The sequence below is a fragment of the Rhamphochromis longiceps genome, linkage group LG23 (assembly GCF_057381845.1).
Source record: "Rhamphochromis longiceps isolate RC_006_pf linkage group LG23, R_longiceps_female_GT1.1, whole genome shotgun sequence".
NCBI lineage: Eukaryota > Metazoa > Chordata > Actinopteri > Cichliformes > Cichlidae > Rhamphochromis > Rhamphochromis longiceps.
In genome coordinates, this window is record NC_140578.1 from 17,092,701 (window position 1) to 17,359,598 (window position 266,898).

At 39.4% G+C, this 266,898-nt stretch overlaps 6 protein-coding genes across 15 annotated transcripts; 2 read left to right on the forward strand and 4 right to left on the reverse strand.

Moving 5' to 3' along the window:
* Window positions 1-35,208: 35,208 nt before the first annotated feature.
* LOC146641544 (protein ECT2-like) lies at window positions 35,209-74,187 on the reverse strand. Of its 3 annotated transcripts, none has more exons than XM_085397752.1 (25): window positions 73,847-74,187; window positions 73,101-73,242; window positions 71,303-71,382; window positions 67,400-67,492; window positions 64,693-64,875; window positions 63,902-63,991; window positions 63,548-63,655; window positions 61,611-61,684; window positions 59,940-60,070; window positions 59,532-59,647; window positions 58,602-58,664; window positions 56,028-56,250; window positions 54,482-54,606; window positions 53,481-53,600; window positions 53,334-53,402; window positions 53,024-53,134; window positions 51,403-51,499; window positions 51,056-51,137; window positions 49,841-49,919; window positions 49,175-49,294; window positions 47,441-47,579; window positions 46,565-46,719; window positions 45,819-45,926; window positions 44,153-44,287; window positions 35,209-36,733 (listed from the first exon to the last, which is right to left on the reverse strand). In XM_085397752.1, exons 2-25 carry the CDS (start codon window positions 73,231-73,233, stop codon window positions 36,644-36,646), a joined length of 2,724 nt encoding a protein of 907 aa, XP_085253878.1. In that variant the 5' UTR covers window positions 73,234-73,242; window positions 73,847-74,187; the 3' UTR covers window positions 35,209-36,643. The 3 variants fall into 3 exon arrangements, with proteins under 3 accessions (XP_085253878.1, XP_085253879.1, XP_085253880.1); XM_085397753.1 differs by having other exon boundaries at window positions 73,101-73,258; XM_085397754.1 differs by lacking the exon at window positions 67,400-67,492.
* A 5,799-nt stretch (window positions 74,188-79,986) lies between these two features.
* mcf2l2 (MCF.2 cell line derived transforming sequence-like 2) lies at window positions 79,987-193,290 on the reverse strand. Of its 8 annotated transcripts, none has more exons than XM_085399096.1 (35): window positions 181,552-181,734; window positions 162,548-162,631; window positions 157,219-157,333; window positions 156,829-156,919; window positions 156,215-156,334; window positions 155,055-155,171; window positions 154,795-154,944; window positions 154,107-154,231; window positions 153,884-153,998; window positions 151,047-151,166; window positions 150,655-150,846; window positions 149,478-149,669; window positions 149,204-149,390; window positions 148,910-149,007; window positions 147,882-147,970; window positions 133,606-133,672; window positions 132,943-133,058; window positions 132,117-132,186; window positions 130,594-130,686; window positions 130,110-130,202; window positions 128,881-129,003; window positions 125,764-125,844; window positions 122,628-122,768; window positions 121,454-121,546; window positions 119,872-119,950; window positions 112,634-112,670; window positions 112,357-112,454; window positions 105,745-105,840; window positions 104,491-104,589; window positions 100,104-100,175; window positions 99,558-99,668; window positions 95,621-95,730; window positions 93,359-93,474; window positions 86,499-86,572; window positions 79,987-84,571 (listed from the first exon to the last, which is right to left on the reverse strand). In XM_085399096.1, the coding sequence occupies exons 1-35, from the start codon at window positions 181,658-181,660 to the stop codon at window positions 84,483-84,485; spliced, it is 3,762 nt and encodes a 1,253-aa protein (XP_085255222.1). In that variant the 5' UTR covers window positions 181,661-181,734; the 3' UTR covers window positions 79,987-84,482. The 8 variants fall into 8 exon arrangements, with proteins under 8 accessions (XP_085255222.1, XP_085255215.1, XP_085255216.1 ...); XM_085399089.1 differs by lacking the exon at window positions 181,552-181,734 and adding an exon at window positions 192,153-193,290 and having other exon boundaries at window positions 79,988-84,571; XM_085399090.1 differs by lacking the exon at window positions 181,552-181,734 and adding an exon at window positions 192,153-193,289 and having other exon boundaries at window positions 79,988-84,571; window positions 156,221-156,334.
* On the forward strand, window positions 144,333-145,526 carry LOC146641546 (lactosylceramide 1,3-N-acetyl-beta-D-glucosaminyltransferase A-like). Its single transcript, XM_085399098.1, has one exon. It carries the CDS (start codon window positions 144,333-144,335, stop codon window positions 145,524-145,526), a length of 1,194 nt encoding a protein of 397 aa, XP_085255224.1.
* Window positions 193,291-194,003: 713 nt separating the features above from the next.
* Window positions 194,004-203,492, forward strand: rfc4 (replication factor C (activator 1) 4). The gene is made up of 11 exons (XM_085398786.1): window positions 194,004-194,149; window positions 195,826-195,955; window positions 196,950-197,028; window positions 197,507-197,586; window positions 197,729-197,848; window positions 198,275-198,418; window positions 198,507-198,627; window positions 202,517-202,642; window positions 202,746-202,826; window positions 202,911-203,024; window positions 203,140-203,492. The coding sequence occupies exons 2-11, from the start codon at window positions 195,840-195,842 to the stop codon at window positions 203,230-203,232; spliced, it is 1,074 nt and encodes a 357-aa protein (XP_085254912.1). The 5' UTR covers window positions 194,004-194,149; window positions 195,826-195,839; the 3' UTR covers window positions 203,233-203,492.
* A 52,038-nt stretch (window positions 203,493-255,530) lies between these two features.
* LOC146641548 (uncharacterized) lies at window positions 255,531-257,017 on the reverse strand. The gene is made up of 3 exons (XM_085399580.1): window positions 256,782-257,017; window positions 256,355-256,637; window positions 255,531-256,227 (listed from the first exon to the last, which is right to left on the reverse strand). Exons 1-3 carry the CDS (start codon window positions 256,871-256,873, stop codon window positions 256,165-256,167), a joined length of 438 nt encoding a protein of 145 aa, XP_085255706.1. The 5' UTR covers window positions 256,874-257,017; the 3' UTR covers window positions 255,531-256,164.
* A 1,367-nt stretch (window positions 257,018-258,384) lies between these two features.
* On the reverse strand, window positions 258,385-263,104 carry LOC146641549 (uncharacterized). Its single transcript, XM_085399565.1, has 3 exons — window positions 259,597-263,104; window positions 259,170-259,452; window positions 258,385-259,042 (listed from the first exon to the last, which is right to left on the reverse strand). The coding sequence occupies exons 1-3, from the start codon at window positions 260,028-260,030 to the stop codon at window positions 258,980-258,982; spliced, it is 780 nt and encodes a 259-aa protein (XP_085255691.1). The 5' UTR covers window positions 260,031-263,104; the 3' UTR covers window positions 258,385-258,979.
* Window positions 263,105-266,898: the final 3,794 nt, after the last annotated feature.

Sequence of the window (266,898 nt, forward strand, 5' to 3'; positions counted from 1 at the left end):
AGCATCATTAGAAGACATAGCATACATTTTCACTGCTATGCTGATGACACCCAACTCTATCTATCCATGAAGCCAGATAACACACACCAATTAGTTAAACTGCAGGAATGTCTTAAAGACATAAAGACCTGGATGGCCGCTAACTTTCTGCTTCTTAATTCAGATAAAACTGAGGTTATTGTACTCGGCCCTGAAAAGCCTAGAAATATGGTATCTAACCAGATTCTTACTCTGGATGGCATTACCTTGGCCTCCAGTAACGCTGTGAGGAACCTTGGAGTCATTTTTGACCAGGACATGTCCTTCAATGCACATATTAAACAAATATGTAAGACTGCGTTCTTCCATTTGTCTCAGAGTGACGCTGAAAAACTAGTTCATGCATTTATTACTTCCAGGCTGGACTACTGTAATTCATTAGTATCAGGATGTCCAAAAAACTCACTGAAAAGCCTTTAGCTAATCCAAAATGCTGCAGCAAGAGTCCTGACAGGGACTAGAAAGAGAGAGCATATTTCTCCTGTTTTGGCTTCCCTTCATTGGCTTCCTGTTAAATCCAGAATTGAATTCAAAATCCTGCTCCTCACATACAAGGTCTTAAATAATCAGGCCCCATCTTATCTTAATGACCTTGTAGTACCATATCACCCTATTAGAGCACTTCGCTCTCGCTCTGCAGGCCTACTTGTTGTTCCTAGAGTATTTAAAAGTAGAATGGGAGGGAGAGCCTTCAGTTTTCAGGCCCCTCTTCTGTGGAACCAGCTTCCAGTTTGGATTCAGGAGACAGACACTATCTCTACTTTTAAGATTAGGCTTAAAACTTTCCTTTTTGCTAAAGCATATAGTTAGGGCTGGACCAGGTGACCCTGAATCCTCCCTTAGTTATGCTGCAATAGACATAGGCTGCCGGGGGATTCCCATGATGCATTGAGTTTTTCCTTTCCAGTCACCTTTCTCACTCACTATGTATTAACAGACCTCTCTGCATTGAATCATATCTGTTATTAACCTCTGTCTCTCTTCCACAGCATGTCTTTTATCCTGTCTTCCTTCTCTCATCCCAACCGGTCGCAGCCTGGTTCTGCCGGAGGTTTCTTCCTGTTAAAAGGGAGTTTTTCCTTCCCACTGTTGCCAAAGTGCTTGCTCATAGGGGGTCATATGATTGTTGGGTTTTTCTCTGTATCTATGAAGCGCCTTGAGGCGACTTATGTTGTGATTTGGCGCTATATAAATAAAATTGAATTGAATTGAATTGAATTGAATTGAATTGAAAAGTCAGTGCATGGAAATATAGAAATACATGCAAAACATTTATACCTCAGTAAACCTTACGATGACATGAAAGGTGCTGTCTTTTGTTGAAAATGAACAAATGATAAGTTAATTTAGTTATTCAGAAAGTCATTCATTTGAGACAATCTGGATGCCTCATGAAGCTGTTTATAGCCTCGGCCTCCTATCGGTCCTTGTCAGTGTATCTTTAATCCCCCTCCTGTTACTCAGTTCATGGTTTGGAATTTCTCAGATTCAAGTTTCCTTTTATGGATTTTTATTCTTTGTGAACTCTGGCTTCCTGTAATTTGATTTTTTGTGTCAGGGTGTTAACTTTGCAGCAAAAATCTTGTTTAAAACTATGTCATAACCACATTCAGGCATAAAAACCCTTCTAGCATTTATTTTTTGCCATCTTCATCTAATCAGTATAAGTTGCAAACATTCTGATATCCTGTATATTCACTGATATTCCCAGAATATGTAAGTAATAAAATTAGCATTTTCCTTTTTGCTTATTTCATTATGTTTGTTTTTTTTTTAATGAAGCAAACTTTTAGCGTGCTTTAAGAATTATCACCTTCTGCAGTGAGTGCAACACACCCTACGGTGTCTGTATGAATTTGCTCAATAGACCAGTAATATAAAGTGGTTTGAGCACAGGATAGCTTATGTGGAACTTCACCGTAACAGAGTTTGTTCAGTACGCAAATCAATTCACTATAACTGACAACATTTCATATTCATGTATCCGGAAAGATTTATTAGCTAAAAGGTCCCTTCTCATATTAAACAAATGCCATTGGGAATAGTGAAATATTGCCAGTTCATATGACCTGCCTATTGATTGTTAATATTGTGCATTAGTCCTAAAATGTCATCCAAATCTATCTATCTATCTATCTATCTATCTATCGATCGATCGATGGGATTTGTGCATTTTGCAAGACGTTCCATATGACAGAGAAAACCAGAAGCTAGCTAGTTATCTATTGCACTAAACGATAGATTTTATTAGTGGGCAGTAATGGACTAACTGTCTAAGCTTGTCAACTATAAACTGACCCAAACACATTCTGCTCCTCCAGACAATGAATTGTAGAACAGAAATAGAGTCAAGCCTCCCACCCTCCTCATTTATCACAGAGCACAGAGTAAGGGCTTTCTTTAACAAGACACTTACAGTTTAGTGTAAATGAGCTGTTACATAAGCAAAGCCTTTCATTTTTGAGGTAAGAATTTATGATTCCCTGAGTTTCTTTCCATAGTTTTTAAGAGATTGTTTCTCCAAGGTTTTCCTTGTAGGAATCCTTAATGGTTTCCACAGAGGGTATATCCAAGCTCTGTAATTTATCACATGATGTCTGAGGCAGTGATTGCATTATTGTGCCTAGTTTGCTAAACCATATTTTGTATTGTCTTAAATAAATCCTCCCCAGTATCAGTAGGTAGGATAGATAATTCATTGTCAAGCCTATTAGACTACTGTCATGGGAGTGAAGAGACTCAGACCCAGAGTTCTTAGAATGAAGAGTCAAAAGTTTATTTACAAAAACACCAGGTGCAATATGTACAATGTGCAAGGGTCGAGGTTTCCAGGGATCCATGGGAAGGAGGGGGAAATGTCCGTACACACAGCCAAGATCACACATACCACGGTCCTCTTCAGACACTCACGCTCTCCCTCCACTCGCACTACGCCACACTGCCAAACTCAGGGATCAAGGGAAGGGTAACAGGGACAGGTCCAAGGTATCAATGTACAAAGAAACACATGGTCAGAAACAAGCAAGAGATTCACAAGGAGACTAGGATTTGCCAGGGCTGCACTAACTCAGTTTATTCAACAGTCCAGCAACAAGAAGCACTGAGCTACCACCTTAAGTAGTAGCCAGGTAATCAGGTAAATTAGCGGCAGGTGGTCAATCAGGCCAGGTGTGTGGGCGGGAACCCATGATAAACTCCGCTCAGGCAGACAGAGGACAGGAGAGAGAGAGGGGGAGGGCAAAAACAATAACAAAAACATATGGCACTGAGCCAGCTGGGGAGACACGGAGACCATGACAACTATTGCAATAGTCTACCTAAGAAGTGAAAACGGCTTTAGCTGATCTAAAATGCTGTTGCTTAAAGACAGAAAAATACTTTTAAAAAACCCACTTCACAGTATACCAGGCTGTAACTTAACTGAAATTAAAATGTTACTCTTTGTTCATAATTGGTTTTGACAGTACATCTCAGTAGACTTGTAGTCAAGACCACCTAATCCGAGACCAAGACAAGACCAAGACCAGAGGGTATCGAGACCAAGACCAAGACTGAGACCAAGTTGAGACGAGACCAAGACCAAGACCGAGACAAAAAAGTCTTTAAACTGCAGCCAGATGCTGCTTCGTTTACGGGTGTCAGGCATATTTATGTGTTTTTGCTTTCGCACAGCCCTCCTCACCGCTGTCTACTGTCTCACTCACTTACTGAGAGGACAGACACACGGTCCACTTGACTGTCGCGTCTCTCACCCTCTCTGTTTTTCACATAATGATATTATCCTATATCCTCACATGTAATTGGCCACAATATGGAGTGATTGGAGCATAGTTGAGCCACTGTGTGAGAGCTGAGCAGCAAAAAGAAATTAAGTGAGGGTAGAAATGACAGTAGCACAGGAACAGAACGGGAGGGAGAGAGAGAAAGAGAGCCATGGACAACAACATCACATTAGAAAGGTATAGTAATCATCCACAACTATTTTCAGTTGCAGATGATAAAGGATTCTAAAAGTTTATTCATGCAGGTCCATATGACAGAGAATGTGCATCTTCTTTTTGTTTTCATATTTTAATTTATATTTAATTGTGTTGTGGTTTGCAGTGTTTCGTGTTGTTTCACTTAAAAGGAAAAAGCTGAAAATTTAAATAGTTAAAAGTTGAAATGTGAATAGTTGGTTTTTGTATTATATGATTTATTTATTACATTTTATGTGGCGTGAATAAATAAAAGTATATTTACGGTGGCCCCTACAGACAAAGCACGTACAAACTTCAAAACACGTAAAAAAGACAACAGAAGTGCTCCAGGATGCTGGGCGCAGTGTTGAGCTTTTGTTAGCTAGTGGCTACACAAGCCAGGAAGCACCAACAACCAGATTTGGTGTGTGGTAGTAACAGGTAAATGAACTTTTTCTTTTTTTTTATTATTTGAATATATATGAATGCTTGTGTATAAATACACAAACAATACACACATGCTTTCGATTGTGTAATTTAAGTGATCTAGGTAGCTCTGTTTGGAAGTTCACTTCATGCTAGAAATGTGTTTTGGCGTTTGTACATGTTTTGTCTGTAGGGGCCACCACATATATTTATATATAAACATATATTATAAATAAAGCCACTTTTTTTGCATTAGTAATTCCTTTTGTGCATAATTTTATATTGTTGTTAATAATAAATTAATTAAAGCAACAAAACAACCTGAAGAGCCGGTTCGGAGCCGAAAGAGCCGGCTCTTTTTAGTGAGCCGAGCCGAAAGAGCTGGTTCTCTAAAAAGAGCCGGAAATCCCATCACTACTGTCTACAGCAAACTCGCAGGCAGCAGCTTCTCCCCCCTCACATGTGTAAGTGCTGTGCTCAGTTGACCAGCTCGGATCATACCAAATTTAGGGGGAATTTACGATGGTGCGCTATGTGCTTCGTGTGTTTTTTGTTTTATACAGTTGTCAGTCAGGCATCTAACTAACAAATTACACTCCGAAAGACCCCATGCTTCTGAAAAAATTTACTGGGCTTAAGCCCAGTAAGCGCCCCCCTGCTCCGCTGATGGTTGACTCCAAATCTCCCGAACAGTACGTCGATTTGAGAACGCAAGACCGAGAGAGCGAGACCGAGACCAAGACAAAAGTCCGTCGAGACCAAGACCACGTAAAAGTGATCTCGAGACATCCAACTCTACATCTCAGACATATTGACCATTTTTGAATCCTCTACTAAAGATGGTGAAACTGCCTTCAGTTTGTATGCCTTCAGGAACAAACTACCAGAAGGCTACAATTAAATTGAAGCTAAACACCTCTCTTTTAACGGTAGATTTTAATTAAGATTACATCTCCTTTACTGTTATTTTTTATTCACATGTCTAAAGCTTTTATTTTATTTATCCTTGAGTCTTTTATTTTCTTTCTTTTTTGGCTGATATGAAGCGTTTTGTATTGCCTTGCGATGGAAAAATATTAAGCAAAAAAAGAACTGAAAAACTGATTTTCCACTTGTCTGACTTTTCAACAGAACATTGGTATTTCTGTGATCTTGACAGTAAAATAAACAAAAAAAAAGCACCTCTTCTTCTCCTCGCACTAGCTCCTTTTCCATTGCATGCGCAAATTACAAGTTACAGTGTGTACAACATTAGGTGTCAGTAGATTACAGATTTCCGTCAACTGAGTTCTGCTTCTTAGCCCCTCCCAGTTCAAGTGCATAATCCTTGCTACGGTGGCCACTGTAGCACAATTAACTCTGGAAGCCTTTCCATGTAGGCTGTCAGTGAATCACTGTCACTGTTTACCTCAGACCTCATCGGTAATGCCGACGTCCATCTTAGCCACTGAATTCACTGTATTGGGTCAACATGGCTGCTTCCACAAACCCCATTGGACTGAGCAGTTGAGTATGTGGCTCCGCCCATGAAAAATCCTTTCCTCAACTCTGCTGCTCAACCAACAAATACATATCCCTTATAAATGTAGCACCACTTAAGGAGAAATAAATGGGCTTTCCAACAGTATGAGGTTTATTGCCCAGAAGCATTGTTACAACACAGAAATATGAAATCAGCCAAATGCAAATTTTCTTCCTTTTTGTGCTAGGTTTATTTTAAGAAGAGGATTTATGACTAATAGTCATTATTGTTTCACTATAATTTTGACATTTATAAAAACAGCCTGAGAAGTCTGCCTCCTTTACGTCGTTAAAATGTTAAAATCAAATGTGGCAATTTAAAGTGAACTACTAAAAGGTAAACGCCACAAATTCAAAAATCCTGAATAATATTTTCTGATATCACTTTTTTTAATGACGTTGTCACACATAAGGAAGAGTCTGTTACTTTTGCAGAGATCTCTGAATGGACTGATGAATTTTAGTGTAAAGAAAAAACTAACTGTAGAAGACTTGAGTTAGTGTCCCATTCGATGCTTTACTATGAAATAAGTACCATCATGTGAACTAATAACAGATTTGCTGATAATGTAATTTGAACATAAATTAAGCCTTCTGTTCTTACCAGAAGGAAACCCCAAGTTGCATGTCAATAAAAAGAAAACAAATGCACTTTATCATGGACAATGTGCTGTCAGTGTAAATGGGGAATATAATTTCTATAATTAGTCTTTCCAGCCTTTGGCAACAGTTAATAATGGGTTTGTTTTTGGATCTTAGCATCTGTTCATCAATACTGAGCAAAGTGTTACTGTTCTCCCCAGTCAGATAGAGGACAAATAGCCTACCTAAAGGTTTTGATTGCTCCACAAGACTCAAGCCGTGCTCATTTCCCATGGACTGAAACCTTCGGCAGATACACATCAAGCAGCCCGTCTTTCTCCTGACACAGCTGAAAGTAACTGCTGAGTGTCCGGGTGTCTTGTGTTCATGCATGTGTATAGCTGTGTACATTTTTGTATTTGGAGGGATTACTTGGAGAAAACAGTGGGAGAATGTGCTCCGACTTTACCACTTTATGTGCACAAGACATTGCTCACTAAAACAGAATCTTGGGCCCAGCAGATAATCACTGGTTACTCAGCAACTGGAATTTCCAATCACACTGCATCATGTGACATCAACACACGGTCTCTCTGTCTCTCGTGTTTTACCTTTCTGTGTCCACTTTATATTCTGAATCTATAGAAGGGATGACACATTGAACTAATGTGTCATGTTATTTTCAGGCTCTGGTTCATATTATTAGTTATATTAGGCTGTTTCCACACAAGAACTTTGAACAGTTTTGGGAGAATAAGATCAGGATGTTTTCCAGGGTTGTCTGTCCTAATATCGAACAGCAAGTACTCCACATGCATTTGATCTATTAGGTTTAGGTGAGGGATCTGCATTCAGGAGGCAGCCCACATGATGCCCACTCTCTAGCAGCTATGTAATGCTATTTGTAAATTGCAACAATCCAACATTACATGGACATTGATCTAGAGAACTGGCAGGTTAATGATAAACAGAAGTTTGATGTAAATGGCCAACACATTTGCATTATCACATGCACTGTTTTGGGTGATGTCAAGAAAAGTTTATCCAAATAATTATAAAATATTTTAGATAGCGACACTTCACAGAAAGTTCTGTAGATAGACTGAACACATTCAGCCTTGAGGTGGATGGACTGCAAATAGCAAAAGATGCTGTCAGTTTCAACAGATCTATACTGGTAAAATCAAATGTGATCCAATTCAGCAGCTCTTTACAGCTGTGGTGATCAGAAAAATGTCAGTACACAAAAGACATTCAACTGTGTGGTAGATGTCACTAGTTGAAACGAGTATTTTATCCCCAAGGAAAACATGATGTAGTGCTTGGTGCAAAAAGTGTTGTTGGAAAACGCAGCAGTAAGATATTTCTTATAGTTGGTTAGAAGGTTTGTACACATCTCACGAGGGATTCTGGGCCACTTCTCTTCACAGAAACTCTCGAAATCCTTTGGTTTTCTTTGTTTGCATTTGGCAACTTGGAACTTTAGCTCTCTCCACAGATTATTAGACTATTGAAAACTGGAGACTGGCCATTCCATGACTTTAATGTGCTTCTACTTAAACAATTTCTTTGTTGCGTTCATGGTATATTTAGGGTAATTGTCCAGCTTGAAGACCTGTTTTCTGTGTTCTGGCTGAGGGAAGGAGGTTCTCATCCCATGTCTTTATGGCTTCATCCGATGCCCCATCTATTGGCTTCCTTTAAACGTGGTGGATTGAGCTGATGCCAAAGAGCTCAATTTTGGATTGATCTGATCAAAGCACTTTCTCCCAAGCCTTCTCTGAATCATTTAAATGTTCACTTCCAAACTTAAGAGAGGCCTATACAATACATGTGTGTTCCTGAGCAGGAGAACTTTGCAGGCACTGCAAGATTTCAGTCCAGTATGGCATAGGATGTTACCAGTGGTGTTCTTGGTGACTGTGGTTCCAACTGCCTTCAGATCATTAACAAGCTCCTCCCTTGTAGATTTTGGGCTGATCCACCACTTTCACATGATCATCCTCACACCAGTAGGCAAGGCCGTGTATGGACCTACATACTGAGGGTAATTAATGGTCATTTTATATTTCTTCCATTTCCAAATAATCACACCAACAGATCTACTTGTTTCCTCCACTATACAATACTGCTCCCATTAGTAAATGAATAATTATGCTAACCTGGATGTAGAAGTCTATTATTGTTTTTATCAGTCCCTGTCATAATGAGTAATTAGAATTTTTGCAGAATAGTACAAAGTACAAAAGAACAAATACAAAGTGGATACAAATACAAAATCAAAGGCACAGAAACAACAGCAACAACAAAAAGATTCATATGTGTACAAAGAGGCATAAAAATGCTTCAACAATATGGCAATGATGAAAATTATGCACATTAAAAAAAAAAAAATTTAATAGGCATAAAGAAGACTGTTAACACTAATTTTATGTCTCTCTAAATTTGTGCCCTTACCCTTATGTAGGAGGTGTGGGACACATTTTTACATATGTTTGCCCAGAGGTCCTGTTTCAATGACCTCATTGTCTGCCCATGCTTCGCTTTTCAGCTCTGTGCCTCTTCCTGTCCTCCTCTTAATCCTGCGGGATGGCCATGATATACACTGAGGCAATCAGCAATATGGGCATGCATTTATTTCACAGCTGAATAAATTAGTGGCATTTTATCGAGTGGTGAGACATAGTGGAGGAGACTGTGTTGGCATTGTTACTGTATTGGCATCTTAAAAAGATTAATTGTGCCCAAGGTGGTTTCCAATTGGTAAACAATTATTATAATTCTGCAAGCTTCATGTATAATTAATGAGCGGATTAAACGGCTGATGCAAGGCCTCCGTTTCCTTCACTGGGTGAAACAATACAAGAGCCTAGTACAGGTTACAGTAGGTGAACTTCTTAACATTTAATTTCAAGTGCTGCAAGACACAGACTACATGTACTACATTATGTAAAGGATAAACTAAGTAGTAGTTCAGCAAGTACACCATCTTACAAAGACAGTACACAATAGAAAAGTACATTAACAGTTAAACTGGAAACAAAATCGAGGAAATGTAAGTTGTTACTGCCATCAAGCAATACTACTAGCCCATACAGTTTCATACAGAGTATACTACCTACAAGAAGTGTTGAGTTGTTTTTGCATAGCTGGTTTTATTGTCTAATATATGAATGTTTTAGTCTAGCATTTCTGGTCCTTTTTTAAAGTTGTAGTACCTCCCTTTGGGCCAAACAATGATTTTTGTTCTATCATATTGTTTAATTCAGAACCAGGACAACAGGCCGCACAAAAAACTCACTAGGTTAGTGAAAAAGACAGGGAGAAGAATACACACATAACAATCATTTTAAAGATGACAAAGACTATATGAATAGATTTAAGTTCAAATTAAGTTATAGTTTAAGTTTTAAGTTCATAAAAAGAATGCAGGGAATGTGAAGCAAATATAACTTCATACTGTCGGCTAGAGAAGAGCGAAGCCGCTCATAATGCAAAGCATGCCATATCATCTGTCAAACATGGCAGAGGCAATGTTTTTGCATCAGCACTGCAATTTGTTTATTGATGATGTGACTGCTGATAGAAGTAACAGGATGAAATCTTAAGTGTACAGAGCTATGCTCTGCTAACGAGACAACAAGAGCAACCCAAGAGTTTCCCAGTGCAAAGAAATGGGATATATATATATATATATATATATATATATATATATACATATGGGATATTTTAATGACTTAGTCAGCTACCTGATCTCAACCCAATAAAGCATGATTTTCAGTTATTAAAGACAAATCTGAATGCAGAGAGACGCACAAACAAGAAACTGAAACTGAAGGTGGCTACAGTAAAGGTGAAGCAGAGTACCAGTGCATGCCCAGTACGTGTCGACTTCAGACAGTTATTGGCCGCAAATGTGTTTGTGTTTGATCTGAAATCCACTGTGAATGTGTACAGAGGCAAAATTTCATCTTTGTTAAACAAATTATAGAACTAACTGTATTTCCACCATCCCTGCTTTGGCAATAGATCATAGGTCAGGAAAGACAGAGTGGAAGTGGATGGAATTTTTTCACAGAACTCAGTTTACTTTAAGTGGTTAGTCAACCTTATAGAGCCTTTGATCTTATAAAGTTCCTTATGAAGAGCTATCATACTATGTCTATTGTGAAAAAGTAAGTACTAATAGCTAAAATGCATACGGGTGAAGAGAGCATGTACTTTAGAGGCTTGATTCTGGGTTCTTTGCATGGCAGTGAAGTTGTTTTTTCTTGTAATATCTCATTATTAATGTTAATTTATCACACAGCTGTTATCATTCATCTTTGCATGTTGATTTCTTCTGATTATGTAGTGCTTATGAAAAAAAGTGATTTTCTTCTCATCGCACTGCACCAGCTTGGATAACATTTGTGCCACCATTAAATCACTGGGCTAATTCTTCCTTGTTACATTGTTTAACAGCAGAAAAATGAAAAATAAGTACATAGCAATGACTATATCATCAACTTGACTGCATTAAATCACAGTGAAGTAATCGAGAGCAGGAGAGATGGAGTGGAGCTATAATTGGCTGATGCTCATTAGAGAACTGTCTCTGCAGCCTTCTCCAGATTTTAGTCCTCAAACTTTATTAAAACAAGAGCAGAGAAAAGTGTTGTACATCATTGTTATTTTGAAGTTATAATTTATTTCACCTCTTCTTTGTGAATATTCTTCTTGCAAAAAATATTCAAACAATACACGTGCGTTACAATTCAAAGATATGTAGTAAAAGCAAAAACCTAACCTATGGTTCAATCTGACATTTCCAATTATGTATTTCTGTCTGTTATGTTTGAATTTCAAAGTAAATCCAGTCTGAAGCTACAGCAGGCTGAACAACAAAGATGACAATGGCACACACTGTAGATTTTTCACATCCACTTTTGCAAACTTTTTGCACTGCCCTATTACAGTTTTTTACAGACGCTAGGACACATTTCTCAATACTTAGGTCACTTTTGCAAAACTCTTCACACAATCCTTCTAACTGACCGTCAGCTTGGCAAAGCAGTTCATTTCACATTCAAAATGCACTACAACTACCAAAACACTTTATTCAGGTCTCAAATAAACTCATTCTTCCAGAACACTAGCAAAGGTTGACAGCCGACAAACACACTTTGTCACCCACAAAACAATGACCTAAAAACACTAACAACATGTAGCATTACACAGTGTTTTCTTGTGTAAAACAAGGACACATCTCTGTTTATAATTTCAATATATGTTACTGGAATGAATCAGACATCATGCAGAATTCGTTAATATTTGTTTGTGTATTTTTATTTTTTTGCACTAAGAAATCCCAAAATACAAGTATTTATATACACACCATCCACTGATGCACATCAACCCGGTCTTCTCCATTTGGCCACAGGTTCTCATCCACATCACATCTAATGTCATCTAGGGCAACACACCTAGGAAAGAATCTCCTGGCATGCCTGATCCATCCCTGGCAATCTTCTGCTGATATCTCCAGGCATCCAGCATTCATTGCATCCAGGAGGGACATTTGATCATGTGGCTGATGGTCGTAAACCTTCCACCGCCATGAGGAAAAGAATTCCTCTATGAGGTTGAGGAATGGAGAGTAAGGTGGGAGGAAAAGAGACTCCATTCTGGGATGGGCTGCAAACCACTCGGTGACTGCACGGGAGTGATGAAATGCCACATTGTCCCATACAATTATAAATGTTGGCTGATTCCTTCTCTCCGCATCCCTTTCCTCACCTAGCACAACCCTTCCATAGAGATCATGCAGGAACGCAAGGAGCCGTTCAGTGTTGTATGGCCCAATCAGTGGTCTGTGTAGCAGCAGTCCATCAGTGGATATTGCTGCGCACATTGTGATGTTGGCACCCCTCTGGCCCGGGACATTCACTGTGGCTCTCTTCCCAATCACATTCCTCCCTCGTCGCTGTGCTTTGGCCAAGTTGAAACCTGCCTCATCCACAAAGATGAAAATGTGGTGCGTTTGCCTGCCTTCAATCTCCATGACTCTCTAACATAAATCCACAAGGCAACATAAGCTGTTACAGTAGTAAATTTGTATAATTGTCTTTGTGTGTGTTTGGTTTTGTTCAAAAACAGATCTGTATTTTATTCTGATCTTACCTGGACATACTGGTTCCTGAGTTGCTTGACATGTTCAGAGTTCCTCTCAAAAGGCACAGTGTACAACTGCTTCATCCTGACCTGATGTTTTTTCAGGACTCTAGAAATTGTTGTTACGCTTACACTGTGAATATTTGCGAAGGTAACGTTGTCTGCCAAGACTCTTTGTCTAATTTCAGTGAGTTTTATCCCATTGTTTCTGATGACCATATCAACAATGGCAGTTTCCTGCACATCAGTGAACATCCGTCCTCTCCCTCCTGTGTGAGGTAACCGTTGAGTCCTAAGCAGGAATGCAACAACAATTACACAAAAGCTTATTTACTTCTGAAATGTGCAAATGCCCTTGCAGAATACAAGTTACCTGTTGGTTTGCCGGAAAACTCTAACAATAGATGCCACTGTAGAGCGTTGCAGATTTGGCTGCACTCTCTGACCAGCCTCTCTCATTGAGTGACCATGATTTACTACATGATCAATTACAGTAGCTCTGATCTCATCTGAGACTACAGCTCTTGATCTTCCTCTTATTCTTCTTCCACCACGCATACATATTCCTCGCCCCCTCCCAGCCACTCTTCTTCCTCTTTCAGCCACTTCTCCATTTCTGGCTGGGTCCATGTTTACGTCACAAAACAAACCTATTCAGCAGTTGTCTCCTTTTGTAATGGAATTGAAGGAGTAACACCTGTGTAGAGGTTCATCTACAATGGGAATCAGCTGTGGCTGGTTAAACTGCATTTTTAGATTTAGAATATGTTTCAATAAAATATTGCTGTTGGATTTTGCTGTCTTTTCAAGTTTTGCATTGTGTTATTGTTTTGGCCATAAGTTTAACAGTTTTGAAAACAGTATGTAAGCACATGCAAAATGTCCTGTACGTACAAAGATTTTTGGCAGTTGTTGTGTCTGAGTGAGAAGATAATTCATGAAATTTGAGAGATGTAGTCATTGAATGCATTTTGTGCCAAAACAATGATAACTGGTCCTCAGTTTAGCCCACATAGACTTCTGTTGTGCTCACTGTGTGAGGAGTTTTGCAAACGTGACCTAAGTATTGAGAAATGTGTCCTAGCGTCTGTAAAAAACTGTAAATCCTAAGCCACTGATGTGTGTGTGGGGGGGGGACACACAGAATGAGAGTACAGCTGCATTTATCTAACATTTTAACGCATATGTTGTAGCCATCATTGCTAAACATCCAACATTAGCAATTACACAAGAAATGTCACCCCACCAGTAGTTAATGGTACAAAAATGATGATTACGAACATAAACCACATTTCCTGAACAAAACCATCCCAAACACAAACGTAACACTTTGATGTGTGCATTTTTCTTCCGTAACCTTCAATGTGGGCTTCCTAAATTGCCACTCAGTCATCAAAAGTTTGAGAAACCCTGGGGTACATTACAATCAGAATTCAGACGCGTATGTATCTACACAATGTAGACAAATGTGGAGGAAACATTAATAAAAGATCAAAGAAATGCTGTTAATTTATATTCAGATAACAAGGTTTTTTGTAGTGCACTAAAACACACTGTGTGTGTGTGTGTGTGTGTGTGTGTGTGTGTGTGTGTGTGTGTGTGTGTGTGTGCGCGCGCGCGCGCGTGCGCGTGTGTGTGTGTTAAATGGTAGCGAAAATAAAAGAAGTCAAACTTTATTGTATAATCATTTCTGAGCACAAAGGAGAGGACAAACTCAGCTTTTTGCACCTCCTGTTTTACAGAGCCTTAAGCTTTGACATATTTCTCTGATTGGGTATATCTGGACACACAGTATAAAAGTGGAAACATCCAACTAAACAGCCTGCCTTTTTTCTTTTTAGCTGTGGAACATGAACAGGGGACAGGGGAGCTGAATTCTGCTCTTGCTTGTAAAAAGCAAAGAGAAGCCTAAAAAATGTACCTTGTGCTTTGACCATTCATGTTTGTTGTAATTTTGTGAAACATTTTTTAATACATACATAACCACAATCAAATAACCTAACTGCCATTTTAAATAAATACTAGTGTAACAGTGACACTAATATTGCCAATAGGTTCAATAGACTCTGAATCAGTTTAAGGACGACTGCAGCTTAAAATGGCTGATCAAGAATTTCTGTCAAATCAGTAAAAAACAAGCTGCTTATTGAGATTCAGGTAACTTTATTTATCTCCACGGGGCGATTGAGAGTGCAGAGAGCAACATATACAATGAAATACAGTGCAGCACTAAAGCAGCTGCTAATATACAGTAATTAAAGCGATAATCAGCGGGTTGTATACAATAAATAAGTTAATGTGATGGTAATGATAATAAAGATAGTAAGAACGAGCTGCCAGTAGTGGTAAATATATATGACACGAATTTGAAATAATGAGAAATATTGACAAAAATATTACACTTGCAGAAAGTTGATAATATACATACAGTGGGGCAAAAAAGTATTTAGTCAGCCACCGATTGTGCAAGTTCCCCCACGTAAAATGATGACAGAGGTCAGTAATTTGCACCAGAGGTACACTTCAACTGTGAGAGACAGAATGTGAAAAAAAAATCCATGAATCCACATGGTAGGATTTGTAAAGAATTTATTCGTAAATCAGGGTGGAAAATAAGTATTTGGTCAATAACAAAAATACAACTCAATACTTTGTAAAATAACCTTTGTTGGCAATAACAGAGGTCAAACGTTTACTATAGGTCTTTACCAGGTTTGCACACACAGTAGCTGGTATTTTGGCCCATTCCTCCATGCAGATCTTCTCGAGAGCAGTGATGTTTTGGGGCTGTCGCCAAGCAACACGGACTTTCAACTCCCGCCACAGATTTTCTATGGGGTTGAGGTCTGGAGACTTGCTAGGCCACTCCAGGACTTTCAAATGCTTCTTACGGAGCCACTCCTTTGTTGCCCGGGCGGTGTGTTTTGGATCATTGTCATGTTGGAAGACCCAGCCTCATTTCATCTTCAAAGTTCTCACTGATGGAAGGAGGCTTTGGCTCAAAATCTCACGATACATGGCCCCATTCATTCTGTCCTTAACACGGATCAGTCGTCCTGTCCCCTTGACAGAAAAACAGCCCCATAGCATGATGTTTCCACCCCCATGCTTCACAGTAGGTATGGTGTTCTTGGGATGCAACTCAGTATTCTTCTTCCTCCAAACACGACGAGTTGAGTTTATACCAAGAAGTTCTACTTTGGTTTCATCTGACCACATGACATTCTCCCAATCCTCTGCTGTATCATCCATGTGCTCTCTGGCAAACTTCAGACGGGCCTGGACATGCACTGGCTTCAGCAGCGGAACACGTCTGGCACTGCGGGATTTGATTCCCTGCCGTTGTAGTGTGTTACTGATGGTGACCTTTGTTACTTTGGTCCCAGCTCTCTGCAGGTCATTCACCAGGTCCCCCCGTGTGGTTCTGGGATCTTTGCTCACCGTTCTCATGATCATTTTGACCCCACGGGATGAGATCTTGCGTGGAGCCCCAGATCGAGGGAGATTATCAGTGGTCTTGTATGTCTTCCATTTTCTGATGATTGCTCCCACAGTTGATTTTTTCACACCAAGCTGCTTGCCTATTGTAGATTCACTCTTCCCAGTCTGGTGCAGGTCTACAATACTTTTCCTGGTGTCCTTCGAAAGCTCTTTGGTCTTGGCCATGGCGGAGTTTGGAGTCTGACTGTTTGAGGCTGTGGACAGGTGTCTTTTATACAGATGATGGGTTCAAACAGGTGCCATTCATACAGGTAACGAGTGGGGGACAGAAAAGCTTCTTACAGAAGACGTTACAGGTCTGTGAGAGCCAGAGATTTTCCTTGTTTGAGGTGACCAAATACTTATTTTCCACCCTAATTTACGAATAAATTCTTTACAAATCCTACCATGTGAATTCATGGATTTTTTTTTTCACATTCTGTCTCTCACAGTTGAAGTGTACCTCTGGTGCAAATTACTGACCTCTGTCATCATTTTACGTGGGGGAACTTGCACAATCGGTGGCAATTGGGCTCATCTCGGACGGGGACGAGTCTGCCTACAGGAGGGAGGTTGAACGTCTGGTGTCTTGGTGCAGCCACAACAACCTGGTGCTGAATGCCCAGAAGACAGTGGAGATTATTGTGGACTTCAGGAAGCACACAGCTCCACTCCCCCCCATCATCCTGACTGACACCCCCATCACCTCTGTGGACTCATTCCGCTTCCTGGGTACCACCATCACCCAGGACCTGAAGTGGGAGCCCACCATCACCTCCGTCATCAAGAAAGCCCAGCAGAGGATGTACTTCCTGAGGCAGCTGAAGAAATTCAACCTGCCAACACGGACGATGATGCAATTCTACACTGCAATCATCGAGTCCATCCTCACCTCCTCCATCACCGTGTGGTACGCTGGAGCCACTATCAGGGACAAACAGAGACTGCAGCGTGTTGTGCGCTCTGCTGAGAAGGTGATTGGCTGCAGACTCCCATCTCTGCAGGACCTGTACACCTCCAGGACACTGCGGCGTGCAGCCCGGATCTCAGCTGACCCCTCTCACCCTGGACACAGTCTGTTTGACCTGCTCCCCTCAGGCAGGAGGCTCCGGTCCATTCGCACCAGAACCTCTCGCCACAAGAACAGTTTCTTCCCCTCTGCTGTTGGACACATGAACAATAACCACATGATTGTCCCCGCCACTAACACATGACCCTACGCTGTGTCACTGCTTCATTTCATGTTTGGCACTGATCACCACCTGCACTCATGTATATATCTTTCTACGTAGCACTCATAATTCTTATTCTCATGTATATATCTCATGTATATCTCATGCACATATCTTTCTTTCTACATAGCACTTTAATTCTTATTGTCTGCACTGAAGCACCGCAGCAATTTCCTAATGTTGTAAACCTCAACATCTGGCAATAAACCCATTCTGATTCTGATTCTGATTCTGACTAAATACTTTTTTGCCCCACTGTACATACAAAGGGTGTCTTTAACCCTTTACAGCCGGTCGGAGCGGGCACGCTCTGTTTTGCGTAACTATTTTTAAATCCCGGTAGCTCTGCAACCACGTAAGCTAGCGCAATAATTTTTTTTGCATATGAAACCGGAGGAGTTGTACTTACATCTGATGCCATCAGCTTGTCCTAGGTCACGGTTTCCTTCCACATAAAGCTTTGCAAAAACTGCATAAAAAGCGCTTGCAGGAACAAAAACATAATATTCCAGAAACACGCTGTGCCGATCCAATCAGCTGTTCATAACACTTCCTATGTTGGAATAGACACCAGCGCGAACTTTTGCATTTCCGCCATTACCTGCCCGAAACCGGAAGTGACGTCATTTTCGCGGAAATGTAGTCTTTTTTATGATCAGGGCCTCAGTGCATATACTGGTCTTTTTAAAAGTTATCTTTGACTTTATGACTTTCTGTGTCGTTTCTGGGATGATTAGGACTCATATTGCACTGCTGGAAATAGTTTATTTTGATGCATATGCTGCTTTTTTGCAAATTTGCAGTATAATATTTATTTTCGTTTTTCCTGCAGTGTATAAAAATTGGTGTATTTCAAAAATAAAACTATGAAGACACTCAAAATAAATTTCCTGTGGTGGGAAACTATTTTGTGCAACTTTTTTGTATTTACAGTTTTGAGGGATAAGCCTCTTAAATTTCTCTAACTACAAATATATGTTAAAAAAGCAAAAACGATTTTCAATTTTTTTGTAGTTTATTGACCTTTTTTGCAATTTATGTAATTACTATGCACTTAATGCATACATATTATTAAAATCTGGGCTATAATGGTTGTATTGATGTATAGCAACTTGAAATGCTCCCAAAAATGGCTCCACAGCAGGTAAAAATATAATATAAGCTCTGGCGGACTTGGTTCTATGGTAGGTCTTAAAGGGTTAAAGAATTTGTGTGGACTTTTTTCCTTCTCATCACTTGATGAATTATATTTTCTTTTCTTCTTTATGTATTTTGCATGTATTTATTTTTATTTGCTATGGACCCGTGTGTGTCTTTAATAAAGTGAAACCAAAAAATAAATCCTTGAGGGTTATGACAGTTGAGGAGGAGAACAGCTTGAGGAACTAAGGTCCCTCTCTCTTCTTGCTCCTACAGGCCAGACGGTGGAGTCTGCGACCAGATGGCAGCTGCTAAAATACAGGAAAAAGAGCATTTCAGGAGTCCTTGAGAAGTCGGGCAGCCAGCGCAAACCTGCAGCCCATATACAGATGTCAGGGAACAGGTAGTAAGTCTAATAATATTGGAACATACATTGGGAATGTTGTGTAAGTTGTTCTTTTACTGCTGGGTGATGGAACGGAACCAGCAGACCATAGAAAATGGCATGTCATGTGGTAGAAGGCAGAAATGTTCACAAGTCATTTTTTGGAAGTCCAAGTCAAGTCCCACTCGACTGGTGCACTGGTGGCTGGTACAGCAAGTATTTTCATAGCTACATGATAAACTCTTAGAAAGACCTTTTAACACATTTACCAGGCTGCCAGACATTCAACTTCATAAGATGCCACCTTGATAGTGAATAAGTTCATCCTTTCCTGATGAGTCATGGGCCACCCTTTTCTTTAGCTGGCTTTCTTCCCGTAGCCAGAGAAGAGATGTGGAATTTTAGCAGGTGATGAAAAAGCCTTCCGATCCTCCTTGCCACTACTGCTGTCCGGTATGGTGGCTCTCCACACGTCTACCAAGACAAGCTCTGAAATATTTCAGTAAACACTTGATTTAGGAAAGAGTCAATGCGGCTCCGTCCCTCTGCACGTGTCTCTTTCTTTGTTGAACTTTATAAACCTGCAGATAAACATATAAAAAAAACCATGGAATGATAAATCTTACATTTTCATGTAAAATGTATTTTAAGTTGTTCTGAGAGGAATAGTTCTAAACTAATATTGCAACATCTTAGCTCTTTTATGAAATAAAAATATGGGCAGCCAAAGTTAAAGCTGAGCAGTAACACGTTAAAGTAATAAAAGTGAAAAATGTCATGCTATTAACAATGAAGATATAATCCAACTACGGCTGACATAACTAGTTGGTTTAAGAACTGACAATAGGAGCCAAATACTAAGTGACTGACCTCTAGGGTGTGATTTGAGATGACTTATGAAACTGGACATTGTTGAATCTGCATCTGTTATCTTAATGCAGCACACTGCAAGCTGTCATTCATTTGTTTGTAGTCTGAAGGATGGAAGTGTACCTAAATTCAATAACAAATCACACAGCTCCTTCAGCCGCCGCCAGCGTTTTGATTTTGTGGTGGCTACAAGCTCCAAGGCAAATCTAAAGTCTTTGGTTTTTGCAACTTAAGTAGAATTCAAGCCTAAGTGCAAGTCGCCATCTCTGGTAGACGGTCACCAGGATGTTATTACTGGGAGAAAAGTTCAATTTCTTAAAGAGGGAGATCCTGTGGTGGCACCCCTGAGTGTTGGAGGAGTACCTCAGGTGGTCACTGAAGATGGTCCCCAAGTACTTGTACTCCTTTATGATTTTTACTGATGAACCACAGACAGTGGTGCAGAAGGTCACCACCATCAATTTGCTCTTGATAACCAACTAGGAGTCGCACCACTCAACAACTGCTGCAGAGCTGGTCCATGGTGCTGGGTGGGGCCAGACAAGAGGGACAGGAGAACTGCAAACTTGAGCAAACGTCATTGATATAAACAAAGGGTCAGAACACAGGGGAGAGCCGCTCGCAAGCAGTGATTGGTTTTTTCAGTTTAAAGGAAGCAAACGAAACTCCAGATGTGCCCCCAGGAACCAAGGAAGCAAACAAACGTAATAAAGAAAGTAGAAGAGAAAAGGTGCAGAACAGAGCACCTGCCAGCCAACCAGAAGCAGTGAACCAGTACCAGTTTCATTTATAGAATGATAACACGTTGACAAGTCCTTCAAGAGTCCTTCTCTAAAGGAATTACCCAAATACTGTTGGCAGCAAGTACCAAATTTAAAATTTTACTCATCAATAATTGTCTGAATAAATAACCAAAATGTCAATGTCATTGTGGCAACAGATGACAAATCATCATCGTATCAAAGTCAGTGAATCATCCTGTTGGAAGCATGAATTTTTGCAAGAATTTCATGGAAATCTGCGTTCATTAAATCACAACCATTCATTTCGAACCAAAATTCTCTGCTGATTGCACAAGAGGGGATCAGCCAAAGTGATTAAAATATATCATCTGTGAACCATGAATTTGAGTGCTAATTCTGTGGCCCGTGTGTAACTGCCGACTAAACACTGAAATATTTCACCAGATAAGTAAAAACAGCACCTTGTTGAACCTCTGTCATATTTAATAGCAAAATATCCATTTAAGCCATAGCTTTCAATAGACATAACAAGATTTGAAAAAAGAGTCAAATTTCTAGTAATCTGCAGTTCTGAAAATGAACAGCTCAGTCTGATGGTGTTCAATAAAAGCGTGGACTGAGAATACTCACTTTACTAACTAAGACGGCTGCTTTTCATCCATTTAATTGGTTGTGCTGGGAGACTACAGCTTGATTCTTTCATGTCTTTTTTTAAGTAAGCACTTCTTTGGCTCCTGCCCTCTACCATAGTGTCTTCCTCTTCACTTTTTTCTCCACCTAATTTTGACTCTCTCCCTGCATCCCCCTTGCTCCCCCTTCTCTATCTTTGCCATTCCCTCTCTCATTCTCCCTTCTTCCTATCTCCCCTTGTCCTCTGGCCTCTGGCAGGACCTCCTTATCACCTCCTGCTGAATGAATGTGCTGCCAGCTCATTTGCGAACAATCAGTGTCGTCAGAACACAAAGGAGCGCACAAAGCTCCTCTACTCTTCTGCAGAAAGTTTTTGGATGAGGCAATTACTGGAGAGGAGATTGGAGCCAGGCCAAGATGTAAAACAACAGCAAGAGAAAGAGAGAGTGGGGTGGGTTGGGGAGTGTCAACTGCATAGAGCAATGAAAGGTGAAAGGGGGTCAGAGAAGCTGAGGGAAAGAAGAGGAGGGTGAGAGTAGCGCATCAGAGGAGGGAAAGGGGACAGGTGAAGCTCTGATTTCATGAATATTTTTTCCTGAACAATGGAGGGAATCAAATATTCATGGCCCTGGGAAGAGGCCCAGTGCTCAGAATCCCTTCCCTCTCTGTAATCAGCTTCCTAACAGTTTTTATTTACACAAACATACGGCTGTAATCATTGCGGCCGTTTCACATAAGTGCGAAAATCACATCAGCTCTTTGTGGCAGCTGACAACACCAGCATCATACCAGCATCAGAGTAGTGAGCTCTTTGGCACTGCCTGTTTTTCAGTGTCAAGTACTGAAAAACACACTGTACATCATTTACTCATTTGTACACAGAATAGTCAGTGTGAAGGGAAAAATGTGCACCAGATTTAAAAGAAATGGGTCAAGATAATTTGTTCATACAATTCTTTTATTTGTCAGTGAAAAACGTTCTACAATCGTCAGGCCATCTGTTTGCAGTCAGCAGTGCTATGCACTCATTTCTTCAAGTGAGAGTAGGGAGCAGGTAGAAGAGAGCCCGGTGGATGTATGTACTGGAGAGATGAGGAATGAACGTCAGTAGAAGCAAGACAAAACACATGTGTGAGAAGGTGAAGCTGCAAGGAGTACAGATAATGAAAGGTGGACAATTTTAAATAACTGGGATCAACAATCCGACGCAACAGGTGGTACACAAGAGAGGTGAAGATCAGAGTGCAGATAGGGTGGGGATGGATGTTGGAGTGATTTGTGACAGAAAAATAGCAGCAAGAGTGTATTGGAAGTGTTGGGTCTGTGTTTCCACAAACCCCGCTAGTTTAGAGACTTATTCATCATGAAGAAAACAAGACATAACAAAACATCCTCAACTGGTTTTTCACTCGCTAACGAGGGAAGTTTTTGGTAAAGAACCAGCTCCTAACCTGTCTCATGCCCAAAATCCTTTCAAGAGCAGCTTCCCTCGCAGCTATTTATTGACAAACTGTTACAATAAACATCACAGCACAAGCACCTCCCTCTGTAAACCCCCCAATGGTTCTAAGACAAGGCACTATGTGTGTGTATGTGTAAGCACGTATATGCATGTGCAAGAATGTGTGTGTGTGTGTGTGTGTGTGTGTGTGTGTGTGTGTGTGTGTGTGTGTGTGTGTGTGTGTGTGTGTGTGTGTGTGTGTGTGACCTCCTGCTCACCAAAAGGGTCATAACAGCAGGAAGCTTACAACAGAAGAAACAGATCTGTCAGATAGGATGTATCTACAATAAAACCTCCCCCAGCACAGAGTGGCTAGAGAGGTGGTCAGGATCAAAGGAATGTCTTGATCCCATAGATTGAACTCAGACTTACAAATTTAAGAAGCCCAATGACAACATTTGACAATTAGACTTAACAGGAAGATTTACAAGACAGTAGTGAGACCTGCTTTGTTGTATAGTTTAGTGATGGTGCCACTGAGAAAAACACATGATTCTGAGGATTTCTGTTAGGCATAAACAGGACAACAGGATGAAAAATCAGTAAATCAGCTGAGAGGCAAGGTAGAGAGGGTCTTGACATGTATATAGGAGGGATAGTGGATGTATTCAAGAAAGTTGGAGCTACCAGGCAGATTCCGTTCTGAAGTAAGATATGAAGAGGGTGGTGTGATAGAAGAAGAAGATGATGACGACAATATATCCTGTAAGTATAAATTATATTATATATATTGTATTTTTATGTAAAGTAATGCTTCCTTATGCGTGCATTGAGTTAAAGATTTTTTTTTATTTCCCGAGAGAACAAGTGTGGGAACACTTGGCTTTAATTAAAAAAGGACTGTTGTTACATAACATAACTGAACCACATTCTAATGTGAGCAGTTTACATCGTGTCATTTCATAGTTTACCATCTCAAAACAGGAAAAAGATTGTAAAGACTACAGTTGTCACATCTTTGCTTAATTACAGCCCATAATAGGTGAACATACAACTGGTTTTTAGCAACACTGGATTTCTGGCTGATGGCCACATTTTGTACCTTCTTTTTTTTTTAAAGCTTGCGATGTTTCAGCAGCTGCACTCAGACTACATGTTGGATCCTTGCCTGTTTCTGCTTCTGCACAAGCACTTAGACAGCAAATCTAGAGACATTTATATGCTGCACATGCTGAGAAAACCTGAAGATGTGACTACCTCGCATACTTGAATTCCTACATTCCTAACCAGTCAAATTAAACCATAATTCAGTCTAAAGGCCACCTAATATGAGTGCATTATCTTCCTAGCATTAAATAAGTTATTTAAGGACTGACTTAGAGACATAAAAATTTAAGGAAAAAACTGACCAAATATTCCACACATATGCCGTCTCAAAATTATAACTTCTGTGTTTCGCTTCAATTAAAGGAATAATTTGGGGTTGAGATCAGGAGTCTGCAGCACTGTCATGCTAACAGACAATAGTGTTCAGCTGTTACATACGAATTCCATTCAATCAAGTCTACATCTATATTGTTTAGTATAGTTGGAACTCCTGAACCTGACTCACCGTTACTGACCTGCATACAGTATATCTTGCAACAAAGGAATCAGAGGAAAACAATGCTACAGAATATCATGAAAGATTCAGATTAGGTGGTAAAACACCAGAAAACAGGGACACCACTGCAGCGCACTGAAGGCTGATTTATGGCTCTCAGTTGGTATCTGTTTGCATGGTGTGTGCAGTGAGAAGGCCAGAGAGTGTATAAAAGATAGTTGTAGGTACTGGATCTGCAATGTGAAATGTTAAGGTTCAAAATTGAGGAAGGAGAGTACAAACCAGCCTTGGTCCAGAAGGTCTTGGTCAAACAATGATTTTAATGAACACACGTGTGGGAAGACACTCTGTACGCAGACAGCCAGTAGTCCTCGACTTAATCAAAGCATGAACAGATATTTTATAGCATCAGGGTTTGTTTACTGATGCCCCTTCATGCGTCACCGGTACATTTTATACATAGATCAGATCAACATCATCATGACTTTTCACCCAGAAAATCATCTTCTATTTTCATGGCTTGGTACTTTCCGTTCTTGTCTCAAAGTGAATTGTTCCTCTTTCTTGTCTAGACATAACTGATCTCTCCTCTAAATAAGTCTAACTAATATGTGTGTATGTGTTGACCTCACATGCTCTTTGTGTCACCTCTTAACTGTCTGTGTCTCGTCCTCAAATGCTCCTCAAAATAACCTACACTTAGACTCTGCTTTCGGTTTCAGTTCTGCAAAAGGCACACTCTGCAAACCTGCAACTTCCTGTCAGCCTGCAACTTAGTCTCTCTGAAAGACACACACTGTTTAAACATCTGAATGCAATATAAACTCCAGATTATATTATTAATGCAATGGTAATGATGACAATTATTTAACAATAGCAGTAAAATAATTTCCCTGCTCCACAGAAACCAATGCAAGTCCTTTAAATGTGTATTCTACCCCAGCAGGGGATAGCAGCTGTTGAAATGAAAAGTCTGATTTCATAAAATTCTGTAGAAAATAATACATCAGGTTCCATGCACCTTGACACCAGTAAATGGATAACTTTATAACCATAAAGTCATCCCTACTTTCAAGTCTGACTCAATCCGACACTGTTCACTTTGGAAATTATGTCCGCTGTTAATATTTAGAAGGACAAAAAGAAGGGCACGCCTAAGATTGGGCATTTCTTGTGATTGACAGGTTGCTACCATATGGGCATGCAGTGTCCTTGGTTTTTCTGTCATATCCGCCCATCTCTCATCACATCTGGTTTCAAAACAGTGAGATGACATTGAAGAAGATGCTAAGCTTGAGGTTTTGTATCTGGGTCTTACTAGTGTAATAGTAGTGTCATGGGAGCAACATCTATCTTTCATGTACAATCGATGTCATTATACTGAGCCCAAATGCAAATTTGTGCAAAGATTTGCCACAGGTTAAAAGGCAAATACAACAGTATAGCATGTTCATCTGCAAAGGTGAATGCGGCACAAACACACTACCAAGCAGTACCATACTGTAGCATACACTAACATACAAAAAACATGGACATTTGACCAACTTATTGGCCCCCAGTGCAATATAGAATTACCTTTAAAATACTTTTACTGGTTCATAAGAGTCTCAATGGACTGACTTGCTGTTTCCAGTCCAGTCGGACCTCTCAGGTTTTCAGGTGCAGACTGTTCCCAGGATTAGAGTGGGCTGACTAAGACTAAGAGTGCTGAAAGTGATAAAGCTTACTGTGGCCCAAGTCTCTGAAAAAGGTTGTTTGATGAGAGATCAGACATGAGATCAATTAGATCTCTGCATAAATTTAAAAACACTAAAAACCTTTTAATTTACACATACCTACACTCAATAGATATATTTATTTTTGTCTGATTTTATTTTGTTTTGCTTGTTTTATTATATTTTGCTGTTTTCTCTGCCTTTAGGAATTGTAAACTTACATGGGCTTTTATGTTCTGAGTTAAGCACATTGAGTTTGCATGTGATGAAATGTATATATATAATTTATATAAAATATAATTTTATATAAATTAGATTCCCATTGCAAAGAGCAAATCATTGCTGCAGTTTACAGTTTCATTTCTACGATTTACAATTTCTTTTGTTTTTAGATCAACCTGATGAGTGAAGAAATGGGCAGCATATTAATCACTAATTACTTTTAGTCCCAAACTAAAGAAAATTTCATTTTAAATATTTATAAATTAATTTTCAATCCATCTAAAATACCCGGATAAAATGCTGGGAGTGCTGGTGCCTGAGTTAGACATATTTGAAACTATATTCAGTCCATTTTGGGAGAAAACAAATTTGAAAAAGAGAAATGACAGCGTGCGTCTGAGGGAGGAAATAGAGCATCCAGCCCAATACAATACAGCCATCAGAGGCTGGATGTATAATAACCTATAGAAATATGTTGGAAGTTATTATATTAGGTGTATTAGGTGTGAAGGTCATATGATGTTACAGAGCAGAAGTGGTCCCAGCTTGTCTGTCCTTTGGTCCAAACTCATTACCACATCAAGGTTTAACTCACCGTCTCTCACTCTGTCTTTCTTTGTTCGTCCCCTTGTGGTGACGCGTAAAAACTTCAATAGGCCCCTCCAGGATTACATCATCAATAAGCCATTAGCATCCTTATGTTTCATCTCTTTCTCTCTCATTTTCCCTCAAACACACACACACACACACACACACACACACACACACACACACACACACACACACACACACACACACACACACTCAGACAATAAGCAGTTTGATGATGGCTGGTTGAATGGCTTTTGATAAAAACACAATTACGAAATGGGTGGAAACCATTTTTATTAATACTGATTCACTCTCTATTCACCCTGTAAACATGAAGAGAAGGACAGCTAAGATGCTACATTAAGAAACAGGTGGAAACAGGTATATGGTGTGTCATGTTATGAGACTTAATATAATGTAAGAAGAGCAAAGTGTTGTAGAAAAACCATAAACCCCACATCCAATATTACTGACATTCAACATGGATGTTCCTCGATGTTACATATGAAAAGCTGGCTCCATAATCCAGTGGTGACATAAACATAGATTGTTAAAATATCACGTTTTACATCAGTAATAAATGTGTTCGCATTTAAAAGAAAGTTTGATTTCTTTTGCAAATTTCCCCCCAAAATGAAAACTAGATAAATGTAAAGTAATTTTGTGCCATTTTGCGCTTACTGAATGACGTGGGCTTACGGTAAAGTGCACTCCAAAGAGTCTGCTGTACATTTTGTTTAAACACATTATTTCATTAATCCAAATCACTCCTGCTCAGTATCATAGTACAGGTGCATCTTGTTAATCAAGCTAGACAGCCAGTATCTTCCTAAGTGTGTAAGGTCACTGCTGCTGCTGAAAGCTGGGTCTCCAGCTAAAACCCAACAGTTCTCAGTTGAGACTAGAGAGCGACCAGGAGTATGCTCACTAGTTTTTTCAAGCGCTAAGATCAATGAGACCTACGGAAAAAACCAAAAGAAATTTTTAACAGATATGATATTTGATTTTTATTGGGTAGATCCTACTATTGTTTAGATCACACCTCTAACACTGCAGGTAAAATCCCAATGTGAATTCTCTTGAGAACCGATCAAATATATCCGTATGTATTTGTATACTCCCTCAAAATTCCTTATCAGATTCTCAACAAGCTCTCAGAGCTTCAAAACCACCTCTCAACATCACTTTTCACTTTTCTGTCATTCAAGCACACTTTGCCAGAAGACAAAAGGTGTGACAAATGCAGTGTTTTCCAAAGTTACAACTGTTTACGAGAACAAATTCTAAGAAGGAAAAAATACCAAACCAAAACCCATCCATCCACCCATCCATCAATTGCCTTCTGCTTATCTGATTCGAGGTTACTTGGAGGAGGGGGTTGGCATCCTGTCCCAGCTACTATGAGGTGACAAAACCCCCCAAAAATGTAAACATTTTGGTTCAACAACGGTACTTTTCTAGTTTCCCATTAGATCTGCTGTGAATATTTCAGTTCACAAGCTGAATCATAATTACGGTCAGAATTTCAATCTTATGGCTAAATAATGCACATTAACGCTTCCTTTCATAAATGCTTTCCATGCAGACACTGAAGCTGAATTGAAGCTTTATTACTACCCGCCCTCGGAATAAAAAGATGAAGCTTTCTTTATTTTGATGACCGTGTGTCATTGGCTGTAGCTGTAGCTTTACACCTGGCCTATTAATAAATCTATACAAATGGTAAGAGGCACTTCTCTCAAATCCTTTCACAGAGCAGAAAAAAATGCAGTCCCTGAGGAAAACAAGTGAAAAACACTCACTGTGAAACACTGTGTGCGTGCTTTACAGCAAGAAGGCAGAGAGCAAAATTAGAAACAGACACCCCATCAGTTAGATCTCGTCTGGAACTGAAGCACTGAGCCAATGACAGGTCAATTCATCTGCTGCGTCTCGACTTTCAGCAGCGGCAGTGCGGCTTCCTAGGAGCACTGACCTTTTCACACTTCAAAAAAAAAAAAAAAAAGCATGAGTGTGTGTGCAAATGTGTTTGTGCAGAAGGGAAGATGCACGTGCTGTGCGAGTAGATAAAGAAGGATGGAGCCTTTTGTGTGTATTCAAAGAACAAATTGAAGAAGAACAACAGAACGTGTATGTGTTTGCTTACAGGAAGAGCAGTGAGAACTTTACATATGAATACATTTGTGCGTGTGTCACCATTGCACTGAATGCTAATCAGTGACTCATAAAAACAAACACACATTAGAGGACCTTATCTTTCCCGGGCGTATTGTACAAAGCACACAGGTAGAAAACCACACAGATGATCCTGTGTCAGTCTAGTCCTCCTTTACCCTCGTCTCGAGCCTTGGTGCACTTGATCAGCTTGACAGTCCTGTCTTCGCATGTTGCCGTGTGCCTTTTGCATCAGCTTCGTGCTTCTAACAAGAGAAGGGCTGCAGGTTATAAAACATATTCTGGGATGGATGTCAAGTGCCTCACCTTGAATGTTTATGAAAGGGAATCAGCATTTGATCATTTATATCACAGTTTCATGCAAATAGAGGTCATCAGGTCAAATGTATAAATTCTCAAAAACATAAGTGCTTTACCAGGATTTTAAAAAGAAAAACATTCTAAATCATTAAGACCGATGATTATATTTCAGATGTTTTGGTTATCAAAGAAACTGTAGTTCAATACTGAAACAAAAACTCTGAGCAGCTTCATACACTGGAAGCTTTTCTCTATCTGTAAACAAGGAAGCCAAGCTGGACACCACTGAGCTTTGTTACTATCTTAACCAGAATGCCAGTAAAAGGACCAGACCAAGCATTGTCTCCCAATCCTTCATTTGGAACAAGAGAACACTATACAGATCTACACTGGGAATGGTCTGGTTACCTCTGATAAGAGTTCTCAGCCATCTTTATGTTTGCTTCTCTTTTGGCAGGTAAGGCATTTTGGGCTACTGGACTATTTCATTGTTGCTTGAGAAAGGACCAACATGTTTTTTCATGACAACACTGGTTCTTGTAAATCCATTTGGTCCATATATTTGATTCTCTGTGCCCTAATTTGGCTAATCTGTGTGAGTTATGTGTACAATAACATCTCCATTTGAGTCTGCCTTTGCAAAGGTTGTGTGAGTTTTAGAGATGATTTAGTGATTAATGTTCTGTTACTAAATGTCTACAACTAAATAACACTTTTTAACTTTAGAGGTTCTACAGAAAAATTAAAATGTGCTTCTCATATATTCATTCACTTACACACACACACACAGAAAGTGCAGCTGAAGGCATGAAAAACACATAACATTCAGTAGCTTGCTTGTGGTTACTTTGACACGTGTAGGGTATGGGGATAAAAAAAACCCTAAAAACCTAAAAATCCCAATTTATGGTCAACCCACCTTAGCAATGGTCAGCCCTAATATTCAGTGGACTGAAATGATAGGATTGCAGTGGAGGTAAGATGATGCAACTCCTCTTCTTCTTATTACCATTTTAGACAGACCTCTTACAGTCTGATTCACTTTGGCACTCTCAAGCCAGCAGCTCCATCCATCCATCCTGCTGCTTATCTCAATTCGGGTTGTGGAGGCATCAGTCTCAGCAGAGAAGCCCAGACTTCCCTGATCCAACCAGTTCTTCCAGCTCATCTGGGGAAACACTGAGACATTCCCAAGCCAGCCAAAAGATATACTCTCCAAAGAGACTTGGATCTGCCCTGGGGCATCCTCCCAGTAGGACGTGCCCATAATACCTCACCTAGGAGGCGTCCAGGAGGCATCGTCATCAGATGTCTGTACCACCTTAAAAGGCTCCTTTTATATGGAGTAGTAGCTCTACTCTCAGTTCCTTTCAAATGACCGAGCTCCTTACCCTATTTAAAAGGGAGAGCCCAGCCAGCACCCATGTCAAGCAAAAGTTAAGATAGCTTTGCTTTGACAGTGGTACAGCTTGAACCAAACCCTTCTGTATCCTATATCCAGCACGTCTACTTCTAGCATGTCCATCCGGTACTCTCAAGAATAAATAAAAGAAGCATCATTTAAAAATCCATTAGCAAGCACTGAAGTGGTCTCCACTTATAACTTTATTAAGAAAGAATGATAGATTTGTAAGGACACAAAGGACCTTCTGAGTAAGCTGTCTCGCTATAATGCTTTCTTTGAAACTGCAGAACCTCATTGCATTGCAGTACCATAATGTGCAAAGGGGTCAAAAATCACACCACACTGGTTGGTCCGTTTTTTAAAAAAGTGCACACAAAGCGCTTTACACAAATTGCCTCATTCGTCCATTCATACAGCATTTTTTTCATACTTTTTCTATGTAAAAGCTTGCTATCTAACATTCACACACATTGATACTCCGCTGCCGTATTGGAGAGCACCTTGGGGTTAGTATCTTGCCCAAGAAGCAACAGCTCAAGGTGGCAGCAGTACAGGTTCTGGATTTAGGGAGGCACTGAGCACCAAGGATTTTTATCACAATATTAAAAACATTCCTTATATTTCTAATTTTGTTATTTTGTCCAGTTACTGTTTTGCATCTGAAAAATTGCCATAATTCCTAAACAAATACAACTATATTCTTGATACATGTTTTTTTTAACATGGGAAAAATTTAAAAATAAATAAATAATAATAGTAAAGTAAAATATATATATTAAAAAGTGTCATTGTCCAAAAACGTATGCAGTTACTGTAGGCATCATCAAATATACAGTAGACTTTGTGGCAGTACATTTGAATTAAATCTCTTTCCTGGTAAGCTGCTGCTGTCCTTTGTTGAAACGGAGATCCTTGGTGGATTATAGTCATTTTTCAGAGGATTCTTATTGAAATCGCACAGTGAGCGGCTTAAGGTCCTATAACCTGCAGTAAATACCCAGCAGGCAAGCTTGCACAGCATGTGCTGTATTCACTCTGCACAACTAGCTTATGTAAATAGATATCTGGTTAGCTCTAGACACAGTGTTACCTCAGGGGGAGAGCATCCTTCTCTCCATCCTTCATCCCCCTTTTTCCAATTTATTGCTCTCAACAAATATCTTTTTTCAGAAATTGTCACAAATATGAAGCTAGATGATAAACAGCTACCTGTTCAGTATCACTTCAAATGTAGCTACACTGTATACAGGTATCTGCAGAGCAAGAAAAAATGGCATGTTTGCAGTAAAGTTGAATAAGAGATCTGCTGAAATGGATGGAAATGGATATGTTGTGTTTTGCAATTCCCTCTGAGCTATGAGCTTATCATGAAGAACATGCCAAAACAAGTTTATATGCACGTACACACATACTGTTACAATTCTTGCTTATCATTACTATGGTAAAACATGTAAATAACATTAGCTTCTCTCTTCCTTTGATGTCCTCTGTAGTGAGTAAACAGCTAGGTCCCAGCAGTGATTCTCACCTGTTTAAGGGCTCAGAAGTACCTGGAAGCTACAGTCATTCTGCTTAATTTGAGACTGCGATCAACAGTCATTTCTGAATCTCCAGAATCTCTTCCTGTGAGGCTCCAGTAGACGGTCCTGTGTCATCGTTTTCAGCTCATCGCTTCAGCTGAAAAATTCATTTGAAAGCACAGATGAAACAGTACAAAAAAAAAAATATTCAGAGACTTGAAATAAAGGACAAAAGCGCTCTGAGTGACAGTGCAAGAGAAAAATAGGACCGTGTCCTAATTAAGTCTTCAGCCCAGATGAATTCATTGAGCCTTATTAGAGGGACCCGTAGAGACAATATCCTCTTCAGTCCTGGGAGAAATCTGGAAGTTGCCACTAGCAGAACACAATGAATTGATTTAGGAACTTTGCTATGACAGCACTTCACAATTTGAGGGTGAATTTTCTGTGTGGTGACCACCTGACCTGTCTGCCATATGGTTGGAGTTAAATGTGGTATCGCCTGAACCAAATCAAACACAAACAAGCTGGAAATTAAATCTATTCCGGCACAGGCAGGTGTGTAGTGTTTTGCCTCTACTGGCAGGATTTAAATTGGTTTAACTGGCTTGATCACTCAGCTGGATAAAAAGAAACTTCTATATTATACACTTGTTCATCAGTTCATACATTTTCTTCAGCTTTGGTGACCATGATATCTGAAATGTTCTCTACTTTTAGATTTACGACAGAACTGACAAGTTGGTCTGAAGCACGCCATTCTTTGTCACTGCCTACAAAAACAAAGGGCTACGATAACACAACACAAAAATCCCATCTACAGCTGTCAAAGAGAGTCTTTTGATGACTGCCTTTGGTCTAAAAGGTCCATGAATAACAAAGCATTGAACCATCTTTCATATAAACTTTCATCTGATAAAAACTGCCAGTTTCCATTAAATGTTTGAGTTTTTAAGAGCCAAAAGCAACAATGTTCAGCAGCATTAAGCAGAAATGTGGAAGCTTTTTCTGTGATAGAGGATAGAGGACTGTACTGGTTATCTGACATACGGCACACTATGACTGGCGCACCTGCTGGACAAACACTGACAGCAGTTCATTCATTCATGTTCATTATGGACAACACGATGCCCAATCAATTCTCTTGGCGACCTGGGGTTTACAGACGTGTGTGTGTGTGTGCTTCATATTCCCAAAACTCCTAATCCTCCTGCCTGGAACACACCCAGATTTCTGTAAAAGTTAGGCAAAGTTTTGGGTCACAGTTCAATAAGACAAACTTTGAGTGAAAACGAAAACTTCTCTCACAGCATGGAACTCCTTTATATGAAACACGTCCAATTTCCACACCTTCACATTTCACTGAGGAATTTCAATGTCAAACTGCTCTCTCTTTCTGGTTGTGTCTCCACTATGAAATCCGTTTGTAGAATGAAATGTATTTCTCTCATATCCATGCAGAGTACGGAATATTCCCATGAAGAATTCTTTCCCAATTGCAGCATTTAGGTAGACTGAGCTGAATAGTATTTATCTGCTCTGATGGTAGCTTAGCCTCTGCAGACCCTTAAAACTCCAACTGCAGCCCCCACCAACTTCTTCTGGCATGCCTTTTTTTTGTTTGTTTGTTTCATCCCTAAATGGCCAGGAAGAGTTACTTTGAAGTGAAGGTAAAGGCAAATATAAAAAGAGTGAGTGTCCTCCATGAAGAGGTGGCTTTTGGTTGTGGCTATTCCCCAGCCTCGCCTTGCCTCCGGCCTGCATGACACCACCTCCAGTTGCTAGCTGGCAGACTGGCGCATCACACTTATCCAGACTAGACAGATTATTCTCTAATACTTTGAAGAGGTTTCACGTAAAGAGCACTAAACAGGAACACCCTTCTCAACCCACTGCCATGACATGAAATACTAATGTGGCTAAAATTAAATGTTCACCATTCAAATCGCACCTCCACTCAGTGTGAGAAAGTCTGCGGTAGCTAATGTGATTATAGTTAAGCTAAGGGCAAGAGGACATGCAGCTGAGGTCTGAGTGTGTGCTGGGAGTATGAACTCAGAGAGAATTTTAGCATCTTTTTAATTAGAACTTTTAAGCTGCGTCAAAGTTCAGAAAGCCTTTTCTTTTTTGGCTTTGCTATTTTGGATTTCATGAACATTAACAGCCAGCAAATCACAACTGCTAACATAAAGGGACGACTTTAAAGAAATTCATTAAGTAATTAGGCACAATTACAGCTTTACAATAGAGTACCACGGAGAATGGATACTAATGGCATAATCACATTTTTGTAAAGGGGAGAGAGCTAATGCTATGCTATGGTCTGTGAAGCAGGCTCCCAGTTCTTGCAGTGGAAAACCTACATGTAGAGTTTAGTCATCAGTGATCGATATGAGATCAGTGTTGAAGTAGTGCTGCTTACTGGCCTCATTGTTGCCAGATTGTGCACATTTAAAAATCTCACCTTAAGCAAAAGACCTCCTGGTTATCCAGTTTTCCCTATTTGTCAGTATTTCTGGACTAGATTTACTTTCTTCAAAGAACCAACTGATTCTGTTGGTTCAAAAATGAATTTAAAGCAGCAGCTCTGATTTAAGGGGGAAAGGAAACAGGGGAAAGGCACTTTTTGTCTAGGGGGATCCAGAAACTTCTAAACTAACTCCTACATCAAATGAGTATAGATGAGTGCTGAGGAACATTCATGAGCTTCTTTCAAAGTAGTATGCAAATGATAAACAGGCCTTCAAGTGAATATTTTGAGAATTGAGCATTTCAAGCCCTGAAACTCATTTAGTAGTAGCTTGACTTGGGGTTTTTTTATTTTATTTTTTTTGTAAAAACGACAAGAATTTGACCCTTTAAAACCTGAACCATGAAATAACTACCAAATTTTTTTTTAACTCAACCTTCTGATGAATTACAAAAACCACATAAATTAAATATTAATTTACATATGGATTAACTTGCATCATATTTGCTACATATTCTCCCCAGTTTATTAATTATCGTGTTATTTTGTTTTTACTGGTGGGACAAAAAAAAAAAGAAAAAAAAGAAAAAGAAAACACTGCTCAAATATGATACACTTGACTTTAAAGGTTTAAGATGCGTTACATTTAACTTTTGTCATGTTTATTCAGAGACATGAACATTTTCAGGGATATAGTAAATAAATTTATTTTAACACAAATGACTTAACGTATTTAGCCACCAACCCCTACATCTTCATGAAATGAAAACATACATTTTTAAGTGCATTTAATGTTGAGATAAAAGAAGTAGAAATGATTAGGCTTGGTGAGAAGAGCCTTAAAGATACGAGAGAACAAACATAAATAATGTAATTCAGGGAAAAAACAAAACACAAAAAAAGTACTAAGAATAAATATGTACACCAAGGCAGCATCACTTCTCGAATATACGCACAGATACAGATGTTGTGTAAAAAGGCTTTTAAAACAGGTACAAGTGTACTGGGAAGAAACATATGGTTGTGATCTGTGGAACTGAACCTCTCAAATGTTAAAATAGAAGCTTTATAAAAGCTGGAAGCTTAAGTTTACATTAACAAGGTGAGTTAATTAGAATATTATTACATGCGGAGAGAGAAAATCTACAACACTACAATAAAACAATGACAATTGTCAGTTAAAGTGAGTTAATTAAAAAAACAAAACAAAAAAAAAACATAACATTGAAGGGCAAAAAAAGTCAACACAATAGATTAACTATTTTCCCCTGTTAAATAAAAAACCTAACTTCAAAATTAATGTTAATTTATTTTACCATAGCATTTAGCAACAAACGTAGATGCGATTAAATTCCCATTTAAACCACATGTATACAAACATGATGAAACTTGGTCTATGCTTATAACCACGAACGGCACTGAGCAGTTGCTTAGAAATCAGGAAGCTGAATAGGGAAACAGAAACACTGAAAATGTAACTAGTACACAAACACACACAGAAAATGTCAAGAAAAACTAAAAATTTGTCCTTCATATTTTTTAAATTAAGTCAAACTTGACCAAAGCAGTGGCTATCAAACACAAACATGGCACAGTACCGTTCCAGTTAGGCCCTAGTGATGCAGTCTCAATTCAAACATTGTGAGTTTGGAAAAAGAAAGGAAGTCCTGGAAGTTCGCAGCAAATGACTAATATTAGCTGGATAAAGCATAAAAATTATGACCAGCTTGCCCCCACTGCTGCTCATATTTCAGATGGGAAGCCACAGACAGCTGCAGGACAGTTCTGATACTGGCAAATATCAGTAAGTCCCTACATTCAGTGCATTATGATGGCTTAAAGCCATTTCTTCTGGATAGGCTAAATCTGTGTAAGCCTGAAGCACCGGTTTGGACAAATATAAGTTTGTCGTATTTACAGGTAGCTTTAACTTTATGCAAATCGACCTATGTGGTCAAATCTTGCTGTTAGTGTCAGTCAAGGCAAACGAGGTGGAAAAGGCTAGCAATGACTCCTGCTGGTGCCTTCAAACAGAAGCATTTCAGAAGAGGTGGGTGGTGGAACGACTGAATGTGTGATACTTCCTCTCAAACATGGTAGGCAGATGGACCATGGAGGGTGAGTGGTGTGCCTGTAAATGGAAGAGAGATTTATTTATTTTTTAAAAGAAAATGACAGACATGGAAGAAAAAGTACTTATAGTTAGTTATATGTTAATACACAACATCCCCGTTAAAGAGTGATTCAGGTTTCTTGAAACACTACTTTCTATATTTATGTTTGTAACTGAGCTTGTTATCATATAGGAAACTGGATCTGCTACAAGAAAAATCTAATATGGGTGGAGGTATTTCATACAACTTGGAAAAATAGGTTTCAGCAAGGGAATATGAGAATGGCAGTTTTACCTATTATGTGTTTGTACACAGTCAACATTATTTATATAGTACCTTAACAGCAGACACCTCAAGGTGCTCTATATGAAGAAAATGCTAAAATATTAGAAACAGAACCGATCTGTTGGCAACAGCAGAAAGGAAGAGCGTTTGGCAGAACTAGACTCAAAGAGGGACAAGTCATCTGCCAGAACTGGCTGTTGGGGGTGAGGGGGAAAGATGACCAAATATTGCACTTGCCCTTACTGTCCATTTAAAAACAAACTAAAAAAAACCAAAACAACAACAAACAAACCACAAAAGGCGTTAAAGGGCCTGAAAAGTGAAGCCAGTAAGCAAGTGCATTATTAAATCCAGTCTAATCGTAGGCAGGAGGTGACTCCCTTCAGTTTCAAAAACACATCCCACAGTACAGACGTCTACAGAAGGGAAAATAAAAAACAAAATAGCCCTCGAGTCTGTTGATCTATGACTTCAGAAAATCCTTGAATCTCCAAACTGCAGTTGATTTTCAGCGCAGAACAAGGACCATCCCCAGATGCAGTCCAAGAGGATGGGAGTGAAGTGTCTAACCACAAGACCAGAAGCACCTGAATAATTTTGAAGATCTTGACAACGACAATCTAACCAATCAAACTAAAAGACAAGAAAGGGAAGGGCAAGCAGTTATTAGTAACTGGGTTTTTCAACTGCCCAAGTAGCCTCCACGGTGCTTTCAGTATGATTATTAGCTCTGCAAGAGGTGGTAATCACCTTAGTTTTTATTCAAATATGAAGAAATCAATTCTTGCAGGTACCAAGTTTTTTCTTTTTTGAGAAGGCAGTTTGAAATGTTTATTATTAGACTTTGTATTTGGGTACTCATAAATATGAATGAAGATCTGTATCAATTGGATATTTAACCTTTCCCACAATTAAATGGCAATTTAATGTTTCACCTCCCACTAAGGTAATTTAGATAATCTGTTGATTATCTGACTGCTTGCATTTGTTTTCCTGATTACAATTACTCTACACTCATTGTAACAAGTGTACAATGAAATCACTACATAATCACTGAAAGCTGACATAAACAAAGCAATAAGCTCTAATAAACTGAAAATATTGCAGAAATTGCAATTTGGATAATTAAACAGCTTACAACCGCTTACATGTACAGTTTGTATGTTTGTCACACTTAAATGTTTCAGATCAAACAAATCCAAATATTAGACAAAGGTAACAGAAGTAAACACAAAATGCAGTTTCTAAATGAAAATGTTTATTATTAAGGGGGAAAAAATCCAAACCTACACTGCCCTGTGTGAAAAGTTGACAGTGGTGTATCACGTCTTTGGAAAGCCGAGTTCAACTTCTCTAGCCACCCAAACGCCTGATTACTGCCACACCTGTTGTCAATCAAGAAATCACTTAAATCAGACCTGCCTGACAAAGTGGAGTAGACCAAAAGATCATCAAAAGCCAGACATCATGTCACAATCCCAGGAGATTCAGGAACAAACTAACAAAGTAACAGACCTTCCCAGGTTTACCACTCATGATCTCTTGGATGACGACTCATCCAAGAGGTCAAGTATTTCAGACACAGAACATCATACAGACCATAAAATATGGCGACTGTGGTAGTTTGATGGTCTGGGGTTGTTTGGACCTTGACTTGCTGTGGTAAATGGAACCGTGAAATCTGCTGTCTACCAAAACATCGAGAACAAGAGTATCCAGCCATCTGTTCATGACTTTAAGCTGAAAACGCACTTGGGTCCTGCAGCAGGTCAAGGATCCGAAAAACACCAGCACGTCCACCCCTGAATGGCTTAAGAAAAACAAATTGAAGACTTTGGAGTGGCCTAGTCAAAATCCTGTCCCGAATCCGATTGAGATGCTGTGACATGACCTTAAAAAGGCAGTTCATGCTCAAAAACCATCCAATGTGGCACAACTCCAACAATTCTGCAAAGACGAGTGAGCCAACATTGCTCCACAGTGCTAAAAGAATCATCAGTTATCAAACACTTCCGTTATTAGGTTTAGGGGGTTATCACTTTTTCCACACAGGCCATACAGGCTTAGGTTTTTTTTTCTCATTTAATAAATATATAATAAATATTTAATAAACACCTTTATATATAAACTGCATTTTGTGTTTACTTGTGTTATCTTTGAATTCAGAAAATATTCAGGTTCTCTCAGTTTTTGAATGCATAGTTCTTAATCTGATATAATGAAGTTGATATAAATTCTATGTTTGCCCATTAATCCACAGCAACAGTTTGAAAACAATATTGTAAATTCTTAAATTTATCATTCACATTAAGTATGCAGAATCCCAAGCAAGTACTTCATAGAATCTCTTACAGAGGTAATCACTGATAGATGGTATAAGGCCAGGTGATGTAGACTTGTCTGTGCTGGAGTTCTCAAACATTTTACTAGACAATCATCTTATTTTTCCTCATCGTTTCACATATATTCTATTTAATATGTTTAAGCACCAGACAGAGTGTGTTTCTTCTAAAATTTGTGTTCTTAAAGCAATTTCTCTTTGTTGCAAAATGCTTTTCACAGACTCATATACATTTTGCTGGATATAGACTGGTGATCAACACTGGTATTTAACAACTTTTAAATCAATTTTAATTTAAACAACGCCTGCAAAGACGTACTTAAAATACTTTCTAAAGGCATTGTATACTCAAGCTTGACTCAGAGTTAAGACTGGGAATGTGAGTCAGTGCGTACGCGTATGCACCAAGTACAAAGTTTAGTTTATGTGGTGCAGCCTCATTTTAATTACTGAATGCAAAGAGACAAACATTGTTACTCAAGTCTCTATGCCTTTCAGTCCAAACCTGGCACCAAACTAATTGAGATGTGCAACCTTTGCCAATGCAATCACACTTCAGCAGCTTTCCACCTGGCTTTTACACACATGGCAAGTGCTCTTTATAAGCATTTCATCAGAGCCACAGTTTTTCCAAATACCCTGTGTGAAAATGCACATCAGCAGATTTACGCCTATTTACAGTGATATAGCGCCAGTGTCATACAAAGCATTTTTACTCTAAACATTACAGTTTGCATAGATGTGTCTCTTATTGGAATAAATTAAGCAGAGTTCATCATAACAGTGATACAGAAGCTTTTTTGTTCCCCCAATCTGTGAGGGCAGTTGAAGTTTCAAGAATCAAGACTTCTTCAAGTTTTAGTTTGATCACTACAAGTAGTATGATAATGGTGAGAACCAAAACAATGAATTCAAAAATATTTCAAGCCTATAAGTCAGTTTTCCCTGTGAAAACTTAAGTATTTCAAGCTTTCTGTTAAGGTACAAATGTGTCTACATTTTGCTTTCTTTGTCGATAAAGTTGTTTCTTCTTGATCCAGAAGAGACGCTTCTTGAATACACTCGACAACAGCTACTATTGTTGTATCTATAGTTTCTCATTTCAGCTCTAGCAAAACAATGATGGCAGATTCAAGGAAAAAAAAAAACAAAAAAAAAACCCTGCTCATTGCTTTTGGGTTGCCTATGCAGGAATGTTGCCACACATGTATCATTATCTACATGATGCCTGCATTTAAGATGCGATGGGTGTTTTTTTTTTTTTTAAGTGCACCTAATCAAAACAACACTTTCTATAAAAAGCTGGTATCATTATCAAGGAATTCTCCTTTTGCATCAGTGCAATTCTCACTTCATTTGCAATTCTTTCCCATCTGACAATTTGTGACTGAGCAAAATGCCCATGTAAGAAAAAACAAAACCCCAAAACAAAGCACAAACACAAACCAGAGACGAAACGGTGCATTTTAATCGAGTTCTGTAGAATATGTGCCAGAAAAAAGGGGCATCAGGTAAGGGCAACACCACGAGTGTCTGCAACCTCAATGCCACAAAAATCCTTCATACTGGTCCTTAAATGGCTTCAGCTAATATGAGGCATTGTGTGCCTAGTGACTCAGGCATCACATGTGGTTAAAATGTATTACAGATAACAGTTGACCTGCCACTAAACACTAAAGCTCACATAAAAAGTCACACTGACATTGTGAATACATTGACATTTTAATTTTAGTGTCATGTTTGTGTGTAAACTAGCCCAAATACACAAAGCTCACTGCATACAAAAACTGAAGACTTTGACATTTTGATTTTTATTCTTGATATTTTCTTCAAGTGGCACTAAAAAGAACGGCTTTGATCAAAACAAAGATCGATAAGAGACAAATCATCCTGTCTTATAGTTGTAACGGTAACTGAATCATTCCTTTTTAATATTCATGAGTTGGCTCAATGCAAAATGAAACAATCTGTTTGTGAAATCAAGACTTCACATCTAAATCTCTCCCCCAAAATAAGAGGTATCAATCTGGAATGACAGTCCCAGCTCTTCGTGACCCCTGCTCATTACTAACATGTACACTGTACACCACCTGGTGAATATTCCCATCCACCACCAACACCACCACCACTCTGTAATCTAAGAAATTCGTCAGAAAAATTACTCCAAATCAACCCTTAAAATCTCCACCCTTTACACCTATACCAATCTCCAGTGGAGAGAAGCATTATACGCAAACTGATGGAATCCCGTCTGTGTCGATCCGACTTGGGCTGTGGAGCAAATCTTTTATTTGTATTTTTCATTTTGCAGGGTCTCAGCTTCTAAGGAGTTGATTTGGGACTAGAAATGCACCAGTGATACTCTGATATTAAAAAGGCAAATGTGCCAAGACAGTTTAATGAGGATTAGTTTAAAATGGAAAATGAATTGGTGCACCCGAGACTGAAAGTGGACAACAACAACAATAATGTCTGCTCACGTCAAACTCCAGGACAAAGCTCAGCGATCATTTAAAGCAGAGTCTCTTTGCAAGGACTGGTCACGACAGCCTTCTGTGGATCCATGGGAACTTGAGGATTTCTGCATGACTCAGGAAAGCCCCTACGTTTGGCATTAAAAGGTTGAGGACCTGGGGAGCTTGCTTAGAATCCTACAGAGGGCAGCGGTCTGGACAAATGTAGTCGAGATTTGGATCGGGAATGTTTAGAGTTGAGCTGTGTGGAGTTTTGGACAGCTGAAGTAGAAGCAGAGGTGGGAGGATTTAAACAGGACGACTCCCAGGAAACAGGGAGGCTGGAATGAGTTAGTGCTGGTTGATTAAATAAAGAATCATTAAAAATGGGCTTAGATTTTCTGGTGACAGAGCAAGCATTAAGCTAGGGGTCTTGGCTCAACTCAGAAGCAATTTTGGGGACAGGATTTTTGGGGGGAGTGCAGGGGGTTCGCATACGATCAGGGATGTTGAATCTGATTGGAGGGTGGTCCAGAGAGTTAGAGCGCTGCACCACGGCACTGCTTTTGGTAGAATCATTCAAACTGAATGTTGAGGCAGCGCGAGGCATCTAAAGTACATAACAAAAGGGAGAAACAAACGGAGCAGGGTTTTACATTTAATGAAGGGGGGGGGGGGACGGCAAGAAAACAGACGAGCTAAAACATTACAAGGAAACACAGATCAGTACAGTAACTGAAGGCTGTTTATAGGATTTCTTTGTGGATGAACTGGCAGAAATGGAAAATAATCATGTTTTCATTAGTGTATAATCATCTGAAGGCAAATCCTACCATGTAGTATCATAGTGGTTCTACATTACAGAACAGATGAGTTTTCCTATATGCCTGGAAAGGCAAGGGCCCCATTATACCTGCCATGCTGCATCGTACAGTGCGAATGACACTGTACGACAAAGCTGACGTCAAATTGATCCCACATCCACCACCTGTCACCCAAGCACCTCTCAATTTCTATAACCTATGGCGCTACCATACATTTGTGTCGGTTTTCTTGCCATTTTAATGACATATGGGTTGACATATGACATACAAGCTCAGAAATTCACCTTTTCAAACTTGCAACAGTTTGAAAAGATGAGACTTTGTGGGGGGAAAGACAAAACCTCACACAAACCCCCCTAAGCAACTCTTTTGCTTCCAATTGTGATTTCTTCCATTTATCAGCACTGACGAAGAGGTTTTCTCTGACACCCATTATTCAGGAGAATACTGCAGCACAACAGTGAGCATGCGGCTGTGCAATCGCATTACTGGCGGTGTGCAAAGCAACCAGCAAGGCAGGTATACTGGGACCTTGAGGCGAGTTCACTTAGCTGCAATCTGCAATGCCAACTTCTGGTAGAAGCCACTAAATCCTAATCTCTTCTAACTACACAATGTGCAAATACTAGCTTTGCTTGTTTTTTTTTGTTCAGTCAGAAAGATAACATTCAACACCTCGCACAAAAAAACCTATTCTTAGCCACTATTGAAAATAATTTATGGGGTTACAGGAAAGAAACTCCATCTGATTAAAAAATAGTAATAAATAAATAAATAAATAAATAAAATAATGACATAAATCTCTAGTCCTCATAAGCCAGCAGCAAAAGTTATATTTTGTCTAGTTTCTAAAATCTTTTTCACTTGCTGTTTACAAGAGGAACTCTGCATACTGCCATTAATCTGACTCGATAAGCTTTGAGCATTTACCCATGGATTACTCTGCAGTCTGCATTTACATGCATATACCATTAAAAAGAGGCATGTTACCTGAGATACTTATCAAAAAGGTAAAAATGTGATAATGTTGTACCAATACTACACACTCAAGGGTTTTAGAATACATTACGATTAAATTAACCACTGAAACGCGCACAAAAAGGAAAACAAGAAAGATTATAGGACTATTTTTCTTTGCCAAAGAGAAGAAAGTCGCAGCACATTTAAGACCGCGAGCCCTTTTTCTGCTTTCTAATCAAGTTAGATGAAAGTAACTGACACCAATTGGATGGGTCTGATGGAGAGATCAATTACCTGATTCTCAGCAAAGGGAGAGAGATGGAGAAAACAGAAAAGCAATAAGGAACAGGTGGACAGATAGATTGTTAGAGATGGACAACCTCTTAGTATCCATCACTTTCATCATTTAGCACACACGTACACACACCAAAATGTAGTAACTGAGTTATACAGACGGTGAATGTGAGTATTATAATACAAGAAATTAGATGATCTCAGTTTGGCTACATCATTAATACACCTTGTGTTAGCTAGTACCAGACTTAATAACGCCATATAGATAAATGAACTTACAGCCAACGTGGTGCTGCTGCCGATGCGGTTTTCACAGCTCAGCCTCTGGCTTTTCTCATCTGAAGGACTGTTGGCCATGAAAGCCCTCTGGATCACACGCTTTGGGGTCTTGGTGAAAGAAAACGCTCTTGTCACCTAGTACACACACACACACACACACACAGGAAACGTCAATAATTTCAGTTTTGTTGGCAGGTCTCTGTCATATTTGTAATGGTAAAAGAAAAAAAAACAAAGCTCCACTTTTGTCCACTTGTTGCACCATGAAAACTAACACTTCTAGAACACCTGCTCTTCATCTTTGTCATAGGCGCCGCATGATATTTTTGCATTCAACAGGTTCTATTTTCAGCCACTTCATTTTGAGTATCTGTAGCTGTAGCTCATTTTGCATTTGCTCTTAGTGTCCATCACTGCTGAAGCCACCTGCATTACTAGAGGATTTATTTCTTCCAAACGCAGTGAAAAAAACCTGTGTGCAGTTTTTCTGGCATTGAAGCATCTGTACCAGGCAGAGCATGGGTACAAATATGTAAAAGCTGTCATTATCAAGTACAGTCTGTTAAATGATCACATTTCATTTTTTTTAAAAAGGGCAAAGGCCTCAATAATTACAAAAACACTTATGACAAGAAGTGCCCACAACAAAAACCATTGCTCATCTAATGAGCAGGCATTTAGTCAACATCTGGTAATTTGGTGTTCTTTGATTTACATTTTGTTCAATTTGTTAAATCATTATCATATACTGTGTCAAAACTAACATAAATTAGTATATAGAACCTGGACTAACAGATAAACAATAACTGACAACCTCCCATTCAAGATCATCTACTCAGACACGTTCAGACAGATCCCAGCACACCAACTGTTTTCAGATAACTCTAGAAGGCCTTCCAGTATCCACAATGCTATTACTTTGCAGTTCAATCAAACATGACTGCAGACGTAAGCTTCTTTTTCAAACTAACTTTTTTATTTTGGCCAAAACAAGCTTTTCATCCATTTCTGAAAAATAAAAATCAAGTTGAAAAATGACCATTTTGACACCCTGGAATAAATCCAGCACACACTACAGAAGTGCAAGGAGATGTGTAAGGGACTTCCAGGTTACTACCAGCCATATTAACAACAGTACAGGTGATTGAGATGAAGTAGGTATGTTTTTTGATTTTTATTGGACCATTTCTGGCACTTTCTGATCAACCTGCTTCTGAAGCTTTGCAGCTAGAGAAAACTCCCTGAGCTATAGGTTCAAACATGCAGGGCATCAGCAGAAGAAAATCTTCCACAAAAGCAGGTGTGACATCAGAGAGGGAAACGAGTTGCACGGTTTTTGCATCGTGCTGCTGTCTTTTTCTTAGCCCTTTCTATTTCCATCACACCTACTTTACTCTTTAGAACATCCAAAAAAGTAAATAAATAAATAAAAATTGCTAAGAATGCAAGGTTTTATACTCATGTTGCCCATCTCTTTCCTCCCGCTGAGTCAATTTTTGGAGCCTTCCACCAAATATTAATGATAATAATAATAATGATAATGGATTGGATTTATATAGCGCTTTTCAAGGCACCCAAAGCGCTTTACAATACCACTAAAATCATTAATATTTAGGGGTCAATATTGGAAGGGTTCCTTATTAAAAGCCACTTCTTCGACCTTTACCTTTTTAGAGGTTTTCTTGATGGCCCTGGAGGCTTTGCTCAAGGTGCTGTCCATATCCTTGGTGCTGACCTGCAGTGAGTCTGGGTCTGTACACTGAATAAGGTCTTCCTGTTTGCAAGACAAGATGACAAAATACAAAAATAAATAAATAAAAAAAGATCCAAACTCAGTATAGTAAATCATGAACTGAAGAGTGCAATTCAAGTAATCAGTACAGATGGATACATTTTACTCTGTTGTCGAACTAGTAGGCTGGTATGTGGAGGAGGATTAACACAGTCTTTATTTCCTTCTCTCCCTTACCCTGCAGTGGGCTTTTTAACAAACTGAAGTCCTCTCATTGGTATTCACATTGCAGCTCTGACCCAGTGAAAAAAGCATTAGGAATGCAGCTGTGTGCCGTTTAGGCAGAACAGATGCCAACATCGCCCCCTGCTGAGTACTCTGCAAACTGCAGCATCTCAAATTAACATCTTCCAGTGAGCTCAACAATGCATGAGCTTAATCAACACCAGAGAAGTCTGATTTCTACCATTTTCCACAAGCACTAAATAACTTAATCTTTTATGTAATTTCTCATTTTTGTTTCCATGAACAATAACTACGATATGCATTCCCACATCTAACCGCATGTCATAAACATGCCCTGTCTTCTCATATACAAATGTATGAAACAAATACATTCGAACAAAAAAATGTCCTCCATTGCTTTCTTTCTCTTTATGTACGAGTGTGCTGCTTCTCACCGCATCAGCCCTGCAGATGGTGTTGGCTACATGGCGGCAAAGTGTTCGCAGCCAGGCGCTTTTAACCGTTTCCTCTCCCGCCAGTTGGAAGCTGAACAACAAGTTCTCCTGTTCAGTCGGAGGGCGAACCACCAAGGCGAATGCATTCACACACTCTGAAGGGAGGAATTGAAAGAGTGAGACCAGGACAGACAGTGACGGTGCAAGAGGGAAGATAATTAACAGTGACAAAAGTAAGAGGGTTTAAAAAAAGAAAAAAGAAATCAGGCGGTGAGAAGAGAAAGATATAAGAAAGAAAAAAGGAAGATCAAGGGAGTGTGTGGGAAGAGGAGATGGGAGAAGAAACTGTTGAAAAGAGATGAGCAGGAAGAAATGATGGTAACACTTAAGACTGCTGGGGGTGATGGGTTACAGAAGCCAGAGTCATCTTGTGCAAAAGAATATTCAAAAGTTCATCTAATGAGGCTTCAGCGTCCAAGTCAGACAGACTGAGTGGATATCTTCTAAAGTTAGTTAGCTCTGTACTTCTACAGCCAGGGTGTCCTTCTTTAGCTGCAGTGCAAGTAAACAAAGTACTCTCTTAAAAGCAAATGAAGGAAATTGATTATAACAACAAACAGAAGCTGTGATTATTCAGATGGACTGTTTGAGGGAAAAACAACAAATTACATTAATTAAAGATAACTAACATTTTCAGTTAGTTGGAAGCTGACAGTTTCTTTAAAATTTTATCAAGCACGATACAGGATTTTTCAAAAATACAACTTAGAAATGAAATTATTTAATCTTCTGCTCCACTTACGACTGATCATATGGACACTGAGATGACTTGCAGATGAAATGTTAAGATGCAACTGTGTATTTTGCCAATTTTACCTTCTGTGTCTTGCAAGTCCAGCACTCGTCGAATCTGAGACAGCGGCATTAATGCTATGTGTTTCAGGGGGGGCGGTGGTCTCGTCTGTCCCAGCGGACTCTTGAACGTATTGATCACCTTGTGTCGCTTCCTTGCAATCTGTAGAGATGCAGACACCAACTTTGCAGGTAAGTGTGAAAGTCAACTTCAAAGTAACATCCCTTGAGTGTGGGTGCATTTTGCAGTATGTGGGTGAAGCTGCTATCGATTGCTTGGCAATAAATCAATGATGCCTTCATAGAGGTAAACGATGCAACTCATTAATGTCACGTTAATTAGGAGATGAGAAGGAAGATAGAAGAGGCAGAGAAGAAAGGAGGGAGATGTGGGAGAGGATAAAATACAACGCAACATTCCAGGTCAAGAGTTAATCAATGGCTGCTGATGATAGAGAGTAGTGAGGCCACCCATGACAATGGCCATTCTATATATTAAAACACACACAGTGTAGCTGCTGAACACACACAGACAGGCTCATTAGGAGGCGTCACTGACACTTCTGAATCAGCGCAGCCGCTAACCTCGTCTCTTTCATGATTGCCTGCCATGTTCCCATGCTGACCCACTGCTAATTAACACACACACTTTGTGTCAGCAGTGATAGACTGCACATTCCTGATTTGGCAAGAGACTTGCACAGCATATTCTGAGACACGCTGAGAGACTCTCCCAAAACCTCTGAAGCCTTTAGCTTCTTTTTATCTTTATCATTTTTGTTGGGAAACATAACAGCTCAACATATACAGATAAGCAATCTTGGGTGCAAGGGATATTTTAGGAGAATTCTGAAAAGAATATGACAAGACTAAAGTCACAGATGGAAAACACCACTAACAGCAAAAGTATATCTAGCCGGCCCCCTGTGTGACAAAGAATCTGCATCATACTATGACTATGTAACTTTAAACCACGCATTACAGCTGAAAGACCATAACTTCTGCACCGATTACTATTAATGTATCATTTGCTTATTCTTAATCACAATAGCAGACCAACACTTACAATAAGTGTTTTAACAGGGAGTAATTACCCAATTAAAAATACCGACTGCTGCCAGTGCTGCCCCTAGTAGAAACACCTACAGTATCAATTTCAAACTCCACTGTCACCCTATTGTCTCAAGTAGATTCATATAAGTCCAAAAAAACAGACAAAAGAAATGGTAATGTCTGCATCTGAGGCTACGTCCACGGGTATTTTTGAAAACTGAGATTTTCCGTTTTCATTTTAAAAAAAATAATCCCGTCCACACGTAAATGCAAAAATGAAGCAAAACGCTGCTAGGAACATGCCAAAGCAACAGGTGGCAATATATTCCTATATTTTCCTTCCCAGTGTCGCCGAAGCACTTGCTCATAGGGGTTTTGTCAGTTGTCTTTGTACTATTGTAGGATCTTTACCTTACAATGCAAAGTGCCTTGAAGCAACTGTTATTATGATTTGGTGCTATATAAATAAACCTGAACTGAAATTATTAATTTAGCTGCGAAAGAGCTTTACCTAACAACATATAAATATGAAGAAATGTTTATACATTTTTAATTAAGCCCAAAGGTAGATTTAAATACAGCCTAGGTTTCAGATCTGGTGTGATAAAGGTAACCTTTACACTGACAGTGGGTTCAGGGGTTAATAAGTGTGAATCTGGGTCTTTGAATGACCAAAACTTTAATCGTGTGTTGATGCATTTTCACCTCAAGACAGTCATTGAAGAGGAACAATGTGACATTTTCACCACGGTCACATGGCTGATCTCCCAGAGCAATGGTTTCTACTCGGTAAACGAGGCTACGATGGGAGGACAGCAGGTTGGCCTGGAAAGAGAAAGCACAATAAGTAGCAAGAAGGTGAAGAGAAAAATGGTGAGTGCATGTTAAAGAGGGAGGCAGGCATGTCCAACAGCTCAACTAGCTCATAGTTTAGATGGTAGTAGCCGTAGACAGGCAGCCACTCACAGGCCTGACACAGACGAAGACAAACTGTCAAGGTCCCATTTGCACTTACAGGTTATTTAGACTTGCCAGTGGTTTATTTTTGGTTTCTCTCGAGTCCCTTTAAAATGTTAAATTATTATTATTCTTACAAACCCACTTCCCAAAACATTAGGATGCATTATAAAACAACTACATTTTAACTGCAAAAGTACAAATACTATTGTTCCTCTCCACATGACTGAAATAGACTGCCTGGTCTGTTTAGTGGTTAGGGCCTGCCTTCTGGAGGAAAACTAGAAGACAGACGTTCACCGTCACAATTTTTTTAAAAAAATATTTTTGCATAGAAATGAATTAGTACACAATCTGCACTAAAATGAGTGTAGCAATCACACACAGGTAAACAGCAGCAATCTTCAAACTTACAGGACAACCATCAACTTCATAAACAACATCAAAGATTTGCTTCTGGCCTTCAGTTTTCCTTTTGTCCTCATTAATGTGGCTAAAAAGAGAGACATCAAAAAAAATGTGATTAATGCTTAAGAAGAAAAGAAAAAAATCAAAATCATTCAGTGGGCCACTGGAAAAAAGCAAAATTGCTTCATAATTTATCAACTGTCTTAGTTTTACAAGGATAGTATTTATTTCCGTTTTAATTATTGATAAAAGTCAATCATAACCACAAATACAGAACACGGCAATTTGCTAACAACTGCAACAAAAAGTTAAGCCAGTTAGGGGAAAAAAAGGTCAACAATATATGAAATCATTCCTCCGTCTTGAAGGTCCCTTTAAATGGTATTAAATCATGTTAGTGCTGCATATTTTTCCTTTTATGAATCCATGCATCAGTGTATGCCGATATTGGAGTACTGACAAATACAGTCACTGGAAGCCGGTATTGGATCGATTGTGCGTTCGCTGGACATTTAGGAATGTAATGAGGAGGTGAAGTACTTCGAAATGGTTAGAGAATACATTTCTCTTGGACAAGTACATAACAGAAAATTAAAAACCCAGTTGGCTGTTGGTTAAAATGCTGTTTTGAGCATTAAGAAAAGTTCACAAGGTGGCACTCCACTGAATTCCACCTTGCAGACTACTTCTGCTAATTTCAGGGGATATTATTATAGCCAACTGTTTAGAACATCTGACCCAGTTAAAGCCACATGAGAATGTAAAATGAGACTGGTTATCACAGATGTTTGCACTGTTGGATAGAATGCGTCTCCGGCTGGAGATGATCAAAGTCCAGAGGTGTGACCTTAAAGTTAAACTGCCAAGTCTAATTAATTTAAGTAGCATAACCACGACTATACAAACGGTTTTATTATTCTCTACTATTGCACATTTCATGCTTTACCAGCATACACCTGTATTAAAAGGTAGCTGTTTTTTCAGACTATGGCTCCATGAATATCTGCAGCAGTTCTTCAGATGTGTCAAGATTTAAACAGCTTCAATTATTGCCGAATCTTTACTGAACAATGGTCAATTACTACAATTTGAATATGCATGATGGTCAAGACTCATTATGATAAAAGAGAATTCACAAGAAAGTGTTAAAATGTATAAATGATCAAACAACGCTAGCCGAGAAATTGTCACAAAAGCAAGGTTAAGGTCACGCCAACTCACGTCATGACTTCTTTCAGAGACTCAATTGCTTTCTCCAGTGTTATCTTGTCTGGGTTGTCATCCGATGTATGTTTCTTTATGTCTGGAATAGAGAAAAGAATGGAAAAAGTTTCGTAAGAAGTAGACGGGAGAGAAGAGATGAAAATCACAGAAATATGAACAGAAAAGAACAGAGGAAGAGAAGTTACAAAAGGGAATCAACAGGACATAAAGAAAAATGGTGGCAGATGTAGACGGGGAAAGATTTAAAAAAAAAAAAAAAAAAAAAAAAAAAAAAAGACAAGGAGAGTTGCTGCAAAAAGTTCATCTAAACTATTTTGACAAAGGGTTATATATTTATGCGTTACCATTAAGAAGAAGGGCCACGCTAGGCAGTCTCTGTACTGGTCTTATGAGCAGCTCCACCAGTGTCTGCCTGCCACATTCTGGCTTGGCCTGGTTAATCTGTATAATGGAAGCAAATAAAATTGAAGCTTGATTTAGACTTCTGCTGGTTATTTAAATCCTAATTTACGTGATAACTGGAAAATTTATTCTTAAAAAGTTAATAAAATAAAAGAATAAATAAATAAATAAATAAATAAATAACCAAAACATAAAAAACAAGGACATGTCCACATCACAACACATGTAATAAATGCTATGTCTGTTTTATCTGTTGCTTATATGTTTACATGCACTGGAGAAAGCCAGTTTAGGCCTGGCTCAAGAAGCAGGTTGATCATTCAGAAGGTTGGTGGTTCAATCCCCAGCTCCTCTTGTCTGTAGTCAAGCTTGTTGGAGTATCTCTGGGCATGAGACTGAACCCCAAGCTGCCCCTGATGCAGCCATTGGAGTGTATATGTGTTAAGTTAAAAGAGCTTAGGCACATAAAAAGTGTTTGTATCAATGTGTATGTGAATGGGTGACTGAAGCTTGTAATAAAAGCATTTTGAGTACTTGAGTAGAAAAATGCTATGCAAGTACTAAACAATTTAATAGTTAGGTAATCTGAGGTGGTGTTTATGTTTTATTAATCTGTGAGCCTTCTTCTGAGAATCTGATTTTCTAAGCCAGCGAAAAGTCTTTAGACTTATGAGGCGTGATTAAAAAATTCTGGAAACAGGCCAGTAAAATTAGGGTGTTTAAGGTCATCTTGTCATCATGTTCAGACAGCATCCAGTGTGCCAGCTTTTGTTATGTTGTTCCCTGGAAGCTCAGTTCTTACCGCTTGCACTGTTTGCGCAAGTTCGAGGTCTGCAGTGAAACTGCAACGCAGACAGCCAACATCAGCTTCTGTTTTGAATTCATGAGATGAAATATTGCTGGTGATGAGAGTCTGGTCTCCCGCTACAACCACTGTAATTTTCAGTTGAAGAGTCCAGTTTATAAGCCTGAGGGTAGCACATTAAGTGAAGAGCGACACTGGGAGTATGGTCACATTATCTCTTTTTTTCCCCCCCTCTCAGCATTCGTTGTGCACTGTGAACTTGTCCCCTTGGGTCAGACTGTCAACAAGAGATTCTACTATAATGTGCAAAATCTACTGGGATGTGACAGTGAACATTCAGAGGAAATAATCTAAACTGAAGGTGTGCGCCATGTTGAGTGCACAATGAAAGCAAAAGTCTTTTATGCATACCAACACAATCTTCACCTCACCACCTGACCCACTCACCAGATTCGGCAAGTTGCAGGGAGGGAGTTGCCTGCCAAATTCTCAAAATTAAAACTCAAGTTGAAGGATCGTACTTTTGATAAAAATTGAAGAGTCAGTGTCAGTCATAGATGGACAGGTGCAAGGGGACATAATGTGACTTCCTCTGAAAGATTTAGTATTTGCAGTGGTAAACAGTCAAAAGGCTGTGGATACAAACATCTGTCACATTTTAATCAAGTTGGGGTTTTTTCATGTATCAGATTTTTTTTTTGCTCATGTCATGAAATCCACTAGACAGGCAAAAAACACACAAACATAAAAGGTCATACCTTGAGGAATGCATGAAACCGTGGTTTTTGTTTCTCACACCGAACAATGGTCTCTTTGCTCATTTCAAAGAAGTTGACAAAGGGGGGGTAGGCCTTCACCAGCTCTTTAGACTATAAGGAAGGGGAAAAAAGGAAGAGTCACACAGAAGAATAAAGTTTACGTGAGAATCCAAAATACTAGTCTCATTAAGTAATTTGACACACCATGACGCCGATATTATTTCTCTCTGACTTTGACCAGCCTTGACCACCAAGCATGTGTGAACTTTTATAGCATGTATACATCATGTATAAACACGTAGAAACTCACGTATTTCAGAATGATGTTTCCAACACTTCTGTTTTCTGACCAGTCTGTGAGGAGCTCCTCAAGATCATTCTGATCAACAGACCAGAAGGTTAACAACAAAACTTTTCTCCGATTTTTGCATAAGACAAACGTTTGGGGATACATTACCTTTATTCTGGTATGAACTTCATAGATGTCTGGGATGCTGCCAAATATTGTCTTAATCTCCTCTTGAGCCAGGATAGGTCCACCCACCTGTCCCTCTTTTTCCAATGGATGCTTGAAAAGCTAAAGATTAAAGTAAATATGGGAAATACTTTATTATACACCATGAAGAACCAAGAATGATTCACATGTCAAAAGATCAAAGACCAACATTTTAGATGAAATGACAATCCAGAGCAACGTACCCAGAGATGGGGATATTTTCTGGATATTATTTTTCAATTGTCTTCTAATCATACATGAAGAAAATGGCTTGAAGCTTTAGTATTTTCAAGCTTTTATGCCATCATGTTGTGTCCAAGTTAATTCATGTAAATGTGAACATCACTTGTGAGAAAAAACAGAAAAGGTATAATACATTTTATCTTTATCTGTTTTTCCCATCTCCAATCAACTGTGCCATTGTTGTTTCAGGTTGAAAAATGAAATCCAATTATCTATAAATACTAAAGAAAAAGAAACATGACCCAACAATGAAACATGCCGTAATAAACAGCACTACATCTTTTTTAGGCATGCATGAAATTCTGAATCTCTGGATAATGGAGTCAGTTTCTGCTGTTTTTCTTTGATAAAGATAAAAAAAAAAATAAAAAAAAATCACAGTGGAGGAGCCACAGAAGCAACCTGAAGGTAAGCAACATCAAAATGGAGGAAATCCAAAGAAGATAAAGAAAAGAAGCAAAAAAAGAGTAAAAGATTCTCAAGCGGAGACAGAGAGAGAAATGGTCAGGCAGGTCATTTTCTCCCTCACTGGTCAGCTGTCTGACTCTCTGCTGGGACCAACTGATAAGACAGGCCAAGTTGCAGCTTGCAAATACACACATACAAACCTTTAATGATTATAGTTTAGCCTCAAACTGTCGCCAGGGACAACACACAGGTTGACCTGAGGGGGAAATATTAGAACTGTGCACACCATGTGAACACAGACACACACTTACCTGTAGGACTGTGCTTAAAATGTCTACATAGTTGCTTTCAGTTTGGTAGAGCTCCTTGGAGACCTGCCACCTGGCTGACTGCTTGGAGAGAACCGGAGTTGAACTCTTAGAAGGCTTCGAACTCTCTGGAGGAACAAAGAAGCCAGGCAGGAAGACATAAGGTTATAATGGTGCACTGAAGTACAGGCAGAGAGTGCCAGGTGTCCATTCACTATCATAGCTTGTTAACAACTATAACTGACTGAAAACAAAATTATTATTATAAATATTTTTTATGTACTGCAATTCTGTTGTGCGGGTTAATGGCACAATGTATGTAATGGAATGAAAAGTATGTAAATGCAAAAACACAGTTTATAGGTTTTTAATAGGTTTTGGTTTATTCATGTTGGTACACAGAGTTAATAAATATATTTATTTGACTTTAAAGAATTATTTCCTTTGACATGGCCTGGCTGACCTCATTGGTCTTTACAAGCCAGTGCTCTCAACGTTAGAGAACATGCCGTTTGCCAAATCGAGAGTCAGACGTTCACACAAAACGTGTCTTACATTGCTCTGTGCTGACTGTGAAGACGACCTCCTTGAGAAATTTCTTGGCATTTTTCCTAAAACTGAGATATCAGAAGCTGAACGTCCCAGAGCTAAGCGGTTATGTTTATGTCTGCCAATGGCTTTTCCCCCCCCCCATCTGACATCTGTTACATGTTCTGCTTTTATCTTATCCCCCCAAACACTTTAAGCCAAATTAAAGTATTAAACTATGCTCTTTAGATGAAGGTACTGCATTGAGTGGAAGTAAGGCTAGTATTTTCTAATATTTGGTGACTAGTCAGTTGCAGTGCTTAAGATTTTCATTTTGTATACAATGATACTTGTAATCTCTTCATTATGGGTTTTTATAGTTAAGCCATGCACAGTTACACTATCCACTGAGCTATCCAGAAATTAAACCTTGGCTTGTTTGAGGGTGACAAACTGGTGACTGGTGACTACTTCACATTTGTACTCCTTTACACTCAGCTGGCCTGGGAGTGATTGAGAATATAACTAAAAAAATCAGAAACAATTTGGTTGTGTTACAGATAAAAACCAACTACATTACCGTAAAAGCAGTTTGTCATCCATCAAACAATAACTTTGTAATAGCTCTTAATTAATGCCAACCACTATCCCCACTGTCCTGCTCAAAATCCAAACCTCCATAAGTTCCCTGGTGCTGCTCTTCTTCTGGTTGTTGACAAGCATTTGTAGTCAGATGGGACCTTTTTCTCCTCTCCTCCCTGTCTGTCCTACTCCTTTCCCTGGTTTTCCTTCTTCCTATCCTAGTCTTGGCCACAAAACTTTCTCCTACTCTGTCTTCTGGAAATAAGAAGAGTTGTGTACAGTTTTCATCTGAAGAAAGAAAAACTCAACTAAAGCACAACTACGGTGGGAAAAACAAACGCTGCCTGCAGGGATCCATTAATATTTAGCAAAATGTATATATGACATAATTGCTTAAGAGTTGCATAAAAGAGACTGTCATCCATTCTCCCATCAATACCTGCCAAAGCCTTGCATGTCTCTGGAGTATTAGAGATGTCCAGCAGTGAACCAATAGACAACGAGTGCTCTGCTGACGGTCTTTTGCGCGGAGGGAAGGGAGAGATCTCTGTTTCTTTGGTGAGCTGAGCCAATGTGTCCTTCAGACGTCGACGCTTACGGTTACTGTTTGGGGTGGTGAGGGAAAGGAGGGACACTGCTTTCTTCATAGCTGGGCTGTCATTCTGAAGTGCAGAGAGGAAAAAGAAAGCTCATGGTAAACACAAAGCAACCTATGTAAAAACTAAAGAATGAAAAGGTCATGAACATTTCTTGCAAATTATGAAATGAATGAGAAGTACAAAAAGGCCAGTATGGATCATCTACACTTAATCTTATCCCTCATTTCTATGTTGCATGTGGAAAGGTACACTGAGATTTTACAGTTCGTCATGGACACTTTCTGGAAGTTGTCACAGTTTTTTGACACAACAGTCGCTTCCTCGATATTGTGAGGAAGTCCAAGATGAAGCACTGATTGTCATGTAGGGCAGCCATGGTTTTTAAATGTTCAAATAATTATTTATTTGTTTGTTTTACAGCTTCAGCTAGTTTTGTGATAATACTGTGTAATCTGGATCCAGCATAAAGCTTGAGAGTGATAGGAAACTCCATAATGAAGTGAAAGGGGTAAGAATTAATATGGCAAGACTTAACCCTTGTATGGTGTTCGGGTCTGTGAGACCCGTTTTCAGTTTTTCTCAAAAGAAAAATTAAACAATTAATTATTTTTTCAAACTGAAATTCATTGGCTTTGGCTTATTTTCTGTGAAGAACATAAATCCGAACTAATTTTCAATGACCTCATACTGTACCTCCCCCCACGCATTTACATTACATACAAGGTGTTCGGGTCCACTGGACCCAGGCCTAATAAAAGTGTTGAAAGTGTAGGTCCTGTGTTCCCACACTCTGTCTTCCTCCTTTCTGGTGCTGCTGATAGTGTTTTCTTCCCCTCCTGCTCCCGCACAAAGTTGCAACATTGTTGTCTGCTCTTACATTCCCACACATTTTACCCTCTTTCTTGAGGGATCCAAATTTTATTTTCTCATTCCCTGTCCCTCCTGCTAATTAGGGGCATAATACTATAAATAAGACTTTGCCAGTGTGGTTCTTTATCACAACTGATCAAGATGGCAAAAGATTATCTGCTGCGAGGGCCATCCAATTGATTTTGGAAGAGAGAGGAGCTTCGGATGATGATGTTGACAAAGAGGTTTCAGAATATTTCACATTTCTGAAAATTCAGAGTCTGACAGTGACTTTGAAGAAGAGGATGAGGTTGAGCACCATTTAGTAACAAAACGAAGACGAGTACCCCATCTGCAGCCAGCTCCAGGACCAGAACAAGCCCACCAGACAGCAAGTGAAGGAATATGGATGTCAGTAACTGGTGAAATTGGATGGTCTTCTTGCCCAAGAAATGCAGAGCTGTTACTGTGATAAGGGAGGGCCAACACGGCTGACAGTTACTCATGTGCAGGACATCAAGTCTTCATTTGAGCTTTTCATCCCAGATTCCATCCAGAAAATTATTCTGGATTGCAGTAATCTAGAAGGAAGGTGTGTTTTTGGAAAGAAGGAAGGAGATGGACCAAATTCATCTAAGAACCCCAAAGGCCTACTTTGGGGTTCTTATCCTTGCAGGAGTTTTCAGGTCCAAAGGGGAATCGACAGAATCCCTGTGGGATGCAGAAACCGGCAAGAACCTTTCCATGCATCAATGTCTCTGGAAAACTTCCACAAAATTTCCAGGATTATCCGTTTTGATAACCGAGACGACAGACCAGCTCGACGGCAGAGAGACAAGCTAGCTGCTTGGACAGTGTGGGATAAGTGTGTGCACCACCTCCCCCTGTTTTACAACCCTGGGCCTAATGTCACCATTGATGAGCAGCTGATCCCATTTAGTTGTGAAACATATTGCTTCACGTGTAAATGTGTTGTGTCTTTCCACTCACTCCACTTGATTATAACTGATTTATTTTTATAACATTTTATAAAAAAAAAAAAAAAAAAAAAACGAGAAGCACATTAATTCATAAATATGATCTAACAAAGGTAAAGGGAAAAAATTAACCATGTTTGCTGTTCATATGGTTTGTAATTGGGATGAAGTGAACATCTGTTGAGTAATTTAACATAAAATTGTTTGATAGTGTTAATTTCAAAAGCCAAAACTCTAGCGGGTCCACCAGACCCATGAACACTGGCTGAGTAACAAAAATATGAACACCACACAAGGGTTAAAAGAACAGATGGCAGTTTACCACTGGTCAGGAATATGCAAGCTAAAACCATCAAACTAACAAAAATTAAGTATTTAAACAGGAACAGGGACAATGTAAACAAATAAAAGAGCTTAGAATTAAAAAACAAATAGGAGAACTGTTTCTAAATACTGGCTGTATGCTGTACTTGCACATCTAGAAAAAAAAAATCCTCCATTTACCGTTTGTTGTCTTACATAAATATTGTGTACATAATTTTTGCTTTTATAGATACGCAAATAATAATTTAATAATCATGTACTCACCTTCTCATAGAGGTACATGGATTCTCCAGCTCGAGCATCCATCTGAATACTTCCCCAGAACCACTGCGAGAAGAAACAGCAGTTTTTATTGACCCGAGTTAGGACAAAGACAGAAAAAGATTAACAATACTTAATATCGTACCCTTTCCTTTGAAACCAATAAAACTGACAAAGTAAAGAAAATGATACCACTATATTGACTGTGTAGTTAACAATACAGGCAAACCAAGTTATGTAGGTGATTTAACCTTTTCATCCACTGGAAGAGGAACTCTATTTTTCACCCCCTCTCTGACAGCATCGGAAGGAAAAGGGGGGAAGCAGAGACAGTATTGACTGAGATTTAACCTTAACAGAATCCTGATCAGATAATTACTCTGTTTCAGAGCATTCATTATTTTGCTCTGGTGTCCCTGTCCTCCTGCAACATAACCCTAGTGGACACTAATTATTCAGCCATGGGTGGACAGTCTTAGCCACTACCAATCAAACTTGTTTTTGTCTTGAAGTTGCACAGAAACATTACTGTGTGTATGAGATGCTGTTCTGAACTTTTAATAGCTTGTTGGGTGATGTTAAGCAGCTTTAGTAGTTGATCTCAAGAATAACAACAAAACATGGCAGCAAACAGAGAAAAAAAAACTTAAATGTGCAGTTTAGAGCAAATTGAAGGCAGAGTTTAATGACATATAAGGCTGACCAATGAGAAGTAGTAATAATAGAGTAATGACTACCTGTTACCTTGAGTAATAGCTTCTTCTGGGTCAGAACATCAGTACGTTAAAAAGCATCAAAGCTAGTGTGATCCCATCAGTAGATAGTTTCTAGTCTATAATGTGTGTCATTCCATGATAATGTCAATAATTATCCAAGGCTATTTTAAGTAAAAATCAATGCCAAAGACTAGAAAATAAACATATAAAGGCCTACCTCTTGTTTGACCACAAATAGGTTCTTGGAGGGAGAAAATGGTAGCTCCTTTACCAGGTTTTCCTCCACAACCATGTGCGTACATCTTTCATTTCCAACCTCAAGGTACGTGCCACCTTTCATGAAGAAAAACCAGGAGATTATATAAATAAAATGCACACAACACTAAATCCTTATCACAGATTCATTCTGGAACATAAGACAATAACCTCTAAATTACAGTCAGGGTCAGAAAGACTCAGTCATATGGAGCCAGTCTGGGATTACAGACAAGAAACTGTAGAAAAACTGCACAAGTTCTCCACACGGCTTTAAACAAAAAACCTTCCTGTAGTAGAGGGTGCTCAAACTGATTTTAAATGTCTTTAGTGTACTTTGTATGAAGCTTTCATAAAATGTGGCACTGACCGTGTTTAAGAGTCCTCTCTTCCATGTTGGCCTTCTCTTCCTCAGAAAACCCCAAAAAACTGAGAACGCAGTCCTGAAACGGGGGCACTTTGAACTCAGTTCGAAACTCCTCGTCACCTGCGTGGAAATTTCTTCACAAAAAATAAAATTAATAATGACTTTACTGCACTGAACAGTATGTGCAGTAAGTAACAGTAGTGTGCGATGCAATTAAACATAAAATAATTATCTAATGGCTCCTTAACTAACACTGATATGCAAAGTATATAATAGGTGACATGAATCATGCATAGCAATAAGTAAACAAGACAGTTTTACAATTATCCCCTCTGGGCACATAGCAAAGTAATAAACATCCGCTTGATGCCCTGACATGGCTTATTATCAGCCAATTTGAACTCTTGTCAGCACTGCCATCATGAAGACAGTGGTGGAACATGCTTGAAACAATTCAGAAACAACAAAGCTTGTTAGCTTGCACTGGTTTTATACCATTTCAGGATGGGAAAAAATCACATTTAGATTTTTCTTTATGGTGGGGGAGGGATACATATACAGTGGTCCCTTGCTATAACGCGGTTCACCTTTCGCGGCTTCACTGATTTATTTTTGTGCAATTATGCATGATTTTTTTTTGTAACAGCACATTGTGTTCTGCGTCCCGATTGGCTGTAGACCATTGTCAATCAATCTCATCCCTGCCGTGTCTCCTGTAAAGTACAGAATGTGTTCAGCTTGTCAAATTTACATAAAGATCTTGGCCAGGTCTCCCTTGAAAAAGAGGTTTTTAATCTCAATGGGATTTTCCTGGTTAAATAAAGGTTAATAAATAAAAAAAGATTCGATCACTAGCAGTGTGACTCTGAAGTGCTATATGTGCTGTATGTTTGCAAGTTTTCTAACCAACCAAAGAAGATGCTAACCATCGCACAAAAAGTTGGACTTCTGGACATGCTAAAGGAAGGTAGAAGTTACCATATTTTTCAGACTATAAGGCACACCGGATTATAAGGCGCATTAAGCGAAACAAAACAGTCAGAAAAGTCAAACTTTACTTAACTCATTCTTCTTGCTTCCGCTACTTCCATACCATTGATTCACAAGGTTTTTAACTTTGTTTAAACAAGAGAGAAAAGTGTGAAAATGTTCGTGCCTGTCTGAGAAAAGTATATAAAGTGTGTAGTCAGGGGTTTTACAGCCTTCAAACATCTATAATGATCGTAAAAAATAAAGCTGGCTACTTCGCGGATCTCACCTATCACGGGTCATTTTTAGAACGGAACTCCCACGAGAAACGCGAGACCACTGTACATGTTTTTTAGTTCACAGGCTTTTGTAGTTTAATTAAATACCATGTTACTTTCTTAAATTCCTCCTGTTTACTTGATAAGCATTGTGAGCTGCCAATTAGAGTGAATCTTCAGAGCAGGAGGATGATGATTATTTTAGCCAGCTGCAGGGTTTGAGTCCCAGCTCTAGGGCGAGATTCTCTTCGGGGAAGCAGCTACTAGAATTGGTGACGATCACCACAATAGCAACCTGGCTAGCAGGCCAGCTGATCGTTGAAAGCCCAGAGAGGATGGGCTGGCACTAGCTGGTTACCTGCTTTACCAAAGTACTGCATGTGTTGGAAGCACATGTCCTTTACATGGTATTCAACATTCAACTTACACATCATCTCTTCTTTCCCAGGCCTTAAGAATCCATGATGGAGTGAGGATGGGTGTCCCCATGCACACTGCCAGCTAAGGACAAAACACAGCAGAGGAGAACACAAATGGGTAATTGGTGAATAAGAAATGAGGCAGAAATGACAGAAATAACAAAAAGAAGGACATGACATTCATCTAGGCACAATTTTGCAACTAAAAGACCGTCAAATAGCTCTGCTGTCACTGATAACAGCATAACTACCTCTCCCATCTGTTTTCATTACTCCTGATCGCCCTGTCACTCAGAACCACAATACAAAACGCGACAGGTACAAACATTTTCTACTTCAGGCACAATATAAAAAAAGTGTCTGGGGTTGAAACAATTCAGTTTTTTTTCTTTAAGTTAGCGTCACACTTTCAAATGGAAAACAGCCTTGACTGCCTCTCACAACAAGTTCACTGCATTTTGTCTTTTCTGCTAGAACAAAATGTACCCTTCACAGTACTTTGAGAAAGAAAAGCACAAAACAATGAAAAAATTAACTGAAAAGAGGAAATAACAGTGAAGGAAGAGAAAAGGAAGAAATGGATTAATAAGAAAATAATTGTGAGGATGACTAAAAGCAGAACAGCATCAAGCATCTGTTCATCCGAGCGGAAAAACGACAAGAATGACAAGTGTCAACCTATTCATCCGCCCACCCATCGATCTCTATTTATCCCCACGGAGGGCACAAAACAGAGAAAACTGCTGTTTAACTGCAATTAAATTACAACTTTCTGACAGACCCAGACATTAGGATTCAAGCTAGGTTGCAGGGGGGCATCACATCAGTCCTGCTCATTCTATTTATTCAAGCAGAGAGCAGTGTTTCACAGTCAAAAGAAGTGGTGTACAATGAAAAAGCCAGGAGGAAGAAATAAGTCACTCAAGAGTGTGTGTGTGTGTGTGTGTGTCTCTCTCTCTCTCTCTCTCTCTCTCTCTCTCTCTCTCTCTCTCTCTCTCTCTCTCTCTCTCTCTCTCTCTCTCTCTCTCTCTCTCTCTCTCTCTCTCTCTCTCTCTCTCTCTCTCTCTCTCTCTCTCTCTCTCTCTCTCTCTATATATATATATATATATATATATATATATATATATATATATATATATATATATATATTTGCTTCAATTATTTTGGTATCTTGACTTCAGTTTGACATATAGCTCTGTTTTCAGTTGCAAAAAGGGGAGATTTTGTTCCCCATGTTTAGGGTAACATAATTATTCTATTTTTATTTTTTTAATCCTTCTAGTTAATGCATCAAAACAATGACAATTTAGCAGAAAGTATAATAAGTTTGTTAGCTTTGCAAAAGCTGTAAATAATGTTCCTGTCTTCTAAACATGTATTCTAATGGAGTCAAGAACATGTGCGTAGGCTCCATCATTTCCATGCAAGCCTTGATGCGTTATTTTGAGCACCAGGGCAATGAGTCGCCAGCTCCCCAGTTTAAGGCTACTTAATGCAAATCAGGGGCATCCAGCAGAATGTGACGCCTCCGGTTACTCACAATAACCACTGAAGCTAGACACTGCAGAACTAAACTGAAGATCGATTCAGAAACTTCATGCCTTATTTCTGAGTTGTTGTTTTTTATTTTGTAAGAAAATGATTCACTGTGTTTTCTTTGGTTTCAGAGTAGGGAAAAATTTGCCAGTTATCTCTCTTGATAGTATTTGGTGGTGGTTCACCTATCAAGTCTCCAAAAGCTAGAAAGTGAAGTGTTCCTTTGCAGAAAAAAGGCCCCTTTGGAAGTGCTGTCTCTTAACAGGTTTAAAAAAAAAAAAAAAAAAGCAACAAAGAGTATATAATAGGTTAAGAAGTTTGTCAATTAATGCTCATCCCTTCAACACACTGCAATTAATATTGGATGCACAGAGAGTAAAAAGACAGGAGGGGAAAAGTATATACAAACCCTGTATTTCTCTCCATGAGTGGAGTATGCAACAAGATGAGTGACCTTTGTGCTAAAGTCTTTCCGTATGGTCCCACCCATGTGATGAACCAGATTCACCAAGTTTTTCTACAAAAACAAAGAAAAACCACAAGGTCAACACAAAAATTAATATCAAGGTGGGAAAGGCCAGAAGTTCTTTAATCTAATTTACACCGTATCAGATGATAGCAGAAACTACTTTGGCCTCACACACCACGTGTAAAGTGTTGGATAGAAATTTAACTTTTCTACTTAAAGAGGTTTTTGTTTTTTTGTCTGTTTATTAGCAGAACTACAAACAGATAGTGCCATGTATATGCTTCATGAACTCACCATTTCCTCTTTGTTCCTGAATCCAGTGAAACACAGAGACAGGTTTAACATGGTGGTGGAGTAGAGAGGTCGACATGAAAACTGGAGAGGCTACGATAAAGAAACAGTAAAATTAAAGAGTGGAATTAATAACAAATTCGAATTTTAAGTTTTCCTTTAACAATATTTAAACATTATCTACAACACAAATTGTGCCAGAGCATGCAGGATGCAATGGTTAAGTAAAAGTGACTACTAATTTCAGATAGCAGCCTATTGTAACTGCACAATAGCTTAACATCATTTCCCTTGTCATCAGGTACACCTCGTTCATGCTCTGAATTGTAGTCATGCATGTGTGCGCTGTCTTCAACTGACAAATGCACTCCGTCTTGTTGATAGCAGCCACAGTCGGGGCATATCGTTCGACAACAGTATCCTGTGTGAAGTCTGTCAGACAGACGGCACAGCAGGGAGGAGCTGCTCCTGTTCATCATCCTGTTCTGAGTCACAATGCAATTTCTGCATCCTGCTTTTTTAAATCAAGTTCCATTTCAGGGCCATCTCCGTTGGATCCCCCCCACACAACAAACAGACAACATATTTCCCCGAGCGAGGATTTCAGAGTGAAGACGTAAATATCTGCTGAATTCCAGAAGCCATGTTTTAGATGAAGCTGAGGAGATGCTGTTCTAGAGAAAATGAAGTGAACTGTTTCTTGATTGCATAATATTGTCAGCAAATCTACACGGACACTTTTTATGCCCCACAACCTTTGCATAAAATCATTCTGTTGTCAATCAAAGACTCACTTCATCCTTCGCAGCACAGTGCAGCACAACAGGAGGCCCAACAATGCGGTGTTCATGTTTGTAGAGGTAGTTGTATTCAGGAGAATCAAATTGTGTGAGAACAAACACCGTCTCAAACTCAGTGTTCTCTCCATCCCCAAACTCCTGGACGCTATCTGTCATTATGAATGGGGTGTTGATGTCCTGAATAGGAAGAACAACAAAATGAAGTTACAGATCAGTGTGTGGCAGACTGGTGAAGTCTAATGTGTAATTCAGAAGCACAAAAACACTACATATAGGCTTGTTAGTGTTTAGGTCTGTTAGTGAGGTTTAATAATTTTAGTCCAAGTTAGCTGATCCAATGAACTGAAAAAAATAACTTTTTGTTTCTTCAATAACAAGAAATTTTGGTCTTTACAGCTAATCTTAGAAGAAATATCGGCACAACTGTAACACCAACCCTAGCCCTTACTGATATATGTTAACAGGTTGCTATGACTCTAAAATAATCAACTGGTCAATAGAAACACTCAGAGAATACAAAGTGTTTCTGGGAAATCTTGGATCCTGCCATTTATTTAGCAGCAGTAAAAAAAATTGCTCTGCTTAGACTCAATAAACACAACAAGTCCTATTAACTCCCATTCAATGGCACATTTACATGATCTTGTAGAGGTGAGGCTCTATAAAACATATGAGACATACATCAGTTAGCCATACCATCAAATGCAAGCCGAAAGGTACAAAACCTCCAAAAATGTGTGCATTTTTGTTTTTTGGGGTTCGTTTGCTTGTTTTTGCCCCATCGACATTGGAGGAGAGAGCGAATTGTAATTGCAAGTTAACAGTTTGGCTTACTCATACATATTTACTCCATTGTTAAACCTGCCTGTTACAAACAAAAACAAAAAATCCAGTTGATGAAAAAATACTAAAGTCATACTTTCTTTCAAATGTTACTATCTATCTATCTATATCTATCTATATACACATTAGGGGCGCAACGATACACAAAATTCACGGTTCGGTACTTTGGTGTCACGGTTCAATATTTTTTTCGTTACAAAAAAATGTTCATGCCTTTTTAATTTGTCATTTATTATAAATATATTATTATAAATATATATTTTAACTCAAAAGTACAGTTTTTAAATTTAATGTTGCTGAAACAACAAAGTAATAAAAAAAAAAAAAATAAATCTATCTGATCGAGGAATCACTCATCTTTGGAAAAGAGTTTATTACAGAGAAATGGCTCTTTCCAAAATAAAAGCTATACTATCCGCTTCTTCTGGGCTATATTCTCAGCAGCATATTAAACATATCAGGTCCCCATGAGGAGAATCATGTGCTAACGGCTGTCTAAATGACTGGTAAAGTTTGTAGCATGCGTGCTTGTTGTTTTTGTCGGCTTCCACTTGTCTTTGCACTAGGATGATGTCGGTGTAAATGTGCAGTCATATTTGTTGTGTTCCCACTAGTGCTGTCAGCGTTAATCTGAAATGACATTAACGCCACAACACGGCAAATCTCCGTTAACGAGCTACCGCGGATCGCCCCGTGCGTGGGGCTGGACGGCCAACACGTTAACGAGCTAACTGCGCTAACGCACCAATTCCCACCCATGTAATTGAGAATTGCATGGCACATCCGACATACTGTTTTACTTTAGTCCATGACGCGCTTACCTTCAGAGTCATAGTCACATGAAAACCAAAATAGTTCCAAACGCCACATCTGAATGAGGGTGGGGGAGGTTCAATTTGCCATGTTGCAAGGAGAGCTTAACTTCTGTCTCCCGAGCTTACCCTGCGCTCAGTGAATCTGCGTTCGACTACTCTGCCTAGGCTGCACTGTCGAGGGCAGATCCACTGAGCGCTCAACACAGACAGCATTGTCAGAAGGAAAGTTGATCAAATAAATTAAAAACATACATATGCATACCGAACCGAAAGCACTGTACCGAACGGTTCAATATCGATACGAGTATCGTTGCACCCCTAATATATATATATATATATATATATATATATATATATATATATATATATAAATAAAAAAAATTTGTGCAAGTTACACACTTTCAGAAAGTTGAGTAGAGTACTGTTGATGAGAAAAGAAAATGAGTTTCCCTGAGCTTTAAGACTTCCCAGGTTAATGTAACTGCAGCCTGTCCTGACTCAAGCTCCATAAAGACACAAGGCTGCAATCTATTCATTTCATTGAGAAAGAAAGCAAACTTGCATGTTTCTGAACTTTTCAAACCATGTCTTTAACAGAAGATGACACTCAAAACTCACAGCTTCTTGGGTACATTACTATTAATGCCCCTGCAGGGCATGGTCCACTTATTTTTCTGTGTGCAAACAGATTTTCATAGCACCATTTGCAACTCTAGCGTCTCCATTAACAGCAGGAAATTAACCATTTTCAAATGCCATTGAGGTAAATTGAAAGTATTTGAAATGACTTCATATTATCTCTCAGCCAAGAAGCCGGAATTTGCATTTGAGTGCAAATCTCTATTCCAGTTGCTGATCCAGATCTCAACAATTACATCCCTTATTTTTAAATATTCACCCCACAAATCAATTCCACATCAGTGAGTTAGACATGCACCATGATTGAATGAGTACCCAGTGTGAATTAAGACTCATGCAGAACTTCCCCAAGTTCCCATCAAAGTGTCAGACAGTCACACAGATACGCAGACACTGTACTATACCATATTGACTATAGATTTTATCATCATTTTCTCCTCGGCACCCGCCTCGCCTTTTCTTATCTTTACCACAGGTACCTCCATTACTCTGATGGCCTGTAAAAATCAACCAGTAGGAAGTGGATGTCAAACACTGGCATTTAGATGAAGAGCATTTTTTTTTAAAAAAAACAAACAAAAAAAAACATGAGAAGGACAGAAGGTTGAGACAAATGCATACAAATTAACCCCACATGAGGAAAAACAGAGAGCAAGGCTGGGTTTATGGAAGCAGCAAGGAGCAAGTGAGGAAAAGACAGGGCGGAGTCTGTGTCCTTGCAAAGACAGTGGCTTCAAACAAATATCAGGCTCCAGAGGGGGTAGGCAGGGTGGAAGAAGAAACTTCAGTTAAAAATTAATATAAAGTTCAAAGCCCTATGGGAGGAGGAGAGAGGAGGAGGACAGAAACAGTAAAGACATTGTGGTGGTGGGGGCCTTGTTCTGTGGGATGACTGAGCAATGGCGGCGGGCGGTCAGGCAGGCAATCGGGAGTGCTCTGATGGAGCTGTTGGCAGATGTCTTTGGATGTGGCTGCGCTACAGGATTGGCAGGGAGAAATAGATGATTTAAGAAAGGAGCCTTCAAAAGTGACAGGGCTCAGGAGACCAGGGAAGGAAGTCATTCTAGCAGCACTTAGTCTACAGCCACGCCTCCAAATCACCTTCATATGGTGCTACTCAAAGACTCTGCTATTTCAACTATGCAGCTTACTGAAGCAGACACAAACATGCCCTAGACACATAAATATTCCTATATTCACATTTTTACGGGGTACAGCGTTTTGTTTATTCAACATATTTTTGTTTTGTTAAAAGGAATTTAAATACGACTCCAGGCTTTGCTTGGTTCGGCACACATGAAAAAAATACAGAATATTTAAATCCAACATGGACTAACTGGTCACAAATTATTATTATTTTTTTTTAAATGAGTGCACACCCAGAGTTGTATATGAAAATGAATGGGTAAGCCAGGTATGTACTTGGAGCTTAAATAAACAGTACTGAGGGTCATGAAGGCAACTCTTTGTATCCAGCTAGATAACCATGGCAACTTATGAAAACATAACCTTGTCTAACTGGATTATGTTCACAGTTACCGTTTGAAATCAACTTGCAGCAATACATTTTCAGTAATTTTTTTTTTAAAGTGTGCTCCAAGTGTAACAAAGATTCTTTCCTGAGGAAACAGCTTACAATTTAAACAAAGATCAGATTTCCATGGCAGAAGCTTAAGACATAACATGTAAATAACATTTTTTTAGTAGTAAAGTGAAACCGAGTGTTAAAAACAATAAAACCGTCCACTGCGCCTACACTCCATGTTTTTCGTGTTTTTGACTTCACCAGCACCCCACGCCCCTCCAAACATATATCCTTTGTAAAGAAATCCACTGTTGCCCCCTTTCCTGTAGTCAGACTTTTTAACTAATTATTCTACAACTGCATAGTGTCATCAGGCAACACGCTGCTGGTTTTATGGAGGACAGCACGCAAGCAACTCTGCATAGGTCACATACACAGAATCCACAAAGAAAAGCCAACTATGATGAACTTGTATCAGAGTACACGCCTCTGGTAATGCGTTTAAAACCAATTAAAACCTATTCCTCAACTGCCTCTTTATCATTAATGATTCATTGCTTGCAAAAATGTCCTAAAATGAATCATGTTTTGTTTTTTTTAAACAAATGCAACAGTCAGTTAATATGACATTTAGCAATTGAGCATTCTATTGATTATTCCATTGATTAATTAGATAAAAAAATACCTTTGTCTAATTAGTGAACAATAATAAACATTCAAAAGAGAAAATACACAGGGTTTTGGTTTTTTTTGTTTTTTAAATTAACTGGCTATTGGTTTCCATTTTAACACTTGCAAGGTTTTTAAGTTTACCTGTGTACAAAATCAGCTTTTTAGAGCTGAGGGGTAAAAACGTAAACCCTTTAATTACATTTATGAGCCACATTGAATTTTGTTTTTAAAGAAAACATTTTCTTAAATGCAAAAATATATAACCTCTAAGACAGTCCAAGGTCAAAGTAAAATAAAATAAGACATACAAGCAACCTAAACTAAGGGTTAAAAAATGATTTTATTTTTTTTTAAATTACCTTTACTCTGTCTTCTTAATAGATTTGGCTAGTGTTGATGTGAGTTTGTGTCTATAAGCCTTTAAAGGAGAATGTGATGGTTGCAGTGACTAAAACTGAGCATATCAGCATTTTGACATTTGCCCTGTGCTTTGATGCAAACTTTTGTTCTGCTGGAAACAAGACATTAAACTGACGTTCAATATAACGATATATATCGGATGACGAAACTACTCATTTTACGCTATCGTTTGTTTCGTGGTGTCGCAAAATAAACTGTTTATGGCAATATTTTTTCATCCTTTTGATGGTCACTGTAGTGGCTATATTTATTTCTTCTTTTTCCCTTTCTCTTATATTTTATATAACCACACTACTGACGGACAAGCGCCTGTTTTATGCGTTGTGGTTAGCAACAACGACGGTAACACCATCGCGTGTCCGCTTGTTTATGTTCCACATAAACCTTTCACAATAAAGCTCAAGAGCCTGTTGAGACTTTTCAAAATAAACTGAATCACGTGAAAGAGCAGATTATTTACGGATGAGAATTAAAAAAGAGCCGCCAGGTGCTATAAAAAAAAAACCTTAGACTCAAACGTTAGAGCAGGCTTTTCCCCGCAGCACGCCGTGTAATAAATGCTCACAAAGAAAACGGCGGCTGTTACAACTTATGTCTAAAAATGTATCGTTTCATGCATCGGTTAAAACACTCGACTCCAGGTACACTACGCGCAGCTGGAAACACTTCCCTCAAGTCGAGCTGCCCGAGATTCACATAATTTATAGAAAATGTTACATATTTGTGATTTATATCGTTATCTGAAAAATGTTATAAAATCCTTGAAATAAATATGATCTAGTTCACCCACCTTTAGACTCTCCCCTTTTTGTTCTGCTTACAGGTATTTCTGCCATGTAAAATTGCATGGCTGCTGTCAGCCTTCAGCAAGCTGCCTAATTTAACTACAAACGGCAACGGATTGGAGCATTTACAAAGTTCACGTTTCTTTATGTTAGAGTTTATTAAACAGTTGGTTTAATGAAGGATTTCACAGTAATTAATAGGGATGACAAAAACAAGCGCTATCATTTGGGCACTAGAAAAACTCCACCGGAGTTACCGCCTAACAGCTTTGCTTCTTTGCTCTTCGCTGTGTGTATACAGACCCTGGTTCCACATTAAATTATGACAACATTATGGACAAGGCTGCTTAATAAATCGTTTCAGCCCAAATAACAATATTACGCTAGTTTTAAAATAGAAGACAAAAGACAACAAGTCATTCATTAATAGATAAAAGTGGTCAGAACACCCTCAGCTACAGTTACACAGTACTGTAATGTATATTTACACAGTAAATATGCAGTATATGAACCAGTTAATGACATGCCATGTTTCTTGATTTGTGCATAATTACATAGAATAAATCTAATTAAACAGACGCGTATAGTCTGGTGCCACAATTATTTGCATTTTCAAGACATCTATAGGACCCATCCATCATGTTCCAATTTGTGCTGTACCAGAAGACTTTCTAATCTAAGAAATCTGATATTTGGATAAATTACAAGGCCATTCTGCCAAACATTTCAGCTAACACCACACATTGACAAAAGTCTAGTGGATTCAGTGTATTGGCCTGTGACCTACTTTTTTTGTTTGTTTTTTAAAAAACACAGAACAGTGATGTTGACCAGCTCAGATCATGGAGGTCTGCAACCTTAATAGATGCACAGTGGAAGTGTAAGGTTGAGAGAAAACGATGTACCTGCAGTGCTTTGGCCAGCTCTCTATTTCTGCCTGCTTCTCCCACCAGAACAACCCGTGTCTCCACTTTTGGCAGCATATCTGACAGAGATGAACAGAATAGAGCCAGAGTGAGCAACAGGAAAATGGAAAGGAGAATCAAGAACAACTGAACACACACACACATACACACAAAGCAGAATGTGGAACCATGTGATAGCGACTGATCAAGGCAGCAGGTTGTCTCTGGGGAGAAGAAAAGTTGTTGTTTTTGTCTTCCGTTCTCATTTTGAGTGACAGTCAAACAAGCCTAAAATGAACTCAGTTGCAGCTTATTATCAGTGTCTGATCCAAACCCTGACAGTTACCTGTACCCAACCTCCAGCCATATAAAAATAAATAAATAAATAAAAATCAACCAGGAAATCATTTATTATTATTATTTGCAAGTTTTCATTATTGCAGCTTTTCAAAAAAAGTCATATTTAACAGTCAAATGAATCCCTTTAGGAAAATTCAGGAGTCAGTAGGTAACTTTGGAGGAAGAACAACCGGTTCTATTAAAACCAATACACTGGCTGGTGGATTGCTCACTGCAATCACCAGCATCAATATGGTGCCTAAGCCATTTATACTTGTGACTGGGGTACTTAAGTCACTACAGTTTCTCCTAAATTTCATGTGGTACTGGAAAGAAAAAAAACTAAACAAAACATTGGAATAGAAATATTCTCCATTAGTGCCCAGATCTGCTTCTGTATCTAGAAATCTCTAGGCTCCCACACTGACATATCATAGTCACGCCTCAAGCATGTCCTTAGTATGCATACTGTTTGTGCCAAGTTAAAGAAACTGGGTGATATGCCAAACACCAGAAGTAATGGAGCCACTTTCGGTGTTTGCTTTGATGTGAAAGGCTGACAGTGGTGAGTAAATTGTAATAAACGGAAAAATGTGAACAGATGAGCCACAAAAAATAAAATGAACTAAATAAATAAAAAACATAAGCACTTGCTCTCCTGAGGTAATGTTGAGGTTCCCTGGCAAATGTACTGAGTGGGCCAGGCCAAGTTTCGCTTATTTTCGCATAACCGTCGGGTGTGGTTTGGCACACGGATGCCTTATAAAGACAATCAAAAACAGATGTTGCTTTAGTGAGTAGTTTAGAGGAAAGATTTTCTGATTTCTTGAAAACTGTCTTTCCTCAAATTTTCAAAAACAGAAACAAAGATGTGAGGATAGGACAGGAGGATAGGAGGTTTAAGACTTAACAGAACTACCCTGTGTACACAGTAATAGTTTCACACAGTACCTGAGGCATAACACAACAGCTAAGGAGGTGTTCATTTAACATTAGTTATTTTAAACTGTGACTCTTGTAAATTAATTTTGAGTACTTAAAAGTAATTTTAATATTTTGCCCATGCATTTGTCATCAAGTAGGCTAAACTAAAGAGCAAAAAAACAAACCCAACCTTTGACAGGATCAAAGTCCAGGTAATGGGAAAATCTTACCTACTCCATGGGAACTAAACAGTACAATTTTTTTTTCAGTGATGTTGTATTTAAATGGTTACACTAGCTGAAACTAAAGTGACAACTGAGTGAAGTGAATGCATCAATAAATCCAAGATTAAGTCTCTAGGACTAGTGACTTTTGCCTTTGTTTTTCTACAGCATAATGTTAACTATAAGATTTCTTTGTTGTAACCAAAGACTTGATTTGGAGAAAAAACTGAAGATCACTTAGCTGCATTTTGACTTTGAGAGTCTGTTTTAGAAATTTAGGCAAGGAAGAAAAAAAGAAAGTATGCACTGACCTTCCCCATCTTCACATCCCATGCCCAGAAATACATGATCCTTGGTGGTTTCAGCAATCCTGGAATCATAGACCGAAGAATCCACCAACAGACTCCGAGCTGTCCCTAAAGTCAATATGCTGCTGTCAGCCATGGCAGGAACCTAAGGAGGCACCAAACTTTCAGAAGTTACAGGGTAGAACAGAGGCACAGAGAGACAACACAACGAGGCAGAAAGGCTAGAGAAAAGAGGTATACCAACTAGGAAAGTAAGAAGAAAGATGTCAACTGAAGAAAGTGGCACAACTTGTCACGATTTCAGACACTAGAAGTGCTTGTTAAGTTCAACTCTAGGCAATGCAACATATTTGGACAAAACTGGCATAAAAGCTGTTAACAGTGAAACTTCTTCTTTATAAAAGTTGTAAGCAATTAAGGAAATATTATTAAAAACAGAATCCAATGTTAGTGTTTATTGCAAGAGGACAAAAAGTATCGTGACAACAATCCCTTTCAAACCCACACCGTTAAACACATATTTTATAAAGAAGCTTCATTTTTCTAGCTCTTGCGTTTAAATCTAAATTTAAACCCATGAGCTAGAAAAATAGCATAGTTCAAATTACTGCAGAATAAGCCTAACAACTCAAAGGAAGATGATATCCAAAAAAGGGCTAGCTCAATTAACGTTAGCTATTTACGCTACTAACGTTTAATATTTAACATGGCGCCTCTCAAAAAGTACAGTAATAAAAATGCAGACTTACCGACTGTTTTGATGCCTTCTAAAAAAAAAAAAAAACTAGCTAATGAATCTCAACTGGCCGCTGAATCAGTAATATTTAACAAGCTTTCTAGCTGACCTAGCTAGCCACCAAGCTAGTAAGTCAACAACACAATTAAGAACTCGTCACAATTCCTCTTCGGTTCAAAACGCTCTTTAAAACAGCTGTAACATCGCTCCGTAAAATCACAGGTCTAGTATCAATGCATGTTGGTCTTTATAAATGACAATAGTCCAAAATGACTACTTCAGTTTGTTGACAGCTAACTACTCGACACTATTGCAGAGACGGTGTCAGTGTGCTGCTCCAGCTCAATTCAAAAAGCAAGGCAAACAACAGGACAGCGCGCTGATTGGGTAAGAGTGACAGGAAGCTGAACGCTTCCGTCCAGCGAGGCCCCTGATTGGTCCGCTCATTCAAATAACGATGCGCACAACAGCAGTATGCAGACAGTCTGCACTCTGCATACACCCAGTGATGTTACATTCAGGTTCCATGGGAAACTGAATCGCTTACAAAAAAGAAGGTTCAAAGTCTCTTTCTCTCTCGCTCTCTCTCCACATAGGTTGTGTTGGTTTTTAATTTAAGAAATAAACCTGAACCGTTGCTTCCAAAATATTTTTTTTAAAATTCTCTGCAGATCCTGATTATTTATTCCAGCATTTTTTTTAAAAAATATTCCAAAGCAGTACATGGGACATGCGATAGGCCTACTGCTGACCTACAAATATTAGTTAAACAGTTTAAACATAACCCACTAATAATGACAACAAATTTTAATGTGAAATGCATTAATTTCATGTGTTCATGCATACCTACACAGCTGTTGGTTTCCTGTGCAGTCCTGAAAATGCTTTTGTTGTTGTTGCTGTTTTGTTTTGGGGATTTTTGCTATTTTATTCTTAACATAGCAGAATGATCTAAAACAACACACCCTGTTGCATTTATGCTGGTGACTATAACCCTATATCAAAATCCAGCTCTGTAATAAAATATGTGTGAAATGTTTGTAATTCTCCTTTCACACTTTTGCTTGCTCTCCATTATGAGAGAGAGAAAAAGAAAAGCAATGCAAAAGTGTTCACACTGACAGTGAACTCTTCCCAGGAAAATACTAACCCCTATGCCTTAGCTCCTTAGGTTAGGCTCATACATATGCACACACAAATACACAAATCCATCCTCATAAGTGCACAGTCCAACATATTTATTTTATGCTTTATACATAAGTATCATATGCAGCATGTCACACTTTTTAAGCTATTATTATTTTAAGAGTTAACTTGTTTTCATAATTATTCCAAGGTAATCCAAAGAACTCTCCTCTGGGACTGCCTTGGATGTGGGTTTGTGGGGTTTATATAGCCATACTCAAAATAGTGTGGATATTTGGTTAATCTTTGTGGGTCTCGACAACAGTACACAGACCACCGACAACCTGAAGGAACTATCTGGGTAATCTGACACTACTTCCTCTGGTTATAAAAGATACAAAAGAGCCATTAGCTAAGCAGAAAAAAGCAAAACTCATAGCAGTAATGATTCAGGAAACTCTTATAGGACCATTAGACAGGAAAGTGGATCATTCCATTGATAGAAATGATGTGGTTGTTGTGTTAGCACTTTCAAGTGTTCCCAGTGGCCTTTAAAAATATGATGGGGTTTTTTAGGATAAAAAAATAAAATAAAATAATTAGTAAATCCTCCAGAAAGTAGCTTTGTGTGCTACATGGTTCCAAATCTGCAACCCCATCCACTCTCATCTGATGACTCGGGACAACAGCAAATATTTTGGGGCTTAGGTACAGCCAGCGCATATCTTGACTAACGAGTATACAAGTATAATTCATTGTCCACAGTTTAATGTTGATGAAAGTAAAGTTGAAGAAAACTGATGAAAAGCTAAATCATTGTCATGATAAATGATGGTTTTGAAATTGCATATTGGCCGGTCTTCTTCCTTTGCTCTACACACAGACTATTTGCCTGCGGGCACTCAAAGCCTGAAAATGTAATTTGTCAGTTATACTCAGACAGCAAACAGACCACAAATGGAAATGAAGAAAGGCTTTGGTTACAAGAATCGTGTCTCTTGTCTATGGATATAGTATCTGCATATGTATATGCAGACATACATGGTACCCAAAGAATGTTATATATCCCTTTCATTTTTCATTGAAGGGGACAACGCTCATTTCTCAGCAGAAAAATAACTTATTTATCTTTTGCCGGTGGCCTTCTTTTAAAAAACCTCCAATGAAATTAAATTGTTAACCTTTACATCCACATTGTTTTAAAACATATTGGGAGCAAAATATGCATTAACTGTCATTTGTGAGGATTTCCACTTTGGAATGAAATTATGCCGACTGCACTCCCAAATATACAGATCCAGACAGTCAAGGTTTTCTACATAATAAACTAGGGACAAGCCTGTAGAACCCTATAGAACTAATATTGAGCTAATATTATATCCACACATACTAAAGGGTGCAAAGATACAGAGTTACATCCAAATCCTTTAACATATGAAATGAACATTTTTATCAAAAACAAAATCTAATTGATGAGTTAGATTTTCAGGGATTTCTTCAACGTGAGGAGAGGAACTCTAACCTGAACCACTACTGATTCATTATTGATAAGAGCACACTCACTAACAGCAAAAGACTTTGCAAATTTGCTTTGCTTTGCTTGGGTTTCCAGCCACAATATACTACTTAGCTGTTTTAGCATAACATTGGATTTGTTCCAGTGACTTATAACCACAATACGATTCCTCTTAAAAAGTAGCAATAACTAACATGAATGAACTTTGTTTGAACTATGCACCACATCTTTCTTTCCCTTGGAAAACAAATTTAAATACATTTATTTTATATTTTTCCCAATGAAATGTTCAGACTCCTTCTCTCTCTCTCTCACACACACACACACACACACATCAGTGGCCCTTTGGCTAGCAGCACTTGGTCTGGAAGACAGTGAAGACAGTGACTTCCAGCAATTCCTTTGTTTTTCTTCCACTGCTTTGACTTTTGTGAGAGCCTTAGTATGCTTTTCGCATTCCTGAGCTGTCGAACCACTCCTGCAGTCATCTAACTGATGCACACACATTCGGTCTCTGTCTTTCTGTATTTAGCCCTCAGGAGGTTCACGCCACAGAACAAAGCTTTGTCAGGACCTTATCTTCTTCTATGCAGCTTTGTCTTCCTCAAACCTTTAAAGTTCAAGCTCAGTCCCCTCTCTTTAGTGCTCTGTAACCCACAACCTAAGTACTTCATTATGAACGCACACCTACATATTCAGACAGACAGGTTGTTTTCAGTGTTTCTGAAACCGCTGTTCTCCTGTGGGGAAAAAAAAATCTGTGGGTGGCAGTTCTGTGGAGGGATAGTTGATAGCAGAGGTTTCCAGGCTGGTATAGGTGACAGAAAGGTAACTACTTATTGGGATTGTGGTGAACAAAAAACGGAAAAATGTTGTAGCTAGAGGTGTGTGGGCTATAACAGCAGAAGACCACTTTATGCAAAATAGACAATTATTTAAAAAATGAATATCACAGTGCACTGAAGAAGATGTGAAGCTAGAGGCCGAGACCATAAACTTACAGAAAAATGTTTTCCTGATAGTTTTCTTATTTATGATTTCTACATTCACTTTATTAAGTGCACCTTGCTAGTACTGGGTGAGAACCTCTTTTGCCAGAACTGTTTGAATCCACAGAGTTGTCTGTGAATTCAAGAAGGTGCTAGAAACATTCATCAGAAAGTTTCGTCCATGTTCGTCCGCATCCCAAAGATGCTCTATTGGAATGCGATCTTGTTATTGTGGAGGTCATTTGCAGCAGCCATCAGGGGATTAGTAAACTGTAGTCATAAATAGATGGGGATGGTCAGCAACAATACTCAAGTGGGATCTAGCATTTCAAAAATTCTCAGTTGCTGTGTACCAAGAAAATATGCCATACACCATCACACCACCAACAAGTGAAACCATTGATACAATGCAGGATGGATCCATGCTGTCATCTTGTTTATGTCAAATTCAAGGTCTACCATCCAAATGTTGTAGCAGAAATCAAGACTCATCAGGCTAGGCAATATCTTTTCAAACTTTACTGTCCAATTTTTAGCTGACATGAGGGTCACATGGTGCGGTCTTCTAATTGTCTCTTCTGTTGTGCAGCCAGAGAACTTCTTCTGCATGTCTTGGTTGCAACAGTTACAGTATTTGTGTTGCTTTCTTGTCAGCTCAAAGCAGCCTTATCATTCACCTCTGATTTCTAAGAATATTGAATATTTTCTGTGAACCCTAGAGATAGTTGTGTAGGTCACACCAGCTGTTTGGCACCAACGACCATGTCACGATCAAAGTCACTTACATGGCTTTTTCTCCCTGTTCTGATGCTGCTCTTTAGTTTCAGCCATTTTTTTCGACCATGTGTACATGCCTAAATTAAGCAAGCTGCTAAATGGCTTATTAGATACTTGCACTAAAAAGCAGATGAACTATTACTGGGAATTAGAAAGCATTCAGATAATGATTTATTAGTTTTAATAAGAAGAATTGATCGAGACTATGTTCAAGATGTATATTGAATGTTAAATATAAGCAATATACACACTTTAGTTGGTTTCTTTCTTTATGTTTCTTGCATAATGCATGTTTTTAGAAGACACCCGCGAGCACTCTGATAAAAATGGTAACCTAACTTAATTCCATGTCAATGTCTGAGGCCAGAAAGACAATCTGGAGCATTTAAGACTTTAAAATACTCATCTTATCTCTTTAAATTATGTTTTCATCTAGGGGTAGTGAATAGGAAAAAAAAAGAGTTCACACCAGTCAAATACAGAGAGAATACATTATGCTTCAAGTCTAACATTAATAGCCTGCTCTCTTCCTCTTGAAGGGGGATCAGAGACTCAGTTTGAATGATAATGATGCAGTGCCAACCCTCCACCATACCTGAGAAGCCACCGATCACTGACAACAGAATAGAAATAAACCAGGGCTTTTCATGATGCTTGTATTTCATCACATACTTTAATGTGTGAAGAGTGAAGATACTGCCTGTTTTATCTCTTTGTCTTTCTCTTTAACAATCCAACTTGCAATAATTGCCTTTCATTTCAATACAGCCTTAAATCATTTTAATACAGTTTTAAATCAAAATAAAACAAGCTGCGATGACAAGCAGAGGATTCTTCTCTGACAGCCCCTGAATTTACCGCCTGCTGGCACAGACTTTAATAACATCTTGTTTGAACACCCATCTTTTCTTCACACGAGTCTTGTCTGGTAGATAGGGAACATGGTGAGGTGTTGGAAATCACATCTCCTTTATATTCTCCCTGTGCCTTTTTTTTTCTTAGTCTCAGGGCTTATGTTTGCTGAATTATTAGTCTACAGGGTTCAATCTTCGGTTCAACCGATAACAAAGAGGCTGTATCCAACTACTTTTACAGGCACGGCAAATTTCCTGTTACAGTACAAGTAGAATGTATGTGTTTTACTCCTCTGATGAATCTACATTGACAACTGACAATAAAAAAATGTCAAGGATGTATAGATACCTTGCAATTACATCAGTGATGACTGGGAAAGATTTCCTCTTAGAGGTTTGTAAAAGAATGATGAGTTTGCTGCAGACACGTTAATGTTAATGATATACTATAAGTAACATTTTCTCAGCATTTTAGTTTGTGTCATGGGCTAAAAAGATATGTTTTACTACATTTATAGTTATAAAGCAGGAACAATTGACCAGCCCTGCACTTCCTGCTATAGTTTTTAGTTTGGGAAAATGTTACATTAGTGGAACTGGTGCTTACGTTCTCTCTGTGCTCTTCTTTTCTCTCTTCTCATTCCTCTCAACCTTCCTGGCCATGGCAGATGGCTGCCCTCCCTGAGCCTTGATCTGTTGGAAGTTTCTGCCTCTTAAGTGGGAGTTTTGCCTCTAACTGCTTACTCATGAGGGAGATCTTCATATAACTATATGTGACTTGAGATGACAATCGTTGGGATTTGGCACCAAATTAATAAATAAAATCAAATAAAGAAATAAAACGACTTGTTTGCTCATTTTGATTGTGGGGTAAATGCAATCTGTGGACTTTTCAACACAATCTTTATTATTCCCAAGACAGATGCAAACAATGTATTTTGAGGCCATTCAGAAACAAAGCCACTTCTTTTATAGATTGGAACCTTCTGTTTGTGCTTACCAAAGTTGCTGTGTGTTATTTGGTAGATTACATTAATTTACTGGGTGAAAATGGTTTCTCTAATGAATAATGGGGGGGGGGAGAGAGACCCTAATACAACAGATATTGAAATAGAGATTGCTCTGTGAAATGCCAGCAGTAAAATTATCCTGTTTTATAAAAAGACTTTGCATATACTTTTCTTGCACATGTAGAAACTTTTTTTTTTAGCAGAAGTAAAACAATCTAGCCTAAGTTAGGAATAATCGAATATATTTGAAATAAGAAATGAAACTGTGACAAAATTTACATTGCAAATGCATATTATCACAACAAAGCAATGCAATATGTACATCAGATGACAGATACAATATACAGACTTGATACATTCTATAATATGCTTAAATATGGCAGTACAAGAGAAATATTTTCATTGCAAAGATATATTTTAAACATAGCATGAACAAAATATACAGCATATTCAAGAGGACTGCATTTCTGTATAATCAGAATATCAAAGCATATCAACTTCACTTTAGTTTTGCTTTCTCTTGCAAATGCTAACCCATTTACAGTGTCGTCAAATCTGTCCATTCACTCTTCTAACCAACAATCTATCCATGCCTCGCCCGTCACACAGCAGTCTGTCAAGCCAATTTTTCTCATCCATCCTTTGGAATTCTCATGTATCCATTCACTTCTCATCCACCCATGAACCCTTCTAAGCATCTATCCATCCACTGCTCATCTTAAACTTGTCTTTTCAAAGACTGATCAACGCTACTTACTTGTGGTTTGTAACAAGGTTCAATCTTATGTTCTAACATGTATTGTATGAAGACTTTGCTGTTTGATATCTTTTGGTTTTCTTGTTTCCATTTCTAAGATTTACCATCTAAATGAAAATCAAATAAGTCGTTTTCCAGCCAGTTCTCATTCAGAGGATGTCAAATGATGCCTTTTTGACAAAGACACTGGCAGTTCACACATACATTCAAAATTCCTTTGTTGTTGGTGCTACAATGATATAGATATATGGCAACTATGAGATGAATTTACTCTAAACTATTTACATATAATACATACTTACAAATACCATTTCACGTGTTTAACCACACTAGGTAACCATCATTTTCTTTTAAACGCATAGATTTCAGATAATGAAGAGGTATATTTAATCTAAACCACAACCTTTGTCAAACATAGTCAAGTCCTTAAATCAATATGTGCAAGTAAAATGAGAGTATCAGTTATATTAAGCAGTATGTTAATCAGTACTTGATTCCACCTAGAGCGATCATTAAACCACACCCAAGAAAGAACTCCATCATTTATGCAAAAATCACCATGTAAGGTAATCTGCAAGGCATGTGAGGGGGCAGTTTCTCATAACTCCCAAAATATTGCTTTTAAGCTACATTAAATCACGAACCTCATTATGCTCTTTAAACGTTGTTTTCAAAAGTGTGTGTGAATGATGCACAGAGTGAGCAAGAAAGAGTTGAGTTGAAATACTGAGATGAACTGGACCAGGTTGCTAAGAGCAGCATGACCATGGGGCAGTGAGGAAATGGGGATATTGTGCCCAGGCATGGTAGTAGGAAACTGTGCCTGGTGTGAGTACACCCTTATGGCTTTCCATTTTTAACTTCCAGATGTGTTCTTTGTTTAGAAAAGGACAGTTATCTCTCAGTCTCAAATATCTTTATGGCTGATTCACAGAGGCATCAAACCAAGGGACATGATGTACATGTGTGAAATGCCAGCAGCATTTGACAGAATGGCAGCGTTTGTGTTGCATTATCCTTGCTGTGATATAATATGCCATTTATCTACAGCTACAGTTCTGCTTCCGCAGTGACTAGTCTATACAATTCATCCTAGCAGTAGAAATGCAATACAGTGTTGAAAAGCCTGTGAGGGAGTAATGGAGTACGGCAATACAGCAGTTATACATAAAATGGATCCCTCAAAATTATGCTAACACTGATGTTTGTTTACATTTGTCAAATGCGTCCGTGGCCCTCACCAAGTCCTATGTCCAGTCTACAGATCCAAAAGAACAACAACACCAAAAAAACATTATACACCTTATGAAACCTTAGAAAAAATGGTGCTGTTTACTAAAAATATTTTCCCTGAAAAAAGAAAAACAAACTTCCCTGACTTTTTCTACAACATAGTGAAGTTTACTTTGGGGAGAAAAAAGGGCATGAGTGCTATCTGTCAGAGAAATGCATTTCACCTACAAAACTGAAGGTGGGAACAAATGCTAACTTCTCAGCAGCAAAAACACGGGTGTAAGCACTTTCAGCTGGACCTCAAACAACTCTCATGAATCCAATAACATGTTGCAAAGCTGAACTATTGCTTGGATTCAGCAGAAAAACGAAATCCTTCAATAAATTCCAAGGTTGGAATATGATCAATTGGGTTTCTCGGTGAGTATGCTTCTACGAATTAGTTAAGGCAACACAAACACAGAGATAAAAGAATTCCTCAATAGGGAATCTGTGAGCGTAAATTAATACAATATTTGGAATGTTCTCAATTTAAAAATGAGCTTTCTCACAGTGGCATGAAGTCACCCTTGCAGAAACTCATATCTGGGATTAGATTGCTTAGAAAGCACATTTTCTAGCTATTGTACAGTGCATGCACACAAATCAGAAACTATGTATGAATACCATAAGTCCTGTCTTTAAATAGCAGCTGGCATGCAGGGAATCAATGTGAAATGTTCTTAACAAGATTGGTAGTGAAAATCTCATTATGTAAAAATGAGTCTTACTTTATCTCGGTGGCATGCAGCTCAACACATCGTAGAGATAATTCCATTTCCTTAAACATTAATGCTTCATCTCCATCAAAAGCCTTTTGACTTCTTCTGTGTGCTATTCATTGAAGCTATATAGAGCATAAAATGGAAAACATGATTGTTTTACTTCTCATGTATTTGGCAAATTACACACATTGTTTGTGAGTCTAACAGACAGTGGGGAAGTTGAAACAATAGAGTTACTTCAGAAAGTATTCAGATCCATTCACTGACCTATTATTAAATAGATTTAAATATACACAAGGAATTTATATACACGGGGGGGGGGGAATCAGACTTTTCTTTATTAATTAAGCTGACCTCAGTGCCATTAAATATTGTAAAATGGAAAAACAAAGAAATAAACAAACAAAAAAAAACGAATCCAGCAATTCCTAAAGTTATAATTTCAGGCAAACTACATAACCGAGTGAGAACAGTCACTGATGGGAGAATCCGCCAAAAGATGAACCATGTCGGCAACAATCTACATGGTCTATGGACCCTTCCCACACACTCAGAAGTAGCTTGGTGTCTGGAAAATTTACTTAATGTCTAATGGTTGCGGAAACTTAACAAAGCAAACTTAAAAGTGACAAAGACGGTTTTGTAATATTTGATTTTTAAGTTTCCATCCATCCGTTCTCTTCTGCTTATCCGTTTCAAGGTCGCAGGGGGGCTGGAGCCTATCCCAGCTGTCTTAGGACGGGAGGCAGGGTACACCCTGGACAGGTGGCCAATCTGTCGCAGGGCTAACACATAGACACAGACAACCATTTGCATTCACATTCACATCTGCAACCACACCTAGGGGCAATTTAAGTTGCCAGTCAACCTATCCTCACTAACTGCATGTCTTTGGACTGTGGGAGGAAGCTGGAGTATCCGGAGATAACCCACGCAAACACAGGGAAAACATGCAAAGGACACACATGATGGTGGTTGAAAACCTGTACGAGTGTGAAAACATAGGAGTAGTCAGAATAGTCTCTGAAGCAACTCTATACTTGATATAATTCGTGTGCGTGCTCCACTAGGATTGAGAAAACCAAAGAAAACAACTTGCAATTAATTATATATATTTTGAACATGAAATGCTGAAACATTTGGGCATCAGTGTAAGAATTTGATCTTAAAGAGTTCTGCTTCAGTGCAGGGTAACAGCAAACCAGGCCGCCTCCCCAAAGCCTGCTTACAACCAGCACATGGAAATTGTCACTTTCCCTAAGGTTATCCAGGTCAGAAAAGGTTTTACATTTCCAGGCATCCAGCATTCTCCACAGAAAGTAATGATTTAACTTTCAGTTCAGCATCCATGAAAGCTTCAGTTCCCCACAGAGACATGCTGGCACTTCCTTGAATTAAAAACCTTATATGGCTTTCCTACTGTGGCATTCAGGCAGGCTTTTTTCTAAAAAAACTACATTTGAAAATCAAATAGCAGGCCATATTTGCAAATTCCTTAATAAGAGCTACAAGTAGAAAACCTAGAATTGTCCAGCTTAGGAAATTACAGTTAAAAAAAACCTACAGTTATAGTCATCAGCCATATTTGTAGTTAAATATAATGAACTATAGTGGTCATCCATGTTTATTTGCTGTCCTGAGACACATCTCCCCATGTACTGGCTTCATTTTCAGAGTCGGAGAGAGCTGCTGTACACAGATCACTGAAGATATCTGCAAAGACAAGAAAGCATCAAGTCAATGTTGATGCCATTACAAAATGTAGTATTCAAAATTCAAACAGCACTTAAGAATGAGGATGCACAGCCCAGACTGCAGTTCCAATAAAAAAAGAACCCCCCAAAAAAATCAAGCATTAAAAAAAGAAGACATAATAGAGCAATATTCAGACTCTGCAATAATATCAGCCAGTTCGTTGCATAGAAAATTATAGGGAAGGCAGATAAGGGCACTCAGTGCAGACAGGTGAAGAGAGCTTTTTGTAAATGGGCTCCACTTAACTAAAATGCTGAAGGTCAACTGCTAGAGCATGGAAGTGGGTCTGCCTTAAGTATGAAAAAACACAGAAACAAAGAGGAAAATGATAAAAAGGAGTAGAGGATGATGGTAAGTGACCTGACAGAAGAGGTAGTTCTTTTTAAGAGGGAACACACCATAACAACACAAGCAAGGCCACAGCAAAAAAAAGAAAAAAACACTTCAAGGACAAGCCTTCAAGTCGGCATGGGAGCGTTGAGATGGTAGGGAGATGGATTAAGGACAGAGAGGACAGAGATGAGGAAAGAATGAGAGAGGGGAAAAATAGAAGGGTCTATCCTGTGGGAAAAGCATACACTTTGTCTATGAATGCCTGATCTCATCAACCCAGTATTAAGATTAACAATATGTGCTCAAAGTTAAAGATAGAAATATATTAAAGCTGTGTATAGAGTCCTTTCTATGTGGATATAAAGTATGAGGAGCTCATAAGCATTTCCCCAAATATAAATTAACATTAAATCACGTGTAGCTGGTGTGTTAATCATATTAATCACAAAACTCCTCATGCTACTTGCAGCACGCTACCGATTTACATGGATGTATCTGATAGTTAATGCCCAGAAAATGTTACTAATAGTCAGCTTAAAAATATGTTGGCAAGTATATGGAAACTATTTGAATGCATTTTAAGCAAATATAAATGATAAGATTTCTAGTAGTTTTTCCTTTGGCTTAATTTCTTGTCATAAACTAAAAACATCTTAGTCAAACAAAGCGTGTCACCACAAACCTCGTGAGCATGCCGTGAGAAATTTCTGTTTATTTGTCAAATGTAAATGGGATGGAAGAAAGAATAGATATACAGGAAAGAAAATAATGTGTGCTGAGTGAATATAGACGATATCTGTGACAGAAACAGTGCTAGTTGTAACCAGCTGCTATAGTAGCTAGCTGGTTAATTCTTCAAATTACAACTATACTGCGAGCATGACTAGCAGCAGGAGCCACTTTATGCAAAACCGCAACATGCTAATGCTAGTTGGGTTGGCTCATGTTCACTTAGTTATGCTCCACCCAGAATCTGCCCAGGAGTAGCATAACTAGCCTCCCTCTATGGGGTCTTAGTCAAGTATACCTACTCTACACACCTGCCCGAAGTGGGAGAAATGACAAAGAGCTTGATTTAACTGCTCTAAAGAGTTGACGAGTGAAAGCACCTGATTGAAAGCCAGTAACAGCTTTATTGTTGCAACTGGAAATAGTCTGCCATGTCCCAGGTAATTATTAATTTCATGGTATCAAAGTCTGAATCTAAACATCAGTTACCTAAAATTGACAATTCAAAAAAACAAGTGAAGTTTTATCTAACATCAATCAGAGAGACAGAGACAGAGAGAGAGAGATGAATGTGCTTCAGTCAGTGGCATTTGCATTCAAGCCAAAACTCTTCCATCCCCCTCCACTTCATCCCTTTTCTCCTTCCTCTCCAACAGCAGGTGGACCACCCAGTTAATTTGGTGCAACTAACATCGGAGAGTGAGGAGAGGAGCAGATGAAGTGGGATTAATGGGTGGTATGGAGGGGGTGGTGAGTGAGTGTGTTACAGCAAAGCTGCCAGTGGTTAGTCAGAAGCTGCAGTGTTGTTACTGAATTGAGTGACCTCCTTCTGATGCTGTTTGCAGTATACTGGATGGGACCAACCCTGTCTTCTCTGTTAAAAGGTTCTTGACTAGCCTAGGACATGAAACACAATAGAGAGGAAGGTCTTCACTCAAACACAGGAGTAAGGTAATTGCAGCGATACTTTTTTATTATAGGTCATTCATTTCCAGAAGCAAACTGCTGAACCAAAGGAAGTTAAAAACAAAAATAATAACTTTACAGGAAAATAAGTCTGTGGATTAAAGCCACTAACCACATAAGTTAATCTGAAATTATCTGTTATGGTGAATTCTCAGTGAATCCTGATAATGCCTGTTCATATTAATGACCAAGTATGACAGCACAGGGGAACAAGAAGGTTTTAGCATAAACAAAATCATGATTAATGATGCTAGAACTTTATTTAATATAGATTTCAAAATGTCACCAATGTTTATTTTAGGCTCTGCCAGGAAGTTATTTGAAATATTATATTAATGTCAAAAACTGTAAATGAAATACCTGTAAAGCAGCAAGCATACAATTCTGCTCAGCTTGTGAAAGGTCACAGCCCCTTTCAGAAGCATTTTTATTATTCTTGTGTTCCTTTTAATCCATATGTGTAGCTAGTGTGCCGATCAAAAGAACACAGAGTGCAGAGAGACACCTGATGATTTTGCATTCATTACTTATTTTTAAAGAATAAGTTAAAAATATACATAGTATTATATATTTGCAGTCATACCATGTGAAGCACAAGAGTTCAGGTATACAGTAGCTCCAGCATAACACACAGCCCTTGGTGCATATTATTTCACTTATTAAATAAAAACGAATTTAAGCCATAATTATAAAAACGATAGCACAGTAATGAACACAAATACAATCACTGCGACAGCCGTGTCATTCCACTTCTGCAGTCACAGCTGAAACTACAGACTTTCTCAGCAGCAGTCAGTAAGAGATCGTGTTTTCGTTCTAGATGCGGTGGTACAGGGCAGCCACAGCCGAGGGTGCACTGATTCTTGCAGCTGTCACAACCAGTGGTGGCCTACTAAATAATACATGCTTCTGTATAATCATACAGCTCAGTCTCTCTCTGTGAGTCAGAAGAAAAGCAAATGTTATTGAGAGGTAATGCAAAAAAATAAATAAATAAAAAAATAAAAAAATCCCACTGTGACCTTTTGGTAGCTCCATACAATTCAAAGGAAAATAATCTCCCTATATATAAGAAGAATGATATCGAAACTAAATAAATGAATTATTGCATGGGTTACACTGACCTTTTTCTGAATTTATAGTCATTTACTGAGTTTTTGGTAGCTGCTACACAAACTAAAAACAAAAAGTGAACCAATAAAGGCCTTTTAGGGGAATAAATCCTGCAAAATTAACATTAAATGTGTTTATTTTTTACCGTTTACTGTTTGGGTCCTCATAAAAACAGTGAACTACTACTAGCCAACCAAGCGTTTTTATAAAGTTAGCTAAAAAATAAAAAAATAAAAAAATAACACACCCCTTTTATCATGACTTTCACTGCTACTAATCCCAGATATCAGAACCTTAGTAACTTTTACCAAAGGCTTATTTTTGCATGGTGTAAGTGAAATTTTGTAGCAATTATCTTTTAAATGTCCCTGCAGGCACGCTGTGCAGGACTTCTTTACAAGCAGAAAAACTATTTCGACCTCTTCAGGAAAGATATACAGGGTGTGCAGACTGGGATGCTGTTAGTGCACAGGAAAGTTGGAAGAGTATTATGAATGAGTAACATCAAGCATTAATATGTCTGTGGTGCACATAAATATGAAGGATAACAGCTTTTCCCCCAGACATTATTTGTGCTTGCATTGATTCAGCAATCAGCACTGCCAAACTGCAATGAAATGTATCAGTCAGGGAACAAAACTGACTCATGTGCTGCAGCGTAGTGTTTGCTGATGTTTTTCATGGCCACAAGCAGGGTTCACATTGTTAAACTTCTACACATCTTTTGATTTATTTAGTGTTGAAGGTGGCAAGGTAGGAACTTTACAGTAAGTAGCGTCTTAACATAAAATAAATGCAGTTTACTGTTGTTTGATGGTGATCAGGACTCTTTCTGAGCTTTCATTGATGAGCTTTGTGGCTGGCCTGATAATTGTTGTGAGTCATTACCCTCCTGTCTTTCCTCACACCAAATTCTGTCATCCTATTACAAAAAAAAAAAAATTTAGATAATAATTGAAGCTGCTACTGTGTCAGCCTTGCAAAAAACATGTGCCTCCCTCAAATTAGAGACAGTAGTTGAAATATGAGCATCAGTGTTATTAGCATTCTCCAGAATGCTAAAACAAAGACTGAAAAACAGCATAAATCACAGGGCTGTTGCAATAATAAGTAATAAACAATAAATGAAAACTGAAGGGTATGCCCGCCTTACTAACCTGTGCAATCAATAATGACTCAAGCACAAATGCATAAACATCAGCATATATATTTATTTATATTTTTATACTATATTTACTTATTAGAAATTGTCTTCTTTTTAATTTTTTGTTCTTAGAATGAAAGTTTAAGATAGTTAGGTTGCTTTCTTTGCACTGAATGGAACCATATATCATTTCATTGTATTTTTAGTATAATTGCAATAAAGATTTAGATTTTATGTGAAGACTACCGTTGTTGATCAGTTGCATTAAAAAGATCCAGCACTGGACATTAGCAACACTGCCAGGCCACCAGGTTATGCTTATGTGGTTTATATTTAAAAAAATCATCTCTTCACCTATTGTTTCCAAGGTATCCTATTTGCTCCTATGACAACCTGTGCAAGGAAACTATGTTTATCTTTGCACTGGCTTTCTGCCTGCAGGAAAACTGAGTCATTAGGCCAAATATTGAAAAAACCAAGACAGATCGATAATAACTTTCATTTTATAAACACTGAAATGAACGTGATGGTCACACAGTTTACAAGACAGAAAGATGACTGTTGTGCATTCAATGCATCCCACTACTATCATCACCTGGGCCAAAACATGCATTACTGTCAGTGGAGACAGGAGATCTGCTTAAGACACGAGCCTAAAATCCATTTTCTTTCTTTTTAAGGTTACAAGTCCTGTGAGCTTTTTTAAAGTTATTATCTGACACATAACATAGCTTACTATATAGTTAGTCATATTAACAGACCATACTAGAAATCTGAAATATGTATATTACTTATGGTATATTTACCATAATTTTGCAAATAAATTATGATTAGGTGAACCAGGTAAAGCCTTAATGAATGTTTTTAAAAAGAATATGTGCACACTGAAGGTGTAATCTGACATGAATGGCAATCCTTAGGCTAGTATGACAACAAACTTTAATTCCATCTGGAATTATGGTGCCAATGGCTTTCACTGGATGGGCAGTTCTGAAGATTTGACAGAGGATGTAGGGAAGCTGTTTCTTGATTCTCCTCTTTCACATTAGAGTGAAGTACGTCTCTGTTTATTCCTCTCATATGTAAATTAGTGTTGACAGGGTGTGGCTGGGTGTGCTGTCTAGCCTTTAGACAAATATACCACACAAACCCACAGGAACAGGGACAGGAACACTGCGTGTGGTGCAGACGTGAAGTGAAAGCCTAAATCTGGAAAGGTGCAAGACACTCATGGGGCGGGGTGGGGGGTGGGGGGTATGTTAGTAAGCATGGTACTGTTCCTGTTGGAAAAACTGACTTCAGCAGTGCATACACAATCATAACAACACAAATGCACAGTGGACAATCTAAATACACAAAAACAGTGTGCACCAGGTAAACAAAGACATACACAAATGAATGGACATATATTAGTATACAGGACACATCGAGTTTTATATGACACTGCAGTAGTCCTTTTTGTGCCAGTCGTGTTCTATATGACAGCAATAGAACCAAAGAAAAGAGAAAACTTATGAATTCTTCATGTTCCTCAAGCGTAGAGCAGAGATGAGAATGAGTGACTGAGACCTTTTAGCGGCAAAAATCCATAGATGGAGTCGACAGGAGACTGTTTTAAGGGCTGAAATATGCATGAGGTGATGAAAAATGAGCATATTTAAAGCAAGTTCAGCTTTTATCTCGTAGACTATTAATCACTTTCTAATGCAAGGAGCTTGCTTGAGCTCAAAACATTCTTTCAGCTCACTTTCTAGAGGCTGCTCATCCAAGCAGGCAGTAGCTGCTGCTTCCCTGTCAGGTCAAAAGCAAAGATGGTGTTGGTGAGGTGAATCAAACAGTGATTTATTATTAATCTGAAGCCATTGTTTTCTGCAACCTTCCTTGATTTAGCAACAGTCACACGTTTTGTTGTGTTCCTACTGCTTCATCAGGATAAAGTTACAGTCAATGAAATTTTAATTCCTTGTGAGTCACTCTCAGCCTTTAATCCTTGTGAAGATAGAACAGGGCAGCAAAGAAGCATCCCGTTGCACAAGTCTCATTTCCTCTCTTGAGCTTGTTTGATTAATGTGGTTGAATTGAAGGTAGTTTTAAACAGGGAAGCCGTGCTGTGGGTAATGATTACAAATAGCAGTGGAACTGCAAAATTCTTATGCAAAAATACACAAGATCAACAATAACAATAATTCAATGTCATACACTCAAACACATGGGCTATGCATGGAAATATTGCCTTTCTGAAAGGTTCATTTTCTTTTTTCCTTGGTACTTTGTCAGTAAGGATAGATTCAGCTTATCTGATTCTGCTCTTTTCCCCTCTTTCAAATGCTATCAGCCCATAAAGTGGCTGCTGCCTGTTGTCACTCCCATGGTGATGGTAGTCGGACTCATCCACTATGTTGTAGGCTGAGTAGACTGCTATTACCTTACTGCTGTAAAGACATAATGAAACCTGGTAGGCTCAGTGTTAATCAAAGCAACCATAGCCCAACTTCAAGCCATAAAAGTACCCAAGTTCATGGGTTATTTTACAAAAGACTCCCACTGCGCAGAACAGCTTTTGCACCAGGCTGTTAACAGCTTTTTTCTTTTTTTTTTTAACACTTACTGGTCTTTGTGCTGATGCTTTCTGAACAGACAAAAGACAAACAATGATGAGGGTGACACAAAGACACACTGTCAGAAATGACTGGTAATTTCACAATTACAATTAACAAAATAGCTCCATAGAAATCCGTTGGTACAAAGACTATTTCAATCAAGCACACGATTTTGGTGTCAGATATGCATGAATAAAAGGACACAGAATGGTTCCATTTTTAAAGAACTGATAGCTGGATGATTAGTGCAGGCTAAATAGCAATGAGGCAAACAATATATTTCTGGAGAAACATTGATACCTCTACTGTATGACCTATTGTGCTATCCCAGAAAATACCTTTTGAAGTCTACATTATACTGTATATACTATGTCCACAAGTCCACCTAGCTGTGCTCATGTCCAAACGACCTAAATTTAATCATCAGACAACAAGTGTGAGGGTCTGTGCATGCAGTCTGCCTGTCTGGCTTTTTTGTGACTGCACTGACTTTTCTACAGAGAATTAAAATTACAATGCACAAACTATGCCTGCGCCCCAGGCACTGGAGTTCAAATGGACTTCAAGAAAATATACTAAGAATGGCTGTTCGGCCATCAGGTCTTCTGTCTGTGTTGAAAACAGAGTATAAACTAAGCTTCTAGCGACTGGAGGTGGTTAATAAGGGTGCTGGGGAATGTCATGGTGTCCGTGACTCAGGTACTAACTTTTAAAAGCTAAGGCCTGAACTTTTTTGAAACCAACAGTCCACCTCTGCTGAAACTGGTTGAAAATGTAGTTTCTCAAAAGTTGGTTAAACAATCAAATTAGAGGCTCTAAGCAACAAGGGATGGACATCTGGTCTAAGGTGTCCAAGTGTGAGTTTTGGGGGTATGGCATGTCTTTATGAGCTGCAGAGAAGGTGTTGTAGCTCAATGTGCAGTCTTTTTTGTGTGTGAACAAAAGGTTTCAATAACTGGCCTTTAAAAAAAACAAACAAAACCTACCCTATTTAAATTTGGCCCCTTTTGAAGGAAGCCACATTTGGATCTATATAAGGGATTTGATCCTTCGCACTGGCCAAATTCCACTCTGTGGTTTTACTGCAATCCTCAAACATACGCAGTAACCCAATGTTAACTTTTCTTACAAACTTGCATGAATTTCGTGTGGAGGCTCATTACTGGTAATGAGAACTGGGTCTCCAGTTACAACTGAGGTTTCAATGGAAGAGTCCACAGTTTCCAAGCCCTGAGGCAGTGTTTCGGGTGAGGACCGAGAGCAGGCAGCGCTCATTATTTTTGCGACATTCACTGGATTGTGCACCATGAATTAATCTTCCAGGTTGAGGCTGTCAACATGGACTTCTACTGTACCCTCATAACGCTTGAGGGAGAAACTGACCAGAACACTGGTGCTTGCCAGAGTGTGATAGTGTGCTGGCACAGTATATTCTGAAAGGTTTTCCAGTCACATCAACACAATCTTTGCTTGCCACCTGCTGAGAGGCCCATTCCCAGAACTTTTTGATCACACCTCATAAATTACCTAAAAATGTGTTGCCACACAATTATGCAAAATACTGCTTTCAACACTTTTTGTACATCACTGTTTAGGTCCCTCAGTAATCAAATATTTAAACATTCTCCAAGCAATTTCTTTTTTTTTTGCAACATGAATGCCCTAAAGGTATATGCTGTAAAATTCCCTGTAATGTTTGCTCAGTTTTATTTAGGAATACAATATCTTAAAAACAGAAATTTAAAAACTTGAAGGGAGGGCTGTGTGGAGGGTATACAGCAGCCAATCAATGGATGGCGGGTGGGGGGGGGGGGGACATTCTAAATAATCCTGTGGTTCAGCCAGCAAACAAAAACATACCAGTTTCCATTCTTTGCTTCCTCCACAAACTGGACGAGGTCACCTGTCTCCAGAGAGAGGTCTTGCGGATCACGAGACTCGTATGTTAGCTGTACTCGGAAACGGCTGCTGTCACCCTGCAGAAAGAAATGGTTTTCAAATTCAACATTTAGCCAATCCCAAGACTTTAAGCTACTGCTTAAAGTTGTTCTACTGTACTGTGGTACTGTTCTACTCTAACTGCTGAGTAATAAACAATACCCTACAAAATGAAACAAAGACAGCAGATAAAAGCATTTAAATTTAAATATACCAATGACAAGACATTGGACTTCATTTATTTTGCTATTCTTGTAGTACTAGATAGTAATAAATAAGTTAATGATTATAAGATTTATAGGGTCTTTAGGTACATGCACACCACAGGGATTGAATGTCCCAATTTTTTCTTTGTCTTATCTGAGTTGCATCCACATGTGGGATTATTTAGTTGTTGTTGTTGCAGATGAACACAATTTAAATTGTGATTGACTGCATGATGCAAACATACTCTCCACTTTGTCAAGTACATCTGTTTAACTGCTTGTTAACACATATGCTCTTGTCTAATATACCAATCACATGGCAGCAACCCAAAACAAGATCAACATGATGTGATCTGACCAAGTGTCAGAATGGGAAAGAAAGGTGATTTAGGCGGCTTTGAATGTGGCATGGTTGTTAACGGGGTGGTCTAGGTATTTCAGAAACTGCTGATCTAGTGGGATTTTAATCACACAACTTCCTCTAGGGTTTACAGAGAATGGTCTGAAAAAGAGAGAAATATCCAGTTAGCAGCAGTTCTCTGGGTGAAAGTGCCTTGTTAATGTCAGAGGTCAAAGGAGAATGCTCCGACTGCTTTAAGCTGATAAGAAAGCAACAGTGTGTTAGATAACTATTACAACCAAGGTATGAAAAAGAGCTCGTTTGAATACACAACACACTGAACTTCGAAATAGATGAGCTACAGCAACAGAAAACTACTACTGTCAACTAAAGGCAGGAAACTGACACTACAATATACACAGGCAATTTACAAATGGACAACAGAAGATCTGAAAAACACCAAATCTGAGTAGTCTTGATTTTGTGCTACAGCATTTGGATGGCAGGACCTGAGCAGAAAGATCCATGCTTTAGACATTATGGTTCCACGTATCAACGGTTTAGGCTGGTGGTTGTGGTGTAATGGAATGGGGGCTGATTTCTTGGCACATTTTGGGCCCCATTATTACCTGCTGAGAAGCATCATTTAAGTGCAACGGCCCACCTGAGTACTGTTGCTGATCTTGTCCATCCCTTTATGACCACAGTTTACCCATCATCTGATGGTTGTTTCCAGCGGGATAACACACCACATCATAAAAGTTCAGATCATCTGAGCTTTTATGACGTGAGCTGACAATGAGTTCACTGTACTCAAATGGCCTCCACATTTACCAAATCTCAATCTAGCAGATCACATTTGGGATATGATGGAACGGGAGATTCACATCATGGACATGCACCTGACAAATTTGCAGCAACTGTGAAGTTCTGACGGGAAAATGTAGTCCATCCTACATCTAGCTAAGTACCTAATAAAGTGTCCTACAAATGTATGTTCTAAGCTGCTACATTCCCTGCATCACTAACGTGCTCAGCCCTCGTGTCGATAGTGTGCACGTGCGTGTACGTCACACAGATTATAATGGATGTGGGAATGCTGCCATATTCGGCAGACACGTGCAGTTAAAATCCTACCCCTTTTTCATCTTCCCCTCATTTCCTAAATGTCAAGTGGTCAGTGCCTGCTGCTAACAAGAAGGGAGAACATGGGAAATAATTAAACTGTGGAGGGGTCCTCCTTTAGGGGGATTGAAATGGGATTTAGTGAAAAAGAAGGGAAGGGAAAATGAAGAATGGGTGAAGAGGCAATGAGAGATGAGTGTATAGCAGTTGGGGGATGGTTCATGATCATAAAATGTCATGATTTATCTGACAGCTGACATGACTCAGCTGGAGTCGAATGAGTGCAGTTGAGTTACGTTCCTCACTCGGGCAAAAGTTTAATAATGCTAATTGTTGCTGAAATTGTCACACCTGGTTTCAATTCTGGACAAAATCATTTGCAACATTCCGTTTTACTAACTTTCACTCTTAAATAAAGTTTCAAAATGATCCAGTGATGTAGCAAATCATATCTGAGCTTCACTTCTTTACATTTTTTAGCTGATGTGGGCAGCAGACTTAAATGTTGCCTACATTTTTATTGTTGCCTTCCTCGTCTGAAGAGTTGGAGGATTCCTCTGCGCTGGAGGGAATCGTCTCAAAGTCCTCTGTGTCCATGGAAAGAAGACGCCGCTGGGCCCAGCCTGAGGGGAATCAATACACATGATTTACCATTAAAAATGTACTCATAAACAAGGGAGGGCATTAATATGCATCTTGGCAGGTGATGACGCTTCGGGAAAGTAATGTTGCTGTGCAGTCAAATAATTGGTTACATCATCGTGAAAGCTTGATGATTCCGTTTCCAAGAATTCAACCTCAAGCCAAATTTCTCACATTCAGGATGACTTCAATCCCCGTACGAGTCGCAGCCTGCACAAGGGAGGCTGTCACTACCCATACTTCTCACGTTAATAACGACTTTAGCATATGACTGAAGCAGCACATACAGCGCATGCATATTTTAAAATAAGTCTAATATTTATGGTATCAGTGTAAAAAGATTACACTGCTTATCCAGACATCACTCTTGCCTCAGGGAAGAATTGAACTCACAACCTTTTTGAGTACTGGTGCAGTTTGCTGATCTATCAGCACACTGTTGAACGGCAGCAAAAAAGTAAGAGGTTTTCAATGACAACACGGGAAATATTTGAACATTTTTTCCCACAATGGCAGAAAAAAGAAAGAAACACAAGAAAAAACAAACAACAACAAAAACACAGTGCTTATCCCAGCATCAGTTTAAGACAGTTTAAAAGCTGCACAGTGGGTCCAAACACTCACTCTCACACGCCTGGGTTTTGAACACAGGCTTTTGAATTCCAAAACTGCTTCACCAGTTATAATAGTGCAAGGAGCTGTGAGAGCTTGGCATTTGTAAAGCATCATTCTTCAACTTTACAATTTGTTGAAGTAAAGTGCTTTGTAAAAATAAAGAATAAAGCTCTTAAGATGTGATTTTGGTTGTTACATCACCGCAGATCTATTGTGAGTCGCCGCTGGTGTTGTGCTCTCTCTACGTCCTGTTTCAGGTACTGCATCTGCTCCTGTGGAGCCAGTGTCCTGTGCACAGCTGAGTGCACTCAGTCAATCAGCCACTGAGGTGTTTAGACCGGGGGAGAAGAGAGGGCCAGGCCAAAGAGCCTTTTGCTTTGACAGCAATTGAGCAGTGTGGTTCTGAAAGCAGCCGCTTACTCCTTTCGGTAAAGTTTTTTTTTTTTTTTTTTTTATCAGCTTTTTATCAATATATTTTATACCTTTTCTTTAATCAGGTTAAGTTTCGTTGCAGTTTTCTTTTTGTTCTTGATAAAACTACTGCACTAGCCTTTTATTAATTATTGATCTATTTTTAAAAAAAAAAGATATATATATATAAAACCTTTGGAATTATATATTAAATTTGTGGTTCTATAAAACTAAGGGAGATTTGAATGTTTCAAGTCTGTCACCACCAGCACCAGGTATTTTCCATTTGACGTCACAGCTAACACCATCACAACACCCCACCAAAGGCAGTAGTGATAATCAGACCTAACTTTGATAACAGTATCTGTTTTCTTCATGGTTTAGGTGGAGTGAGCAGGTTCTTCCACTGCACATCTACTTCCGTCTCCATTTTACGGTTGCTGAGGTTTGAAATTCATCTCAAGAAAGGGCTGCTTGAAAACCAACTTTCTTATTTGTAAATTCACTTCAATCTTATTCATATCGCACCAAATCACAACAGCTTATTTGTGCTTGATGAATTCTGACAGAATGCTGAGTTCAGTGAGTCCCCAAAATTCAAAAAGGAAAAAACAACAAAAAACACAATAAGGAACGCACAAAAACCAAAATGAAATGAAAACAAAAGCATCCATTTATATTCACAGTGTTTATGGGAAACTTCATTTCTTCTGTATGGCAAATTAGGCTAAACGCTGCAAAATCTCCCCCTTTTTTGAGAAATGATGTAGCTACGTTGTCCAGTCAGTCTTTCTTCATAGCTGTATAACTTATGGACAAAAAGCCAGAGTCAGCATATGTGATAAGCTCTCTTATCCTCCTTTCTTTCTTTTTATTTAATCTCTGAAGGCACAAAATAGTCATCAAAATGTGGTCACAAGCCTCTTTCCTTCTCATTTTTATATGGCCTACAATAATTCTGCATAATTTTGAGCAGTTTCAAATTCTTTTGTGATCTATAACAACCACTTGTTTGTTACACTCATATCAAACATTCGGTATGTTTTCAAGTCTGTGGTTTTCCATTATCTTATCACTACTGGTTTAGTATCTGGCTTCAACATCAGATCCCATCTATATATCGTCATTCAGTGTTGGGAAGGTTACTTTTAAAATGTATTCCATTACAGATTACAAAATACATGCCCCAAAATGTATTCTGTAACGTATTCCGTTACGTTACTCGATGAGAGTAATGTATTCTGAATACTTTGGATTACTTAATATATTATCATGCTGTTTACAACTACGTGAATGTACTATTGCTGTAATTTATTACTGTTACTGAAGGTCCACGGCTCCGAACCGTAGTAAAGGGACCTCTGGCTAATAGGTGGGTTTCATGTCGGGCTCGTAGCCGAAAAATAGCTTTACTTTGTTGTCTGGGTCAACTATGCTTGCAAAAGACAGAGAGCGGCGTTGAAAGGCTGCTCCAACGGAACTTATTGTTTCGGAGGAAAACACGAACACGGTGTACAGTCGACTCTTCATAGCTTACTTACAACTGGGCTCGTCAGGCACTCTTTTTGGCTGCAGTGGTTATTATTATATTTACATGCTTCCAGCTCCCGTTTCTGCTTGATGACAACTCATACTTTTCCTTTTTCTCCCTCCTCGTGCTCACAGACACATAACGTGTATGGCAGTCCATTCTCCCTGCAACACGGACTACACTGCCCATGATTCTACATTCTTAGAGCTATACCTGTAGCATTCTGCCTGTTAGCTTAGCACAACAACAACAACAACAACAACAACAACAACAACAAAAAGGCGCTCTCTCACCCAGGAAACACAGAGAGAGAGAGAGCGTCACCCTGTAACCATGGCAACAGCAACGCTGCCACCTGGAACAACAGAACGTAGCTGCCAAACAAAAGCCAAACAGTCCTGACCCGCCACAATATGAAACAGTGAAATACCGCAGTGTAATCCATTTATTTCAACAAAGTAACTGTATTCTAAATACCACCTTTTTAAACGGTAACTGTAACGGAATACAGTTACTCATATTTTGTATTTTAAATACGTAACGGCGGTACATGTATTCCGTTACTCCCCAACACTGTCGTCATTCAACAGTTATTTTTAGCCTTGGAGCCGATGTGGTCGCATGTACAGATTTTCTGTCTGAAAGGCTTCAAAGTTAAAATTTGAAGGTTAACTGTTATTTAATAATATATCTTTGGCACATGTTTTCTTATCTGCCTCTAAATGGGTCTCTGTTCCTGCTTAGGAAACAGCCATAGGTGCTGTTATCATGTTGTTTTTGATTATTTAGAGGTTTACGTTTAAGAGAAGCTGGAGAGGAGATTATACAAGGCCGAGCATGTGCACAGGAAGACAGAAGAAATTAATCATGTTAAATTATTAACATTGTAAAAATGTTCCTCTGATGGGTTTATGAAAGGTTTTTACCACTTCCCTCAAACCAGTTGACATTTGAATTTTCTTTCTTTCTTAAATTTGTTTAAGCTTTATTTAACAAGGGAGTAGAAAAATAAAAACTCTCAACGAAAGCACATCATTACAAGGACACTTGGACTGGTCAGTAGTTTGAAGCCATTTGACAGACATAGCCTCTGTTTATGTTTTTAAAGAAGACAGTCAATGCGATGCAAAAGGAGGACAATTAAAAAACAAAACAAAAAACAAAATATACTTTCACATAAAACTGAAATCAACTCCACAGGATGATAGTCTCTCAAGTGACTGGAGGAGATGAATCCTCCCCTGTAGTTACCTGGTTGGGAAGTGGATCTAGGGACAGCTGAGGTGCCACCAGGACCAGCAGAAGTGCTGCTAGTCATACTCTGACGTTTCCTGACTGCTGCCATAGCGCCGCGCAATGTATCTGGAGGGAAGCCAACTGCTTTATACCAATTTTGTCATCACAACCGTTAAACTGCACCACAAAAACCCAAAACCTGTATTTAAAAAGCACAATTTCTAAAAGTTGCACAATTACATCCAGTCAGTGTGCTGTCTAATAAGAAAACCATGCAACTGTATCCATGCAGAATCAACGAGAAAAAAAAAATAAACAAGCAACAGAAAACACCAAACAACTACCAGGGAAAATCTGTGATCAAAACACACAAAAGCTACACAGACACACACACACAAATGATACCAATTTCATTTGATGCTCATGCACTGACAAAAAGAACATCACAAACCACCTACAAGTCACCAAAGCACGCACGAAATGGAACTACAAACGGTGAAACACATCATCCAGAAATAAAGAAGCACAGTCAATCAAGAAATAACATCTTTCTCCTTGTACCTTCATAACCAAATGGAGTGGGATCACTCTTTATTTCATGCCTTTTGCTCTTTATGCTAGCAGAGAGGGGACCTGGGCAGAGGAAATAACATGCAACAAGAGAATTAATGAGAAACCAGCATATTAGAAAGACGGTTGCATCATCCCAAATCACCTTTCATCAACCTTTTAAAGCCCCTTTTAGACATTAGGAAGCTGTAATATTATTTTCTGTTAAAAACCATTTTGTCATTTAGACATAGGCCATAAGTGGGCTGAATCATCTTAAGACCATTATGACTTTAATTTTTTTTTAAAGAAAAGAGTCATATTTTCCATGCAGTAATAGGCACCTGGATACAGAGTTTCTAAAGATGAGAGCAATTAGTTGACAAAAAATAATTTTTCCATCTTTCCAGCTATATTTAAAAAAATTATTTTTGCTGGAGAATAAATGAAATGGATGCTTTTCTTCAGGGTTTAATTCATGACCATCAGCATAATTAAACAGAATATAGAACTGATGCTGCAGCTGCTTCATTTAAAACCTGAGAATGCAGGCTACATGGTTACCGGTAGCTTCTGACTCTTATGTAATCTCTCATATGTTGTAACTAAAGTATTTTCTGAATCTTTAATGCTGGCAAACATTATTGTTATGTTTGAATTGTTTTTTTCATCTTTTGTGAGAAATATTTGACCTTTGACCACAAAACATCTATAATTATTGATTCATTGAAAAACAAATCTGCACATACAAAATCAAACTGAAAATGTGTTTTGATTGACGTACTATAAAGCCCCACATGTAATATTGTAATGTGCCTGGTATCATATTTGATACGTGAGTTTCTCCAACCATAATGTATGCAGATGGAAACATGTCTTCTACCCACTGGTGATAATTTGTGCACTGCAGGGAGTAAGCTGGCTTTGAATCCCCCTGACGTGTATGCATGTCCCTAGTTTTTACCAGTAATAGACACAATCAATCATACAACACATACTTTATGTTACTTGGACTTAATGATTAAGAGTTCTACAACTTTTTTTTTAGATAAAAACTATATCAAGTAGTTACTGATACAGTACTGTGCAAGAACTCTCTCTCTGAAGTCGCTTAAGCAAGCTTTCTTCTCCTGTTGACTATGTTTTGTTCCATTCTCTGTCAATATGATCCAACAATTGTTTTTCCAGTTTGTACAGCGCTTTGGTCAACGTGTCTTGTTTTTAAATGTGCTTATAGATAAACTGACTTGACTTGAATGACAATGTTGCTTCAACAATGTTGAGTTAGAGTTCTGGGGAGTCATAGGCCACGACTGATCGTGTTCTACTGCATGTTCCAGACATTTCTTCTAATACACTGTCAGTGTGTTAGGGATCATTGTGATGCTAAAAAATTAATCACACAACTTCCAGGCGGTTATACAGTGGATCACAATCTGACAGTACCTTTACACATTCATAATTTAATTAATTTTGACAAAATCCCCAAGACCAGTGGCTGAAATGAAAAACCTAAAACCTCTCTTCTGATCTTTGATAAACATATCGACAGCTTATATTTGAAAATTGAATGAATCCCTCCATCAGACCTATTACCTCCGATTTTTAGTTACATTTTTGTAAAATGTTGGAGTACTTCTGCCTTTTTTCCCTGTCTCCCTTCCTGAAAAATGGCTTCTCCACATCCACCCTTCTACTGAGACTATTTCTACTGACAGTTCTTTGAACATTAGATGTATCAACTGAATGGCCAGATGTTTACCTCCTATTTCTTAATGACATGACTTAAATACCTTATTAGGCCTTTCGCTTCATCTTCTCTACTTGTCCCGTTTCCTCAAGTGTGTTGAGGACTCTCTGCACAGGAAGCCCACACACGCCACATTTTTGGCTAATATCTCTTTGGGAATCATGCTGTTGAAATACTATTTCATGCCTGTCACACTGTGTTATCTTTTGCATTTTTCATAGATTCAAATTAAGAAATGGGAACAAATGATGTGTTTTTGTGAAAGGCTGCTTGTAAGAAAATGCCCAAAGATACAATTTAAAGTTGCTTCTTTGTAGACACAACGTTGGCTCATCCCTTCAACTGGGTGTCTTTTTTTTATTCTTGAATGATTCATATGTCAGTGTTAAGCAGCTTTAAAAAAAACCCCAAAATATTCCTCTGACACCAGTCAGAGACAGGGACTGAAAATGACTGAAAAAACATCCAAAGAAACTTTGAGGGACCTTAAGAAGGGCTGAAGAACTATTACAAGACCACTTTTAAAAGATAAAAATAAAACCTGGCTCCTTAGAAGCAAAACATAAAGACATGATGTTGAAACACAGCATGGTAACACTAACATCTGTGTAAAAACACTGCCTCAACACCACATTTATTTATTTATTTATTTTTTGCTTCCATATCAGATATCTATCACACCAGAAAAAAGCACAAGTGTTATGAAATACATTAATGATAGCACTGGTCTGTCCAGTGAAGACGTAACAGTGCAGAGTCGTAAAAATAATGTCTCTAAATGGAATTCAGTCTTCATTCATTTTCATTTTTACACCTGTTCTCCTGCTTGTATTTCATGGAAACCACACGTTTATCTTACAAAAATGTTTTAGGCGCTATGAGGGAGTGATGAACAAAATACAGCCCATATGTTCAATTACTCATAATTCACATTTCTCAGTTTTAAATATAAAGCTGCATGCAATTAAAATTACACGGTAGTGCTACAGATTTTCATATCTGTTTCAACAATATCAAGCAATATAGAGTAATATTGTTCCTTGCTTAGCACACAGTGTGGATTAGAATTAAAAATACAGGCCGAAAAGCAACAGCCACGCTCAGACCTCCGCTGAGCACTGTGGCCTGCAGTGCTCTGATCGGTCAGTCTCAGCTGCATGAGGGATAATAAAAGAAATGCAATAAAAAGAGGACAGTGAGACTGAATGGAAATAGTTTTTTTTAAAGTTCAATTTGAATTCTTTTCCTGCCTCTGCCTCCTTGAAAATCAGTGTCTCATCTGTATTCGTAAGAGATATTGCACTTCTATTGCCACTTTTAATGTCACCCTGCGTTCCAAATGTCACCTTATCAAAATTCTTATTTCATTACAGTTGCTTAAAAAAAGTATCTGTACTGAATGCCTGCCCACCTCTCGTCCATCTCTTCTTTCTCTCATTGTGTTTTTAGCAATTCTCTATCAGACATGAATCAAATCTCAAGAGAGGAGAATATGGTGAAGTTGCTGACCAGCTAATTTGCTATTTAGCCAGCTGATACTAGAAGTGCACTTGTCTCCCAGGGGATGTGCATATGGAAGCTAATTTGGCAAGCTAATGCGCATAATGTATCCATGCTTGTAGCTAACAGAGAAACGTGAGCAAGAACTCTAAAGTGAGCTGTAGATTCAAGTCTGTATGTTGCTGTGGGTCAGAATCACTGTAAGCTTACAGGAGTGATACACATACACGTACTGATCAAACTCATATGTTGCTCTGTATTAGAAATGATTTACTGTTAGCAAAGACACACAAAGAAACTCTGTTTGGCACTCTGTAAATCACACAAAAGACTGGATGTTTAGGCTCTCTCAGATATAATGAGAGGTAAGCTCTAGCCCACCTTTCTCCATAGGTGAAATTATGGGTTAATGTTTAAAACACATCTTTAATTATATATCCTATTTTAGCTGAGTAAACAAAACCCCAAAACAAATTGGCAATTTGCACTATAACCTAGTCACCTGTTTAAAATACAATGAAAAACATTAAAATAACCTCAATACGAAACAAATTTGTCACGGTTTCGATTCACTTGAATTCTCATTGTACAGAAAAGTGGACCCTGGCTCTTTCTTACAATTCCTCTTGGGCAGCTCTTGGCAAGAGGGGTGAAAAACCACTGACTTTTATCAGGAAGAAAACCTCCATCAGAGTCACACTCAGACAGGGTGCCCATCTGCCTCGACTGGTTGGAGGAAAAGAAGTGTGGAGAGAAAATCTCTGCTGAAATCTGTGAAAACATTCAGTTCTCCAAACCTCTCCCTGCATCTGTATTTTTGGAGAATAGGTTTGGTACGGTGGACCAAAGAAAATCAAATCAAATCAAAATCTGGCAATAAAGAAAACAAACAACCGCCATTGTAATGATATTAAAAATGCAAAATGTTCAATTCTTCCTTTTTGATCCAGCCCACAAAACATGTAATTTCTTTTCACTTTAAAATATGTACAATATAGCAATGCATCCTTTTTGTTTGACACTTCACAACTACTTACTGTAATAATTAGAATTCAACCTATTGAGATGCACATCAGTAACAACGCAGCCAATGTGATCAAAATAAGAAAAAGGCTGTAAAGAGCAGGAAGGAACTACAAAGGCTGGTACCTTTTGTGCGCCGTGTAGCGAAGGAGGAGGAGGAAGAGGAAGCAAGAGACGAAGTGAGAGAGAAGCGGCGGGGGACCTCAGCCTCTTTAGCAGCAGGTTCTGAAGCCGGAAAGGGGTCAGGAGGAAAAGAAGAAAGGAAAAAGCACGGGGAGAGAAAGCTTTAGTAACGGGATTTAAAAAGAGGCGAAATGACAAGGAAGAGGAGGATGGACAGCGACTCTGGGCATTAAATAGAATGCAAATCAAAGACAAAGAGAAAGCAGCCTTCACGGTCTTTCTTAGCACTGCCATTTTAATAACCAATCATCTATACATTCTCTAGGAAAGACCATAAAATGCAACTGAGAAAGAAAAATGATTGTTTTGAGAGTTTACTAAGATTTTACTTTCAGAATCTAAGTTTAGACATGCCAATAAAAATTAAATTGGACTGATACAAAAGTCTAAAGTAGAAGGATTCCCTCTTAGTCATCACTAATGAAATAAGTATGATTTTTTTTGTTTTGTTTTACCTGATGCAACATCACTGCAACACAACAGTGGGATAGTTTTCACTAATTTTAAAGAAAGGTTTCTATCAGTCGACGTGTCTGCCGTCTAGTGACTTAAACGTGACTGGAGTTGACCGTCTTTCAAAACTGCTCTCTCATTCCTCCAACTGTGTCATCAGCGTACCCGTGTGGTCATACTGCTGTGAAACAAAACAAGTCTCTTCTTCCATCAGATATGTTTAAACATATTACAATGTCAAGAGGGCTTTGGTACTGTGAGGTGAAATGCCGTGTAATGCTTCACCATATATTTCTGCCCAGCTACTCTTTGTCTTCATCTGTCCATCACCTGCTGTCAAATCATGCCTCTTCGACAGAACTCCATCCCATTCTTTTCTAAATCACAGTTGTTGCAGTGCAAGCAGGGGCCGATGACACAGACGTGAACAGATAAAAGCACAGACAGAGGAGTGGATGGAGATGCGGTCTTATTATGTGAGATATGGCAGACACTGCAATGCACGTAGAGAAATCCGTGCAAGAACTACGTGGCATGCACCGGAGCGAAAAGACTTAACTACAAAGGGCAGATGCTGCTGCCGTTCATGATGATGACAATTATCATTACGATCAACATTATCGTGACAGCAATTATAGATAAAAAGAGCAAACAACAGATGATAATGTTGACAAAGATGCCAGTGATGATGATAAAGATGGCGATACAGGTGGATTTAGCGAGCACTCGGCATATTGCTGTTACCTGCGGGAAGAGACCTCCTGTTGGAAAGTCCTTGCAAGGTGAAATGCTTCCTAGCATTAACAGCCGAGTAGCCTGACTGGCTGGCTGAAGCGTCAGCTACGTAGCAAAGCGAGATTAAGCAGAAGTTAGTACATTAGAGAAAGAAGAAGCAGTTTGAGCGTTGCTTGAAAAGAATAAAGTGATGCAAAGGGTTTATATGGCTGTCAAAGTGCTCTAATAGTATTTCTTGTCTTGACTTGAATTGCAGACTTACTAAACACTTGCAGGTTGTTTATGAAGCAAGTATACTGTCCATATGGAGACACATACCTTTTCCCCATAAGTCAACGTTTCATTACGTCAAACTTATACCTTAGAAAATAAAATACTTAAAAGAGATTTTTCCTCTCACATGTGGTAAACTTGAACTACACCACAAGACATATTTGCCAACACTTTTTCAACTGTTTATTCAACAATAATATCAACAGATTAAAATTAATGTACTGTATCCTTGGACTCGGAGTCAATAGTGGCTCGTTTACCAGAATTAACTTCTTGAAAGAATTTGGCATAATTGTCCATCACTTTGTGACATTGGCATGCAGATAATTTTATGCAATCTTCCATGCAAAGCGTGCAGGATATTTAAGGATTTTTCTCACATACACTGCAACTTTCATTCATTATTCTGACTCACTTACGGTTCGACTTTCAGATAACCTTTTTATCATTTGCTGTCAAAGTGTAAAATCATCATTCTGTCCAAGATGCTTTCGATCATGTGAGGCAGTCAAATCTTCTTCCAACTACTGTGCAGATGATGGAAAGCAGAAAAGTCTGTCATAAAAGCAGATTGTTTCCTAAGACTGATATTTAGGAATCTACTATAGATTATTACTATTTGTTATTATCTGTATTTTGTGCTGTTGAAATATGAAATTATGTCATATTAAACATTGAAGTTAAACGGTACAACTGCCCAAAGGAAGCTAAGTGAAAGAGGGACTTAATTCTTCCATCTTAAACCTTGAATGGATCATCTATGTCCAAAGAAGAGAAGCTAATACTACAAGATAAATGACAATAACAATGAAAACATAGACTTACAAAAATGGAGATTTTGATGAAAGTCTTCACTTCACATCTGTTCAATTTTCCCCTCATAGAGGTTTTTTTTTTTTGGAAAACACATAACACATTGAGCCACTTTCCTCAGATAATAACTATGGCTAAAGTTCCCTAACCACAGCCATCAGTCCAGAGAAACTCAATAATTGACATTTTTTTAAGGAATGTGAAAGAGTTTTAGCAAAAAAAGGATTGAGACCCCATCAAAATCTGACATATTTTCATGTAAACGCGAGATGTTTCAGGGTCTTGAAATATTTATAATAACCACACAATAATTTTTACCCTGTAAAATGAAAAGAATATTTCAGTTTCTCCACTGCTTCTAGGTCAGCAGCTATACTGAAGCAGATTAGAAGTCATTGACCATGTTCACTCCTTTGTACATAGACTATGCACTGTATAAAATTGAAGCCTCTGGTTCTGTGGGCCTAAAAGTGCTCGCTGCAACCGTTAATTACATCTTTTATCTACAGTGTATGCTTTGTAAAAAATGTCATATTTTTGTATGTTGGGGTTTTTTTTGTCCAATGAAGCATTGCTCAGATGATCCATGGATTTAAACAACTCATCAGGGGCTTGTACACATAAAGCCCTATATTCACCTATTAGAAAGATGTATGTGCCTCATGCTTCTAGTGGAACATTTCTTACCAAGTAGCACTTTAAGCATGGGAAACATGGCATCAGAACTAAGTGAAACTGTCAGTAGTCACATTGTTATTCTGAGCAAAGGCTGGCTTTCTCAACGCCAAAGTATGGCTACACTGAGGATTTCTAAGGGAGCAGTGCATGGCTCACACCATCAAAAGATCAATACATCAAGCTTTGTTTACTGAAGACCAGAAAAGCTACTTCATCTTAAATACACAATGAACATGATAAATAAAGCAGGTCGGCAATCAGCAAAAGTCCTGCTAAAAAAAGAAAAAGGATTTACTGATAAATCCAAGACAGAGACTCGAGATTGGTTGTCAGATTTTGCATGTTTGAGTCCATGCTGTCACTCAAACAAAAGAGCTGCTAATACATGACAAATATTGCAATCAAATATTTTATACTGTATTTAGTTTAAAACAAGTGTATATATTCCTGCACCTTCACAATGAGCCTTTCAGCCTGATTAACTGCTCAAGCAAGTCTGCATGATAAAGTACTAAGTGCTGGTCCGACTACCACGGACCTCAGAGCTCTCAGCCTCATATCTTTGGAACGCTCTCCCACACTGCATTCACAGTATTCTTTGTTTCTATCTTTAAACCATTTCTTAAAACACACCTTGTTAAGATTGTACATTCAGTTTTATTTTGTATTTTTGACTGTTAATTCTGTAAAGGTTTTCTAATTGTCACTGTATGCAGCATTATTATTATTATTATCATTATTATTATGTAGGATAGTGAGCTGGACCCTTATATGGGTTTCAATAAGCAACAGGAGGTAGAGCAGGTCACCTACAAATTGGAAGGTTGGTAGTTTGATCCCAGTCAGCTCCAGTCTGCATTTCACATATCATGGAGCAAGATGCTAACCCCAAGTTGCTCTCCAATGCATCCATCAGAGTATGAATGTGTGAATGTTAGATAGAAAGAACTTACATAGGAAAAGCATAGAAAAAAGTGCTTGTATGACTGGGTGAGGCAAGTTGTATAAAAGCGCTTTGAGCGCTCAGTTAAGAGTAGAAAAGCACTATATAAGAACCAGTGCATGTAGCAAGCCCACTATTAATTACTGTGTGGGATAAGTATGCCCAGCCAACACCACATTTCACATTTCACCTAATCACTGTTTGCCTATACATGCAATTTTTAATGGCACTAAGAAAACACCACACTGGGGATTACTGTAGAGAAGATAAAACCATAGCACATGTTTTGCTGTACTATCAGAAATATGAGAAGCCATGCGATTTAAAACCCTATTTTTTTTTCCACTCCATGGTGCAATAGTTTACACATTTACCTAACAATTAAAACATCTCTAGTTTGAACACAAATCCCTTCAGGGTTGTGTCAGATGCGGCATCTGAAAACGCTACCCTTCTCTCACCCCAACCAGTTGCGGCTGATGGCTGCCCCTCCCTGAGCCTGGTTCTACCGGAGGTTTCTTCCTGTTAAAAGGGAGTTTTTCCTTCCCACTGTTGCCAAAGTGCTTGCTCACAGGGGGTCATGTGATTGTTGGGTTTTTCTCTGTATTATTGTAGGATCTACCTTATAATATAAAGCACCTTGAGGCGACTGTTGTTGGGATTTGGCGCTGTATAAATAAAACTGAATCGAACTGAACCTTTTGGTACTCCTTGTGAGCAGCTAAATGTAGCTTTTTTCATTTTTGTTGGAATTTTTTTAGCAACATTCTGGTCCACACTACATAACAGCTGGTGACGATAAAGTACCGTGACACACGGTACATCACTGCTGTGATTTCTGGGTAATCATTAGTGAAAAGCAGTTCATCAGCACTGAGATGTCACTGCAAAGTGTTTCTGTTTGCTCAGTCTGTCTAGGAAAACTTCATAGCATAAAACTACACTCAGATAACAGTTCAATGCAAAGCATTATCAACAAGAAATAGATGGGATTAGAAGGAATCCAGGACGGAAAACTGAGTAAGAATCAAAGACGAGAAGGAATGTGAGAACTAAGGAGAAGTAAAAGGGATGCACAGAGTGAATTAAAGAGAGATGACTGATGAAAAGTAAATGGCTGGAAGCTGACAGAAGAAGGAATAAACAGCACAAGACAGAAACATAAAGAAGTAGGGGAAAGAGAGAATAGAGCAGGAGGTGACAATGGATGCCAGGAGACAGACAGGTTGGTTTTATAATATGCGGGGCGATTGTGGCTCAAGAGTTGTGTGTTCGTCTTGTAATCGGAAGGTTGCCGGTTCGAGCCCCGGCTTGGACAGTCTCTGTCGTTGTGTCCTTGGGCAAGACACTTCATCTACCGCCTACTGGTGATGGCCAGAGGGGCCGATGGCGCAATATGGCAGCCTCGCCTCTGTCAGTCTGCCCCAGGGCAGCTGTGGCTAAAACTGTAGCTGCCTTCACCAGTGTGTGAATGTGAGAGTGAATGAATAGTGGAATTGTAAAGCGCTTTGAGGGGTCTCGAAAAGCACTATATAAATGCAATCCATTATTATTATTATTATAGAGGCCAGCCTCACATTTGAAGGGCGATACCCAAAGCAGCAGCCACTGTCAGCATTCCCTAACCTTTAACTTCCTGCTAGCATTTGGGACTGTGCGAGTGGTAAAGAAAATTCAGTGTGAGAGCATGGCAGGGTGGAGAAAATCCATAAAAAGAAAGCAGAAACAGTGAACACTTACTAAGTTACTGAAACCTACCTTTGAAAAACTGCTGTAGGGCAAACCACACCTTCAGTGGTGTTTTAGGACTTAGGGGATGCTTTTGACATCGGCCCCCACTCACTCCAAGAGTATGTCGACACTATACCAGCTAAATTTGAATTATTCTGTCTATTTGAGGCCTTGTCAGAATCACTCTGATTTTCTTATATCCAGAAGCATAGCTTTCCAAAAACAGTCTCTAGAGGGTTTTAACACTAAAATGTCAGCAATGTCAGACTAAATAACACTAGATCATTTCAAAAGCTGAAGAATGGAGAATGCCTCTCCCACTCAGCTCGGCTAAATGCCAGGAAACACAGGAACGGCTGGCACACTCTCGACTCACCCCCCCAAAAATTCTCTGGAGCTGAAGGGAGGATCCAGAGGTACTCTCGGTATCTGGGAAATCGCAGCTTACGGATTTGAAACACATGCACTTCAGTGAGCAGCACCTTCCTTGCACGAATGTGTTGCCTAGGTCCAGACAAGCCAGACTGTAACGCCAATGCATGACAAAAGTCTTTGTAGAAGCAAGATTTGGCTTTTAGGAGCCAACTTGGTAATGCCTCGAGGGAAAAATGCTGTTTTTTTTAGTTTAAAGTCTCTATCTGAATGAATAGAGAGCCAGAACCTTCAATCAGATCTGATAGAAAGAGCTTCAAAAATGTAATGACTTCACCCTATAATGAGGTTTAATAAGCTTTTCTCCACTGTAAGTTCTAGTTTAACCACTAAAATGCAACGTTCACAAAGGTTTGGCTCCATTAATGGCTCATCTCATAATGATACAGACTTCTATTCAGGCTTCTTTTACTGCCATGCCACTCTATTATAATGAGAAAGTCCCAGTGGGTCAATGGTTGACACAGCTGTTTTAGAGCAAGAAGGTCCTGAGCTCAAACACAGATATGGCCCTTTTCACGTTGACCAAAAAAAGGCAAGGTTAATACTCGAGTTTTTTTTCACAAGCAATAGAATACCAGGCAGCTAAGAAGAGGGAGCTTACAACACTCCAGGATTTACTCAGGGTTAAGAAGCAGACTAAGGAATAGTGCAACACTTTGGCAGACCACTCTGACAAATGATGTGTCTAATCAACGGTAACTGATTGGCGAAGTGGAAAGAGGTGAGTAGAAAGGCACTCAGCTGACAATACTGGCAGGAGGGTAGGACAGGTAGGAGTGGTATGTCTTAAACGACAGTAGAGTAAGATAGTGTCAAACAAACAGAATGAATGAAGGACAACGTGGGACACCATGACAGTTGTGGCTGGCAACAGATTTCCATCACAAGGATAGCTACTGCTAGACTGCATGCAGATCAACAGTCTTTTCAGCAGCATATTTCACAGCCTTGTAAAATTACTGGACCTTTGCTGCATATTTAAAAGTATAATTTGATATATTGATGTTATGCAGCAAACTTTAGATATTAAAGTAATAAAGGGAAACTGAAAAGACAAGATAAGGCGTGATATAAAGGGCATTGTAGAAAGGCTACAGATAAGAAAGTGATAGATAAATAGATAGCAAGGATTAAGGGGTGAGACATGGAAGAACTGATGAAAGACAGAAAAAAGGGGTGTTAAGAGACAAGGTGGCTCCCTGGAATTGGCCATAGGGGATGCTTCCTGTCACCTTAAGTTAGTGTTGGCACACAGACACACAGACACAACTTTGATCAACAACCCTTGCTGATAGACTGCTGATAGCCATACACACTAGAAAGCAGCACAGAGGGCTTTCTCACAGGAGACAGGTACAATTTGAAATTGCACCTGTTATCTTATCCCCTACTGCGGCTGACAGCATTGTATTTGTGTTAGTGCGTGCATCTCTGTGTGAGGAGGCTGTACAGCTTCTCTGTATGCTTTTGACCTAACTGCATGTGGAAAGGTTGTTTTTGGCTAAGAGTCTACATGCAGAAGTACAGCACAGAGATTTAGAGGAGACTATGTGTGCATGAACAGCATGTTAGCATGAGAGGCCATGTGCTGTAACCTTGCCCGTTCTTCCATTTTACAATAACTCCATGGAGACTGCAATCTGAAATCTCAAGGTTCACACATCACCCCATCTACAGTTCATTTTACTCAATTCTGGAAGTAATACGAGATGCTGACTTTTTGGTTAGTTTGGCAAGTGAGCTCTCACCTCTCTTCTGCCTCATATTAGGGCTGGGGTTGGACCTCCTGAAGCCTGACTCTGGGCTTGATGAATCAGAGTGTTTCAGTGCCATCTTCCGCACATTCCTATTGAGAGTAGACAGATCAGTGAGAAACTGAAATAACTAAGATTTCCACTTGTCATTTCCATCCCTGTTCTGAGAGCAGATTTTTTCAGATTCAGAGAGAAGGTTTCAGATTTTCTGCAACTTGGTCATCATGGTTGCTGATTAATTTCTAATTTGTGTGATTCTCTGTTTCCTCACCTCATAGGGGCCCCATAGATGTTGAGCTGGCTGGCTTCTGTGAATGTAAGAGAAACAGAAAATTACTGATGGTCAAACTGGAGCACCGTGAGGTTTAAAACAAGGATTTGCTGCTGGAATCGCTACCTTTGAGCAAGGCATCTGGCCCCAAACATTGCTCAAAGCTACTTTGCTCATCGGTACGTGAGGGATTTTGACTTGGTTTAGTAAATGAGTAAAATATGATTGGTAAATGGAATAGGAGGAATTGGCTTGGATAGCATTTCCATAAAATATTCTGCTACTCTAAGGTCGCCATTTTTGTTTTCCCTTTTGAGAAAAAAGCTGCTGAATTCATTAAAACTCTGCTTATTAACGAAATTGCTCAGTTTTGCCATCTTAACTGTTAGAAGCAGTCGATGTTTCCTTCTTCCTGCTGTCCAGAGCAGAGGCAGCATTTCATTATTTTTCTCTTAGCAAATATTTTCTTCGGTACCACACTGTGGATTTTGTATGTCATGCAGGCCTTGAGGTGGCTTCTGTGTCTTGTTTGTAATCCTCCACTGGTGTCTGGTCCTATTGAATCTGTGTCCTGCACTGTACTGAATACATGGCGGCAGAAGAACTACAACAGTACAAGTCCTCTTTACACAAGTCAAGAGATGATATCAGAAAGACCAAACAGAAAAGAACAAGACAGAAGAAGATACAAAACACCATCTAGTTTTCTGAAAAACTATAAAAAATCAAGGTTTCAAGCTTTACTTCCAGTGCCTATCCTTTAGAGCCATGCTGCTGGCATCTTTTACAACTGGAAGCTTTTATTCTATAATTCATGAGTTATTTCAATGCTTAAATTCTCCCAGAATGCTGTGTCAACTCTATAAGCTGCTTTTACTGGACTGATATCCTGAAATCCTGCTCGGGCTCTATAAAGAAAGAAAAATCCAAACACTTAAGTTCCTGGAATGCAGCTTCAGACATCACCTACATCTAATCAACAGACTTCATAAATGCAACGTTAACAATTCTGGCCTGCCACAAGAATCCTGCTCTGAGGCAGGAAGTCTCTAGAGAAGCATCTAGTAACATAACTGTACACAAGAGGTGCTGCCTTGGCCAAATGGATAGCTCACATAAGTGAAATACCAAGCTCTGTGAATGATCTGGCTTGTTACCTCTTATACCAAGCAACCAATGAGCCTGTCGGAGAAGTGCAGACTCAGCATAGCACCGAATATTGTACTCAGCAAAAAGCATCTATTTTTTCATCATGGACAAAGTGATGTTTTATTCATAAAGGCTAGTCATATTGTGCGTAGACAGTCTGAGAAGAGAGCAGCAGCAGCAGCAAGAGTTTAAATGAGGAGTAACACCATGCATATGGCAAAGTTTATAATGTGATGCACACTCCATCCTCCATGTTTATCATTCATCTAGACAAGGGGTCGGCAACCTGCGGCTCTTTAGTCCTTATACTGCGGCTCCACGTGGTTTGGAAAAAAATTATAAGTATTTAACTGAAGTGTATTTCATTTGTGTTAGTTCTTTTTAACTTGTAGTTCTAAATTGGAAGATTATTGTGATCTTGAAATATAAAAATAAAACTATGTTATTATTTTTCATCGCTCAAAATAAGCGTCACACTCACAGAAACCATACCTGCCGAAATGCCGTGCAGACTTTCAACCCCAGGCAGGCCAAGTGGTAAAAACAAACACCGCTCACGCCTCTGCAGGCGCTGTGCGCAGACGGTCAGGAACAGAAGTCCCATTGTCAACATACCACCTGACGATGTTTACATGAACATGCTTTTTTTCTTTATTGGCTACTTTTCACACATGGTTGCTGTAGCCATACAGCCAGCTGTAGTTTTGCAGCTCGCAGCCCGACACACACCAACACAACAGCAGAGAGAGCACAGAATTTAAGCCGGTGAGGCTTGATTGCAGATGTCCACCTCCCCTGCAGCGGCACTGCAGACCACGCCCTGCCACACACATTAACCACGTAAAATAAATGTTTATGCAGATATTTTGCAAATACTTATTTTTCATTTTTTAGCAGCATAGTGCTTTTTTCCAATTATTTTTAAAATTCAGATCAAGGCTCCGCTACAGGCTGCAAAATCCCAAAGGTGACATAAGGATGACGGCTCACTACAGTTTTTGTTTCCTTTTTGTTATATTTTTAGTTTAGTTCAGAATGTGTTCATTCCATAAATAAAATGTTATTTTCTCTGTAGCACTTAATGTATTTCATAAGCAAAACACTTTAGTTGTTTATACAAAGCAAAACAGTGTTATCTTTATTTTAGATGTCAAAAAGTATTTGCGGCTCCCAGTGTTTTCTTTTCCATGGAAACTGGGTCCAAATGGCTCTTTGGGTGTTAAAGGTTGCTGACCCCTGATCTAGACGAATATAGGGTAAGATACATACTGAGATAATTCCAGCGGTACAAAAACTTTGTTTAACCATACTTATAATTCGGCTGCCATTTTCTAAAATAAAGACATTCTTTTAATCACTAATCACAGTTGCTTCCAATGAGCCGTTTTGCTAGGACCACTTTAGTTAAAAGACGATTGTTTTCTTCAGAAGCTCAGGAAGTATTAAATATGCACTATACGCAAACGTCAGAAATGGTGTAAAAGGGAGGAGATGGGTACGTTTGACTTGCAAAGTAGGTTGCAGAGACAACAGCAACTGTGTAATAGCTGGTATATGAGATGTGTAATGGGAAGTTTAAAGGCTATGCTTGAACTAACTAATGGGCACATTGGTTGGTGAGATCAGTCAGTCAAGAATTAGCCATCTTTCTACATCTAAAGCACTTTTGGTTCCTTTGTTCGGTTTTTAGGATCATCATCCTGCTAAATACTGTTCCATTAGATGCCACACCATAAGAGACCTAAAAACCTGTGAGATAACACAGTGGTATGACTTGGTCTGTTTGTATAGGCTAACCCCTATATGTTGTGCTTATCGGGATGATTTTTTTCTAAATCAGTCCAAAAAATATCCTCACTTCATTTTTACATTTTTTTTCTCGACTACAGTCTGACTTTATGATTTTATTGAGCTTAACCCAGGGTTGGCATGGTGTGCTGACATCTCTGAAATAGTGATCATGAAGCCTTTTCATAGTCATTGACCAGAAGACATGCACTCGCCTCCCTTCTTGCTGTGCAGACAGAAAGACATTTTTCTTCACCAAGTAAATGATTTTCCATCACGACTCATCATGTGAAAGACTTGTGTGCCTTGGTCTCCACAGATTATGTTTGCTTGCATGGAACAGCAGTTCTACTTCCCTCCTTAAGCAAAATTATTTCTACTCTAAACTCTGCTTAGACTTCACTGAGTAAAGTTGACCAAGTAAGCACGACAATATCATTTATTGTAGAATGTACGCACCAAAATATACAATAAAACCTTTCTGTAGTGCATAAAATCCTTCTTGACCTTGGAAATAGATCAAGGGTGAACTTTTAACTTTCCAGTTTTTAACACAGTGGTCATTGCTAGAGTTCAGTTGTCATGGAAATGACTATGAAAGTACATTTTTGCCCTTTAACTGTTGGAAGAAAGTGCCAGAAAAAGCAGGACCTTGAGTTTAAATAATTTTGTCCTAAGATCCTATTTGCCATTATGTGGCCTGATTTAAATGATTTAAATCAGTCACATTATAATCCAGCCCTTCCTCTTCTCGCTCTCCTATCACATCTATTATCTCTCCTCCTTTTCTCTCAAGCACACAGCTGAGATGACTGCTATGCCTCTTCTCCTTCTCGCCACCCTCCTCTCTTCTAACAATTGCCCCTCCTTCCTTTCCATGTTCATCCCTTCAAGCCTCCCTTCATTCCCTCTGAGCTGCCTCTCAACCTCCATCTCCACTCTGAAAATCCCTTTGGACTCTCTCTGCCCATCTCTGTCTCTTTGTCTCTCTCTTCACATCATTCCACCATCTTCCTCTTTTTTTTCTCCCCATCACTTTCCATCTCCTCCCTCCCTTTTTCCTGGACTAATTTCATTCCTTCTCTCTGTCTTTCCTCGCATGGAGTCTGAGGTTTAACTCACAGCGCTGGACCGTCAGAGCCTCCTACAGCCTCTACTCTCCAGGCTTCATGACAGGAATGGTGTGCTATTAGCCAGTCTGCTCACACACAGACACAGGTACACACAGGTTGTCAGCTGGGCAGAGTGTGCAGCTCACATAGTGTGCCTTAGCTGTCAGTCAGGACCACAGAGTAGAACTGTGCAGAACTGACTGGCACAGAAAGGACTGAGGGAGAGAGAGAGGGGTGTGGGTTGCTGTGTGTACGTGTGTTTATGTGGTTTTGTGTTTTCTCATTGTTTGGTGTTGCTTCATATTGATAAAAAATATTTTCAGCACATATTGTTGTCTTGGGGTTTTTATTTTTATTTTTTTGAGTTTATAAAATGTCAGAAAATAGTGCCTAAAGTCAGCTCTTCAAATTATTCTGTCTGAACAAACCACAGAGATCTTTTTATTTATTTATTTTCAAATTATGTAAAGGAGACAAAAGCATTAAATTCTCACACTTGAGCATCTGGAACTGTAGAATATTTAGTACTTTTGCCAAGAGGATGAATTAATTTGAATAAATCAGCCAGTGAAATTGTTAGATATTAAAGGAGAACCACTAATTTTAGATATATCAGTCAATTTATATCATACATTATATAAAGTGCTATCATAATGTTGCTTGTTTGCTATTAAAAGCAAAAGAGAATACAAAAAATAAAGCATAATTTTTCTGATTTACCCTTTAGGATCAACTTCTCTTGCATCTGTTTCCCACATCCATTCCTGCGTCCACTTTTTCATCACACTTTTATATCAAGTTCTGTTCTGACCACTGAACTAATATGAAAAGTAAGCATCAACTTCTGTGTCAAAACGACCAGACTTTGATGCTGATGATTTTTACTGTTCAAACTATACACGAAAGATCCAACAGCAGTCGGATGATCATGAGATACATCAGATTCTCCCTTGAAGAAAAAACTGGACAGACTATCCAAAGACTATCAACGCAAAAGAACTGTACCACTACTGTAACATAATAGCACATAGCAGACTGAAATCAGGGACTTTTTGCCCACATCAACACAATGTTCACCTACCAGCTGACTTACCCACTACTGCTACTAACTACTTTTTTTTTCTCTTTTCCAAAATATAATTCAGATTGAAGATTGGCCACTTTGCCACACTGGAACAGTTCCAGTGCTCATTTCATGGGCCCACAGGGACAGAAAATGGGCTTCCACAGAATAATCTTACAATAGCTGCTGCTGTCTCGAGGTGTGCTAAAAGGTGACTTTGAAGAGGAGATCAGCCAAATTAAAATGAGGACAGGATTTTTTGATTTTGATTTAAGAAGTACCAGAACCTAGATTGCAATTTGTATGCTATACAACATTTTTTAGCGGCTCTGGACATGGTTATTTGAGGTTTGATGATATATTAATGTCTTCGATGGAATTCCATCTACTAAGCAATCTAACATGATTAGAAACAAAAAGAAGCGCTCGATAGCAAATAAAAAAACTGATGACATAAATCATTTTTCTGACAGCCTTCATTAATGACACAGTGTGTTAAAAAATGGAGAGCAAGGCAAATATGTCCCTTGAAAAAAAAAAAAGTTAATCAAACCAACAGGTACCCCTATCATAGAAGCCAGTATACAGAACTATAATTGTTCATGTTTTTATAGAGGATTGAACTTCATGCTGACTAAATGATCTGGGTCATTTAGTCAGCATGCAGTGTGAATGTTTGGGACAGCTGTGCTCTACATTCTTCATCAGTTCAGTTCTTCATCATTGTATAAAATCAAAAAACAGCTTGTTGTAAAATTGATATAGAAGCAAGCCACTGCTTGTTTCATGTAAGTCGTATAAAAACAGACAAAATTATATTGCCTGCTTCGAACTACATGTAAGTTTTATGTCAGGTCAGAACCTAAATAAAGGTTTAAAACTACAGAAGACTTAAGTCAAAAACAATGCTTGATCCTTTAAGGACAGTACTCAGCTGTTTGAATACAAGGTGCTGTAGCAGCTAAAGCTTGTCATGGTGTATTAATGCAGTGTACTCGTAGAACGGCTACATGTCACCAAGGCTAACACAGAGGGACAGATAACTGTCACGGTCCCCGTGTCTCTCTGGTTGGCCCACGCTGGCTACAGGTTTTGTTGTTGTTAGTTTTAGTTTTTTGTCTCTCCTCCTCCTCTCTGCCTGGGTGGAGCTCATTACGGGCTCTCACTCTTGGCCCACGCACCCCTGTGGATGGTGTCCACCTGCGGCTGATCTGGCTGATTTCCCCAGCTGCTATTTAAGGCAGTGGCACAGAGCAGCTCACCGCTGGAACGTCGAACCACCTGAGTTCGTGCTCGCGGCATATTCAAAGAAGAATCGCTTACACGTGTTTTATGTTGTGGAACTAACCTTTGACCTTCTGTCTGTAGATTCTGGACCGAATCACCGGACCTGTCCAAGTGGGGCAGTGTGTGGAGTGTTGGAGCGAGTGCGGCTGAAGAGGAGTGCGTGTGTGCGGAGGAGCGGTGGCGGTGACTGAGTGGAAGAGGAAGCGTGTGTGTGGATTCCCCCCCCCTTCTCTCCCTGGAGCCCTGGACCCCCTCCCAACTCACTGTACATATATTTTGCACTAAGGTGATCCCTATTGTAAATAAATCCCCTTTTGTTTCCTTGAAAGAACTGTCTGCGCGTGGGTCCGTTCAGTAGCCATGACAATAACCATTCACTCTCACATGCACACCTATGAGCAGTTTAGAAACACCAACAAGCATTTCTTTGGACTGTGGGAGGACACGGGGAGAACATGCAAGCTCCACACATCTTCTTGCTTTGATGTGGATTTTCTTTTGATGTCATTTTATATATTTAAGTTCTAATAAATATATTCAAGGTCTGAGTTTCATTCATTCGTTAGAATGTGTGCATCAATGCACGAGGTACCATGAAGACGTTAAAAAAAATAACAATGGCACAACAGCAGAATGTGTGAGTGTAAACGTTTTCACGCTAAAACCAAAAAGTTATGATTTAACTAATCTAACAGATGCTAACAGGTGAACTTATCCGAGCAGAGAGGAAACTTCATCCTTCACCTGCTGGGACTGAAGTGTGATCCTGTGAAAGATGAGGTAACACAGACGAACAGAATTATTCTCAGATGAAAAGGTGTGTGTGTGTGTGTACATACCTCTGCATGCTTCCAGCTGGCCTGTAAGAACTTTCCGAATCTCTGACACCCACATATTTTTCACATCCATGGAAGGAGCCTAGGGAGGAATAAATACATACATAGATACACACAAAGATAAATCAAGCACATATACACAACAAAAGCATCTTAACATTAATGCTGAGTGAGAAACTGATTGGAGAGGTGTGTGGTGCAACACTGCCCCCAAGAGCACACCTTGTGTATCATGGATTTCTTCCAGGAAGAATATTTCACTGAAATTACATCAGGGGGTCACATTAAGCAATAAATTAGACACATTATGCTTTATATGAATTCATTGCCATAAGGATATCATTTTCCAGTTCTTATATGCATGAATGTACAGACTTCTAAAAAGCAGTCACAAACATATTTAGCAGTTTCATAAATACCCTAGCCTCCGTCATTATTATCTACAATGTGTCTGTGAAGGTTCTCAGTCATCCAGGTCATCGTAGTCAAAGGAGCTTGGAAAGAAAAGTGTCTGGACTTCTTTAAGTTGCTTGAAGACGTTTCACCTCTCATCCGAGAAGCTTCTTCAGTTCTAAGGTCAAATGGTGGGGAGTCCCAGATATAAACCTAGTGGGAGTAACCCCCACAGAGGGACAAAAGGACCCCCTGATGATCCTCTAATCGCCTGAGCCAAGGTGTGAAACTGGGTGTGGGTCCCAATCAGCCAGAGTTTCGGGTGTGTTCATTGTGAAACCTGGCCCCACCTTATCATGCGAATTCCTGAGGTCAGATGGCCCAGGATGTGAGTGGGCGTTAAGGCGTCTGGGAAGGGAACTCAAAACTGGATTATAGATGGCAGAGAGTTGGTGTCGTAAACCCCCGCCTCTGTTCAAAGATGGTCGCTCACAGTGGACATAGATGGCTTCTTTCACTCCTCTTTCAAACCATCTGTCCTCTCTGTCCAAAATGTGAACATTGGCATCCTCGAAAGAGTGTCCTTTATCCTTAAGATGCAGATGGACTGCTGAGTCTTGTCCTGTGGAGGTGGCTCTTCTGTGTTGTGCCATGCGCTTGTGAAGTGGCTGTTTGGTCTCTCCAATGTAGAGGTCTGAGCATTCCTCGCTGCACTGTACAGCATACACCACATTGTTAAGTTTGTGTTTTGGCGTTTTGTCTTTCGGGTGAACCAGTTTCTGTCTGAGCGTGTTGCTGGTATTTCAGACCCAGCAACATGAAAGTAACTTCCAAGCTTAGAAAAAAGTCCCGCAACCAGCTGCCAAGAAACTGTTTAGGTTGTGACATGATTAATGGTTTCAGGAAGCAGAAGAAACCAAAAATTGTTGTTTTTATTTACTAAAAGAATGGCCTAATACAGTTTAAGAGGACTGAATTTTGAAGGCTCCTGTTGACCGAATAGCTAATAAACAAAAGAAATGTGACAAGAGACCAGAAGTAGATGTTTTTAGTAAAATCAGAAATAAAAAGGTAGAAATGTAGTACTGCTCCAAATAAATAAAGTGAGCTGGGTTCCATCACAGTTTCAGAGGAAAGGGTAAGCTGAATGAATCTGAACATAAAGCAGAAAGGAAAGGTTGCATCAACATACCTGGATGATGTAAACTTCCTCTCTGCCGTTGTACCAAACCTCAAACTTTTTGCTGTCACCTTTGACATTCTCTGTGATCCCCACAGAACTCATCTGAACAGAAACAGGACACAGACACTGAGATTCAGTATGTTAGAGATGAACTCTGTCAAGTGATGCACAGAAAAAAAACTCTTTCATTAGCAGTCACACAATAAATACGCATTTTATATGTTATTCGGCACAACGCTCCCAAAGTATAACAGTCACTTAAGGTGATAATTATTTTCCAGGACATTAACAAACCAGAGTCATAAACTAAAGCCATTAAACGTCTCAGGCTAGCAGTATTCCCAAAATATTGCCATGCTATAAAGTAATGTGAATAAGCTTTGAGATTCCTATTTAAATACCAACTGTGAATTTATCATAATAACAAGTAGGGGTATACTAATAATAGTGGTAATCATGAGCTTAACTGCTGACCCCTCTTCACCCACAATACGACAAATGCATTTAGCTGAATTAATCTTATATCTTTAGATAAATTAAACTATTACAGACTTTGAGGCTTAGATGTCCTTTCTACTATCTACAGGACTTCACAGGCAACAAGTCTGTACAACTACTAGTGGATGCCACTGGCTATTTAGCAATATTCAGTTAAAAGGTTTGCTCCCTTAAAAAACAGTAGAATAGCTTCAAATAACCATCATTAAGTCCAAAATGATGTATTTTAATGGTATTAATAGGGTTACTCTATCCTAGTGGTTCTGAAACGTTCTCATTAATGAAATCTGTTTGGTTTTTGTCTGTTTTATAAAACAGCTTTTAATTATTATTTGCATAATTATGTGCATTATCTGGTACTTTTTAAAATTAAGCATCATCTTTATCTGCAATACTTAAAAGGAACTATTGAAGACAAATTAGTTGATGTTCTTCAATAAATAAATAAATAAATAAATAAAAATGCCCCAGTAGTGGATAAATAACAACTATTGGGACCTATTGAACTCTAATCTAGTAGAGTTCAATAGATCCCAATATATCATTTAAATCAGCTTTAAATGAGAAGGTGTTTGATGTCTAATTTCGCTGCAGGCAACTGCAGGTGACAAATAAAGGCTTATTCATTCAAACAAAGTGCAGGCTATGCACACTTAACCCACACACATCCCCATCGTTATCTGACCTTGAGTGAGTGTTTGAAGCTGTAGGACGGGGTCTTTTCATGTCCATCAGTGGTCTCCTCTCGTTTCTTACAGAACAGCAGCATCTTATCATACAGAAAGAGATGCCTCTGCATAGGCTTAAACCTCGCCAGGTCCTTCACCTAAGAGCAGGTAATCTGTCACTTATCACATGCGTAAATAACTGTGTAACATTCAGAAATTAAATGTCAACAAAGACCCATGACAGATGACCCTGTAGCATCACTCATATTGTTATTATTTAAGCAAACAAAAAAATGTTCGAACAAACCTGAATACATCAAAGGCACATGGGATGGGTTTGTATTTAGCTATACATATAAATGTTAATGACTGCATCACTCTAAGCTGTTTACGTTTTGTTTCCATTGTGTCTTGGTTATTAATCATCAACTGATAACATAAACAGCAGAACAGCATTGCGCTATAATGCTTCCAAGGACAAACCTGAATGCTGTGCTGCCTGTTTAAGTTGAAAAAGAGGCAATGAAATTCATGTCCTTCAGTTTAAATATGCTCTTCTTTGCCACGTACCCTTTCTTTCATTCTTTTGCTATGAAATGCTGGTATGTTCTATATCAATAGAGTTTCCTTGCTATCTCTCATCAACAGAGCTTGATCAAATATCTAGATGTGCTTGCATATGGTTTGATATTGTTGGTAAAAATGTGTATAAAAAACTACTGAAACGTATGCCTGTCTTTTCTGGTACACTTCGCTGCAGCCCCCGGGCAGTTGAAGCAAATGGCTGCCCCTTACATTGGTCCTGCCAGAGGACACTTCCTGTTGAAAGGTAGTTCCTCAAACCCTCAATCATGCTTGATCATAGGGGATCATCTGATTGTTTGGATTCCAGCTGCTGTACTATTATAGGGTCTTTACTCCGCAATATAAAGTGCTTTGAGATGGCTGGTTTGTGAACTGGTGCTACATAAATAAAACTGAATAGCCGGTTACAACAGATTTGGCAACCACAGCAGAGCTAAAAAAAAAAAATGGAAATGAGACTCAACCAGAAATTCACTGACTGGAGCAGAACAATATGAGCTGAACACACAAAGTATCAAAGGCACTTGGGATGGGTTTGTATTTAGCTATAGATGTAAATATTAATGACTGCATCACTCCGAGCCACTTTAGCTTCGCTTCCATTGTGTCTCGGTTATTAATCATCAACTGATAACATAAACTGCAAAACAGTATTGCATTATAATGCTTCCAAGGACAAACTTGAATGCTATGATGGTTCTTTATGTTCAAAAAGAGGAAATGAAATACATGTTCTTCATCTTAAATACGCTCGTCCTTTTTTCCAATGATTCGCTATGAAATGCTGGCATGGTTTAGCCCTGAGTTTTGGCCTCCTGCTGGCTGTGCTCTTGCATTCCTTATTTAGCAATTTCTGTATCAATGATAGAGGTGCCTTGCCATTTCTCATCAAGAAAGCGTGATGATCTTCTCTAGATGCGCTTGCTTATGGTTTGGTTGTGCTTTGGACACAACTGATCCGGTTTCCACAAAGTGTTTTAGAGTGATTGTCATAATTTGACACATCAAATTATAGAGCTCCTGTTTCCTCTGAAAAGAAAAAAAAAAGTGATCGAGGTTCTGCAGTAAAGGCCATACACAGCCTTGTTTATGAAAGGTAAACTGTAGCTGCAGATTAATTAAGCCTAGAGACCTGTCAGCAATCATCTGGCAACCTCTGCTTGTGATGGAAAAATGTGTTCCATAAGTGACTGGTAGTTGCTGGCAGTAGGGATGGGTATTGATAAGATTTTCACGATTCCGATTCCATTTTCGATTATGTTTAACGATTCAATTCTTTATCGATTCTCTTATCGATTCTTTTTTAAAAAGGAGAACACTAAGGTCGATTAGCTTAGAACTTTGTTTTATATCTTCTCTTTGAACAAGATAGAAATTTAGGAGTAACATGGCCTTACAAACCCAGCAGTGAGATCTTAAGAGATCCAGCCTACGGCTCTTTAATGGGGTGTCACAGGGTCCCCGGGAAAAAAATTGTAAATGTAAAATAATAAAATAAATATTCTTCTGTTGCAATAACAAAGTATAACATAAATTATTCTGCAGCAATTACACAAGAATATCCAGTAATGTCCCTGCCTACAATTAAACACATTCACTTACCAAAAATCGGGGCATCTGCTGGCAAATGGGTGCAAGCCTTTGACCACAAACTTAGTCACTGCTGGGTGACATTCGTCTATCCTGGCCTGAAAGGAGACGCTACCGGTAGACTGCAGCGAGAACTGCCAGCATCTGAGCCAGCCAGACTCTGTCTGTCTCTCTCAACATGGTCACCTAAATGCACAGTAATGGCAGGTTTGTAATAAGGCAGATCGCGCTAACATAAAATGCACTGTTAGTTGATTATTTACCTGCCGCATTAACGGGAGAGGAAGTGCAAACGTTACCGCTGCTGCTGGGTTGAGATTCACGAGTCCGGAGCGGAATTAAAAACACAACATTCATTTAAGGTTATCGCGTGTTTTGTGAGCAAATGCTTTTGCATACTCGTAGTGTTTCCTCCCTTAAATGAAATATCTACTTTGCAAGTATTGCAAGTTGCCCTGTTGTCATCCGTTCTCGTAAAGTATAACCAAACTTTTGAGCATTTGAGCCGCTTAGGCGCCGTGTTTCCTGCCAGGTAAATGACGCTCAGCAACGTGGTGACGTCATTCGGGGCGACTGGAATCGATAAGGGAATCGTTTGCAAAAATGGCAAACAATTCCAAGGAATTGAAACAGTGAGAACCGGGTCTCAACAAGAACCGGTTTTCGATACCCATCCCTAGTTGGCAGCATAAAATTGTTCACAGCAGCACCCTCTTTGCAACTGTTTTCCACTGGCAACAATCAGCAGTCTCCAGCAACCACTCGACAACCAGTCAGGTAATCTCAGACTGGTCTCCTATTTGCTTTTATTTCACTCTGAAATATGTAAAGCTAAGAAGGATGTATTTATTTTTCTTGCATCTTAATGAATGTAAAGTATCCAGACTTGTTCATTGCGACTAACTAATGTTAAGGTAAACGACAGGACATCCATAGGGCAATATTCAACACTGGTAAAACAGGAGTGTGGGAATTTACTTTGCTGTGGCCTTTCTTGTGGTCAGTCCACACATTGAAGGATCCCTGCATCAGCAGCTTCCCCAGTTCACTCAGATTTCCCTGCAAACATCAAAAGACTGTCAGATCTGTGAAACACATTTTTTTTTGTGGTGGTGGTGGTGGTGGTGGTGGTGGTGGTGGGGGGGGGGGGGGGGGGGGGGGGGGGCATAACTATTCGCAGTAGTAAATGTTTTAATACAGCTTCAGTTCAGTTATGGCACAAAAAGTTGGCAACAAAAGCTCATTATTTAAGCATACTTTTTGTATGAACAGTACAACACTTCCATGTGTTAACAATGATCTGAATGCACATGCTGGCGCTGGTAAGATACCCCCAGTGATATGTAACCCCACCCACACCCAGTCAATCACAACTCATTTAAGGGAAGAAGGAATTTGGATGTTTGCCAGAGCAAACATCTTAGCCCAGATATCATCTATGAGGAGACCTGAATATGGCAGGTCACAAAAGATTCCCATTAAACCTGCTAAAACTTGAAGAGTTATTCTAAACCTAAATTTTGAAAACCTGGGCCCTATTCCAGGAAGCTGGTTTAGAAAACTCAGAGTGAAAAACGATACTCAGGGTTGAGTAACCCCGAACTGTCCAACTCAGAATATTCGGTTTCAGAAAGGCTGATAACAATTAGTTCAGTCAACGCGGAGTTGCTTTAACCCCAAGTTAAGCGCGCGCACAAGGATACATAAAGCCCTGATTAGTGGAGCACAGATTAAGCGAGTCACCATGGAGACAGAGGGAAAGAAGGCGCGGTCAATGTATTTTACAGCGCTTGAGGCCGAAATTCTGATGGCAGCATATGCCGATAACATGCAAATTTTGCGGAAAAAAAGTAACACAGCCTCAGCTGCAAAAGAAAGGGAGCATGCATGGCAAAACATAGCCGACAGAGTCAATGCGTGAGTGTTAATTTAAACATTGATCTAGGGATTTCCACCCATATAACACGTTATTTTATTTTATTTTATTTTATTTTTTAATTTATACATTTTATTTTGTGATGTGATGTGAGCGCAGGTGCAACCCAACAGGCCCCAAACGTTCCTGGCAGCAAGTAAAAATGAAATGTAAAAATATAGTCCAAACAGGTAAGGTGTAATTGTATTATGAGCCATAGTGCTTGGTCTGTTTGTCCGATGTAAACCAATTGCAGTTAGAGGCTACATTAATTTTCTTTCTGTAAGCACTTATTGAAATTATCTGAGCACATTACAAGTACATATTTGCTTACTCTGTATGCTCAAATGTGACCCGTTATAGCCAACAGAAAAAAAGCGGAGGCCCGAAAAACAGGTGGGGGTCCTCCACCACCACCACTCACAGAGGCTGAGCAGTTGGCTTCCACATTTGTGATAATGTTGGCAGCATCACATATGATCTTCACAGTGCAGAGAACACAAATTAGCATCCATTACTATAATGGAATAATTTGTTAGTTTGAAATGCTACAGGGAACTATGTACCTGTACATTAATGCTGTGGAAAGACTTCCTGTTCACATAGTCTCCTTCATTTACTGAAGGAGCAATGATTGGAATGTGAGTGCCATCTGTACAGCCAATCACGCCTGGGAACCGTGAGAATAAATGTAAAATTTAAGTGGTAGTCCAAGTATCACCACATCATGAATTAAGTTTTGTTCATCCTGATACCTGCAATTTTGTGGCATCCCTCTTTGATAAATCTTGTGGGTCTATGACCGGGGAACACCACAGACGAGTACAGGAGACGTTTCAGTGCAACTGTAACATTCCTGACTGCCCGACAGACGGTAGCCTTGGAAACGTGCTCAGCGTCACCAATATTATACAGAAAGCTCCCGTTTGCAAAAAACCGAAGTGCAATACAAATAATATGTACAGAACTGAGAGAATGTCCGCGATGTGTCACATGAGCAATATTAGGCCTGAGGATGTTATTCAAATAAATTATAGATTGTGCTGAAAAACGGTAACGTTCACACAGAAAATCATCAGGAAATGATAAAATGTCCAAACGCGCTCTAATCACTCTCTCCCGGCGGAGAGCTCTGCGGAGAATTTGGGCTTCAACATCTACTGGCTCTTCAAGGAAGGAGCACGCCATGTCTGACACTTCCTACAGTCAGGTTTCCGACAAAGAGGCGGAGAAGGTCAGGGTTAGTTGAAGTAAACCTGCTAGGGGGCAGGTTAGCTTCACGGAGTGTGTCGTCATAGTAACTCACTCAGAATTAATCTAAACTCACTTTGTGAAACCAAAAACCCAGAGTTTTCGTTAACTCAGGGTATACTTACTCAGAGTTTGCACTAAACCGGCTTCCTGAAATAGGGCCCGGGTGTGCAAAAGCTGTTGAGACTTGCCCAAAAACTCTTTTTACTTTATCCCTAGTTAGGTACATTCAGTGCTAAACTTGTAATAGAAAAGAATAGCATTAGTAGTGTGAAAAAAACAGAAAAATCTGCTGATTAAACATATTTGATTCAGGTTTTAACACTGAATTTATGGTGTGACCAGTGACTTTTAAAAATGTAAGCAACAGACATTGTTTGTTGTTGTTTTAATGGGAATAAATGGTTTACATGATACTGACTTTAATCACAAAAACATGTACTACTGCATAACTAAATAGATCCATCTTATGATGTACATGTTTTTCCAGGTTTCTTGAACTACGCTCTTGGCAGGGATAAAAAGTCTTTCAAATGGCACAGCAAGCCCAAAAACATAGGAAAGAAAACATAGGAAAACACTTTTAGAAAAAGTCCATCATCCACATTCTGGAACACGTGTTTCAGTGTTTCCTGTTCATCAATAGGCTCTATGACAAAGAGGATTCCAATTTTGCTCACTAAAATATTTCAGAAAGCAAACACTTTCCATTAGATCACTTTTTCACATGACTGTACCACAACGGGAAGGTGACAAGTTATAGTAATCTGATTGCTCTAAAGTGAAGAAAGTCAAGTCAGTTGACATCACACGGTGAATTAGAGGCTGAGTAACGAGAGTGGAATAACAGCCCTCTAACTCAAGTTCGTTTTCACAGTGTAAATCATTCAGAACTTTAATGATGATGATGATGACTACTGTACACTGACCTCAAAGCCAGTGATTGCTATCTGGTGCATGGAGTCATTGACAGACTTAATGATGTCCAGCATGGTGGCTAAAGCCTCCTCCAACTCAGCCATCCCCTCACCGTTACTGCATTTTAACATCTCCTGTTAGACGGGAAAGTGGAAGTGGTTTAGAAAGATCAAGGGCACAAAATACAAACCAAAGAAAGAGAAGAACAGAGGAGCAAATAAACTTTATGTCAATCTTGATGTAGAATCATAGTTAATGACAAATTCCCTATCTTTAGGACCGCCTTCTTTTGTCAGTCCATATCAGAAATATAACCCTACTGTCTAACAGTGACGTGGAACAAAAATCACATGCACTTATCATTATTATTATTATTATTATTATTATTATTACTTATAGGGTCGATTCTTATATCTCCCTCTTATCAGGACATGCCAATGGCCCAATGAAAAAGCCATCAGATTATTCGAAATGCTACAACAGTTCCACATTGCTACATTGAACATGGCTAATATTTCACCCAACATTTGTTTAAGAAAATGGCAAATTTCTTGCCATAAATATAACAGTTCATATCATTTCTTGGGTTATGCGAATAGTATAATTATTTGGACTGAATTGACTGGATATCAATATTTCTAAAGTCCCAAAGAGGAGGAGAGGAGAAGGGGAGGAGAGAAGATGCAGGTGAAAGGCAGAATTAATAATAAACACAGACTGAGATAACAGGGCTATCACGTTGTGGATATCAGCTCATTTTCCAGGAACAGTTCCTCTAGTATTGAATAAACCATCACTCTGGTTGTGTCACAGGTTTCTTTTTCTTTATTTATTTTCCATTCTCACCAACAATTGACTCAATGGGAATTTTTTTTTTTTTTTACTTAAAATAAATGAAATCAATGACTTAGCAAGCTTCAGTGGTGATGAAGGCTTTTCTTTAGGTTCAGGATGAAATGTAAGTGACTAATAAAAGGTTTTTCATATTCTTGCTTCTGTTATATTTTATAAAAAGTAAAAATGTTTTTTTTTGGTTAGGCTGACCAAAAAAAGAAGAAAAATCAAATACTTGGTTGTTTAATTATCTTTTAAATTAAATTATTCATGGTAAATAGAGACTGGATATCTATTAGAAGCATGATAACTAGCCTAATAAATACAAAGAATAAAAAATAACATTAATGTACTGAACTAATTGGTTAGTTCCTTTTAAATTACATCTTATAACCACATAACACACCTTCAGCATGAGTTGGTATTTGGTGATCCTCTGGACAGGCTTCAGCAGGTAGGCATCCAGAGACAGTTTGTGATCCAGCTTCTTCTGGCATTCCTGTTCTCACAAACCAAATGTTGTTGATCAAGAAGTGGCACGTGAAGCCTCATCGAACTCTAACCTGTTACAGCTGCATTGTGAGGTTAAGTCACCAAACAGAACACCAACATTGTAGGTGCTGTGCTCTAAAGTCTTTCTCAGAGGCCAGTAGCATGAAGCATTACTGAGGGTTCAGTGAAACAACTTCAGGGTTCGGCCTAGTTTTTTAACAGATTTGTAAAGTTAGCTACCATCTCAGATTAGGTTAAGAAGAAGTTGTAGAAATCAACTAACAGTTGTAGTCACCTGAAATTGTGTGTGTGTGTGTGTGTGTGTGTGTGTGTGTGTGTGTGTGTGTGTGTGTGTGTGTGTGTGTGTGTGTGTGTGTGTGTGCGTGTGTGTGTTTTACCTGAAAAAACAGGCTGTCCCCACACTGCCTCCAGAGGATTTCAGAGCGTGGTTTATTCTGACAATACTTTTCATACACCTGAAGCTCTTCTTTCTGAGAGCACAAACACATGTCCAAGTGAGAAGAGGGAAGGCTATTTGGTTTCTCAGTTTCTGTTCAATTCAATCTTTAGTTTTAAAAGTTTGCCACCTTTCTATGAATTTATATGAATATTAAAGGAACCCTCTAGGATATGAATCGAGACAACAAATTTGTTGTGCAAAAATAGAGTGAACATCTTTGTAATTTCGCATGTTATCTGAATAAAAACAACCGTACAACAATACAAAGTATTGGACTTTAAAACCTGGAGAAAAAGGTTCCAACTAAAAAACTAGACTTATGATAGATCTATGATAAATGGCTCACCTGAAGTCTCTGTGTATTAGTACTTTTAGAACTTCAAATCTGTAAGTTAAAGACTTGGCTCCTCCCCGACTTGGGAAATTAGATTATGTGTGCAGTAACTTCTCACTATTATGTAAATAGTTTTTTAACATAAAAACTTACAGCTTTGTGTGTTTTCTTAAGTCTCTGTTGATGGATTTCACACAAACCAAAGACAACACAATAAGTATGTCAATGCTAAGCATGAACAAATTCGATTCACAGTATCAGATCTCCCTGTTTCAAAGAATGGAAGATCTGGTTTTACCTGTCTAATGATAACTAGATGACAAAAGATTATGGCTTTGAATAACTATCATTGCTCTATATTGTTGTTAAGTCTCAGCCCATGAATAGATCATCTGTGACAAAAATCTGCTTCTCCTTACTTTCTCTACATGCCCAGTGAAGTGCGAATTTGTGCCAGTAATCAGACTCCTTGCCTGTTAGCCCGCAGACCTTTAATGAAGATCTCATTACTCTTTATCTGCCTATTTTTGAAGAATTGTCAAGTCTTGACCTTTAACTTCTTTTGTAAAAAAAAAAAAAAAATGGCTATCTCCATGCCACGTCTCAGCCTTAAAGACGTTTAAGGTTTACAACCTGAGGTCCTGGCAAGGAATTCATTTTCCAGACACCTGATTCTGGAGGGTGTCTATTTTCAGTTTCACCTGCAAAACCTTAAAGGTTTCATTAGTTCCTGTCCTCAGATCCTTCGGGTACCTTTTCTCATATTTCAAAGCAGCATTTGGTTCACTGGACTGAGGAGTTGATACTTGGAAACTGGAACAAATGTTTGCTCTGTCAATGTGTGAATTGTTGGCTGGACATTTTTTTTCACATTAAAGAACAACAAATATTGCTAGTGAGAGACATATTTTTTCCATTATGTCATTAGTTTCTCAGATATGGCAGGAAAAGTATTCAAGTGTCCCTGGTGTGGGTGCATTTAAAGTAAGAGCAAAATATATCATGTTATTCCTTGTACTGTTAAAAGTGCACTGTTATAGCCATGGAGAAAAAAGTAACCACTAACGTAAAGGAAGTACTAATATAAACCCTTTTACAGGTACTTGCGGGTATTTCTAAATACCCACTCTTTTCAGAAAACAGGTTCCAACCAGCTCTGGTTTCTCTGCACAGTTCTCCAGCTCCATGAGAAATGTCCTGCAGAAAATACATGAAAACAAAGTAAGAAAACAATACACATTGCATCCCAATTACTTAAAACTAATTAGGTGTATGCAAATTACATAATCTTTAGGTCTAGTTACTTTAGTCTTTTAATTAGATCTTAGTTAAGTTGGTAAATCTAACTAATCATCAAAGTGATCTGTTAAGAGATGTCGTACTACCATTGAATTCATGAAATAATAAAATCTCTCAGCATTTGATATGTTTTCTGTTTTCTACTGTCAGTAAAACATGAGATTTGCAAATTAGTGTATTCTGTTTTTAAATACATTTTACACATTTTCTCAGGTTTTGATATTTAAATAAATTCACAGAGATACATATACTGATATGAACCACACATGATTGCCTTAACAAGAAGCAATGGGGAGGTGTGGTTTGTGTGCAGTGCATGCTTTGACTTCCTGTTAGTCCAGTTTTTTAGAAATTCTTTAGGGAGAGCTTTTGGTTTAAAATTACAGGATTACCTGAGTGCAACCGGTATATCATTTAATAGTACAAACTGACAGCTATTTGAATGATGCACATTTGCCATCAAGTGAAATATGTTTCTCCAGGCAAAAGATACTTTAAGAGAAGGCACATTACCAGTCATCTGGTAATCCTTTAAAAGAGGAGTTGTTCATATATCACAGTTTTCTGTGATATATCTTTGCTGACATCAGTGTTTCCAAGTTATAGTTGTGTATATGTCGAGGCCAATGGCAAAATAAAGTAAATTCCACCTACTTGTTGTGAAATTCATATATCTCCGGCAGGTTTCCAAACAGCACATCTCTTTTGTTCTCCAGTGATGGTGGCATGAGGTGGCTAAGCTCAGAGTTATTCAGCTCTGCAAAATAACCCTGGGAATCAGGGTGAGAGGGAGGTTCAAAAAATGAAATAATAAAGAAACAACAGCGAAATGTAAAAATCAGTCAGTCTCACTTCAGAGACATCAGTATAAAAAAAACAAATACACTAAAAAAATACTTTTGCACTGCTCCTTTTTTGATTGAGAAACGAATTACATTTACTGCATTACATACCACAGCATTGTACAAGGGTGTAGTCACTTCTGCATTGCTTTTTCTTTACATTTTCTTTGCACTACTTTTGCAGTGGCAGGAAACTGAGAGAATGTCAGTCTAGATCCAATGTGTATGAAAACAATAGGTAAACTATGTCTACCTAGAATGATCCTTTAACAGTTAAAGAACTTTTTAAAATTCTATAACAATTCTGGGAGATGATTAGAAGATTTAAGGACTGTTTACTGTAGTAGCTTTGTTCTCAAGATGTAAAACAGGTGCAATTCCAAGTAAGCAGTTCAGGTCGGCAGCTTTTTGGATGCAAATAAGCCACAACCATGTAAAATGGATACAAAGATCTCAGTCACTTGAAATACTATACCTCCATGATGCTTTGCAGCTCCTCAACATACAGCCTTTCTGTTTCAATTAGTTCAGTCATGATATGCCTGCAAACAGAAAAAACTTTTTTTTTTCTTATCACACTGACTAAACTAAAAAATAAGCACAGAGAGTCACTTGTGTTCACCAGTCTTCACATGTATTGTATGTATTTGCAGTCTGATGTTGATGCACTGAGTTAATTGCTATAAAATTAGTTATAGGTAGCCAATGTGGGCAGAGGGTAGATTTTTATTCAACTACACGATTTCTTGACATTCCATGGACTGTTTATGTCTACTCTCCTACAAGTCCATGCGTGTTGCATTTTAAAGATTGATCTGAAGTCAGTATTTAGAACAAGAGACACTGAGGAATCCAAAACATGTCTATGCCAAGTGGTATGAAAAAACTCACAGACTTATCTGTTCTGTCATTGGTCTAGATTTACAGATTTGTGCTACAACAGCACAGGCCTCAGGAAAAGCCCTCAGACTGTAACTGAAGCACTTCCTATAACTTAGTTATATCTAAGAATGTGTAGGAGCACAATGGGCTAGACTTGTCTGCTCATTACCTGAATGTGTATGAATCCTATCTTACAACTTGCTCACAAGATAAGTACTGACTCTGATTTGTGCAATTTTACACATGACTTCTCCTCCCCCTGACATGCATAATTAAGTTATTTACAGCTGAAATAGCTATGTAAGGACATGTCTTGGGGTCAGTAACAAAAAAATTACATAAACATAAAATTAGTTTGGTTCAATTTGTGTTGTCTATTTGGAAATAATACATTTACAGTCTTTGTGTCATTTAAAACCTACTACTACTATCACTATCTATCCTCCTCCCACTTCAGATGACACACTCCCATCTCTCAAGCTCTCTTTGTCGCACTGAAGCTTCCAAGGCAAACAGTGCACACACTTAAAGCCATCCTCTGCTGAACAGTTCAAGAAAATCCGAAAGGAAGAAGACAACAGAAAAAGCTGATGAACAGAAATAAATCGTAGAAAAACAAGAAACACAAAATCAGTTGGAAAGCGTGAGGAAGATAAAGTTCGACGGGTATGTGGATTCTTGCTTGAGTGATCTGGTAAGTCAGGAACAGTGTGTATGTGAGCTTGCTTGCTGACTGGCATGTGTAATAGCAGAATAGTGTCAAGGATACAGGTATCAGGTTGTAGTAGTTAACTCAGAGAGGTGGAGAAAGTACAACAAAGCTCAATGTGTAAAGTAAATACAGGCAAATACTACTAGAACTCAAAACACCACAGAAAAAAAGCACAAATTGTGCTGTATTGTACAATTTACAGTAAACATCACCTAGAATACTGATATCTGTAACTTATAATAGCTTTAAATTGGTATCAATTTACAGAAGCATCTACTTCCACAACTTTTGGTATTTGGTGTCAGGGCTCTGTGTGCGGGCAGGCGGAAGTGAGGATCCAAATGCAGGACTCGGACACTGAATGCAACTCAAAGACCACAGCTTTATTACTGGCGCAAAACAAAACATGAATCAAACTGAGATTGCTAACACAAGAACACACAGGTGATTCTGAGGGTACGACGCAACACTGACACAAAGCAACACGGGGCTTAAATACACTGAGGCATAGTCAGAGAATGGAAAACAAGAGGGAGACATAGCTGGGAAAGATTAGGGCTAACGAGACACGGGGAGCGAAGCTTGACACACTGACATAAGACATAGCCCTTCAAAATAAAACAGGGAACAACTCACAAAGATGCAGACACAGAACTAGACCTATACTAACCATGGGACACAAAACCTAAGAACTAAACCCTAGACCAGAATAAACTGACACAGATTTGTAATAATAATCAAAACAGGATAACTAAAGAATCAGACATAAATCACAATACAGAACAATACCAAAAAACATAAGAAACTGAAAATACTGGGTCAACATGACCCATAACCGTGACATTTGGCTTTGCTTTATGTTCAGCAGGTCAGCTGTGTGAAGTAACAAATTTATCAAAAGTAAGAATGTGGATTCATTTCCCCCTTTGTTTCTACATAACTGCAAGGATGATGATCCCAATAGAGGCAGGCAATCACAACTTATCTAACTTTATGTACCGTATTTCCCGGACTACAAAGCGCACCTGAATATTAGCCGCACAAGCTAAAATCAGGGGAAAATCCTGTTTTGTACATACATTAGCCGCACCTGACTAAAAGCCGCAGGTGTTTCAATGTTGACTTATCATATGTAAGAGAATATGCACAAAGGGAATTGTCAGGAAAGAGATGGCTGTTTGGAGACATCACTTTTATTAATATTTTGAAAAACAAGTTATGGGTACATATTTGCATAACTTTTTAGGTATATGTACAAGTAGCAGTAATTACAAGTATGAAACATGTACTGTGCTTCATAAATGAATAACAAATGTAGTACATAACAATAACCTACAGCACACCAGAAAAGTAGATTCGGACTACCTTTTAGGCTCAGGTGCAGTGACACAGCTTTAACAGGAAGAAAAGTCAGTCATTCACCACCATCTTCCTGCGCACTAAAACCACCCAAGTCCTCTTCTCCAGTGTTGGATACGAACAGGCTCAGGATGGCTACGTCATCCACTCTCAGCTTCTTTCCTTCGTTGTCACTTTCAAAACCAAACAAATCGATGGGCTCAAAATGTGGTCATAAATATTTTGTACTTGTAAATCAGTTTTGTATGTGTAAAAAGAATTTGTGTGTGTGTAAAAAAAGATTTGTATGTGTAAAAAGAATTTGTGTGTGCGTAAAAAAAATTTGTGTGTGGACTTAGCCAAAAAAAACCCTGCAAGTTACAAGTACGAATTTTGACCCTATTTTTCTTCCTTCCATCTGATTGATCAATGTCATGTCAATCACAAATGTAACAATCCAATCAGAGAACAGATGGGTTTGGCTGTCGGAGGGGCGCTTTTTTTGAACTGCAGGTGCCCTTTTACATGCCAAACCAGTGTTTTCCTTCATCATCATGAAGGAAAACAGTCTGTGGTCGTCCAAGTTTGGTGATTTTTGTGTCACAGGTCTACGTGTTTAATACAGGGACTTCCACAGCCTTTTCAACAGCGCTGTGGACCGCGGGGGGGCGGGCAGTGTTTTGGAAATGACAGTCTTCATCACAAAGCTTTCTTCGTTATGAATTAGCATACATGTTTTTATTGAACATTTGAAGAACTAGCAAAAAAATAAATAAAAAAAACCAAACTCTTGTAGAGGACATAAAGTCAGAGATAGAAAAGACAAGGAGCAGGTGCTTCTAGTACAGGTAGAGCTGCTGCAAAAACCCACAGAGCCCAGCAGCCAGCGTAACAAATTCTGGATCCTTTGCTTTTAGTTAGCAGTTAGCATTAGCAGCACATCCTGCGTCCGATGTGAAAGGACTTTTATGCTGCGCACTGCGACTCACAGCAATGGTCCTGGGTCAGCCCTGACTTTGTGTTAAACTAATCCTAAAATAATAATGGTATTTCTAACCACTGACATACCACAACTTTTTCCTTTCAACAGCTACTGAAAGTTAGGGGACCTAACTGCTATCCGATATTTATATAGCGATCCTCCAGCTTCAAACGGTATTACCCTTCAAGGACCTGGGCCCTATTTCAGGAAGCCGGTTTAGAAAACTCAGAGTGAAAAACGATACTCAGGGTTGAGTAACCCCGAACTGTCCAACTCGGAATATTCGGTTTCAGAAAGGCTGATAACAATTAGTTCAATCAACGCGGAGTTGCTTTAACCCCAAGTTAAACGCGCGCACGAGGATACATAAAGCCCTGATTAGTGGAGCACAGATTAAGCGAGTCACCATGGAGACGGAGGGAAAGAAGGCGCGGTCAATGTATTTTACAGCGCTTGAGGCCGAAATTCTGATGGCAGCATATGCCGATAACATGCAAATTTTGCGGAAAAAAAGTAACACAGCCTCAGCTGCAAAACAAAGGGAGCATGCATGGCAAAACATAGCCGACAGAGTCAATGCGTGAGTGTTAATTTAAACATTGATCTAGGGATTTCCACCCATATAACACGTTATTTTATTTTATTTTTTAATTTATACATTTGATTTTGTGATGTGATGTGAGCGCAGGTGCAACCCAACAGGCCCCAAACGTTCCTGGCAGCAAGTAAAAATGAAATGTAAAAATATAGTCCAAACAGGTAAGGTGTAATTGTATTATGAGCCATAGTGCTTGGTCTGTTTGTCCGATGTAAACCAATTGCAGTTAGAGGCTACATTAATTTTCTTTCTGTAAGCACTTATTGAAATTATCTGAGCACATTACAAGTACATATTTGCTTACTCTGTATGCTCAAATGTGACCCGTTATAGCCAACAGAAAAAAAGCGGAGGCCCGAAAAACAGGTGGGGGTCCTCCACCACTCACAGAGGCTGAGCAGTTGGCTTCCACATTTGTGATAATGTTGGCAGCATCACATATGATCTTCACAGTGCAGAGAACACAAATTAGCATCCATTACTATAATGGAATAATTTGTTAGTTTGAAATGCTACAGGGAACTATGTACCTGTACATTAATGCTGTGGAAAGACTTCCTGTTCACATAGTCTCCTTCATTTACTGAAGGAGCAATGATTGGAATGTGAGTGCCATCTATACAGCCAATCACGCCTGGGAACCGTGAGAATAAATGTAAAATTTAAGTGGTAGTTCAAGTATCACCACATCATGAATTAAGTTTTGTTCATCCTGCTACCTGCAATTTTGTGGCATCCCTCTTTGATAAATCTTGTGGGTCTATGACCGGGGAACACCACAGACGAGGAGACGTTTCAGTGCAACTGTAACATTCCTGACTGCCCGACAGACGGTAGCCTTGGAAACGTGCTCAGCGTCACCAATATTATACAGAAAGCTCCCGTTTGCAAAAAAAACGAAGTGCAATACAAATAATATGTACAGAACTGAGAGAATGTCCGCGATGTGTCACATGAGCAATATTAGGCCTGAGGATGTTATTCAAATAAATTATAGATTGTGCTGAAAAACGGTAACGTTCACACAGAAAATCATCAGGTAATGATAAAATGTCCAAACGCGCTCTAATCACTCTCTCCCGGCGGAGAGCTCTGCGGAGAATTTGGGCTTCAACATCTACTGGCTCTTCAAGGAAGGGGCACGCCATGTCTGACACTTCCTACAGTCAGGTTTCCGACAAAGGGGCGGAGACAGTCAGGGTTAGTTGAAGTAAACCTGCTAGGGGGCAGGTTAGCTTCACGGAGTGTGTCGTCATAGTAACTCGCTCGGGATTAATCTAAACTCGCTTTGTGAAACCGAAAACCCAGAGTTTTCGTTAACTCAGGGTATACTTACTCAGAGTTTGCACTAAACCGGCTTCCTGAAATAGGGCCCTGCAGTTCAAAAAAGCGCCCCTCCGACAGCCAAACCCATCTGTTCTCTGATTGGATTGTTACATTTGTGATTGACATGACATTGACCAATCAGATGAAAGAAAGAAAAATAGGGTCAAAATTCATACTTGTAACTTGCAGGGGTTTTTTTTGGCTAAGTCCACACACAAATCTTTTTTACACACACAAATCTTTTTTATGCACACACAAATTCTTTTTACACATACAAAACTGATTTACAAGTACAAAATATTTATGACCACATTTTGAGCCCATACAAATCCTCGTTGTCAGTGTCAGAGTCGAACACCCTCAGAAGGGCCGTGGCGGTGTCCTCCTCTCCATCATGCAGCAGTCCAGCCCTTCGAAATCTGTTGGTGATCATGGATGTTTTCACACTTTTCCACGCTGTCAGATTCCACTGGTGGAGTTGAGCATAACTTGCTTTTCGCAAGTTTATCGCTGCTCATCATCCACGCCTCCTGCTGAACGCGTAGCGCTACTTTGAAGTTTGTTTTTCGCGCTATTTCGTACGGCCAAGAGTGGTATGTTGTGACCAACATACCACTCTTGAACCCCGATACTGTGTGTCTGATCACATGCCCTTCTGCCAGGCAACGTAGTGCCGTACAACAGCGGAACAAACAAAACAAATCCTCTTACGATATGACAAAAATCATGGACAATCCATAGAAAAGCCGCACCTGACTAAAAGCCGCAGGGTTCAAAGCTTGTGCAAAAAGTAGCAGCTTATAGCCCGACAATTACGGTACTTATTTAATTCTGAAATTAAACACCAAATTTCAATTTTAGGTGTCATTCACATCACCTTTAATGACGGACCTCAGTTCAAAAAGCTTCAAATGTTTGCCTTTTAAATAAGAAAATATGGGAAATGGAAATCTGACAAAATCTAACAAAAGCACAGCACTGAACTGACTATTAAGCTAGGTTGAATTAACAAGTTTTGAGTGCATATGGAAAAAAATGGACATGGTCTACAATATAACACATCCCCTGGATCATATAAGTTTGATGCGGCCCTCACATTGCTGATAAACATAAAAAAACAAGGCCAGCCTTTTGCTTTATTTTGTTTGTCCTTGTGCACCTTCAAAAACAAGCACACCTTCATTTATCTGTAAAACTGAATATATGTACCACTGTGTGCTCACCTGTTACAGATGTAATCTGGAGTCTGTACACCAACCCTCTATTGCTATAAATCATTTGCTTAAATTCAAAACGCCTCATTTACAAGGCCAGCAGTGTTTGTGAGAAATAGTCAAACACATTTATGAGCAGTAGTCTACAGACATTTTCACAGAACACACTGACGTTTGACTTTTGAAAAAAGTTAAAGATGTGACCATCAGTATATACAAAGATACTGAGTCATTATTAAAAATTTGTGCAGTAAAGACTCCAGCTCTTGTTCCTGTAATTCTAGCAGGTTGAAAAAGTTGCATTTCCCAGCACAAAAAAGGTAATGGGAGAAAACCCTCTCAATGACTTGGTTTCAAACAGCAACACCAGAGCATTAATATCTACTGATATCTAGAATTATGGCATCTATAAGTATGTAATAACTTTCAGAACAGAAGCTGAGGGAGACTTGAATTAGTATTATAGCTATTATGATTAAAATCCCTAGCCCTTTTCTTCTTGAAAATGAACATGAAAGATATGCTAGCAATGGAAATACGATCCAACATAGGCCCCAAACTGGGTTTTTTTTTTTTAGATAAGATTATCTGTTAACAAAAGTTTGCCTGTTGAACTATTTTTTTGAACATTTCAAAGCTCAAGGACTTCAGTTAGCCATTAATATTATCTGACCTTTTCCAAATTTGAGGGTCATTCTACAGACATGGTTTCATTTTATGTATTCAGGTTTATCCCTTATTTGAAGATTTCTTCCAAGTTAATGTTTTGAATGTCTAATTATTTCCTGTAGCACCATTTAAATATATGAAAATGCACAAATTACTGCTTGATGAGCCCTCATGTACAAAGGTATTAGATAATATCATGGTACATTGTTATCACAAGACCATAGGATGTCAGCACTTCAGTTTTCTCATCCTGACTGAATAAGGTAAAAATATGCTGCAGCGAAAATATGTGTTTACACTGTTATGTAGCAACATTCACAGACGTCAGCAGCTTCACTGCTGAGGGGCTGTGTTGGACTAAACCCCCTCTATTATAGGTCTTTGTGCTGGTTCGGCAATTACATTCAGTGTGTTGTTTGCAGAGTGAATCAGTTAGCCAGTGTTGTTAACAAGCGATTTATTATATACACTGACAATTCTTGTGTATTTACATGGGAAAATCTGATTGTACAATGCCAGATAAAATATAGTGAAAAATATCTCTGACCCTTCACGACCTCTGAAATTTTGACCAGCAATAATAGAAATCACATAAGAATGAAAGACTTCAATGGAAATGAGAGCGAGAGCAAGGGGAAGGATGCCGTTTATGGTTGCTTTATGAGCAGCCATGTGCAATTGAGGTCATTAATAAACCAGTCAGTTGTGCTCAGTTAATTTGTGATAAGACTCACTCAAACACCAGCTTACTTTATCTATTTAACACTGTAGTTTATTTTACTGAGTTGTACAGTAGTTGTTATGCTACAACTAGGGCACTTCATGAAGCTACTGATGTGACGGTCTTAGATAGTAATTTCTGAGCTTGTGCAATGATAAACATCCTTTTTTTTTTTAGAACTGCACAGTTGTTACATTTTTTTAAAAAGTTCCAGGTATTACTGAAATACTATTAGCACAATCAAGTCCAATCAACTCAGTCAAATCAGTTGGCAAAAAGCACTTTGTGTCTGAGTGAACAACTTTAACCAAGTTGAATTAAGAAAAAAAATTGTTAAGTGCCATTCCTACTGTTTTTATTTCATTTGCCAAGAAATTATCTTTACACAAGTCATGTAAGTAAATTCTAATCAATTAGCAACTGTCACCTAAATATTGGCCTTTTAAATGCAGAGTCACGACTCAAATGGAACTGGGAGCTTGTTGTCACATAAGGATGTATAAATGCCGAGTGTGCTAGAAGGTTTCATGCTAGAGTATAGAAATGCCATTTGAAATTTTGAAGAGACGTGAGTGTGTAGCCAACTGAAAACACATTACAATTTACATGATAATGTTAAATGCTTAGGAACAGTTACAGCCAATAGTAATGAAAGGTATTAGTCATATCAAGAGGAATGAAACTGAAGCCATAATATCTCATGCTCAATCATCAAGGTAAGGAAATCCTGGAAAGTTGACGTGGTTCAACTAGTTCATAGTGTTTTCTGTGGGAGAAACATTTCGTCACTCAACCAAGTGACTTCCTGAGTCTTGGCCAGTTTACAGTTATAAAAAGTATGTTTGTATAATGATTGAAATAATTTCCATTGCCTAACAATGAGCGGTGAGGTCAGTTTCTGTCATTATCATGCAAATTGACATGATTGATATCCATGAGCGTTATTCAAAACGGTTTGGAGAATGGCTACAATCGCTATGAAAGCATCAACCACTGCGGACGTACTCCCATGCAGTCCAACATCCCAAATGCAATTGTGGACGTGGCTGATATATCCGTCTGATTGGTATCCTAATTGGTTGACAAGTGGGCTATAGCCCACCTTGAAAAAAGAGATAAAAGATTACAAAATACAATGTTAAAACCGCAGATAGTGACTGTAGTACACACTTCATAGTTTTTAACACTATGTTTCACTTTGTTTCTCATTGTATGTTATAACTTCACATGCCTTACATGCTGGCTAATGGTCCAACAACTGAAGGAAGAGGGTCCAAGAAACTAGTTGTACCAGATACTGTCATGGTCCTGAGTCTGACGACTCAGTGTTTTGTGTTTCTTTATATTATTCTATGTTCTTGTTTATTCTGTTATGTCTTTTGTTTAGGTTTGCTATGTGTTAGGGTTTTGTTTTATGCCAGCCTGTGTTCCCTCTGTCTGTATTTTATAATTTATAGTAAATGTCCATATATATATATATATATATCCACACCTTACACATTATGTAAGGTGTGGACATTTACTATAAATTCTTTACTATAGATTCTAAATACACAATACACCAACCACAGCACTAAATGTCGTCACTATCACTGGATTAAAAACGAGCATTCAATCACAATCACAGCGGATTTTCTGTAGTAACATTGTGATAAGAAACATGCCTATCCAGGTGCTAACACTGTAATACTACAGAAAAAACAACTTCAGGACCCCAAATAAACTGCATCGGAACACCTTTTGATACAAAACTTACTTCAAGGAAAGTTTAATGATATCAGCGCAAAACCACGTCGTGAAATCTGAATGCTTCCACATGTGTAAAAACCATACGCTCACGCCCTCGTCGCAAACATATCCAAAATAAATATAGAAAACGATAATGAGCAGCTGTAAAAGAACGTGTGCAAAATCCACGTGGTGTTGACGCCTAACCATTTTAACATTTTAACTATGCCTAACTACAGACGCACAACTAAGGAAGTTCCTAACTGCCAGCTGACTGATCCGGTTAGGCTGCAAGTTTTCAAGCAGGTGGAGCGGCTGCGTGCACTACAGCTCATGATACTTTACAATTTGTTAGAGCTGCGTTTTTACCCGTGTCCATTCAATAATATTGTTTATGCACAATACTTCAAAAATGTTGTTTTCAGTTTTTCATAAAGTCCGAACATACCCTGAGTGGCAGATCTTCCATAGGTGCACATTTTTACATTGTCTTTTATTGGGAACTGTGGTATATTTTATGCAAAAAAACAATATTGAAGACAACTTTACAATTAAACTGATTTTGACTATTGAACTGCCAAGGAACTGCAAGGATACTCTGCATAATTATACTATGGAACAGAATATATGCACATATAAAGTTTTATCTTAGTCTTGTTTTTCTCTTTTTTTTTTCAGGTGTCATGTGGCCTGAGGACATTCAGACATTAAAGTCGTGGGATGGAAGTTGAACTAACTGGAAACTTTAAATAGTCAAAAGAGAAGTAGCATGTTAGACTTTTTGGAAGTGATGGTTGACACAGCTTGAACCAACACCAGTTAGTTACAGCTTGCAACCAAGGAAGCAGAACTTTTTTTTTTTTTTACACAGGAGAGAAAGATCAGTAATAGAGCAACCACACTGGACTTCATCATGAGGAAAAGGAACCAGTTTGAAGGACAAGTGAAAGAAAGAAAGGAAAGATGCTGAAGAGAATATTATTAGATGGGGCATATATTGTTTGTGTTCAGCTGAAATAAGCAGTAATCAAGATGTTTGTGAACTTCCGTCGAATCCACAAGTGCCAGTGTTTGCAACTGCTGACCACAGGTCTTCTGCTTTGTATGGTGATGGTTTACTGGGAAGAGCTGGACCATCATGCAGTCAGCCACGTGAGATCCTTCACCCACCGGTACTTGTTCAACAGCTATGATTTTCTCAATTCTTCTTTTGCTATCAACTCCAATCATCATTACAGAAAGGGTGGTTCTAACAGGGTATTTGGTGGATTTGTGAACTATTCATACCTCATCAACCACCCAGAGAAATGCAAAGGGGAAAATGGGAAGAGTTTAAATGATGTTTTTCTGCTGTTATTTGTAAAATCATCACCAGAGAACTTTGAGCGGCGCCGAGCCATCAGGGACACATGGGGAAACGAGAGCTTTGTTTGGGCAGAACTGGGGGTGAATATGAGGTTGGTGTTCGCCATTGGCATTCATCCATATGTCGAACAGAGATATAAGGTCCAGACTGTACTGCTGAAGGAGGACAAGGTCTATGGAGATCTGATCCAGCAGAACTTTGTAGACACATTTTATAACCTGACTACCAAACTGATCCAGCAGTTCCACTGGAGGCACATATATTGCCCTCAGGCACGCTTCGTCATGTCTGCGGATGATGACATCTTTGTCCATATGCGTAATTTGGTAAAGTATTTACAGGATATTCTCAGGAGTCAATCAGGAGCTAAAGACCTATGGGTGGGGCATGTCCACAGGGGATCACCTCCAGTTCGCTATAAATACAGTAAATACCACATTCCCTATGATCTGTATCCCTGGCCATCCTACCCAGACTACACTGCTGGAGCAGGGTATGTGGTTTCAGGGGATGTAGCTGCTAAAATTTACCAGGCGACTCTGCTGCTGAACTCCTCTATGTACATTGACGATGTCTTTATGGGAATCTGTGCCAAGACCATGGGGGTCTCTCCCCAGGAGCATGTTTACTTTTCAGGGGAGGGCAAGGCTCCTTACCACCCCTGCATTTATGACCACATGATCACATCACACGATCATATCTCTGACATGCGCTCACTGTGGCGGTCAGCAACAGAATCTAGAGAGAACAGCAGCACCAGGGGAATACTAGGTAACCTTTATTGCACAGCAGTGAGAGTGATGCTACTATGTCTGCCACATTATCAGAACACTTACTCCTGTAGTGCTGCTTTTACATGAATACTCGTTGTGGGTCCCAAACACTGTTATAAACAATGTTACCTAACAGCACTAGTCTGACACATTTCACCTTTGCCGTTGTGTGCTGTCTTGTAATGAAATGAAGATCTATTAAGAAATTAAATTCATTCAAAATTCATGTCCAGATGCATCAGGCTTCACTGATGTGCAGCTTCCCTTTGCGTTCCCTTAATTTTTTTTATGTTACTTTCCGCAGTAGTTTACTAAAGCACTTATCAACGAAATAACTTTTCCCTTTGTCTTCTCCATAAATTAGTGGTAGCAAACATCAAAATTGTTGACTTAAGTAGCCTTGGATTATTCTTCTGTGTTGGGGCAATTGATAGTTTTGCCTTTTAATTATTTATAGATAAGACAAGGGTATCAGGATAACTCTGAAATTTAAACCCAGACATATTAACGATGCAGCTGCCAAGTGAGAGGATAACTGGACCAACTTGATTTTTGTTGGAAAACACTGTTTTTTGTGATGCTGTGATTATTACTTTGATGCATATGTATAATAATTAACTGTCATAGAGCCAATCAAGTGTGTCACACATTAGGGCCTGCCAGATTGTGCTAAATTATGACGAACTTGTGTAATTCTGCTGTAGCCTGCATTTTCAGTGTAGCCACGTCAGGACTTCTGCTAATTTATATTTTTGCCTTCTTAACTGCATTCCTTCTTTCACTCTTAATAACTTCATTGCACTCACCTGACTTCCTGTATATTGTTAAACTGTGTATTCTATAAATAAGCTCCAGTGAAACTGTAATGTCTAAAGATTAAGTTAGTTTAATTTATTGATCACTCTGTTTAGGTTAGTCAGCTAGACCCATGAAGCTTTTCATGTGTAACTGTCAGAAGCCAAAACAAATAACCAACCCATAATGTAGTTGGACAGATTTATGAGCAAGGCTTTGACTTTTGAATAGCAATTACCTCATTTTCTTTCTGATTTTGTTTTGGATTTACAAGTGTGATTACAACGATTCACCTGTTGAAATACTTACTTCTGGTTCAATCTGCAGGTTTCACAATATCTCGAAATCTGCAGATTGCATAGTTTTACGGTGTCTGAAAACTGTTCAGACACCTTTAGATAGTTGAGCAACACCTAAGCAAATCATCGATCCAACCATTTTTTAAGCTCTTATACAATTTATAGTTGCTTTATTTATTCCAGCTGTCATTACCCTAATCTATCACAGGGTTACCAAAGCAAAACATTTAACCACAATCTCACAATGCCTTTTTTGTATGTGGAGTAAGTCTATTTGATTACATGCACACTGAAAAATGAAGCTAAGATGGTATGTAAGTAATGTGACGTCTAAGTGTCCACTCCGAGCAGGAGTATTTGACACCTCAGGAGTGAGATTGAAAAAGTCTGCAGTAAACCTGTCTCTGATATACTGACCCCAAACTGACTTGTCTGTGCCAAGTACATTATTCCAAAATGCCTAGCCTTTACCTGTGCACTCAATGCCAAACCTTTCACATTAATTTTGGGCAACAAAGGGTGTTTTAGTTTAAGTTATTTCTGGTTGAAATTACACATTGATGGTTCTAATCCCAGCCGAAAAATCTCATTATAATTTTATGGATTTCATAGTGTGATAAAAGGAGAGACTGCATTCTTTTCTATAATACTGTTTGATCTTTTTTTAAATTCTGAAATTGAATGCTGTTGTAATTTTTGTGTGACATTTCTTTGAATGTATCAATTTTGTTAATAGAATTTTTGCTTAAATAAAAAAAAAAACAATAGTTCAGAATCAGTTTCACATAGGATCTACTTATTATTTTACTTGAACCTAGATAATGTATCTACTCATAAGGCTAGCATAAGTGAGGTGGTAAGAAATTAAATAAAATCCAACACCAACAAAACTTCATTGTGGACCTTTTACATCCCATTACCTGCTCTTTCTTATTTGACATGTGTTTGTCTTGCTGTATCAAAGTTTAAGTTTACTTATCTATTGCCTGAAGAAGGAAAGTTTAAGGTACATATTAGTTAACCACATAGGAACAATTATGGTCACATCAGTTAGGGTTAGTACCACTAGTTTGTTTACAAGTAAATCAATGTTTCAAGAGGTCAAGACACATATTGGATTGAGAAATGACATTTTTAAAGATTGAAAGGATATGTGGATATATATTGTTTGTTAAGTATTATGAGGACTTATCTGGGCGTTAACTGTTTTTCTACCATGTCAGAAATACTTGCACTATCCTTGGGAAGAGTATAGTACACTGCATAAAATTATGCCATAAAATAAACTGCAGCTGTAAAAGATGTGCTTTTGTTATAATCGCAGGAATACGACATTATCCCCCCTTACCTGCGTCTGTTGGATAGACTTTCCTCAGTCTCATTTGTCACAACAACATGTGTGGAGCCTCCTTGGCTTTCTTCATGCATGACCTCAATCTGTAACACACAAATATATGCACAAGTGGCTTTAAATGAATCAGTTCTTTTGTTTTTATAGCACTGTGTTTTACAAGAAAAAATCTCCAAATACCTTCCAATATCAGAGAGAAAATCTCACTGAGCTTACATACCCTTATGAGCATCAGTGTCGAGGAAAACTCCTTTTAACAGTAAAATATCTTTGCTATAGGAAGGATCAGATATCTGCCAACATTATACAAAAACAGCATTCGTGTCTGGCGTATGATTGATTTAAATTTTTCAGAAGAATATCTACCAGCATTATTGTTTTTTTTTCTTCTGAAAAAAAATAAACGGTTTCAAAGAGGGATGAGTGTTTGACCAAGTATGCTGAAAACTCCACGACTTCATTAAACTGACTGTGTGACATGTAACATGACCAGAAGAGTTTGTGCTCTTTTGGCATCAGGCCTCCAGGAAGCTTGAGTCACAAAATAAATTATACGAGTGCACAGTCAACCACCAAATTGGCATACACTTTTGGACTGAGTATTAAAATGTGTGACCAGTCAACCCCTCTGCCCTCTACTGGTGGGAATAAAGAAGATGATGAAGTAGATCCATTCACATATCTCATGTTTTCTTTCACTCAAAATACTAAAAGTCATAAAAATAAATAAAAAAACTATGAAATAAAGGTGTTAATATAGACAATCCAGGGGCCTCTGTGAGGCAGCAGTACCGACTACTGAACAACTGTGCTTCCTATGTGCATCCATGAATAACTGGTAAGTTTCTGAAAGTAGAGCCTTTCTTAGCCAATAAAAATAGTTTGGGTCCATCAGTTTTGTTGTGTTTGTTGTTACCACCACATTTCAGAGTGAAATGAAATGTAATTCAATGGAAATGAGGTCAAAGACAGATGAACAGGACTTTAAATGTGTTTTACTGTTTCAGTGAGCCTAAGGACATTACCTTGATTCCTCCCTTTGCCTTCCTTATGTTCTTCTTCTTGTTGAGATCAGCTTCAGCCTGCTGTTTGTTAGAATTATCGGAAGCTCTGCGAGCAAGAGCTGAAACAAGATGACAGCACGCTGGTAACTTTGATCCTTTCTTTCTTCAAAGTTTGTGTGTTTTCTTGTTTGTAGTCTTTGCATTACTTCAGATTAATCTAACTGTTGTAGAGTCTTGCAAAAGCTTACAGTTAAGACAAAAACCAAAAGAACATATCTTCATTTAAATTAGCTGAAAACACAAAGATCAAATTACGCTGTTGGCCTCCTGCAGTCCTGGGGGTGTTCTTCACTGAGGGCCGTTTGGGGGAGGATTCAGGCCGTGGAGCAACAGGCTGGATGGGCCTTGTCTGTTTAGCTGACAGTCTCTTCAGACTGAGATGCCGCTTTTCAAACATCTCCTGAACATCTTCCAGTCTCTTTAGCGCCTTCAGTACACTACCCTGCGAGTAAAAAGCTATACATCTACCTTTGTCCTCATCATTTTTGCAACAGAACATCTTTCAAAGTATTATGTTTGTGGACTGTACCTTGATATCCTCTGACAAGACAACCTCATACTGATTGTGCAGGTTCCTCAGTTCAGTCAGTTGGTTCTTTTCTGCTGACTCCAGAAAATGTTCGATGTCTGTCAGTGCTGACTCTGCCCCTTCCTGTGACTGACACTTATCCACAGCCTGGGATGCCAGCAAGTAGATCCCAGACTCACACCATTGGTTAACCTGCACACAACATCTAATGACATCAGCAAATAGCCAAGAATTCAGTTTTAGAAAACATAATCATCCCTTCACATATGGTGTCACAGTGTAAGAGTCCTGTATTTGGGTAGTAGGAGGAAAATACTGCAAGTAAAATCCCAGTTGGGTCTGTAGAAACTTGTTATGCAGGTAATAAAATCCTCGATTGTTGAGTTATGTCAAGTTGTCAGTCTTCTAATATCTTTAATATCTTTATCTTTAAAAAGATTATTTGGTCAAACCGATGGTGAGTGCTCTTGTACGATAAGATTAGAATAGATTTAGATTTTCATATTTAAACACAATGACTGCAATAGTTGGTCTTGTGGCAACCGGGAGAACTGAAGCCACGGTGATGAGCGTGTTAATGACGGTTTATTTGAATATGTCTACAGCTGCAGTGTGGACAGATGGCCCAGTCAAAACAATGATCCGTCCACACCTTACTCAAACAGAAAAACAACCATCAGCTCTTTTTTTGGAAGAGTCACATTACACCAGTCGAGTCACAGGTGTAATGTAGAACACATATTATGTAATTGTAGATTTATCTAATCAAATAGTAGTCCAAGCAGTTTTCAACTCATTTTAAAATATCGAAACAGTTGAACCAAATTTGGAATTAAAGCTGTGCTCAGCAGCACATTTCACTAAGAACATTGAGTAAAAAATAATATTTACATTATATTTAGGTGCCAGAGACTCAAGATTAAACAACTTTAACTCAATGCTTGCGCCATCTGCTGGATGCAAATAGAGGCCGTGACATTCTAAGATGTAAATATGTCAGTGTGATTTTACAACATGTCCCACTGTCTGGACATTTTGGTCCAGAATTATCTAATGAAAAGATTAAAAAAACAACAACCAAAGAACAGATTCATCACATTTCATCTGGCTTGTGTTAAGTCAAACTTTTGGATTTGTAGCCATCTGTAAATGTACACGACTCACATGGTATCCTTACCTTATCTATGCCCTGGTGTATCTGCAGAGATTTGGACAAAATATCTGTCTTTTTCTTGACCTCATTGCTGAAGTCGTCACAGACACGACGGAGCTCGACACATTTGGGTCTGATGGAGTCCACAGCATAGTGATTGCTCTGAATCAGCTGGTCACCATGCAGTGCGTGAAGTTGTGCCTTTTCCAGTGTGGCCTGGAAGAAAATCAATTAAATATGATACATTAAGCTGTGCAAACAAAAGCTTCAGGGTATCCACACTCAACTGTGTAACTCTACAACGCTACTAAAGTGATTCATGATGATTGCTTTAACAAGAAACCAAATTACTTGTAATGATTCGATATTATTAAATGATTATGTGCTATTGTGTGTGTAACTGTGCCATTACAAACCTGAGCTTTCTCCTCCAGTGTTTTTAGCTCCTTGAGCATTTTTTCAACTCTGGCCACACAATCCCCAGTGTCTGAAAGGCTGTTTAGACTGTCTATCAAGCTGTCGAGAGACACTTTGACCTGATCACCAATGATTGGAGAGAAACAGAGAAAAAGCAGTGAGAACCATTGAGTTACTTCGTTATCTATTCTGCTCGTGTTAAACAAACCAAACGACGAATTACATTTGTTGCTTTAGTTTGTGTAAAACTTTTTTTTAAATGTAAAAACACAGCTTAAACATTAAACAGTAGCAGTATCTTGGTAGCTCTGTAAGAATTCTGCAGTAGGGCTGTGATCTCAGTATTCATCAGCAGGGGGCAGTGTGGTCCTTTCTTTCTGCCCTGACTGTATTTTCCTCTAAACCATGGCTGCCTGTATTATATATTAATCAGTGTGGAAACTGCATCAGAGCTGTGCTTTGCTTGGAGAAGGTGGCAACAGTACTTGCTATTGTTGACACTGTAGCAACTGTAATTTCATTTTATTCCATTTTTGTATGTCGGGTTACTCTTACTTTTTTTTGGGGGGGGGGTATTAAGGTTTTGGGGCACATGGTGTTAATATTTCCCTTTATTGTTGCTGTTTTCGTGTGTTTAATTAATCTAAAACATAAAAATAGAAGGCCTTTAGTTTAATCATGTTGACTGATAGCAGTAAGTGATGCCTGTCTCTGTATTATGAATGTATATGCATAGCCCTCTGAAGGCACTTGGATTTTATCATTATGCAAAAGGTGTCTTTGGCTTTACACCAGAAGAAGCTGTGATGACTGCTGAGAATAACAGTTCTATTTTATTAGGAGGTTGGAGACGTGCCAGTGATGTAAGCTGTGAGCAAAGAAACTGGTATCTGCCCTGTTGTCCCCATAGTTTTTCATCTCTGCTCACTCATTCACTGCATTCTTGCTTTTTACTTTCTGGCTAGTTACCGAATAAAAGGAACTAAATGGATGTAGCGTTTTGTGGGAGAAACGTTTTGTCACTCATCTAAGTGACGTCTTCAGTCTCAGCTGACTGCAGGTTTCCCCAATCTTATAAACAGTACATTTGCATAATGACTGAACCTGAAGGAACAATGAGCTGGGAGGTCAGTTCCTTAATCTTAATTATGCAAATTCTCATGACCATTGATCAACAACCACTGACCAAAACCCACTGATCAATGGCCATGAGTACCATTCACAGAGAGTTGGGTAATGGCTGCAATCACAGCATTGTAAGATGGCGAAAGATGTACCCTTTAGCACAACACAGAAGAGCTGCCTTGTCAGGCCAGGACTCTGCAGTCTATTTACACCTACAGGCCAGTGGACGCTGTTTCAAGGATGAGGATGTACACATCCTGGACAGGGAGGAACGCTGGTTTGAGCGTGGAGTCAAGGAGGCCATTTACGTGAAAAGGGAAAGACCATCTCTGAATCAAGGAGGGGGCCTGAGAGCTGAATTTTCTTATCGTTTACCTGAGTTCAAGTTTGCAACCCCCCATTCATCTTGCCTGAGACACCTTTGTTCTGGCCCCGTGGAGGAGGCCGCAAACGCCGACGCAGAAGATCCAACGTTCTGGTTCGACTGAGATGGCCCACTAACAGACCACCGCTCTCCAGTTTATTACAGGCTATTGTGCAGTTTCTGGAGACCAAGCTGTGCGAATTTCGGACACGGATCTCATTCCAGTGAGAGATGCGGGATTGCTGCGTGATCTTCCTCACAGAAACCTGGCTATCGGACTCCGCCATACAACTACCGGGGCAGCGCATTGGTCACAGGAGCAAACTGAGAAAGGCAGAGGCGGTGGTGTGTGCATCAACAACAGCTGATGTGACTGCCCCAACGTGCACCCGGTTAACTCCTTCTGCTCACTGGACCTGGAGTACCTGATGATTAAGTGCTGGCCATTCTGGCTACAGAGAGCATTTACAGCAGTCATTATTATGGCTGTTTACATCCCCCCACAAGCCGACACTGATCGAACATGCAGAGAACTGTACAGCGTGATTAGCAGTAAGGAAACCGCACACCCAGAGGCGGCGTTTATACCGTTGGTCGGACCAATCAAAGTCCATGTTGTGGGACTGTTTTGATAACGCGGACTGGGGAATGTTTCACATGGCTGCTGACGACATCAATGAGGACACAAACTCAGTCTACAGATTTATCAGAAAATGCGTGGAAGATGTCGTCCCACCCAGAACAGTTAAAAGTCTACCCAAATCAAAAACCGTGGATTAAGAGTGATGTTTGCACTGCACTGGCGGCAGGGAACACTGCTTTTGCCTCCGCGAACACATTGGACTACAAACACGCAAATTACCAACTCATTAAAGCAGCCAAACGGGAGTACAGGGACAAAGTGGAACAGCAATTTCACAATCGTGGGAGAATGTGCCAGGGACTAAACACATTCACAGACTAAAGAGGGGAAAATCAGCACACCACGGCCTCTGTGTGAGGATCTAAACGTATTCTATGCTAGATTCGACACAACAAACACCACAAGACCGGACAGTGTACGCATCGGTGGGGAGAGAGCGGAGGGAACACACACAGCAAGGGGCCACCTCTGCAAAACATTATTTGTAAAAATGAAAGATTCACTCATCCCTGTTCTCTCTGCATTAAATTATCCCAAGATCAAGTTGTTTCATAAAAATGTGATATTAAAAAAACATTTTTAGAAATGTAGAGGACATACACTCATTGTAATATGTGAAGATGCGAAACATTGCCCTTTCCACTGGTCTACTTGCAGTACCTCACATGAAAAACCAAAGGCTGCATGGCAATGGCATACTTTACCTCTCTGAAGTCCTGCTCAAAGTGACGCAACTGTAGGCACTGCTCCAGTTTGAGATGGTGTTTGCTCCAGAACTGTTCAAAGGCATTTTCTGTCTCATCTAGCTGGGCCAAAAGCCTAAAACACAGATTACAAATGTAATGAGAATTGGTACATAATTGCTCAAAATACATAACAATATACAGTGTGCATGACATCTATAAAGGAGTCTTTGTCGTTTGTTACCTTTCCACAGTAGTTTGGTTTTCCATCTCATCAGGGTTGAGTTCATGATCCTCTGACTTGGCTGACTGATCTTTTATACAACTATACAAGGTGGTGCCTTGCTTCACAGCTAGCCTCAGTTCATCCTGATTCACAGAAACAGAAGCATTAATATCACAGAACATTAATATCATAGAGAAACTTTTGCAAATCTGTGCAAGTTCCTATTTCAGCAGAAATATCCAAGTACATGTAGTAGAGGAATTAAAGACATCTACACTTTTGCATTTAAAACTGATATTTGAAGTAGGTAAAGTCAGTCACGTAGAATATTCCAAGGCTGGAGCCTATCCCAGCTGTCTTAGAGCGAGAGGCAGAGTACAGCCTAGAAAGGTCGCCAGTCTGTTGCAGGGCTAACAGCAAATTGCACTCACATTTACTCCTGCATTCACACTTATGGGCAATTTAGTGTTTCCAATTAACCTAACCCCACTAACTGCATGTCTTTGGACTGTGGGAGGAAGCCGGAGGACGCGGGAGAACATGCAAACTCCACACAGAAAGACCATGGCGTGATGGTGGAATTGAACTCAAGACTTTCTTGCTGTGAGGCACCAGTGCTAACCAGATATACTAGTGTAAAAATACTTGCTTTGTCTCATGTTAATATGTGTGTGTGTGTCCTAGCATATTTAATGCACCACATTACCTTGAGGTTATTGTGTTTGTCGGTGTGTGCTGTAAGGAGGTCTTTGGTGCACTGGACGTCATTGGGCAGCTCTGTCTCTGCTAGGTCTGTCCCGAACTTCTGTAACATCTGGGCTGTGGTTTTCACTGTCATGGCAAAATTTTCTATGGCCTATGGAAACAGACTCACATGTTACTCTGCAATGTCTTCTAATCTAGCTCACCATACACCTGCTATAATGTCAAATCTGGTATTGAATGCTACAGTAAGTCAGTGCTCACTGTTCGGTGGTGTATCCACTGACTGTGACAGTATTCCAGGTTTCCTCCTAACTCTCGGGTCAGCTGGCTTTTATCCACATAGCCATGTAGGTCAGACAGCGAGTTCAGCATCACGATCTGCAAACACAGTGCATTGCTTTACGTGCTCCATTATTATTAAGTAAAATTGGTAGAACAACTTCTCATAGTCAATGTTGTTGCAAGATGGGAGGCGTTGCCTGGTAAGTTACTAAATAGGAAATCAAACATTTTGGTTTACAAGACATACACTTTGTACCTTTCAAAACTTTGCTTTGAAAGGCACCATATAAGTAAGGGGTTATTGTTTTTATTACTACATTTGCATACACAATTTTAAAAAATGAGATGCATTTGTAGGTGCTGACTTGAAAATAAGTATCAAAATATGTATTCATGAATAATTTATTTATCTTGTTTAGCTAAAACCTAAGATCTATGATGAAATGATTTCCCTCACAAAAAATAAATGCAATTTTCCTGTTGTGTGATTTTCCTGTCAAAGCAGCCAGTCTTTCTTTCCCACCAAACCTCTTTGCTCACTGTTGCTCAGTCCTTCAAAAATGTGACACAGTGTTTATCTTAACAAAACAGTGGATTGAGGAAGACCTGGTTATGTTACACAACTCTGACAACTGATCCACTGTGTCTGTCTTTGTCAGTATTTTTATATCGTTTTGATACCACTGACATGCCCATCAAAGGATAAAAAGCTATAGTTATGTTTAACACCTACAAAAGAGACATAACATCTCTCAACAAGCTTGGAGTCCTCCAGGAAACACTGGAGAAAGTGGCCAGGGAGAGGAAAGTGTAGTTTTCCTGATAGATGGATGGAGTTATGGTTGGATGGATGGATGGATGGGTGGGTGGTGCATGCTTGATGCTTTTCATACTTTGCTATTGAAATGTTAGGTTTAATTGTGCTGTGATAAAAAAAAAAAATCACACCTTATGCAATTTAAGGAATTGTTCTATGGAAAAAAAATCCCTCGTTGTGTTAAAGCATAGCATCTCTGTGTGTTTGGATGACATGTTTTCAAAAAAGCTAACTATTATCATGGGGAATACTTTTTGTCTCTCTTTTAGGTGTCTGTTTCAGAACCATACCCTGGCTCAGAATAAAACACCTGCATGCTTACCGGTACCTTCATTTTGAAGTCATCCTTGTGTAGTTTGATCCCAATATCTGCTATATGCTTCTGGAAGAACCTGGATGGCCTCAGCACCAACACTAACTGAAGATTTCCTGGGAATGCCCCCTGGAAAATATAACAAATGAACTTAAAATAAGATATTGCATCTTTTCATTCTCATGGTTATCTGTAAGTTGCTTGTAACAAGCTAAAATATATTCTTCTGGTATAAAACTATTGCAGTTCATAATTAGTTTGTTACAGAAGCATGTTATGAAAGATCTGCCCATTTTAGTTCAAGCTCACTGAGCCTGATAGTAAAAATGGTGTTTAAAATAGGAAGGAGTGAAGAGATTTGTTCTAGAGGCACTCTTGCTGTGATATAGGTGTGTACTACAAGCCATTGCATTGAAATTGATTGTTAAATGAGGAATTCTACAATGAATGTGTTTGTGATCCATCCATTGCTCTGGTACAATGTGACGGTAAGGGCCCAAAAGAAAATGAGGCTTTCACAGGGTTGTTACGCCTGTGTAGGAAACACAAAGACTTAAAAGAAACATTTTAAAAAGGTCCTTGTATATATTTCTATGGTGATTTAAGTATCTCACTGAACTTACAGCGATCCTGGATAGAGAGGCCTTTACTGAGCTCCATTTGTCCTTCCGCCGGTCGATGATGATAATGAAGCCAATGCTTGCAGCATCCAGGCTGGAGAGAGGAGGAAAACAATTTAAAGTTATAGGCCATGCTAATCAAATTCCCAAAGGTTTCAGGCTCCGGAAAATACAGAACTCAAGAATTGTCCACATTTCAAGGAATACACAATTAGTACACCACTAAGCATAATTTCCAGAAAGCCTTATGATATTACTGTTGAGATGAAGCAGTGAAGACGTTTAAGCACCCAGGATCAAATGTGATCCTGTGGGGATAGTTTTGAATCAAATGGAATTTTATCTTTATGATCTTTCTCGTTATTAGTTTTAATTGTGTGTGGGTATACATACCTGGGGATGCTGGTCAGGTAAGTAACTACATTGAGGAAATCTTCCTCTGGCACTTCGCTAAAGCCTGAGCACTCTGGGAAAGTGATGATGGGGGCACCATCTTTCCCTCGCCCTCCTATAGCACAGAAAAAATAAACCCAAATCAATAACTGCAGTAACTGTATTGCAAGACATTTTATCATTTGATAACTTAAAGGATTCCCTTTAAGTTGAAATGCGGACATCTGTAAAACCTCCATCACAGCTGTATGAAAATTGTGTTTCATTTAAGATATCTGAAATGAAAGTTAAGACACCATTTAAATCAGAATATATGAAATTGTTTTGTTTTCCCAGTAGGAATCGTATTACAGGCACCCAGATGAAATTAGCGACATGGGGAATGGGCAATGACTTTTGGGAATGTGGTTCTACTAAATGTAAAATGGTAGAGGAACACCCCAACTCTAACACCTCAGTACTATGTTTGTTCCTTTAGGCTCTCAATTAAAGTTAAACTACATTGTGTTCTTAGTATATGTCCAACCATAACATTTTATTTACACTTCTCACAGATTTGGTTTTACTGTTTTCACTCTTTTTGTCTTCATTGCCAACTGTAAGAAGACCAAACTGTTCAATGAGTCAAGTATAAGACCTCAGGGTAGTCTTATACTTGACTCATGAATTACTGGTCCTTGCTGTGGATGAGGCTGTGTGCTTCAGTCTTCTTGAGATTTGATTGTGGCTTGTATTGTGAAAAAAGTGCTTTGAGTAGTCAGTAAGACTAGAAAGCACTATATAACTATGAATTAATGTTCTTCATGTCACATTTCACTACAGCGGATAACCCTCTAGTGCAGGGGTGCTCACACTTTTTCCGCATGTGAGCTACTTATAAAATGACCAAGTCAAAATGATCTACCCACTACAAAAATCCAAAACATATACTTATTTATAAATATATTGAGGATTCTTTATATCTACAATGTATATACATGCATAACCGCAATATCCAATATTTCACAACACAATTAACTATGTAAATTTTTTGTCATTACCTGAGTTTACTCTGATGACTTGCACTGAATTGAATCAGCCAGGGATGCATAGTCCGGACAGTAGCTGCTGACGGCCAGGTTTAAGAGAAGAAACCGAGAGCTAAAAATTGGAGTTAACTCGCTGACTAGCTTGTCAGTTTTACTACACTTCGCGCCGCTGTTTGCGCATGCGCAGCGACCTAAGCGTCAGAAAAAATCTGCTGTCATCTGACTGGCTTCCCTGTATCAATCAAGTGACGGGATGGATGATAGGCTGGCATCTATTTTTTTAATGCCATGCGATCTACCAATACTACCTTTGCGATCGACTGGTCGATCGCGATCGACGTATTGAGCACCCCTGCTCTAGTGTCATTTTTCAATGTCTGCAACACTTTGTAGATGTACCTGAAATAAACACCATTAAACCATAATCTAAATAATGTTTCAAGATTTGAAAGAAATTATTGAACTCAAACCATGATTATTTCATAAACTTAAACCAGCTAATGTAAATGCTAAGCAAAACACAAGTCTAAAAATACCAGTCGTATTTTCAAACTTGTTTGTTCTCATTGTTAATTCTGTCTCGTAATCAAGGCTTTTGTGGCTTACTATATTTGATCATCAGTATGCTTTACCTTTGCACATCTATAAAAGGGCCCTACAAGGAGCCACTGTGCAACCAGTAGTCTTGACACTTCTAGTTGCAGATACAGATTGGAAAAATCCAATACTTGCACATCTCTCGAAATGTCACTAGATGGTGAGCATGAGCCATAAATCTGCTGGCTTGACAAATAAAACATTGCTACGGCATGCTACTTGAGAAAAAAACTAACAGTGTTTGTAATGCTAAAAGTTACAGACATTCATACAGACATTAAAGGGCTGTGCATAACCTTGAATCAGCACATCTGAGGATATTTTTGTTGGTTTAGAATTTTGTCTGACCAGCATCTCTCAACCACAAACATGTAACTAACTTGCTGAGAATGGAAAGTTTATACTCAACACTCCACAAAAATATACATTTTCCTCTCTAAGAACATAAAAGACTCTGTTAATTCTCCCTAATAAAGTTACTGCCGTAAAAGTACGTGAAATGTGCATGTTTCCAATTTCCTGCTTGCAACTCCTTGCCTGCTGCTAGTAGTGCAATGATCATCTAACCCAGAAAAAGTGATGGGTTTTACACTGACCACTCAGTGATGTGTTTCCCCTTTACTTTTTAAGGAGAATCAAAAGAAAGCAACAAATCCTGCAGCTGTCCATGAGGGAAAACAAAATCATAAAAACTCTAAGAAAAGAGGCATGAAATTGTTTGGTATACTTCCTAACTGGTCTCTGGCAAAAGGAAACCCTCACTGGTTCCAGTTCATGTATATATAAAATGTGTATACAGAGAGACAAAAATAGCAAACCAAATGATCATAGCGTTTAAACCTGGATCCTACTGAGAAGGCACACACACTCACAGTAGGCACACACATGTGGTGAGGACTATGAACCAGACTTGTGTTACCCTTATGTAATTCGAGAGGCAAGTAATGCTGAGAGAGGAACTTTTGGAAACAGTTATTTTGGCTGTTTGGTGAGACGACTGAGAGAAGGAATGAGAGGCATCCCTGGAGAACCACACAGACTGCTGTGTCACCACTAACAGCACATCTGGAAAAGTCTGAGGGCACCAAGTGTGAATGCTGGGATGCTAAAAGCATGCTCCTGTCTAACCTTTAAACTTAAAATTATGTGACTTTCCACCAGTTCCATAGTTAATAACTGGTCGCATTTGCTTATCATTGTGAGCTATGATGTGCAAATACATGTAGTGAACCACCTACGCATTACACCTACAGAAGCTGATTGGTCATGCAAACCTATGCCAAGAAGCTTCTGGTGGCAGTTTTTGTGCTGATGCTAATACCAGAGGAGGTTTGAATCTTTGCATTTACTGAATTTAGGATATCTGTGACTTTTTCACACTATGTATCTCTGTAACACTTCTCTGTAGATTAATATGGTCCACCACTTCATGGGTGAGTTATTATGACTTCTAAAAGCTTTTGGTGAGCTCTTTAGAACAACTCTTGTTAATTATTTCATAAGAGTTTATAACAGCAGACTGCACAACTAGGTGTTTGTGCCAATTAGACTAAAAAAAAACAAAGAAAAAAGAATTGAATTCAATATTTTAAAGGTATGGCATATTACTTTTAGTGTAACTCATTTTAAGAGTTGCTCATCCACTAATGTTCTCCTCATCAATAGTCTCAGCAACAAAGTTCAAATCCATACTTCCTCAAATGAAAAGCTTTTCAATAACACAAAGAAACAAAGAAACATATACCACTTAAATGTTTTTAAGGCTTCAAATTGAACTTTAAGTTGCTGTAAAAAAATGTTCAAATATTTTTTTAAGAAATCAAAAAGCAAACAAAATGCTTATGTTCTCTCATGTTTCTTCTGTCACGTATGGAGCTCTCAGTTTAAAAGGTGATACAACATTAATGTGTACATTACATTTTAGAATTTGAAAGTGTCTGGTGGTCTACTCATTCTTGGTTTTTTATTGGCTCGTGTTTTTACACAATTCTTTGTGCTATGACTTTATCTTTATTGCAGCCAATTTCCCTGAGATGTTATTATCTGAAGCCTATAAAGAACTGGAGGAAGCAGTTCCCTGGAAGATGTGTGTTGGATGAAATCTTGAATTAATAAATCAGTATTACACAACATGTTATGTGCAGCTCAGTTGTAGCATTGCTAGCACAATTTTACTTACGTAAAATTAATTTTATATCAAATTAATTAATATTTATTAAAATGGACCCTAAAAACAAAACAGACAAAAATGACTATTCTATTCTAGCAGATAACTCCGGAATAAAGATTTCCAGTCATGTCATAAATTGCAAGATGAGGAGCTAAATACAGACTTCCGTGTAAATTGAATAAAAAAAGGCAAGCCTTTAGTCTGACTGATCAAAAGCTTAACCACAAAATAGACAGGCAACAGGCAGGAAGAGACTGGTAGGTCAGCTGGTAGAGAAAAGAGTGCTGCAAAGTCAGGACAAAAGGGAAATCAGGGAGCTGGATACAGAAGAGTCAGGAGATGCAGGTCAAAGTAATCAAGGACAACAAGACAGGTAGTGGGGCAGTAAAGCTGGAGACAAATAACTACCATAATAAAAACAGGAAGTAACAACAATAACGAAACAGTGAAATGGAAAATATAGGCAAAATTAACTCTATTTAAAGCTCAGGATGCCTAAAAACAAACAGAGAACATCTTAAATAAGGAATTCAAATGCCAACTTAAGCACAACATAAAAAACCCCAGAGATCATAGCATCCACTATCTTTGACCAAGCTCCATTTTGTGTGTTTGCAAGAAAGCAGATACTTGCACCTAGATGCCAGGACAGAATATAATAATACTGTTAAATAAGAGAATAAGGTTTCAGTGCCATAGCAAACTTGAAAATGCCAAATGAACTTTCAAAAGCCCCAAATCCCCAGGGGGAATTAAAAGAAAACCCAAAACATGTGGACAGGAAGATCTGTGTGTGTATAAACCTCCAGTGAACTGCTGTGTTTTGTGGAATTAAATGAATCATGATTACATATCACTCCAGCAGATTTCCTCTTTTTTAAAAACATCAACAAATAGAATCAGTGAGCAAGTCAGCTGAAGGGATTTCAGTGGTTTCCTCATATTATCCGTTTGCTTGTGATTTCCTCGGTGAAGAATAAAAAGTCATGAGAGAGTGAAGCAGCTGAGTTACACATGAAGTCCTTTCTTCTGGCACTTGCATAACTTGTGATACAAAACACAAAAATAGAACATCAGCTAAAAAACTGCTGAGAATGTTTTTGGGTTTTTTTGAAATATCTTAATATTTAGTTACAGTAAGCATGAAGGCACAGGGAGAAGTGGTACTGTAACAGGATGTCAGGGGTAAAAAATGAAAAAGGCTTTAATTAGTGCTCCATGTTACATAATGGCCATAAAAGACTAAATATGTGCAATATTTTTCTCTTAAATTTACGGAACTGTGGATTTAATGTAGCTAGTAATGATAATGGTGTGATTATTAATGTTTCTGTCATGGTACTATAGCAGTATTCATGAGTTAACAGATACTGTGTCCAGTGTTTGCTACTTTTGTTGTGTCTCCTGTTTTTCCTTGTTTGTCTCCTTTTAACCACTCATTTGTTGTCCCACCCAGAGTTTTGTTTCAATACCTCCACCTAACATGAACTTCAGGTATGGAATGAGGGCAAATAGAACATTGCAGGTTACTTACCAGATAGCGAGGCAAACTGGCGGTGAAGCTGCTCTATGATGTCTACGGCCAGCAGGGGCCTGATGTCCTGCTGCATGATCTCATCTGAAAGGAGGCAAAAAACAGTAAATTATCCATGGATCTATTTTGAAAAGACATTACAGATATCATATATCATATATCAGCTGCATATGATATAAAAGTATATTATACTACAATATAAAATCAAAAAGGCCACACATAAGACCAGTTGATCATTTAATCGGAGATCAAAGAAAACAGGCTAGAGTGCAGCACACAAAATCACATTAGAGTATAAAGTTATAAAGTTATAAAGCGATGAAGTAGCTATTTCATGGAGCACTGCAGAAAACCACAGTAAGATTTGGATGTCTGGTAGCCGTGCAGCTCAGTTGTAGCATTGCTAGCACAATTTTACTTACGTAAAATTAATTTTATATCAAATTAATTAATATTTATTAAAATGGACCCTAAAAACAAAACAGACAAAAATGACTATTCTATTCTAGCAGATAACTCCGGAATAAAGATTTCCAGTCATGTCATGAATTGCAAGATGAGGAGCTAAATACAGACTTCCGTATAAATTGAATAAAAAAGGCAAGCCTTTAGTTTGACTGATCAAAAGCTTAACCTTAGCTTAGCAGCTTAGCACACAAAATCACATTAGAGTATAAAGTTATAAAGTTATAAAGCTATGAAGTAGCTATTTCATGGAGCACTGCAGAAAACCACAGTAAGATTTGGATGTCTGGTAGCGTAGTTGCAACGTCTGGTAGCCGTTGCAACTACCAACTGTGACATGAGTTTGACAATAGCAAGGGCTAACTCACGTAAGCGCTCTGCAATTAGAGAATTACAATGGTGAGACCTGACAGGCTTGGCTAGCAAGCAGTTCTTTACCACTCTTGAGCACCTGAAGCTTCTCAGTAATCCTCTGAATAGACAGGCACCTAGCTCCATTTGTAATTCTTTGGTGATGTGGAATGGAAGCAGACAACTAGAAACAATACAAGGAAAATACATCTATGCCATGCAGAGTCTGATTAACCAGGTTTTCATGATGCATTATGAATACTTCAGGAGTCTCCAATGTAAGTCGCAGAACAATTTAATGGGTATTTGTACCAATGAGAAATAGGGAAAGCAGACATTTCTACAGGTAGATATTATCACTCCAGTCCTGAATCTGTCATCTTACTGAAAGAATTTTCATCTTCAAACACACTGTGAGCCACGTTCAACCATTTCATTGTCATGGTCCTGGGCCATGTTGGCCCAGTATTCTTAGTTTTCATGTATTTTTGTATTTTGTTCCTTATTTAGGCCATGTTTCCTGAGTTGCCCTGGTGTGTTGTTCCCTAAGTGTTTTCCCTTCGTGACTCTTACCCCCTGTGTGCCCCTCTGTGTAGTCATGAGCCCTTGTCTCTCTTTGTGTTTATTCTATGTTTTCCCCAGCCCGTTATGTCTGTGTTTTCCCCGTGCTCTCTCTCCTCCTGTCTGAACCTCTGTACTTCCTGTTTTACTTTGCCCGTCTCCCGCCAGTGTGGTGTTCACTCCTGCCGTGTCTTGTTATGATTATCAGTGTCACCTGTGTTCCCCGTGTGCTCCCACTTCCCTCGTTAACCCTCTGTGTATTTATGTCTGCGTCTCCCTCAGTTCTGTGTCGTGTTCTCCCTCATGCTGTGTGTGATTCCCCTGTGTTCCTTGGTGAGCTTTGTTAGTTTTTCCCAGTTTAGTTTTGTATTTCCTGTCATCCTTTGTCAGCAATAAAGCTGCTTTTTGAGTTCATCCCCTGAGTCTGTGAGTTTTGCGATTGGGTCCTCATCCTGCCTGCCACACAGCGATCCATGACATTCATCCAGACAAGTTGCTTTCTGAGTTTAACTGCAGATACAGGTATGCATAATAAGGAAGTAAAAAGTAAACAAAACAGATACCACAGAAAGGCGTTGAGGCCAACAACAGATTTCACTCATTAATATAAAAAGTACAGTCCCTAGGCTGGACACTTTGTGACCTTACCTACAGAAGAGAGGTAAGCACGTATCAATATACGCACACATTTTTTCATAAAACATCAGTATATACCTCTGAACTTGAAGCACAAAAATCCTCTGATATGTTTTAAAGTTGAAAAATCTAAAGACATTGTTTTATAGAGAAAATTGATTGCAGGTAGCATAAACATTATTGGCCATTTCAAAGGTCAGCAGAATCAGTCAGGGGTTCAGAGACTAATAAGAAAGTATCTGTCTGCATTCATTTAGGAAAAAACAGACAAAATGGGGGCAGGAAGGTGTTATAATATAATTTGACACTGTTTTGTTTGATTTTTGTTATTTGATTTTCCGTATCTTTGACAATCTTCTCTACCTGTTGGACTTGTTAGGACGTGTAAGTGGAAAGGGGCATTGCTGTTGTACTCCAAATTCAATTTACAATAAAAACTGAATCAAAGCAGTTTACTGTTTAAGCTGACTGCCCTAAACTGGTGCTGGCTGAATGCTCAAACATGGACCTTAGGCTACTGAGCTATTTTCCCATACATTTCTGTTAGTACACCAGTATTATTGCTGATGTGAACCTAAAAACGTTTCACATAAAATATGCAAACTCAAAGAGAACTTGAATGAGTTTTTACCAACAACTCAAGAAAAGAAAAGTGGATCTTGAGTAGAAAAAGTAGAACTTTTCTCACAAATTACGCATCAAGTGACTTTTTGCCAACAAAGGTTTCCAGTAGCTAAAATGTACCAGCCAAGTGTATATTTACCAGTGATGTAAAATTGTCCCTTTGTGTAACATTTTATTGTATTTAGCATTAAGATAATATGTCTTGTGATGAATCAAAAAGAGCCAAGAATTAATCAGTTCGGGCCAAAATAGAATATGCAACTCTACTGAACATCTTTGCTATGAAATAGACTTAAAAGTCCATATTTTTGTGGTCTCTATACAGTAGGAGCTTTGTGTGATCTGCAGTTCAAAGCAATTGTTATTTATCTTATCTTGGGTTTTGGTTGAGTTCCTCAGTCTGAAACAAGCCATTTTAACATTTCATATCTTAACCCAACTGTCTTTTAATTAGCAGCCCCTCACAAAGGCTTAAAGAGTATGTGGGTGGGTCTTTTGTTCTCTCAGCCAGAGCTACAGTATGTGTTTGAGATGACCATATTAGGGATTCGTCATACAAATGTGATCCATATGCTTTGTATTATTATACGGTTTTTACTTTACAATATAAAGTACTTTGAAGCGGCTCCTGTTGTGATTTTGCACTATATGAATAAAACTGAATAGAATTCAGATGAATAAAGATTCAAACATAGAAGCAAAGCATTTAAAGCAATCTGAAGCCTTATAATTTAGACCAGCATTAATATGATCAAACAGCAGTGGAACAGTAATTATATGACAGACAAAAGCATACATGGCAGAACACATAATAATAGGCTGACTTTAGGGACCTTTATCTCCATTTTTCTTTGCACATCACATGTTCATCCTAAGCAGCCAGTTCTAAAGCTATCCATTTCTGACTGCTGTTCATATGACATTTATAAGGAACTGGAACAAAGCATTCTTAGACGAGGCTTTAAGGATATGTATTCCTGCTCTGGTTTAATGTTTATTATGGTTCTCCTGCAGGGTAAAGCTCTAAGTGCACTGTGCAGTGAACAAGCCTTTCTCTGTTACAGAGAATAAAGACATGCATTTACACTGACTGCACTTTATTACTCTGAAACATGCTTGGGTAGGTCTTGTGCTAGTGGGAGTGGGGACAGAAGCAGAAGAGCATAACAGCTGGTAGTGGACGCTAATGGAGGCATCATCAATGTACCTCTGTTGTTACTATCTGATTCTACTGACACACCAAGGATATTAAAAATTCAGCTTCTGTTACAGACGAGTGCATCCTGAAATGTTTTATAAGATTTTGTTGATTTTGCTAAGAACACACAACAATGTCTTCTTAAAACAAAACCTTGTCTTCGGAGTATCTAATATTTGCTATACTTGTGCAACTTGTGCAAACTGCTCTGGCTACATAAAACTAAACACTGTGTACTATCAATCCATCACTGTGACAAGTGTCTATTCTAAAACATTTTATAAAACAAACATCCAATGCAAACTTTTGCCCTGTGGTAAATTTAATATAGTGGTTGCACTGTTTAATATCATTTTAAATAAAAAAACAAAGTTTTCAAGATCAGGTTAATTTAAAAAAAAAAAGTATAGGAAATTTTGTCTAAGAACATTCAGAACAGTAGTGTTATACAATCAGATCCAGGTCAGGCACCCGACGAGGGAGACTGTTCTGTATTGTTGGAACATCAAAGTAGAAAGGAGTGGTGAAGACAGATGTGATGCATGACCACTTCAAGGCTTGACAGAAAAGTGCTGTTTTTAGAAACTGAAGCAGTCCTGAGGAGACAAAGGGTACGTGCAGGAGGAACTCCTATAAGGACGCAATGAACTCTAATGGCACCAGTGAAATTCTTAATTTGGGAGATTAAGCTTGGACAACAACACGCAGGAACTAACAAAGTTTTCTGTAGATATGTTGAACTACTACAATTAAATGGTTCACTAGCATCTGTTTCTATGTTGGGCAGCAGCTCCTGTTCAATATGGCCAAAATTATAGCCCCATGAGGAAAGCTGCAAACCTTACAGCCCTACTTCAAAGGGTGGGACATTTTTTCAGTTTGACAAAGTCCTCATTGCGCCAGCAGCAAGTTAACAAAATATATTGTCAGTGCTCTGATGGAGATCAGATGGTGTTAGCAGTATGTAAACAACAAGGCATATTCCAAGCGATTTTGATTTTTGGTTACATCTAGTCCCACTGGTGCATGTAATAGATGTAGTATTTATTGTACTTTCTTCTTCTGTGTATGTAAGAACACAGTAAAGGTACAGTGACATCAGCGTCTTGTTCAACAAAACCAGGATAAAGGATATGACACCAAAGTCCTGAGGTTGGCAGACTGAACATGAACCATAATCAATGTAAGATAGTGCTGGAGTTATAATTTGAGCTGGCATAATGATCAAACCAAAACCTGTGTTTAAAGGATGGACGTTGCCTATTGATTTGAAAAATTAGCTTTTTAAACTGTAATGGGCTACCAACTAATTGTAACTACTACCAACTATTGTTGTTGTGGAGCTTAATGGGGACTATAATGTAGAAAATGAGCATAATGTTTTGTTCTCTATGAAGTGAAACTAGGGACTGATCTCATAACTCACCGGGAAAGTATTTACTGAGGGCATGGATCATGTTGTGTATTTTGGGTTATAACAGGACCCGTAGCGGTCATGCCCAGAGGCATTATGGGAAACCAGCTTTAGGCTGTCGCTCGGGCTAGCTCCATGTTAAGTTATGCCGTTATAATAAATACCTCAAGTTACGTCGTGGTCCGAGTATCATTGTTATACTAGTAACCCGGAGTGAAGATTTAACAAAAGTGGCGACGAGGACGTCTGGACCGACGCTGCAGTCCGCTTGGAGTTTTACACTTTTTTTTCCTGCTGATGCCTCGTACTGACTTGGTGTTAGACGGCGCCGGAGGGAGGAATGTACAGCGGACAGGACGACGAAGGCAGACTCCGTAAGTGACGCTAACCAAACGTAAACGGGAAAAAGAGACGTTACGAAAAGGAACAGTTGTGAGGGGAAGAGTGCCATTCAACCAGGGGCCGAGTAATGGCTGGAGTTACTGGCCCTATCGGTCCCTTCGACGAAAGCACGGAGCAATGGAGCTCATATACGGAGCGTTTTGGATATTTCGTTGCGGCTAACGACATACAGGATGCTAAACTGGTGCCCATTTTTTTGAGTGTGATAGGCCCAAAGACTTTTACCCTGCTAAGGAGCCTGCTACAGCCAGCAAAGCCAGGCAATAAAAGTTTCACAGAGATCGTGGACACACTGACCAAACACTTCTCGCCCAAGCCCCTCGTGATCGCTGAACGGTTCAGGTTTCACAAGCGAAACCAAGAAGAGGGTGAGTCTGTCACAATGTTCGTTGCATCGTTACGCAAATTAGCTGAACACTGTGAGTTTAAAGATGTTTGAAATGACACATTAAGAGACAGACTTGTGTGTGGTTTAAGAAATGAAGCTGCACAGAAGAAATTGCTCACGGAAAGTGACTTGACTCTTGAGAAGGCAATTAATATCAGTGTGACCATGGAAATGGCATCAAAAGAAGCCCATGCGCTACATGCTACAGACAGAGTACACAAACTAGACAATGGTAAAGCAAATGCACAGGGACCATGCTTCCGCTGTGGCAAGTTAGGACACCTTGCTAGTGATTGCTGGTGCAAAGAAATGGATTGCAACAACTGTGGAAAAAAAGGTCATGTAGCACGGGCATGCAGGAACAAAAGGTGCAAGGATAAGGACTCAAAGCCTGGAAATAAAAGAGGCACTGCAAGATTCAAAAAAGAAAGACATGTTCACACAGTTAAGCTTCATGAGGATAGAGCAAATGACTCCTCAGATGAAGAAGTGTTGTCTGCAATAAATACTGTGCGAATACTGAAGGTGGATGAAACCTCAGACGGCTTTTGGATCAAGCCCAAACTGGAGGGACATGTTGTAAAAATGCAGATTGACACTGGGTCAAAAGCATCACTAGTGTCATATAATGTCTATAGGACATGTCTGAAGCACCTTCCACTCAAACCCTCCGACACAGTATTTAAAGGATATACTGGACATCGAGTGCCTATGAAAGGAATGGCAGAGGTGACTGTTCAATACAATGGCCAAACTGCTAAGCTGCCTGTGTATGTTACGCAGAAGAACTGCCCTGCTATAATGGGACGTGTGTGGCTCAAAACAATCAGACTCAACTGGCAAGGAGTGAGAAAGCTGTCGCATGGTTCCTCTCAGCTACAGGCCATACTGGGAAAACACCAGGAGGTTTTTCGTGAGGAACTGGGCAGCATGAAAAAAATTACAGTGAAGCTGCATCTCAAGCCTGACTCCAAGCCAGTCTTTATGAAGGCTAGACCTGTGCCGTACGCCATTCGGCCCAAAGTGGAGTCTAATTTAGACGCATTGGTCAAGAATGGGGTTCTGGAGCCGGTTACGACCAGCGAGTGGGCCACGCCCATCGTTCCAGTTCCTAAAAAGGACGGCGGAATCCGGATCTGCGGAGACTTCAAGGTATCCGTGAATCCTGTATTAACAGCAGAGCAGTATCCCCTTCCGCTGATTGATGACTTATTTGCTGGTCTGAGTGGAGGACAAAAGTTCAGCAAAATAGATCTCAACCAAGCTTACCTGCAAATGCACGTTGAAGAGCAGTCACGTGACATGTTGACTATTAACACACATAAGGGACTTTTCAGATTTTGCAGGTTGCCTTTTGGCATCACATAAGCTCCAGCATTGTTTCAACGAGCGATTGATCAAATCCTGAGCGGATTACCTGGTGTGCAATGCTGTCTGGATGATATCCTGTGTACAGGAGCAGATGATGAAGAGCATCTGCGCAACTTGGATGCGACCCTTCAGAGGCTGAAGGAATACGGATTGAGAGTCCGTAAGGAGAAATGTGACTTTTTTCAGTCATCTGTGGAATATCTAGGGCACGTGATTGATGCAAATGGACTTCACACTGCACCTTCGAAGATCACAGCAATTGTGGATGCACCCCCACCACGACATGTCAGTCAGTTAAAGTCTTTCTTAGGGCTGTTGAACTACTACGGACGGTTCATACCCAACTTGGCATCACTCCTGAAACCACTGCACAACCTGCTACGCAAGGAAGAAACATGGGAGTGGACAGCAAGCTGCCAAGAGGCCTTTCAAAAGGCAAAGGATTCACTGACTGCATCTGAGGTGCTAACCCACTTCAATCCCAAGTTCCCAATTCAGCTTGCTTGTGATGCTTCTCCCTATGGGGTGGGGGCAGTGATTTCCCACATTCTCCCAAATGGCGAAGAAAGGCCAATTGCATTCGCATCAAGGACATTAAACACAGCAGAGTCCAACTATGCTCAGCTGGAACGAGAGGCGCTGAGCATTGTATTCGGTGTTCGGATATTCCACCAGTACCTGTACGGTAGGAAGTTTACACTGTTTACTGACCATAGGCCTCTCACAACCATCCTGGGACCCTATACAGGGATTCCATCTCTTGCTGCTTCACGTCTCCAGAGGTGGGCGTTGATATTGTCAGGACATTCTTATGACATCAAGTATCGCAAATCGGAGTCTCATTGCAATGCAGACGGGTTGTCCAGGTTACCCCTTCCTGTTAAAAAACCCGTCTCTGACACAGTTGAGATCCTCTACTTCAGGGAGGTAGGGACAGCACCTGTTTCGGCTGTGCAGGTGAAAAAGGCGTCCAGAAATGACCCTGTGTTGGCAGCAGTGCTGGACTGGATCATTAAGGGTCTGCCTGCAAGTAAGGGTGTAGACCTGAAGGCTTTCCTGGGAAAGCGGGCGGAGCTTCCTGTTCAGGCGGGATGTTTGCTGTGGGGGAGGAGAGTCATCATTCCCATGTCACTGCGACCAAAACTGTTGAAGCAACTGCATGCAGGACATAGTGGAATAGTGAGAATGAAGGAAATAGCGAGAAGCTATTTTTGGTGGCCAGATTGAGGAGATTGCTAAGAACTGCTCTTCGTGTCAGATGGTCCGGAACAACCCACCACTTGCTCCTCTTCATCCCTGGGAGTTCCCACAGGAGCCATGGCATTGGGTACACATTGACTTTGCAGGTCCATACGAGGACAAAATGTTTCTTGTAGCTGTTGATGCACACAGTAAATGGCCTGAAGTGACCATAATGAAATCAGCCACCACTGAAAAGACCATAGAAGCTCTAGGAGAAATGTTTAGTAGGTTTGGATCTCCTACTCAGATAGTCTCTGACAATGGACCTCAACTGGTTTCACAGGAAATGGAGGCTTTCCTACAGGCTAATGGAGTGCAGCACATTATGTCAGCTCCATACCATCCTGCAACGAATGGTCTTGCAGAAAGGTTTGTTCAGACAATGAAACATGCACTGAAAACATCACAAGGCCAAGGAGCACTGCATCAGAGACTGCACAAGTTTCTGCTTAACTACCGGAATAGTCCACATGCTACCACAAGGACATCTCCTGCCAACGCAATGTTCAAAAGAGATCTGCGCACTACCTTTGATCTTTTGAAACCCTCAACTGTGAAGGACACTGTACAAAAACAACAAGAGAAACAAATCAGGTACAGGGGTCAAAAGGTCAAGGACAGAGTCTTCAGCACCGGCGAGTCAGTGCAGGCCAGGAACTACCGAGGAGTACACAAGTAGGTTCCTGCAACTGTCATTGCTCAAACTGGTCCAGTTTCATATACAGTTCAGGTGGCCGATGGAGTGTGGAGAAGACACGTGGATCAGCTACTCTGGTCCGCACCAGTGTCTGCAGCAGGGACTTGCGGAGATCTTGGAAATGCATTCATCGACTCGTCAGCCCTTTCACACACACAAGTAGAGAACTCCACCACATCAGGAACAGTAGTTCCACCTGTAAACGAGACTGTAAGAGAGACTGAGGCATCTTCGGTGTCAGGAACAAAGGCTCCACAAGAGAGCACACAGACTGACGTTACCACAGACCGCCGATACCCCAACAGAGAGCGGCGGCCTCCTGTTCGTCTGAGTTATTAGATGGCACCTGACCCAAATGAACGAGGCAGAATAATCCCCATGGGTCATGGGGGAGGTTGAGGTAGTCCACCCTCACTCCCCAAGATAGCAATTAAAAGAGTTGGTGTTGTAACCTTACAGTTAATAAGAGGTGAAATGTTTGTGAGGCTATTACTGTCATGTGCCAGTGAAGACTGAAGTTTGTGAGTAGATCACCTGTTTATTTCGTAGTACATCCTTTGTAAGAGGGGAGGAGATGTTGTGTATTTTGGGTTATAACAGGACCCGTAGCGGTCATGCCCAGAGGCATTATGGGAAACCAGCTTTAGGCTGTCGCTCGGGCTAGCTCCATGTTAAGTTATGCCGTTATAATAAATACCTCAAGTTACGTCGTGGTCCGAGTATCATTGTTATACTAGTAACCCGGAGTGAAGATATAACAGATCACAGGACCTGTTTTTTCCGTAGACTTTCTTTTGCAAACAAACTGAGTCGCCCCCTGCTGGCCTGTAGAAGAACGCAGCTCCAAAGCACTTCTGTACTGAGCTCACTGTTTTTTAAGCTATCTCCACTTTTCATATACAGTCTATGGATAAAACATCCATTTATTTTCCTAACCCCTCATCCAGTTCCAGGTAATCATGAGCACTGCACATGTCACTAGTAAATCCCACTGCTAGCTAAAATGTTTTAGAAATATTTCCCCATTCCAAGCAGTATTTTTTTGTAAGATCCCCTGACTATGCACTTTTGTTTGGTCAGCTATGGTCACACAGACCCAGAGGTCTTACCAAAGCAGGAAAAGACAAGCTTGACTTTGTCTGGAAAGGACTTGTCCAGTGTAATTCATGTCATTAAAGCCTTGATTACAGACAAAATGGCTTCTGTCCACTAACATATCTAAACTATGTTAAATGTTAACAATTCTTGTTAAAATACCAAAAAGACATGAAAGTGATCACAGCACTGAGTGAAGGAGTTTCAGTGTACCCAAAAGGTGGCCAGTAATTTCTCACACAGCCACAAAAATATGGAGCCAACACTATCACACACTGCTAGAATATACACACCTAGGCTGTGACCCTAATCCATCTGCTCTGAAAGGGATTAAACAGCATGCTCTCACACATTGTCACCACAGTCATGTGTGTTTCGTTTTGCACACTCCATGTTGTGTGCTGTTATGTTCGCCTTTTTTTATGATTAATGCGTTGGGCTGCCTAATAATAATGAACCACCTCTTTGCTAGATTCCGAGGAGGAATCTATGAGGATATTCACATTTCTTCTTTATATATCCATTACAGATCTTAAAGATCAGTACAGCTTAGCACAGCTGTTTAGTGACTCTGCTCCTATCTTTCAGAAACAAAGGACTAGAGTACCTATGGATAGCCAAATATAGTCATTAATATTTTGATACTGGCCTGAGACTTGGGAATCAAACCCACCTTTTAGCACCTGTTTCATAAATGTATGTTGTAATGGACAAACTGAATATACTAACTTTCCAAAATGTCTTTAGAATAACTACACCACCTTTTAATAATTATTAGTTCAAAAGAATCGGACTGAGGAGATTCTAATTCTTCAGGCTTTGTTTTTTAATAATGTCTACATTACTGTAGAATACTGTTGTTTTAGGAACTTTAGATTCTTTTCCATTGTGCATTTACCAGGAAGGTGTCTGAAAAGTAACACCAAACTGTCAGAGTCACAAAAACTATCTTCTTCAATAAAAAAAGCAGTTCTGCTCCGACCTCCATCGAGTCCTGTCCTCAAGATCATTGATTGTCCAGAGTCAACATTAAGAGAGAGGAGATGCATAAAAGCATTAAAATTATCTTGGAATAAGCTGCATGCCAAAGTAGTAAGGAGAAGTGGTGTTTTAAAGGCATTAATGTGGATTTAGTTGTATATTTCTCTTTATTCTTTCAAATTGATTAAGTCTTGTGTTTCGCTTGTGTTTAGCCTTCCTGCATGTGCTTTCTTAAGTTGCAGTGTGTAGTGCCAGCCTCGCCACAGTCAGTTTATAAAATAATCTAGTGTGTGTGCAGCTTGTTTTTGGTATTTCTTAGAACTCACCAGGAATTTTTTTTCTGTTATGTTCCTCCACTCTCTTTGATTTTCCTGTGAGCTTACAGCACCATGGAGCCCTGGAATTGCAGCTGTCAGTGTTCCAGGTAAAACCACTTTGTAGCTCCTCTAACCTTAAAATAAAATGCCTTAAGCATTAGCACTTTTTTTGGCATCACTGAACCTATGATTTACAGAAAAGAATGTTTTTTCTGAAAAGCTACAGGGTCTATTCTCCAAATGTTAGGTTTATATTGTTGATTGTCATTTATGCTTAGAAATATTTACTCATATATGCTTAGAGTTTTATCATCAATGTCATGTTGGTAGAGGTTTGATCCTTAGCAGTCTGTGGAGACTCTGTGTGCCTCCCAGAGCACTCTGGCATGCACACACATCTTAAGGTCAGGAGAGAGGTTATATCTGCTCTTACTGATTTATGGTATAGGAGGACACCTACTCTGTATCTGGTTAAGTATAAGAGCCTTTTGTTCATATGTACCGCTAGACTCCTGGCACCAGCATTGGGGAGTCTTCACAGGGTCACCCCCCCCCCCCCCCCCACACACACACACACACTTACACGACACACACAGACAAGGTATTCTTTGTCCACATGTATACCTATATGAAACGTCATATGTTAATGAACCTATGCATATTCATGTAACCACAATAAAAGGAGTGCTATGGGGAACCTGGCTGAGAGTCTGACGGAGGTCAAGTGGGTGGAACGACACTTGGCTCCAGGCAGGCCTCCCTCATGCATGAGTAACACAAAGAACTTTGCCTACTTGTGTCTTGCTTTTGCTGTGTAATTAAATTGTCTTGAGCATTCCAGCGAATAGGTTCAAGCTACAAACCTATCACCAAAAGTTTTGAATACTGAAGAAGAGAATCCAATGGCTGATTCTGAGAGGAGTAAAGTGGCAAAGTGCAGACAAATACTAATCCTGTAAGGCGTCCAGTGTGTGTGAAAATTACCTATTATGTTTTTGATGCTTTTCATCTCAAGACCTTCCTGGCAGGAGCACACACGCAGGAGAAAAAGTAAATCCTCCAAGAAAGACCAGCAATCCCATCAAATGACAATAAACTCATAGTATCCAAACCCAGTCAGACATCCAGTAACAAAACCCCGGTCTGTCAACAGCGGCTGCTTCTTCTTCATTATCCTCCTCCTCATCATCTCAGGCTGTTCCAGACATCCAGACAAACAAATCTCCGTCTCTCTCTCTTTTCTTGCATTTCAGTCACACGCACTCACACACAGAGCCGGAGCAGTCCCGGAACTGTTTGTGTGTTACTGTTGTTAGGTTTGCCTGTGGTCAGTTTTTCCAGCTCCAGCTGTAGTAAAACAGCTCAGCTATGAGCAGTGAGCAGCCTATAAGAAGCCACAGAGAGAGGACTGGGTGGGAGCGTACGTCAGAGGAAAGAGACAGAAGGAGGAACACAGAGGAAAATATAGAGTGGAGCTGCAGCTGTGTGTGTGTGTGTGTGTGTGTGTGTGTGTGTGTGTGTGTGTGTGTGTGTGTGTGTGTGTGTGTGTGTGTGTGTGTGTGTGTGTGTCAGAGAGACAGAGTGTGTGTATGCATGTTGCCCTGATCATGTGTGCTTCATTTTTGCAGGCTCCATGTTCCTGCCACAGAATCTTGGTGCTGTTATGTCTGTGTCTCTTTTATGAGTCCTGAGTTATGTTGGGCTGCCAAATGTGGACAACATGTGGAAGCAAACATTATTACTGCAATACCTCTTTTGCTTGATTCCACTCAAGAGTAATCTGATGCTAAAAAGATTTTTTGACCCTGATCTTTCAGCGCAGTATTGGTTGTATTTATACACTCAGCATTTCGGACAGTTGTTTTTGTTGCCTTCCTAGAAACATGAATGTCTGGTTTGCCATATCTATTCACAGAGAAATTAGGTGTTCAATTAACTGTAGTGTTCACTGTTAAACTCTAGATATAGTTTTACATGAGTAAAGCAATAAGTTTTACTTGTGTTGAGTTGGTAGCTGTTACAATCAAACTTCTAAACATATGGCTGAAATTTTTTTTTTGATGTTTCTATAACCATTTTGAGAGCTACATTTTTAATTCAATTTATGAAAATGAATGAAATACTGCTATTACACAAGCCAGAGCTAACTAGATTTGTTTGTTAAATAAACACTTATGGGACTGTATTAGATGAAAAATGAATAACTACTGATGGAATGAGGTTGTGATTTTGAGCTGGAGCACAGCGGGGCAGAGCTGGGAGTGTCTGCCCAAATGTGTGGAGAACCTCGAGGGTTGCTGGCTGTTCTAAGCAGCGGGGAACTTACTAGAGAGTCCAGAGTGTGGAGAACTAATCTCTGTAAATGTGAGGCGAAGGAATGTGGACTGAGGTGGAGCAGAGAGGACACTTGATGAAAGACTGCAGGTTTGGTGATCAGGGGCAGATGTGGACGAGATGATGTGTTTTAGTTTATTCTAATGTGCATTTTAACTTAACAATCTGTAATGAAGTAATCTCAATCTTGGTATCAATCCTGAAACAATGCACTGGATAAGCAGATTAGGTAGAAGGCAATGGACGGATCGATACATGCATGTACACAGAGATCGATGCGGCAGACACAAAGAGAAAACACGGAAGTGACATACTGACATCCACATACAGCAGGAACATAAAAACTGCACGTGCACACATAAACAAGTGCACATGTGAACTTGTACACATTGTTTTCAGCACAATGCCTGTTCAGTTGTTACATGTATTTTGTGACCTACTTCCTACAAGTGGATAAACATTACTGCATTCCCAGGCATGTCATTTGTGTGTGTGCGTTCATGATTCTTCCACATTGTACAAAGGTTCTCAAAAACAAGAAGTCTGAGCAAGGAAGTGAAAAAGCAGCACAGTCAGATTCAGATTCATTCAGATTGTGATACATGCTAGCCTCGGCTTTATGTTGATTCTGAAAAAAAAGAAGGGGAAAAAAGGAAAGTGTTCAAATGAAGCAGCTTAGAAAGGAAATAAGTAATCAGTGTTGGGGAGTAACGGAATACATGTACCGCCGTTACGTATTTAAAATACAAAATGTGAGTAACTGTGTTGCGTTACAGTTACCGTTTAAAAGGGTGGTATTCAGAATACAGTTACTTTGTTGAAATGAATGGATTACATGGCCGTATTTTCCTGTTTCATATGTTAGGCTATGCCCTCTCTATTTTTGGTTTCCCCACCGGTGGAAACCTAAACAAGACACGCATTAAGAGGGTCTAATGCCTGTGTCTCAATCTCGCGGCCCATGTCACCTCTACTTGCGGCCCGCATAATGACGTGAAGAAACATTTTTAAAAAATATTCACAAAATGATTTAATATGAAGGCAATAGGCAGGTTGTTACAGGCATAGCCCTAAAGAATGTAGCCTCATGGGCAGGGAGAATGGACTGCCATACCCGTTATGTGTCTGTGAGCGAAGGAGGGAGAAAAAGAGTCGAAAAGTACGAAATGTCACCGAGAAGAAACGGGAGATGGAAGATGGTCAATATAATATAACCACTGCAGCCAAAAAGAGTGCCTGACGAGCCCAGTTGTAAGTAAACTATTAAGAGTCGACTGTACACTGTGTTTGTCTTTACCTCCGAAACAATAAGTCCCGTTGGAGCAGCCTTTCAACGCCTCTCTCTGTCTCTCGCTGGCATAGTCGACCCAGACAACAAAGTAAAGCTATTTTTCGGCTACAAGCCCGACATGAACCCGACGTATTAGCCAGAGGTCCCTTTACTATGGTTCGGAGGTGTTTATTTAGTTTCCTATACAAGATCGCTGCAAAAAGTGCAGCCTTACCTAATGTCCACCCTACTGTTATTCATTTTATATTAAGAATTAAAAATCTAGTTGGTATTGGTATGGCAAGTAACCTTCAGTAATAATAATTATTATTACTGAATAATAATAACACAGCAATAGTACATTCATGTAGTTGTAAAAAGCAGGATAGAATATTAAGTAATCCAAAGTATTCAGAATACGTTACTCTCATCAAGTAACGTAACAGAATACGTTACAAAATACATTTTGGGGCATGTATTCTGTAATCTGTAGTGGATTACATTTTAAAAGTAACCTTCCCAACACTGTAAGTAATGAAGTGCCAAACACTGCAACTTGGAGAAATGGGAAATGGGCACTTGGAGTTTATTCCAAATGTGAGTCAGTCCCCAAAGATCACAATATTTCAATCCCTTATGTTGCACGCATTTAAATATATACTGTACACATGAAAGTATCAAAGTTGAAAAATTGACACTCCACAAACCTATCAGTGACTGAATTGTTATAGTCATCTTTTATATATAGTATATGATTAAAGTTCAGTTAATTTGCTCAAAAAGGGGAAGAGATTGCATAAAAACTTGCTTTGCAACAATGAATATATCAGAATAAACATAAGCAAAGTGAAACATTTCCTTTCAGCCAAGCAGAATATTTACTGTACTGTTATTATGTGCCCCAGGACTTTAATTTTCATTTACTGATGCGATGTTTAAATGTTTTCTAGGCAAAATGACCAAAAAAAGTATCTGTGCAGGGACAAGCGGAGAAAAATGATGCGCACATGGTGATCGAGACAATGGAAAGACAGAGAGGTGAAGATGAAACCTGGATTTTATCTGGTAATTGCATGATGTTAAATTGTGTAATTCTTAGCAGTGATGTGAACTCGGAATGTTACATAGACTAGAGTCTCTATTAACAGCATGAAGCAGGATAACAGCGGTCTCATGAATGAGTTCAGTGTGTTTGGAGTAGACCCACATTATACTCGCAGCTACCGTTTTTAAGTGGAAGTAGTGGGCTGCCCCTGCTTCTTTAAGTTCATGCTGTAACCGCATTAATTTGTGAAGATCTGCTCATTACAGACTTTATATTGGTTTCCAATTTAAAATGTTTGCCAAACAGTGAATATGCAACAAACCAATTTTAATATACCTGCACGTCTTTGATGAAAAACATATGATATGTAAGAATTTGTTTCCATTAATAAAAGGTTTTATATCACATGTGAAAACATGCAGAAGTTTATCAAACACTCTCTTAAGACAGATTCCTATCTCTCTTTGATCTCTGTCAATCTCAGATACAGGGAGCACACAAAACAGATTTTTTCATATACAAACACAAATACACAATTATGATGCAGAGCCTGTGTTATTTTTGGGTTGTTGTTCCTCAAGGTCTAGGTGAAGGGGGGGCTTCCTATTGGTTCTCAGGAAGAAGGCGTCAGCACAAGAAAACAATCAGAGGATGTCCAGTGACAGATCCACTGATAACACTTCTCTGTTTCGTATTCCCTGACACACACATACATTATCCCAATGAATATCATTATCACCTCATAAAATGTGGACTGCTAATAATGAGTCACAAGCCTGATCCTGTTTTTAACCATGAACACTGGGGCATCTTGCAACGTCTGCATTTCTATATGCATTTGGTATGTAGCCGTCTTTGTTGTTGTTGCCATAAATATGAGCATGCTTGGTCTTGATCTTGGACTTGACAGCGACTGACAAAACAAAGCACTCTGATGTTTGTCCATCAGTCAGCACACATGTTGAGTAATGGGAGCACAGAAACATCTCTGTTGCTACTGTAAATCACAGGTTTCAACCAACAAGTAGGACGTTAAAGCCAATGTTAAAGAGTTCTGCATGAACAAACATGCTTCCTATCATTCAAAAATCAATTTTAATGACCAGCTTCAAAATGTAAAGATCCCATATTGGTTGCCTTGGCAGCAAGCAAAGAAAAAAAACCTAATAAACTGGAAAGGCAGAAACTGTTTCTTAATATCTCTGTGATAAGGTCCAAAAAAATCTGCATAGGAAGACTAATGGCAACAAAAAAACAATAGATACTGGAGCTCATTTCTTTCTTTCTGTGCCATATAATCAAGGATATTAGACAGAGAAAAAAGAACCTGCACATATTCTAACAACAGAACGATGAACTCTTCAGCCAGAACAGTTCATCTAAACGAAACTATAAAGCTTTTTTCTTGGTGTGTGCATTCATTTTTCAATTAGGGAACTCCTATTAGCTGAAAATGATGTACTGGATTTATCTTGTACACTTGTACATTTTCATTGCTATTAGGATTACGACAATAATGGTCATTTACATATTAAAGTTTAAGTTTTACTTGTTGTTCTCACTCTTTGTTGGATTTTAACACCTCTGTTCACTTTTTGTTTGTGTCTTGTATTAATCATCACTTTTTATATATTTTGCATGATAATTTGAATTAAAAATCCTCAATCGAAGTTCATTTGGTGCTGCTTTAATCAATGTCAAATTGTTTCATCAGAAAAGTAAAATTTTCTTTAGATACATCTTTTTGTGTGTTAAAACTGTGAACACTACTGCACACTGTCATGTTTGAATAGGTTAGAACGCCCCATTCATTAGAGACATAGAGGATTCTACACAGTCTGGTGAAAATATGAAACCCAACAATTCACATAGAACCATTTTTAGGAGCATAACCTGCAGCATGATCAAATAACTTCAGCAAAGTATCGATTCTTCTAGTAGAACTTTAATTTGTACAAAGTTTATTAAGAAATTGCAGCAAAGCTTACGCACTCCAAACAGCCATATTTTCAGAACAGTTCTCTTTTTTTGTACAAACTTACTAAAGATTATAAATGAAATTAATTACCAACATGCTAGTATGCTAACATTAGCTGTTCTATAGGAAGGTTCCTAAAACCGCTGACGGCAACAAACAAGCTTCATTTCCAACTTCTTTCAATGTGATCTGAAGATTTTGTTGCTTACATCTGTTTACAGGTTTCATCATCATCTAGAATTGAATAAACAGGCTATAACAGCAGGATTGATATGAGCAACTACAACATGAGTCAGCAACAATAACAGTGTAAAATTATTTTTTGTTATTAATAAAGACATTAAGATTTTATTGACTAGGACCAAACAGCAACTGAATTTCTGTGTTTTCTGCTGCTTCTGCGCAGCTGTCTCATACACACAGAGTCATACTTTATAAGCTGCAGTTAAAACATATTTTACATTGTTGTTTGTCAAAGTAATTTTGCTTCTTTCAAGCCAAATTATTAGTGCTATAGTGCCCAAATTTCTAATCACTTCCAAAGCTGTATTGAACCAAAATTGTATAGCAGTGTAAAGGTAACATTTTAAAAGGGTTGAGAGAAGAATGTAATGGTGCATAGAGGATTTACATACTTCCTAGTATGGCTGATTCAGTCTCCTGACACACCTCCAGGAAGCTGCAGTAAGATTCCATCTCAGCAATGGAGATCCGTACAGTGGAATAAGATCCATAAACGTCCATATTTACCACAACTTGTAAAGCAAGATCCAAAGGTCTGATGTAACAGCCTTCCTCAAGATTCTGTTTGTAGTCAGAATAAACTGAATCTTACATGGTTGTACTGCATGCATATTCTTTTCTATGGTATCTACCTGTCCTGCCTCCCCACTGACTCTGTCAGAGAAGCGGGGGGTGATCCATGTTTGTCTAATGCTTCTCCTGTCTGTTACACACACAAATGCACACTTTTTGTTTTCTATGCCGCTGTGCTGCTGGACCTGTTTGTTGCATGTCCCTGTACAGCCCACAAGATACCTGTAACCTCTCTACTTCTGTCTATGTCTGTTTCTGGCTCTCTGTCATAATCTCTGCTACAGGGTAAAGCCTATTACAGGTCATTTGCATACACCCACACCTGTTACAATCACAGACCTGCTGTGAAGGAGGGAGTTTACACTCTATGTAGACTCTATTAGAGGTTCTTTTCTACCCTGTACACTTCTCTCCTAATTTTGAGAGATTTTGTGTAATTTTGTGAAATAATTAACAACAAAAATACAAATAAAAAAGGATACTGTGGAGAAATACAGTATTGTTTCCAGTGAGCCAGTATGCAAAACATCAGCATCCTGGCTGCTTACCCACATGACATGTAGGTGTAATATTTTCGGTCACACCTGTGCTCTTGCTGTAATGTGACAATACTGCAAACCTTTTAAACACAATCACCAACCTATGATAAAGTCAAGAGAATCATTTTGAGACATTGTCAAGAATAGTCTTTTTTTACATGCAACACACAGCTGGGGATTATCTGCACATGTATTCACTACTGGAAATATGCTGCTTGGTATAGGCAAGGGAAGGCACCAGGAAGAGTGTAGACATTCTCTAGCTCAGAATGACCTGATCTATTCTTGCGTAGGCTCCGTCTGACATTATACAGACTTTTAGTAAAAACCATGTAATGCCTGATAGGACTTATTCTGACACTTAGATCACTGCCTTGAAATGTCTAAAATAGTTCTAAACTGAAATGCATGTGAGAAAACAGCTTATTTATATGGTGAAAAAAGCTCTACCTGCTGAAGTCTTATTTTAAGCTATCGTAGAAGTGGATTACAGCAGTGAACTCTATTCAGGTACACACTGTACTTAATCTTTTATAGTTTTTACCCAGATAAAAATCAGCTCATGTAACTTTTCAAGGCACTAAATAAAATAAAAGAAGTTTTTTTGGAGGTGGCTAAAATCCCATAAGCATCTCATTTAAAGGTTTGCTGTATGGTGCTTTATTTCTGGCAAGTGAATTACCTGAAATTAGTTTGTGAGTACAGAATCAAAGAAAAACAGACCTTTTTTAAATGTTGGCATTTTTGTTTGTTTGTTTTGTTTGAGAATTCATAATAATGAGAGACATTCAAAATACCTTATCTCACTTCATTACCAAATGAAATGATTGAAATGAAATCATTTCTCAGCTCAGTTTTTCAGATTTTTCACATGCAAATAAACAGATTTAACCAGCTGGAGCATCATCTAGTGGTGATGCAATCAAATATGCAAATTGTAAAATAAGATTGTTTTATCTCACACATACAGCTCGACGCTGCTCCCGATCTATCTCTAAAATAATTTCTCTGTCTCCTCAGATGTGATCCCAACTCTGCCAACAAGCAATCAAACTGCCTGACTAACATCCTGCAAATGCATGAAAGCAGCTGTGATTCAACTTCAACTCTTGGATTAAACCATTAGATTCTCCCTGCTGTTGCCTTCTGTTGAGAACTGGATGAACCCAGAATCCCTGTTTCTTCCTTTTCTTGTGTAGAAACACCAGGACCAGCACATCATTGCTGGATGTGAACTGCATTTCTTTTTTTTGTAGTGTGTTTTTGAGGACAAATTCTTTTGCAAAACCGCAATGCTTTTGATGCGTATTTAGATTACATGACAAATTTGCATCTCAAATAATTTGAATTTCATCTTGTATTTTAAGGTCCAATGGTCAAATTTAAATTACAGATGACAGAGCCTGTCACACCTGCCTGTGAGGATTTTAGCTTTCACTAAGGTTACCCTTTCCTCTGACTGTCATAACTGGTCTCTGCTGTCCTTTGTCAGTCAGCTGTATCTGGAACGCTTTCTTTTCAGTCTAAAAACTGAAGTTCTACAGGACCTTAACCTTAATACCTTTTTCATGCGCAGTTATGAGTCGAGTATCTCTGTTGGCCTTTTTGAAAAATTGATGTTGGTTCTCTTGATGTCAGCCAGCTCCTTTAATTCCCCTGGAGAGGCTTGCTGTTCCCTTTATTCTCTCCTTTACTGCCCAAGATGCACACTTTATGTTCGTTCTGTGGGTATCTGCCTGTGATATCCATGCATGCTTCCCTTTTCATCCTTAATAGTTGATCTAGCCCTTCTTTGTGGATGCTTTAGGTACTGGACTTCAGGAGGAATCTTCTGCTAGCAAATTCTTAAGCTTATAACAGGACTGTTGATTGAGCGAGAATCACAGAAGCACCAGTGACCTCAGATAATCCTTGTTCTGTCTTCACTGCGATATTTGAATGCTAATCAATCAAATTAAATCAAATCAAATCAAAACATATTTTTCAGCTAATTTTTCAAATAGAGCTTCTGCACCTTCTGTTATAGTTAAATTGACTCTTTCAATAACTCCTCACCACTGCATAAGCTATTATTATTCAGGTGCCCATTTAAGTTATTTTGCCCTCTTCCATCTCTATGCAGTCTCACAATCAGTGTTTTACATTAGTTTATCATATGTTATTATTATCATGTCACAATAAGCAAAAACTGAGAAATCTGCACTTTGTTAAACTGTGTTCGTGCCGCCACCATGTATGAAAATGTTAGCATGTACAATAATGTAGCTTACCTGCTTGTATTTTATATTTCACAAGATCAAACACATGGGATAGACTAACACTTTACCACACAAAACTGTATTAATACGCTGCAGGTCCATTTCACTCCCACTCCTGACAAACCACTACAGACTCGTGTGTATCCCCATCACTACCATTGACAAGGTGGTACTAAGGAAGCAGCATTATTATAGGCTTTGACCCTTTAAAGCTCTTTTTTACTGAGTACGGATTAAGTCAAAGCTATATAGCACACACACCTATAACACAGTCACTACAGTCGATATGACAGTCACTTACATATTACTGATCCCATGTTGCTGCTGATCTTTCTGTGACACAGTGTACAGGAGGGGCTGAGCCACACCGCTAAACCAACATCCAGTCCAATGTCCACAGCAACACACACATACAAAGATCTGGTGATACTACAGTCCACTCCTCAGGGCTGTCTGGTTTTCCTCAGTACTTCAGGCCCAGTCCTTGTCATTTTGTGTGTAAGAGTAGCAAGAAACGGCAGAGAGGTATGGGTATGTGTGTGCTGATGTTCGTGTTTTCGTCAAAGAGGGGGGTTGAGCCTCTCCTGGCAGCCTTGTGACCGGCTTAGCTGCTCAGTTCTTACCACAGTTTACACAAATATCCTCAACAATACTCTCATCAGGCAGCGGGGACTTCCCTTCTCCTCTGCATCCTTCCATGTTTACTCCCAGCTTTCCTTTCCCCCCGTCCTGCTTCTTTTATGCCCCCTCCTCTCAAATGATTTATAAGGCTTCTCCACATTGTTTCTTCACTAGTTATGGATGCGTGTGAGATGGCTGCCACGCCCTATCTATAGACAAAGCTTTAGACTTTGAACTGATCATGTATGTAAAACAGCACAATTAGACAGGTTTTGGTCACACTCAGAGTCAAAGATGCATATAGTTGCATCGACTACATTATTCAGAAGAGAAAAAACTGTATGATGTTGGTTATCCATCAATAAGTGTTTTCCCTCCACCTCTTCTCGGATACTTTTAATTTCTTAGTTAAAAAATGTTAAGAAGATATAAAATAGTAAGATGGCGAATATTTACATGCACATCTGTTGGGTTGTGTCCAAAAAGTGGGTCAAGGCTGTGGCGCGTGTGTCCAAATAGTCTAATAAGTGTGTTACAGAATGTATGTGATATATAATAAATATTCCTTGCAGACAATAGTTTTGGCAGTTTATCAGACTTTTTCTTTTAGGTTAAATGTTGATATTTTCTGACTGTTAAAACTTTTCATTCCATATAAAAATACATGAAAATATAATATTTAAGGTGACTGAGGAGGATGCATTACTGCAATTTGGCGTGACACATTACTTGTATTTGAGGTTTTATCGTACTAAATTGTACCTGTTTAATTCCTTTCCTTTAATTCTCTTTTCACACATGAAGATGAGAAAAACCACTGAGTGCTAATCAGCTGCGACCAAGACAACTACAGTCATCAGCAACAGCCAATATCTGTCAGTGACCTCAGCTTCTCAGAAATGTTTGTCCTTTCCACACGACTACAGGACTCTTCATTACAGGACATGCGACAAAAAAGTTCTGGGGTATTGTAAATCAGTTGTCTTGGTTCTTTTTGTGTTGTGTGACTGGACAGTTTGTGGAGGAGAAATATTTTTTTACTAAAATGTAACCAAGTTTCTTACTTACTGTGTTATTTAGCATCTAGTTCACACAAGTTACTCTTAAAATGACTTTTCTCAGAAACTTCTGGTGTTACAGTCTAGCCTTATACAGTATTTCCATTCAGACAGTTCACGCATCAGCCTGAATCTTTCTCCACTCGTGTTTGAAAGTGTTAGCTAGGGTTACATGAGGTGCATGTATATCAGTTAGAGCAGCCTGTAGGAATTGCATTTTTCAAAACTATTTCAACAAAAAGAATAGAGCTTTTATTCTGCTGGTCCATTAAAAAAAAAGTCTATTTTTGGTCAACTACTGTTCTAACCGCTGACATCATGGATTATGTCACTGCAGGCCTTGGCTAGCTCACTGACAATGACCTTCTCCTACTGGAACCAGAAAATCACCATAGACTTGAAATGACGCAAGCAAACTATCTTAAAGTGACAGTCCAGGATGCACAAGACGGACATTTCCACACATTACTGAGTACTGACGTTTCAGACCAGGCACTAGAGCAATCTGAATAATTGATGAACATGGCATTCCCACCAGTCCCAGATCGAAAAGGAACAGATGTTGTTTTCTGTTCTCTTTAGCACTTTATTGTTAGCATAAAAAACAAGCTTTCACTCGGCGTGTTTACCAGTTAAGTTATTGGTGAAATCATTTCAGAACTTTCAAGGAAAGCAAAACAGTTAGCGTTCCTGATAAACTGCAAAAAACTAAAAGTGAAACTATGAAATGATTCACATGTCCTGATGAGCGTTTCCAAGGAACACTGTGATTACAGGAATACCTTTCAAAATTTATCAAGTATCTTGACAGCCAACTGAAGTTTTCAAAATGAAAAACTAAAAGGAAAACAGTAGTTGTATCAACGAGTTTGCCCTGTAGTCAACACTGAAACTGTGACCAGACCACTTGACCTTGGCTCATTTGACCTGCTCAGCATTTATCCTCTTAAAAATTGTTCTGTAAAAAAATTAGGCCAAACTGTGAAAGTTCTCCTGTGCTATTGTTCAGCTCTATTGTTGTGAGCAGGACCGTTCAGCTGGCCTCTGTCCAGCAGACAGAAAGAAAGACACTTTCCAAAGGATATGGTGTGCCTCCCCTCCCCACCTCCACTCCTGTATCATATACAGGAAGAGGAGGTGTGCCTCCCCTCCCCACCTCCACTCCTGTATCATATACAGGAAGAGGAAGCAGAGAGAATACAGTGCTAACGTCATCACTACAAAGGTTGGCGCTGTTTGGAAGCTTGGGTGGGTGACAGGGGTTTCAGGCAGGAGGCCTCTGAATAATATTACAAATCCTGAGCTGCTATCAATAGGCTGCAGTTGAGATTTCAGTAGCGGACCTCTGAAGACATGTAAGATGTGAACGCTGTCAAATACAGAAAACTGGTAGTGTAATGTTAGATGAATCTCCAGAAAGATACAATGCAGCAAGCAAAAGGCCAGGCAACAATACTGCTAATTCTGCCCTGTTGTATCTTATACCAAACGACATATATGACCACATTATGATTTGAGTTCCAAGCTGTAAGGATAAGCATCTAACCTAGCACCATAAACTCAATACAATATCATAAATGATATATAGCGATTTTCATACACACACTACAGACCACCTAGCTTTTTTAAGGGGGCAAAGCGAGGCATTAAGAAGCTACTCAGAAGACATAATCTCTTCAGCATGTCCTGGGCCTGCTCCATAGTCTCTTCAAGTTCAATCAAGCCCAAAACACCTGGAGGTAGACCAGGAGGTATACCCAAATGACTTCACCTAACTCTATTTAATCCTTTCCGATTTTATAAATGTTTTTAATTTATTTATTTGACATGTGACAGATAGCTGTGTACAACAGTCATCCAATAAGATTTACATTTTCTCAGTTATGTAGAAAAGACTTCAACCGAGAAGAGGAATCACAGATCCATAACAGGTCGGCATTTTGTTGGCAAGATAACTCATAATTAAAACAACTGGGAATTGTGTAGGGGAAACAGGGGATAGTTGTAACATAACGTTTGACATTTCTGTCTGTAGCTTGGAGCTCTTTTAAGGTAGTGGATTCAAAATGTAATGCAAAGTATTTACATATATCTGCTATTAAATAGTACAGCTATTTTCTCTGCAGCACAATTACTCATTGTGTGGTCTCAGACACAAAGAGTGAAACGTTACAATTGACCCCATAGCCTGGATTAGTTGTAACATATCCGTGGGTGAAAAAACGGACAAAATCTTAACATGTAATCGTTTTTATTCAACACCTGAATGCACTTAGAACTATTTATGTAGCTATGTGTGTGTGACAGAATGCAGAAATCTAGCTTTTGAACATCCATGAGAAGAATTACTTTTTTCATGGCTTACCTTGGTGTGGTTTGCAAAGTGCTTCAGAAAGATGAGGAAATCTGTTTCTTGCATCCATCCTGATTTATTTCCACTACCAATACTTCCTACTGGCCCATCTCTGACAAAGTGGTCTGCATAACGTGGGAACACAAACATTGGAGGAACTGTGTTGCCAATGGCATTAACCGCATATACAAAGGTGACCAGTGAACCTCTCTCTGCTGGTGTCATTGTCCCAACTTGTTTAATATAAGTTAAAGTAATAGTGTGGTAAGTTGTAACATCTGCATTATTGTTACAACTAACCCAGACTGTTGCTGTTACAACTGACCCAGACTCCTATAGCCATGAACTAGCTAACATTACAGCCAACGGCTAAAACATTAGCACTAAAGACCTACACAGAATATATCCCCATAGACATACAAATAACATAATTTAAGTTTGATGAGTTTAACTGCAAAGCAGATAATGCTATTACAAAGTAACATAAAGTTGAAATAAAAAAACATACTTTTTTGCATACAAATTAATTTTTTTCTTCTTAAATTGTCTGTGTTTGCCAAAATGTGCTAATGTTTCACATGTGATAGAAGAAATGAATTGGGCATGTACAGGATGAATCACATCATTTGACACTTAGCTCTGATTGGAGAAATTGGAAGTGCTACAACTGACCCACGTTACAACTATCCCTGGGTTCTCCTGCAAGCTAATATGCAACGTGACTAACATAACATTAGTCACCTCCTATATGTGCTCATAATGACATCACCAGTTCAGATAAGGTTTGAAAGTGTTGCCTGAAACTGTTTGGCTCTTCCTCTGTTTCTGCATGCTCTGAAACCCAATTCATGTCAAACAGTATCATCTTATAACATTGGTACAGTACATTCTCATGATCTGTCTCTACTGATCTAACACACACCAAGGAAAATTGATTCCATCTTTGATCAATTACATTCTGCCATTTGAGGCTTCTCCTCCTCCTGCTGCCTGCACAATATCAAAGGTGAAAAGCCAACAAGCTCTCTTGAAAATGACTGTACAGAAAATTAGAGAGAGTGTCTGTCATTCCTTTAATGACAATAAGCAGAGGTGGAATTACATCACCAAAAGCCCTTATAGTTTGTTTTGTTTATACTCATAAAGGAATAGTGAAAAAAATGACCACCAAGATTTTTTGGTAATCACTTTCACTTTACCCTGGTGAGAAATATTATAAAGTCATAGAATGATGGCGATTTCATAGTAACTTTGAAATCCAGTGCTCAGGAAATTCAACTGCATTTATTAACATGGGCCTGCTGTGGTGAAACTACAGAGTCCTGTAGATGAATTCCAAAAAGGTGCATCTTAGATAACATGCTTTTTATGCAACACTGGAATATAGCAGCCTACCAGTCGTAACAGTGAAAAGCTGTATTAGGAAAAATTGCCTCATTCAGCAATCGACTCATACTTTCCCTTCCCGCTGAAGAGGTGATTCACTTTAAGTCTTGCCTTTATTAAAGCTTCAGCATCTCCCAAGTAATTTTGTTAAGTAGCACAATCCTCATTTAGTTGTCAGTTAAACAAATTATTGAAAGAAGTATAAATGCATATTAGGCAGTTGCAGTATGAAAAAGAAAAAAACTGCAGTAATTTGCATGATAATCTGTGTAGCTTGAGTGTAATGTTAAAAGTTTGTTTTCATGAGCTGTTAATGCATATTTGAATTGTGGGAGAGCAATATTTTCTCACCTTTCATAAAGGATGGTTCAATGTATCCAGTGCTAAAGGGGACCATACATGAAGCAATGCAGCACATTTACTTAATTAGAGAATTCATCCAGCTCTTATTATCGTTCTCACACAGATGCTTCCAGCTTCACGTCACTCAATTAGGAACCTTCTTAAGTAAACTGACTGTTAAACTGCAGCCTTTGACTGGAGCCCATCTGAGCTTTCACTGGACACATACTGATACTGGTCATCCATCGCAAAGCTAACACGGATAGACAGGCAATTATTCACACTCACATTCACACTTTTGTCAATTTAGAATCACTGATTAACCTAACACACATCGGAGAAAACTGGAGTACTTGGAGTGAATCTATGCAGTTTTTGTTGTTTTGAAAAAAATATATATTCCTTTTATTTGCCTCTAAAAAGTGGGGTTAAGGTTAATTGTAATCATCAATCACAGAGAGAGGCCTTTAACTGGACATCCAATATTTGTTATGAAATTTTAGTAATGTATAACTTTAAGACCGAACTGAAAGGCCTGAAGTAACAAAAAATAATAATAATGCACAAATTTTATTAATGACAAATTAGCTGCATAGACAGATCATTGATGGTTGGGTCTGTGTATTAATGATGTGCAGACATAAATCAGTTCACAGAGTCATATTGTAGTTTCGTGTCATTCTTTTTTGGACTGAAACAAGTCACACTACTGTAAATCAATTAACTTCAGAGTGCAGACTTAAAATTAAGTTACACTCAGGTTAGCATGAGACCAATATCAGTAGTTTCTCAATTATATAATGGGTATAACAAGTAATCTTTTAAAAACAGGTGAAGAATATAACAATATCCAGTTAAATTAACACCTTTACAGAATCATCTGTGCTGCAAACACTGGTGGCAGCATACTGAGCGAGCATGATTTCCAGTAAATTAATTCAGAGCCAGTTTCCATAGTAACACTCTTCACAGGCTGCCCTCCGCCCCCCTACCCATCATTCTCTTAGCTACTGTGCAGTGCAGGCAGTGCAGCAATGGAGAATACTGTGCAATGCAACCGTCTCCAGCGTGGCACATTAACCTACTTCCACACCAGAAACAACCCGGATGCGGAATTAGAGAGAAGGAGGATGAAAAATGATGGATGAATGAGGAGAAAAGTGCAAGGAGAAAAAAAGGTTTGAGTGGACTGAACTACATGGAAGGCAGAATGAAGGACACACAGAGGGGAGAGAAAGGACGAACTCGGGATGGAAAAGAAGTGATTACTATGAGAGAAGGGCAAAGAGGAGAGCTGGAAATAAAAGGCACAATGAAAAAACTGAGTAAAGGTAACAAGACAGAAACTTAAATGGACAATATCAATGGAAGACTGAATATGTATCATCATTATTCATATTAAAACAAGAAAATAAGATCCTGGTCTCAGTAATATTTACTCGCATCAAAGGAAACAGTTAATGTATGCCAGTGAAAATGAGAATGAAATGAAAAATCAATTAAAAAAAATGTTGATTGCTGCTGAAAATCACAACTGAACCCAATGACTTCTCTGCTACACTCTTTGGCACATGTTCCTTATTGCCCATCGCATCCCTCTTCACTCAGTGGTCCTGATGAGAGGATGGAAATTCCCTGCCTCCATTTCATTTGCCCTACTTCCTAATCACAAGTCAAAGATTTATAGATGAAGATCTTTCACCACAACGAGGGTATATTCCAAGAGGCGGGCTCTCCTTAGAATTTCCCATGAGAGGATACCGTTTAAAACATCCGCTCCTCTTATTCTAATTAATCCACCTGAGAGTGAAACATGAACAGACAGACAAAGGGGGGAAACTGAGAAGATATACGATGACTTACCGACATGAGTGATGACACACTCGACCCTCTGTAGCAGCTCCTGAACCGACATCTCGTCCTCTCTCAGCCAGCACAGCATCTCAGGGTGTGGGTTGCATCCACTCTTCTCTTGATCTCTCTTCGTCTCACTCTCTCTCTCTGCTGCCACACCTCCTCTCGTCACCCTTCCACCCCAGACAGTCTCCCCTGCTTTTGCTCCCTAATCCAATTTTCTCCCCTGAGATTTGTGTCTCCCTTTCTTCCCCTCATATATGTTGATTCTTATTTATACTCTTATTCCAAGTCCTTCCTCACATTTATCACCATCACAGACAGCCACAAAGCCTGGGGATAATGATAATGTTGATGCCACTCCCAGCCACTTAGCTAAATAGTAAGTCTACGTATAAAATAACCACGCTGCTAGTAAGGCACATATAAAGTAACAAAAAAAAACCCATTTGGGGTTGATAGAATAGAAAATAAAATAGCTTAGTCAATTGAACGGTGAGCAAGATAATCTGCCAGTCAGTGTTCAGTAAAAAACAATGGCAAGGTAACTGTTAAGCAATTAAACAATAAAAGCCAGAACAAGTCAAGCGGAAAGACAACAAAAGAGGCAATTTGTTTGTCACCCTATCAGTCAGAAAACTGTGCCAATAGTAAAAAATAAAACTGCATTTTCAGAAAATTTGTAAGTAAAAACATCCAATTATTGATCAGCCATCCAGACACGAATAGAGCCAACCGTTCCTTGTCATGATGCTCCAAGCCCCAACTGAAAACCAGAAAAATCCTCATAGAACAAAAGTAAATATTTACAGCACCTCTAACCTAGGAAAAGACAGAATGCTCCTCAGCCAGGGGAGATAGTTGAGTCAACTCCATTGAAAGGGAAACTCCTCAAGCTTGATGGGCAGGAAATCAGTGGTGCTGCTGCTTTGATGATGCTCTATTTGCTCTCATAAAGAAGCTGAGTCACACAGAAGGAAAACGAATCAGAAGGCTGCTTCACCTGCCTGCAGGGCGGAGGGAGAGACACAGAGCTGGCTGAGGGTGGGGTGGAGGTTAATAGGTCCAAGAGAGAAATCCTGGTGCCTGGAGCTGGACTGTAAGAGGAGTGGAGCCCCAGGAACACACAATGATTATCAAATTAAACATTATAAAAAATATATATATATTCTGTTTTTGTTAAATATGTGGGAAAATAACATAAAACATTTTTAAAACCCTACATATTTAGCCATCAAAAAGACCGTGTTAAATTAAATAACTCACACGACTCATCACGCAAGAGCACGAACAAAACAAATCATTTACGCTTTCACTTCACATAGTCATTCGGTGCTACTAAAGCCGCTCTGCTAATCCAGCTCCACATTTTGCCAGAACCAAACAATGTAAGGGGCTCTAGCATCTCTCCATGGCCCTGTATGCTCCTGGGACTGTCTATTAGCCAGAGACATCTGTGCTCTTGCTACTCATTCATCTTCTCTCTGCAGGCAATCACAGGCTGTACAACAGAAACAGCCAAGATCAATGGCCCATCAACTGGCTGACAAAACAAAGCACATAATCCTGTATTTCTTAGGAACATGACTACACAGTGTTTGTTTTTGTCAGATGAAATCATTAAATCTAAACTATCGGATTATTTATTTGTTTATTTGTCTAAAATTTAACAGTTTAGAATATAAGCGGAAATATTGCGTATTAACAAACCAAACGAAAATAACGGGAAATTATGAAGGATATAGAATGAAAAGGAGACAAAAAAAGCCCCTCTCCCCCAAAAGGAGAAAGGGATGGGAGGAGACGTGACTAAGGAAACGAGCGGCGTCCGCACCATATGATTGGAAGGTACACAATAACGTCGACGGAAGTGTTTTCGGCCGCTAGCGCGGGAAGACTTACTGACGTTGTTGAGGACACGGAGTTAAGCAGACAGGGGTCGAGCCAGCTGCCAGAATTATTATTACTACTATTGGAGTTTTAGATATTCATTCACTCCGCCCTAGGTAAGACTTCTAAAGCGGTCCATGTTTATGAAAAAAGACACAAGGCGGCCCTTTGGAGCTAACAACGGGGCTAATGTTATTAGCTCATAGTAAGCACAGTGGCTAACTCACCTAGCCTCGTTAGCTTCCATGATAAGTTGTGCTATGATGCTAAAAACAGTGCCAAATGCCATTTAATGTTCAAGAAGACGGCGTGGAAATATTTCTTTAAGTGTTTACTAACCGCAGCTAACATGGGCTACACACCAGTGATGTCTGGGTCAAGCTGTCTCTGCTGTTCAAAGTAAACCACTAACTTCACTTTCTCATTAGCGAGCTACATAATGAATACAGTTCTGTCTGTTGTGATGTTAAATTTCTTAAGTGCCGCTCTTGCATCCCAACGTTATGATGTCAAATTTTAACGTTTACTGTCCAACGAATGAAATAAGGCTTGACGTTAACGATTAATGATTGTTATGTCTTTTTCTCCAGTCGTTCAACCATTCTTTAAACGATCTGTTAACTCATACTTGTGCATACCGGGTCTAAAAAGACTTGTAGCAAATCTTTCAGTACAACAGAGCGATCTTTCTGAGGCGTGCCTCTTCTTTTGGCTGCACTGTTTAGGGGTCGCCACAGTGTGCCTCCTAGCATCCTTCTCTGTCACTTCAACTCTGCATGTCCTCCCACACTACGTCAATGAACCTTCTCCGGGCGACCGTGGCTCAGGGGGTTGGAAATCGCATCTGTAACCGGAAGGTCGCCGGTTCGATCCCTGGGCTCTCTGTTCTGGTCGTTGGGCAAGACACTTTACCCTACTTGCCTACTGGTGTTGGCCAGAGGGGCCGATGGCGCGATATGGCAGCCTCGCTTCTGTCAGTCTGCCCCAGGGCAGCTGTGGCTACAACTGTAGCTTGCCTCCACCAGTGTGTGAGAGTGAATGAATAGTGGTATTGTAAAGCGCTTTGGGTGCCTTGAAAAGCGCTATATAAATCCAATCCATTATTATTATCTGTGTTCTTCCTTGTTTCCTCCTTTCCGCTAGCTCCATATTCAGCATCCTTTGTCCTAAATATCCACTGTCTCTGCACTTGTCCAAACTGCCAAACTGCCAGAAGTGGACTGAAACTGACTTTACTCCTACACAGCACCCATGCTATCTTGCATAGATGGAGCGCTTTAGGTTGAAGTTGTAAAATGTTGCTTTTTTTGTTTCTTTCTTTTGGTTTTGTTTGTTTGATTAACTTGGCTCCCTCTCTAACTTTGTCTCCAACACTACTCCGTAATCAATGGTTGGGAGATGGTGACACTAACAAAAAGACAGCAGGCTGAGCTGGAGGTGGAGCTAAAGATGCTTTCATTTTCTTGAAAGTTACTTGAATGAACAGGATTAGAAATAAGGGGTGCATATATGATGTAGCTCATAATTGGCTTGATAATTTGGATTTCAATTATTCTGGCATGTTATGGTTTACTTGTTAGGTGACATGTCTTTGAATATTGCAGCTTTCACGAGAATAGCTTGATTAAACAAGGCAGCTACATGTGGACATCATGGTACAGGATGGAATTCTGCACAGTGCTGGACATTTGTTTTATCTTTGTTTCCAAAATATTGTTACAACCTACCCTACCTCTGTATAATTATGATATAATAATTATAGTGTGTGCATTTTGTATGTTCATTTTAACAGAATAAAGAAGAGTCATGCAAGCATTTTTGAAAGGAGCAACAGGTCAGGCAGCCAGGCCTCAGAAAGATAAGGCAGTGGCTGGACCCAGTGCAGAGAAGAAAGCCAAGGCTGTTCCTTGGGTAGAAAAGTAGTAAGTATGACCCACAAAGGTGTACTGTACACTACATCTGATTAACTATACAGAGTTACAGGAATCTCAAGAATCCTTCAGGACAAAACTTTTAACCGCCTTTTAACCGGGGGACTGTTCAGTATTGCCATAAAAATCCAACATTTTTTTGTTTTGTTTTTTTAGTCTTGGGGTTGATTTACAGAAATGTTTAATCTGTAAAATGCATAATGAATAATAGCGTCATGTGTCTCATTTTTACATTTTGATCATCTTTTGATGTCACAGTGAAATTCAGGATTGTTTCTTGACTCAAAATGATTATTAAATCCCCCAAACATGGAACACATAGTTTGCATGTAAGTGCATTGGAGGGTGACCACAGAGCTACAAATAAAACAGTTGGACGTACATTGTTTTGTTTTTTCCTTTCCCATCTTTACAAGAATTTCTGGTCCTTTTAACTGACTGCCATTATTTCACAAATGTATTATTTATTATGTATATATTTATTTAATATTCTTATGCAGTGCACTATCATCCTAATATATTTTATTCTATCAGTTATTGTGTAATAGATAGTTACACTACAGTATTTTTAACCTGGTTCGGTCGTTGTGATTTTTTTTTTTTTTTGTGTTCTTCTCTTTTTGTAATTTTGTTCAGCAGTGCTTCTGCGATATGTTGACTAATGACAATAAAATAATCTAAAGTCATATTTTTGTGAAACTTTTGTTTAACACACAATTATCACCTAAATTATGATATAAGGTCATGTTTGTCATTTTAGAGGCAAGACAATGTGAAATGTAATGGATAGTGAGTCATATTATTGACTTTCAGATGCTTAAATTGAACAAATATTTCACGGTGATGCGGTTAAAAGTGCTTCTGTTTTGTTGTTGCACAGTTCTCTGGAGTCTATATATAATCTGTAGCCTGTGCTGATATTGAAGCTTGTGAGGTACTCAAACCAGTTTTTTTTTTTTTTTCCTCTTTCTTCAATGAACTCCAGCAGGCCAAAGTGTGTTGATGAGGTGGCCTTTCAGGAGGAGGTTGTAGCAGTGTTGAAGAAGTCTCTGGAAGGAGCAGATGTAAGTAACATTTGGTTGGTTTTTTTTTTTTGGGGGGGGGGGGGGGGGGTTATAGCCTTGGCTGCATTACTGCATTTGGTTTGTTGATGACAATGAAAATGCCATACACTCTGGTTTTTGGTCCCTTTAATCTTGTGATTCAGAACAGAGCCTTTCAAGATCATAATGTGGAGGGTTGTTTTGGGTGGAAGTGGACAGTAAACATTTCTCTTATCTGACAGACAACTTTAGTCAGCAGACTTCCCATCACCTGATAGGAGATGAGTGTGTTTTTGTTCTCGTGCATGTACCACGTATACTGTAAGAATGTTTTCGAACTTGTGTCAGATTGCTTTGTCACAATGTAGCAGTGTGTTGTTATACAGTATAAACATGGTTATTTCCAATATTTTTGTATTCGGGTTGTACTTGTGCTCATTTTGCACATTCTGCAAGGCCATAAAGGCACAGTATCATTGGATCTGTGTTTAAATTGCAGCTTCCCAACTTGCTCTTCTATGGCCCTCCTGGAACAGGAAAGACCTCTACCATCTTAGCTGCTGCCAGAGAACTTTATGGGTGGGTAAACTGTATGTGTGGTATTTGATAAGAGATTTCACATCAGTCATTTCTTCATCATAGTTTTTAAACCTTTGTTGATCTCTCTCCTTTTTTCTTTGCACTGTTCCTGCTCATATTTGACTCATGTCTCTGTTTTCAGTCCAGAACTGTACAGGCAGAGGGTGCTGGAGCTCAATGCCTCAGATGAAAGAGGCATCCAGGTCGTCAGAGATAAAGTCAAAAACTTTGCTCAGCTCACTGTTGCCGGGACACGCCCAGAGTGAGTCAGCATTTTACAGTTTGTGATAATAAGAAAACAGCTAGACTTATTTTTTGTTTTGGGTTTTTTTTGTACGAGGTTACTCACATTTATAAATTGGTAAATGTGAATTAAAAGGCAAACTGGGATTGTTTTCAGCTCTGCATACATCAGACGTCATCCTCTAATTGTAGAGCCAATCACAAACTGAAGGAATAAGTTCCTGTATGTACAGTTTTCCTTTAAAACATGCAAATATTTTTGGCTATAAAGGTAAAGTGACTGTGCGTCATAAAGCACATTTCAGTGGTGCCAGCAGTGCTCTGATGATAACTCAGTTTACAGACAGAACAGCTTTTGGAATAATTATTGAAATAAAGTACCAAAGTCTCTGTCAGTAAAGTCCAAACTAATGTTGAAACTTTCACTATTTTGCTACATTTGCAGCGGGAAGTCGTGTCCTCCTTTTAAGATCATCATACTGGATGAGGCCGATTCCATGACAGCGCCAGCTCAAGCTGCTCTCAGACGGACCATGGAGAAGGAGTCTCGCACAACTCGGTTTTGTCTCATCTGTAACTATATAAGCAGGTCTGCTGTGGGTTGTTGCTCAGAATCAATTAAACACACAGTTAACACAGTTATTGTAATCCTGCTTGTATGTCTGTGTGTTTTCTAGGATTATTGAGCCTCTGACTTCTCGATGTTCCAAGTTTCGCTTCAAACCTCTAGCCAATCAGATCCAGGAAGAACGTCTACTAGAGATATGCAAAAAGGAGAACCTCAAGTACACCAAAGAGGTAGGAAGAAAGAAAATGATTGTGCTGCTATCCGGTCTTCAAGTGATGACGTGATGAATCCTGCTTCTGGGCCCAAACGACTCAGCGTTTAATAAGGCTTTTGTGTTTTTAACACGTTTTAATGCTTTGTATCTTGTTCTATTTAATCTCAACAAGCCCCTAAAAACAGTCAGTGATCACAGTGGTCGGCCTTTCTGTTTTTATTACCACTATTCATTTTAAAGCGTCAGGTTTTGAAACCTTACGATGTAACTACAGCCGAGCCCATGCAGCAGTATATTAATGACTAACCTGGTATTTTGGATGGATTATATCAGTCGTTCTCCTGACTGAAGTTTGGTCCTTTTACAGCATCCTGCCATGCGGTTGCATTTGTCCCTAACCTTCGGGAACCCTCGCGTTAACTTTTATTGAGTGGAAAAAAGTTAGCGTTCGTCCTCCAGCCTATCTGTGTTTATGCTAACATAGCTGTGTCGCTAGCGATCATGTAGCACATCATTATATACCAGCTAGCCAAATTTCAGTAACCCTATAAACGTCACTGCTGTTTAGTTTTCTGTCTTCATTTATGTCGGAAGTGATAGCAGAGCTGTACATCTTAATTTTTTTCAGAAATCTCTGTCAGAACATGGTATATTATATTTAAGTGGAAACTAGCGAGCTAACTTCCTGCTAACTTCTAACAGTGTTAAATTTCATAAATTCTGTTTTCATGGATGCCTGGATGTTAAACTTAATTGTTACACCTGGTAAAGCAGCAACACTGATCATTTTATTACAGATGAAAGAATTTAGACAGTTTTCAATCCTCAGTGATGCAGCAGCGATCGTTTGACTGTGACCTTAAGCGGAGTTTGGGCCCAGACATGGCTAATGACATCAGATTTAAAGACCAGATAGTGTAATGTAGACCTGTGAGAAATTTCTAAGATGTCTTACGCACTTCTAGTGTAGGTTCATTTTTTAATTGCTTGATACATGGGGAAAAATGCCTCGTAAAAATTATTTGAAAGTGCTCTTTGATTTTAACTGAGAGGCTGACTTAAAAGGAGAGTGTAAAAGAAATTACCAGACATAATAATCCTACCAGTGGGTGCTGCTAAATGTTTTATGGTTTTTTTTTCTTTACAAAAGCAGCACACAAAAAGAAAACGATTCATGTAACACATAAAAGAAAGTCTGCTCTTTCCTTTTATTACTAATGAAGCTGTAATCTTCAGCAGTGACCGTATCTGCAGGTTTAAAGATGATCAGTTGTACACTTTTTAGGTCTTTTTGGAGACTGCTATGAGGATATGTGACATTTTAGTCCTTCTACAAAATGTCAAAAATAATTAAATAGTTGACCAGTACAAGTATAGTTTCAACACATTTATTTTACTCATCCACAAATACATATTGAATGTTTTTTTGTTTTTGTTTTTTTTACACAGAAGTACAAATCAGGGTTTAGTAAGGAGCTCAACTCAGAACGATGAGCTGTATCTTTTAACTTTGTTAATGTTAGATTGAGTCTGACCCTGGCACCACCAGTATTTTAAGATAAATCTGCACACATCCTCCCCATAACAGACTCAACAGAAAGTCAAGGTTTTAAATACCCAAGTAATTTGTGTCGTGCTCACTGTATTAAACTCACTTCCAGCCCTGTATTTTTGTTCTTGGACATTACTGAAGTAACTTTGCATGAATCACCATTCAAATCAATCCTTATTTGTCTTGTTTTTGTCCTTGGTGCAGACTCCCAGTTGAGTCCAGCCAGCTTTCTTGTGATTTGATTGCAGAGGCCAAAAAACAAACAAAAAACAAGACAACTCCCATTTTCCTGTTTGTTTAACTGCTCGGCTGTTAAGCCTGTCCACAAATGTATATGAGCAAACAGCTGTTTATTTTTTAATATTTAATGTTTAAAACAGGGGATTGTTGCAGTTGCCTTTTTTAGGTGTAGCAGACATCAGCCCCTGTACAACTAACTGGGGTTTAAGTTTGCAGTGTTCAGTAGCATGAGCAGAAAAGTGATATGTACATCAGTCAATTTACAATTCAATGCACTGTCACTCAATTTCATTAAGCAATAAGAGGCTCCACCTACTGGTCGAAGCACATACTACAGTCATTCTACATGATCCATTTCTATACATTTGATTTAATTGTATTAGTAGATGATTATTAACATCCTTTGCTGGTGCTGCATTTTCAAATAAAAAAAGAACGCAAAGTGTGTGAAGAGATGGTTTTTGTAAAGTATAAACATTTTTGCTTACCTCAAATCAAATCAAAATCAAATCAAATCACTTTTATTGTCACATCACATGTGCAGGTACATTGGTACAGCACATGTGAGTGAAATTCTTGTGTGCGAGCTTCACAAGCAACAGAGTTGTGCAAAATACAATAATGTAAACAAGCAAAATACAAGAATGGCTACATCTGAAACTAATAAATATATGTACAATATATAATATTATATGCATTTCTGGATGTGTATACTAAATATTTTTCTACGTGTGTGTGTGTGTACACATATTTTACAAGTTAAATAGAGTAAACAATAAATAAAATATATAAAATAAAATATACAGAGTGAGACATGTGCAAAACAGTGGCATTTATATACAGTATGGAGTGCATAATGTTGAAGTTCCAGTAGTGAAGGTGAGGTGTCTATGACGTGTTCAGCAGTCTGATGGCCTGGTGGAAGAAGCTGTCTCTCAGTCTGCTGGTACGGGACCGGATGCTGCAGAACCTCCTTCCTGATGGAAGTAGTCTGAACAGTTTATGGCTGGGGTGACTGGAGTCCTTGATGATCCTCCCCGCTTTCCTCAGGCAGCGCTTCCTGTAGATGTCTTGGAGGGAGGGAAGCTCACCTCCAATTATCCGTTCAGAGCACCGCACTACTCGCTGGAGAGCTTTGCAGTTGTAGGCGGTGCTGTTGCCATACCAGGTGGTGATGCATCCAGTGAGGATGCTCTCAATGGCACAGTGATAGAAGGTCCTGAGGATGCGGGGGCTCATGCCGAATCTTTTCAGTCTCCTGAGAAAGAAGAGGCGCTGCTGCGCCTTCTTCACTGTTTTGTTTGTGTGTACTGACCACGTAAGATCCTCAGCCAGATGTACACCAAGGAACCGGAAGCTGCTCACTCTCTCCACAGCAGCGCCGTTGATGGTGATGGGGGTGTGTACTTCTCTGCACCTCCGGAAGTCCACTATCAACTCCTTTGTCTTTGCGACGTTGAGGGTGAGATGGTTGTCTTGACACCAGTGGGTCAGGGCGCTGACCTCCTCCCTGTAAGCCGTCTCATCACTGTTGGTGATAAGACCCACCACTGTAGTGTCGTCCGCAAACTTCACAATGATGTTGGAGTTGTTAGTGGCCTGTAAAGTATTTTAGATACAGGGAATGTTACGCAGGAATGTTCCTGCCTAAAATTTTGATTGTAACATAAATAGATGGATTATCATGACTGCAGACTTCTCTACATTTGTGAAGAGTACCGGTATGTGTGGCCTGCTCCCGTCGTAAGCACAATAGCACAAGGCAGAAGAGTTCTCAGTGACAGGCAGGAAGTGTTGAATATTCTTAACTGTATGATATGTTAAAAAAATGGCTAATGTAATTCAGATGCCTGAGGGCACAGCCAGTTTCCATTTCCATTTTACTGTGTTTGGTCTGGTAATACTGGCGGTGTTCCTCCACCACTGTCCCTGGTCCTGTGCCCACCTTTCCCAGGTGGTAATCCATCCATGGTCAGAAATGTATTCGCTGTTGAAAAAGTCTGATTTGAGTGACATCTATGTGCTGCATAACATGTGAGTGGAGATATAGCAGAACTGCAACTGCTTTCTTTGCATAGCTGGTGGAGTCTGATAACTGTCTTTCCTAATCCAGAGTATAGCAGCCTTGGTGCGGGTGTCTGAAGGCGACCTGCGGAAAGCCATCACATTTTTGCAAAGTGCTGCACGCCTCAATGTCGACAAGGAAATCACTGATTGTGCTGTTATTGAAATAGCAGGGGTGAGCTGGACTTCATTTGTATCACAGTAGACTGCAAGAAATGATTATTAACTGTAGTTAGAATGTCTTTCTCATCTGAGATCTTGCTTCTGCTCTCTGTTAGGTTGTACCTGACAAGATGATTGACAACCTGCTCCAGATCTGCTTCAGAGGAACATTTGAGAAACTGGAGGTAGCAGTCAGGGTAAGTGTTCTAATAGCCTGAAATAGGTAGTTAAGCACAAAATAAAAGGTATGGCAATCAATCTTTAATCATCTTCTCTGTCAGAACATGGTGGATGAAGGCTATGCAGCCACACAGATCTTGACACAGCTTCATGAGTGTGTCATAGAGCAGGACCTGAGTGACAAGCAGAAGTCGACTATCACAGAGAAGATGGCAGTAAGTCATATAATACGGTGCTGTTTTTTTTGCAGCTACAATAGTAAGTCGGAATAAATGTAGAAGTTAAATCCTTTTTTTAATGACTCGATCTGTTTGTTTTTCTCTGGTTCAGGTTGTGTGCAAGTGTCTGTCAGATGGTGCAGACGAGTACCTGCAGCTGTTGAGTCTGTGTTCAGTCATCATGCAGGAGGCTTCCCACAACTAAATCCCCTTCCATAAACGTCATGGTCATCTGCTCCCATTGGGACCAAAGGCTTTACAGAGACACTTAACTCAGATTTATCTGCATTTGATTGTTGTTTGGGATGCTTAACCGTGGACACCATGCGACAGTGATCATTCATAAACAACGTCAGAGCACTTCATTAAAAAAAAAAAGAAGAAAAAAGGACATGTTGGTACTTATCCAACATACTTTTGTACACTTTTTGAATTCTGGAAAATAATAAATAGTTCTTTCTTGTTTTCAGGGGTTCGCTGTTTTTATTCTTCAAGGAAAGTGTTGAGTTAACAAGCAAAACTGTGACGTGTGCTCTTGGTGCTTTCTTAACTGAATTGTAAGACATATAATACAGTACAGTGCAGGTTTGATCCACCTCTCGTTTAAACATAGTTTTGCTTTAAAGGAGCCAGACTTTTATTTTGTTGCCAGTGTCTTCTTTTTTCTTTTTCTTTTTTTCTTTTTTTTTTGGGGGGGGGGGCATGATAATCACCCTAAACGCACTGCCAGTGCAGTAAAAACGTCATCAGTCATGAAATTGGCCTCCTTAGAGCCCAGACCTCAACATTATTGAAGTTGTGTGTTATCATCTTGACTGAGAATGAAACAAAAGGCATCCATCCAAAGAAAAGCTTTGGATATCTTTGAGGATACCCGGAGAACACTTTGTGAAGTTCAAGTTCAAATTTACTTATATAGCACTTAAAACAACAGGTGTTGACCAAAGTACTGTACAATACAATGGGCAAGTCAATAAACATAAAAAAAACAGAATAGTGTTTTAGAAGAGAAAATCATTTAAAAAGTGAATAAAATCATAACGTATAATAGTAACAAACTCATGATGAATCAAAAGTCAGAGAATAAAAATGGGTCTTTAGATGACTTAGTATCCAGTGTTGAGGAGGATCTGATATGCAAAAGCAATGTATTCCAAAGTTTGGGGGCAGCCACAGCAAATGCCCGTTCTCTGTGTTTTAATCTGGACCTAGGGATAATCACATGAAGAAATTACAAAAACGAGTTCAGTCTGTGTAGAAGAATAACTGGACACACAAATTGTTCAGTTTTTGCCTTATTTACTTTGATTTCATATATATTTGCGGATGTTTCAATAAATCGCTCCACCTTCCCATTTCCCTAGCAAAACATGAAGAAATAATTGATGGCTCAAGACTTTTGCACAGTGCTGTAAGGATTAGTGTGTGGTATGGAGCAGCCAGTAAGTTCAGCCTGTTTGTTAGCACTAAACACACTAAATGTGTCTGTATGGTTTATCTTGCTCACCAAGTTTGCTGTAGTTTACAAAACAAACAAAACAAAAATCAGCTGGTGGCAAAAGTACAATTGTACATGATGTAATGTTCATCACAAGGTTATGTGTCAGACATTGTTTGGCTTAGACACATTAGCTGGCACACTGGTATCTACAGATGATTTCACTGCTGGCAGAAGCACAGTGACTGTAGATGTTTAGCAAACTGTATTTACTTTTAACCACAGCAGTTTCGTGAAATGTCAGCACAAATCACCTGTTTTCTTTACCTTATCCAGCTTCACATCATATAAGCGTGAAGCCCACTTCCATTTGGGCACTATGCTAAAAGTGCATATAGCACAGTTCTTGCTGTATTGCTTAGCCGTCTTAAAGCAGTGAGCTCCGTCCACTGTCATCAGTCACTTTCTTAATGATCCCACATCAACACAGAAAAGCTCCACCCTTCCACCTAATGGTGCGTGTGGTGTTTAACTTTGGGTGATAAGTTTATAATCACCCAAATCACCGGTGAAAGCCATCATTTTACAAACTATAGACCAGTGTCAATACTCTCCCAGTTCTCTAAGATACTGGAAAAACTCTTCATAAAAAGATTTGACAGTTTTGTGGAAAAATATGAATTAATGACAGATAGTCAGTATGGGTTCAGAAACAACAGATCAACAGCTTTGGCACTGATAGATTTAATGGAAAAGATAACGGAATGTATGGATAATAAGAGGTATGCGCTCGGAGTTTTCTTAGATCTAAAGAAGGCGTTTGATACTGTTAATCATGAAATTCTATTAAAAAAACTGGAAAAGTACGGGTTTAGGGGAGTGGTTTTGGAATGGTTAAAAAGCTATGTAGGGAATAGGCAACAATATGTACAAATAAATGAATATAAATCTAATTTGATGGATATAGCTTGTGGAGTACCTCAAGGTTCAGTACTGGGTCCAAAAATGTTTATTATGTACTTAAATGATATCTGCAGAGTATCGGAGATTTTAAAGTTTGTAATATTTGCAGATGACACAAATATACTGTGTTCAGGTGGGGAATTGCCACAGGTTTTGGAAATGATCACACAGGAATTAACGATATTAAAGAAGTGGTTTGATATAAATAAATTATCATTGAATCTCGATAAAACCAAATTTATGTTGTTTGGAAACCAAAAGAAAAACATCGAAGTAGAAATATGTGTTGACAATGTATATTTAGAAAGAGTAAATGAAATAAAATTTCTTGGGGTGATCATTGACCACAAGCTCTGTTGGAAGCCACACATTACTTATGTTCGGGGGAAATTGGCACGGGGCATTGCCGTCCTGGGAAAAGCAAAGCATATGTTGGATCAGAAAGCACTGCACATTTTATACTGTGCTTTACTACTGCCATATATGAGCTACTGTGTAGAGGTCTGGGGAAACACATACAAAAGTAACACACAAACAATAACTATAATACAGAAAAGGGCCATTAGATTAATAAATAATGTAGGGTACAGGGACCATACAAATGCACTCTTTGTCAAAATGCAAGCTATTAAATTCCAAGACTTGGTGAAGCTTAAAACAGCGCAAATAATGTATAAAGTCAGAAATAAATTGCTTCCCAAAGAAATCTGTAAATTGTTCATAGAAAGAGAAGGTGGGTATAACTTAAGAGGGAAATGGAATTTAAAAATACAAAGTGCTAGAACAACTTTAAGAACTATGTCAATCTCAATTGCAGGAGTTAAATTATGGAACAGTCTAACAGAAGAAATAAAAGACAGTCAAAACATAAAACAGTTTAAAGTAAAATATAAAAACCTAATTTTAAATAAGTATAAGAATGAAGAAAACGGGGTTAACCCAGGATGGTAATGTTGCTGGTAATGGTGTTGCGGTTCTTTTTTGGTTGTTTTTTTGTTTTGTTTTGGTTTGTTGTTTTTCCATAACTTGTGTATCTGCAAATATACACATTCTGTATTTTTCATATGAAAGAAACTATACTGTGGTGGGGCTTGCTAATTTCTTGTTTTTGATTTATGTATGTTATGTTTTGTTTTACTTCATATGTTTATATGTTTCATATGTTGTTTGTTTAATTTAAGACAAAAAAAAAAATTAAATGAATGAGAGGTAAAACTTGAGGGGGTAGGGACAAATAAGTAAATACTTCAGCCTACTCCTTTTCAAACAAATAATGGAATGATATTTTGTAATGATTGTGAAGGCACATGTTTGAAATGTTTGAAATAAAAATGAACTGAACTGAACTGAACTGAACCCAGTACCAGAATCTGAAAAATAAGAAGTCCTTCTCTGCAACCACAGTATCAACTCATCACTGCTGTACTGTTTGATTTTTAGATTGTGCCATCCCATCTCATGTTCCGTGTTTTCAGCACATGCTGTTCATACTTCCAGCCACAAGGTGCCACCAGAGTCCTTCAGAGCTGCATCTATGTTTGTTTTTTTGTTTTTTGTTTTAATACTTTCTCTTTATTGATTTTCATCTTATTTTACATACAGAACTAAAGAGGGCAAGGGAAACCAACACAGTCACATATGTTCGCATATTCCAAAATACACAACGCCTTGTTTTACTTACACATATTACATATTACACAGGTGCATGTTCCATTCAAACAAATTCGCAGCTGTCCCTCTGCATCACAGAGGTATCACTTTCTAGTCTCTTGACATATAACGATCCCATCGTTCCCAAAGTCTCTCTCCTTTCTCCTTCTGTAGCCGCAGTGAGAGGGTAATCAGTTCCATATGATGAATTGTGTTAATAATGTCTATGACCAGCTTCCGTGTGGGGGGGCTTGTCTGTAACCAACACTTAGTAATTGCCTTTTTGCATGCAACCATAATTATTTTCAGTAAGTATGAGTCTCTGTTATTTATATCCTCAGGGATATTCCCAAGGTACATGGTACTAAAGGAGAAGTCCAGTATTACTTCCAGCACATCCATCACCATTTGTTTAATCTCCTCCCAAAAGGTCTTCAGTTTAGGGCATGACCAGAAGACATGGAAGCAACCTGCAGCGACCTCCCCGCACTCCCTCCAGCATGAAGCGCCTGAACCACTTATTTTGGATTACAATGCAGGGTCTTTTGTCAGCAGGATCCCCAAATACTCCATTTGAGATTGATGCCATCCGAATCTATATCTTGCTACCAATTGTCTTGAGGGGTTAAAGAAGAATGTCAAGATTTGAGTTTTTTGAATGTTCAGTCTATAACCAGACAGTCTGCCATATTCTTCCAGTATTTCCATAAGCAGAGGAATTCCCTCTTCCGGGTTTCCTAGCGCTACCAGCACATCGTCTGCATACAAGCAAATTTTATTTTCCACATTCCCCGTTGTAACCCCCTCCAATTGAGTATCTTCCCTGATACATTGAGCCAACGGCTCAATGAAAAGGTTAAAGAGCAGTGGGCTCAACGGGCAGCCCTGCCTGCAGCCACGTTGTAGCGTTATCCAATTTGAGAGGCTTCCATTAACTTTGATCCTCGCTGTTGGAGACATATAAATCATTCTTATACACTGAATAAACCTGTCACATAGCCCAAATCTCTTCAACACATGAAACAGAAATTCCCACCCGACTGTATCGTATGCCTTTTCCGCATCAAGCCCAATGAGAACTGTTCCAGTTTTCCCTTTAAGTATCCGGTCAATAATATGAATGGCCCTTCTGATATTATCGTGTGTTTGTCTGTTACCAATGAAGCCTGTTTGATCCTCCTCTATCAGCGTGGGCATCAATGTACTCAACCTCCTAGCCAAAATCGCGGCAAATAGTTTATAGTCTATATTTTACACGCTAATAGGTCTATAACCTCTGGGGTCAGTTTTATCCTTCCCTGCTTTTGGTATGACAGAGATATACGCCTCCCGCCACGATGGTGGGAGCGCCCCCCCCCACTCAGAGAGTAATTAAAAGAGGCCTTTAGTAGCGGGATTAAGGGTTCCCTCATCTGCCTATACCACTCTGGTGGAAATCCATCACATCCTGGGGCTTTAAAAGGCTTGAGTTTTGAGATCCCAATGTTAATCTCTTCTGCTGATATTTCTCTGACGAGTTTTTCATTCTGCTGCTTACCTATAAATGGTAGATCTAGGCTGGATAAGAAATTCTGAATCTTATGCTCATCTGCTTTGTCTGGTTGTGTGTATAGCTCAGTGTAATATTCTTCAAATGCTCTCTGAATTTCTTCAAGTTTATTAGTTATCTTATTTGTTTTTAAATTTCGAACTTTATGAATAGTGTTCTCCTGTTGTTGCCTCCTGAGTCTCCATGATAATAGCCTAGCAGCTTTGGGTCCTGCCTCATACCACCGTTGTCTATTATATTTTAATTTTTTTTCAATTTCCTCACTTAAAATTTTGTGGATCTCCTGTTTAACCGGCCTCATCTGCTCCAATACCTGGGGGCACCTTGTAACGGTGTGCAATTGTTCCAATTTTCCCAAATTTTCCTGCAAATCTGACAGCTTTTTTGCTCTGACCTTCTTTAGGACTGCACATTTTGCAGTAATTTTACCCCTAAGGTATGCCTTAGTCGCATCCCATAAAATCGTAGGATTAACTGTTCCATTGTCATTGAGTTCTAAATATGTTTTTAACTCCTGTCTCATTTCTCTTTTAAACAAGTCATTATTTAACAGACCTGTGTTAAGCCTCCATAAGGTGTTTTTGGGGCTAGCTTTAAACCCAATCTTCATAGTTAGTCCCGAATGATCAGATAAATCTCTTTGTCCTATTATACAATCCTTCACTCTGTGGAGATCTTTACTAAAAGTAAAGAAATAATCAATCCTCGAGTACATATCATGTCTCGCTGAATAAAATGTAAATTTGCGTTCATGTATATTCATGTTCATTATAAATATCTCCATATATCTATAAGCCCCAACTCAGACAACATTGTTTTTACTTGTTTCTCTAATTTAGTTCCCCTCCGGTCTCGGCTAGTTGTATCCCATTTTGGATGGAGAAGTAAATTAAAATCTCCTGCACATATACATGTACCAACACTTTCTGCGGCAATAAGACTGAATATCTCCTTAAAGAACCCTGTACTACTACCAGGGGGTGCATATATATTACACAGCGTGATGTCTTCCTGTTCCATTTTCCCTTTCACCAACACAAATCTTCCCTCTTTATCTTTATGTTCTCCAGTAAACTCAAAACCAACCTTGTTCGGTATCAGGATGGCCACTCCTCTTTTTTTGCCAGATCTATGTGAGGCATAATAGATATTTTTGAATCCCATTCTCTTCCACTTCTCATGTTCTTCCTTTGAGAGATGCGTTTCTTGTAGAAATGCAATATCATTTTTTTCCCTTTTTAGCTTTGAAACTATCTTACTCCTCTTAATGGGATTCTTTATACCATTTACATTCAAAGACAATACCTTATAATACCGCATATGTTCTATATATTTCCAACTTATTTTCCTGCACCAACATAACAATACTCCCAGGCCTCAGAACACATAATAAACACACATGAACAAAGACAGAACTTGTCTTAACCAAATAAACCAGGTCTTCCATAAGAGAGGTTTTTTCTCTCCTCTCAGTCTGGGGGAAATGCCACAGTGTGGGGCCCCTCTCGTTTCCTATTTTAAAAGAAAAAGCGAAACTCAAAAACAAAAACATGTGAGTCACCTGCATCGGACCCTCACCACTCTATGATCAAAGGGGGATCGACGTGCCATATTCCATCACGGCCAGGGGAGGAGGCCATCCAACCATATATCCCCCTGTATTGATCAGCAGCCCGGCGCACCTGTTGTTCCGTTGGTCTTATGTTCATCTTAACAGCGAAACGGGGAGGGTGGGGCGCAGGAGTTACTCCTCCGTACCGACGTCCTCCGTGCGCTGGAAAACCTTCAGCTTTTCCCGTGCGCTCCCGCCTAGATCAGCTGTATTCCCGACGCGTCGCGGCCCAACCACGCTCGTCGGTAGGATACTGCTGATCATCTCCGCTGTAATGCCTTTGGGCTTTCTTGTGGCCACCGGTCCCACCGTGTATCCGCGTCTTCTTAGATCCGCCGCAGCTTCCTCCGCGTTATTGTATAGGACCATTCCCGAGTCAAAATGAACCCGCATTTTAGCAAGCGGGGTCTGGAACCGGATGGCGTTTTCTTTAAGTACTTTTTTAACCGGGCCATACTCTTTTCTCTTCATTTGTATGTTTTCGGCATAGTCGTGATCAAAGAAAATCCGTTTCTCCTTTATATATACAGGCTTCTTCCATGCAGCGCGTAGGATTTGTTCTTTAATATTGAACTTTAAGAAGCGCACCACCGTTGATCGAGGGGGCGCCCCCGACGGCGGCTGCACTCCCAGCGCCCGGTGAGCTCTCTCTATCCCTAGGTCCTTCTCGCTGCCCAAGTCCACACCGTCCCCCAACTCCGATATCATCATGCTTTCCACATACCTTAGCATGGAGGTATGAGGTGCCGTAAGGGACATTATTACTGAAACACTCTCACACACACTACTGAAATTTTAGCTCTCACACACACAACTGAAACGCTCTCACACACACTACTGAAATTTTAGCTCTCACACACACAACTGAAACGCTCTCACACACACTACTGAAATTTTAGCTCTCACACACACAACTGAAACGCTCTCACACACACAACTGAAACACTCTCACACACACAACTGAAACGCTCTCACACACACAACTGAAACGCTCTCACACACACTACTGAAATTTTAGCTCTCACACACACAACTGAAACGCTCTCACACACACAACTGAAACACTCTCACACACACAACTGAAACGCTCTCACACACACTACTGAAACGCTCTCACACACACTACTGAAATTTTAGCTCTCACACACACAACTGAAACGCTCTCACACACACTACTGAAATTTTAGCTCTCACACACACAACTGAAACACTCTCACACACACAACTGAAACGCTCTCACACACACTACTGAAACGCTCTCACACACACTACTGAAATTTTAGCTCTCACACACACAACTGAAACGCTCTCACACACACTACTGAAATTTTAGCTCTCACACACACAACTGAAACGCTCTCACACACACAACTGAAACGCTCTCACACACACTACTGAAACGCTCTCACACACACTACTGAAATTTTAGCTCTCACACACACAACTGAAACGCTCTCACACACACTACTGAAACGCTCTCACACACACTACTGAAACGCTCTCACACACACAACTGAAACGCTCTCACACACACAACTGAAACGCTCTCACACACACAACTGAAACGCTCTCACACACACTACTGAAACGCTCTCACACACACTACTGAAATTTTAGCTCTCACACACACTACTGAAACGCTCTCACACACACTACTGAAACGCTCTCACACACACAACTGAAACGCTCTCACACACACTATTGAAACGCTCTCACACACACAACTGAAACGCTCTCACACACACTACTGAAATTTTAGCTCTCACACACACAACTGAAACGCTCTCACACACACAACTGAAACACTCTCACACACACAACTGAAACGCTCTCACACACACTACTGAAACGCTCTCACACACACTACTGAAATTTTAGCTCTCACACACACAACTGAAACGCTCTCACACACACTACTGAAATTTTAGCTCTCACACACACAACTGAAACACTCTCACACACACAACTGAAACGCTCTCACACACACTACTGAAACGCTCTCACACACACTACTGAAATTTTAGCTCTCACACACACAACTGAAACGCTCTCACACACACTACTGAAATTTTAGCTCTCACACACACAACTGAAACGCTCTCACACACACAACTGAAACGCTCTCACACACACTACTGAAACGCTCTCACACACACTACTGAAATTTTAGCTCTCACACACACAACTGAAACGCTCTCACACACACTACTGAAACGCTCTCACACACACTACTGAAACGCTCTCACACACACAACTGAAACGCTCTCACACACACAACTGAAACGCTCTCACACACACAACTGAAACGCTCTCACACACACTACTGAAACGCTCTCACACACACTACTGAAATTTTAGCTCTCACACACACTACTGAAACGCTCTCACACACACTACTGAAACGCTCTCACACACACAACTGAAACGCTCTCACACACACTATTGAAACGCTCTCACACACACAACTGAAACGCTCTCACACACACTACTGAAATTTTAGCTCTCACACACACAACTGAAACGCTCTCACACACACTACTGAAATTTTAGCTCTCACACACACTACTGAAATGCTCTCACACACACTACTGAAACGTTCTCACACACACTACTGAAATTTTAACTCTCACACACACTACTGAAACGCTCTCACACACACTACTGAAACGCTCTCACATACACTACTGAAATTTTAGCTCTCACACACACTACTGAAATTTTAGCTCTCACACACACTACTGAAACGCTCTCACACACACTACTGAAACGTTCTCACACACACTACTGAAACGCTCTCACACACTACTGAAATTTTAGCTCTCACACACACTACTGAAATTTTAGCTCTCACACACACAACTGAAACGCTCTCACACACACTACTGAAACGTTCTCACATACACTACTGAAATTTTAGCTCTCACACACACTACTGAAATTTTAGCTCTCACACACACAACTGAAACGCTCTCACACACACTACTGAAACGCTCTCACACACACTACTGAAACACTCTCACACACACAACTGAAACGCTCTCACACACTACTGAAACGCTCTCACACACTACTGAAACGCTCTCACACACACTACTGAAATGCTCTCACACACACTACTGAAACGCTCTCACACACACAACTGAAACGCTCTCACACACACAACTGAAATTTTAGCTCTCACACACACAACTGAAATTTTAGCTCTCACACACACTACTGAAATTTTAGCTCTCACACACACTACTGAAACGCTCTCACACACACAACTGAAACGTTCTCACACACACTACTGAAATTTTAGCTCTCACACACACTACTGAAATTTTAGCTCTCACACACACAACTGAAACGCTCTCACACACACTACTGAAATTTTAGCTCTCACACACACAACTGAAACGCTCTCACACACACTACTGAAACGCTCTCACACACACTACTGAAATTTTAGCTCTCACACACACAACTGAAACGCTCTCACACACACTACTGAAACGCTCTCACACACACTACTGAAACACTCTCACACACACAACTGAAACGCTCTCACACACTACTGAAACGCTCTCACACACACTACTGAAACGCTCTCACACACACTACTGAAATTTTAGCTCTCACACACACTACTGAAACGCTCTCACACACACTACTGAAACGCTCTCACATACACAACTGAAACGCTCTCACACACACTACTGAAATTTTAGCTCTCACACACACAACTGAAACGCTCTCACACACACTACTGAAATTTTAGCTCTCACACACACAACTGAAACGCTCTCACACACACTACTGAAATTTTAGCTCTCACACACACAACTGAAATGCTCTCACACAAACTACTGAAACGCTCTCACACACACTACTGAAACGCTCTCACACACACTACTTAAATTTTAGCTCTCACACACACTACTGAAATTTTAGCTCTCACACACACTACTGAAATTTTAGCTCTCACACACACTACTGAAACGCTCTCACACACACTACTGAAATTTTAGCTCTCACACACACAACTGAAACGCTCTCACACACACTACTGAAATTTTAGCTCTCACACACACTACTGAAACGCTCTCACACACACTACTGAAATTTTAGCTCTCACACACACTACTGAAACGCTCTCACACACACTACTGAAAAACCAAGTCATTTCAGTTGAACAGGAAGGCATTTCAGTTGAACAGGAAGGCGTTTCAGTTGAACAGGAAGGCATTTCAGTTAAACAGGAAGGCGTTTCAGTTGAACAGGAAGGCATTTCAGTTAAACAGGAAGGCGTTTCAGTTAAACAGGAAGGTGTTTCAGTTGAACAGGAAGGCATTTCAGTTGAACAGGAAGGCATTTCAGTTAAACAGGAAGTTAATTCTTGACAAGGAAACTGAAGGAAAAAGTGTTAGATTTCAAACAAACCACTACACAGATGTCTACTCAGCAACCTGTTAGTTAGGGGTGGGTTTTTATAATCGATTTATTGATTAAAATCGATTCTGGCTTGGATAACGTGAAATCGATTCATTAAAATCCTGAATCGATTTTTTAATATAAATTTATTTTGCCCGAAATGCCAGAATCTCTGGTGAAACCTCACAAAATTTCAACAACCACCAAACAGCTAAGACAGTAAATGAGAGCAGGTACACGCTTCTGCACAAAGACGTAAACACACAGCGCGGACCCGCGGATCAGAATCAGTGAGATGTCGCCTTTCTCACCCGACAGCACGGACACGGTCGGGGCTGAAAGCCGACAGCTCGCTGACTCTGATCTGTCGGCAGGGCCGCGCTTTGTTTTCACGCCGTTTTTGCGCCGATTCTAAAGCTGTTAGTTTTATCTCTCTCCAAACAATATTGACTGAACCAGCAGCAAAAGAAGATCCAAACTGCGCTTCACATAAACATCGTCATGAATTCCCTCACTGTTTTGCTTCCACCACGATAAAATCGCACGTCATGCACAGCCCTCTCTCTCTCTTTCTCTCTCTCTGTACTTCAAGAACAGTTTCCCGTCTAAAAATCTGTTTTCTGCATTATTCGCTTGCTTGTTAGGCACAAGTCTACTGTTGTTTACACCGCAGTCGGCCGCTGTTTTTTTTTTTTTTTTCATTTTACATACTTCCGAAAAGAAAACCTAATTTCTGCCGTTCAATACTGAATAAATTTAAACTTTTTAAAATTATGCAAAATGCAAAACGTTAGCCGTGTCTCTAATAAAACCGCTGTAATGTCAGAGGTAACGTTCATATGTTGATTAATGGTTTTCTTTCGTTTTTGATGTACTGCAGAATATTTTTTATAAAATCCCAGGCCAGGAGAAACCACCTTCATGTTTTTATGTGTTTTATCTTCAGCTACTTTGACACAAAGGCATCTGCTGTGATGCTCACACCTTTGATAAAGTCTTGCGTGTGTCAGCTTCCTTTTTTTAAATACAAAAATATGTAAATGTACTGATCTGAATTATAATATTTCTGACTGTCAAAATTCCCCATAATCAAATCGAATTGAATTGAATCGAATCGTGGAACAAATCGATTCTGGACCTTAGTGAGACAGCTGCATTACTTAACAATATATTAGCCTCAGCATAAGTCAAAATTTAGAATAGCGGGAGACGTGCATTATCCTGGTTATTTTTTTGGCATATGTGCTTTTTGTCTTTTTTAGCAAAGAAAAATATCTTAAAATCATCAATAAAACCAGGGAGAGAAGGCTTAGCGTTCCTCCATTTAGCACAATGGATATGATATTTACTCAAAAGTATGATGATGTTAATAATGTCTGAGACATCCAATGCTAGATGATCCATATAAAAAAAATTATGATGTAATTCAAACAGTGGCACATCATTAATATTTAGGGAAATCCAATTTTTTAAGTTGCACCAAATACATTGTGTGATAGGGCATAGAAAAAAAAAGATGTTCTAGGGTTTCATTTTCATCAGTACAAAAAGAACACTGATCCACCTCAAAGCCAAATCTCTTTTTTTAGAAATTCTGCCACAGTATTAGTTTTGTTTAAAGTGTGTTTCTTTAACTTTAGGTAGAATAGGCTATTTCATAAATTTTTAGTATGCTTTATCCAGTGTATATGAAATAACTAAATTAGAACCATGCCATGTAACCATTCTGTTGTAACTATGAAATATTCTGTCTTTGAAGAAACTACTAACAAATTTCTTATTGCATTTTTATCAAACAGCTGACATTGCCCTAGCAATAAATTTGGGAGCACTGATGAGAAATTATTGTATATCATAAAAATTTTAATCAAATGAAGCAGAGGCAGTGGGACCAGTTCACAAAATTTGTTATATTCTCTTTGAGAACAGTTTAGACAATATTTTTCTGAAAGTTCTGTGTAACTTAGAATGACACTGTTATCATCCAACAAATCTGTTATGAATATAATATTTTTGTTCAAACCAGTCACTCTTGAAAATTGATTTTTGATTAAGTGTTATTACCCTATTATTCCATAAGGTTGAATTATGGGGAGAAGTTGTGGGTAAATCTCATTTTCCCAAAAATGCAACGTCTGTTTTGGAAAGTTTGATATCTTTATGGGGATTTTATTTGCCGCAAAATCACATTTCAAAATAAAGTCTAATCCTGTATACTATTTTATTAAACAAGAATCATGGGATGTGGAGCTAAGTAGAGTCTGGCTGTGACAGACAAGATTTTAACCATTTAATTCTAAGGGTGCCAACCATAAATTCCAATTCTGGAGTTTTGATACCACCTTTATTGTATCCCTTCACAAGCTGAGATCTTTCTATGTAATGGGTTTTAGTCCTCCACAAAAATTCGAACACATTTCTATTTATGGTTTTCATGGTATTTATCGTTTTTTTTATTTTTATATCGTTTACGTGGCGCAAAAAAGGTTGGGGACTGCTGTACTAGCAGGTTGCTGAGTAGAAATCCTTGTAGTGTTTTGAAATATACCACTTTTTCCATCAGTTTCCTTGTCAGGAAACAACTTCCTGTTCAGCGGAAATGCCTCTGGTTTCAGTGGTGTGTGTGAGAGCGTTTCAGTAGTGTGTGTGAGAGCGTTTCAGTAGTGTGTGTGAGAGCGTTTCAGTAGTGTGCGTGAGAGCTAAAATTTCAGTAGTGTGTGTGAGAGCGTTTCAGTTGTGTGTGTGAGAGCGTTTCAGTAGTGTGTGTGAGAGCGTTTCATTAGTGTGTGTGAGAGCTAAAATTTCAGTAGTGTGTGTGAGAGCGTTTCAGTAGTGTGTGTGAGAGCTAAAATTTCAGTAGTGTGTGTGAGAGCGTTTCAGTAGTGTGTGTGAGAGCGTTTCAGTTGTGTGTGTGAGAGCTAAAATTTCAGTAGTGTGTGTGAGAGCGTTTCAATAGTGTGTGTGAGAGCGTTTCAGTTGTGTGTGTGAGAGCGTTTCAGTAGTGTGTGTGAGAGCGTTTCAGTAGTGTGTGTGAGAGCGTTTCAGTAGTGTGTGTGAGAGCGTTTCAGTAGTGTGTGTGAGAGCTAAAATTTCAGTAGTGTGTGTGAGAGCGTTTCAGTAGTGTGTGTGAGAGCGTTTCAGTTGTGTGTGTGAGAGCGTTTCAGTTGTGTGTGTGAGAGCGTTTCAGTTGTGTGTGTGAGAGCGTTTCAGTAGTGTGTGTGAGAGCGTTTCAGTAGTGTGTGTGAGAGCGTTTCAGTTGTGTGTGTGAGAGCTAAAATTTCAGTAGTGTGTGTGAGAGCGTTTCAGTAGTGTGTGTGAGAGCGTTTCAGTTGTGTGTGTGAGAGCGTTTCAGTTGTGTGTGTGAGAGCTAAAATTTCAGTAGTGTGTGTGAGAGCGTTTCAGTTGTGTGTGTGAGAGCTAAAATTTCAGTAGTGTGTGTGAGAGCGTTTCAGTAGTGTGTGTGAGAGCGTTTCAGTTGTGTGTGTGAGAGTGTTTCAGTTGTGTGTGTGAGAGTGTTTCAGTTGTGTGTGTGAGAGCTAAAATTTCAGTAGTGTGTGTGAGAGCGTTTCAGTTGTGTGTGTGAGAGCGTTTCAGTTGTGTGTGTGAGAGTGTTTCAGTTGTGTGTGTGAGAGCGTTTCAGTTGTGTGTGTGAGAGCTAAAATTTCAGTAGTGTGTGTGAGAGCGTTTCAGTTGTGTGTGTGAGAGCTAAAATTTCAGTAGTGTGTGTGAGAGCGTTTCAGTAGTGTGTGTGAGAGTGTTTCAGTAATAATGTCCCTTACGGCACCTCATATGGAGGTGCCTTCTATGTTCTCAGGGATGCCATATATCCGTATGTTATTACGGCGTGAGCGCCCCTCCAAATCCGTAACCTTCTCTTGGAGCTGCCTCTGGTTATCCAGCAGCTGAACAATGGCATCCCTCACTCCAATGTCCCATTTCTCCTTCCCTACCATGTTTCTTTCCATTTCTTCCAGACGTTTCCCCACCTCCTCGATCCTGCTTGTGGCGGCGGTAACCTGTTGATTTATCTCGTGTGTTAACTCGCTCATTTGGGCTTTCATGTCCTCTTTCAAACTTGTTCTCACAAGCGATAGCTCCTTCTTCATCTCTGCCTTAAGGTCTTGCATGCCCTCCGCCACTACTTCACTCACCACTTGTCTGAGGGGGCCTAGCGCTGATGTTGCGGCCTCCGCCACCATCTTCTCGCCCTCTTGCTCGGAGCGTGTTTCATATGTCTTACTCTCAAGTCGCGTTTCTAAGCTTCGGCCTGGGGCTCGTCCCTTCTTATTTTTATCTCCGCTCATTATTCTTAAAGGGAAAGTCGCTTTTAATGAATTATATTCTTGAATTGCGGATTATTTTAGCTATCGATGAAGGAGCTCCTGTTAATGCTGCTACTCTCGCCACCATGACACCCTGAAGGCCCGTTTTGTTTTGTTTTTTTGTTTTTTTTACATCTTACATCCTTGTTGGGAGCTTGCTCAGCAACAAAGGGAGCACGTAACACCACAGAGGGCAGGGCTGGTTTATTATGAGGTGTGGCTATGGCGCGCTAAAATGGAAATCTTTCTGGTTGTGGTGTCAATGTGTCTCCTTCTGTAAATAGAGCCGTAAATGCAGGTTCACTTAGGTTTAAGAGGGCGCACAAATCAAAAGATGCAACTCAGAAATCTTTTTCTACTATATCTTAACTTTATTGATGTTAGATTCAAGTGTGACCCCCGCACCACTAATATTTTACCAGATTGTGATTTTTAAAATATAGATAAGATAAGGAGATACGGTACACCAAACCTTATCTTCAGTTATTTTCCTGAAATATCTGTCAACAAGTGATCACTATATAAATTTAAACTAGCTCATGTAATGTCACCTTATGGCCACAGTGAAGGCTCCAAAACACACAACACACACAGACTACTACTCAAAAGTGTGGAGGTGTGTTTAGGGTCATTGTCTTGTTAAAAAATAAATGATGGTCCAACTGAACACAAACCAGATGGGATGGCATGTTGCTGCAGAATGTTGTGGTAGCCATGCTGGTTCAGTGTGCCTTCAATTTTGAATAAATCCCCAACAATGTCACCAGCAAAGCACCCCCACACCATCACACCTCCTCCTCCATGCTTCACGGGTTACTCATCAGACCAAAGCACAGATGTCCACTGGTTTAATGTACATCCCTTGTGTTTCTTGGTCCAAACAAAGTTCTTCTGTTCTTCTGTAGAGATGTGTCTGCTACAGGAACTCTGTGTGGTATTTATCTGAGGTGCTGTTAACTTGTGATTTCTGAGGCTGGTGACTCAGATGAATTTATGACTCTTGGTCTTACTTTCCTTGGGCGGGCCTCATGTGAGCCAGTTTTGTTGTAGCTCTTGATGGTTTTTGTGACTGCACTGGAGGACACATTCAAAATTTTTAATTTTCCAGGCTGACTGACCTTCAATTCTTAAAGTAATGATGGACTGTCACTTCCCTTTATTTAGCTGATTGGTTCTTGCCATCATATGGATTCTAACTGTTGTCAAACAGGGTTGTCAGCTGTGTACCAATCCGACTTCTGCACAACACAACTGATGGTCCCGACCCCGTTACGAAGGCAAGAAATTCCACAAATGAACCCTGACAAGGTACACCTGCGAAGTGAAAACTATTTCAGGTGACTACATCATGAAGCTCATTGAGAGAAGGCCAAGGGTTTGCAGCACTGTCAACGAAGCAAAGGGTGGCTACTTATAGGAATCTAAAATATAAGACATATTGAGAGTTTTTTTTTTCCTTTGCTACATAGTTCCATATACCTTCATTCAGTTATTCATTTCAAGTTCAAGTTCAAAGTGAGCACTAGAATGAGGGAAAAATTATTTAAATGACTTTGAACATGATTGTTGGTGCCAGATGGTATTCAGACAGGTTGATCTGACTCTGAAAAACTCAAAACTGTATTTCTTTTTTCTTTAACAGTGTTGTTTCTATTTTGTTCAAGTGTCTCTTTCTTGTGTAATAACAGAGGAAAACAAGTTTTCCTTTATCATGCTGTTTTTTTTTACCGTTTTTTTAGAAATTACTTTTATCTGGCTCTTATGTTTTTAAGTGGTTCTAATCCACTAGGCTTTTCTTACACGATGATCTCTAGGCTTTACAAAAATTGGTGTGAAAAAGAGAAAATATCCAGTGAGCATGTTGATCCCAGAGGTCAGAGGTCATACTGCTTTAAGTTCATAAGAAGGCAAAGTAACTCAAATAACTATTTGTTACAACTGAGGTATGTCGAAGAGCATCTCTGAACACAGCATGTAGAGCCAGGTATCACTGCTGTCAGGTAAGAACAAGAAACTCAGGCTAAATTTAGATGGCCTCACCAAAGTTGAACAGTAGAAAATTGATAAACATTGTCTGATCTGATGAGTCTTGATATCTGTTGTGACATTCTGATGATGGAGTCAGAATTCAATGTAAGGAAATGAAAGCATGGCTCCATCCTGCGTTGCATTAAGAGTTGAGGCTGGTGGTGTGGGGGATATTTTAAGAGGATCTGAGGACTCAGGAGTGACGGAAGATTAAAAGCCAGGAGATGGCAGTAATGCAACAATTTTGGATGCAAGCTGCCCTTAAACTTGAAAGAAGAAGAAGAAATATTTCATTGGTGATATTTGTGAGGTTACCTCAAACACACTCCGTCAGTCTTGTTGCTGTTGAACAACTAAATGTTTAAAAATGTTGCGAGTTTACCTGGTGATATTCCCATGCAGGAGGGGATCACAAAAACAGCAAACAATTAACACCACACCGATGCTGTTCACAGGACAGCAAGAGTAAACGATCGGGAAAATCTTGTTGTTGTTATCCTTCCCGTAGTACGTTTTATTACTCCGATTTCAGCGTTTTCGCTTCACAACTAAAGCGTGCAGTTTACTTTGTGTGCGCTCAAATGGAGTCGAGTCAACTAGCACCACCTGTGGCCAAGTGCCACAGCCTACAGCCAGATTAACTTGTGACACACATCTGCACCACGTTTGAAATCGTTTCATGCACAACACATTTGTAACTTTCAATTGTGTCTGTTTGTGTGTCTTGCAAATAAACCTTTAACATACATGAAATGGTATCATGTATTTATTTTTGGACTACATCAGTAAGAAATGTCAAATTATATACACAAAGTTACAGAAATCACTAGTCATTCATAATGATTTCAATATTTCTTCCCATAACGAAGAATACGTCTTGAACAAATATATAACACATTCATATTTCACCACTTTTGTAACATCACATCCTGTAAGCACAGTCTGCCTGTGTCTTTTCTTTGGAAATGAACATTTTCAGCCAATATAGGTAAATAAACAGAACCAGTGAGAGTGAGTGGATTTAAGAAAGTGAGGCTACGTTCATGCTGCAGGTCTTAATACTCAATTCCGATTTTTTTTGTCTGCTTGTTTACTAAACCTAAAACTAAAGGAGTTAACCAAGACAGAACCAGAATAATTATTTAGCCTTGTTGTGCAAACAAGCCTGCAGAACTTAATAAATATAGAATTTGAAAAATAACAAACCTAAAAAGAAATACTAGGCACTAGATACATGTTCTGATGAGTTTTGGCAAACAACCATTTGACAAACATGTGTGTCTCACCTGCTCTTGTTCCATCTCTGTTCTGTCCTCATTCTCTCTCTCCCTCTCTGTTCCTCTCTCTCCCTCTTTGTGCTGACAATCAAGCCAAACACCAACATCATCAAATATACAGTTGAAACCAGATATTTACACACTCTTCAGATAAAAACTAAAAACACTTTTTTAATTGTAAAACATCAAAACAGATTATATGTTTTTTTTTATTGATTAATATAAATATCATATTTGTTAACTTTAAGACTAAAGAGAGAAATTGTATGTATTTCTTAATTGCAATTTGGCACCAAATTGTACTCAAAATGTAGCCACACTTATGGAGCTCAATTCCTTTCCTAGTGTTTTGTTTGACATTTCTTGATTTTCCCATGTCAAAGAAACAGGCTCTGTGTTTGCCTTATATGCATCCACAGGTGTGCCACCAATTTACTCACATGGACTCTACTAACCAATCAGAAGCTTCTTCAGCTCAGAATGGAATCGTCTGCAGTTTTCTTATTAATTAACAATAAACTTAGTGTGTATGTACTCCTAAATTTGATGAAAGTGATTAAAATAGACAGCTCCCTCTTTTTATTCTGACATTTAACTAATTCAAAAGATATTTCAATATTTATTTATCTGAAACAAAAAAGTTTACTCTAAATTGATGTTTAACAGTAACAGTAAAAAAAATAAAGTGTATGTAAATATCTGGTAACTGTGAATATACTGCTGTGTATTGATATTCCTCAACATACAAAGCATAATATATAAAATAACATCTACCTGAGTTTCTTCTTTGACAGAAGCTCCTTATGTCCATTGCTGAGCAAGTACTGTAATATGGGTCAAGTGATCAGTTTGATATCAATCTTTTGTGATACACCGTCATAGTTACATTATTTGTACAGTACGAATGATTTGTTTTGTTACCTGGTCAAATTTAAGCTCTCTTCTTTCTGCCTGGCTGCACTTCTCCTACAGCAAACTCGCAGGCAGCAGCTTCTTCCCCCTCGCTCACAGGAGTAAGTGCCGTGCTAAGTCGCCTAGTGCCTGAGCTCGGATCATACCAAAATTAAATTTATGCACAGTCGTAAATTAGTCAAAAATAAAGACATATTATATAACTTGGCTGCAATGGTATTAATGATTTATCAAATGTCAATTTGTTTATAATTTGGGGGGGAAATCTAAATATCTGGTTTATTTTCACTTTTTAAATATAAAGTGTTGAAATGCCTGCAGTTAAAAAGTAAAAAAGTTATTTGCTAAAAAAGTGTTGAATGAACAGCAACTTAATATTTTAAATTGTTAACTTAAAAAGTTGTTTTGTAATTGCTGTAATTAATTACATAACACTTTGTGTTTGTGGAGTCTTTCATAAACTGTTCATGTTGCGTCTCAGTGCACAGAGGGTCCCAGTGCTGTGGAAGATGTCATGCCTTTTCCCTGTATCAAAGCTGACAGCGATGCAGCTCGATGCTTCTCTGGTGTCCTGGATTGTTGATTACCTGACAGGAAGACCACAATATGTGCGTCTTCCACATTGTGTGTCTGACAAGGTAATCGGCAACACAGGGGCACCACAGGGGACTGTCCTCTCCCCCTTCCTCTTCACCCTCTACACCACAGACCTCAGACACTGCACATGGACCTGCCATCTTCAGAAGTTTTCTGATGGCTCTGTGGTGTTTGGAAGCATCAGCAAGGGTGATGAAACAGAGTACCGGGCTGTGGTTGACTTCTTTGTCACGTGGTGCAAGGATAATCAACGTGGCAAAGACCAAGGAATTGATTGTGGACTTCAGGAAGACCAGGAAAACCTTGACCCCTGTTTGAATCCAAGGGGTCAACGTGGACATTGTGGAGGACTATAAATACCTCGGAGTATACATAGATAATAAACTGGACTAGGTTAAACACCTTTGCACTTTACAGGAAGGGCCAGAGTCATCTCTATTTTCTGAGGCGTCCTTCAACATCTGCTGGACAATGCTCAGGATTTTCTGAGTCGCTTGTGGCCAGTGCTATCCTCTTTTCTCTTGCATGCTGGGGCAGCAGGTTAAGGGTTGCAGATGCCAACAGACTCAATAAACTGATCTGCAAGGCCAGTAATGTTGTGGGGATGGAACTGGAGAGGCGGATGTTGTCCAAGATAAAGACAATGTTGGATAATACCTCCCACCCACACCATGATATGCTGGCCAGTGTGGAGCAGGGAAATTATTTTACTGCTATTGTTAAATAATTGTCATCAGTACCATTGCATTAATAATATAATCTGCAGCATGGATATTGCATTCAAAGGTTTAAACAGTGTCTCTTTCAGAAAGACTGAGTTGCAGGCTGACAGGAAGTTGTATGCAGAAGTGAAAGCAGGAAGTTATTTTGAGCCGCAGGCTAAGACGAGGCTTTAACAATGTAACAGATAGCTTTAAGAAGGCCTTAAGCAGTTATGACTATTTCATACACAATGCATATCTGTGCTTATTAAAGAGTTGGAGCTCGGTCAATTAATTGGGGGTCGGAAGCTTTGTTCGGCGCGATGTTCGGACAATCTATTGTGCAAGTGACTTGGAGCCATAGAAGGAATCGCAATACATGCTTACAAAACACTTATATCAGGTCATTTTATATTAAGGTTTAAGTAGAGGTTCTTGATTAAAACATTTATTTAGTAGAAGACATACACATAGTCTCAGTGAGCCTCTGGTCTGGTAAAAGGTCAGAAGTGCAACAGGTGAATTGAGAAAGAGCATTTGAGGACGAGACACAGACAGTAGGTGAAGAGGTGACACAAAGAGCATGTGAGGTCAACACATACACACACATTAGTTAAATTTATTTAGAGGAACCGTCCTTGTTGTCTAGACAAGAAAGAGGAACAATTCACTTTAAGATAAGAACGGAAAGTACCACGCCATGAAAATAGAAGATGATTTTCTAGGTGAAAAGTCATGATGATGTTGATCTGATCTATGTATAAAATGTACCGGTGACGCATGAAGGGGCGTCAGTAAACAAACCCTGATGCTATAAAATATCTGTTCATGCTTTGATTAAGTCGAAGACTACTTCCTGTCTGCGTACAGAGTTGTCTTCCCACGCGTGTATTCATTAAAATCATCGTTTGACTTCACCCGGCCGGATCGGTGTGGTTATTCCTCGATCACCTCTTGTACCCTTCCTCAATATTGAATCTTAACATTTGGGGGCTTCGTCCGGTTATTGAGGAGGGAGAGTTGGAGGTTTAGACGGAGAAATCCGGGGTCTTAGGTGGTCTGACGGGCAGACATGAATTCCAGTGGTCTAAGTGAGTGGGCATAAGCCGGCTTATCCAAAAGGTAAGGCACTACCTGTTGAATTATTTCCAAAGTGTGCCAAATTGGACATGATAAAATTTAAGTCTACTCACTGAAGTTACTGGTGGATGTCTGTTTTGATTTTGATGAGAATGTCATGACAGTACTGAGGATTTAAAGCAGTTGGACTGCTGGTAATGATTGAATGCGGTTGGACCGTTTAGTATGTTAGGGAATCTGGTTATTTTTTGGTTATAAGGTTGGACCTGCTTCAGTCTTACACTTTGTTGGGTGTTTTATTGTTGTTCCAAAGTATTATAAATTATTTTAGAACGGAACCGAGGGGGTTCTAGGAAGCGCAGTGCTCAGAGGTAACGCTTGCCAATGCCAAGGACGCTTAGGCATTGTCCTCGAAGAGGGATAGTCAGTTGGTCACTGTGGAGCTTGGGGCACTCCAGAATAACTAGGAGATAGAGTCTCCTTACCGTTTGGAACGGTATCTGCGCTTTTTTGGTCAGAAGAAGTTGGACTTCGGGCGTGTAACTTTACCCTAAAACTTCAAAGTTTGGGTTGGTTGACGCTTTTAAATTGAGTTAGGGATTTTAGAAATGAGGCCAGAAACAGTTAAAATCTTGATACTGGTTAATTGGTCGCAAAAAACTCAGGGAGTTTATCCGCTGGGCGGTTATTTAAAATTTGTCGAAATTGTGTAGGCGCTAAAGCTGACAGATCTGACAGTGGTTGTAAATATAAGACGTCGTTGTAATATAGAATAAGAAAATTTGGTGTGAGAGATCTCTGTGTGTCGAGTCAGTAATGCACTGACTGCCTGCTGCTATTTTTAGACGGTGTGTGTGAGTGTGAAAATGCAAGGCAAGGCAAGGCAAGGCAAGTTTATTTGTATAGCACAATTGAACAATAAGGTGATTGAAAGTGCTTTACAGAGACATTAGAAACAAGAACAAATAAAAAGCATGATTTAAAATTGATTAAAACAAGCAAATAAACTAACTAACTAATTAACAAACAAACAAACAAACAATCAAAACAGATAAAATCAGAACATGCTTAATAATGCAAATTAGTAAGCAGTGAACTGTTTAAGCCACAGTTGGTTTTACAAATACTGCTGCAAACATTGTTGAGTGTGTGTTTCAAATGCCATTTATGTTTATTAGAGGACTATAAATAAAGTTTTGAGTTGCCGTAGTGGATGTATAGTAATTGACTGAGTTTGGATGTAGATATATAAATATATTGAGTGCACTGTATATACTTAAGGCTAACACATCACTTTCAGTAGTAACTTTTCTCCAGCATTAGTTGCTGGTGGGTTTTATTTTTTCAATTTCTTGTGTGTGCGGTGAGAATTAATGGAGGTTTCAATTTTTTGTTTGTTTGTTTTTTACTTGCTCTTTTTGATTATGACAAGCATGTCTAAAATACTCTTAGGAAAGTGTGTTGAGTTATATTCCTTAACTCTAGTCACAGTTTAAGTGTGAATGCGGTGACTAGAAGCTTTGACATGATGAATAAAGGTGTGAGAGGTATTTCTTGGGTGATGTAAAGTAGGACGTTTTAAACTTTGAAAGTGTTTTTAATTTGAGAGAGGCATGAGTGATGTTATAAGAGTTTAGTTTATTTAAAAAGGTGTGTGTGAGAGGATTATGAAATCATTGTGTGAATGATGCTACATTTTAGGTCAAAAGTTAGTAGAATTACAGAGGGTTTGTAGATTGTAAATACAAAATAAGTTTGATTAGCCTGGAGAAACAGCAAAGCAGCTTGAGCTGCTCTGAGCAGCTGCGTGCGGTGTGTGTGTAACAGGAAATGGTGTGGGTGACAGGAAGTTTGCATGCCCATATAAGGTGATGTGTGAACAGAGGAAGTCTGAGAGAGAAGTGTGTGCGTAGGCAAAAGGCAGAGTGTGTGCGTGAAATAAGGGAGTATTGTTTTTACATCAAGGTTTAGTAGAACTAAAGTAGAACGTCACAAACAAACAAAAGAAGGTAAAATGAAGAGAGAAAATAATGTGGTTCCCTGACCGGGAGAGAAAATAACTGACAATTACATTAATGAATAGAAAACACACATACACAAAGTGCCATATGAGAAATTATTCTAGGAAGGAGTCAGAAGTAAGATAGTTTAACATAAGATGCAATGAAGGAAGCAGCTTACATTCCTTTAATTCCCAGAGCCAGTGTGTTCCCTCCCCTGCCCACTTGGGCCCCGTATCAGGCGAGTATGGAAGGCTGGATAGCCCATGACGGGTAAGATCCCACCTCGAAACCCTGGGACAACCTAAGGCAGGCACAGTCACGATTACTCTCGGCTTCAGTGAGAAGACGGGTCCTGACGGGTAAGGCCGCTGGGCTAGGGTGGAGGTGGAAAGTGGCAAGTGGAGCCCTACCTTCTGGCTGAGGACAAGGAATGCTGCTATTTAAGGTAGGAAATCAGAATTTGGGTTAGTAAATTTGGGGAGGAGAAAATTGACTGTTTAAAGGCAAAATTATGAAGGAGTCTGACACACTGTAAAAGCATCATATGCAAATTCACACACACAAACAGAAAATGCATTAAACTTATAAAGACAAGACAAGCTCATGGAGTTTAATGCATAGACACTGATTAAACCTGGCTAAGAACACAAACATAGGCAATGAAGAACAGCTTGCTATTTTGTATGAATGATACAATGGTGTGAATGTTTAATAAAATACATTTGAGTTTGTAATTGAGGAATAGAAGAAGCCATATGACAAAGGGAGTTATGAAAACAAAAAAGGGATTAAAGTAGTTTTAAAAAGAGTGACTTAGGAGTGCTCTCGTACTGACTGATCAACACTAGTGATCACTGTTGGAAGAAATAAAATGATTTAATGAGTTGGGAATGTTTAAACATATGTTTCTGTTGTTACAGCTTCTTGAGAGATGATTCAGTATGCAAATTAGCTGGAGTGTGTGGTGACGAAAGAACTTCCTGAGTGTGTGTGTGACTGTGACTTTCAGGAAGAGGAAGCATAGCAGAGACGAGAAGTGTAGATTGGGGTAGGGAATTTATAGTTTAGTGATTATATGATGTCGTAAGGGGTCTTATGCTGAATTTAAGAGTATAAGGGGGTGATTTTTGTGTGCAAATTGAGTGGTTTTAATGAGACTTTTGGTGTATTGAGGAGGTGAAATTATGTGGTGGCAAGATTTGTGTGTTTAAGGTTGTTGTGGTGATGGGTTGATTCTGTCAGGTAGGTTGTTGTTGGTGTTTTTGTTTTAAATAGAGGGAGTTTTAGGAAACATGGACATGTCTAAAAAATTGGGCCCATTATTTTGTAACAGTGCACTTAAAGAAAACCTGTCAGGTGATTTTGTTTTGTTTTTATGAGCTAACAATCAGCTCTATTTTTTCCATTTTTGTTTTAAGCAGGCCTGCAACAGCGCTGAAAATTCTCGGGGAGAGCAAATACAAGGGGGCTTTCCAGTTTACAATTGGCTAAGGAAAGCTACCTGTGGGGACTGATCAAGGTCGTAAGTCCCTGTAAAAAGGATTTTATGCGAGTCAATCCAGTCCAAAAGCATAAAGAAATATTTCCCTATGGAAAATAAAAATGACTGAGCTCATTTTGCTGAGGGTGGAGTATCTGATCGTGCGGGAAGCTCCACTATCAGCAAATAAAGGTGTGACTGCATGTGAGTGAATGTGAGACTGTATGTGAGTGAGGATGAATAAATGTGGACAAACAATTTGCCTTTACCAGAGAAAATTTCTGTTTTGTTTTGGTGACTGGGGTTAGATTATGGGATTATAGTATATTGTTGGGAGAATGCCAAATGCTAAAGGGGAAATATTTTTTGATGTAACTCAGTTACCATTAATTGAAGAAACACATGACTGATAACTGTTCTGTTTTAAGTTTATTTTTATGACATAGATTGGATCATGAGTGGGGAAAACTGAGCATTTTTAAGTTTTGTATAGTATCTTGACGCATGAAATGTATCAAGATAAAGGGGGGTTTAGGGTTTAATAATTTAATTGTTTAATAATTTAGGATCATTTTAGGACCTTTTGGGTTTTTGATCATTTGGATATGGTAAAACTGAAACTGTTATTTTTAAGTTAAGGTTAAAGGATTAAAAGTGAACTTGTCACGGTTTGCGAGGCAAGCCGTGTGGAGTTGTAGAAAAGGACCCAAAAGGCGGCAGCTCTGGTGCAGGTGAATATTTATTTACAACGGTGGGCACAAAACAGCACTGGTGGAAAAATAAGAAACCGGAAACCTGAATTGGGTAAGCTAATAACACAAACCAGAAACGAGGATGCAGGGAGACCGAGGGGAAACAACACAGACAAACCAGCAACTACCATAACAGAAGACACAACTTAAATACACCCAGAGCACGGGGAGAACACAGACATAACAGGCTGGGGGAAACATGGAATAAACACAAAGAGAGACGAGAGCTCATGAATAGACAGAGGGGCACAAGGGGGTAAGAGTCACAAAGGGAAAAACACTTAGGGAACACCACAAGAGGACACCTCAGAAAACCTGGCCTAAATAAGGAGCGAAAATAGAAAGAACCAAGAATACTGGGCCAACATGGCCCAGGACCATGACAGAACTGAATCCTGTTTAGAAGATACAATGCCGGTTTTTCAAAGCTGTGAATAAATCCTTTGGGGAAAATTAGTGAGGGTTGAAGGAGGAGAACAGGTTTGATTTCTTTTTTGATTTTTAGAAGAAGTGGTTATAATGTAGGCGTACACATACAGATATTACATAGGTTTATCTTTAGGATAAAGGGGGAGCTTCTACGTAGAAATGATTTTTATACATATTGCATTTTGTGCTTTTAAAGGAGTTGTGGCTCAAATTTGTCTCTTGAGGGTCATGAGCCTTTGGCTAGCGCTATGATTAGCCAATCTACTGTGAGGATAATATGAGTTCATGAAGGATTGCACACGCTTACAGACACAGAGTTAAGGAACACACATGACAGTATTGATTCCAGGCAAAAGGCCTTAAATTCATTTAGCTTTTAACTGAACTTAAAGAAGGACCAAAGAGGAAGGAAAGCATATATTTTGGTTAAGTCTGATAAATTAGAATTAGAAGGTATGGGTACATTTAAAGAGCAAAATGAAATAAAAAGGCTATACCAAAATGGGTTATAACATAGGAAATGTGAGGTTAAAATGAAGTTAACACATAGGAATTGTTTTAAGGCAGCATTTAGCTATGATGAAATGTATACAGGAGTAATTGCTTACATGCTTAAACTTAATTGATTAAAGTGGTTGTTTTCTTTTGGAGTAGAGGAACTTGCAGCAGCGACAATTTGTGCACAGGATGTTGATGATCAGATAAGGGAAAAATAGAGCGAGCAACCGGACGTAAAAGCAGGGCTTAAAGAGTTTTAAGGTGATGAGTAACGTTGAAGAATATATATAAATACAAGTCAATAAGTTAAGAAGATAATTAGGATCAGGCTTTTGATTAAAGAGTCCCAGATAGGATAAGTTAGGGAGGTGCAGGAAAAGGTGTTTTGTTTCCTTTACAGAAGATCTCGGCGACCACAGGAGGGGCGAGGATCCTGGAGATCTCGAGGTCCGAGACCACCAGAGAGGGTCTGAGCGAGGACACAATGTATTGCGACCTCTGGTGTTCCAGAGGTCGAGAGAGGGAGTGTGGAGCAGGGAAATTATTTTACTGCTATTGTTAAATAATTGTCATCAGTACCATTGCATTAATAATATAATCTGCAGCATGGATATTGCATTCAAAGGTTTAAACAGTGTCTCTTTCAGAAAGACTGAGTTGCAGGCTGACAGGAAGTTGTATGCAGAAGTGAAAGCAGGAAGTTATTTTGAGCCGCAGGCTAAGACGAGGCTTTAACAATGTAACAGATAGCTTTAAGAAGGCCTTAAGCAGTTATGACTATTTCATACACAATGCATATCTGTGCTTATTAAAGAGTTGGAGCTCGGTCAATTAATTGGGGGTCGGAAGCTTTGTTCGGCGCGATGTTCGGACAATCTATTGTGCAAGTGACTTGGAGCCATAGAAGGAATCGCAATACATGCTTACAAAACACTTATATCAGGTCATTTTATATTAAGGTTTAAGTAGAGGTTCTTGATTAAAACATTTATTTAGTAGAAGACATACACATAGTCTCAGTGAGCCTCTGGTCTGGTAAAAGGTCAGAAGTGCAACAGGTGAATTGAGAAAGAGCATTTGAGGACGAGACACAGACAGTAGGTGAAGAGGTGACACAAAGAGCATGTGAGGTCAACACATACACACACATTAGTTAAATTTATTTAGAGGAACCGTCCTTGTTGTCTAGACAAGAAAGAGGAACAATTCACTTTAAGATAAGAACGGAAAGTACCACGCCATGAAAATAGAAGATGATTTTCTAGGTGAAAAGTCATGATGATGTTGATCTGATCTATGTATAAAATGTACCGGTGACGCATGAAGGGGCGTCAGTAAACAAACCCTGATGCTATAAAATATCTGTTCATGCTTTGATTAAGTCGAAGACTACTTCCTGTCTGCGTACAGAGTTGTCTTCCCACGCGTGTATTCATTAAAATCATCGTTTGACTTCACCCGGCCGGATCGGTGTGGTTATTCCTCGATCACCTCTTGTACCCTTCCTCAATATTGAATCTTAACACCAGTCATAGGAGCACGTTCAGTGAGAGACTGAGATTACCAAAAAGCACCACTGAACGACACAGGAAATCATTCCTGCCCATGGCCATCTCCCTGTACAACTCCTCCATCTAATTCATTGTATATACTGTAAACATTGCAATAGCTACACCCTTTTTGCACACGCTCCTTATACTCAGTAATGCTGCTGTCAATATTCTTGATACTTATTTATAATCACCTCTGTCAACCCTTGATATTCGTTTTTGAGTTATTTGTGTATATATTGTTCTATTTCTTAATTCTGTAAATCTGTAACATATTGTATTGTTAAATAGTCTAGTCTGTTACTGTACTGGAGCAACTGCAGCCCACATAATTTCCTTAGGGGATTTTTAAAGGATTCTGATTCTGATGAAGTCCTTTGAAAAGATAATTAAGAAGGAGATTTTAATGTAGGTTGAACATCACCTTGACACATTCCAGTTCGCACATAGGGCAGGAAGAGGTGTGGAGGATGCTGTTGTCACATTTCTTGTATAAGCATGTTGAGGGCCCGAACACTCATGCAAGATTATTATTTGCTGACTTTTCGTCTGCATTCAACACAGTTCAGCCCTTCTTACTTGCTGATAGGCTTTACAAGTATTTTAAGCTTCACTCTCTTCTGATCAGTTGGGTGCTAGACTTTCTAACCAATAGGTCAAAATGTGTGAAGGTGAACAGTGTACTTTCTGATGCGCTCTCCTTTTCTACTGCACCTCCCCAGGGTTGCTGTCTCTCACCCCTTCTGTTCATTCTGTATATAAATGAGTGTCGCAGTAATTTCACTAAAAGACACATCCTGAAGTTTGCTGATGACATAGTGGCTGTATCCCAATTCAGGGTCTGCATCATTCAAGGCGGCATTATAAGGTCGATTACATCACAGTGACACGATGAAGGCTGTCACAATTGGAAAGCTGCTCCAAATGTGTCCTTCATTTCCCCGAATTTGAAGGATGGTCTGGTGTAGACTTCGTGGCCAAACCTTTCCCAGAATTCATAGCGTGGGGGTGGGTGTGGATAATATTGCAGACAAAAACAGCGGATGGCTGAAGAGTAAACTTTTAAAAGTAAGTACTGAATATTATGTCACTTATTTATGTGGGAATGTTTAATAACGAAGAACATTAAAACATTACTGTTGGCCACATGTCGGCAAAGTTATGTGACATTAGTGATGTTTGTACTTTCAGCGTTAACTTGGTTTTAAAGCCTTTATTTTAAAATATACGCTGTTCAATAGTCGACCTTAATCTTACAGAGATTGTGATGATTTTATGGATAATTAAAGTCAGTCATATATCCACAAACACAACAAGCTGAAAGTCAGTGATGCTGCTCGGTTTGCAGTCCTGAATATCACAGCACAAGCAGGATTCACTACACTGTTAATGTTAGCTATGTCATATTGCTGCCTCTGTTCGGTGGTGTCGAGCCAAACGGACTTTAACGTGTGTTTGAACGAGCTGACGGTTCACTCGTTAAGCTGAAAGAAAGATGCTTTAATCACAGGAGTCACACATGTGTCCACTGTACCATCTGGGAACTCTTCTTGTTTAGCACTCGTAATAACACAAACACTAAATCCTCCTTCTCTTGTGCTGTTTTGTAGCAGTGTATACACCTGAGACTGTCACCTGTCTGTCTGTCCTGCACTCTCTCTCTTTTTCTTTCTCTCTGATTGTGTAATAAAAGTATGAACATGTATTTATAAGTTACACTTGTGTTTGAATCCTGCAGCTTATCTCACATTTGATTTCCATGCGTGACAACTGCAAGTGTCCAGAGTGAGGACAGACTGAGGCTACGTCCACACTGTGTTTTCATTTTCATTTTGAAAACACTCTCGAAAATGATTCATTTGAGACGGTGCTTTCGCGTCGCAGCGTGGACAGCGAAAACTGAGACTTTCGAATGACGCATTTTAGTCATGTGATGCAAACATGTGACCAATTAAACAATCATAGCGGAGGACATTATACAGCAGCATTATACAGCTTTTATTTGCTCTCAATTTTGACAGCCCTATTAAAGATTAATATCAGTTTGTACTTGCTCCAGATAGCTTTTCTTCAAATTCTTTAATTCTCTCTCGCTTTTGCAACTTTGTACTTTTGTGTTACTCGCAGCAACAACTCCACCTCATTGTTAGTCCATTTAAAAAAACTGGTCCTTTTCCTCGACATTTTGCCGCGACATTTCAACAAGTATTTTTTTTAAGGAAAATGACATCTTTTAATGTCTCATCTGAAATTCTTTCCTTGTTTTACTGAAGTTTTATTGAATCTGTTATTTCTTTCTGTATTGCAGCCTGGTTCAGTAACATGACTCTGAAGAACAAGAACTGGTTGGGACTTTTAGTAAAAACTTGCAGCAAACTCTCAGGGCTCTGGCAAAATGGACTTTTGGCCATTTATGAGAAACATGCTGAGGAATGTTCATTTGGCTTTTTATTATTGTTTTGTTTACTTTTATTGTTGCCTTGCTACTAAATTAATTTCCTCTTATGTGAAAATTAAGTATTTGAATTGAATTGAATTGAATTAGTCCCTTTGGATTATTGATATTATTTTATTATTGTTTGGACTATTAATGAGTTAAAACCCACAACAGAAATGATCAAATGATCACGTAAGAATGATCTAGTTGCACTTTGAAAGTAACTCGAATATCACCTGGATACTCTCTGTCACAGTTAAAGACGAGTGACTTCTGGGTGGGGTCCTGTGGGATGCTGTAGGCGGGTGGGGGTCCATCCTCCTCTCTCTGCTTGTGTAGCTCGGCGTTTCCATGCATGAGTTTTCATATGCTTGTATAAATGTGTTTCATCTTCAGCCTGATCATACAGAACCACTTCCTGTCTCTGAGTGCTCTGTCTGTGTGTTGTCATGGTTACGGAGCACCCTAGCTTATCTGGTGCTGCTGAGTCACGTGACTTAGGAGAAGCGGAGCAAACTGCCTGCTCTGGGCTTTGACACTTTAAAGTAGCAGCACTCAAACAGACAGGTTTCCTCTTTGATGAAGCCTCAGCAGTGCACACAGGAGACAAACTAAAGTACTGATCACAGTACATTCGTACTGATCAATACCAGTACAACATCAGGTACCAGCATCATCCATATTTGGATTGCTCTGCCCCCACTACTGCTCACCTGCGTGGCCATGGACAGGTGTGTTTGTGGGACCCTGCAGAGTTTAGGAGAGTGAAGATCTGGTTTACACAGAAGCGCTGGACTCGTCCCTGCATGACGTAATTTAAAGTACAGCTTTGTGTTAGGAGGATCAAAGTCTCAGAGCTCATCATCACTACATCATCATCATCATCATCATCATTATTATTGTTATTATTATTATTATAAATATGTATGTTTATTCCGACACAGAGCTCAGGGATTTTAGAAACAGTCAGTTTTGAGTCTGAACATAACTCTCCTCGCGTGTTCCTGTGTTTTTATTCCTGACGTTGTGTCTGATTCTTTCACACGAGACAACAAGTCTCAATAATAAAGTTTATTATTACTATTATTATTATTATTGTGAAGGTGGAGCATTCATACAGCACTCTGTACTCTGTCAGTGATCATTTTTACATCATGGAGACAAGAGCATGAGGATGAAGATCTATACGTGATAACAGGAGGGTAATCAGAGGAAAACAAGACACAGCTGACCTGACTCATGTGACCAGATAAGAGGAAGCAAAAGTGAAAGCAAGACACCCGTGATGTATAAGTATAAAGATAAATGGATAAACACACATAAAGGAAACATAAAAAGTGAACAAACAGAGAATAAAGACATGAAATAAAGACCAGCAGGAAGTGTTAAAGATATATATATACTATTCATATATATATATATATATATATATATATATATATATATATATATATATATATATATATACACATTTTTGCACATGTCGAGGAGCGTGTCAGGCTACATTTCACTGTGTGTTATACTTGTATAACTATGCATGTGACAAATAAAGAACCTTGAACCTTGAACCTAAAGAGGTGTCATAGAATCAAATGGGTTGGAGCTGTGGCAGCCTTTAGGATCTTTTACTCAGTTTAATTATCTTTCAAATCTCCTTTTCAGTTTGACGATCAAATATTGAGGAAGGAGTAATTTGGACTTTTGGACTTTGGATGTAAATTTTTGTAGATCATTCAGTGTTTTTATGACCAGAATCTGACCTCTAACAGTCAAATGATAAACAGAAAGTAAAAATGTGTCTGTTTGACTCTTAAGTTAACAAATCATCTGAAATCCCCTGGTTATTAGTTATTCTCTGAAATAATTTCAAAATAAAAGACTTTATGGTAGGCCTGTTCGCATGCATGATAGAAGTTATACAGGGATATAAACAAAATATATTTTTATAATAAGTGTTATGATATAGTCTGCCACTCATCACTTTACACAGTATTTAACATCTTCATTGGTAACTCGAAGGACATAAATATAAGATAAGTTACACTACTATGCCCTCTGTTTGTCAAATTTAAAAGAGAATTCATTGCAAAGACATGAGAAATAATTCAATCTAAGGCAGAGATCAGCAGACTGTTTACCACAGACAGAGCTCTTTAGCTCCTCCCTCCTCCTTCTTTATCGGCCTTTAGAAACTCCGTGTAGCTGGCAGTGTGAAGGTTTCACACTGTTAGTCCTAATTTACTTGTGATATAGTTGGGATTCCTACATTAAAAGTAGAGTGTAGCTATGTGGGTTGTGCTGCTGTAGTCTGTAGAATAGAAAAAGATCTGGATACAAAGCAGTGTCAGTACAGTAACAGTGGAAAAACAGGCTTGGATTCTCCCAGATCTTCTCTTCCTGGATACCGCTGATTTACAGCTTCCCAAATACAGCTTCTAACCTACTCGGTGAGTACTAATGTGGACACAGTAGTGTTGTATACTACTGTGCTGTATACTACTGTGCTGTTTGAACTGCTGCTCTGATCATGTGATACCAGAGCCTGTATAAACCAGTGGACTGTGGAGGGTTAGAGTGATATCCAAACACTGAAACGGGTCAGACCTGTCTGTTTGTGTCAGTGCTAGTAAATCTGTTTAGACTTGAAGAGATTAAAATTAAGTGTCTGGAAGGTTTTGTGTGAGCTCATTGTGAAACCTAGCCCCACCCTATTATTTGATTTCCTGCAGTCAGATGGCCCTGGATGTGAGTGGGCCTTAAGGTGTCTGGGAAGGGATCTCAAAACTGGATTATAGATGGCAGACAGTTGGTGTCGTAAACCCCCGCCTCTGTTCAAAGATGGTCGTTCACAGTGGACATAGATGCCTTCTTTTAGTCCTCTTTCAAACCATCTGTCCTCTCTGTCCAAAATGTGAACATTGGCATACTCGAAAGAGTGACCAACTCCTTCCAACCTCTAGAACACAAACCTGGAGTAATCAGGACCATACATCACCGGGCAGAGAATGTTCCCTCTAAGCCTGAAGGGAAAAAGACAGGGTTATATGTAAAAGAAAGAAATGACCTGACTGCAAATATCTGTATTACTCTGCATTATTGAATCGACATTATAATCAATCCAGTCCTTGTTTGCCACATGAATTGTCTTCACAGAAGTATTATCTTGCATATGTTGAAATATCTCAGGGTGGCGTGGTGGTTAGCCCCCCACAATCCTGATAGTGATAAGCAGAAGAGAATAGATGGGTGTTGCAATTTCAGCTGTCCTATTGGCCAAATTTCTTTAAAAAATAAATGTTTCATGTGTAAATAAAAGACAGATATAAGACAACCTGCAAGAAATTGATTGAGGCTTTTACCTTGTGATGTTGTTAACATGTCAAAATGACTCGATATCATTCAGTCATTTTAAAAGCAGATGCTTATCTGTGCTTTCATTTTCTTTTTTTAAGTTTCTAGTTTGTTTCTTTTATATTTCTGTGTACCGTATTTTCCACACTATAAGGCACACTTAAAATCAAGTTAATGAGCAGCAGGAGACGAATAGATCGCAGGTACATGGGCCAAGGGTGGGAACCTGTAATGAGTTCCGGCCTGGCAGTACAGTACATACACACATTTATTTTATTAAATAGTTATCCCACTTTTTAAATGACTAAAATCTATGACTAATTGAATTTGTAGGAGTGCTGAATCCCGGTGATGCTTATTTAAATATCCTGAGGTCCAGGTTTGCTTACTGAATCAGTGTATTTAGTCTTGTTCTTGATTCAGAATCAAAATCAGAATACTTTATTTAACTGAATTAAATAATACAATTAATTACAAAGGTACAAAATAGATCTAAATAGATCTAATTATAAATATCCCACTATATTACACAAATATATCTGGTTAACACTGTGGTGTCCCTCTGATCTGTAGAGCATGTGCAAAAGGGTGTAACTATTGCAGTGGTTACTGTGCATTAGATGGAGGAGCTGTAAAGACATAACCACAGGCACTCTCCGCCTCTCCACTACCACCCTGAGGTTGTCCAGCTCACCCCCCACAACATTACTGGTCTTGTGATCAATTTATTGAGTCTGTTGGCATCTGTGACCCTCAACCTGCTGTCCCAACATGCAACAGCAAAGAGGACAGCACAGGCCACAACAGACTTATAAAAAACCTGAGCATTGTCTGAAAGATGTTAAAAGACCTCAGAGATGACTCTGGCCCTGTAAAGTGCAGTTGTTTTTTTTAACCCAATCCGGTTCATTAGCTATGTGTACTCCAAGGTATTTATAGTCCTCCACAACGTCCACATCAACTCTCTGGATTGAAACCAGGGGTCAAAGTTTTCCTGGTCTACCTAAAGTCCACAATCAATTCCTTGGTCTTTGTTATGTTGAGCTGCAGATGATTCTGCTCGCACCACGTGGCAAAGGAGTCAGCAAGTCAGGAGTCAGAAGGACTGAGAGATGAGTGGGCATGGGAAGTGTGGGGATGGGGAGCTTCAGTGATGATGTGTGAGGACTCAGCAGGGGGACACACTTACTGTTGATATTTGTAAAAGTGCAGGATTTCTGCTGAGCATGGAGTTCTTCCATAACACTGAATACAGACTGGAAAACCAGATTAATGTAACATTACAACCTCAGAGAAGAAGAAGCTTTAAATATTTTTAATCACTCTAATCCATAAATACTGATGGTTTAAAGTAATGGTTTTAAAGGTTGTTGTTACAGAAAGAGGAAACTTTTTCTTCTACTTCCTTCATTTAAATAAGGAAGTGTGATTTATTTAAAAACATTTTTGGATGGGGAGTTTGCCAAAGAGTAAAATCTAAATAGCATAAGATGAGTCCTTTTTCCAAAAAGTACAAACTGATGTTATAAATTAAGATAGTATTCCCCAAAAGGTTGATTCTGTTCATCTGGACGTTTTCAATGGGAGAAACGTTTCGTCACTCATCCAAGTGACGTCGTCAGTCTCAGGTGACTGCAGGTTTCCTTAACCTTATAAACAGTACATTTGCACAATGACTGAAACCAGCCCACTGATGAGATGTGGGCTGTGAAGTCAATTTATTATCATTAACATGCAACTTGTTATGACAATGTCATTAAGGTAATAATGTTTTTTGTTTTGTTCATTAGCTCGCTGATGGAAGCTGGAAAATTTAAATTCTGCACCTACAGAGAAGATAAACTTCAGGACGCCTAAATGAGAGGATGTGTGATGTGAGATAAAATTCCTCACAAAGGTAAAACTTTTGAGTGTTTTTTGATTCAGTTTAATACAATTTTATTTGTGCCAAATCACAACAGCAGTCACCTCATATTTTAAGGTAGACCCTACAATACTAAAAAAACAGTGATCTTGTAAGTTTTATCAAGAAAACCACAATCAAATGTAATCAATATTACAATAGTTGAGAAGTAGAGATTAGTGGATCTAATAAGTTTTGTTTTCCACACAAAGACTGATCACACAGGTCAGACAGGTAAGACTTGCTGAGCAGCAGAGTTCTGCCCTCAGAGACGACTTTCTTATTGAAACTAGTGGTTTGGAACATTTAGTGTTTTATCAATAATGAGATTAAAGTTAAAGGCACATTTAGAGTTCTTATCTTGTAGATGATTCTTCCAACCACAGTCTACACATGATCTGACAAACATTCCTTCAGCCCTACGTTAGTATATCTCAAGTTCTGCACAAGTTGCAGTTGTCACACATTTGCAAATGTGCCCCAGCTTCTGCCGTAAAATGCTGTTGTACAGGTGTCAAGGCTGTTTGTGGCATGAGAAATTTGCAAACGTGTTGCAGAAGAAGCTGTAAGTAGTTCTAGCTGTCAATATATGACAAGCACTTTAAGCAAAAGCTTACGTAAGAAAAAAGTCAGAGTGAAACTGAAAGTATTTATCAGCCTGGAAAGTCCCTGATATTCCCACTGGTTGTTTGTGAAATATTTTCAAAATTAACCCTTTCATGAATGAATTATGACAACCTCAATCAGGATTTTTTTCTTAAGTATCTTTATTCTTCTTTAGGCATAAAAAAAAGATTTTTGAACTTCATTTTTAAACATGTACTTTTCAAAGAGGTTTTTACATGTCCACTTAGGTGGAAACATACTGACCAGTGGGTGGCAGGGTATGGAGTGACACATCAGTGTCCAGTGTAGTGGTTTATGTGCAAGTATACCATCAACACTGACACAAATACAAGAAAACAGCCTTTGAATAGCTGTCCACTGTAGTGACCACTCTGCGTGAAAGGGTTAAAGACTTCTTGGTAGGACACTGCAGGTTATTGTAGAGCTGAAGCTCAGCACTCTTCCACCCTGTACAATACTGTTGTTAAAGCCGATGCTCAGCTTTCATTGAATGTAACTGTAATCTGTACTCTGGGAGATTTACAGTAGTGTCAAGGTGATGTAGCTGTGTGGGTGTGTGGTGCTGCTGTAACCTATAAAGAGAGCTGAAAGAGAAACCACCTTCACCTGAGTGACCCGCTTCACTCTTTATGATCCAAATCATGTTCATCACCTCTTTTTTTTTTCTTTTTTTTTTTGTTCATCACCTCTGAAAGACTCTTGAACCTCCATTAGTGTCTCCTGTCCTGCTACACACTGTCCTGCATCATGTAACCCTGCTGATCACAGCTGCAGCAAACAGTACAACAAGATTTAGAGGCAAAGCTCTTCAGATAGTGCAGGTACTGGTCCGAACCCCCTGACCCTAACACACTGTCCAACAACAGATCCACTTTCACAGAGCTTTCTCCCAGAAACCCACCAAATTATCAGAGACAGTTTAACAGTGAGGCTCTGCCCTCTCTGTCACTTCCACGTCTTCTTAAAGTCAAAGAGTTCTTTTAATTAATGGCATGAAACTGGCTTTAACATGAGTTGTAAAATCTTGGGGTTGATATTGTTACAACATCACCTTCATCACCAACTATGCCACCATCGAACTGAAACAACATAAAATTCAATGAGATAGTGAGATGGGTGAAATAGAGATAAAAAAAAAAGATCTATACAACATTAAAAACATACCTGGCCCATGCTTAGAGGCAGAAATGAGCACTTTACAGATACTTTTTGGAACACTGGAACTCCATCTGACTTAAGCTTGAAGTACGCGCAGTACGCGTACTACGTACGGTGCGTACTATGAGTACGAGAAGTGCGGAAGTGAGAGGCTTGTGAAATGGGATGGTCTAGCCTTCGTCGCGCTGTTCAGGTTGCCTAGCAATCATAGAGAGAAAGAAAAAGAGAGAGTGTGCAGGACAGACAGACAGGTGACAGTCTCAGGTGTACACACTGCTACAAAACAGCACAAGAGAAGGAGGATTTAGTGTTTGTGTTATTACGAGTGCTAAACAAGAAGAGTTCCCAGATGGTACAGTGGACACATGTGTGACTCCTGTGATTAAAGCATCTTTCTTTCAGCTTAACGAGTGAACCGTCAGCTCGTTCAAACACACGTTAAAGTCCGTTTGGCTCGACACCACCGAACAGAGGCAGCAATATAACATAGCTAACATTAACAGTGCTTTGAATCCTGCTTGTGCCGTGATATTCAGGACTGCAAACCGAGCAGCATCACTGACTTTCAGCCTGTTGTGTTTGTGGATATATGACTGACTTTAATTATCCATAAAATCATCACATTCTCTGTAAGATTAAGGTCGACTATTGAACAGCGTATATTTTAAAATAAAGGCTTTAAAACCAAGTTAACGCTGAAAGTACAAACATCACTAATGTCACATAACTTTAAAACATTACTGTTGGCCACATGTAGGCAAAGTTACGTGACATTAGTTATGTACATTGTACACTGCACTGTTAATGTTAGCTATGTTATATTGCTGCCTCTGTTCGGTGGTACTTACACAGGTGCACCAGTGGAACCAACATGCAGTACAATAGTTCCTACATGAGAATTTCCACAATAAATGACCTAAGAACAAATAAAATGTGCGAAGTGCAAAACAAAATAAATCAGCTAAAAGTATTGCAGTAAAACTGTGTTTTAGCAGAGGCAGAAGAGCTAGATGATGACACACGGGTGGGAAGGGTTGAATTCGAAGGGTTTATATGAATTCTGAGACTGTAATATGAAAGCAGCTTTCTCACCTGTTTACTGTTAAACTGAAGGTAACACTGTTATGTGCACACACCTGAACTAAAGTGTGCAAATGTGAAAAGGGATGACTACATCTGCAAAGGTTTCATCCTAGAATCCAGAGGCGGAGCCAGACATTTGATACACCCGGGGCTTAGCCCTAAAGGGTAGTATGCATGTGGGATTGGGGGGAGGGGGTGAATGAGAGATTTATTAGGCTGTGCTTTCAGTTTTTTCAAAAAAAGAATAGCTTCATATAGGAAAAAATATATATCACATATGCACTACATCTTAAACTCTTTTTTTAGTTTAGCAGCAGAACAAAATCAGGGTTGTATCAAGACACAGGGACTAAACCCCAATTCAACCAGACCCAGAACTGATCGGGAATTAAAACAGGACTACTTTAGGACTTAACCAAGACAGGACCAGGATCAAAACACTCAAAATCACCATAGACCTGCACTACACTTATTTTTTAATTCTACCAAAGTACACTATTTAGATTCAGAAAAGTTTATATAATTATTTAGCCTTGTTGTGCAAACAAGCCTGCATAACTTAATAAATATAGAATTTGAAAAATAGCAAACATAAAAAGAAACACTAGGTACGAGATACATGTTCTGATGAGTTTTGGCAAACGACCATTTGACTAACATGTGTGTCTCACCTGCTCTTGTTCCCTCTCTGTTCTGTCCTCATTCTCCATCTCCCTCTCTCTCCCTCTCTCTCCCTCTTTGTGCTGACAATCAAGCCAAACACCAACATCATCAAATATACAGTTGAAACCAGATATTTACACACTCTTCAGATCAAAACACAAACACTTATTTTAATTGTAACAAATCAGACTAAATGTTATTTTTTTAGATTGATAAATATAAAAAACATATTTGTTAACTTTAAGAGTAAAGAGAGAAACTGTCTGTATCTCTTAATTGCAAATGGCACCAAATTGTATTCAAAACTGAGCCACATTTATGGAGCTCCACAATTCTTTTCCTGGTGTTTTGGTTGATATCTCTTGATTTTCCCATGTCAAAGAAACAGGCTCTGTGTTTGCCTTATATGCATCCACAGGTGTGCCACCAATTTACTCACATGGACTCTACTAACCAATCAGAAGCTTCTTCAGCTCAGAATGGAATCGTCTGCAGTTTTCTTATTAATTAAGTACATATACAATCTTAGTGTATATGTACTCCTAAATTTGATGAAAGTGATAAAAAATAGACAGCTCTGTCTCTCTTTATTCTGACATTTAACTAATTCAAAAGATATTTCAATATTTATTTAACCAAAACAAAACAAGTTTACTCTAAATTGATGTTGTACAGTAAAAAAATGTTCTTGTGTTTTGTGTATGTAAATATCTGGTTTAAACTGTGAATATACTGCTGTGTATTGAAATTCCTCTTGTTTTGCATAGAAATATTCTGAACAACATACAAAGCATAATATATAAAATAACATTTACCAGAGTTTTTTCTTTGAAAAACGCTCCTTATGTCCATTCTTGTATATCAGTGCATTACTGAAACCGATTTATTTAGCCGTGGAGGGTAACAACAGAAAATATGAAATAAACACACATGTAAGCTAAGACGCTCTAAAAAAAACAGCATTGTTGTTGTTCGGCTTTTCATTTCTCCATTTGTTGATTCACTTGAAGAACAAGTAACGTAATATGGGTCAAGTGATCAGTTTGATATCAATCTCTCGTGATACACCGTCATGTTTACATTATTTGTACAGTACGAATGATTTGCTTTGGTACCTGGTCAAACTTGAGTTCTCCTCTGTCTGCCTGGCAGCGTTTCTCCAACAGGCAGCAGCTCCCCCCGCCCCCTCGCTCAGTCGCTTAGTGCCTGAGCTCGGATCATACCAATATTAGGGGGGATTTACGCACAGTCGTAAATTCCACAGTGTGCACTATGTGCTTCGAATATTGTGTGTAGTTTTTGTTTTATACAGTTGTCAGTCAGGCATCTAACTAACAAATTACACTCCAAAAGACCCCGGGCTTCTGAAAAAACAACCCGGGCTTAAGCCCAGTAAGCCACCCCCCCCCCGCTCCACCACTGCTAGAATCACCCCTGACTTTTTAGATTAGAGTTTGATTCTACTCTCTTTGCACTTTAATATAAATATTTTTCAGATATAGTTCATATGATCGGTAACACTTTATAATACGAGCCGTGACTAAGGTGCAAGTACTCTGTAATTATGTGTAATTTCAACCTTTATATCTGAAAGTACAGTATAACTGTGCTTCACTACAAATACTTAAGGGTACTTGTACTAGAATAAGGAAGTAACAATTCAGGTTTGTACAGGAAAAAATGAAATGATTATACTGTAAGTCATTTTAAGTACTGATTTCATGAAAAACATCCAGTATTTCTTTTGTTGTTTAGGAGATTAAAAGCTTGTTAGACAGAGGTTAAATGTGACCATAAATTAATGAAGAGTAAGAAGAGGGACTTAAGTAATAGTTGGTAGGATTTTTATGTTATGTAAATTGCCCAAACAAAGTGTTAAGGCCGGATATGAGCTACCCGTTAAAGGGGGTGAAGAAACCAAGAGTAAATTTTTTAAAGAGGAAACGGGTTAATTCTATAGAGTCTGTTTCCAAAGAGTGACAAAAGTAATGTAGGACCTTTTACAAGAAAAAGCTAATTATATCTGTTTTTAGTTCACAGTAGTTATTGAGGGAGTCAGTTAATTAGGTTAACTAATAGAATTAGTTAAAAAGGGGGTCTGTTGGGATTTAAATATATATTCTTAACGCTTATTTGCTGAATATATTGTTTTATGTATTTTAATAAGAGAGGGCCAACTTTGAGTGTAAACTACATCAGAGGGTGACAGGTCGCCCTGGCAACAGACTTTAGAAAGGGGAAGTTTAGTGCAGAGCTGCAAAGGAAGTGAGACACAAAGAAAGAGGAACTGGTACCATATTAGGAGTTCTTTTGATCGAAACTTAGGGTGTGACGTAGCCGAACTAGACATATACACATTCACCTTGTGATGTTTTCAGAGCTGGGTGCATGATAGCGCCTAAGAGCTCTCCGTTCCCGGGAATGTAAAATAAAGATCATTTTTTGAGCTTTGACCACCCTGAGCCCAGTCTTTCTTTGCCGCAAAAGAATGCAAAGAACTGAATTTAATACCTGTCTTACAGTAGCCTGTACTTCCTGGCATGTGTTATGAAGTCACTTCATCTGAATAAACTCATAGAACAGTGCTGCAAAGCTTTCTGCTTCTCCAGCAACGTCCACGTGTACAGACTACAACCACAGATTAAGGCTTTCAGCACTCTGTAATTCACTTTTCTTCCTTTAGAGTTAAAATCAAGGTGAGTTATTTTGTCCTTTGACAGCTGGTGTTAGATCCACCCGCATGACCATGAACTAAACAGTCTTAGATAATCATCATCATCTTTATCATCAGCAGACCCAAAGCTATTCGGAAAATGCTGAAGTTTTCTGTTTTCGGTTTGGCTTTTACAAACAAGCCATCACTACTACACTCACTGGCCATTTCATTAAGTACACCTAATGTACCTAATAGTATAATAGTACCGGGCTGGACCCTTTTAAAAAAATTCTTTGTAGATTCAAGAAGGAAATGCTCCTCAGAGTTCTATTGGTGTTCACATGACAATATCTTCCCCATTCTTATGCTCGGTTTGATTCTCAGTGCTGTTTGTTCTGTCTACATGCATGAACAAACTGAGTTACTGCTGCATGATTGGCTGATTAGTTTTATATCTGTAAAGTTTCTCTTTCCTGAAAACCTCTCACGTGTTCAGACTGAAACTGATATTTAAATTCCTTTCTGTCAACACTTCCAGTAAAATGTAAAACATTTTAGAGCCTTTGTTTCCTTAATGCCTGAGTTTTAAGTATCTATGGTTACGAGACGGTGAGGTGGCACGATGACTTCATAAACATAGTTTTTTAATGTACTGCACATGCTGTACCTCAGCGGTTATGCTGGTCAGTCACAGGGTTGTCTTGTTCGCACTGTCACACTTTGTGGTTTGTAAATGTGAACTTTTAGTTTGTTGTAATAATTATTATTATTAGAACATTACATATTTTTACAATATTTTTCATGATTTTATTTTTGTGAATCAAATACAGCAAGAGAATATTAACACATTTAAATGTGTGAGGGACACTGGTGTGTGATCAGTTAAATATATAAAACAGATCCAGCCTGTGTGCCACATTTGTAAATATTATTTGTGATATGCTATTTGTTTAAACTTAGCAATACCTTAAAAACAGTGCCAACAGTGAGCAGATCATGTGATCAGTCTGGTCTGTGGGTTGTTCCTGTCTGTGCTGTGATTGGTCAGCCATGAAGAAGACAAAGTTCCAACATTCAAAGAGCTGCAGTGAAGGCTGTCCTCTGCAGTCTGTCTGAGCTTTTCGTGAGGAAGTCTTCATCTTTGATTGATTTTCTGCCTCTCCTGCTCCACCTAAATGATGATGTCACTCTCTTCACTGTTCCGGTTTTGGACGAAGGCCCAGGAGAACATCTGTGGTGTGTGAAACCTTCTCTATAATGAGGCTTAAAGGTCTAACAGGGAGTCTGTACCAGCCTCAGATCATAAGACATGTATGTTTGTCCAGGAAATCTCAGACTAATCAGAGAAATGAAGGATTTTCTCCTCTGTCTCTAACGTGCTCTGTGACTGAGCTCTGGTGTAAAAACACATGTTTGAACCCAACTCGGTGGTCTTTGCAAGTTACTGTAGAGAATGCCCTTTTATTATGGAACTACATTACCCAGCAGCCCTTGTACAGTCGTGTGCTTATCAGCTGAGCTGTCTGCTGTGATTTGGTCTGTGACTGATCACATGAATGTGAGTCTGACATTATCATGATTAACATGGTTCAGTTTTCACTGTGATGTTTTTCCTTCATGTATATGTCTGTGATGACTCTTTAGTGCAGTGGTTCCCAAACTTTTCTTGCTGGGCCCCCCTTTGTTTTACAAGAAAAATGTTCGCGCCCCCGCGTGCACACATCCTCCAACCACACACACCCATATTTTGCTCCATTGCGGTTTATTTCACACCTCAAACATTTAGTAAACAATTAAGCAAATACAAGTAATCTGCAGGTAGTAAGAAAATAAACTACTAACTCTTTTACGCTACGTCCGCACCTACACGGCTATTTTTGAAAACGCAGCTGTTTCGTCCACACGTAAACAGCGTTTGGAATCACCGAAAACTGAGATTTTTTAAAACTCCTTTTTTGCATTTAGGTGTGGACAAGTAATACAGAGTTCATCACCCAATGTCAAAGGTATGTTCCTTTTTTCACGTCATGCTGTGTGCCACGTTATTGTTTACATGAGATGAATTGCAGAATAGCAGATAGTCAGATTAAAAGTATTTTGTCTCTATCTTCAGGTTTTAAATGCTTACATATACACACGCAGTTACTGTCCCTTCATTTAGGAAGGCAGAGGCGTCACGGTGTAATTATTTTACATGTAGTTGTTTTATTCCTGTGTAATAATATTCAACATTGCTATCAATACATTTTTCAAAAAATGCCTCTCTGTGCAAAATGGGTTTAAAAGTAAACAACTGTGGGATACTGTTAGTCCATGATTTAGACAGGAGGAACAAATCGTGGAAGGAACGGCCTGATATTATTTGTATCCCGCTGTAACTTTACTGTATAAAGAGCTAACATTTCCAAAATGTCAGGATTAGTTAGTCATTACAACAAGTGTTTGTGAACTAAAAATCAAGAATGTGGGATACTGTTTGTCTGTGATTTGAAGAGCCCAGCGCATGCTCCTGACAAAGGGAAAATCAATTATGCAGGGGAGACCTACCTTGGCACTTGTGCAGGTGAAACCAAAGGGAAGATATGCTTCACCATATTTTCTAGTCTTTGGCTTAGAATGAAGTTGGTTTGGAAACATATTCAGCTATGCTTCATCTCCTGCTTTGCATTTGTGTGGGTGCTAGCAGTGTCCAAGCATTGTTGTTGCTTTTTTTTCCCCTTTTCATGCCGTGCCCCCATGCAATGGCTCTGCGCACCCCCCCCCCCCCCCCCCCACCACACAGACACACACACACACTTTGGGAAGGTCTGCCTTTAGCATTCTGCCTATCTGGTCGTTAAGTGATGACATGACGAATCCTGCTTCCGGGCCTAAAGTAGTCTGCGTTTAATATGGCTTTTGTGTTGTTAACATGTTTAATGTTTTGTATTTTCTTCTATTTAATCTCAAAAAGCTCCTAAAACAGTCAGTGATCACTGTTGACCTCCCTCGGCTTTTATTACCGCTAATCATTTATTTAAGCTCAGTTTTTTAAAACCTTAGGATGTAACTACAGCCCAGCCCATGCAGCAGTATATGAATGACTAACCTCGTATTGTGGATGGATTATCTCAGTTGTTCTCCTGGCTGAAGTTTGGTCCTTTTACAGCATCCTGCCATGCGATTACATTTGTTCCTGACCACCGAGAACACTCACGTTAACTTTTATCGAGTGGAAAAAAGTTAGCTTGTTTATATTATGCTAACATAGCTGTGTCGCTAGCGGTCACGTAGCACATCATTATATACCAGCTAGCCAAACTTCAGTAACCCTACAAACATCACTGCTGTTTAGTATTCTGTCTTCATTTATGTTGGAAGTGATAACAGAGCTGTATGTTTGAATTTGTTTCCAAAACCCCGCAGTCAGGACATGCCATATTGTATTTAGATAGAAGCTAACGAGTTAACTTCCTGCTAACTTCTAACTCCGTTAAATGTCATAAATTCCGTTTTCATGGATGCCTGGATGTTAAACTCAATTGTTACACCTGGTAGAGCAGAACGCTGATCATTTTATTAAAGATGAAAGACTTTAGACAGTTTTTCAACTCTCAGTAATGCCATAGTGATCGTTTGATATATGGACCTGCAGCGGAGTTTAGGCCCAGACACGGCTAGTGACGTCAGACTTAACGACCGGATTAGCTTAGCACGACAACAACAACAAAAAGGGGCTCTCTCACCCAGGAAACACACAGTCTCGGAGAGAGCATCACCCTGTAACCATGGCAACCGTAACGCTGCCGCCTGGAACAACAGAACGTAGATGTCAAACAAAACCCAAACAGTCCTGACCCGCCACAATATGAAACAGGAAAATACCGCCGTGTAATCCATTTATTTCAACAAAGTAACTGTATTCTAAATACCACCTTTTTAAACGGTAACTGTAACAGAATACAGTTACTCATGTATTCCGTTACTCCCCAACACTGGGCACACTTATATACCGTATTTCCCGGACTACAAAGCGCACCTGAATATTAGCCGCACAAGCTAAAATCAGGGGAAAATCCTGTTTTGTACATACATTAGCTGCACCTGACTAAAAGCCGCAGGTGTTTCAATGTTGACTTATCATATGTAAGAGAATATGCACAAAGGGAATTGTCAGGAAAGAGATGGCTGTTTGGAGACATCACTTTTATTAATATTTTGAAAAACAAGTTATGGGTACATATTTGCACATGTAGTACATAACAGTAGCCTACAGCACACCAGAAAAATAGATTCGGACTACCTTTTAGGCTCAGGTGCAGTGACACAGCTTTGACAAAAAGAAAAGTCAGTCATTCACCACCATCTTTCTCTTCTTCCTGCGCACTAAAACCACCAAAGTCCTCTCCTCCAGTGTCGGATACAAACAGGCTCAGGATGGCTTCGTCATCCACTCTCCGCTTCTCTCCTTCGTTGTCACTTTCAAAACCAAAGAAATCCTCATTGTCAGTGTCAGAGTCTAACACCCTCTGAAGGGCCGTGGCGGTGTCCTCCTCTCCATCATGCAGCAGTCCAGCCCTTCAAAATCCGTTGGTGATCATGGATGTTTTCACACTTTTCCACGCTGTCAGAATCCACCGGTGGAGTTGGGCATAACTTGCTTTTCGCAAGTTTATCGCCGCTCATCATCCACGACTCCCGCTGAACGCGTAGCACTACTTTGAAGTTTGTTTTTCGCACTACTTCGTACGGCACTACGTTGCCTGGCGGACGGACATGTGACTAACATACCACTCTTGAACCCCGATCCTTCCGCCAGGCAACGTAGTGCCGTACAACAGCGGAACAAACAAAACAAATCGTCTTACGATATGACAAAAATCATGGACAATCCATAGAAAAGCCGCACCTGACTAAAAGCCGCAGGGTTCAAAGCTTGTGCAAAAAGTAGCGGCTTATAGCCCGACAATTACGGTATGTGTGTGTGTGTGTGTGTGTGTGTGTGTGAAGAGCTCTCTATCAGCCAGTTAGCCGATGACACAACCATTTTCTTAAAAAACTTGAATGAAATCCCCAAAATTCTACAAATCATTGAAAATTTCTCAAAAGCTTCAGGGCTAAAACTGAACATAAACAAATGTTAGATCTTACCTTTTATATGGATACACCGTAATAACATGGGAATGGTTGGTGATATTAAAGTCCTGTTTGTGGCACATTAGTATATGTGAGGGGGCAAACTCCCCAAGATGGGTGGTGACTAGTGATGTGTGATACCACTGATTTCCTTTCCGATCCGATACCAAGTAATATTCAGGGTGGTATCGACGATACTGATCCGATATGATACTTTGTACAAAAACGTATTTTATTTATTGTATCTCAAATTATAGCATCATAATGATTACAGGACATCAGATTACTTGTTCTTATCACTTAATAATGCAGAGTTCATCATATAGAAATAAAAAACTGAAGTTGTGCTCTATTTGAACACCTTGCCTGCCTGCAGCACTAAAGGACTCAGTGAGAGACGTCTGTCTCGCCCTAGCAGCACCTATCCCTGTCCTCCTCTTCAGTTCATCTCAACATACGCTCATCATATTCTGTGACATGATTAACTCTGAGGTGTTTGACAAGGTTAGTGATGTTGCCACAACCATACAGGCAAACCCTCCCGATTTTTCCGCGAGAATCCTGAATTTCAGTGCCCCTCCCAAAAATCTCCCAGAGCCACCATTCTCCCGAATTTCTCACGATTTTCCACCTGGACAACAAAATTGAAAAACCATGTTGCAGAATTCATAGCGCCAATTCCAGTTTCCAACAATGGCGGCAGCTACTTAGTTTTAATATTACTCTTATTTCTCTTTCTGGGTCGCAAAAAAACTTTTAACATATTTTCAGGTGAGAATGTAGCTGTGTAAACTTCACATATCTGAGCTGACTGACACATCGTTTTCAAACCCCCACGGTCTTTCGCTACTCGGGTTAAACATGATATATAAGTCACTTTGATAACTTAAAAATGTTATTGTTTGGCTTTTTCAGTGTTTTCTTTGTTCGTGAGCAAATCGGTTTGGCTGAGATTAAAGTTTTTAGATTAGATTAAATTAAATTAAATTTTATTAATCACTCGGGAGGGTTCCTCCGGGGTTTTCACACAGCTGAATAAACGTCAAACAGAAAACTAATTAAACAAAATGTGAGACGGTTGAGAGTTTACGCCAGCGCCCTGTTATATTTTAGATAGCAAGGAGCTACGGTGGCCCCTAGAGACAAAGCACGTACAAACTCCAAAACACTTGCAAACTCCAAAGCACATGCAAATTCCAAAACACTTGCAAACTCCAAAACACTTGCAAACTAAAAAACACATGCAAACTCCAAAACACGTACAAACTCCAAAACACTTGCAAAATCCAAAACACTTGCAAACTAAAAAACACATTCAAACTCCAAAACACGTACGAACTAAAAAACACTTGCAAAATCCAAAACACTTGCAAACTAAAAAACACATTCAAACTCCAAAACACGTACGAACTAAAAAACACTTGCAAAATCCAAAACAGTTGCAAACTAAAAAACACATGCAAACTCCAAAACACGTACAAACTCCAAAACACTTGCAAAATCCAAAACACGTACGAACTAAAAAACACTTGCAAAATCCAAAACACTTGCAAAATCCAAAACACGTACAAACTCCAAAACACTTGCAAGATCCAAAACACTTGCAAACTAAAAAACACTTGCAAAATCCAAAACACGTACAAACTCCTAAACACTTGCAAAATCCAAAACACTTGCAAACTCAAAAACATATGCAAATTCCAAAACACAACGGAAGTGCTCCAGGACGCTAGGGGCAGTGTTGAGCTTTTGTTACCTAGTAACTACACAAGCCAGGAAGTGCCAATGACCGGATTTGGGGTTTGCAGCCTTAAAGGCCGCATTTTAAGGCCGATTACGTCACAGCGACAAGAGAAGGCTTTCCCAATTCAAAGGCTGCTCGAAATGCGGCCCTCAAATGCGTCCTTAATTTCCCTGAATTTTAAGGATGGGTCGGTGTAGCCTTCATGGCCCAACATATCCCAGACTTCATAGTGCGGTGGTGGTGTGGATAATTTTGCCGAAAAAAAATGGTGGAAGCGGAGCGGAGGAAGAGTAAACTTTCAGAAGTAAGTACTGAATATTATGTCACTTATTTATGCGCAAATATTTTTTTAATGAAGAACATTAAACCATAATTGTTGGCCACATGTCGGGAAAGTTATGTTACATTAGTGATGTCTGTACTTTCAGAATTAACTTGGTTTTAAAGCCTTTACTTTAAAAAATATATATATAGTCGACCTTAATCTTACAGAGATTGTGATGATTTTGTGGATAATTAAAGTCAGTCATATATCCACAAACACAACAAGCTGAAAGTCAGTGATGCTGCTCGGTTTGCAGTCCTGAATATCACGGCACAAGCAGGATCCACTGCACTGTTTAACATGTGTTTGAACGAGCTGACGGTTCACTCGTTAAGCTGAAAGAAAGATGCTTTAATCACAGGAGTCACACATGTGTCCACTGCACCATCTGGGAACTCTTCTTGTTTCGTAATAACACAAACACTAAATCCTCCTTCTTTTGTGCTGTTTTGTAGCAGTGTATACACCTGAGACTGCCACCTGTCTGTCTGTCCTGCACTCGCTCTGTTTCTTTCTCTCTGATTGTGTAATAAAAGTATGAACATGTGTTTATAAGTTACACTTGTGTTTGAATCCTGCAGCTTACCACACATTTGATTTCCATGTGTGACAACTGCAGGTGTCCAGAGTGAGGACAGACTGAGGGACCCACTGCTGCACATCATCTGTGAGGCTTTGCACCCCTAATGATCCACCAGGACAAACTCAACAGTGTGTGAGGAAGAGGAGGAGGAAGAGCCAGCAGCAGCTGACAGATGGAGAGAATAGACAGACTGTTCCCTGTTTGTGAAGGACTGCTAGAAAAGTTTAAAATAACTAATTGTCTGTCCTGAATCAGTCCTATTAGGTAATGTTCAAATAATGTTATCATTCCAGTGTTTTCAGTGTGGGAGAAAGTACTCAGGGCCTTCAAGTTACACACTATGAAAGGCAGCAACAAGTGTAATATTCTGAAACCTAAATTATGTATCAGCAGCAGAATGGACCTAAAAATAAATGTTTGTTCCAGTTCTATGAAGCTTTGAGTGTTTTGGATTAGTAGCACTGCTGTGTTTGTTGCGTCATATTGCTGTAATTGTTTATATGCTTTATATATTCTGAGGTAAGTTGATCTATAGTGTTACATCATATTCTATAAGGATGTTATGTGTTTGTATACTTTCTGCCCAGTTTGACCCATTTAGCAGAAGCCAGCCTGTTTAAGGCTCTGATATCTATTCTGTATGACTTAAAGCAGTTATGACATGGTCTGATTTTCTCACCCAATAAAGGAATATTTCATATATCAGTCTACTCTTCATTCTATCAGAAACGGTTATCACAGCTTGTACATTTTCTTTTTATAAATATATGTAAGCAATGAGCCAAATTTAGTAATGCCAACATACTGAAGGAACAACATTTGTCTCTTATATATGATACACCTATATATGCACTGTCAAAGATACTTGTCTTTGAGTGAAGATTTAAGGTGATAGGACGTATAAATAACTGCAACTTGAATCTGTACTGAAGCTCAGTATTTGACACAGAGTTCATGTTCACTGCTGTAATAGCTAATAATGATTACAGTTTTTCTCGATTGCTAAAACACATTTCTTGAAACTACGCCTCATATCCTCACAACAGTAAACACAAATCCATAACATCTCACTCAATTTCCCAAACATCCTATTTCCAGGTCAAAATGAAGCTCTACACCCGTCTTAACAGCTTAACAGCCGTCTGTGTGCATGGGTGTTGGACTTCCTCACTGGCAGAACTCAGGTGGTGAGGGTGGGCAGGTGCTTCTCCAACAGCATCACCATTAATACAGGAGCACCTCAGGGATGTGTCCTCTCGCCACTGCTCTACTCCCTCTACACTTCAGACTGTGTGGCCACCCATGGCTCCAACACCATTGTGAAGTTTGCTGACGACACAGTGGTGTTGGCTGCTCTGGCTGTGCTGGTTCCCTGTAGTCCAGCTGGAACATATGTTGTCTTAAACCATCAAGAAAAGCAAGAAGCATAGTGTTATAGGGTCCTAGTACGGCATGGCGGTGGAGTACCCCTCGTTGGCTGATGGCTGCGCACATAGTGACATTCCCCCCACGCTGACCAGGGACATTTACAATAGCCCTATGGCCAATTATGTTCCTCCCCCTTTTCCTTCTTTTAGTCAGGTTAAAACCTGACTAAATCCACAAAGATTATTTCTGTCACGGCTGCCGAGGCGAGCCGTGTGGATTTAGAAGGAGGACCCAAGATGCAGGCAGTGGATGAGATACCGGTGGTTTTATTTACAGAGGTGTAGTGGCAAACAAACAGTGGGGCATAACAAACAACTAAAGACACCTAAACTGGGAGAACTAAAATAACAGACCTGGGGGCATATGACAACGGATGATGAATAGCAGAGAGACGCAGACGAGGAACAGGACACCGTGGAACACAGGGTAACAGACTGACACAGAGTTACACAGACTGACACGGAGGAACACAGACGAACCGGCAACAGGCAGGAGAACACACAGGGCTTAAATACACACACCAGTAATCAGGGGATGAGAGACAGGAGGGCAACACAGCTGGGAGGAATCTGGGCTGACGGGACAGGGGAAACGTAAACTGATCACACTCACATACGACACGGACCTTCACAATAAAACAGGAAACTCAGATACATGGAACCAGACAAGACATTGAACTAAACAGACAGATTCACAAACAGATGGGGAGACACCATAGACAGACAGATACAGACGCAGACTCAGAGGCAGATCGAAAATAACACAGAACTTAAACAATCATCTAGAAAATGATAAACTAAAAGCGCTGGGTCACCGACCCAGGACCATGACAATTTCATGGGGAACAGGCCGTCCTTCAATCTCAAAGATTCTCTGCAAAACACATAACACAGTAGAGTCAATCGGTACCCTGAACCACAGTTCAAGAGTGCTGAAATGGCAGCATAAACTGCCATGCTGTGATGGTACACAATACTTTATACAGTATCAAAACTCATACCTGAACATATTCCACACGTTGGTTTTTCACTCTGTCAGAGTTTCGTTCAAAAGGGACTCGGTATGCCTGTTTCATCCGGAATTGATTCTTTCGGAGGATGCGGTCAATTGTGGAGAGGCTGATGGCATTTATGCCTCGAAAAAGATGATCATCCTCAATCACTCTCCTTTGAATCTCTTGCAGGCGGATTACATTATTTGCAATTACCATGTTTACAAGTTCCCTCTCTTGCTCCTCCGACAAAAGCCTTAACCTGCCTCCACCAGGTGGTCGTCTCTGTGTCCTACAAAAATAGAAGCACTCATTACTGTAACTGTCACACATTCATTTTACAGGCAAATAATGGAAACATACTGAAACGCAAGACACATAAGTTCAGTAACTTAAACGTTACTGTACAAAGCAGTCTTACTGCAAGTACACCTACCTGTTTTCCTCCCTGAAGGTTCTGATGATGGAGGCAACAGTGAAGCGACTCAAATTTGGTTGTACTCGTTGCCCAGCCTCCCTCATAGTCATCCCATGGACAAGGACATGGTCAACTAAAGTGGCTCGAATTTCATCCGAGACTGACTGTCTTCTTGCCCTTGCTCTTCCCCTTCCTTGTCGCCGTTGTTCTCCACCTCCACCTCCTTCACCACGTCCTCCTCCTCCTCCACCTCTCCCTCCTCCTCCACCACCTTCCTGTTGTCCTAGACCACCTCCTCCTCCTCTTCCACCACGTCCTCCCCCAGCAAAAACAGTCTCAGAACCAGTGGGCACTGGAGCCCCTGGCACACACAGAACAGAACCAGCAGGTGCGGAGACTTCTGGCAGGAACGCAACAGAACCAGCAGGTGCGGAGACTTCTGGCAGGGACAGAACAGGACCAGCAGGCACACGGGCCTCTGGCAGGGACAGAACAGGACCAGCAGGCACACGGGCCTCTGGCAAACACATAGCGGCCTGCAGCTGCGCAGAGCATTGACCCTGTTCAGACAGCAACAGCTCTGTGCAGTCCTCAGCTGGCTTCTTAAACTCCAGGGGTCCAGAGTCTGATGGGGGCTGAAACCCAGCCTCTGGGGAGGCCCTGGAGTGCATCTCAGTCTCAGAACTGGCCAGCCTTTGAGGAATGTTGACATTGTTCTTGGGTTTGTCTCTCTGCTTAGAGTACGGAGTTGTTGAACTGTCCGTTATGGGTTGGACTGACATGGCTTGCTGTACAGGAGGAGTAGGTGAAGGTGATGGCTGAACAGGTGGTGGAGCAACTGACACAGGATGCAGGGCTGGTGACTGCTGAACAGGAGGCTGAACTGAGGATAAAGCTAATGATTCTTCTGCTAACCGGGCTACTGACTGGGCCATGGATTGTAACAGGGTTTGTAATAAGTCTGGCTGTGACTGTAATTGAGCTATGGATTGTGAGGCTGAATGTGGCGGAGGTGGCGACTGAGCTTCCGGCCGGGCGGCTAACTGAGCTTCCGGCCGGGCGGCTAACTGAGCTTCCGGCCGGGCGGCTAACTGAGCTTCCGGCGATAAACAGTTTTTGTCCTGTGCCGTACAGAACATCACCCCTGAGTAAACGGTCCCACAGTTCAGACCAATAATACTGTCCTGTCCACTCACCACAGCTGGCTGCTCGGAAATCCCCAGGTCCGACTGTGGCGAGGAGCGTCGGCAGCGTGAGCGCCGTTTCCCCCTCGAAGGCTGGGTTGACGGGCCGGGCAGAACATCCTCTGTCGGACTGGGCAGTGAAGCATGAGCTGCAGGGTGGGTGGTAGCAGCCGGGGGGTGAAGACGGAGTCCATTCAGAATGAAATTCTGTGCAAGCGGGTGAAGTGAGCTGAGCAGCCAGGGGAGACCAGAAACCAAGCGCTGTAGCCGATTAGCCACGGCTTGGCGAAATTCTCTCCCCTCGTGCTCCAGCCACGCGTTGATTAATTTGTCCACGGAGTAAACAATGTCCTCCCGGAGCTCCTTGGGCGGGTTGAATGCTGCTGGGTCCATAGTGGCCGGTTCGTACTGTCACGGCTGCCAAGGCGAGCCGTGTGGATTTAGAAGGAGGACCCAAGATGCAGGCAGTGGATGAGATACCGGTGGTTTTATTTACAGAGGTGTAGTGGCAAACAAACAGTGGGGCATAACAAACAACTAAAGACACCTAAACTGGGAGAACTAAAATAACAGACCTGGGGGCATATGACAACGGATGATGAATAGCAGAGAGACGCAGACGAGGAACAGGACACCGTGGAACACAGGGTAACAGACTGACACAGAGTTACACAGACTGACACGGAGGAACACAGACGAACCGGCAACAGGCAGGAGAACACACAGGGCTTAAATACACACACCAGTAATCAGGGGATGAGAGACAGGAGGGCAACACAGCTGGGAGGAATCTGGGCTGACGGGACAGGGGAAACGTAAACTGATCACACTCACATACGACACGGACCTTCACAATAAAACAGGAAACTCAGATACATGGAACCAGACAAGACATTGAACTAAACAGACAGATTCACAAACAGATGGGGAGACACCATAGACAGACAGATACAGACGCAGACTCAGAGGCAGATCGAAAATAACACAGAACTTAAACAATCATCTAGAAAATGATAAACTAAAAGCGCTGGGTCACCGACCCAGGACCATGACAATTTCATGGGGAACAGGCCGTCCTTCAATCTCAAAGATTCTCTGCAAAACACATAACACAGTAGAGTCAATCGGTACCCTGAACCACAGTTCAAGAGTGCTGAAATGGCAGCATAAACTGCCATGCTGTGATGGTACACAATACTTTATACAGTATCAAAACTCATACCTGAACATATTCCACACGTTGGTTTTTCACTCTGTCAGAGTTTCGTTCAAAAGGGACTCGGTATGCCTGTTTCATCCGGAATTGATTCTTTCGGAGGATGCGGTCAATTGTGGAGAGGCTGATGGCATTTATGCCTCGAAAAAGATGATCATCCTCAATCACTCTCCTTTGAATCTCTTGCAGGCGGATTACATTATTTGCAATTACCATGTTTACAAGTTCCCTCTCTTGCTCCTCCGACAAAAGCCTTAACCTGCCTCCACCAGGTGGTCGTCTCTGTGTCCTACAAAAATAGAAGCACTCATTACTGTAACTGTCACACATTCATTTTACAGGCAAATAATGGAAACATACTGAAACGCAAGACACATAAGTTCAGTAACTTAAACGTTACTGTACAAAGCAGTCTTACTGCAAGTACACCTACCTGTTTTCCTCCCTGAAGGTTCTGATGATGGAGGCAACAGTGAAGCGACTCAAATTTGGTTGTACTCGTTGCCCAGCCTCCCTCATAGTCATCCCATGGACAAGGACATGGTCAACTAAAGTGGCTCGAATTTCATCCGAGACTGACTGTCTTCTTGCCCTTGCTCTTCCCCTTCCTTGTCGCCGTTGTTCTCCACCTCCACCTCCTTCACCACGTCCTCCTCCTCCTCCACCTCTCCCTCCTCCTCCACCACCTTCCTGTTGTCCTAGACCACCTCCTCCTCCTCTTTCACCACGTCCTCCTCTTTCACCACGTCCTCCTCTTTCACCATGTCCTCTTCCTCCACCACGTCCTCCTCCTTCACCACGTCCTCCTCCTTCACCACGTCCTCTTTCTCCACCACGTCCTCTTCCTTTGCATCTCTTTGGATCCATTGTTTCAAACCTGAATGAGCTGACTTTGGCCCTTTTATCTATCCATCGCAGGTTCTGATTGGTGTGTGCTAAATTTTGACTCCTAGTGTTTCCACCTGGTTAATTTTGTGCTAATTGAGCTCAAGCTATGCTGACTTAAGTTAACATTATTGCATGCTAGTGCTTTCTAAATGACTACATGGTGTAAGCACTGTAAAATGTAGGGATTTGTGTGTAGAGTTTTGCAGTAACAGTTCACCAAATTTGAGTCATGTGTCAAAGCAGGGAATAGTGTTTATAGTTCAGGGAAATGGGTGAGCTTTTTGAACAATAGCGTTACGGTTTTGAAATTTTAGTTTAGAGGCCTGGTTATAGTGTTTAAGCAATCGAGAAAAACTGTAATATAATAACTATAATATTGGCCATATTATATTTACATTACCAAAGTGATATGACTTTAGTCTCATGAACAACATGAGCTAATTCTTATTTACTAACTAATCTTGAAATAACTGTTCAGTACAGAAATGAAGCCCAAAAATCATGTTTTACTGTCCTGTGGTCTCAGCCTGAGATACTTATCAAATCACACAAAGCTCATGTAGAAACAAACATTCAAATGAACAAAATATGTTCTCCCTCATTTCTGTCAAATCAAGTTGTATGACGTGCGACGGAGACTAGACCGTCCCATACAGACAAACTTGCCGTTTATTTTGCAAATCGAGCTCAACACTGCCCCTAGCGTCCTGGAGCACTTCCGTTGTGTTTTGGAATTTGCATGTGTTTTGGAGTTTGTACGTGTTTTGGAGTTTGCATGTGTTTTTTAGTTTGCAAGTGTTTTGGATTTTGCAAGTGTTTTGGAGTTTGTTCGTGTTTTGGAGTTTGCATGTGTTTTTTAGTTTGCAAGTGTTTTGGATTTTGCAAGTGTTTTGGAGTTTGTATGTGTTTTGGAGTTTGCATGTGTTTTTTAGTTTGCAAGTGTTTTGGATTTTGCAAGTGTTTTGGAGTTTGTTCGTGTTTTGGAGTTTGCAAGTGTTTTGGAGTTTGCATGTGTTTTGGAATTTGCATGTGTTTTGGAGTTTGTATGTGTTTTGGAGTTTGAAAGTGTTTTGGAGTTTGAAAGTGTTTTGGAGTTTGTACGTGCTTTGTCTCTAGGGGCCACCGTAAGGAGCAGACGGCAGAGTTTCACTCCACCGAGGGAGCTCGTGACGTACTACCCGGCTTTCTTTAGACCGCGAAGGCCAGGTCCTCAGGTGGAAGCAGCCTCTGAATTTGGACACCCCCGCTGTTTCCGGGCCGGCCAATAATAACGGTGACATTTAACGTATTTTATCCTTTAAATAAACACTGTAAAATGTATTTATCACCCCCCAACAGCCCTTTTGAATGTCTCCCTAATTCTGAGGTCTCAAGGTTGGCAAGTATGGCCACAACACCTCACTTTTTTGCCACATGTATCGCAAACCACGTCTCAGCTGTTCGTGGAGGTCAAATACGTCCGCACAGTTACGCTCAGCCATTGTCGTGAGCGCGCACGCCAAGGGGCTACGAGACATTTATACAGCCGTATTTCGCACATGACAATGAAAGGCGGAAGAGGAAGTAGTTCCTTTGAATGTAGACAATCCGAATGTTATAGTTTCTTTCCACTGTGTTCCTGTAAGTGATAAACTACAAATTTACCCTAAATTACTAAAATTGATATTTTAATGTGAGAATCGATTCTAGAACATAAATCATTGGTATCAGATGAATTGATATTTCAGGATCGATCCGCACATCACTAGTGTTGACCATGGTGGCCATTTAGAAGTCGGGGATCTTGGATACAACTTTTGTTTTTTTCAATAGGAAGAGGGCCATGTGAGACATCAAACTTATTGGTAATGTCACAAGAAAAACAATGGTGTGCTTGGTTTCAACGTAACTATATTCTTTCATGAGTTATTTACAAGTTTCTGACCACATAACACGTGTTCAGTGTGCTGCCCATTGTGTTGGATTGTCAATGCAACCCTCTTCTCCCACTCTTCACACACTGATAGCGGCACCGCAGGAGAAATGCCAGCACAGGCATCCAGTATCCGTAGTTTCAGGTGCTGCACATCTCGTATCTTCACACCATAGACAATTGCCTTCAGATGTCCCCAAAGATAAAAGTCTAAGGGGGTCAGATAGGGAGACCTTGGGGGCCATTCAACTGGCCCACGACAACCAATCCACTTTCCAGGAAACTGTTCATCTAGGAATGCTCGGACCTGGCACCCATAATGTGGTGGTGACCATCTTGCTGGAAAAACTCAGGGAACGTGCCAGCTTCAGTGCATAAAGAGGGAAACACATCTCCATGTAGCAATTTCAAATATCCAGTGGCCTTGATGTTTCCATTGATGAAGAATGGACCCACTATCGTTGTACCCCATATACCACACCAAACCATCACTTTTGTTGTTCCAACGGTCTTGGAGGGATCCATCCAATGTGGGTTAGTGTCAGACTAATAGCGGTGGTTTTGTTTGTTAACTTCACCATTCACATAAAAGTTTGCCTCATCACTGAACAAAATCTTTTGCGTGAACTGAGTGTCCTGTTCCAATTTTTGTTTTGCCCATTCTGCAAATTCTGTGCGCCGATCTGGGTCATCCTCGATGAGATGCTGCAGTAGCTGGAGTTTGTAAGGGTGCCATTTGTAAGTAGCTAATTACCGCCAAAGGGATGTTCGACTAATGCCACTCTCCAGTGACATGCGACGAGTGCTACGCTGTGGGCGCTTGCTGAATGAAGCTAGGACAGCCACTGATGTTTCTTCATTAGTGACAGTTTTCTTGCATCCACATTTTGGCAAATCCAACACTGAACCAGTTTCACGAAACTTAGCAAGCAGTTTGCTAACTGCAGCATGGGAGATGGGTGGTCTCATAGGGTGTCTTGCATTGAAATCTGCTGCAATGACCCGGTTACTGCGTTCACCAGATATCAACACAATTTCGATCCGCTCCTCACGTGTTAACCTCTTTGACATGTCAATGGCTGTGAACAAAGAGAAACTTGTAAATAACTCATGAAAGAATAAAGTTACGTTGAAACCAAGCACACCATTGTTTTTCTTGTGACATTACCAATAAGTTTGATGTGTCACATGGCCCTCTTCCTATTGAAAAAACAAAAGTTGTATCCAAGATGGCCAATTTCTAAATGGCCACCATGGTCACCACCCATCTTGAGGAGTTTGGCCCCTCACATATACTAATGTGCCACAAACAGGACTTTAATATCACCAACCATTCCCATGTTATTACGGTGTATCCATATAAATGGCCCACCCTGTATATCTAACACTTTTAATATCCCTGTAAAATCCAATGTCAAATATTTGGGTATGTATATAATTAAAATAGGACTGAGTTAGAAAACCTTAATATTTGGGAGAAAATGCACAATTGTAGAACTCATTTAAATAAGTGGGCACACAGAGACTTATCCATTCTGGGCAGAATATATATGTTAGGTGTACCTAAATCAGCAATCAAATCTATTAACCAGCTAAACTTTGATTTTATATGGAAGTGAAAAACCCACTATATTAGGTAATTTAGTCGAACAGTTTAAAGATGGAGTATCGCAAGCTATTGAATTTGACAGTTTAAATGGCACCCAAAAAATAAATTGGCTCGGGTCATTTTTAAGAAATCAAAATAGCCAATGGTTTCATATTCCAAACAAAATATTTTCAGATCTAAGCGGTATTAATCTTTTACTTAGATGCGATTTTGACATTAAAAAAAACTCCCCGTAAAGCTTTCTTCCTTTCACCAGCAAGTGTTATACTTGGGCGATCGTGGCTCAAGAGTTGGGAGTTCGCCTTGTAAACGGAAGGTTGCCGGTTTGAGCCCCGGCTTTGACAGTCTCGGTCGTTGTGTCCTTGAGCAAGACACTTCACACATTGCCTACTGGTGGTGGTCAAAGGGCACAGTGGCGCCAGTGTCCGGCAGCCTTGCCTCTGTCAGTGCGCCCCAAGGTGGCTGTGGCTACAATGTAGCTTGCCATCACCAGTGTGTGTGTGAATGGGTGGATGACTGGTTGTGTAAAGCGCTTTGGGGTCCTTAGGGGACTAGTAAAGCGCTATACAAATACAGGCCATTTACCATTTAATATACAAACATAATTATAGCCCACACAATACTCCCCTGTGGAACTATCGTTAGGTAAAAGTTAGGAACAAATCAATCTTTGTGCAAAAATGGTACGAAAAAGGCATCTGGTCAGTAATGCATTTGTTAAATGATAGAGGTAATATTTAATTTGAAGATTTTTGTGCCAATCATAACTTGCAAATAAACAACAAAGGGTTTGAAAAAATTATTAAGGCTATCGCTCCAAACATTCTTTGTACGGCACATAATCTCTTTCAAAACCCTGACTATACAGCCCCTGACCTCCCTGGACTTTTAGTAAATGGGCACAACATTGCAGCTAACCGTCTCAAACAACTGTAAAATTTGAATTATTAGAATTATTCACTAATGCTCTTTACAGATATGGATCCAATCTAAATTTAATTTCACAACTGTTCACCTGTGATCAAAAGAAAGAAATCAGAACAAATTACCTAGAACTTCCTATTCCTCCAAAAGCTAAGGTCTATTACAAAATCCTCTCAGGTGTTTACCCTTCCAAAGAATTTCTCAGACATCATTTTGCTATTGATAATAACACAACTGAGGAATAAAGAATCGACAGAACATTTATTTTACGAATGTGTATATACTGTAAAGTCCTGTGGGACGATGTGCACTACTGGCTTTTCCCAAAGATTCTAAACATACTTGAATTTTCTAAAAATTATATTATTTTTGGATGTCAAAGAAAAGAAAAGACACTTGAAAATGTCTTAAATGTAATAATTATTATGTATAAATTCTTCATTCATGAATGTTGATTTCTGAAAACAAAGCCATCCTTTTTCACTTTTCACAAAGAACTCTGCACCTTGTTCTCATCTGTAAAGTTTATGGCCAAAAACCAGCTGTAGATCTGCATCACATGGTTAATGAACTGAAGCTTTTAGAAAACCTTTTGTGTTATTAATAATTTTTTAACAAGCCTTTGTTGCCTGGATGTGACGTAATCGGACTTCAAATGCGGCTTCCGAAGGATGCAGCCTAGGTTTTGGGACAGACCTTATATTCTCGCTCACCTTTGCAATTTTGCACTCTTGTGTTACTCGCAGCAACAACTACACCTTATTGTCAGTCCATTTAATAATCTCGGCGCTTTTCCTCCACATTTTGCTGCAGCATTTCAAAGAGCTGGAAAGAGGTCTTTTTTTGATATACAGAAAGCATATGATATGATTTGGAGGGAAGGTCTATTAATTAAAATTAGGGAAATGGGTGTAAATGATTGAATGTTCAGATGGATTAAGAATTTTTTGGAAGGAAGACAAATAATGGTAAGGATTGGGAGGAGTTATTTGGAGAGTTTGCCGGTAGAAAATGGAACACCACAAGGGAGCATATTTAGCCCATTATTGTTTTCATTGTTGATAAATGATGATGTGTTTAAGAACATAGTGAGTGGAATGGAGTTTTCGTATTTTGCAGAAGATGGGGGAACATGGGCAAGAGGAAAAGGGTTAGACTTTTTGGTAAAGAAAGTACTGGGGGCAATCACAGGAAAAGAACAGTGGTCATACAAATGGAGGTTTAAATTCCCAGTTGATGAGACTAAAATAATGTTTTAAAAAAATATACATTAAAAATGGATACTGTCATTGCCTATCCCTAGCCTGGTTGAGGAGTTTAAATGTGCAAAAGTGAGGCTTGAGATGTCACTCACGGACTCCCGGGACCCCATAGTGAGAGGCACTGCTCCCACCCTAGCAACGGGGAAGAAGTGGACCCCAGCCACATCTGTGCTACAGGCAAAATCCACTGTTCGGCATTGTAACGTGGTGGTCTTTTTAGACCTTGCCAACGCCTTTGGGTCAGTTCCGCACAAGATCTTGTGGATGGCCTTCAACTATTTCAGCGTACCAAACCACATCACAGGACTGGTCACGACTTACTTTCAGGATTTACAGTTTTGTGTGACAGCTGAAAACACCACCACAGCCTGGCAGCACCTGGAAATTGGAGTTATGGCAGGCTGCACAATTTCCCCTCAGGCATTTATCATGGCAATGGAGTCGGTCATGCGGGCATCCCGGTGGGTAGTGGAAGATGAGAGACACAAGAGTGGCCTTTGTCTTCCTCCCATTAGGGCCTACATGGATGACATGACCAACATTACAACAACAAAACCATGTACTAGGCGATTGCTACAGAAGCTCCAGGAAAACATAGAATGGGCAAGAATGGAGTTTAAGCCAAGTAAATCTCGCAGCACCTCCATCATAAAAGGAAAACTGACAGCCGAGCAATTCTATATCAGTGGAGAACCAATTCCAACAGTCTTAGAGAAGCCCATAAAGAGCCTGGGACGGTGGTATAATGCAGACCTCAATGATATGTGGCAACTAGAACAGCTAAGGCAGAACTTGGCTGATGACCTCAAGCAGATTAACAACACTGCACTCCCAGGGAAACTGAAGCTCTGGTGTTTCCAGTTTGGGTTATTACCCAGACTACTGTGGCTGTTGACAATGTACAAGGTCTCACTCAATCATGCCAATCGACTAGAGAGGCTAGTGAGCTCCTAGGTTAAGAAGTGGCTCGGACTTCCCAAATGCCTCAGCAGCGTTGGAATCGACTATACATCTTTTTTTGGTTTTGTCACCTTGTACAAGACTTCTGGCAGAGATTATATGTCTTTATCTCAGAAAATATATTTAAAGGATTTGCACTGTTATGGAAATATGTATTATTTGGTCTCCACAAAAACCAAA

Coding starts and splice junctions, on each gene's coding strand:
- LOC146641544 (XM_085397752.1), bottom strand. CDS start 73,233: ATGGCTGACAGCAGCATATTGACTTTAGGGACAGCTCGGAGTCTGTTG. Junction 60,071..61,610: donor TGGGAAAGAAGAGATGATGT/GTAAGTTGAATG, acceptor TTTTTTGTGAAG/AAATTTCCACGCAGGTGACG. Junction 53,601..54,481: donor TTTTAAGCACAGTCCTACAG/GTAAGTGTGTGT, acceptor TTTAATCTTTAG/CTTTTCAAGCATCCATTGGA.
- LOC146641546 (XM_085399098.1), top strand. CDS start 144,333: ATGTTTGTGAACTTCCGTCGAATCCACAAGTGCCAGTGTTTGCAACTG.
- mcf2l2 (XM_085399096.1), bottom strand. CDS start 181,660: ATGGACGTTTATGGATCTTATTCCACTGTACGGATCTCCATTGCTGAG. Junction 157,334..162,547: donor CCAGTTTGCCTCGCTATCTG/GTAAGTAACCTG, acceptor TCTGTGCTATAG/GAGGGCGAGGGAAAGATGGT. Junction 130,687..132,116: donor GAACCTGTTTTCTGAAAAGA/GTGGGTATTTAG, acceptor TTGTGCTCTCAG/AAAGAAGAGCTTCAGGTGTA.
- rfc4 (XM_085398786.1), top strand. CDS start 195,840: ATGCAAGCATTTTTGAAAGGAGCAACAGGTCAGGCAGCCAGGCCTCAG. Junction 202,827..202,910: donor AACTGGAGGTAGCAGTCAGG/GTAAGTGTTCTA, acceptor CTTCTCTGTCAG/AACATGGTGGATGAAGGCTA. Junction 203,025..203,139: donor CTATCACAGAGAAGATGGCA/GTAAGTCATATA, acceptor TCTCTGGTTCAG/GTTGTGTGCAAGTGTCTGTC.
- LOC146641548 (XM_085399580.1), bottom strand. CDS start 256,873: ATGACTATGAGGGAGGCTGGGCAACGAGTACAACCAAATTTGAGTCGC. Junction 256,638..256,781: donor ACCTTCAGGGAGGAAAACAG/GTAGGTGTACTT, acceptor CTATTTTTGTAG/GACACAGAGACGACCACCTG. Junction 256,228..256,354: donor AACGTGTGGAATATGTTCAG/GTATGAGTTTTG, acceptor TGTGTTTTGCAG/AGAATCTTTGAGATTGAAGG.
- LOC146641549 (XM_085399565.1), bottom strand. CDS start 260,030: ATGGATCCAAAGAGATGCAAAGGAAGAGGACGTGGTGGAGAAAGAGGA. Junction 259,453..259,596: donor ACCTTCAGGGAGGAAAACAG/GTAGGTGTACTT, acceptor CTATTTTTGTAG/GACACAGAGACGACCACCTG. Junction 259,043..259,169: donor AACGTGTGGAATATGTTCAG/GTATGAGTTTTG, acceptor TGTGTTTTGCAG/AGAATCTTTGAGATTGAAGG.